Below are 236,804 nucleotides of genomic sequence, written 5' to 3' on the forward strand. Positions count from 1 at the left end.
GCCAATGAAATACCGTATTTTTCGCTCTATAAGACGCACTTCCCCCCCCCCCAAAAGTGGGGGGAAAAGTGTGTGCGTCTTATGGAGCGAATACTGCAAAAAAAAAACAAAACTCCACCCCCGGCCCCGCCCCCTGCCCGCTCTGCTCGGCTCCGCTTCCCAGGAAAGCGTGGGTGGGGTGGCAGTCTTGCTGAGCAAGCCCGCGTGTCTACTCAGAAGTAAGTCTCAGAGTCACTGGGGTTCACTCCCAGGAAAGCGGGGGTGGGTGGGTGGGATGGCAGGCTCGCTGCGAAAGCCCATGTGTCTACTCAGAAGTAAGTCTCAGAGTCACTGGGGCTCACTCCCAGGAAAGCGGGGGTGGGGTGGCAGGCTCGCTTGGCAAGCCCAGGTGTCTACTCAGAAGTAAGTCTCAGACTCACTGGGGCTCACTCCCAGGAAAGCGGGGGGGGGGGGGGGTGGGTGGGATGGCAGGCTTGCTGCGAAAGCCCATGTGTCTACTCAGAAGTAAGTCTCAGAGTCACTGGGACTCACTCCCAGGAAAGGGGGGGGATGGCAGGCTCGCTGAGAAAGCCCACGTGTCTACTCAGAAGTAAGTCTCAGAGTCACTGGGGCTCACTCCCAGGAAAGCGTGGGTGGGATGGCAGTCTTGCTGAGCAAGCCCCTAGAGCAGGGGTGCTCATTATGTCGATCCTCGAGCTACCAGTCCATCTCCAGGCGAAATGAGTCAATCGCGGGCTTCTCTCCAGTCCACGCATCCCTAGGAGTGAGCCCCTGGCAGGCTTGTGAGCCCAGGGAGCGAGCCTAGGGAGTGAGCCCAGGGACTGAGACGGGCTCCTCCCTGGGAGAGGAGGCGCTGGCAGGCTTTTCTCCCGTCCACTCATCCCTGGGAGTGAGCCCCATTGGATCTACTGGGGCTGACTTACCTTTCCCCTGCTTTTGCACTGGTATGTATGGAGATCTGCGCCCCCCCCCACCTTCCATCTGTTGGTTCTGTGTGCAAGGGGTTTTGCAATGGTCTTGCTGTGATGTCTATACAGAGATCTTACCTGCCCCACACTTTTCCCCTGCTTTTGCACTGGTATGTATGGAGATCTTCACCCCCCCCCCCACTTTCATCTGTTGGTTCTGTGTGCAAGGGGTTTTGCAATGGTCTTGCTGTGATGCCTATACAGAGATCTTACCTGCCCCACACTTTTCCCCTGCTTTTGCACTGCTATGTATGGAGATCTGCGCTCCCCCCCACCTTCCATCTGTTGGTTCTGTGTGCAAGGGGTTTTGCAATGGTCTTGCTGTGATGTCTATACAGAGATCTTACCTGCCCCACACTTTTCCCCTGCTTTTGCACTGCTATGTATGGAGATCTGCGCCCCCCCCCCACCTTCCATCTGTTGGTTCTGTGTGCAAGGGGTTTTGCAATGGTCTTGCTGTGATGTCTATACAGAGATCTTACCTGCCCCACACTTTTCCCCTGCTTTTGCACTGGTATGTATGGAGATCTTCACCCCCCCCCCCCACTTTCATCTGTTGGTTCTGTGTGCAAGGGGTTTTGCAATGGTCTTGCTGTGATGCCTATACAGAGATCTTACCTGCCCCACACTTTTCCCCTGCTTTTGCACTGCTATGTATGGAGATCTGCGCTCCCCCCCCCCACTTCCATCTGTTGGTTCTGTGTGCAAGGGGTTTTGCAATGGTCTTGCTGTGATGTCTATACAGAGATCTTACCTGCCCCACACTTTTCCCCTGCTTTTGCACTGGTATGTATGGAGATCTGCACCCCCCCCCCCACTTCCATCTGTTGGTTCTGTGTGCAAGGGGTTTTGCAATGGTCTTGCTGTGATGCCTATACAGAGATCTTACCTGCCCCACACTTTCTTCCTGCTTTTGAACTGGTATGTATGGAGATCTGCACCCCCCCCCCCGCCACTTCCATCTGTTGGTTCTGTGTGCAAGGGGTTTTGCACTGGTCTTGCTGTGATGCCTATACAAAGATCTTACCTCCCCCACACCTTTCCCCTGTTTTTGCACTGGTCTGTATAGAGATCTGCTCCCCCCCCCCTTGTATTGGAATCCAGGAAGATCTGGTGAGGAGGTAGATGTGGTGTCAGCAGTGGCCCCTTTAAGGGTAAGGCCTGGGCATCCAGCAGAGTGTGCTGCACAGCTGCAGCCACTGGAAGGCAATAGGGCCCTCAGGGATATAAGGAGTACCAGAGGCAGAAAGGGTTTGTGGGTTTTGAAGGAGTGCAGGTTGGAGGTAGGGGAGGAGACTGACTGGGTTTATTGAATTTGGAATCTGACTGTGGATTGTGACTGGACTTGGATACCCTGATGGATTTAACTGACCTACCTGGAACCTGACCTTGGACTGTAATTTGGCTTATTGGCTCTGGACTCTGATTTGGTAACTCTGAATGATGGGACTGATTTACTTGGCATCTGTGGACTGGAACTGGACTCATTTTTGCTTGCTGCACTGGTGAGTTGCACAAGGGGGACTGATCAGCCTTAAGCGGGCACGAGGCCCAGTGGATTGGAATTTGGCAGAACATCATTGTAGCAGAAAGATAATGTGATCCCCTATTTGTGTGCACCTGCTTTTGTGAGCTTCATAAATTCTGACTCTAGCGATGATGAGTTCTTGGTGTTTCCAGAAAACTAGAGTGCTCAAACCTTTAAGTCTCTCCATTTGTTAATGACAGTGATAATGGTTCTTAATGCCACTGTTGACTACTGTTCACTTTATGTGGTTCAAATGTTATTCTGTTATAGTTTATTAAATATTTTATTACACTATTTGGTTCAGAATATTTTTTTCCTTGTTTTTCTCCTCTAAAAACTAGGTGCGTCTTATGGTCAGGTGCGTCTTATGGAGCGAAAAATACGGTACATCCAGAACCTTGAGCTTTTCCCAGACAAGAAGCTCAATACACAGCAGCACAGAAAAGAATCCACTGCTCACAGAAGCCCCACCTTTGGTACCCACAAATATATGCCAAGGAAATCAGGCAAGTGTGTATAAGCTAGAAGGAACTAGGTGAGCCGCAAACAGACACAACATTCATCAAGCATCAACTGGGACTGTGTCCTCCCATCACCAGTCCCTCTCATGTGGCTCCCGGTAGGGAAGCCCTAGACAAATGAACACATCCTTCTCAGTGGGAGTGGAAAGAGCAAGACCAGACACTGTTTTGAGGCCACCAGGTCCACGCACTACACCACTACTGAGGGCATGCTCCGACAGACTCATGCCCTTGGTCTTGGCAAGAGCTCGCATGGAGCGGTTGAAGTGAGCTGAGCCTGTGAAGTAGAGCAAGGCACAAGCAAACTCACTGTAGGGCACCACAATGATGTCAAGACGGCGGTGTAGACGGCTTGGGCCTGGCAGTTGGCAGACTCCCAAATACTTCTTCTGGTTTCCATTGTCCTCCTGACTTACTAAGTCATCAGTGAGAAAGCCTGAGGGAAAAGGCACAAGTCAGGGAGAGAAAGGCAAGTTGCTTAGAATATCGAAAAGAACTATAATCTCTCCTCACCTGGCTGCAAACCTGTGCTAGGAGGCTACCTGCTTACTAGCACCAGTGCCTAACAAATATCATTGGTGGGGATGTTCCTAAGAGAGACCACCAGCATTTAGAGCACTGTATATTGTGTTTTGAACTACTCTTATAATGATTACTAGCATTCCAGTCCATCAAAGGATATCCTTCCAAAAAGAACATAAGGGCTTAGCTATGCCGGTGCAGGAAGTCCCCTACTTACAAAAGGGGTGGTTTGGCAGAGAAGTTTGTTTCAGTGGCAGTCCTGGTGCTTTTCTTGCCAGGGACCACCACCCCCCCATCTACCACCCCCTGACCCAGAAGTAATTGCAGTGACATCATTGCATCACCACAATTACTTCTGTGCCGCCTCCTCCTTTCCCCCTTTTAAAAGTAGGAGGGAGGAAGGAGGCAGCTCAGGCTCTGATGGACCATTTCGCAACTGCTAGTGGCGTGAAGGGCTCCACAGAAGCATCACCCAGGAGGTGAGTGCCACTTCTAGCCTCCCGGAAGCAGCTGCTAGAAGCAGTGCTTGCCTGCTGGGCATCACTTCAAGCAGCGCCAAAGAGCTCTGATGGAGTTGACCAAACACAACCACAGTTGTGCTTGTGGGGAAGAGGGAATGGGGGTCCATTTAAGTGTGTGCTTCATTTCTTGGGCTGTGTTGGTGCTTGGAGAAATCCTGGGCATTTGAGCCCATTCATTCATTTACTCATTCATCTAAGTTCCATCTCTATGTATTTATTTAAATTTTATATATTTTTTTTCTGGCCCTCAACACTGTGCCAGATATTTGATGCGGCCCTTTGGTCGAAAAGTTGAGAGACTCCTGCTTTAAAGGGAGGAGAAGAGGGTGGCCCTCAGATGCAGTCAGAAACCATGCCGACAGTGCCTTCAGTGCAGCCACTTGTTGGCGCAGTTCCCCATCGATCTGAGAGTCGCCCTCTTCTTCTTCTCTTTAAAGAAAGTTAAGGAGAAGAGGGAGGCCTTCAGATCGGTGCGGAACTGTGCAGACAGTGGCTGCGTTCCCACAGCCACTGTCGGCGCAGTTCCCAACCACGCCAAAAATTTGGTAGCAGGGGGGAGTGGGTTAAGGCAACGCCCTCCCACACCAGGTGCCTGGGGCACTTGCCCCCTTGCCCCCAGATACACCACTGGTTTGTTTGTAATTGGTTGTTTGGAATTCAGAATGCATTTTCAATATTATTAATGTTATTAGGTCTTCATACTAACCCACAAAAGCCATTTAACCCATAAGATAGCTACCCCTTCCACTTTCTCCTCCTGCCTCCATCTTTTTCTCTTCTGCTGCTTTCTCTTTCTCTTCTCTTTCTCCTTTTGCTTGCCAGATCAGATCTGCAACTCACTTAGAGCCAGAAGCAGCTTGAGAAATTATCACAAATCAACACAGATCTCTATCAAATGCATGTGTGAACTTGTTCAGATGTGCAAACTGGTGTCTATATACTGTGTAATATTTATTATTATTATTATTATTAGAACTTCATCTCTGAGGATGTTCATAAGTCAGATGTTCATAACTCAAGCAGCCCCTGTACTATGGAGAAGAGAAAGACCAAACTCTCACCAAAGGTCTGATTGGAGAGGACAGCTCACTTGCTCATGTATCTTGGGGCAAAGAATGAAAGTGAATAGCTAAATCAGCATGTAGCATGTAGCCTCTTAGTCAGTAGCATGTAGGCCTCTTGGGGCACAATCCTGAGGTGCCCTTGGGCCTCCTCGTGAGTCAGTCAGGCTGACATGTGGAGGCGTGCTGGCCCGCAGAGGCTGAATTCAGCCTCTGTGCCGCTGGAGGGATCAAGCCTCATGTCGGCTGATCCCAGCCGACGCAAGGCTCTGGGGTGGGTGAGGCGGAGGCGGGGAGGAGGTGTTCCGGGGCAGGGGGAAGGCGGGCAGTGAGCAGCTCCGGAGGTGGGCAGGCAGAGAGCAGGCCTTCTTATTAAAGCCCTTCTTGCAAGTAAACAAGTCAACACCATGTTCTCTATCCTTGTGTTCAGGAAGGGGGGATGGTGGGTCCTTCCAGTGAGGCATCCAACAATGTTGTTTAACACCAAGATGAACTGTCAAGATCAACTCAACATGGCATCACAAGTGACCACTATTCATGCCTATTCTTCCTATTTCAAAGAGCTTCTAAGAATGCAAAAGTGTGCCCCCACCACCATTTTGCAGTCCATACCAGTTCTCCGGAGCCTGTCAAGCAACTTGCTGAATACGCCTTGATGAGACTGCCCATCTGGATGAGTCACCAGCACATCCACATCTCCACAAGTGGGCTTTCCCCGCCGGAATGATCCACAAGCCATACACACCAGACCAGGTTTGATAGACTGGGCTGCTTCTCTCACCTCCAAGGAAAGACAGTTTAGAGAGATTCAACATCTTTGCTCATTCACTTTGTTACTCACTTTGTTATTCACTCTAGGAAGTTAACACCCCATGATTTGGAAAGACTGTTGCTATCAGACTGCAAATTACCAAAAACCCAGATAGGTACATGAATGGTTTAAAGCTATGGGTCTAGCAGGAAATCTGTGATGAAGCCAAGTGCAAAGGGAATGAATAGGGAAATCTTTTCTACAGTCTTTTAGACTGGAAGAAAAAAAGAAGAACCAGCTGCAAGGTCTGTGGCCTAGTAAGACAGGATCAAGCCTGAGAGCAATCCAACTTTGGTGATTGCTTGGATCTAACTTGGATCTTGAGAAAAGTGGGCAGGCTGGCTCTGGTACTATCTTTCTTCAGGTTTGACATTTCAGAAGTTCACACTAGCCGTGGGGGAGCCCAACTTCTCAATTTCCAGTCATGTCCTAGAAATAGGCTAAGAGATGGAACCCAAACTCAACAGGCCTGTAACCAAAGAAGACAAGTTCCTTATCCAGCAGCTTCCCTATATGGGCAAAACTCTGATGGCTTCATTTAAGAAGCATTTGAAGATGACTTCAGTGTACAGGATTATGGGTATTATGGTGCCAATCATCCATCTTAACATCAACAAAGACTATTTCACAACATAGAGGGTGGTGGTGGGGGAGCCATTTTGGAAGTGAGTGCCTCATGTCAATCTCCAGGATCATCCTTCATTAGTGAGGGATAAACCCATTAACCTTTGCCCTGCCACATTTGGAATACCCTCGGCTTTTCTAATGTAGATCTGCCCCCACTGGCCCTTTCACATCCTCAATGAAGTTTTCTTGAAAGCAGCCTGTCCTGCACTGTCGTAGCTCAGCACCTTGGATCTCATACAGACAGCAGCTAATCCACTCATTCTCTCATCTCTTCCAGAGGTGGGCAAGAGATGGGTAATCCCATCAAACCCACAATAGGCCCACTCCCAAGGGCTAAGGCTCCCAAAAGAGCTTTAATCTTTCACAGGGGGCAATGCCCCACCTGGCAACTATGTATTCTTCAGGGGCAGGCACTGTGACTGAGTGACAGCATTGCGCTGCCCAATGCTACCATGGCAATGTCAGCATACAGGGGAGCAATGAAAAAGGCCCTGGTGGCTTAGGTTCATGAGCCTACAACTCACAACGCAAGCTCAAAACATGTTGATTAGGAGCCTATGGCCTTTACAAGTCCAGGGCATGATTCTGGCCAAACCCATAAAGAGAAGGAAAAAGTACTTCCTTGGAAGGCTAGCAAAGTCTTTCTTTTCCCACCATGAAGTGCATCACAAAGATCCATAAAGTACTTTCACACTGCTGCCCTGCCATAAGGCAGTCCTGAGAGTCCTTTATGGAAGAACTTGCATAACAGGTTGGGAATTTAAAAACAAACAACGGAAGCTGCCAGTTACAGCAGAGGTTTAGGAAAAGGAATGCAGGTGAGGCAGGCTGAATTCTAGGTTAGCTATAAAGAAGGTTAGCAGCAAGCTTACAGTTCTTGCAAAACATGGTATGGAGCAATTCATCAACATGGAAAGAGGGCAAAACTAGCAGCAGTTGTGCTCCCTGTTCTTTTTTGCATTGCCCCTCTCCTTTCCACAGCCAGGAAGTCCAACCAAGGGAGACTTCATGTTAACATTGCTCATTCGGGAAGAAGCAGACATTCCCCAATAGCCATCTCTGGCTCTCCCTAATAGCCATTATCTCTGATACGTTCAGCAATACAGCTCTTAGAAGGAAATGGGCAAAGATGCACCTTTGAAAGTGGTCATTCTCTGATATTTAGTAGGGAGGTAGCAACTGCCCTCTTAATCCCAACCAATAATCTTTTCCAGTGGCTGCTGCTGGTGTATCTTTTTGAGATTGTAAACCCCTTTGGGGCAAGGAATCATCGTTACCTTTCATTTGCTTTGTGAACTTTTTTTGAATGAAAAGTGGCATATAATTATTCTTAATAATATGACGCTTTGATGAAGTGTGTCATGTGACTGTATATTAGCAGTGCTGACACAGAACAGGGGTACTCACAGTTTGTTCAATTTCTGCAGCTTCTTCCCGTGGCATGCGCTCCAAGAAGTCCTCATAGTGCTTCAAGCCAATGACCTGCTGGCTGGTGAGAGAAGCCTTAGCACGAATATCATCCAGACTGCGGAAGCCCTAAACAAAGTGTACAGAAAACTTGGGTAGAGGAACTTTGCTTCTGGTAGTACCCACTAAGAGATACTGTTTGCATTTGTATGGAACCCCAACCTTGACATTGATATTGTAGGAATGAAATGATAAATCTCAGTAAGTTTCCTTATTTTATTGCCCTATCTTCAGCCTAGTGCTTGCAGCTGACCTATAGTGGTGATACGGTGCCACTCACATCTTCAAACCATTGCTGGGATCAATCAGGGTAACACAAAAAACATATGGTGATGGTGTTCCTAGAGAAGAAAGGTGAACTGAAATGGTGATAGGCCTTTGCAATAAAAAACCATGAAGAGCTCAGGGTGATACAATTAGGCATGACACAACATGACCACTGACAATGAAAAGGGTAAGTAGCATCATCATATCCACTGTGTGGATCAACATATGCTCTGCAAAACTCCAAACACACAAATAAATCACACAACAGCTTTTCTTAAAATTCACTTCATGCATTCATAGTTGAGAGATATTGACTTGGACCACGGAGGTCACAATGCCCATAGTTTCCTCTTCCTCCAACCTGAGATATGGCAAGAATAGCCATAAGAACAGCCCTGCTGGATCAGGTCATAGGCCTATCTAGTCCAGCTTCCTGTGTCTTACAGTGGCCCACCAAATGCCTCAGGGAGCACAAAAGATGACAAGAGACCTGCATCCTGATGCCCTCCCTTGCATCTGACATTCTGACGTAGCCCATTTCTAAAATCTGGAGGTTGCACATACACATCATGGCTTGTAACCCATGATGGACTTTTCTTCCAGAAATTTGTCCAATCTCTTTTTAAAGGCATCTTGGCCAGATGCCATCACTACATCCTGTAGTAAGGAGTTCCACAGTCTGTACACACTGAGTGAAGAAATATTTTCTTTTGTCTGTCCTAACTCTCCCGACACTCAATTTTAAGAACATAAGAACACCAAATGTTCTTATGTTCTTAAGAACAGACCCACTGAATCAGGCCATAGGCCCATCTAGTCCAGCTTCCTGTATCTCACAGCGGCCCACCAAATGCCCCAGGGAGCACACCAGATAGCAAGAGACCTCATCCTGGTGCCCTCCCTTGCATCTGCCATTCTGACATAGCCCATTTCTAAAATCAGGAGGTTGCACATACACATCATGGCTTGTAACCCATAATGGATTTTTCCTTCAGAAACGTGTCCAATCCCCTTTTAAAGGCGTCCAGGCCAGATGCCATCACCACATCCTGTGGCAAGGAGTTCCACAGACCAACCACACGCTGAGTAAAGAAATACTTTCTTTTGTCTGTTCTAACTCTCCCAACACTCAATTTTAGTGGATGTCTCCTGGTTCTGGTGTTATGTGAGAGTGTAAAGAGCATCTCTCTATCCACTCTGTCCATCCCCTGCATAATTTTGTATGTCTCAATCATGTCCCCCCTCAGGCACCTCTTTTCTAGGCTGAAGAGGCCCAAACGCCATAGCCTTTTCTCATAAGGAAGGTTCCCTAGCCCAGTAATCATCTTAGTTGCTCTCTTTTGCACCTCTTCCATTTCCACTATGTCTTTTTTGAGATGCGGCGACCAGAACTGGACACAATACTCCAGGTGTGGCCTGGATGTATTTTAGTGGATGTACCTTGGTTCTGGTGTTGTGTCAGAGCAAAAAAGCATCTCTCTATCCATTCTATCCACAGGAGAGACTTGCTGCTTAATGTGTTCTGTTTCAGATCTCCAACTTCTCTGACAAGACACCTGCTGTAGGTAGACCAGCAGTGATACCCCTCTAGCATATTAGTAGTTATTCTTGATGCCAAGGTTGCAATCCTAGTCACACTTACCTGGGAGTAAGCCCCACAGCACACAATGTGATTGATTTCCAAGTAAACATGCATAAGGTTGTTCAAGACAATAAGGTGCAAACTCAGATACAGTGCCTTATAGAGGTCAAATCTGGGTGCCACAGTACAAACAAAACTGGAAACCATACAGCAATAACTACAACTGCTACAAAGAGGAGAGAAAAAAATACCTGCTGGTACCACATTTGAGCTGTCTTCACTCCTACTCCCCAGATATTGGAAAACACTTCCATTATCGATACATTCTCACTTATGTGGTCCAGCTTTCGAAGGTGCCCACTCTCCAGGATCTCCATAATTTTTTCTGCCATCTGCTTCCCTATTCCAGGAATCTTACAGGCTTCCTAGAAGAAACCCGAAAAGAGATGGTTGGTTAGAGAAAGGGCTGCAAGTTTGATTCATAACTGAAATGTTATATAGTACTAGCCTGTCCATGTCTAACTTCAGCTTTCAAATAACCTTTTATGCCTGAGGTGTTTCCAACTTGTTAACACCAACATCACTCTTCAGAAGCCCACTTCTCAAATAAGAATTTGGAGATGATTAAATCTCTGCAAACAAAATCCTGTGCTTTGTATTTTCTGGCTACAAGTCATAGTCTCATACCTTCTCTTTACTATTTTATCACATTCCTATATTTTTCTGAAGCCCTAAAATGAATAGAAGACGCACGCAAAACAGCTGTCATCGACATGGAGCTGAGCAGACTGCAGATGGACATCGTCGCCCTTCAAGAGACTAGGCTGCCAGATTCCGGATCTGTCAAGGAGAGAAATTTCTCATTTTTCTGGCAGGGAAAACCACCAAACGAAACCAGGGAACATGGTGTTGGCTTTCCGGTCAGAAATACCCTGCTGAAATCCATCATCCCACCTACTGTGGGAAGTGAAAGAATTTTGTCCCTGCAGCTCCAGTCATCAGCAGGACCTGTCACTCTCATCAGTGCTTATGCACGACTCTGTCGTCTCCAGCAGAAGCCAAAGACAAATTCTATGATGACCTGGCCACTACTATCAAGAAGATCCCCGTAAAAGAGCCATTGTTCATCCTCGGCGATTTCAATGCTAGAGTTGGTGCTGATAACAGTTCGTGGCCCACTTGCTTAGGTCAGTTCGGCACTGGGAAGATGAACAAAAATGGCCAACGCCTGCTAGAGTTTTGTGTCATCACGGTCTCTGTGTCAGCAACACGTTCTTCAACACAAAGCCCCAACATAGAGTCTCTTGGAGACATCCAAGATCAAAGCACTGGCACCAGCTCGACCTGATTCTCACCAGACGCTCCAGCCTTCCCAGCATCAAGATCACACGCAGTTATCAGGGTGCTGCCTGTGACACTGACCACTCCCTGGTGTGCAGCAGAGTGAAACTGCAAACAAAACAACTGTACCACACAAAAAAGGAAGGAAGACCTCGCATTGATACCAGCAAGACCAGGGATCAGAGAAAAGTGGAGGAATTTGCACGAGCGCTTGAGGAATCTCTTCCAGGCCCGGCTGATGCAAATGCATCCAACAGTGGGAACATTTCAAGAATGCCATTTACAACAACGCTTTGTCCATATTTGGTAAGAAGACCAACAAGATGGCAGACTGGTTTGAAGCCCACTCTGAGGAGTTGACACCAGTCATTGAGGAAAAGAGAATAGGTCAAGCAGCATACAAGGCCTGTCCCAGTGAGGTAACCTGCAGGTCCTCTGAACTGCTCGCAGCAAAGTCCAGCAGACTGCCAGGAGATGTGCTAATGACTACTGGCTCCAGCTCTGCTCCCAGATACAGATAACAGCTGACACGGGCAACATCAAGGGGAAGTATGACAGTATCAAGCAGGCCCTAGGTCCAACGCAGAAGAAAATTGCCCCTCTGAAGTCTGCCACAGGCAAGGTCATCCAGGATCAGGCACAGCAGATGGAACACTGGGTGCAGCACTACTCTGAGCTATATTCCAGAGAAAATGTAGTCACCGAAGAAGCGCTGAACAACATTGAGTGCCTGCCTGTGCTGGAGGAGCCTGACAGTGAACCAACCCTAGAAGAACTTCACGTGGCCCTGGACTCCCTTACCTTTCGCAAGGCACCTGGAAAAGACAGCATCCCTGCTGAAGTCCTAAAGTGCTGCAAAGAGATCATCGTCACTGAGCTGCATGAAATCCTCTGTCTCTGCTGGAGGGAAGGTGGAGTACCTCAAGACATGAGGGATGCAAACATCATCACGCTGTACAAGAACAAAGGCGACAGGAGTGACTGCAACAATTACCGTGGCATCTCTCTCCTTAGCATTGTAGGAAAGTTGTTTGCCCGAGTTGCACTAAAGAGGCTCCAGGTACTTGCAGAGAGCATTTATCCAGAATTGCAGTGCAGATTCCGAGCCAACAGGTCCACCACCTGTTATTCTCCCTTAGACAACTGCAGGAGAAATGCAGGGATCAACAACAGCCACTCTTTATAGCCTTCATAGATCTCACGAAGGCTTTCGACCTGGTCAGCAGGGACAGCCTCTTCAAGATTCTCCCCAAGATCGGATGTCCACCCAGGCTCCTCAGCATCATCAGATCTTTCCACAAGGACATGAAGGGCACTGTTGTCTTTGATGGCTCCACATCAGACCCCTATGACATCGGAAGTGGAGTGAAGCAGGGCTGTGTTCTTGCACCAATCTTGTTTGGAATTTTCTTCACTGTCCTGCTGAAGCAGGCCTTTGGAACTGCAACAGAAGGCATCTATCTCTGGACCAGATCAGACGGAAAGCTCTTCAACCTCTCCAGACTGAGAGCAAAGTCCAAAGTCCAGCTGAAATGTCTGCGTGACGTCCTCTTTGCCGACGATGCTGCTGTCACTACCCACTCTGCCAAAGATCTTCAGCAGCTCATGGATCGTTTTAGCAAGGTCTGCCAAGATTTTGGACTGACGATCAGCCTTAAGAAAACACAGGTCATGGTTCAGGATGTGGGCTCACCTCCCTGCATTACAATCTGCGCATGAACTGGAGGTTGTCCAGGACTTTGTGTACCTTGGCTCAACGATCTCCGACACTCTATCTCTCAATATTGAGCTAAACAAATGGATCAGTAAAGCAGCCACCACGTTTTCCAAACTCACAAAGAGAGTCTGGTCCAACAAGAAGCTGATGGAACATACCAAGATCCAGGTCTACAGAGCTTGCGTCCTGAGTACACTTCTGTACTGCAGCGAGTCATGGACTCTTCACTCACAACAGGAGAGGAAATAATAATAAACTTAATAAACTTTATTTATATCCCGCCCTTCTCCCTAAAAGGGACCCAAGGAAACTGAACGCTTTCCACATGCGCTGCCTCCGACGCATTCTCAGCATCACCTGGCAGGACAAAGTTCCAAACAATACAGTCCTGGAACATGCTGGAATCCCTAGCACGTATGCACTGCTGAAACAGAGACGCCTGCATTGGCTCGGTCATGTCATGAGAATGGATGATGGCCGGATCCCAAAAGATCTCCTCTATGGAGAACTCGTGCAAGGAAAGCGCCATACAGGTAGACCACAGCTGTGATACAAGGACATCTGCAAGAGGGATCTGAAGGCCTTAGGAGTGGACCTCAACAAGTGGGAAACCCTGGCCTCTGAGCGGCGTGCTTGGAGGCAGGCTGTGCAGCATGGCCTTTCCCAGTCTGAAGAGACACTTGGCCAACAGACTGAGGCAAAGAGGCAAAGAAAGAAGGCCCATAGCCAGGGAGACAGACCAGGGACAGACTGCACTTGCTCCCAGTGTGGAAGGGATTGTCACTCCCGAATCGGCCTTTTCAGCCACACTAGACGCTGTTCCAGAACCACCATTCAGAGCACGATACCATAGTCTTTCGAGACTGAAGGTTGCCGACAAGGATATTTTTCTGAAGCCCTAAAATGAAGTGTAGCATTAAGTTCTTGAATTTCTGAATTTCACTTGTAGAAATTCTCACTGAACAGTAGCCCAAGTAGCAAGAGTGTAACAATGGCAGACAAGCAGGGTATAATCCCCAAAGTCCTCTGATCTTGCAACCGGTTGGCACCGCACAACAGCTAGCTGTCTCTGCAGAACACTCAGGCAATCAGGAGCTACTAGCCTGAGGCAGAAGAGACCAGTTGCTCCATTGACTCAGTAGCTGCTCCCAGCAAGGACAAAGTGGAGATGCAGAATGAAAAGGATTTGTTACCTTTACAGTAAAGACCTATCCCAGTTACCTGATAAGAGGTGACAGGCTTGTGGTAGCTCTTGAGTGCGTTAATGGCTTTGGAGTAACCGAGAGCCCTCCACTTGTCTCCTTGGACAGAGTAAGCTTTTGCGAGCTGTTCCAGCATCTCAGTAATGCACTGATTGTGATTAATTTTCTTGCTTTCAGAGGACTGAGCACAAACCCACTTGCCAGCGGGAAGGACCACTGAAGAGTCTCTTGACAAAGTGTTTGGGTCTTGGCCTGACCTCAGAGCTTCCAGTTCTCCTGGGGTGATGACAGGTTCTTCCCCATCACTTCCCTCTTCATCAGAGACCCTCTTTGGAAAAAGAAAAAGCAGGAAGCAATGAAATAAACACATCACTTATCCAAGTAATTGCAATGTGAAAGATTTTAAAACACTAAAGACCACTGAGATCCACAGCGAGAGGACCCAGGGCCCAGAGAGAAATAGCAAACAAACAGTACTAACAGTTGCTTATTCACATTACCTCACCAGTTACAGTGACCCTCTATAATGACCAAGAAAACATGCCTGGCTGAACTTCCAGACTGGCCCAAATGCTATAGACAACTATGAAGTTCAGGACATTGAAGATACATTAGAAATAAGATGCTGCCTAAACTGTAGTGGCACTTTTTCTTCCTGTGCATTTTGCAGCCACTAGAGGGCAACAACATTCCATAATGAACACACTAAGTACTGTATTTCATTGACTAGCTAAAGTAACAAAATACTTCTGAAGTTGAGCAATAACTCACCTTCATTATGCTTGTAGTCAGGTTGGTACTGGGAGCGTTATGCCCTCTTTGTCTTCTGGTTTTAAGGCACTGCCACATGAATATTCTACTAATTCCATTATTATATAAAACTAGGGAGATAGAATGACATCTAAGGCAACTAGATGTAGGGGCTTTTACAGAACAGGCTTTTGCAAGAACCTCAACATTTTCTGGAAGAAGCTACTGCTGCTAGTAATAATAATATTTTCAGAGAACTGAGAACAAATTTCAACAGATTTGCAAACAGAGATAATGGCATGTTCATGCAAAAATTTGCCAAATGACCTTATACATCCTCTTATATATGAGTGTTTTTCATTTGTACCCAAATTTGCTGGAGAGACATATTCAGGCTTATGTAAGAAGGTATTCTGGAGAAGTCCTATAAAAGGGACTGCTGGGTGAAGAATGTGCCTAGCAGGGGGATCTTTCATTTTAGGAGAAAAAGATTTGTTATAATATATCCCGAAGGCAGAATGTTCCCTTGCTATAGAGAGAACATGGGATTAGCCTTATTAGGAAATCTCCAGCCTCCCAAAGCTGTTCAAAAGTAGAACGCCACTAACCAGGCCTGCCACTTTAGCTTCCTGCTCTCCTGAAACTTTTGTTGCGCTGCACAGACAACTGGTCTCTGTCTGTGATTCCACCTTCAGTTTCACAATTGCACTTTCCACGTTAGGCTGTATCTTCATATCCAGAGATTGTGGTTGTCCCTTTGAACTGGCCGTTACATCCAAGTACCTGTCAAGAATCAGAGTACAACAAAGTATAATCGTTAAGTTAGAAGCAATCCAACCTGTAAGGGCAGGCTGAGAAAGCAGAAAAATCAGATTGGGCAACTCATGCACTAACTCTGTGCCTGAGTGTCTATGTCCAGGCACCCATGTATGCTGCTATCACAGCTCACCAAATTGGCAATGCAAACCTGCCCTGGCTTACTCTAAACATACAGCTCTGCCACTACTTCTCTTTATTACATGTCTGTGAATAAGCTCAAGAAGCTCTTTTCTTGAGAATTTTTCACAAGAATTTTCATTTTTTACTTATAGTAGCCAGTGAGTCTGCCTATGCATCAGACACACTGTTAAAAATTCCAGTGTCACACTCAAAAAAAAAAAAAAAAAACTTGGCAAATTCTCCAGAATTTTGATGTGCTTGAATAGCTAAGTCAGTGATGTTTAACTGATCTGTTAGATTGGGGTATCAGATGATGTGGTTGTGTTTTATTTCTCCCGCAGTTACTTTTGCCTGGTTAGGTAGCCTACTTCAGTTGCAGGATAATGCAAATGTGGAATAGCAGATGGCTCTCATGAGCTACTGGCAGGAAGCCTGGCCATGAGTGCATGAGGCAGCTCTCACCCCACTACTGCAAACACCATCAACACACCTTCTTCTAGGATTACAGACTTTAGCAAATAGCATCCTCACATTTTAAAGCTCTTTTTGCAACTGTGAGGGTACAGACTTCTTCTAAACATAAAAATCCTACTAAAATTTGTTTTTGATATAAGAGTTGCAGGTGGGAGGGAGTTTTCTATGTTTTGAATGTAGTGACTATCCTGGGGACTTAGTGAATTTTAAATGATATTTTTTTCCTCCAAGTAAAAAAATTGAATTATGAAATTAATATGGATGCTCTGACATGGATAAATGTTTTAAAGTCTTAGAATGGAAAATAATCAAATATCCAAAAAAAAAAGGATGGGGTGAGATTTGATGGAAGATAGATTCATAGCTTGATTCAAACACACAGAAAATCACTGTCGTTAAACAGACTTGTTCTCATCTCATTGCAGATGCAATACTATTCATTTCTTAATTGTCATTATACAATGTGTCTAATCTGTCCAAGTGTCAGCTCTATTTTTTTCCTTTTTTTATTATTTTTTTTAATTTTTCCAAAAACAAAATAACAAACACACATAACACATAATACAATACATACAAGACATAAACATAGTATTGGTGCAAGATATCATACATCACTATAACTAATAAATCATTACATATTTCCTAATCCAGTTCCTCTTCTACGTTAGCCTCTTAATATCATTTATAATTTATCATATCATATATAATATATCATATATATAATACATTCATCTAAATGCCCTATCTTATACTTCTACAACTTTATTTTCAACCAAACATAAAATAATTTTCATTACTCAATCTATATCGGTTTCACTGTTGATCCAAGCTCTCTAAAAATCTGTCCATTTCCTCCACATTCATTATTTTCTCTATTAATTCATCTTTCAATGGAATCTTCATGTCTTTCCAATATCTAGCATATAAAATCCTCACAAAAATTAATATCATAATCCAATATCTAGCATATTATTCTAACAACTTTTAATATCCTAATAATTACCTATATCATTTCTCTATCTATAACATCCAAAATTAATATATCCTCATGACTAAATACATAAACATCCAAAACAGTATCACCTGAAATTAATTCTAATTCATTAAAATTATCCTCTAAAATTCTAGCATCTATTAATATCAAGCTAACTAAAATTTGTATACATATTACATATCACCTATAAAGTTTATATAAATTCTCATTGACATCTAATAAGCTTTAATTTCTAACATACAAAATCAACACATTACTGTCTTTCTTTTTATCTATTCCCTTGTCTCCAACCTAAATAGCCAGCTAAATCTCTTCTCTTCTCTAGACTTTAACTTTCCATCTTTTTTTTCTAATAAATTTCAAATGAATTCCTCTTAACAGATCACGGTTTAATGTACTTGCTCTTCTTGCTAAATCAACATCTTGATGAGTCATCTCCTTCACTTGATCATTCCAATCTATGTCAGTTGGTTGAAGTATTTCTTCTTCCTTCACTTGATCAATCCAATCTGCATCAATTAGTCGAAGTATTTCTGCTCCTTTCTGGTCTGGTGACTTTTGAGTCTTTATCTTCCAAGCTATCTCCATTAACATTGTCTCTTCCAATTGTTTGTTTTGTCCTATCTCCAGTGTTTTGGATTTATCTTCCATTTCTTTGCTCTTTTGTTGATCCTCTCCTGTTTGCTGCGTATTAGGCTCATTTGTCTGTTGAATTGAGATTTCCAGGCAAATTTGGATTTGTAAATATCGATTTGCTTGTTGCTTTCCCATTTCTAGTACTTTTCCCAAAATCCTTTGTTTTTTTCTCATGTGATTCGGATATAACATCTTTAAGTTGCATACTAAGATGATTTAGTTGTGTAGTTAACGCAGCCAAACTAGCTTGAACTCGCAGATATAGATTTGCTTGTTGCTGTCCCATCGCCACTAATTTCTCTATATTGTCTTGTATTATCTGCTTCCATTCTTTCCCTTTCAGTTCCTCTTGTGTAAGTTTTCCCAAGCTGGACTCTGGGGCAGAAGATCTCCTAACTTTCTCTCCTTTTCCTGTCATCCTTTTTCTTCCTTCTGATATCTTCTTTCTTCTTACTTCACTTGTCAAGTCCTGTTCTTGTCCTTGTAGTATCTTTTTTAGTCCACTAGATGTCCCTGACATTCTTATTTCTGTTGTTTATATCTTATTTCTGTTATTTATATTAGTTTCTATGTCAACCGCATTCTTTTCCAGGCGATAATCAAAGGAATGTAAACAATCAACCACTTTTGCAAAACAAAAAAATGCAGGTCTCCAGCTGCTCTCCACAGGCACTCCACAAGCTCTCCACAGGAAAATGAGACTGAACACTCCACAACAATAATTGTATTCCAAGACGATTAATTTGTAATCCAACAAATTTTAGATTTATGAAGTTAGAGTTATGCACTCATGTTTCCATAACAAACTGTGGCAGATCTCCAAAGCTTCTTCTCACATCAACAAACAAATAAGCAGAGAAAGCCTCCCCCTCCTTCCTCTTCTTCTAGGAGGGGGAAAGCCTGCCCCTCCTTCTCTCAGAAAAAGCTTAATCAGGCAGTCAATTAGTCAATTAATGCCAGACACACACAAGGGAACAACACTCACTTGCTTCTTTCAACTTCCTTCCCTGCTTGGAGCCTCTGACTTAATTTCAACATTGAATCCTCTCCAACACCAACATCGATGGCTGGGTTCCCTTGGAGAAAAAACAGTCCCTGGCTGGACGCTTCTTCTCCAAAACTGTACACCATCTGTAGGATCAAGGCCTCTCCTGACCACTGATCCTCGGATCTCATCAGACCCGCGATTCTGAGAAGAAATAGTGTGCTTTCCAAGAGCTTTCCAGAAGCTCAGAAAAACACGGCTACTCAGCCACCTCAAGTCCCACCCCCCAACCAAGTGTCAGCTCTATTAAAGGGTTTTTGTTTTGTTTTTTAAACCACAGTTTAGTTCCATGCCACAGTTGCCCTAGACAAGAACTGCAGAGAGCTTTGTATTACCCACAACCCAGATGATCCCAGTTGCACCTGGGACAGGTAGATCAATAACAAGACCTTATAATTCTACCTAAAAATACCTTGGACTTGTATTAAAGCAAAATAAAGATTTTACATCTCTCTCTGTTCTGAGGATATAGGGGTTGACAGAAAAACTTATGTCAGTGGCAAACAAGTAATCAGGATTTCTTGGTCTCACCACTGCTTGAGCAAGTGGTGAGACCAGTGGTCTCACCAAGTCCTTGAGCAGTGGCATAGCTAAGGGGGTGCAGGAGGTAGCAGTTGCATCCAGCTTTAGGGGGGCCAACAAGCTGTGCCTGACTCTAGTAACCAAAATTGTGAAAATCTTGGTATTATGAATAATACCATCATGTTATATATCATTGGAAAGGTAATTTAATGCAGAATGCAATGAAATAAACCACATTAGAATATCTGTATTCTATCAAAAGTTATGGTCAATGAAGCAGAAAATGAAAACACAATTGCCTTACGGAACAAAAAGTGAATTTCTTTAACTCAAAACCAACCTATGAGACTGATTGTTCTGAGAGCCAGTGACATATTATCATGTTATTGACATGTTGCAATGACATGTTATCATGATACAGCATGAAATCAATAAGGTGTTAATATGAGTCAGCTCTCATTTCCAAATATCATAATACAGTTACCCCTGCTAACTGGGTAAAAGGCACTTTTTCAAATGGTGCCCCTCTTACATTTAGCAAGGGGAGAATAACCATTTCTCTTCACCCCAGCACAGCGTCTTGAACCTATGAGGGGCACACTTTTTATTTATTTACTTAATTTGATTTTGTTGGGGGGGGGCTACAAATCTTCTTTGACCCCAGATAGCAGATAGGTGCCTTAGCTATGCCACTGACTGGGGGGAGGCAGCAGAGCAATTGGGTGGCAAGCTGCTGTGGGGAGGAGCTGGGTTTCTCCCAATTTTCACTTTTAAAAAAGCCCAAGCGTGACATCACTTCTGGTTGTGACATCACTTCCAGGGCAACATTCTGAGCTTGGCACCGGGCTACATGCTCATTAGTTATGCCACTGTCCTTGAGTAAAGCTCTTTCCTCTCTCTGTATCCCAGGCAGAAAAATAAGTTTTTACATACCCCATTGTATAGTATCTCAGTATGAAAAGAGCATATAGAAGAGGCCCTTACTTATCTGGGATAATGAGGCTGTAGCCAGTAGAACTCAGGACCTGCTGAGCTACAAGACATGCACTCAGCCAGGAAGCCTTCACCAGTTGCAAACCCTGAGGTAATTTGGTGAGTTTGAGAAGCCGAAAGGCCCGGTCACAGTCCATGCCTTCATCCACTATAACATGAGTCACGTTTGGCAAAAGCTGGCTGCAGACTGTCCCCCCATTCTGGAAGATCTGCTTGCGGAATATCTCAGCCCTGGCCAGGCCCATTCCTGCTTGCAATACGTAGGCCACAATTGGCTTCAACCACCCTGCCAAGGAAAGCCACAGGGAAAGAAAGTTAGCACAGCAGGGATGGGTTTTATTCTTTATTGGAATTTGTTAGTCTGAAGCCAACACTTCTGCAGTGGAGGCTAGCTGCCTGTTACACACAGTTAAGACATTAAGGGCGCAATCCTAACCAACTTGACAGTACTGACATAGCTGTGCCAATGTGGTGTGTACTGTATCCTGCAGTGAGGAGGCAGTCAAGGAAGCCTCTTCAAGGTAAGGAAATGTTTGTTACCTTACCCTGGAGCTAAACTGCGGCGAGGTCAGTGCTGGGAAGTTGGTTAGGATTGCGCCCTAAAGCATAATACTTTCATGGGTTGGCTCTCCGAGGTTAAATGATTACTCCCAAAACAAACTATTCACACATAAAGCTACCCCATAGTGTGTATATAACAGAGACATGATTCTTGTCTCAGTTTCACCTGGCTAAGTCCCACAAAAACAAATGAAAGAAATGGAACACTTACCATTTCTGGTTTCTTCTTCTTTCAGTACCTTTGGGGCAATCTGTAAATCATCTCTCACCTTCTTCCGTTTGGGAAAAGCTTTGACAATTCCTTTGGGTTCCATGAAACATGGATGATTTGTTCCCAGGCAGAATAAGCAACTTTGTGGAAGTTCATAAAGATAACAAGTATTTAAAATGTAATATTCTGTATGTATCCTACAGTAATTTCAAGACCGGAGTGATATCTGTCTCTAAAAATACAGTCACCTGAGTGCTATAACCTAGCCCTACAAGCACCTTTAGCTAAAAGTGGAAATAAAGGAAGTAATACACTTTGGCATACCTATTTGAACAGGATAGCTTCAGTCTCCAGTAGCCTTTGCTTATGAGCCATTGTAATGACCGACAACTCTCTCAGCATAATTGGAACCCATGCATCTCCTGTTCAGCTGGGGATTTAGAGTATGCAACTTATCTTCTATGAGATGCTCCATCTTGCATCTAGTCACTGATGGCACCCTATTCTGCTTGTAAAAACTATTACACATGACGAGATCATTAGCTTGTTGCTTCATATTTCATTTTCACTGGAGCATTGCAAGTATCTCGAGAGATTAATAGAAGAGTCTTCTAAAACTCAAAATCATGAGAAATCTAGATTTGAAATCCAGATTTACCCCATAACTTGAACAGGGCATCACTCCACTCACAAGGAGAAGAGGGGAGCTTCCTGAAAGGGAACAAATACAATTGAGATGCTGGAATTAACCTTACTTCAAAAAAAAAAAAGAAAAAAAGATGGGAATACTGAGTTTAAAAAATGGTTTAAATTGGTTTTACTGGGTGTTATTGGATAAACCTTCAGCTTTTGCCATTAAAAAATGACAGTAAATTTCCTTTTCACTTTTTAAGACACTTGTTATTTTTCTTCTTCACTTTGGATGTTTTAGATTTTGTACATTAACTGTCAATAGTTTTTAAATTTTGTGACATAAGAAAATTGACATGTTTGGAGAGGGAGATAGTGAGGATAAGCTTCTTAATACCCGAGAAAGCTGGTCAGTCTCCTTCAAAATCCTCACTCCAGCCTATTCTTGAAGATAATGTTTGCTTTCAAAGTATTCCCCAGTTTACATTTCATCATTTTGATCTATCGGTCAGAAATATACATTCTTTATTTGAACCTTCCTTAAGGGACTGGTCAGAGGGTGGACAAAAAGAAAGTTATATTACCTGTCCTGACCTTCTTTACTTCTATCTCATCCTTTCAGGTAAGGCCAGGAGCTGGTCAAAATTAAAAACACATCATGATCATTAGATTTATTATCAATTTAAACAAATATTCTCAACGTGCAGATTGAAGTTTGAATATTCTCAATGGGCAAAGCACATATCAGAATGCACCCAGTGGGCAAAGGCTGCCAAACAGTCCTGACTTTCAAGGATGCCAAAACACACATCACCTCTATAGGGTGCACCTCTTTAAGACTTCATTTCCCATCCAGAGTGCAAAAAATATGCTTATAACACTTTGGAAATAATACCATACACAATGTTTTACCTATGCAGGAAAGACATCATATGTGAAGCAACCTGAAATGTAACCCTTTCTGAAATCTGACTGGAGCTGCAATCCTATCCTCACTTTCATGGGAATAAGCCCCATTGACTATTATTGGACTTACTTCTGAGTAGACATGCATAGGACTGGACTTCCAGTTGGCTCCCTTACCCTACAAATCCATGAACAGAGCCCTAGAATTGGGGGTGGGGGTGTGTAGGTGGTGCTTCCCCAGGAAGCTATTCCTGCCACTGCCTTAACATAGGGAAAGGGGACTTCGGAGTAGCCCAGCCAGTGCATAAAGGAAATCAAGGCAGGGAGAGAACTTGCTGTCTGGATTTAGAGCCCAATCCTAACCAGGTCTACTCAGAAGTAAATCCCATTAATGGAACTCACTCCCAGGTAAGTGTGGATAGGATTGCAGCGTCAGAGCCCAGTCCTATGCATGTCTACTCAGAAGTAAGTCCCATTAGAGTCAATGGGGTTCACTCCCAGTGAATAGGATTGCAGCCTCAGAGCCCACTCCTATCCCTGTCTACTCAGAAGTAAGCCCCATTAAAGTCAATGGAACTACTTCCAGTGTGGAGAGGATGGCAGCCTCAGAGCCCGGTCTACTCATAAGTTAGCCCCATTAAAGTCAATGGGGCTTACTCCCAGGAAAGTGTGGATAGGATGACAGCCTCAGAGCCCAGTCCTCTGCATGTCTCCTCAGAAGTAGGCCCCATTATAGCCAATGGGGCTTACTCCCAGGTAAGTGTGGCCAGGATGGCAGCCCTAGGCAGCAGGAACCCCGCACGAGGGAAGGGAGAGCGCGGGGCGCTTCGGGTGCCTCTCACTTACCGGGGGGGGGGGGAGAGGAGGCGCGGCAGCAGCAGGAGGGGCGCGTGACGTCCTCTTCCGGGTGAGGCCCGCGAGGCGGAAGTGAGCGCGGTTGCCTTGGGGATGAGCCTGGACGCAGCATGGCTGGGCCGGGGTGGCTGGAGCGGCTGCGCGCGGCGCGCAAGACGGCTCTGCTGGGGGACGGTAACGGGGAGGGAAGGAAGGCGGGCTGGAGTCAGGGCGGGCCGTGAGAGCTGCAGAGCCCAGGTCAGCCAGGCGGGTAGACCTGGGCTCCCACCTGAGCTTGGAGCCCAGGTCTACCTGGTGGCGTAGCTGGAGGGGGCGGAGCAGTCAGGCTGGCAGGGAGCCTCAGCGAGGCGGGCAAGCGGCCCCTCCCTTCGGAGCCATTCTCGGCGGGGGGAGCAAAACGGAGCCACCTCGCTGAGGCTCCCTGCCAGCCTGCCTGCTTCGCCCCCCCTTCAACTACGCCACTGGCTACCTGCGGGTCTACCTGGGCTCCCACCTGGACATGGCACCCAGATCTCCCTGCCTGGTAAACCTAGGCTCCCACTCCGACTCTGCTACGTCCCCACCAGTGCCCCACCTGGTGGGTGTTCCCTGGCTCCTGACTTGGTCCCCACTGGTGTGACACACCCACGGTCCCCCTATGGCCCTGCCCATGACTGCAGTACCCACAGCGTCATCACACGCCTTGGGAGGAAGGAACCCCCCTTGGGCCCTGTGGCATACGCTTCCCAGGCAGTCTGTGCCACCCAAGCAGACTGTCCACCACGCCTAGAAGGAAGCCCCATTGAAACTTGCACGAAAGTAGACCAGCTGGAGATGTAGAAAGTGGGAGGCCTACCAAAGGGCCCCCCCCATGCCCTGACCCAGATCTGGGAGGGTCTTTAGCCAAGCATGGAGCAGCTGCTAATCGGGCCGGTCAGGGGGTGGGTGGTGGAACAACATTTGGGGCTCTTCAGTCTAGAAAAGAGGTGCCTGAGGGGGGATGTGATCAAGGCGTACAAAATTATGCAGGGGATAGATAAAGTGGATAGGGGGATGTTCTTTTCCCACTCGAACAACACCAGAACCAGGGGATGTCTGCTAAAATTGAGTGTTGGGAGAGTTAGGACAGACAAAGGAAAACATTTCTTTACCCAGTGTGTGATTAGCCTGTGGAACTCCCTGCCACAGGAAGTGGTGATGGTATCTCGCCTAGATGCCTTTAAGAGGGGATTGGACAAATATCTGGAGGAAAAATCTATCACAGGTTACAAGCCATGATGGATATGTGCAACTTCCTGATTTTAGAAATGGGTTACTTCAGAATACCAGATGCAGGGGAGGGCACCAGGCTGCAGGTTGTGTCAGTTGTCTTGTGTGCTTCCTGAAGCACTTGGTAGGCCACTGTGAGATACAGGAAGCTGGACTACATGGGCCTTTGGCCTGATCCAGTGTGGCTTTTCTTATGTTCTTACCCTATTTTATTGATTTCAAAGTGCAAGGTTGCCCTTCAGCTCAAGTTTCCAAGATGGCTCTCAAAAGAATAGCAAAACAATGTCAACCCAGCATGGGGCAGCAGTGAAGAAGGCAAATTCCATGCTAGGGTCATTAGGAAAGGGATCAAGAACCAGCCTGCTAATATTATGATGCCCATCTATGGTGTGGCTCCATTTGGAATAGCATGTATAGTTCTGGTTGCCACATCCCAAGAAGAGTATTGTAGAGCTGGAAAAAATGCAAAGAGGATAATCAAGATGATTAGAGCAATGTTTCTCAAACTGTGGGTTGGGACCCACTAGGTGGGTTGTGAGCCAATTTCAGGTGGGTCCCCATTCATTTCAATATTTTTTAAAAATATATTAGACTTGGTGCTACCATAGTATGACTGCATTTGGGGAAATGTTACAGATCTGTACTTTTAAAGGCTACTATGTATATGCTTTTAACAATGATAGTAAATGGAACTTACTCCTGGGTAAGTGTGGGTAGGATTGCAGATTAGGATTGTTAAAAATGTTCCTGCTTGATGACATCACTTCCGGTCATGACATCACTACTGGTGGGTCCTGACAGATTCTCATTCTAAAAAGTGGGCCCCAGTGCTAAACGTTTGAAAACTACTGGATTAAAGGGTTGGAGCACCTTCCTAACCAGGTGATTAAGTAGAACAGCCATTTTCAGCCTTTCTCATTTCATGGCACATTGACAAGGCACTAAAATTGTCAAGGCACACCATCAGGTTTTTGACAATTGACAAGGTACACCACGCTGCCAGTGGAGGGCTCACATGCCCCATTGGCCCTACTGATAAATGACCTTCCCCCAAATTCCTGTGACACACCAGTGGACCAATTGCACAGTGGTTGAAAATGGCTGAAGTAGAGGGACATGGCTGAGATTTATAAAATGAAGTGTGTTTGGGAGATGGAAAATTTTTTCTCACTTTGTCACAATATTAAAACCAGGGGTCTGCCTGTGAAACTGATGAGTGGGAATTTAGGAGATAGTTCTTCACCTAGCACACTGGAATTTTGGAGTTCACTGCCACAGGATGGCTATGCATTACCTTCATATAGAATGACAGTATACCTCTGAATACCAACTGCAGAGAGGAGTGATGGTGGGAGAGAAGAATGCCTTTCCTCTGCTCCTTGTGGACTTCCCATAGGCAGGTGGTGGGCCTGTGGGAAATAGGATGCTGGACTAGATGGGTTTTTGGCTTGATCCAGCAGGACTTTTCCTATGTTCTAATGTAAACAGTTTCTCACCTATATTGTGTTCTGCTTAGGTAAAAGAAAAATCCACTACTTGTTTGAGGATGGGAAAGAGATGGCTGAAGAGTATGACGTGACAACCAACCAGCTGCTTGGTAAGCCAGTCTTCTTTGGTTACAGCTCAAAGCGGCAGTGAGAGGCTAACTCAGACACGGCATAGTTGCTCAGAGTAGCAGGCTTTCATAGATGCTGCACACTTAGCAAGTCATCAGTGAGTTTGCATTATTCATAAGAACAGCCCCACTGGATCAGGCCATAGGCCCATCTAGTACAGCTTCCTGTATCTCACAGCAGCCCACCAAATGCCCCAGGGAGCACACCAGATAACAAGAGACCTCATTCTAGTGCCCTCCCTTGCATCTGGCATTCTGACATAGCCCATTTCTAAAATCAGGAGGTTGCACATGCACATCATGGCTTGTAACCCGTAATGGATTTTTCCTCCAGAAACTTGTCCAATCCCCTTTTAAAGGCGTCCAGGCCAGATGCCATCACCACATCCTGTGGCAAGGAGTTCCACAAACTGACCACACGCTGAGTAAAGAAATATTTTCTTTTGTCTGTCTCCCAGCACTCAATTTTAGTGGATGTCCCCGGGTTCTGGTGTTACGTGAGAGTGTAAAGAGCATCTCTATCCACTCGGTCCATCCCCTGCATAATTTTGTATGTCTCAATCATGTCCCCCCTCAGGCACCTCTTTTCTAGGCTGAAGAGGCCCAAACGCATAGCCTTTCCTCATAAGGAAGGTGCCCCAGCCCCGTAATCATCTTAGTCGCTCTCTTTTGCACCTTTTTCATTTCCACTATGTCTTTTTTGAGATGCGGCGACCAGAACTGGACACAATACTCCAGGTGTGGCCTTACCATCGATTTGTACAACGGCATTATAATATTAGCCGTTTTGTTCTCAATACCTTTTCTAATGATCCCAAGCATAGAATTGGCCTTCTTTACTGCTGCCGCACATTGAGTCAACACTTTCATTGACCTGTCCACCACCACCCCAAGATCTCTCTCCTGATCTGTCACAGACAGCTCAGAACCCATTAGCCTATATGTGAAGTTTTGATTTTTTGCCCCAATGTGCATGACCTTACACTTACTGACATTGAAGCGCATCTGCCATTTTGCTGCCCATTCTGCCAGTCTGGAGTGATCCTTCTGGAGCTCCTCACAATCACTTCTGGTCTTCACCACTCGGAAAAGTTTGGTGTCGTCTGCAAACTTAGCCACTTCACTGCTCAACCCTGTCTCCAGGTCATTTATGAAGAGGTTGAAAAGCACCGGTCCCAGGACAGATCCTTGGGGCACACCGCTTTTCACCTCTCTCCATTGTGAAAATTGCCCATTGACACCCACTCTCTGTTTCCTGGCCTTCAACCAGTTCTCAGTCCATGAGAGGACCTGTCCTCTAATTCCCTGACTGTGGAGTTTTTTTTGTAGCCTTTGGTGAGGCTAAAGTCCAGATATATAATGTCCTCGGGTTCTCCCGCATCCACATGCCTGTTTACCTTTTCAAAGAATTCTATAAGTTTCGTGAGGCAAGACTTACCCTTACAGAAGCCGTGCTGATTCTCCCTCAGCAAGGCCTGTTTGTCTATGTGTTTTGAGATCCTGTCTTTGATGCAAGGCAGCGGTTCCCAGTTAAATTCTTTTCCTTATAGTAAGGCTTTGTAGAGGTACAAAGGAAGGTGAATTGGGTTGTAGAAATATGCCCCAAGTTGGATGAGGACACTTGTGCCTCTTTGGGCAAGGTGGTAACCTGTCACTATTTCTGACACGGTAGATGTAGAATAGATTTGTCTTGAATCAGGATGGCATGTTTTTTTATAGTACCATGGGAATGGTATCTGTACTCCTAGGGCAACCATGGTCTTCTAGTGTGTGTTCATGCATGGCTTTTTAGAAAAGAAGGTGAAATTTCAGTTCTATGTTTTTCCTATGAGCATTTTCCCTGTCTGAAAGTGCAGTGTTTCATATAATTAAGTAGTAACATAATGAGTAGCTATAATACCAATCAAGTTGGGCAGTTTGAAAGTGAAAGAGAGAGAGATTCATACAAGCAGCCAGATTTATTATCTGTAAATGAAAGAGTGGGAAATGAGAGTATATTTAACAGTATATAATCCAAATATGATAGATCAATTCCCACTTGATTTGGTTCACCTGGAAATATTCCAGGAAACCCACATTGCAGCCTAACAGAGGTTTTATTCATCACTGTAGTAGCCCTATAGTGGGGAGAGATCCTCCCTGTAGTTGCAGCTTGGGGAAGAGCAATCCCTGAGTTTCTCATTTGTCACTTCAGGCAAACACTGTAAGTATGGTGGGTAGGACCGCAGAGCACAGCAGGAGGAGGGCATCTTGGCATGGTCCTGGACATTCTGAAAACACTGAGAGTGTTCACAGTTTCAGAATATCTGTGTAAGGCTGCAATCCTAATTGAATTTACTTAAATCCCACCAAACTCAATGAGGCTTATTTCTGAGCAGGCACATACAGAATTACAACATTGGATTAACGTCTTACCCACATGGCAACATTCCCAGCCATACATAATTTGCTGCAGTTTCTTGCTACCTCAAAAATAGTCCATCTAGTAATTAGTTGTAAGGTGCCATGTACATATATGATGTTATTTAAATATCACATATCATTAATAATATAAACTTGATCTCACTGAAGATTTTTCCCTGAAAGGGCAGTTTACAAAAGCATTCCCTTTTCTCTTTCTTTGTAGTGAGGAAGTGGCGAGAGAAGACTGCCCTAGGTGCTTATGGTAACTGGCAGATTGAAGTAGGAGAGCTACCTTTGCCTGTGTTGGCAGCCCTGGATCGTGAGCTTATAAAGGAGAGCAGTGCAAATGTAAGCAAGTCATGCTCCTGACTGGATGAAAGTTGCAACAACTCGTTGAGTGAGAAAGTTAAAACAAACATGTTTCAGGATTCTGTCTTGTAGTTAATCCAAGATTTGAGAGGTAATGATTCCAAGAACAGAGACAAGGCATAGATTCTACTTCTTCTGGGATGGTTTTTTTTTTTGTTCCGAAACCCTACATGGCCATCCTATTAGGTGATTTGCTTTGGAGAACGTGCAATGACCTGAATGCAGTTATGAACATCTGATATTTCTTTATGCCAAATCAAACCATTGATTTAGTCTGCTTTCTCTGTTCCGAGTAAGCTGTTGTCAGTCAGGTTGAGGTATTTTCCAGCTCTGCAAGCTAGGATCACTTAGCTGGAGATGCCAGAAATTGAACCAGGGATCTTCTACTTGCAAAAAATATACATTTGTGCCCCCTTCCAAAAGTGAAGGCTGTCTCTCTGATAAGGCTGACCAAGACAAATACTGCACAAACTCATTCTTGTATACTCTCAATGGGATGAGCTAAGCTTTAGAATGTTGTTCAGAATGAAGCAGTGATTCTCAGACTTTTAGGGAGATTTACTTCCTAATTAAAACTTTGTGGAGGAGGGGCGAGGGCAGTGACACGATCCCCAGGATCACGCAGTGAAGGGCAGTGAAGGAGGTGTGTGTCACTAAAGACAGTGAAGGACTCGCAGACGGCTAGCATGAGGTCCAGGAGGTGCGGGAAGCCCCGCGCAACCCTCTGCATGCTTTTTGATTGCTCCGTTTGAATGTTCTAAGCATCAGGGAGCCCTGCAAAGGGCTGCATGGGGCTCCTGCACCTTCTGGACCTCACACTGGCCATCTGTGAGTAAAAGCACCCCCCCCCCCACCATGCTTAGCAACACAATCTTTGAGGTTGCACAGCCATGGACCTCCGTAGCCCCATGCCCAGGGCAAAGCTCCACAATGGTGCCCCCCCACAGGCTATCACTGCCCCCCTCTCTGCAGAAATCTGCCCCCCCTACTCACCAGAGACTCACGGAGCCTCGCACGACTTTCTCCCACATCGGGGAAACCTCTCTGAGATTTTCCAACGCTATAAACTGTGCTTCCCGCAAACCGGAAGCACAGTTTCCGCCCCTATTGGGAGCCTCAGAGAGGCTTCTGTGGTGTTCTAGTGGCCGGGCGCCTGGGGCGTTTGCCTCTATGGGAGGTATGTAACTGGGGTTGCATCATTATCTCCCCCTTCCCCTGCCCCTTAAAGGGACAGGGAAGGTTTGTACAAGCTGATAGATCACAACCCACCAGTTTGAGAACAACTGGCATGAAGGATTGCTACTCCTTTTGGAATGGATTGTTGTCACCTCTTTCCCCCCATCGATGCTCATTGTACTCTAACCTCACTTAGACTGAAACAGATTATCTCCCCATCTGGCTGGAATCTGTTATAACTTCCTCCCTCCTTCTACATCAAAATTTCATTTGTTTATGCTGGATGCGCCCTTGAATGCTTTGTAATGATGGTTCAATGTGAAATACCAAGATTGGCAACCCCTCCAGTTCTTCATGTGTTGCATGAATTCTCTATGACAGTGTTACTCAAACTGTGAGTTTGGACCCACTAGCTGGGTCACGAGACAATTTCAGGTGGGTCACCATTTATTTCAATATTTTATTTTTAATATATTAGACTTGATGCTACCATGGCATATGATTGCATTTGGGAAATGTTACAGTTCTGTACTTTTAACAGGCTACTCTGTATATGTTTTTAACAATGATAGTAAATGGGACTTACTCCTGGGTAAGTGTGGTTAGGATTGCAGCCTAGAGTTGCTTAAAAAAAAATTCCTGCTTGATGACGTCACTTCCAGTCATGACATTACTTCTGGCGGGTCCTGACAGATTCTCATTCTAAAAAGTGGGTCCCAGTGCTAAAAGTTTGAGAACCACTGCTCTATAAACACATGAGATAGTGAGGGACTGTGCCAGAAGAGATTCCAGCCTCAGTACTGCTGCTACTTGGCTCTATGTAATGGGGCTGAGCACCTGAATGTGCAAAGCCATGGATCGCCACTGGATGCCATCACAAGAGAGCTATATTCTTTTGCTATCTATTCCACTTTAACAGCACCTGGCTGATTCACTTGTGCTTTTTCCCTAGCCTGTCTTTATGAGAAAAGATACCAAGAACAGTTTCCAGTGGCGGATCCGGAACCTGCCATATCCTAAGGATGTCTACAGTGTTACAGTGGATAAGGATCAGCGCTGTTGTGTGGTCCACACAACCAATAAGAAGTCAGTAAGCTCACTAGAGTGGGATTGCTCAGGGTGGGATGAAGCTGATGTTGTCTACAGATTCAAATGAATCCCAGATCCTGGAGGCAACATTTTGCTTTCTATCAGTTCTCTCCTTTTCAGTTGATAATAAGATTGTTCAAAGAGCCATTGGTTATTTGATTTTCTCTGTAAACTGCTTTGTGAACTTTTTGTGGAAAAGCAGAATATAAATAATAATAATAATGTGTTATGCTGCACCCTGGTACACACATTTGTGTGAATGACTGTACTTGAGTTCACTTTCACAGACCAACCATCTATGTATACTGTACACAGACTAACGGCACTGAATGGAACATGAGAATGATTATGCGAACCATATTATACACCATAATATGTGAACAGCCTTAATCAAGCTACAAACTGAATCAAATGTGTTTTTCATTCCCAGTTTTTGGTACAGATAGCCAGGATGTCTGTCTGTCTGCCATGAAAAGTAGCATTTGATTTTTTTGCTTTCATGTTCCTAAACCATTTTTGTGTAATCCCTGATAATTACCTAGAGGTGGTGCTGTTGGCAAAGAGCTCTTTATTTTTATTTGGCTAGTTATGTTTTTAAGCTAAAGTTCTAAGGGCAAAAAGTCTGGTTAAACAGTGATACCAAAGGACATGGTCAAGAGCTATCAAACTCTTCACAATGATGACCAGACTGGATCACCCTTTGGGTGAGTCTTTGCTATCTGACTGTGCTAACTGAGTACTTGGCTATCTGACTGCATTTGGCTAGCTGACTGCAGGTGCAAGTTGAGTTCTGCTTCTGTCCAGCCTCCCCTTACTAAGTATGAAGGTGCCTAAGTACTTGTTGACTTCCACAGCCCTTGAATAGTCTCTGCTTTCTGCGCAATCTCAGAACAATGCAATACATGTTTACTCAGTGAAACTGATTTGCAGTAGGTTCCAGGCAGACAACAAGAAATACCTTGTCCAACACAACACATACATGAAGGGGAAGAGGTCTCATAATTACAACTAGCCATGATGGGTACATAGAGACTCCATGTTTCAAAAACAGTCTGTTTCACTCCCAGTAACTTGTATTCAGTATGGAAGGGCAGTTGCATTCATGCTGTGCTTGTGGGCTTGCCAAAAACATCTGCCTAGCCACTGCTGGAAATACAGTGCTAGATTAGATGGATCTTTGGCCTGATCACTAGGAGTTTTCTTACATTCTGAGGTTTGGAAATTAATCTCTGTAGATCAATTCTGCAGTTAGAGCAGTAATAGTTGTTGATATCCAATGTTGGTCAAGACCCTCCAGTTTCACTGCAGCCTGGTCTGTGGGGAACTTATCATGGCGTTTGCTTCTACCATGTCACCAAGATGAGGCAAGGAACAAATTACAAATGATCAAAGTGAACGGCCTTTGACTATGTGCCATGTTCAATGTTTAATATGCAAGGTGTGTAATGGAAAAATAGAGACAGGAGTTGACACAGCATCTACTTCTTGAGTCAATGGTGACATTCTTAAGAAGCATCATGTTTCATATGAGGCTTTCTGTAGCTTGAGAGCCAAGGAGTGTCAGCCTGACATATTACTACCTTCAGAAGTCAGATTGGCTCCTGCTGCCACTGGAACAGGGCTTTGTGTCTTGTTGCATCTTCCTTACATGATTTCCTCTCCAGCAAAGCTGACTAGCCTCCAGGTTTTAAAAGCTCAGGTGGGGCCATTCTTTTTTAGGCTATGTTTAGGGCTATAGATAGTTGGCAATGGTTCACTCTCTCTCATTTGTAAGCCTGATATTTGGTGTTATTTTTATGTCATTTTATTGAAATTTACTATGGGGTCTTCTGACCTAAATAATAGGGGGAAAATAAATTGAGTTCAGGTTTCCAAAGCACCTGCTATTCTTGCTAGTGGTATCATTTTTACAAAGGGGGTAGAGGTGCTGTAAGGGTGTTTGGTCTTCCACATCCCTGTTCTGCTTTTATGATGTCTACTGAACTTAAGCTTTTGTTTAGACTAGATAAAAACTGTTACAGTTCGTATAAGTTCCTGGAGCAACTGTAAATCATGGCTCCTTGCCGGCACCAAAGAGGTTATAAGATTAGAGATGTAAGCATGGGAGCTCCCTCAAAAGCATGCAAGTGCAGCTGAAATTCAAAAGATGAAACTTCCGGTAGGGAGTTATGCTAAAGAACCATACTTAATGTCTGCTATGCCGCTGTTAAAGGCACAGAATCCCCACCAGAAAACAGACTTACCCCAAACCAGAAAATAATGCCATCCACTTTAACATCCACAGCAAAATGTTACTCAAGTGGGATTTGCTTCAGCCCTTTTGCTGTAAAACAAATCCATTAAAGCAAACTTTCCAAACAAACATGCAAAGCCTCTCTGGCCACAGCAGATTCAATTATTGCAGGGCAAGGTAGCAGTTAACATTACACTGGAAGGGAGGAAAGCAGCAGATCTGTTTTCCTTTGATCTTTCACAGATTTCAGTTGGAGACCAGACCAGGTATTTTTTCCCACTGTGATCTTGGGGGAGGGGACAAAGTTGGTGTTCCTAGTGAAGGCTCCCTAGGCTCTTTGAAACCCTGGGCTTCTTCTGGGACCTGCTTTTTTATTGTCTCAATCAGTAAGAAGTTAACACTTCCTTAACATGTCTTTGTGTTCATCTAATCTTTGCTGTTTAACCTTTGACACCTCCATTATTATCCATGTCTGCCACCTTTCCCAAATACATGGCAGAAGGCTCTGAGCCCTGCGGTAACATTCTTTCCTCAAGTAAAGCAGTGGCTGGTTGGCCTTTGTATGCCTTTTCGTTAAGGCTAGGAAAAATAAAGGGTTCCTGTTTTGTGTAGCAGTCAACCTCCACACAAAACTCAACAGAGGGGGTTTGCTTATGGGTCTGACATGAAGAAATAAATTCTTTTGCTCATACCAGAAACATGTCATTGATGAAGGGCATTTCACAAGGGAAGATTTCCAAGTAACGGAGAGGCCAAATTGCAGCACATCTGAGAAGAAAAAAATACAAATATAATCCACCTAGCTTAATATAATTACGGTTGGCAGAAAAAATACCATGCAGCAGGTGTTCATTGTACATAATGAAGGCATATGAGCCAGCATAGATTCAAAATGAAGCTGGTATTTAGGTTTTTAAAGTGTCTTAAAGATTTTTATAGGTCTGCCTTCTCATCCAGTTTTACTCTTTATCATTTACCTAGCACCTTGCAATCCTGTTTGGAAAGTGCCAGACGCCTACACGTTGGACATGAGATGCAATGGGCATTGATGCACCACTTTAGTATAGTTCAGTTTCAAACCTGAAAGACTAATTCGGTTATCTATAAAGTATTAAATCTTCATGAACTAGCATTACCATGGATGAAAGTTATGATAGGAATTGGTCTTATCCTCACCTTGTATCTTGCTTGCTTTCAGATATTACAAGAAGTTCTCCATTCCTGACCTAGATAGATTCCAACTGCCCCTGAATAGCAATGCTCTGAGCTTCACTCATGCCAACAACACATTGATCATCACGGTGGGTGCCCACAAGCTAATTTGTTAGCATAACACCACCTGGCAACCATCTTTCAGTCAAACACAAATTGCTTCTCTTAGTCTTCATTATAGCATTGACTCCATTGTAAAAGTTAAGAAAATAGTCACTTTCCAACACAGAAAGTGACAAAATTAGGGCTGTGCTAAAAAAATTGCTTCAGAATGTTAATGGATAACATTATTGTTATATGCCCAGCCTATATAGTATGGCATGTTGCTATAGCATGTTGTAAAGTGTAGTAGTCTAATGGGGGTTAAAAGTAAAGCAAATTTTAAGAGGAGATGAGAGAACCAATAAGGTGCATTGGAGATACAGCCTTGTACTTAGTGTGTAATTAAATTGTCAGTGAGTGGGGTGCTGTTATGGTGGTCTGGTGGCTTTTTACCATTATTATCAGCCATTCTCTTGCACAAGTTAAAAGTAGCACCATTTTTGTTGGGAGTAAATTCAAATTATTTCTCTTCCACAGTACCAGAAGCCAGCAGAGATTCTGGCTGCAGAGGAGGAACTGCAGAAGGAGCTAAAGAAGATCAAGGCAGCTAATGATGGAGATGGGGAATGCAAGACACAATAGCAACTGCATTATGTTCTAACTGTATATATTCCTTTTGCTATTTTTCTTGTACAAATAAATGCACTGAATGGAAGTTAACTTATATGTGGAGGTGTTTGTTTCCAGCACCTGAGATAGCATTACAGCCTAAGGCTTGTTGAACACAATAAGCTTACTTCTTTTCAAACATCTCTGCTTATGGGGGTGAAGACTTGGTGAGCTGAGTCCTGAGGGATAACTTCTAAATGGCTTGGATCTCCCCAGTAGGTTTCTTGCACCCAGTTCAAGTGAAAAGGAACACTCTTAGAATTCAAGGCCTTGCAGCTATGCTGTCTATAGTCTTGGTGGATATAAAGCTCCCTTTGTAGCCACATCACTTCGTTTAAACCAGAGGTGTCACATACAGGTATGGCCTGAAGAGCCTCTTTATCTGGCCCTCCACTGCTGAGCTATGCCAAGGTGACACTGCTGAAAGGGCAATCTGCACAATGATTGGACTCTCCCATCTCTTGAAAATATTAACAAGATTTGCATATTTTCTCTTCTGATATTTGCAGCCATGTTCCTAAGTGAGAAGAAAGTGCTTTTGGGGGGGCATGACCTGCTTAATGATATCACTTCTGGCCCTCAGTAAGCATTATGAATGCTATTTGGCCCTCTGTATGAAATGAGTTTGACACCCCAGTTAAAGAATCTGAACAATTGAGGTTTGTCAGGTTTCTAGTCCTCAAGTGTGATTTTTCATAGATAGTTCATGAACAAAAATTGGGCCATAATTACTCCTTCTTGTGTTCCAAAGCATTTCTGGTCAATTCAAAACGCAGCGTAACTTGGTGATTCATAATTGTGTCTACAACTAACTTTGAATCTCAGACAAATACAGTGTTAGCTCCTAGTATCTCCCAACTCCTCCTTTGGTAAAGTAAGTCTTGTTTCAAATCAAAGAATAAAGAGTTTGATTTTCCTTTTGTTAGTTTGCTATACAACATGTACTCATTGTACAAACTCTTTATTCTCTGATTTGAAACAAATCAAAGAATATTCTTGTTTCTCTGAGCATACTATCATATGTTTCTGTTTGTACCACATCTTGGTATCCCCATCTGGAATTTACCTTTTAATCCGATTTTCTAGTGTTCATATCTGCCACATTCATAGAAGAATGAAATGGCAGACCTTGTAATCTTATCAGTATTTCTGGCAGAACAGGAGACAATATCAAATCAGAACATCATACAAATGTGAGTAGCAAGGATTATTTAAAATAAGCCAGGCCAGACACACAAGACACAGCTTCAACAACAGTTCTCAACATGCCATTTGTAGAATGCTCAAGAAACATCACATTAATAGATGTTTTCTAAGAGTGACTGATAGCCATTTCACAGAATCTCTGCGATGGATGTTGCATAGGAATGAATGATCCATTGATCTGATCCTTTATTGTTTTTAATGGAGAATTTCATTCTCTGCTTTCAGCTAGATGTCAGAGACATACATTTCACGTTCATACAAAGAAAATCCCATTACCTTACCTGTTGCATGAATTTCATATCTGCAGGAGAGAAAAACTTGTTTTATGGATAAGCAAATTTTGGAATGCAATTATTGGCTAAAATTCACTGCTGTTAGTTACTGATTCAGAAATCCAACACACTTGCATCATAATTTCTTGTATTTCTTTTTAAGAATTTATTCAGCACATTTACTTGACGCATCAATCCAGTGCAGCAGTCTTCCTCAATGCCAAACAATTTACAGAGCTGACTCTGAATTCTATTTTTATAGCCCAGTGCTCATTTGTGAGGCAGTGACAAGTGTCAGTAAAGCAAGCCCATCAGCTATTTCACTGTCTAAGGAAAGTTCCTTTTCAAGGTAAGTCATGGCTGAAAGAGAATACATGGCTCATATCAGAAAAGAACACATCCCCAAACAAATGTCCTGTGTGCTAAGCCTTCAGAAAAATTGGAAACACCCCACCCCTACCCAAATGTACAAAATAAGAAGTTAGAAGGGGATGTTTATTGAAATCAGAAGGCAGGTGAAGTCTCTGCCACAGGATGCCCCACAGCACTTAGTGTGACTTTCAGGCTGCTTGCTGACTCAAGGACATTATCTCTTCTTGGTGCTCCCTGAGCTGGTTTATCTGATCCGCAGTTCTCAGCTGTGTCAGGTGGTGGTGAAATCAAGGACATGCAGTGCGGATGCCAAGGTGGCATAAAGGTGGGTAGTGTTGAAGCGTAAGCAATACACAGGACTGCTGATGGGTGATGACAAGGAGAAACTCTGAAAAGTGATTAAAAACAGATGAAAGTTAGATGTTAAGATGAGAATTAGTGGTTTTGTCCAAGTCCACATATTGAGCTTCATGACTGAAAAGGAGACTGAAGGTCTACCAAATTCAGCACTCTCCACTATACCATACCAGTTAAAAGAAGCAATCAGAAAAGAGAAGTAACATACACATTCTGTTCCTTGTGAAGGTTCTCAACATAATTTACTTTTTAACCCACTTTCTGGAACATAGTGCCATGCCTCACCTGCAAACACCTGTTTTGCCGTTTATCCCAAAGACGGACAACACCATAGTATGAAGACCCACTGGCGATCATGTGATTTCCATTGCTTCTAATGCAGTACAGGGCACTGTCATGTGGTTCTTCCCACTTCTTGACACACTCCCTTTGGAAGAAAAAAGTCACAAGAGAGAACTTTAGACCAGTGGTTTTCAAACTTTGAGGGAGCTTTACTGCCTCGGTAAGTCTTTGTGTGGGAGAGGCAAGGACAAGGAAGCAATCCCCAGGATAGTGTGGTGAAGGTGGGGTACTTTCACTTACTTGGACTCAGTGAGGGTTGCTGGAGGCTGCAAGACGTGTGGGGTGCCCAGCATAGCCCTCCACTGGGCTTCCCGAGGCTTGGAAACTTCAAACAGAGCAATTGCAATGCACCTCCTGCAAACAGGAAGTGCTTTGTGATCGCTCTGTTTAAAGATTCCAAACCTCGGGTAGCCCTGTCGGCTGCGCTGGGCTACCCGCATCTCCTGCAGCCTCCAGCAGCCCTCACTGAGTGAAAGCACCCCCCCTTAGAGACACGATCCTGGGGATCGCTTCCCTGCCTCTCCTCTTCCCCTGCTCCTTAAAGGAACGGGGAAAGCATCCCAACCCACCAGTTTGAGAACCACTGCTTTAGACTATTATTCACTGGAGACTACTTCCCATTCTCATGAACAACCTTGATTTCCAAGTAAGCCATTGAGAATCTTGCATACAAGGGCTTTTCCAGTCATCTCACAAACCAAGCAAGAGCCTCAAACTAACCTTGTGCTAGTCCTTAAGTCCCAGTACCGGATGTAGGTATCATACCCACAAGAGAGCAAGGTGGAAGGTGTTTCATAGAAAACGTCCAAGACACCGGCTCCTCGGTGGAAGTCAGTCCCAAGGCAGGTGATCAGCTGCCCACTAGAAAGAGAACCCAAGAAGGAATTAATTAAGGTGCTGGGTATCTCCTGCCACAGTTTCACAGGAAAAAAATTTTTTTACCTCCCTGATACAGCTCTTTTTCAGAGCAGGTCAGCAGTACAAAAATGCTAAACACAACAGCCAAGTGCAGAATAGATGCACGTTTGTTTCTTGCCCAGTTTAAAACACACACACACAGTAAAAATAGCCACTTTCCCTTCAAAAGAATAAAAACCATTATAGTACTCAAATCAGTCTCTAGCTTGATACAGTGAAAACTAGCATGTGCTAGAAACAATTCCGCTTCTGCAGGGGCTGTGTATTTTGTGTTTGTATTAATAGCCCTAAGCAATCCCCTCTCACCCTAAAACTACTAGCACATCAAGAAAAGAGGCACCCTATTAGCACCATTCCACATTATGGCTTAAAGGTCACTGATGAATTCTTAATGCAGGAGTTTACAACAACTTTCTCAACAAGCCTGTGAGCCCCAGAGGCAAGCTGCATTCTACCAGTCAGTCCTTAGAACAGCATTGCACATTATGTTTACTTATACACGATAACATAAAGCATGAATATGGTAAACAAAGGGTTTGTAAACATGTGCATCAGGCAGATACACATCTGAGGGTGCCAGGAATGACCACAGCTTCCACACTGCATGTGCAGATGATGGCAAATATGCATTTGCTACCATGTAGCAGCATTTAGTTTCTGACTGTCCAGCTCTGAGCTTCAGAAGGTGATGCATTTCCTGGGAAGCATTTCTGAACTCACTATATCTTAGAAAGCTTCTCTGTAATACCAAGAAGTAACTCCCCAATGATCCCATTCATTCCCAGCTAGCTCTTTTTCCCATGGTGTTCACACCTCTGAAAAACAGCCAGATTCTATAGCCTCTACTCTCCAGGTAAGTACACTTCATGCATTCATGAGTCTTTCCTTGTGGTCTTCCCAGATTGGCTCCATTCTTCCAGTCTGCCTCTTGCATGAAATGTGGGTGCTAGAAAAAAGAAGGGCTCAAGAGCAGGAATCACTGCATTTCCACCAATACCCTCACCATACCTCTACATACTGCAAGGTGATGAAGTCCAAGGAAACTATCTCAGCCTTGCTTAAGATTTCTAAAACCTGGCCCTAAAACCAAACTCTGAAAGGGGGGCTGAGCTCATCCCCTAATCTGAATCAGTCTCTATGCAGCAGATTCACTGTGGAAGAACCATTCATGGCTGCTTTCATAGATACCTAACCTCACAGCCATGACTTGGGCTGTTGTACTTTCTGAAGCTGGGTTGCCGCTGTGTATTCAGTAACACAACAAGGGTTAATTCTGCAGCCCTCATTGCAGATTTGGAAAGGGGAACAATGGCTTCTTGAAATGTCAAAAATAGAATACCTGACAGAGGGACACATTTGCTTGCCCTGTGCATGCATGTAACTTTTTCAACAGAAAAAGAGAAGAGCAAATGAGCACAAAAAGCAAAAAGGATCTAAGGAACAAGAGACTGAGCCAGACAGCTGAGTGGTCTCCTTCCTTCATTACAGCCACAAGCGCCATCTAGTACAGGTCTCTCTGATTAATTAATACACACTCCTAATTGAGGACCAACATGCCCCATCTGTTCTCCCCCGTCTCCCCAACAAGAGAAAGCCAGGCTGCCACAGTTCTCACTACCACTCAGACAACAGCATCCAATGAAGCCCATTCAGCCACTAAAGACCCACATGTTCCCAGCCCTTCTCCTCCTCCCTAACGGTCTAATCAGAACTGGACACAAAGCACTGAGCGCTTGCTTTTCAGCCTGCAGCCCTGGCTCTCACTTCATGGGACAATGCAGCTTCCACTCCCTAAAGCAAATGTGGCACCTCCCCCTCCTTCCAGTTATTTTGTTACTTTCTGCTCCTTGATCCCGTATCAGTCTTTCTGGGGCACCCGAGCCAGAGGCCTTAATTCCATCTGTAATCTGGGCTAAAGCCCCATTGGGGGTGGGGGGGATAAAGACCACACAATAGGCAAAATAGAGTCCCAGGAGATGTTCAAACAAGTAAACACCGTTATGTCAGAGGAGCAAAATTGCTGAGAAAGCAGATTAGCACCAGCAACACTGGTGTCCCCCAGATCAGAAGGTGAGCCCTGCCCCACTCCCCAGAGCCAACACGCTTCCATGATCACAGCACTGGCGGCATGCTGGGGCCGGCCCATCTCCCCCAGTCACTCTCCAAAGAGCAGATTATGGAGAATAACAATTTCTTTGTGGCTGTGTAATTCCCTCCGTGACCGTGACTGTGGGCCACTCCAACAGGCCGTGATGCCAGGGCCTTAGCAACCATTTAACAAGACCAGTCGGCCCTAGCAATGCTCCCCCCAAGGCAAACCGCTCGGACAAGCTTTAACATCAAGTGCAGGAATTAATCCTCCAACCTCCCCGCTGCCCCCAAAACCCGAGTCCAGGGGTGCTGTGTTATTGCACTTACTTTGTGTTTCGCAAGGCAGGGAATTGCTGGACAAGTTCTTAAGACATTAACCCTTCAAGGGGAGGAGTGTAGTTTGTCTGCTTTGTAAATCCTGCACCTGGAGGTAGGTCAAGAGGTGAAGACATTTACAGCAATAGGGCAGGAGTGAGAGACAGGACTCATCAGCAAAAGCAGGACCCGTGGCCAAGAAAGAAAAGTGGGTCTGAACATTCCTAGCAGTTTGGGTGAAGGGAAGCAGGGAATCTGTGGCTAGTAGGATCTCTAGTTGCCATCACTAGTGGCATATTAGGGCATAAAGGGAGATTGATGTGGCTTCCAAAAGATCTAGATTCATGCCCTGGCTTTTCCATGTACCTTAACCAAGATCTTGAACTGTTGAACCTCAGTTCCCTTTTGGTGGGAAGTGAACAGTGCTCCACCACTTCAAAACGACAAAACCATGGGAAGGTAATTCTTCAGCTGCTGAGCATGACCCACTAACAAGTGTTTTCCTACGTGTTTCAACTGATCCAAGTGGAGCAATAGTAGCAACTGTGGACAAGTTCAAGGGAGGGCACCAGGATGAGGTCTCTTGTTATCTGGTGTGCTCCCTGGGGCATTTGGTGGGCCGCTGTGAGATACAGGAAGCTGGACTAGATGGGCCTATGGCCTGATCCAGTGGGGCTGTTCTTATGTTCTTATGACAGTGAGAGGTCTCAAAATTGCTTGCAAGGCAAGACATTTTCAAAAACTGGTGCTTTCCCAAAAATGCTCATTTCCTAGATGATTTCTGGACTTCACGGAGGCTCTCTTTTTCTATATTCTGAACAAAGACATTTCTACTGAAAAGCTTTCCAAGCTGCAAAAAGTGTTATACCAACAGCAGGGCAAGACTTGGCAGCTGCGTGACAAACATGATCCATTGATATGCTTCCATTCATATTACAAAATCTGAAAATTCGGTAAGTGGCAAAGAGCTAGGTGAGAGCTAATTTTTCTTAGGCAAAACTAGGCTTATTTCCACACAGATTTATTCAATTCATATGCTTCATCCATATGAGCCCTTCCATAATGCAGTGTGTCAAAGGAGAGGACAGCAAAATTGCAATGAGGATAGATTTAACATTGGTTAAAATGGGGCAATGTGTGAGAAGGCTTAAAATTGACTAGTGTATGGATGGTTCCCCACCTGAAATAAATTATTTAGAATATTTACTTATTATTTACAAACCATAAAAAATTTCTTAAAGCAACTTATGTAGCAAAAATAATGAGAGGTGTCATAAAACCATCATTTTTGAGATTGGTGTGATTCCCCACTTGAAAATAAAGTGTTTGCATTACTTTGTGTTTCCCAAGGCAGGGAATTGCTGAACGTTCTTAATGCATTAACCCTTGGAGGGGAGGAGTGCAGTTTGTCTGCTTTGTAAATCCTGCACCTGGAGGTAGGTCAAGAGGTGAAGGGACAATTATTCATTTATTTGATTCATATCCCACCTTTCTCCCCAAAGGGCACCCAAGGTGGCTTTGCCAGACCCTTTCCACATGCAGAACTAATGCCAGACCCTTTCCACGTGCAGATCTTCAGTATTAGTATGCTAGGCAGTTAATTGGGAAGAAGAACTTGCCTATGTGAAAATCTCCCCGAAATGTGGTAACATGATCCTAAACTCCACACCTTGGCAACCAAGCCACATAGACTCATAGTAAAACAAGGTTACTTCAACATGAAAAGACTGAAGTCTTACATGTTCCAGAACTAGCTAGAGAGAAAAAGCCCAGATACCCAAAACCCTTATGCCACCCTACATGGCAGATTGTGACCCTATAACACAACACACATTTTGCTTCCTTAAATGTTACACCAATTTCTGGGTATACTTGGGGTGCTGATTCCAAAAATAGCATCTGTTTTGCCCTATCATGTCTAGTTTTGGAGACATGGCATTGCCTCTTTAGTGAATGGTTCAAGCAGCTTCCTCATGAGGAAGCCTACACCATGGCTTCCTCATGAGGAAGCTGCTTGAACCATTCACTAATGAGGCTATACTACATCTCCAAAACTAGACATGATAGGGTAAAACAGATGACATTTTTGAATTCGGCATCCCAAATTCATATCAAAACACCATAAAGTTTGGGGAAAACTTTTCTGACCCTCAATTTTGTAGGCCTGTGTAATCATTCTCCCTGCACGGAAGATAAACTACGCATGATTTTTATGCTAAATTTCACTCCACTCATGATCTAGTGGGCAGTGCTGGCCTGTACCTAGAGACTTCACTTCAAATCCCTGCCCTGCCATGGATTCACCACATGATCCTTTGGTAAGTCACTACCATCTCAGACATGTTAGTTCCTTTACAGGTTGTTCTAAAGTTAGCAATGCACTTTACACACCAGTAATAAAAGAGTAACCAGATCCAGGAATTAACTTGCTAACACCCTCAGGACAGGTGAAGGTAGGCAGAGAAAAAACAAGTAAATCCAATAGGTCAGGGGTTATGCCAGTCAAGTCTGTAGCTCTCAGGATGCTATTTAGTGAGGTCTTGCCATAATAATAAGATGTCCAACGTCTGAAATATATTAAAGAACATTTATCAGACATTTCCTGTAACAGAAAGGGTAGTCTGAGCCAGAAGCATACACTGTGCTGGCTGGTGGTCTCTGAAAATACCCTATGTAGTACTAACAAACCTCTCAATAACTCTTTTCAAGCTTTGTTCGTATGAAATGGTAACATTGAGATAATCCCAGGGAAGCCAAGATCTTGTTGAAACCTAGCCTGAGTCGTTTACAGGACACATCAGAAAAAATCAAACATAGAGGTACAGTATTTCAATTGGAAGCACTTCTGATATAAACCATATCCCTATTTGCAAGAAGAACCTATTTGTTTATTCATGTATTTATATTCTGATTTTTCACCTCTGAAGAGGCTTCCAAGGTGGCTTCCAACATTTAAAAAAGTACAATAATTAATAAAACTCTCAGGCCAGTACTGGTCTCTATAGAAGCTGGTGTTATAAGTTCCCTTTGGCCTGGGCATGCCTTCATTTTGCCTTCCCTTAGGGAAGCATGAAGATCTCAAGCAGTCCCTGGGAAGGGGCTGCACCAACCATCCTCTCAGGCCAGTGCTGGTCTCTGTAGTATCATAAGCTCCCTCTGGCCTGTTACTGCAATGAGTTTTCTCTCTGTAGCAGTCCACAGGAGCTTGCCACCTCACCGTTATCCTGACATGAGATCATTAGCACTTACATTTAACTGACCCACTCTCTCTCTCTCTCTCTCTCTCTTGTGACTGAGAAACAGCCCCTCCATCAGCACCTCACCTACCTTCCAAGCTGGGAAAGGATAAAATCAAAATGTGCTGGCAGATAGAGACTGTACAGCCTCTTCTGCTTGGACTTGAACCCAAAGGCTCCCATTTGCAAACAAAAGTATTCAAAGGGGGGAGACATATCTTTCTGTACTGTCAAGAACAAATTGAGGCATAACCTTTTGTAGGATGGAGCCCATTTCATCAGATACGGGGTACAATCTAGAAAGTTCAATTGGTCTAATATGCATATGAACACAAATCAAACCAAATAATTATATACCATGAGATAACAAGGCAAAGAAAAAGCACGAGAATCTAGGTGTGTCCCAATTCTAAGTGCAGCACAGATGAGTTTAAGATTTAGTTCTAGTAATGTATCACCACAACACGAAGTCTGCCAAAGAAGGGGAAATCATCAAATGCCAGGCAAGTAACACAGTAGGAAATATCATTCTTGCATTGAATCATGTTGGATGAGAGCCGGATGAAACAAAGGGTGCAATCCTAACCAACTTTCCAGCACTGACCTAGCCACAATGGAGCCCCAAATTAAGGTAACAAACATGCCCTTACCTTCAGGAGGCCCCCTTGACTGCCTCCCCACTGCAGGATGAAGTGCATGCCACATTGGCACAGTTATGTCAGTGCTGAAAAGTTGGTTAGGATTGAGCCCAAAGGAAGTTATTTTCTTGTTGTAGAGCCAATGCCAAATAAGAACATAAGAACAGCCCCACTGGATCAGGCCATAGGCCCATCTAGTCCAGCTTCCTGTATCTTACAGTGGCCCACCAAATGCCCCAGGGAGCACACCAGATAACAAGAGACCTCATCCTGCTGCCCTCCCTTGCATCTGGAATTCTGACATAACCCATTTCTAAAATCAGGAGGTTGCGCATACACATCATGGCTTGTACCCCGTAATGGATTTTTCCTCCAGAAACTTGTCCAATCCCCTTTTAAAGGCGTCTAGGCTAGACGCCAGCACCACATCCTGTGGCAAGGAGTTCCACAGACCGACCACACGCTGAGTAAAGAAATATTTTCTTTTGTCTGTCCTAACCCACCCAACACTCAATTTTAGTGGATGTCCCCTGGAGACAGTTTCTCTTCAGGCTCATTTCTGAGATTCCCATTTGCTTTCCAAAGCATTCATATGTTCCAGGCCAAAGGCAAACTTTCTAGACTCTGGGAACCCATGCAGACATTACTAGTCAGCTTATACAGAAGCAGCCTGTTACACTGCTCATGCTCATACTTATGTGAGGGGGCATTTCTGCTGAAAACAGGCTGCACTAGCGTTACACCAGTACTAACAAATTATTCATTTCACTACTGCCACCTTTCTCAACCAGCTCTCCAGTTCAACATCATGGATGGTAAAGATATAAACACAGCCCAATTCAGCCTCATTTGGTTACATGTCACCTGGTTGTAGGTAACAAAGCAAAGACTGTGGGATTCAGCCCACTGGATGCTATTCACAGAAAGGTACAGTACCGTACTAGTGTTCAAATCACTACAAAAAGACATCTGGATTCCAACCAAGACATTCCTTTAGCTGGCAAGAGGCTCTTACAATCACGAGTCCCTTCCAAATGATATACTGTATTCAAAATCTTACAGGGTGGAGGGCTGCCTGCTCAACAGAATGAAAGTTGAATGTATAAATCACAGGGCAGGGATGGGAAGTGTGGATTTATTTTGCCAGCAGTTATCTTCCTTTGCCATACTACAACTCTTCCTGAAACTGTTTTCTAAGCAAAACAATTATATTGGGAAAACAGTGGCAGAGCCATGTCTAAAAAGCCAGAACAAATCAACTCTTATCCAAGGCTAGCTTTAAGAGTGTATTCCACTACTCTGTTAGGCACTAACCAAAGACCACAGAGAAGCTTGCAGTACCTTCAAGGCAAACAGTGCTAGGCATAAGCAGGCAAAGTCAACTTCTGTAGGTGCATCTGAGAGGGCTCTTGGCTACAATTCACATGAATTTAAATCCTGCTGCTCCCAAAGGCTATAGCAGAAGACCTCAGTTGGATTGGCCCAGATTGCAGCAGGTTACATTCTCTTTCCACCAAGAGGATGCATATACACCAAACATTCCACATGAACAAGAGGCAGCAGTGGCAGACTGCTTTAAATGAGACAAGCTTAGGTTCAAAAAAAAAAAAATTTTCCCGCCCAAACACTGGCGGACACTTCAAGTTTGCAGGGGAGAAGCTCTCTTTACTCTGCATCTTCTCTTTGTTTCCTCTCTCACCAACTGCCAAGGCACTCATGGCTTCTGTGCACAAATAAAAATATTTATTATTGGTTCACTCTTCATCCCCAGCTTTTTAATCAAGTGATATAAGGATATATAAGATGTGTCTACCCCCCCCAATGTCTTTTTGTCCCAATCATGTAAAGAGGGAAGACAGAATGTCCGCATAGTTAAAAGTTACAGAGTTGCTCTGAACTACCAAATACTTTGGTATTATTTGCCAACTGCAAATAAACAACTGGAAAAGAGCCAGAACTTGTACAGTTCATCTACAGAATACCAATACAAATTAAACTGATATATTTTAACCAGAATCAAATTCACAAGGCTTGTCTCAAAGGCAGTGTCACCCAAAATTCTTTCTAGGATTTGCTAAGAGAAGCTAGGATTCTCCAGATTCTACCAAAAGCCTGCAAGCTGTACAGGAATATTTTGCCCTATACTTAGGTGCAGGAGCCAAGGAGTGTGCCTCTGTCTTGACACTTGCCAATATGTTGCGGGGGGGGGGGGGGTCGGGGGGGTCACTGTGTCTTGTGTTTACAATGCACTAATGAATATTGCAGGAACGCAAGGCATTCTCACAACACAGATGGCAAAAAGTGCATCGGAATGAGGAAGCAGTCTATCACTTTGATGAACTTACACAGTGAAGAGTTTATTAATAAAGAATCAACAAGTATTCCTAGACCACATACAAATAACCCACATAGGAAAGCCCTCTGGGGTGTAGTAACAACTGGTTTTCCTGAAAACAGGCTTTGTTTTAAGTTAACCCTGGGCAGCACCCTGCTCACAATGCTCCCTATGCCAGCTGGAGACCATGCATGCCTTCAGCTTCGGCAGGGGTGGCAATGATAGTGGCGGTGGCAGGGACGGAGAAGCTTTGCTCTCTTTTCTTCTGGTGACTCTGAACTGGCCCACACACACTTTAAAGGGTCCAATAAAGAGATACAATTTCTTTACCTTTCTTGGCTCTGGGACACTGGACGTTTTTTGTTGTCCGGGTTGTCGTAAGGTTAAGTTCAGAGGATAAACGGACACACTAGCTATGGGAAAAAGCCAGTTTCCTCAAATAAAGCCACAACGGTGCAAAAGAGACCCCTCTGGGGCTTTTATTTGGGAAAACAAACAGAAATGGCACCAAGCCCTTCTGCTTTACGGGCCAATTTAACTATCAAACCAACTCTCTCCCTCCCAGAGGCAAGGAGGGGAGAGAGACACGGCAATATGACAATGGCAAGAAACATTCGGGGGAGGAAGGACAAAGCAAGCTGTCTGTCTCCTTGTCTTTCTTGTTCAGGGTCCTTTTTCTTAGCACACGTGTGTTCTTGTAAAAACGATTAGATTGCAATTTGTATAACATGGTGACCCCCAAATTCAGACGTTTAACCCCTTTTCTCTGCAAAGAATGTGAAGAATGTCTCAAAGGTGGGGGAAATTCTCTCAAATTGGGGGGGAAGCAAGGAGAACGGCGGGGAGTTGTGTGGGAATAAACCACTGTATAGCTTCTTTTTGAACAGACAGCACTTTGGAGGTCTCCTTCGGCTGGCAGACAAAAAAAAAGAAAAAAGAGAAAAGAAAAAGAAAAATGGAGATTCCAAATCAAAACAAAGCCATCTGTTTAAATGAGCCAGCCCAAACCAGTGGTGGTGGGGGATTCAGGATGCATGTTTGTGTGTTCTTTATATATTCAATATTCTTTATAGCTTCTGTTGATTCTCTTGCAACTGAAGGGAAAATAAAGTTTGCCTGGCGTGAAACTGATCAGAGGCAGGAAACTTCTCCCCTACATACATTGGAGGATTTTGTTACAGGTGTAGCTGAAATGCTATGTGAGCATCTGAAGGGGAGCAAAGAAAGGCCAGAAGTCATAATGACCGATCCAAGGATAAAGGCTTCTCTTTAGCATGCCTAGAAAAAAATCCCAGCATTACAAGAAATGTCTAAAGACATGAAAGGCTCAATTCCTAAGTATTCTTATTATGGATATAAGCTCCACTGGCATAAATAAAACTTACTTCCAAATAAAAGTGGTAATGGGAACTGTGGTATAAGTTGCACTAAAGTGCAAGACAGCAGGAATCTTATATGCTGTGTGTATTCTGCAAATCAACATATGTATCGTATATGTAAATTCTGAAACATTTTTAGCACAAAATTTGGATTTTCATTTTTCTGGTCCCTCTGATTATAAAGAAAACCTCCTAGTAAATACCAAAAGGTTTCCAGTTTCCAACCTAGGAAACTAGAGGCGCAACCCTAACCAATTTTCTAGGACTGACATAAGGGCAATGTAACTCCGAGGTAAGGGAACAAACATTGCCCTACCTTGGAGAAGCCTCCATGACTGCCCCCCCCCCATCTGCAGGATGCAGCCCATGCCCCACTGGCACAGCTATGCCAGTGCTGGAAAGTTGGTTAGGATTGCGCCCTAGGTTGTGCATCCTGCAGAATTCTCCATTTTGTCCACTGTCTTGCATTTCCAGCCGCCACTTACAATTAATCCCTCTACTTTTCAATCTGTGATCCCAGATATTGTCCAAAACTACTAGAAAAAGGAATAAAACTTGCAAAAATTGATAGTCATAAAAATAAACACAATTTAGTTTAAGGATAGAATTAACGGTCATGTAATTAAGGGGCAAGAAGCCTAGAACATAGTACCTCAAACCTTGGATATATATCAGTATTGTTTCTATTGAAATTATAGTAATACCTGATTCAATATGGAGGATCTGTTCTTCTGAAGCACTGCATGGAATAGTGGTTAAGGAGATGCCACTGAAGCCAAAGGGAGCTGATTGGCCCTATCCTGCCCATAATGCACTGCTCCCATAGGCTACAAGGGCTCTTAAGGTGGGATGATGAGCACTGTAAAGAAACAGTGCTAAAAGGGACATCTTTATCAAAAGAATTACTACAGTAAATTAGAGCTTGACAGTAACTCAGAGAATGTACTTACAGAATGCCCCAATAATACAAAACAAGAAGACAATGACACAACTGATGATTCACCAATTCAAGCATACCTGGAGAAAAGCTCTATATGTCAGACCCCTAGATGCCCACTGGACAAACCCACATATCTTGCTCCTATTAGCAGTCCACTATATAAAGTTTCAAAAGAGAAAATGTTTCCACTGCCATTCTGGCCACAAACCAGTACAGCAATAAGAAGCATAATTCTGTGCAATCTTTGAATTAACTATGCTCCCCAAAATACCTAAATTCTAGTTCAAGGTGATTTGTTTTCCTTTTTAACCAGTAAGATATTTAAAGATACAACTCACCCTTTCAATACTGAACAAATAAATTAATGCACAGAACACTTCATTTCACTTTCCCATAGACATCCTGGCATGGCTGTGCTTCAGCTAACACATGGCTGTGTTACACTCCATCATATATATCTTGAGCCCAGCACAAAATTGAGTCTGCCCTACTTCTACTTCTGAGCAACCGAACTCTTTTGAACTCTTCCTGTATGGTTCTTCTTGGAATTTATCACCACCCAACCTCTATATATGCATTACAATTAGCTATGTAAACATTTATGCGTTTATACACTAGGGATGAAATGATTGATTCATCAGCATAATTAGCCGATCATTTTATTCACAACACATTAAAATATAGTTTTTAAAATCATAATTTTATTTTTCACATTTTTATACTGCCCTTCCTCCAAGAAGCTCCAAGGGTGGTGTACATGGTTCCTTCCCTCCTTTTTTCTGACAATCAACCTTTAAGTTAGGTGAGGCTGAGAGATAGTGGTTTGTCCAAGATCACCAGGAAACTTTGTGGCTGAGTGAGAATTTGAACCCGGCTCTTCCAGGTCTAAGTCCAACATCATCCTATACCACCTTGGCTCTTATTGTTCCTTGTGAAAGCTTCTCCACATAGATAACACTGCTGTATGCAACATTTGTATACCTCTTGTTTATATACTGAATACTGAATGCCTGCAGCAGTAAAGCACCAGACATAGAACAAGACAGTCAAAAGAGTCCTGGCCTCCTGACTTACAATCTAAGTGGGCATGGTACAGGAGGAGAACAGTAGAGAGAGGGCAAGAGAAACTGAATATGGGAGATGAAGAATGAACCATGCAACGTTCTTGCACGGAGTCTAAAAACCGCATCTGTGCAGAAATATGTATGCTCATATCCAAAACAATTATACTGAAAGTCTTTTTCTCATGAAGACATAAGCCTCCAGGTACAGCTGAGAAAGACTGTTGTCTGAAGTCCTGAAAAGCCACTCACTGTAGACTAGAAGTGTCAAATAGCATTTAGGTTGCCTGCTGAGGGCTGGAAGTGGCACCATTAAGCAGGAAGTGATGTCATTAAGCTGATGATGGCCAGACGACGATCCGCCTTAAGAAAACACAGGTCATGGTTCAGGATGTGGACTCACCTCCCTGCATTACAGTCTCTGCGCATGAACTGGAGGTTGTCCAGGACTTTGTGTACCTTGGCTCAACGATCTCCAACACTCTTTCTCTCGATACCGAGCTAAACAAACGCATCGGTAAAGCAGCTACCATGTTTTCCAGACTCACAAAGAGAGTCCAGTCCAACAAGAAGCTGACGGAACATACCAAGATCCAGGTCTACAGAGCTTGCATCCTGTGTACACTTCTGTACTGCAGCGAGTCATGGACTCTTCGCTCACAACAGGAGAGGAAACTGAACGCTTTCCACATGCACTGCCTCCGACGCATTCTCAGCATCACCTGGCAGGACAAAGTTCCTAACAACACAGTCCTGGAACGTGCTGGAATCCCTAGCATGTATGCACTGCTGAAACAGACGCCTGCGTTGGCTCGGTCATGTCGTGAGAATGGATGATGGCCAGATCCCAAAGGATCTCCTCTATGGAGAACTCGTGCAAGGAAAGTGCCCTACAGGTAGACCACAGCTGTGATACAAGGACATCTGCAAGAGGGATCTGAAGGCCTTAGGTGTGGACCTCAACAAGTGGGAAACCCTGGCCTCTGAGTGGCCCGCTTGGAGGCAGGCTGTGCAGCATGGCCTTTCCCAGTTTGAAGAGACACTTGGCCAACAGACTGAGGCAAAGAGGCAAAGAAGGAAGGCCCATAGCCAGGGAGACAGACCAGGGACAGACTGCACTTGCTCCCAGTGTGGAAGGGATTGTCACTCCCGAATTGGCCTTTTCAGCCACACTAGACGCTGTTCCAGAACCACCATTCAGAGCGCGATACCATGGTCTTTCGAGACTGAAGGTTGCCAACAACATCTGTTCTTTTATTTATATTGCATTTTCTCAAAATGGGGTCTGGAAACCTTCCCTGGAAACATTTCTTGTAACCATTTACAAGACGCGCAGCTATCAGGGTGCTGCTTGCGACACCGACCATTCCCTGGCGTGCAGCAGAGTGAAACTGCAAACAAAGCGACTGTACCACACGAAAAAGGAAGGAAGACCTCGCATTGATACCAGCAAGACCCGGGATCAGAGAAAAGTGGAGAAATTTGCACGAACGCTTGAGGAATCTCTTCTAGGCCTGGTCGATGCAAACGCATCCAACAGATGGGAACGTTTCAAGAATGCCGTTTACAACAACGCCTTGTCCATATTTGGCAAGAAGACCAACAAGACGGCAGACTGGTTTGAAGCCCACTCTGAGGAGTTGACACCAGTCATTGAGGAAAAGAGGAGAGCTCAAACAGCTTACAAGGCCTGTCCCAGTGAGCGCAACCTGCAGGTCCTCCGAGCTGCTTGAAGCAAAGTCCAGCAGACTGCCAGGAGATGTGCTAACAACTACTGGCTCCAGCTCTGTTCTGAGATACAGATAGCAGCTGACACGGGCAACATCAAGGGGATGTATGATGGTATCAAGCAGGCCCTAGGTCCAATACAGAAGAAAATTGCCCCTCTGAAGTCTGCCACAGGCGAGATCATCCAGGATCGGACGCAGCAGATGGAATGCTGGGTGCAGCACTACTCTGAGCTATATTCCAGAGAAAATGTAGTCACCGAAGAAGCGCTGAACAACATTGAGTGCCTGCCTGTGCTGGAGGAGCTTGACAGTGAACCAACCCTAGAAGAACTTCATGTGGCCCTGGACTCCTGGAAAAGACAGCATCCCTGCTGAAGTCCTAAACTGCTGCAAAGAGATCATCGTCACTGAGCTGCATGAAATCCTCTGTCTCTGCTGGAGAGAAGGTGGAGTACCTCAAGACATGAGGGATGCAAACATCATCATGCTGTACAAGAACAAAGGCGACACGGGTGACTGCAATAACTACCATGGCATCTCTCTCCTTAGCGTTGTAGGAAAGTTGTTTGCCCGAGTTGCACTAAAGAGGCTCCAGGTACTTGCAGAGAGCGTTTATCCAGAATCACAGTGCGGATTCCGAGCCAACAGGTCCACCACTGATATGGTATTCTCCCTTAGACAACTGCAGGAGAAATGCAGGGAACAGCGACAGCCACTCTTTATAGCCTTCATAGATCTCACGAAGGCCTTCGACCTGGTCAGCAGGGATGGCCTCTTCAAGATTTTCCCCAAGATTGGATGTCCACCCAGGCTCCTCAGCATCATCCGATCCTTCCACAAGGACATGAAGGGCACTGTTGTCTTCGATGGCTCCACATCAGACCCCTTTGACATCCAAAGCGGCGTGAAGCAGGGCTGTGTTCTTGCACCAACCTTGTTTGGGATTTTCTTCGCTGTCCTGCTGAAGCAGGCCTCTGGAACCGCAACAGAAGGCATCTATCTCTGGACCAGATCAGACAGAAAGCTCTTCAACCTCTCCAGACTGAGAGCAAAGTCCAAAGTCCAGCTGAAATGTCTGCGTGACTTCTTCTTTGCCGACGATGCAGCTGTCACTACCCACTCTGCCAAAGATCTCCAGCGGCTCATGGATCGTTTTAGCAAGGCCTGCCAAGATTTTGGACTGACGATCAGCCTGAAGAAAACCAGGTCATGGTTCAGGATGTGGACTCACCTCCCTGCATTACAATCTCTGCGCATGAACTGGAGGTTGTCCAGGACTTTGTGTACCTTCCAGCTGGGAAGGCTGGAGCGTCTGGTGAGAATCAGGTCGAGCTGGTGCCAGTGCTTTGATCTTGGGTGTCTCCAGGAGACTCTATGTTGGGGCTTTGTGTTGAAGAATGTGTTGCTGACACAGAGACCGTGAAGACAGCAAAACTCTAGCAGGCGTTGGCCATTTTCGTTCATCTTCCCAGTGCCGAACTGACCTAAGCAAGTGGGCCACGAACTGTTATCAGCACCAACTCTAGCATTGAAATCGCCGAGGATGAACAATGGCTCTTTTACGGGGATCTTCTTGATAGTAGTGGCCAGGTCATCATAGAATTTGTCTTTGGCTTCTGCTGGAGACGACAGAGTCGTGCATAAGCACTGATGAGAGTGACAGGTCCTGCTGATGACTGGAGCTGCAGGGTCAAAATTCTTTCACTTCCCACAGTAGGTGGGATGATGGATTTCAGCAGGGTATTTCTGACCGCAAAGCCAACGCCATGTTCCCTGGTTTCGTTTGGTGGTTTTCCCTGCCAGAAAAATGAGAAATTTCTCTCCTTGACAGATCCGGAATCTGGCAGCCTAGTCTCTTGAAGGGCGACAATGTCCATCTGCAGTCTGCTCAGCTCCATGTCGATGACAGCTGTTTTGCGTGCGTCGTCTATTTCTTGCAGGTCATCAGAGAAGCCAGGTGTCATTGTCCTTACATTCCAGGTGCCCAGCTTTAGGGCAGGAGTTTTCAGTTTTTTATTGCATGGTGCAGAGTTGTCGATCCGCTTGTCGGTTTTCACCCTAAACCCCACGCACCCCGTGAGGTTAACGGACCGTGGCGAGACCATGGCGAGGCCAAAGAACAGATGGAAGCAAGCAAATAGGATCTTTGCTTACTGTACATATACAACAGTATCTTAAGTAAGCTCATACAGATGACTTACCTGAGAGAAGTTTTGTGTTTCATAAGAAGGAATAACGGGATACAAGACTGACTCATACATCATCTTTCCATGTTTTTGGTTCAGTGTGCAAAGTGTAGTGGTGCAGAGAAAGTTCCACATATGCATGGAAGCTTATGGATCTCTATTTGCTACAGAAGTAGCAGCAGAGGTTGACTTTGACAACCATTCTTGGTGTGTGGCACATTTTCTCTTTACATATCTATACCAGAAACATAATTAGCTAACTCCCGCAACCCCTCTCTACGTTTCTGGTATAGATGTGTAAAGAGAAAATGTGCCACACACCAAGAATGGTTATGCAAGCCATTTGTGCATCCTCTGCCACTGCTTTGGTAATATGCCATGCCATTCTAGGTAATATATAAGAGTTTGTGCTTCCTATCTCAACTCAAATGTGTGATATGCATAAGAAAAGCCATCAGTTTTCTTAAATCCACGCACGTGTGTAAACACACTCTTCTTTTAACTGATTACATGTACTATACTAGCTCCTTGAGGACATCAAAAGGGACTCATCTTTAGTACCTGAAAGGGTGGGGGAAGACACCAAAGACAAAAGGACCAGGAAACTGAACTTGATGAGAAAGAAGTGAAGGTCCATGGCTTTCCCTTCTTAAGTGCTCCCTACCCCTCCTCCCATTTTTCTTCCCTTGGCAAAGATAAATGAAGAAGAAAACACACCGCAGTCTTTGTCCATCCGCCCACCACTATTACCTAAGGGGGAAGGGATTTTTGCAGACAACCCCAAACCACATGTGCTCAGACACAATAGCTCAAAAGGCAGGCTAGGTAGCGGACCAGCCCACTTTGTACTGCTAACAAGGGGAACCTAATTACAGGAAGAGGTTAAAGAGGGGCAGATAAAAGGGATACAAAATTTCAACATCTGTTGCTATAAAGGGATAAGAAGTGGGGAAAGGCAAAGGTGTTGGTTTGGTGTCAGAGAAGACATGAAGCCAATTTCAAAGAGTTAAGAAGACAGAGAACTGAAGAGGAAAAATTAGAGGGTTCTTTAAGAAAGAAAAACCTGTCACAAGTACTGTTAAGAAATAGATTATTTAGTGGGGGGGGGGGGAGAGAGAGAGAGAGAGAGAGAGAGAGAATTGCTGTTGGGAGAATATAGCTAACTCTGACTTGTATTCACAGGTCTCTGCTGAGTTATGGGATCGAGGTGCATGTTAGAGTGTAAGAAAAGCCTCTCTAGATCAGATGAATGGTTCAGTCAGCCTGATAGTTCATTTTGAATAGTGGTAATCAGTTCAGTTCCAGTTGCTTTAGAGAAAGTGTCTTATCACTAAGGAATCAAAAAATAAAATATCCACATACATGTATGTGTGTACAACCCTTACTCTCATCCAGTCTCTGAGAGTTAATTATTTAAAGATATTTTGCAAGAGGGTATATTGCCATTGTCTTTACCATTCATGAATTTGTCTTGCTATTGTTTTGAGCTCCCCAACATACTGTTGGTCATTATTATAGCAACCAGATCAATGAAACAACTGCAAGTAGTACAAAATCTGCTATTTTCTATTTTCTATGATGGTAGTACGGTACTCCTAAAATGTTTGTCCAACATCTAAACACTCATGCAGACGTTGCTTTCCTGCTCATTCTTAAAGCCTATCATCATACAGTATCATACCAGATCTCCTTTTGGTCACATCTTTTCTAAGTGGAAAAATACTAACCTTTTTAGTTTCTCTTCTTATGCAAGGTATTTTGTATATCCAAGACTTATTGTAGCCCTTCTTAAGGCTTTCTCCATTGTTTGCTATATCTTTTTTGAAAGGAGGTGACAAGAACTTTCACAGTACTATAGACCAACTATATAAAAGCTTAAATTTGGACTGCTGCAGTGTTTGAGGTATTTTCCAGTCATGGATTGATTCCGCCTAGACAGTAGTTGTGCAAACTATACAAACTACTAACCAAACACATCTGCCTGTTTTCTTCAAGAAGACATTACTGTTCTACATTTATATCAAAGGGATAAGAGAAGATAGACTCAGAACAAGCAGCAATGGCACAGGTCTTATGCAGGTAACAGTGCAGAGGAGGAAGCTGAAACATGGGTCTGAGCACTTACATCAAATGTGCTTCCATTGCACAATTTCCTCAAAGATGGTGAAGCACACAGGGAGTTAAACAGCCACTTGCCAAAAACAGCATCTGTTTCTCATCCCCCTTAGGTTGGGAGCCTCCAAACCTCCCTTAAGGCACTACAGTGTTTGGTGTCCAAACAGTACAGCATAGCTTTTCACACATTCAAAGTGTTAGAAGAACAGGGTCAAAGAAAAGCAAAGGTCATCCCACCACCAACTCAGCCCCAAACAGAAGCTACAAGTTTGATGTACTCTTATAGCACATTCTAACTTCTTGAAGCTGAGCATGAGAGAGGGCCCCCCCCCCCAACATCTCCCAGGAAAATAGCACCCAGGAATCAGAGAAGCACCAGATAGCATGTTCTTTTGTTTCCAGGAATGCATGAATTTTTCCAACTGCAAAATCAGTTAGCCCATAGTCCTATCTATTATCTCTTGTATGTTTTAGTAATGAAGGGGGCCAGAGGGGGAAGAATTATCAGTTGCTGCCTTACTACACAGTATCATTCAGCAGTTCAGCAATTACTCTTTTGGACAATGTGAGGGCAACACTGGGAGGCTTAGAGACCCTCACACACATGAAGCACTTGGCTAAAAGAAGCCATTCTGTACATGAAAAAACAAAGCTGAGAGGAAACAATGATGCATGTGCATACATGCACACAATCACTCTCGTCTGATTCTTTCCTTCTGTAACTGCTCTTCCCATGTTAAGGTGCCCCAACAACTGAGGTATATGCAAAATGCTCAAACTGTACAGACTTCAGCCCCTCTCCACATAAGGCTGGAGAGGGGCAGCCCAGTGGCACACTGCATTCCACTTTGACAAGGGAAAAGGGAGGAATCCGTGACACTAAGCAGCCACTGTAGGTAGCATCTCATTGGTTGGATGGCTTCAGGCTTTAGCTCTGCCTGTCAGTCAGGCTTTTGCCTTATTGAAAGATCAAACTCCATCCTGTCTGTTCATTACCTTAATCCTATTTTCTACATAGCTTTATTATCTGTGAAGCTTCCTAGGGAAAAGCAGAAAAGGTGACAGAGCCACTCCCCACTTGCTCCAATGAATTGTTCCTGTTTGAGGTAACCCTGGTCAAGTTCATGGACAAGGAAGATGAACCAATGCGGGGAAAGGGAGGTGGGACCCAAGATGAACATCCTTCTTCCTTCAGTCTAAATTCAGGGACCACATTACATGCAGTCTGTTCATTAGCAAACCATGTTGGCATTTTATTACATGTTACCACAAATTCCACACAGTCACTATTTTATAGAAAGCTTACTGTGGTTATATAACTCCAATGAAAAATACTACAATCAATACTTCAATCCAGACAGATGGGAAGAAAGTTGTTAAGCCTCACAAGACCCAATCCTATCCAACTTTCCAGTGCCAACACAGCTGCAATGCAGCCCCAAGGTAAGGAACATTGTTAATGTTTCCTGCCTTGAGAAGACCTCTGTGACTGCTTCCCCACTGCAGGATGCAGTGCCCATCCCATTACAGGGTTGCCACTAAAATTTTATTTTTAATTTCCCTGACTTTCCCTGACCAACATTTGTCAATTTCCCTGACCACCATTCAAATACAACCACAAGTTAAAAAATTAAAGGGTCGTGTTGCATTAATGCAAGGCTTAATGTAATGTTCCACTCTACAACTACACAAGTCTCAACTTCAAAAATATTTATCAAAGTAAGAGATTTAATATCAGCTTCTTTCAACATTAACTGCAGCAACATCTGTTTGGCAATTGCACCAAAAATTACACCAAGATACAAACATACTGCAATGAACTGCTGACTTGATTTAATTTTCAGGTTCTTCTGATGCAGTGGTCCTTGTGCATGAGACTCCACAGCTCTAATTCCCATATTACTTAGTTCAAAGGTTTTGTAGCACACTTTACAATAACCTTTGCATTTGTCTCCAGCAACTGGTGATAGCCATGGAACAAAGTCAGAATGAAGTTTGAAATCCAGCCACTGCATATTAAAAATTGTCCTTTTGGAAGCCATCTTCAAAATGTGGTTTCAGACATAGCGGTACATAGAACCACCTGCCTGACACCAAGATGTTAGCAGATTTGTTTTCTGGCAAGTAGGAACTTTCCAAAGCTGGGAAGTTTCACTTTCACTTTCTGGTTCCAGAAAGTGTAATAAGCAGATCAGCAGCAAGAAAGGAGGTGAAGTTTCTGCAATCTAAAGAAGCAGACAACCCTCATTTGCAACCTTTATGCATGGGAGAAGTCAGGAAAGAGGGTGAGACAGCTGGTACTCTGTAAACTCCAGCAGGAACAAGCAATCACATTTGCAAAATTTACTTTGTATGGTGCAGAGTAGAAAGTGCTAGTTATTTGTGAAATCCAACAGAAGCAAAACTCGTTTGCATCTCTGTGCAGGTTTTAGTAGGAGACAAAAGTCCATTCCATACACAAGCATGACCCAAAAACATGCTTATCTTTATATGTAAGTTAAATGCAGTACTAGCAGGTAGGGATGAAAACAGATGTTTAAAGTTTGTATATTGCCAAACATTTAAACTAGCCTCTCTTTGCAAGTGCTACCGGCAGACCTTGGAAATCCTACAGAGAAAGAGCTCAACAAAGAAATTAGGCTGGTTGCTGGGGGTGGAGCTGAGAAGGGGGTGGAGCTGGGAAAGGGCATTATTAAGTTTTACTTGTACAGTGGTGCCTCGCATAACGAAATTAATTCGTTCCGCGAGTCCTTTCGTTATGCGAGTTTTTCGTTTTGCGAAGCGCGTTTTCCCATAGGAATGCATTGAAATTTAATTAATGTGTTCCTATGGGCAAGAAAAGTCAGAACAAAGTAAAATTTGGTTTACAAAGTGTTTATTAAGTGCTCTTTAAAGGCATACATACTGTACTGAGGATTTCAAAAACAGGGGGGATGCTGAGTGGGGAGTTTGAAGGCTGTAATCCTGTGCACACTTTCCTGGGAGCAAGCACAATGGGACTTACTTACATAAACTAAGTATGTTTATGTAAGCAGAGCTGTTCCATATGGTGCGGGGCCTCCTCCATCAGGCCCCGCCAGTGGACCAGGAGGAATACACGGTCAGCCGCTGTGACGTGTTTGTGCAACATTTTGCAGATAAAATCGATCGCATTCGTTACGACTTGGATGCCACATTGACAATGTCTGATGATGTCCCCCTGGCAACTGCTTGTCCAGTGTTGTGGGATTCTTTTCAGCTTGTGCAGCCTGAGGATGTGGACAGACTCCTTTGGAGTGTGAGGCCGTCTGCCTGCCTGTTTGACCCTTGCCCAGCTTGGCTGATAAGAGCTGCCCGGGGTGGACTGGCTGAGTGGACGGGGAGGGTGGTCAACTCTTCTTTGGGGGAGAGACGTTGCCACTTGCTTTGAGGCGGGCGGTGGTTCGCCCCCTCCTGAAGAAGCCCTCCCTGGATTCCACTGTGTTGAACATCTATCGGCCAGTCTCCAACATCCCTTCTGGGCAAGATAATTGAGCAGGTGGTGGCGGCCCAACTCCAGAGGGTCTTGGATGAAGCGGATTATCTGGATCCTTTTCAATCTGGTTTTAGGCTGGGCTTTGGGGCGGAAACTGCCTTGGTCGCCTTGGTGAATGACCTACGCCGGGGACTGGACAGGGGGAGTGCGTCCCTGTTGGTCCTGCTGGACCTCTCGGCGGCTTTCAATACCATCGACCATGGTATCCTTCTGGGCCGATTGGCCGAGCTGGGAGTTGGAGGCACTGTTTTGCGGTGGTTCCGCTCCTACTTGGAAGGTCAGTCCCAGTTGGTGGTGCTGGGGGATGCCTGTTCGACACCCTGGCCTTTGAGGTGCGGGGTGCCGCAGGGTTCAATTCTGTCCCCCATGCTATTTAATATCTACATGAAACCGCTGGGAGAGGTCATCCGGGGGTTTGGAGTGGGGTGTCATCAATACGCTGATGACACCCAGCTTTATCTCTCCTTTCCTCCGGACTCCAGGGTGGCGGTTGAGGGCCTGGAGCGCTGTCTGGAAGCAGTGAGGATCTGGATGGGGGCTAACAAGCTGAAATTAAATCCGGATAAGACAGAGGCTCTCCTGGTTCGGAAATCCTCGATGCAGGTGCTGGATTATCGGCTTGCTCTGAATGGGGTTGCACTCCCTCTGAAGGAGCAGGTTCGCAGCTTGGGGGTCCACCTGGACTCGCAGCTGCTCCTGGATTCCCAGGTGGCGGCTGTGGCTAGGGGGGCCTTCGCTCAACTTCGGCTGGTGCGCCAGCTGCGTCCGTACTTGGATCGTGCAGACCTGGCCATGGTGATCCATGCTACGGTGACATCGAGGTTAGATTATTGTAACGCACTTTATGTGGGGCTGCCCCTGAAGACGGTTCGGAAACTGCAATTAGTGCAGAATGCGGCGGCCCGTGTGGTCACTGGAGCTAGGCGGTTTGACTCTGTCAGCCGCTTCTCCGGGGGCTACATTGGCTGCCCATTCGTTTCCGGGCCCAATTCAAGGTGCTGGTTTTGACCTTTAAAGCCCTATACTGCTCTGGGCCAGGATATCTTAGAGATCGCCTACTCCCGTACAATCCGGCTCGTCCTTTCAGGTCATCAGAGAAGGCCTTTCTACAAGTGCCGCTGCCTAAGGAGGTACGTGGGGCGGCGGCAAGAAATAGGGCCTTCTCAGTAGTGGCACCAACGTTGTGGAACTCCCTTCCCCTTGACTTGAGAATGGCTCCCTCTCTTGAGACTTTTCGGCGAGGCCTGAAGACTTTGTTGTTTAACCAAGCCTTCTGACTTCATGGCCTTTTTAACATCTTTTATACATCTTTTAGTTATTTTTTACAGGCCTGATTCCTCTGCTGTTTTATTTTATTCTGACTTTTATCTGACTACTGTTTTTATGGGTTCTGCTAATGTGTTTTTAATATGTTTTTATCTGTTTGTGAAATTATGTTTTAATTTGTTTTATATGTTGTTAGCCGCCCTGGGTCCCTTTGGGGAGAAGGGCAGGATATAAATAAAGTTTTATTATTATTATTATTATAAACTGACATGAAGATCCTCTCCTTACTAGGGTGAACGGGATCATAAACTGACATGAAGACCCTCCCTTTACTAGGGTGGGCGGGATCATAAACCGACATGAAGATCCTCCCCTTACTAGGGTGGACGGGATCATAAACTGACATGAAGATCCTCCCCTTACTAGGGTGGACGGGATCATAAACTGACATGAAGATCCTCCCATTACTAGGGTGGACGGGATCATAAACTGACATGAAGATCCTCCCATTACTAGGGTGGACGGGATCATAAACTGACATGAAGATCCTCCCCTTAAAACAAACAAAAACAAACAAAAATTCGTCTTGCGAAGCACGGGTCATAAAAATTCGTTCTGCGAGTTACCAAACTTCGCAAAACGCTTTCGTTCTGCGAGTTTTTCGGTGCACGAGGCATTCGTTATGCGAGGTACCACTGTATTCTGCTACTTCTCTATTTTAGTTGCCACAGGAACAGATCATACTCTTGCAGCAGCAAGTCAAAAATCCACTGCTTGAATATATTTTAACCACAATTTCCCTGAGTTTCCCTGACTTCAGAACAATTTCCCTGACTTTCCCTGACTTTCCAGAAAGTGGCAACCCTGCATTATTATAGCTGCGTAGGTAATGGAAAGTTGGGGAGGACTGAACCCACAATCTTGTTGCTATTTTATAGATGGGGAACACAGAAAGGAAATAGCATCTTCCCAATACTGCAAACACGCAAACTACCGCAGACACCCGCCTATAAGTCAATCTCAGAGATAAGTTGAGGGCAGGTTCTGAGCCAAAATCATGGAATTTTCTACGACCCTCGGATAAGTCGGGGGTTAAACTTGGAAGGGTGTCCGACTAATTTTGTCTTATTTTACCCGAGGCCAGATCCTGAAAAATAACCTACTAGTTATTGTTACCTAAAAACTGTACAGTCTCCAATTTATTTTAAAAAATAGTGAGTATTAAAAACACAATATAGATACATAGTATGCGCACGCAGCATAGCAAAAACAGTATTAAAACAGTCTCTAATTTATTAAAAACTGTGATCTCTCTCATAGATCATAAGATACATTTTTATTCATTAGCTTTTAAAATTGTATTCTTCACAACCTTTTTGTAAACACTATCAGAGTAAGAGGGCAGCGGCACCTCATCCGGGCCTCTTGTGGGGTTCCCGGCAGCTGTGACTCCTGCCCACCTCCACACAGCCGGTCCCCCCATTGCACCAGGAATGGAGGAGCACTTGAGGAGGCAGGGTGGTGGTGGTGGGGGCAGCCTGCTGGCCGGCGCTCCCCCACACCCTCTCGGAGCCCGCCACAAGCATTCCCCATCGCAGTCCTGCTGCCTGCGGAGCAGAGAGCGGAGGCGTCCTGGCTGCTGCCGGAAAAGTACCTTACAGCACTTTTGCGAATGCTGTAAGGAAAAAAGTGCTGTAAGGAAAAGTACCTTGCAGCACTTTTGCGACACCTATGGGCCAGCACAAGGGTCTTGCAACAGTCCAACCGCGCCTTTGAATGGTGCCCTGAGTCACACATCTGAGAGAACGAGACAGCCCTAAAGCAACTGAAGAACATAAGCCACAAATTATGACCCATATACACAAAATTTAGGGGCAGGTTTGCTAAGTACAACTTGATGCATCAAGATTCAATAGTACAGGCAGAGGACAGACCAATGTAATAGATCATTGGCTAAAGAAATCATAATTTTCTTTTAATAATTTTTAATGATTTGGCTGAGGGAGAAAGCAAAGGAAGAAACCCACAAGCTATATAAGACAGCAGAATAGACAAGAGGCAACACTTCAGGCACTATAACATGCTGTTCCATCCGATCTTGCACATAGCCAAATCCAGCACGGGTTCCTGGTCTCCTCTCCTGCTGGTGCAGCCACACCAAAAACGTGACTTACTGTATCCAAGCTGGGGAGGGGGGAATCAGGAAGATTTGAAAGGGAAAGAAGATTTAAATCCCCTTACCCCTCTATAAGCCTCCTGCTCCACAATGGATCTCTTTGAACCTGAAGTCTGAGGAGAGAAAGGGGACAGGGAGACTGCAAAATGAGAGGATAGGATCTGGCACACACCATTTCTGCCAGAACCACCCTCCCCCTCGCAGCCTCCCTGTCTCTGTTCCTCCCTCCTTCCTGCACAGTTTCACCCCCTCCCTGCCCAGCCCTTGCCTTACCTGCTCCAGCAGGTGCAATGAGATCCAGAAACATCCGTGGAATGCTGCTCCCAAAATGGCAACCAACAAAGTGCTCCCATTTAGCAACCATTTTGTAAGAGCAGAATTCTGCTCCACTACTGTGAAGCACTCTGGCTGGCAGCTCAATTTAAGTACATGTACATGAAATAGCCATATATTATTCATCTTCCCTGCAACTATTTCCCTAACTCTGTTGTCTCTTTTGTGCCTGTCTTCTATTGGAAAATGCCATGCACTAAATAAATAAAATTACACCAGCAGCAAGTCAACAGAAGAAACTGCAAACAATAAATCCAATAAGGTAGGATTTAGGTCTGGAGTTCAATGCCCAGATCTGAGCTAAATGACTTAGGGCCCAATCCTATCCACCTTTCCAGTGCCGGTGCAGCCACAGTTGAGCTCTGAGGAAAGGAAACATATGTTCCCTTACCTGGAGGACATGTCCGTGAGTGTTCCCCTACTGCAGGATGCAGCACAATCCTATCCAGTTTTCCAGCACTTGGATGCAGCTGCACCAGTGCTGGAAAACTGGATAGGATTTGGCCCTTAAGCCCCATACTCTTCTAAGTTATTGTTATACATTTACCTCTAGCAATATAGTCAGGTCACAAGGTTTCCATGGACATTCATTCTCCTGACAGATTTTTGATCCACTCCTTGCCCCCCATCTCAGGAAACTCTTACCTCCCTAAGTCCCAGATTCTCAGAGGTGAGGTATGTCCACAGCATGCTGTACCTGTCACAAATGAGCTGTGAATTAAAGGAAAAAAAACAAATATTAGGCATCCTCCTGGTACTACTAAATATCTGTGCAAGCACATGGAGATGAGCTACACAGAAGGCATTTGCTAATGCTTTTAACAGGTGCAAAGTAGAAAATGTACATAATTTTGATGCTTTAATAGTACAATCAAAAGAAAAGCACATACCCTTGCATCTGGTCTCCAGTGGCACTACAATCATGCAAATGTAGAGTCAAGAGAATAATACTGGGAGGCCCCCATATACATGGATCCTATATCCTCTATTTCAGGTATCTACGAATGTGGGGACTCACCTTCCCACCATGTGTCCATTAAATCATTTGAAAAGGTTATTGGACCAAAAATCGACTTGCTTAAACAAGCCTATTTTCACCCCAGTAACTTTTTAAAACGATGTAATGGGCACGTGGGGGATAGGGACAAAGCCCCACTCCCCCCCATGCACCTATCAAACTGTTTTAAAAACTTATTGGGAGCACATTCTTGCTTAAACAGGTTGCATTTGCAGCTGGCAGGAAGGAACTGCAGTGAGGTCTTTCTATTGACCTCACTAGTGTTCCCTTTAACCATTCCGGCTGCTTTGTATATGTTTTGCAGCCTTATATGAGGTAAGTTTCTTGACGGTCACATAGCATTTATTACCGATTAAAAAAAAACCTGGAATAAAAATACAATCTAACCTCAAGTTTTGTACCTTCTCTTCTTCAGAGAGATACTTCAGGTGAGATCTCTTTAAGGTAACTTTTTTTTTAATATTTAGTAAGCAAGTGCTTGTCTAAAAGCCAGCACAAAGAAAGTCAACATGCTGTCTTGACTAAACAAACTGGTGGCCCAAGTTGCCTAGCTGATGTCTAGAATCCACCCAACACCTTGTGGGCTATCAAGGATGGAGCTGTCAGAATACTGACAAGCTCTTATGTACAGAGCGGCACATCAATTGACCCCCAAGTCAGCAAGCAGCTCTGTGGTCAATGGAGCCCAGAACTACAAAGCTAGGTGCTGGGTTTTGTCTTTTTTTCCCCCTTTACCATAAGCCATTAATAAATGGTAAAGCCAATTACCGTGGTTAGAAACATAATAGCAGCTTGGAAATCACTGAAGTGGGCAATTGGGATTGTAAGATTCCCCCCTCTTTTTTGCTCAATGCAGACACACAGATCTTTCAGAAGAAGGTATGCAGCATCCCTCCAGAGGCTGTACAGGTCTAAATTAGCATCAAGGTATGTCAATAGGAAAGGAGCTGTGGGTGGAGACCACCAGCACTAATCCCTGCCACTCTGCTGATACAGCCTCCAAGCCAGTCTATAGTAAGGATTAGAAATTTCTCAGCAGCTTGCATCCAAATTGCTCCTTAACTTAGCACTACTACCCTCCAGCTACACAGCTTCTGATCCACTGTTCTCCAATTTACTCTGCCATCCTACTCTAGAGAAGGGTCTAAAGTTCTCATACTCGGAACATTTTTAAATGTCAAGAGCAAGGAGAATTTCACCCTTTAGTACACTTTCAATTCTAAAACTATGGCTCAGTGGCTATTGTTCTGAAGCATGAAAGGGATATTTATTGTTTTGGTTATCTGAAACAATATTCCTGGAAAGGAAAAGCCCTGTGCTCCCCCAACACTAGCTAGCCCTTCGTTATAAAGAAGCCTAAAGATCCTTGGGAAAAGAAGCAGCAAACTGTCCATGAAGATCAAGAAACAAAGGACACAAAACTTGCAGGTCAAAGCACCAGCAGAAAATGGAATCATAACATTGTACAGACAGAACGAGATGTACAGACAGCTGTCTCTTCTACTGTTTCGATTATTGCTGCATTAACCATTCTCTGGAATGAAATACAGATACAGAAATGCCAGTATCCAGAAAGAGGTTACCGTAACATATTATTATTATTATTATTATTATTATTATTATTATTATTATTATTATTATTATTAACAGTATTTATATACCGCTTTTCAACGAAAAGTTCACAAAGCGGTTTACAGAGAAAAATCAAATAACTAAATGGCTCCCTGTCCCAAAAGGGCTCACAATCTAAAAAGATGCAAATGAATACCAGCAGACAGCCACTAGAACAGACAGTGCTAGGCGGAGGTGGGCCAGTTACTCTCCCCCTGCTAAAAAAAAGGAGCTCCCACTAGAAAAAGTGCCTCTTACCCAATTAGCCGGGGTTCTTATGACAGGTCTTCTTATGAAACAATAGACAGGTCTTCTTATGAAACAATGACAGTGTCAAAATAAATGAACACCCACCCTGTTCAATATTCTCTCCTTGAACAACAAGTCATCTTTCTCAGTACAAACATCACTGTTGACTAGAAGCACTTTTGCAAAGAGCCCACAGGGTTCAAATACTGTCCTGTCACAAACTCACTAAGGGCGCAATCCTAACCCCTTTATGTCAGTACTTCCTAGCACTGGCATAGTGATGCCAATGGGACGTGTGCTGCCTCCTGCAGTTGGATGTCACTCACGGAAGCCCCCTCAAAGTAAGGGAATGTTCGTTCCCTTACCTCAGAGCTGCATTGCCCTTATGTCAGTGCTGGAAAGCACTGACATAAGGGGTTAGGATTGCGCCCTAGGTGACCTCAGATAAGCCACTCTCTCTCAGCCTTAGGGCTTCCCTCCATATGGAGTCTGGGGATAATAGTATGACCTATTTTACCAACAAGATTGCTGTAAGGATTACAAGACAGTAAGTATGCAAAGCATAAAGCGCTATGGATACTCTGAAACACTAAATAAATGCCTACCATTGGTCCAGTAATAATGAATGACAAACCTTGCAAAAGAAGACTCTCCTATTTTTGAAGCTCCTAGTTGCATAAAGCATTGGGATGTCATCTGGGGGGTTGTGTTTCACTAGCCTGCTTGATATTTCTGAAGGTATTCATGTCCAACTAAAGTAATTCAAAACAGGAAGCTCTACAAGTTGTCTCACTTGCACACTCATTCTTTCCTGTGAAAGAGAACACCTGATTTACCCAAGTATGAGTGGGAAAATACTATGTCAGGCAAAGGCAGATGCCAAAGCCAGCTTTCTACCTGCAATTACCAAAGATCTTGTGGTGTGTTTGGCAGACACTGAAATATCCCAGGAGAACTCTATTTTGCCTCTCTAAACACCCCTGATAGCTGACTACAACCCTCCCTATTAAACATTTATTTAAAACAGAAGGAATAGAGGGAAACAACAATTATTTAAAATAGAGGGAATGGGTGATGCTAACTGGACCCTCCCTATTAAGCATTTATTAAGCACTTTAGAACTGATTTTTGAGAATACAAAAAAGGGCTGGGCATGAGCAGTACACCTGTGGACTACTTATATATATTGGGGGGGGGGAGAGAGAGAGAGAGAAAATGTGGTACAAAAGTTACAAACATTTCAATCTCAACATTCTCTTCAAAATATCTTGAGCCTTGGTGAAAAAAGCTTGGAGCTGTATGACCAGCAGATCCTGAAGGCTACCTGGAAAGATCACCTCAAGTGTAGTGGTGTCCACTATTAGTCTCCTACAGTTATTACTCCATCAATCAATCAGTCCATTCCTTGTCAAACAATTCCAACCTCTTTGAAAATCTGAATCGTGGAAGAAGAATCACGCAATATATGAAAAAAAAATCAATTAAACTTTCACACTAAATTCTAGCAATAGAACTTGGGTTCCCTTGACAAAGAATTTGGACTTTGGGCAGGGGGGATGTATAGTAGGCGCATATAGTGTATTGTGATTATACAAAACACATCCACTAGAACATCTGTTTAAGTTATTCATTCCTTGCCATAAATGATGAAAGGTTGCAGCTCAAGCATCTTCTAAGCAATGATGCAGACAAAATTGAGGCATAGGGAAGCCCCCATCTTGTGGTAGATGTACTCACATGAAGTGGCTGCCATGAACCAAACTGTTTTGCATGTCACAATAAGCCCATGGCTGCAATCCTAACCACACTTTCCTGAGAGTAAGCCCCACTGAACAAAATAGGACTTACTTCTGAGTAGACCTGGTTAGGATTGTGCCCCACATTAGATAGGTTTGCAGCACCAAGAAAACAATTTAGCATAACGTGCAATAGCTTTATCAAGCAAAGTGCTCTCCTAGAAACCAAGTACTACCATATAAACAAATTTAAAGCTGTGGCATGTAACCAGTGTTAGACTTCATTAGTGTTGACCTAAAAGCATGCACAACCTAGCAAGTGCATCTCAGTTTCCAAATATCTAGGCCTTCTTCAAGTTATCAGGACTGACTATGCTTTTCTAAATATCTTACATGCATAGCCCAAGACATACCCAATTACCCTATTCTGTTTCCTTCCATTATGTCTCAGTATTCTACAAACGATTGGTATAACCCATGTTCTATGTTGCTCATTATATATTGGACTCTGGTTGTCAAAATTTGGTTGGCAAGCCTGCAAACTTCAATCTCAGTCTTCCCTCTCTCCCATCTCCACATCCTTTAAACTGAATGTTATCCTCCAGTCTCGGAAAATTATTCTATATGAAGAAAAATCAAACAATGAAACAAAGAAGCTATTAGTACAGCTTGCAGCTGGGAAATGGGGGGTACGGCAGAGGGGGCCTTGTTGGGACAAAGTGCCTGGGCATGGGGGAAGAATGAACCTAAGTGTCAGAAAGAAACAAGAGGAGGAACTGAGAACAGAAAGAGGAGACCACAGAGAAGGACACTGTCCAAATCTCTTTCAACCACAGAGCTGTTCTAGCCACAGAGACCCAAACTTGAGTCGCATTTGAGTCTACACCAACACACTCTGGCAAGGGCGGCCACCAAAGCTGTCAAATCCTTCACCAACGTGCCCATCAATTGCATTCAGCTCTTCCCAACCTGCACTGGCATTTTAATTACTGTTGGGTAAACTAATTTGTCCAAATGAAGGCAACTCAGCCTAATAGAATATGCAGGCTCTCTGACCTCTGACAGGCAATGACACAGGATACAAAAGGAGGCAGGGGAAAGCTTTTTTTTAAAATCATAGCCTTATTACTCTCTATTACTCCAATTAGTCAAGCTCCAGCACTCCGAATTGGGGGAAAAATTGCAATTAAATCAATTTTTGATGGTCTGGAAGTGGGTTACCAAACCGCCTGGCCTGTGAAACACTGATATTATAGCAGCAAAGGTCAAAGTCTTTGTCGGCACCTGTGGGCCCCCCTCGCCTCCCTGCCTCTTCCTCCTCACTGCTCCTGTGCCCCCGCTACAGTGAATCATTAGAACATGTCAAGTCTTATCGTGGCTGCCACCAGCCCTGCTAACCTAATCAGTTGACATCATTATAGAACGTAACTCCTGTAGCCTGAATTTAGTGCTAAGGTCACACAAACTTTCCACACCCGATCCTGCCGGAGAGTGATGGGAGAAGCCCCCCCCCCCAACAGTAAGAAATTTGCTAAAACTAGGAGTGGGCCATGCACTGTACAGTAGATGTTCCTCAGCACAGTTTACACTATGGCATCTTTCCAACTGTACATGCACACAAACAGAATTGCTGATTGGGATACTGTCCAAGCTAGCTGAATGCACAATTAAGGTGTGATTTACACATGTGATGTACACATCCCTACACATAGACAATTGTGTATATGCTTGGAAAGCCAGTGCAAGGGGAAAGTTGTGGATTCTGCAGCCACAGACTCTCTCAGAGACCCCTTTGGAAGCTGACACCTTTTAAATGAAACACTGACCACAAGGCGCACCTATATGGACAAGTGCTTTCCATACAGCAGCATCATAATCAAATTAATATCATCCTAGCATGTATTGTTGTAGAGGCATTTAGGCCTCATCAAGGATGACAGCATGAGACATATCCCAGGCAAAAGCAGCAATCCAAGGACATCCTTCTAGCAAATACAAGAAGATCATAAAGCCCATACTGGTTCCTGTTTAGCCATGGGGAAAAAACAATAATTTAAGCATCCAGCATACTGGATTAAGATGGTGAGAGATACTGAAACTATACTCATAATCCCTCAAATAAATCAATTTTAATGAGTCCTTCATTTTCATTTGCCTTAATTTTCATTTGCATACAGCAGGTTACAAAAATTCAAGCAGTTACCCAATAAACTGGAGGTTACCCAAGGCATATGTAGCTGTGGCACAATGTGTTGTGGGGCTAGAAGACCACTTTGGGCTTAAAGAGTAGTAAACAAAAGACTACAAAGTAATATATAAATTAAGGGCCCAATTCCACATTCCTTTAACTCTGTCACTATCTCCCAACCTTAGTTCAGTCTCGCTGCTGCTCCAGGTCTTCCGTTTTCCTACAAATACCTCTCAAGTTCAACTGCCCAATCTAGCTCTTTTTCGTTCACTTTAACTGTGATTCTTCCACAGCTTTCCCAAATCCAAAACAAGAACTCTTCTTGTTTTCTGAAATCCAATTGGTCTCTTAAAGCTTACCTGTCACATATTTTAATGCAAATTTACTAAGGAAGAGTAAACACACATGACAAGGTCATTACATTACCAGAATTATGAAGAATGAGCTGTATAAAATCTTCACACATATACAGATTTATGCACCACTATGGTGTTATTTCATAGATCTCATGGCTTGAGGGGGAATTACTCCTGGGGCATGCTTCATAAATTGCACACAGAGGAACTACAGACAAACTCTGCCTGGTTCCTCAAGGCACCCTGATTGAGGCATTAGACATAAAGAGGGAACAAATCTTGAGCAAGGAGACAGACTGTGACAGCATTTACAGCATTTACAGAAATGCTGTAAAAAAAAAAGATTTACAGCATTTCCCCCCTCACAAGGAAATAGTAGGGAGAACCAACAACAGAAGCAAAGAAGGATACTACTAATCTGCTGCTGCCCACCTGGGTCAGAAAACTGACCAAAAGGATTTTTGCTTTTCGTGCTAAAGGTATCATTATGGCGATGTGGGAAAATCCATAATTCAGGTGACAGGGTTAGAACAAAGACGCCTCACAACCAATGCTAGGTTGAAGCCAGGCCCTGTTGCTTCATTGTTTCAAACCTGTATTGCTGACCAGAATTATCCTCTTCAGGCTTTGGCACATAGATACAATCCCCGTGCATGGGAAATTGTCCCAGTGCAATATTTTAGTGCAGGACTGAAAAGAAGCAAATTCCAACATGGAAGAAAATGATATTAAAAATACCAGGATACGTTGCTTCCATCTCCACACAAGGTTAACTAACGCATTTGGCAGTTCTGTGGAAAGAGAAATAGAACCATGTGCTTTTAACATGTATGATATTCGTAACAATCCCTGAAGTTACAACTGTAATCTGTCAATATTGCTGATGGTCTGCAATCATCTTTTTATGTTGAACACCTGTGGCATAACCATGGAACTAAGTAATTTATAGTAGCTACATGGATTCCTCAGGTTCTTGTTACCTATATCATTTTAGTTGAAGTTTGTCTTTTTTTTAATTATAAGGGCTGGACATTGGGTCAGCTGAGTCATAAGGTGAAACCAGTTTGGTGCTACATGAACAGGCTCTGTGCTGGTGCACTCTCCCCTGTCATCACATGCACCAATTTTCTCCCTCAGCGGCAAACCAGAGTTTGTCAGCCAAGATGGAACAGCATACCACATTTTGCCACTAACACTGGAGGAAACTATACAAGAGGATAGAGAGCATATAAGCATGGGATTCACAGAGCATCAAACCACAGTTAGGAGTACCTTCTGAAGTGACCCAGTATTTTTCCATGCAACTCTTTCACTGCTCCCAAACAGATTCTGACAGGGCTTGCTGAGGGAACATGTATAAATATTGCCATTTTGGACCACCACATTTCCATGGCCATCTCTATTACAGGCCCTTTACTGAGTCATAAACTACTAAAAAAACTATAGATGGTTTGTTGTGCAAGTGAATCCGAGCTACTGGTGGCTAAAGAAAAATATTTAAAACAAATTTTGAATGAATGAGTGGATGAAAGAATTATCATGAGATTAGGCTTGGTATCTTGAAGACTCCAGCATTCCATTTGGAAGCCAAATTGAATGCAATGTAGTGAAATGACTCAAATGGAGCAGAAAACCAGGACAAATTGTCCATACACTGCCTGCATATATACATCCCTTAAGAACTGCCCTGGTTATGATTTTTAAAAACATCAGAAAAAGAACTCACAGGCAGCAGCTGAGACACCATATTTCAGTTGGCAAAACAAATATAAATTAAATTCATCACAGTAAACTGCACTATTCAGCAAGAATATTAAGCAAGAAGCAGGGTTGGGAACTTGAGTCAGTTAACTCAGACTCAAGTTTTTTGCTGACTTGGGAGTTGCGCGCTTGGAAGACTTGGAAAAACACTTGACTCAGGGGCCCGCTGACTCAGTGCATGCAGACTCGAGTCTGCCTGTGTCTGGGTGTGCTTGCTTACTATTTTCGCAGCGTGAAAAACCTTGTGAGGCCATCATTCCGACTAGACGAGCAGTATGGAAGTTCCAGCCACAAGGCAGGGAAGGGTTAATGCATCCAAGCAGGAGGGGGGAGGCAGGGAAAGCTCTTTTGCCCATCTCTGATACGAAGGAAGGAACCGATGATCGTTGGATGAAGGAAGTTTTGAACTTTTCTTTGGCTGAGGGAGAGCAAGAGAAGGAGCCCAAGGGGGTTCTTGCTTTGCGATTGGCTGGAGAAGCTCATGGAGGGGGAGGAGACAGGGAAGCAGGGGGGAAAGTAGTAATCATGCTTTCCAAACACATGGCTCCTTTTGACTCCGTTGTTACTTGGGTGGAGGAAGCATAATTGAATGACTGGCTACAATGGGACTACTTCTGAGTAGAGCTGCCAAGGATTGGGTCATCCTGGTAAGCCTTGCAGCTGCTGCGCATGACTCTCTTCCCATTTCCTTCCCTGCTCTCACTCAGTCCCTCCCATCCCCTCCCACACTGTTTACAGATGGAAGGGGATAGCAGGGAAGTGATTAAATATAACTCTGATGCACATACACACACAACCACAGCAGTAGCCCACTTTTTTTCCCATGGCTGGGTTTTTAAAGGGCGCAACTTGACTTGAGTCTTTTAGAGTCATGAAAGGGTGACTTGAAGACTCAGAAAGTGCTCGTTGTGACTCATTTTTCAGTCGAGTTGCGGGGGGGCGGTGAATATAGACTCGAGTCTGGACTTTCCCATCGCTGGCAAGAAGTACCCATTTTGCAAGCGCTAGTACAGTAAAACAAAGGTACCTGTAATGGGCGCAGGTATGGGGGTCAACCTGTACACTAAAAACTGATCTTTGAAAGGGAGACATAGTGGTAGAATCTTCCTTCTTAAAAGTCTTATCAAGCTATTATTAAAAGAAACTAAAATATTGATATATACTGATATCTCGTATGGAAATGATAAGCAAGAGAGGGTGTAGTGCTATAAGGCTGAATTGCAAATCAAGGTTTCCCTGGCCCTTATTTCTGTCATGAACACACTAGGTAGCCTTATGCAAAGTGCTTCCTCTCAGCCTCAGTCACAGTATGGGGATAATAGTATGTATTACCTTGCAGGGTTGTAGTAAGGCTAGCAAGACAACACATATGATGTACTCTGAATGCACTACATCCATATCAAGCCCAAAAGCACTACATAAATTCTATTATCATTACCACTGCCTGGATGGAATAGTCTGGGTAAAACATGAACTAAATAAAGGAAGTGACTGCTATATTCTCAGTGGCAAACTGCATAGGAAAGAAGGAACTCCTTCAATTTCCAGTGTCACCTTCTAGACCTTAGGTAAGCCTCTCTCTCTCTCTCTCTCCCCCCCCCCCCCGCTTCTTTACCCATGCACTCAGTAGTTCCGGCAGCTACCCAGAGATGAGACAGTAGAGGAGAACAAGGGTTATCCTAGGCTTCAATAGATCTGTGGACAAAGAACACAATTTTTGTTTCACTGCTTAGATGGGTCCCCATGCTCACATACACAAGCACCTTACAAGAGGCTGTGAATGGCATTGTCAAATTTTTCAAAGCTTGCTCAGGTGTAAAGCTCCAGCGATTCCTTTTTGTGACTTATTTGTTCTCTCCCTCCCCTGCTTCCTACTAGGTACATTCAAGCCACTTAATGAGCAGGGAGGTTGGGGCATATGTATGTGGGAATCATCCCTCCTCTCTCAATAAAGGCATTTTGCTTCTCCACCCAAAGACAAACAAGGGCAAGGGGGGGGGGAAGGCATGATTTCTAAGCAGCAGTTCACTACCTCCTTCCCTGGGTGAAATTATTTTCCTTTAATTGCCTGGTGGGAATCATTTATTGGGGAGGGGGAATTCTCCCCCCCCCCCAAAGGCTAAATTGGGTTATTGAAGTTTAGTGGGGCTTCCACCTGGAGACACTGGTAATTAACCCCTTTATTTTAAACTCCTACCTGTAGCTTCACACTTGGGACTGGATTCACTCTGTGGGGGGGCTTTGTTCCCCCTAAATACAGCCCCTGAACAAACAGCCCCAGCAGCAGGAGAGCACAGCAAAGTGGTAATTTCCAGCCCAACATAATTAGCAAGGTTTTTTTCAGCCACGATCACTGAATGGTGGGACTTTGCCAAGGGAGGGCGCACCATGTGGGAATGGCAAGCCCAGGCACACACAAAGTATGCAGACAAAAGCTTTTAGGGCGTCCAACCTGTTCAGAAGGCAAGCAAAGAGAAGTGGCACCTCCATCCAGAGTTCACTGCAAAGTCACAGGTATCACCCCAGAAAAGCAGCCTCTCCTGGCTTTCATACTGAATTCCAGACATCCCAAAAGAGAGAAAAAGTTGATGTGGGCGGGGACATTTGCTCCTCAATGAAGATGTACTGGTTACCTGGTCCTACAAGACAAATTATTCTCAGGCTGGAGCAAATGAACAGAGCTTGCAAAAGCTGTACTTTTCAGTTGCATTTCAATATGGATCAATCTTTTTAAAAAATCTTGAGAAAGTATGTGCATGTGTGGGCACTAGAGACTTCACAGCATGCAAGCTGACCACATGCTAAGATATTTTGATATATTTGATATATATTATAAGATATCAGAGCTTGCGTCCTGCGTACACTTCTGTACTGCAGCGAGTCATGGACTCTTCGCTCACAACAGGAGAGGAAACAGAACGTTTTCCACATGCACTGCCTCCGATGCATCCTTGGCATCACCTGGCAGGACAAAGTTCCAAACAACACAGTCTTGGAACGAGCTGGAATCCCTAGCATGTATGCACTGCTGAAACAGAGACGCCTGTGTTGGCTCGGTCATGTCGTGAGAATGGATGATGGCCGGATTCCAAAGGATCTCCTCTATGGTGAACTTGTGCAAGGAAAGCGCCCTACAGGTAGATCACAGCTGCGATACAAGGACATCTGCAAGAGGGATCTGAAGGCCTTAGGAGTGCACCTCAACAGGTGAGAAACCCTGGCCTCTGAGCGGCCCACTTGGAGGCAGGCTGTGCAGCATGGCCTTTCCCAGTTTGAAGAGACACTTGGCCAACAGTCTGAGGCAAAGAAGGAAGGCCCGTAGCCAGGGAGACAGACCAGGAACAGACTGCACTTGCTCCCGGTGTGGAAGGGATTGTCACTCCCGAATCGGCCTTTTCAGCCACACTAGACACTGTTCCAGAACCACCATTCAGAGCACGATACCATAGTCTTTCGAGACTGAAGGTTGCCAACAGGATTTCTAAAAAGTCTATCCCGCCACCAAACTCATTCCGAGCACTCCTATGAAAAGCACCAGACTACATGCTTCCCCCCCCCACAAAGAAGTGAATTAGATTGTGCTTTACACCTCCATGCTGTAATCTGCCATGTGCATCTTCAATCTACAGCTAATGTATACACAGAGGCAAAGGAATATATTATTATTATTATTATTATTATTATTAACAACAGTATTTATATAACGTTTTTCAACTAAAAGTTCACAGAGCGGTTTACAGAGAAAAATCAAATGACTAATGGCTCCCTGTCCCAAAAGGGCTCACAATCTAAAAATATACAATATACAATAACTTGTCAATAAAACATCCAGCCAATATGGTAAGAAATTATGCATCCCAAGACTCCTAGTTATTTGGGTTTTGAGCAATGCTTGGAGATAAATTCAGGTTAAAACATGACCAAGCAACATTTCCCATACTCAAAGGGTTGTATTCAAGTGCTCTGCACAGCGCTGTGTCTGTTCCTCATGGCTTCTATCCCGATTGTCCCTACCCCTTAATACTGTAACTACCTAGCCAAGACTTATATATTTCTTCCTTCTCAATTACACATATCCCTTCTGCTACAATAATGTTTATTTTTAAAAAATCAAACTTCTTTGAAAACCTCATACATCTGATGAAGTAAACTGTAATTCATGAAAGCTTATACCAGTGATTCCCAAACTTTTTTGACTGGTGGCTCACCTGACCTACTGGGTCATGGCTCCACATTAGGGCTATAATCTATACATTGTATAGGGTGGTGTGTTTTCCATGAGGATTCTGTGGCTCTCCTAGCTTGTTTCCGTGGCTCCCCAGGGAGCCACAGCTCACAGTGGGAACCACTGGCTTATGCTGAAAAAGAATATTAGTCTTTAAGGTACTACATAACTCTTGTTGTGTTCAAAACACCTAAATCTTAGAAACGGAATCATTTATGAGAAGTACAGAGGTGCCATCAACAAATTGTGTGAAAAGGATTCCCACAGATTAATGACATGCTGGGTAAAAAAAATTTTCTTTTGTCTGTTCTAAGTAGATGCTGTGCCATAGGAGGATAAGTGCCATAGGAGGACAAGTTTTAATGTGAAAACTGCGAAGAGGAAGATGTCAACTCCCCACAACTGCACATCACATTCCCAGACAAGAACAAAACCCCCAAGGCTAATTTTAAAGAAAGAAAGGCCACTTTTGGTCCATATCCATAACAAGCCCATATTACAAAGAAAGACAGGTTTAATGCCCTAAAGAAGCATTTAGCGGTAATTCAGATATTAAGGGAAGAGGGAACACATGAGGCCATCTAGTTCATCTCCACACTTGATGGGGTAAGTGAACACTTGATAATATTATCACTGCACATAGTACAGTGGCAAACTCAAACAGGTATGTAAGTTGGTTAAGCAATAGAACAGGTACCAATACATGTACTTGGAAACATGCTGCCCTTCAAATTAGTATACATGTGTTTTTTTCAACCTGTTCTCTCAGAGGAAAAAATGATGCATGAAGTGAGTCAGAAAAACTTTTTTTGGCACTCTGAGGAGATACTCCATGAAGTAAAGTCTCCTCCATGAAGTAGATTCCATGAAGTAGACATTAAAGTCTGTCCTCTGTTTTAACAACTAAGCAATGCAAGGAATAACATAAGAGATGAAAGGGGCTCAAAAAGCTCATGCCAATATTTTGCACTGTCATCAGCTAACTCCCACAAATCATAAATATTACTACAATACAACCTCAATGGGCAAAAATATTAATAGGAAGAAATAAATGTGCAGGCCTGTCAGCTGTAAGAATTCAGTAATCCCCCCCCCTTTTTTTTTTTTTTGCAATTATGTGAAGTATCATAGTACACATTCAGAATACCAAATCCATCCAGTTTAGAATGTCTGTAACAAACAGATTTCCCTAATCTAGGATATGCATTGAGAAGACTACAATTATCAAAAATTTTCTTAAAATGTCAAGAGAAAGTCTCTGGGAGAAACACTGGGATAGCTGGGATAGCGGAAAGAGATTTTTTAACCTATAAAAATCCTGCCAAAAATTCCACAACCATCCCTTCCCCACCAAAAAACGAGGCAAACAGAACATCCTCTGGGTTCAGTTCAATCATTCAATTAGTGTGGAAGTATTCCTCCATTCACAGCATCAATGTAGATCTTGCTACCACAAGTAACAATGACAACTACTAGCTTAGAAGGTTGAGTACAACTGTCAACAATGTTTGCCTGGCCTTGGTAGCTAGCCATTATTTGTGACTCCCCTCTATATCTTTAAGTCTTCCGGAGCACAGAGAGAACTTGAGGGGAGGCAATGGTCAGTTTCACTTTTAGCCAAGCTTTGGAGACACTCAAGAGTGGCATCTCTCTTGCTGCTTTTGAGCAACTCCAAAAACTAGCACTACATTCCTCCTCTCCCATTATCTGCATATTCTACAGGAGCAGAAAGTCATGGCATTTGTTTCTCTTGGCAAAATGCAAAAGTCTCTCTCTCCCTGAGTTCTTTGCACATTGCTAAAGGAGGGCTCTCTCACTCTGTGCTGAGCATCTAGGAGTAGGTAGTCACCAGAAAGAGTTTATTTATTTATTAATTAGATTTGTATTCCGCCTTTCTCTCTGAAGGGCACCCAAGGTGGCTTGGGTTATGGCACCTACATTTTTGAATGCTTGTAGAAGCATAAGGTTCACTTTACCTGGAAACAGGACGCCAGGTAAGATAGTCTGATCCAACAAAGTTGTTCTTATGCTTTTTCTGTGCTCATAGCAATTCATATTGTACAGTTGCTGAGTGACCATCCTTTGTTAAACAGATTGCTTGCTGCAAGGAGGTTTGGTTGACATTTCTTCAATAGGGGCTTATGGCCTGGATCCTCTCTCCAGCCTTTGGAAAGTGACACCCTTCGCCTAGTGGGAGGAACAAAAAGAGCTGGCAGCAAGTCTGAATTTGGAAACAGCAGGAAAGGGGGCTGCAAATTTAGCAGGACTAGAAGCAGCCTGGGGTGCTGAGAGATCCACAATGTTACTTCATGGATTCATGAAGTAAATAATAATATCCAATTATTATTAAAAATAATATCCAATTAAAAAATAATATAATCCAATTAAAAATCCAATTAAATCCAATTAAATCCAATTTAAATCCAATATAAATCCAATATAATCCAATTAAAAAATAATATCCAATTATTATTATTATTATTATTATTAACAACATGGATTCAAATACAAAACCAGCAATTCTTCCTGGCACAGAAGTTTACTGACTTCCACTATGCTCTGCTTGTATATTTAAAACAGATATAAGACTCTCCATTGCTCACTCAACCAAAGGAAACTAAACCCCTCAAGTGCTGTTCCTGGACTTCTCACCACTTGGGAAAGCAGAAAGGATAGTATTGGCAACCTTCAGTCTCGAAAGACTATGGTATCGCGCTCTGAAAGGTGGTTCTGGCACAGCGTCTAGTGTGGCTGAAAAGGCCGATTTGTGATATTAACAACAGTATTTATATAACGTTTTTCAACTAAAAGTTCACAGAGCGGTTTACAGAGAAAAATCAAATGACTAATGGCTCCCTGTCCCAAAAGGGCTCACAATCCACTTTTTGTTACATAAGGCAGTACTGTTTTCCTTTTCTGGTTTTTTCACTATAACATTTGATAGAATAGAGATATTTCAATGCTTTTGTTTCATTGCATTCTGCAATGAAATTATGCATCAAATGATATATAACATGATGGTATCATTCAAAAATACCAAGTTTTTAAAAATTGGGAGGCAGCCTCTGTCACCTCCCTGCAGTTTGGCACCTGGGGCCTGTGACCCCCCATTTGTATGCCACTGCCATGGAGCACAGGAATGACATCGTTAGTCAGTACACTCCCATTCTCCCTCTACTTCAGTTAAGAACATAAGAACAGCCCCACTGGATCAGGCCATGGGCCCATCTAGTCCAGCTTCCTGCATCTCACAGTGGCTCACCAAATGCCCCAGGGAGCACACCAGATAACAAGAAACCTGCATCCTGGTGCCCTCCCTTGCATCTGGCATTCTGACATAGCCCATTTCTAAAATCAGGAGGTTGCACATACACATCATGGCTTGTAACCCGTAATGGATTTTTCCTCCAGAAACTTGTCCAATTCCCTTTTAAAGGCATCCAGGCCAGATGCCGTCACCACATCCTGCAGCAAGGGAGTTCCACAGACTGACCACACGCTGAGTAAGGAAATATTTTCTTTTGTCTGTCCTAACCCTCCCAACACTCAATTTTAGTGGATGTCCCCTGGTTCTGGTGTTATGTGAGAGTGTAAAGAGCATCTCTCTATCCACTTTATCCTTCCCATGCATAATTTTGTATGTCTCAATCATGTTCCCCTTCAGGCATCTCTTTTCTAGGCTGAAGAGGCCCAAACGCCGTAGCCTTTCCTCATAAGGAAGGTGCCCCAGCCCAGTAATCATCTTAGTCGCTCTCTTTTGCACCTTTTCCAGGCGTCCCTTTTCTAGGCTGAAGAGGCCCAAACGCCGTAGCCTTTCCTCATAAGGAAGGTGCCCCAGCCCAGTAATCATCTTTGTCGCTCTCTTTTGCACCTTTTCCATTTCCACTATGTCCTTTTTGAGATGTGGTGACCAGAACTGGACACAATACTCCAGGTGTGGCCTGGAGTTCAGGCTAAAGGGCTAAATGTGTGTGGAGACACACACACAAAAGGTGCTCAAGTTCCCTTCTTTTCTAGAACAACCTGTTCTATTAGCTACAGTATATCACTGTTCAGGAAATCCAGAACAATACCAGCAGGGCCACAAGACTGCACAGCCATGTAGGTGTACAGTATACACTAAGAATGAAAGAAGAGACCAAAAGAAATTGCTTGCTTGTGCCTCTGCTGCTATGTGACTGGCCTTTAGGAAATAAGCTGAAATGCAAGCAACAGACATGACACCAAATACTTGCTTTTCCCTTTGAAATTGCAGAATCAGTCTCAAAATGCAAGAGACTAAGAATTAAGTTATGTTCAAACAGCCTGTTCCTTCCAATTATCCCCCTTCCCCTTCTCCTCTCTTTCTAGAGTAGGGGAGGAGGACAGGCACTAGTTCCTGCCTTCTTTTCTGAAGAAAACAAGCTGCTGGTCCTACTTTTAAGCCCCCAAACATGTGCTAATAAATCTCCAATCCATCCATCACCTTTGCCCAGCTTGCACTCCTAAAGGAAATGGACTCTCTTCCCCCAATTAGCAGCCGGTGTGCATCAACCATGGAATAATCTTCAACAAACTTTCCTCTGACAGGTGAAAAAGCTGAAAAAGGCACTGCCATATTAAGGGATGGCGAAGGAGTCACAGGTTTGTTAGACAAAACAAACACTGAGATACGCACTAAACATATTTTTGGCCAAATCAAAATAAAACTGACCATCATCATTCTCACATGATGCTAATATTCCAGGACCTACCCTGAGAGAGTAGCACCGAGAAATGAATAAGGGCAAAGATTAGAGTGGGATTAGATTTGTGTTTCTGGTTCCCCATTCAGAATGTATCTTGCACTGGGAAAAACTCCAAAGTAATCTAAAGCCTTCTGCACCACTAACCTTATCTTACAATTTGTCTCTTCAATTTGCCATATTCCCCCCCAATCGCTGTCAAAGCTTTTCAACCTAAGAACTTTATAAATTTGACTATCGGCTCACCATCCCATGACTTCTCTTTCTCATGGATAGTAATTCACATTTCTAAGGCAGTTCAGTAATATTATCATCCCTATTTTGGAGTTAAGAGACATAAAAGAAGTAGCTTGCTTAAGGCCACCAAGTGAAGTTTGTGATGTGGAGGTGAGATTCAATCAGAGGACTTGCTGGTTCCAACTTATACACTTAGCTACTACCTACACCAGTTCTCAACAAAAGCAGCATGAGGCACTCTCTTGTTAAACTAATCCAATATAGAAGAAAAACATTCTCTCTCTATCTTTTAGTGGCACTTTAGTTCAAAGGTGACAAACAGTAGCAGAGCATAAAGTTTTCCAAACCACAATTTTCAGGATTTTAAATATTACCTATACAGTACATTAAAAAAATAGCGCTTTGTTGTTATTATTAAGAAAGCACTATTTCAAAGTTATTTACATATACAATTGAAAAGCAGCTACTTAAATGGCAGTTTTTATAACAAATTAATCCACTACATGAGACCTGGCCTGGGCTTTTACGTACAACAGTCTCTCTATTCTATTTACATATGAATTCAGGAACAGTCTGAGTGGATCTGCTACCTTAGTTAGGGCAGTTGCCTCAACAGTTTGAACTTTTCCTTTAATTAAAAAAATACAACATCACACACACAAACTACCACTGTTGTTGCCTGCTCCTCACCTCCCAAGCTGCTTAGGGAAGCGACCAGGAGGACAAGGAGGGAGGAGCTGGATGGAGTGGGGCAAAGTGCAGCAGTCCAGAGCCTCTCCTCCTCCTTACCTCCAGGTCCATTGCTTCCTCCTCCCACTTGTTCCCACAGGCCTAAATGCTCTCAGCATGCTCTGCCCACTGTGTTTGTTTCAACAGAGTGGAGCAAGCAGGAGAGGTGGTGAAGTAAGAAGTAATCTTGAAGTAAGAGGAAAGAGACAAGAGGGAGCTCCACCTTCTTGCTCATCTGGTCCTCTTGCTCGTAAATTCTTCCAGAGCTGCTGCCGCCAGTTTAGGTTAGCTACCAATGTCCTGATCTGGCAAATGAGAAGATAATTGGAGAGACAACTGAAATTCCTGTGTGCGCAGCAGGCCGATGGGAACAACAGGCAGACGCAGGAGGTGAGGCATTCCTCATCAGTTTGCTTCTTCCTCCCAACCTGCTGCTCAAAGTGGCCACTTCAGTCAGCCTCAGAGCTGACCCAGCCCTGAAGGAAGTTGCCATAAACAGAGTTGGATAGTTGGTCCATCTAGTTCAGTTATTGCCTGCACTGACAGGTACCAGCCGTCCAGGGTTTTGGACAGGGGTCTTTTCCAGCCCTACCTGGAGATGCCAGAAACTGAAGTTAGAGGCTTCTGCTAGCAAAATATGTACTCTAGCACTGAGCTGCATCACCATCCTCCCAAAGTCTTTTATTAGACCAGGGGTGCCCAAACCCCGGCCCTGGGGCCACTTGCGGCCCTCAAGGACTCTCAATGTGGCCCTCAGGGAGCCCCCAGTCTCCAATGAGCCTCTGGCCCTCCGGAGATTTGCTGGAGCCCCCACTGGCCCGACGCAGCTGCTCTTAGCGTGAGGGCAACTGTTTGACCTCTTGTGTGAGCTGTGGGATGAGGGCTCCCTCCACTGCTTGCTGTTTCACATCTGTGATGCAGTAGCAGCAGAAAAGGAAAGGCGAGCCTTGCTTTGTGCAAGGCCTTTTATAGGCCTTGAGCTATTTCAAGACCTTCATTCATTCATATAAGTTCATCTTTAATATATTCATTTATGTAAACTTATGTAAATTTATTCAAATTTTAAATCTAAATTCATTCTTTCCCCCCCCCCCCCGGCCCCTGACACAGTGACAGAGGGATGATGTGGCCCTCCTGCCAAAAACTTTGGACACCCCTGTATTAGACATTATTAGAACATGATAAAGAGGTGCAAAGTTAGTCAATAGGAGGAACTGTGCAGACAGAAGAGTTTAAAGGAAACATTTTTGAAGGACTTCTAGGAAACTGTTTTTATAGTCACACCTGCAAAAATAATATAATCATCTGTTTGACTGTTAGATGCTTTTGTGGTCCCCATTTTTTGTGTGGCTGATATAGCCAATGTTCCAGCATTTACAGCCCACATAATTTTTCCCTGATTGACCAGTACAAATTGTGCAGGAAAACTACACATTCAACAAGACTCTAGCACATTAAAATGACCCCAGTACTTCCTTTAATGACCAGCTGTAGCTTTTCCTAGCTCTGAGATAGGTAGTTGCTATAAATCACTTTACTGTGCTCTAGGCATATAATATTTATGTTTAGGCAGGTGTAAGATCTGTTTATAAGCATGTAGTAGTTTGGTAGCAAGCATTTAAAAACTTGTTGCTTGCATAATATATATTATGTTAAAACCACTCATATTCACTTATCATGCAGATGAGCTCTGGTGTGGGTGCTTCTGAACACTAAGAAAGGGAAGACAAATTGAAAAATATAGAAATATTCCTCTTCTGCTCTGTTAGAAAGTTTAAACCCATTGGGATTTGTATGTTATGTGAATGCAGAAGGGCAGACACCAATTGCAAAGTTCTCTCCTCAATTTTTCATTAATCTTTTATAAATATATACTAGGACTTCCTTTAAAAAAAAAAAAAAAGTATTCTGTGAAGAGGCCCAGAACCCTATCCCCCTGGTAATGAATCCCTGTAATGGAATGCCCTGCACTCCAATTAGGAAGAAATGCTAATTTTCTCCAGTTGAGCACCCCCTATAGATGTATCTAATTTGTTTCAATGCTTTCATCTCTCCCCTCCATTGCGTTTTCATTTAAAGGTTATGATCTGTTTGTGCCCTTCATGCTGCGCCCTGACAAGACACCCCTATGAGAGGTCTATGTGCCCCCTGCAACCTTTCTAACCTCTGTCCTAAACAAAAACCAAAGCTATTTTTTTCCTGCCTGGAGGAGGGGCAGACAGGAGAAAAAGCAGAAAAATCTGAAGAAAAATAATCCATAATACCACCAGATTGGATGCTCATACATTCTCCAAGAAATATGAAATAGGGAAGGCAACACTTTTCAGCAGAACACTTCCAAATGGAAGTGGAAGCCAAAGAAATCTAAGTTCTATGTTAACAATAGATTGTGCAAATCTGTTTCTATTTCCTTAGCCTAGCATAATTTCTCCTGATGCAGGGTTCTAAGCGTGTGCCTATTCCTCCTCCCCCCCCCCCAAAAAAAGACTGAGATGGTAGGACAAGTATACAAATTAGAGACAGTTAATCAATGGGGTGGGATGGGGAGGAAGAAAAATAGTGGGGGGGGGATGAAAGAGGGATATGATGCACGGCACCTGCGTCACCTACTAATCACCAGAAGTCCAGTCCAGCCCCATTTGGTTTCTGTATCTGAACCCTTAAAAAATTGCATACATTCTTTCAGCCTTTTCATTCTACCATAAAAGACTAGAAACCAATTTTAAAAAGGAAATTTCAGATTCTCAGGATACTAAGCAATGGTGTCGCTAGGGGGATGCAGGAGGTGCGGGCCACACCGAGTGACGTGTGGGGGGGTGATGTGCCCGGGGGGGTGATGTGCTAAAATTGCGCTGTTAGGAGCTACTGCATTGCGCCATACACCGTTTGATGCAGAATGGCCAGCAGAACACAATGCAAAAAACCCTGTTGAGATAGCTCCTTTCCTTCAAAAGTTATGGCCAGAAAACCAGAAGGAAAAAATGCATGGAGCCCTATGGAAAGTGAAAGTGAGCCATATCGCGCGTTTACTCACAAGTAGCTGAGCATGCCTTAGTGCAACGGAAAGGGCAGGCTGAGAGGAATCCAACGACACCTGAATGGTCCCGATCCAGTAAATGCAGCCCCCTAAAACACCCGAGAAGGAGGTCCCTATTCAGCCCTATGGAAAGCAAGCGAAACCACATGGCCAAGTTTACTCACAAGTAGGCACACTTGCCTTAGTTTGTCGGAAAGGGCAGGCTGCTCCTGATCCAATGAGTGCAGCCCCCCAAAAACACCTGAGAAGGAGGTTCCCCCTCCTAACTGTGAGTGTATTCAGCTCTATGGGAAGGGAAAGGAAGTCACGTGGTCGCGTTTACTCACGAGTAGGCATGCCTTGCCTTGCTCCATCGAAAAGGGCAGGCTGAGAGGACTCCAACTCAGAATGGTCCTGATCCAATGAATGCAGCCCCCAAAAACACCCAAGGAGGAGGTCCCTCCCCCCAGCTGCAAGTGTATGGAGTCCTATGGGAAGCGAAGCAGCCTCACGGTTGCATTTACTCGCGAGTAGGCAAACGTGCCTTGGCTGGTGGTCAGGCCAGGCAAAGGAGAATGTGAGGACACCAGAATGGTCCCAATCTGATGGGACTGGAGCGCAACAAAAGCCCCAGAAGGCAGCCTCCCCCACCACTAGAAAGGACTAACAAAGAGGCTTGAACTGGTAAGGGGAATGTTTTCTATTTTGCACTTGCAGTTTCCCTCACAGCCCAATCCTACCCACACTTTCCTGGGAGTAAGCCCCATTGACTCTAATGGGACTTACTTCTGACAGGGACAAGACTGGGCTCTCAGATTTGTAAAGCCAGGTGGGTCTTTGTATTGATGCGCTTGAAATAGAAGGACTTTAAACTGGGCACTGGGGAGGGCTGGAAATCTCACTGATTCTTTTTGGGGGGTGTTATTGCAGGCAGACTACAGAGAAAATTCACTTGGTGGAACAGGGCTGGCTCCCCCTTATGGGGTGTGTGTGTGTGACCCTACAAGTTTTCAAAATCACTAAAATCAGAGCCTGGAGGAATAATACCATCATGTTATATATCAATCAATGTGTAATTTCATGCAGAATGCAATGAAACAAACCACATTGAAAGATCTGTGCTCTATCAAAAGGTACAGCCAAAAATCCAGTGGGGGCGGGGCAATGGTACATCAACACACCCATCACCTGGGGTGTTGCCCCGCCCACTGCATGGGGTGATGCGCAGGCCTCCCACACCAGGTGACGTGAATCGTAGTGACACCACTGATACTAAGTCTAGATAGTAAACTGGGCTGGTATAACTTTAAAACTTACAATCCTTTAACATGGAACTAACATAATAGCACCATAACCATATAGCATGGAAATATGCAACAGAATAATGTACTAAGAACATCTCACAACAGCCTAGGGTTCAGCAAACCCAGCATGGTCATGGGAACCTGGAGTTCATGCACTGTCTTCTTAGGGCCAGGTTCTTTTTGATCCACACTTCCAGAGCAGAAACAAGCTCTGAGTCATATATAAAGAAAACTGCCCAGGCTTTTTGCAGAATGCAAGGAGAAAAAGGAAAAAGGAGAACACATCCTGGACACCTTTTTACTTTCTAAAACACAGTTCTATTTTATTTTCTGCAGAAATAGTATGTTTTTCTTCAAAGGCCAAGGAAAGAAAAATATGACCCTGTGCTGAACTCTGTTTGTTCCATACAGTCACTCTACAGTTAATGAAGCTTGGGAAGCAATGCAACATAGAAACAATACTTTACAAGTAGAATAGGCACATGGTGTTTAGTTTTAATTGTCAGCTGAGCAACTCCTTTACAGAAATACCCAATTCAGTCAGGTAAGGTAAAATTGGTGAATTCATTCAGGAATCTTTGGGAACTCACAGCAAATCTTTCCAAAATCTCATATTGTGGTTTTCACATAAATTGTGTTCAAGATGTTCTAAAAATTGATAGTTTTTATTTTTAAAAATTCACTTATATCAGTGAGGCTTTAAAAAAACGTTTACAAAATAAAATCACTCTTTTAAATTCCATTTGCATTAAGTGTCCCTTAAAAATCACCTAATTTAAAGCCACTGCTGCCCAACATTGCATATACACAACAGGGATCAAATGTATACACCTGTGGGCTGGGTAGAAATGGGTTGAAAGGATACGTAAAAATAAAATAAGCATATTATAAAGTCTGGCCCCCATGATAATTGGGCTCTCCCAGCAGCACCAGCAGCTGATCTCAGCTCTGAGGTTCGAAGTGACACACTGGCAGAAGTGTCACTGCTGAAAAGGTGCTAGGAGAGCCCAATTATCACACAGGCCATCTTTTCAGCATAGCCACTTCTGCCAAGGTGCTGGGAGGGAGAGAAGGAAGGCGGCCTCAAAAGGCAAGGAACAGTATGGAGGAAGGGGCAGACAAAGAAGGGTGAGAAAGGGAAAAGGAGTAAACTGCTGAAGCACTGAGACAGCCGAATTGTCACTCAGGTTGCCTTTTCAGCTATGCTGCTTATGCTGAGGTGTCACTTTGCAGAAAACCTCTCAGTTGCTAAGCTGCAAAGCAATGCCTTGGCAGAAGTTGAAAGGACAGCATATCTTGGGCTCTCCCATATCTTCAAAATATGATCAAGATTTGCATATTTTCTCTTCCGTCATTTGCAGCTAATGAATTCTTAAGTGAGGAAAAAAGTACTTATTTCTGGTTATCACCTGATTCATGACATCAGTTCCATGTCATGTCATGTCATGACATCGGTTCCATCACCCATGAATGCTATTCAACCCACTGGATGAAGTGAGTTTGATATCTCTGTTCTAACACCTAGACTTTAGGTACCATATTTTAACATCTCCTAAAATTCAATCCATTATCCCTTCAAGCACACTGCTATTCCATAGTTTTCTTTGTAAGAGAATGGTGTGAGATGCTTCAGATCAATTTACAAATATGACACAAGCAATCATTTCTTAGTGTTCACTTATGAATATTTAGGCACTGTAAACCAAATAGCGCAGAACTTTGGTTTAGATATGTGATAGAGAAATACTGTTCTACCCAGCAATAACCAGCAGTTACTTTAGTGAGTTCTGGAAACTTATGTCTTCAAACAACCATTCTACTTAGTGTGGGGTATGGAGAAAACCAAACAGAATACCTGAATTTCATAAATGTTTCCCAAAGGAAATATAAATTCTTTCATGTAAAAAGCACATGGGCTGTAAGACCAGAGGTTTTGGATTATGTTCCTGGATAGTATAAAGGTTCTACTTAGTTGCAAATGGATATGTTTTAATTTATACAGCAACCAATTAACATGCACATCTTTTTCAGTAAATATGCAAATTAGGAAACAAAAAACTTATTTAAATCAATGATTTATACTGTCTCCTTCTCTTGGCTACTTAAATTAATTCTCTGAATCACATTGATTTCAGATCAATCCACCACATTCCTATAATGAGTATTCTTGGTAGTAGACTTCGTGATATGTAAAGTTATGGTAACTTAACAGCAGCTGCATGTTTCTGGATTTGCCTCTATGTTCCTCTTTGCATGGTAACCATGAAATGGAAAGCTGTGAGTAGATTCTCTTATTAAAGGTGTCAAAGAAACCACTAAAGCATTAACAGCTTTACCCAAAGATATTCCAATTTATCTTGGTATTCTTATTGCCCACCAGCAGTACCCACCAAATGACTATTAGCTGAATTGTAAAACTATTATGATTTACTACTTTTTACCCCTGCCCACAAAATAAATTGATTAAAGTAATGAAGATTCTCCAGTGCCAAAAATTTCCATGTAAACTTCAGTAGTCCCCCAAAAACATGGTGAGCAAGTAGGAAACACAAAGCTTCACTCTTCTCAGAGGAAATCCATTTTTCCCTCCCCCTTTTCTATCTAGTCCATGTGAACAAGTGTCCGAGTGGGAACAAGCGTTCCAATGGGGCCCGCTGCCTTTCATCCAGGAGATGCCCTTTCCCACTGGAAAATACATGCATTGTGTGAAAATATTTTAATATATTCATGTGCATTCCTATAGTTAGCAGGCGCAGAAGCGCGGAGGGTGCCGGCACAAGATACGCTGCAATAATAATGCCACCTGTTCTCTCGGATGCCCACAAGCATGTAAATGGTGGGAATATACAGGATGGGTGCTCTGGGTTTATTGTGCTATAGGAAGATTTTACTAATTAAAGTCCAAAGCCGCACGCCTGTTCTCTCCACCCCTCCACGAAGCAAGAGAAAAAGGGGGGCAGAAGAGTAAAGGGACAGAGAAAGCAAGGGATGCATTTCAAAGTTTCTCCAAGAACTGGAAGGGAAAAGAAAAGCCGGGTCTGATGTGAAATCATAGAGGTCAAAGGTGGGCCTCCCTCCCTTGTGAGAAAGCGGTAAATCAGGCCGGTTTATCAAACGATCATTTTCTTTTGAAACTGGGAGGCAGCAGCTGGGACAATTCTGTAGATATGCTTGATGAGTTTGGGACAAAAATGGGCCACTCCTCTCCCCCTCCCTTCTTGAAGAGCTCCCAACAGGAGCTGCTTCTCCCTTCACTGCTTCCAGGACCCTCCCCTCCCTTCTTTGGGGGTCAGCTGAGATCCCCACCTACTGATCGCTTTTGTCTTCTTGGCCTTTGGACACACAGGCAAGACCCTTTATGAGACCCCAATCAAGACCGCCATGTCACAGGTACCTAGTAGAGATACCAGGCCCTTTTCAGAGGAGAAACAAGGAAAATATGCTGGGTCTATTGTCTCCAAGCAACACAAGAAGAGATGAAAGGGACTGGGCGCCCTTTCTGCCAAGGCTGCCTGCCAATCAACCCCACTTATTGAGGTCACAATGAGGAAAATTTTGACCTACATCTAATCAAAGATAAATTGGGACCTTTACAAACCATAGAGGTAGGTGGAACCATAGGTCTTTCTTCTCACCCACAAATACAGTGGAACAGATCTTGGCTGATATTAACTCCCCAGTTGCAGCCAACTGAGTTGCAGTAAATGACTAGAGCATTCAGATCAAGAGAAAACTAGAGCATCTCAGGGAACCTCAGGGAGCCAAGAAAAGGCCCATAGTAACTTGATCAACAGACACATGGGCCTGAGAGAGTGGACTGAGAGTGAACTATAAAACAAGTTGTACTAGATTCACAATCACATAAAGTACAGAAGTAGACAACACAGTCCACCACATATTCAGGTCAACTAAATGCCTAGGGTTCACTCTTCTGAAGTTCCCAAATTGCCATTCTGTGTCACTCCTCAAAGTATACAACTAGCATCACCACAGCAAGCACACAGTTTTCTTCATACATTGAACCAGACCATCCGAATATATGGTTCCTGGATCAGAACCTCCCATTTGAATTCAAGTGAGGCTGTAATTCACTTAAGATAAGACTGCACAAAGCACTTTTGTGAGGAGTAGGAAACAATCCCAAATCTGCATCAGGAAGGTTTCACAGGAGTTTAACACATCTTTAGGGTGTTTGCTATATCAAGTGCACCCACTGGGTGCAACTGATATAATGATTAAGACCAGCTATGTCATCATGTATACGTAACACTACAACTCAGGGATTGCCAATATTTCAACTGCTAGGGCTATATCACTAAGGCTGCAATCCAACCACACTTTCCTGAGTGTAAGCCCCAATGAACAAAATAGGATTTACTTCTGAGTAGACCTGGTTAGGATTGTGCCCTGAGTCATGCTCTTATGGTGATCTGGAGTGGGTCAATTATTTAAAAAAAAAAAATTTTGTACATAAATAATTTTTCAAGAGGAAAAAACTGCAAAACATTGGTATGTGTGGGGTTGCTCTCTCTCTCTCTCTCTCTCTCTCTCTCTCTCTCTCTCTGTTTCTTTTTCCTGGGCTCTCAGGAGAAGGAAAAGAGGAAGAAGGGGGGAATCACCTAATTATAACACCATTGAGTTCAGCAGACTAGAAAAAATATGTTGGTGGGCCATCCATGGGCTATAGTCAAGGATCCCTGCTATAGCTGAATCATCAATACACTGTATACAGTATGCTGGGATACACAATGCCAAAAGTGTGACTGGAAGAAAACTACTGTATCTTAATAGCTTCCAAACTGGGTCAACATTCAAGCCCAAACACCAGAATCAGTCCTTCATACCATTTGTGATCCTTATGCCAGAGATGCCTAATGACAAGTACTCGTACTTTGAAGGCCATTGGTGGACTACATTGCTACATCAAAGCCGAGACTGGATGCCTGGAATATTGTTCATGAGGAAGTTATTTCAAATCTTTCTGCAATCTTTTAGTATAATTTCATCGATAATTTTGCAACTTAACATTGTGCAAAAATAGTACAAAACCGCATGAAATATGAAGTAGTGAATGAATTTTTTGCTTTGCCAAACTACCCATGAGGAATAGCTGTTGTTGTTGACATTTTGTTTTCTGTTAGTCCTGAACGTAAAAGTACAATGTAAAAGACAGTGTGTAAGAATGATCACCATTTGCTTCATATTCTTCCCATAGGTGAATTTTGGAGATATCATAACATAACATAACTATTCAAAGTTAACCATAAAACCTACCTTTTTCATGACTGCTATTATTTTTTTTAATGTATCCTGCTTTTAAATACATATGTTTAAAGTGAATAACAAATATGAGGATTCTCCACTAATTGCTGCCACCTTGCTTGTTGCTGCTGTCCTAAAGCTTAACTGCACTAGATATAAGGCACAACTACTAAGTTAGATGCCATTTACTCTTCTCTCCAACCATGACTGCAAGATGGCTGAAGTAAGTGGCCACCAGGCTTTGGAACTCAGGCTTCTGGGTCATATCAGAGCAAAATAAAGAGGCGAGCCCAAGACTCTTCCACACACTTCTCAGATAGTTATAGTTCTGCAGCTATTTCTCTCACACATCTCATGCGAAACAACGAGTGCTTAATGGACCGCTTCCCTCAATCAATTTTATAGCATGTGGGCCACACATAATAAGGGTGAGTGCAACCCTGGCAGGCCGCCAGCTTATGAAAATGGGGCTGCATTTTGCCTTTGAGTATGTTATGCAGATTTGCTTGATATCCTTATCTTAAGCATCCAGTGCTAGCCCCTTCTTGTGGAAAATGCCAGACTAAACAATCCAGAGAAATATAAGGTTCTTGAAAGATTCCTCATAACATGGAAGAACAGCACAGTCAGAGACACACAAATCCCAGACTCAGAAAAATCAAGGCTGGAGCTCTCAAGTCTCTGTCACAAAAGAAAGAGTAAGAATCTATAGGTATAACTATTTGTCCCCTTCCTATTTCAATACACCCACAAGCAGATTCCACTTATGGAAACATGAAGTATTATCTTGATCCTTCAGCCAATGAAAGCTACACTGTAAAGCAAAACTGCTGCGTGGGAAACATGCCACATAAAAATGCCCTTCTCAGGTCCCAACAACATTGCTGAAAGTGATACAGAGACATTATGCAACTGTAACAGGCCAGTGAAGGCAAAGATTTTCATCTTGATCAATGCCAAGTAGTTCACAGCCTGAAAGGAGCAGGAAACCCTAAAATTCAGAGACTGATTTAGCTTTAGGGACAGGTCTTCACGGTGCCAGAATAAGAATGTGTATGCCCCGTGTCCTACATTAATCACTGGTCAGGATCGTTTTAATGGCAGCCCTGCAACTTGATCCTGCAAGCACCTGCAGAGATGCAGGCTGCCAGCTTTCACCTCCTTGTTACTGTAAGTGCCGGCACTTCTGATCAAGTTTCCGGGAACTGATGCAACATGTGGGCCACCAAAACAGTTTGGCCACATGACACTGCTCACTTCTAGATGATGGTACTTTAGAAGGCAACTGGCATTACATGGCCACAATGACCCAAACAGAAAGAAAGGTGCATGGTAAATGCTTAAGACAACGAACAATGCCAAATCTTTTAGAACTGCTTCATATACTGCATTAGAATCAGCTATTCATTTACAGTTTATCATGTACCAATTTCTACATATTTTAGTATATTTTCACTGAATATAGGTAGAAGGATGGGGGAGATATGTAGCTGCCTCCCACTAAGCTGTATTTCAGGTAATAAGAAGGCATTATTAAAATTATTATTAATATAGCACCATCAATACATGAGACACCATACAATAGAAGAGCAGTCAAGTCCCTATCTTAAAAGGCTGACCATCTAAAGACAGAAACAAGGGAAATGACAGAGGAAGGGGTGCTGATTGATGTCAGAGAAAGCATGGAATCATTCATTCATTGGCAACCTTCAGTCTCAACAGACTATGGTATCGCGCTCTGAAAGGTGGTTCTGGCACAGCGTCTAGTGTGGCTGAAAAGGCCAATCCGGGAGTGACAATCCCTTCAACACCGGGAGCAAGTGCAGTCTGTCCCTGGTCTGTCTCCCTGGCTATGGGCCTTCCTTCTTTGCCTCTTTGCCTCAGACTGTTGGCAAAGTGTCTCTTCAAACTGGGAAAGGCCATGCTGCACAGCCTGCCTCCAAGCAGACTGCTCAGAGACCAGGGTTTCCCATCTGTTGAGGTCCATCCCTAAGGCCTTCAGATCCCTCTTGCAGATGTCCTTGTATCACAGCTGTGGTCTACCTGTAGGGCACTTTCCTTGCACAAGTTCTCCATAGAGGAGATCCTTTGGGATCCGGCCATCATCCATTCTCATGATATGACTGAGCCAACGCAGGCGTCTGTTTCAGCAGTGCATACATGCTAGGGATTCCAGCACGTTCCAGGACTGTGTTGTTTGGAACTTTGTCCTGCCAGGTGATGCAGAGAATGCGCCGGAGGCAGCGCATGTGGAAAGCGTTCAGTTTCCTCTCCTGTTGTGAGCGGAGAGTCCATGACTCGCTGCAGTACAGAAGCATACTCAGGACACAAGCTCTGTAGACCTGGATCTTGTTATGTTCTGTCAGCTTCTTGTTGGACCAGACTCTCTTTGTGAGTCTGGAAAACGTGGTAGCTGCTTTACCGATGCGTTTGTTTAGCTCAGTATCGAGAGAAAGAGTGTCGGAGATCATTGAGCCAAGGTACACAAAGTCCTGGACAACCTCCAGTTCATGCGCAGAGATTGTAATGCAGGGAGGTGAGTCCACATCCTGAACCATGACCTGTGTTTTCTTTAGGCTGATCGTCAGTCCAAAATCTTGGCAGGCCTTGCTAAAACGATCCATGAGCTGCTGGAGATCTTTGGCAGAGTGGGTAGTGATAGCTGCATCGTCGGCAAAGAGGAAGTCACACAGACATTTCAGCTGGACTTTGGACTTTGCTCTCAGTCTGGAGAGGTTGAAGAGCTTTCCATCTGATCTGGTCCGGAGAAAGATGCCTTCTGTTGGAGTTCCAGAGGCCTGCTTCAGCAGGACAGCGAAGAAAATCCCAAACAAGGTTGGTGCAAGAACACAGCCCTGCTTCACGCCGCTTCGGATGTCAAAGGGGTCTGATGTGGAGCCATCGAAGACAACAGTGCCCTTCATGTCCTTGTGGAAGGATCTGAAAATGCTGAGGAGCCTGGGTGGACATCCGATCTTGGGGAGAATCTTGAAGAGGCCATCCCTGCTGACCAGGTCGAAAGCCTTCGTGAGATCGTGAGATCAGCCTTCGTGATTTCATGTTGATGTCCTTAGAATTAGTTGCAAGATAATAAAAGGGTTAAGGGTCAGCTGGTATATGGTAGCATGTGCCATGGAACATGCTAAATTTTAAAGATGCAGTTGCATCTACTGCAACAATATGAAGTCACTCCTACAAGTCGTGGAAAAGCAGTATATAAATACTGTTAATAAATAAATGACAGAAAATGCAAAGTTAAAGTATTATTATTATTATTATTATTATTAACAACAGTATTTATATACCGCTTTTCAACTAAAAGTTCATAAAGCGGTTTACAGTACAGGTTGAAAACCACTTATCCGGATTTCCAAAATACAGGATATTCCAAAAAATGGAACTTTTTTTGCCAGCGTGATTTTGTAAAAATAACTTTTTTGCCTAAAGAAATAAGATTATTATTATTAACAGTATGTATACACCGCTTTTCAACAAAAAAAAGTTCACAAAGCAGTTTAAAGAGAAATAGCTAATGACTCATGTGTTTAGCTTCTGTTCAATATTCAGTCACAAACATTGTTTCATGCACAAAATTATTTAAAATATTGTATAAAATTACCTTAAGGCTATGTGTATAAGGGGTATATGAAACATAAATGAATGTTGTGTTTAGACTTGGGCCCATCCCCTAGATCCCTCATTATGTATATGCATTTCAAAATATGGAAAAATTCAATATCCAGAACATTTCTGGTTCCAAGCAGTTCAGATAAGGGATGCCCAATCTGTATCTGAAAACAAACGACTGATCTAGTCAGTCTTCAAAAACCAGTTATGTAGTTCTTCTGATGTATTGCTTCTGATGTATTAACAGTGCAAACCTATGTATGCCTACTCAGTAAGTAAGTCTCATTATATACAATTGAGCTTATACCCAGATAAGTTTGCCCAGGACTGCAGCCTGAGCCCATTCAGCCTGTCAGGCAAGTAGTTCTCCATTTACAGATATTAAGCCCAGGTTGAGCACAAGCTGCTTGCCGCTTACACTTCAATTGACGGATGAATGGGGACCCACACCAGTGGTGTCACGAGGGGGGTGCGGGCCGGACCAGGTGATGCGCACGGGGTGGTGACATGCACTGGGCGGTGACACGCTAAAATCGCGGTGGTTAGGAGTAACCCCATCATGTTACATACCGTTGGATGCAGAATTACGAGCTGAATGCAATGCAAAAAACTTGAGTGAAATAGCTCCTTTCCTTAAAAAGTTATGGCCAAAAAACTGGAGAACAAAAAATGCATGGATCCCTATGGAAAGTGAAAGTGAGCCGTATCGCACGTTTACTCGTGAGTAGGTGAACCTGTCTTAGTCCGTTGGAAAGGGCATGCTGAGAGGAATCCAATGACACCAGAATGGTCCTGATCCAATGAATGCAGCTCCCAAAAACACCTGAGAAGGAAGTCCCTCCCGCCAAGCAGATAAATGTATTGAGCCCTATGGAAAGTGAAACTAAGCCTCATGGTCACGTTTACTCACAAGTAAGCAAACGTGCCTTGGCTGTGTGTGGAAGATCAGGTGAAGCAGAGTGCAAGGCTACCAGAATGGTCCTGATCCTATGCACCTGGAGCTCAACAAGTGCTCCAGAAGGCAGCCCCCCCCCAAAAGGATCAAAACAGAGGCTTCAGCTGATAAGGTGAACCTTTTTGAGACTTGCAAAGCCAGTTGGATCCTGCCAGTGATCTGGTCTAAACAGAAATTCTTAAATTGAACTGGGCACTGGGTAGGGCTGAGAACCTTACTGGTTTTGGAGGGGGGGTGTTGTTATTGCAGGCAGGCTACAGAGGAAATTCACTTGGTGGAACAGGGCTGGCTTCTGCTTATGTAATTATTTGCTTTACTTTAATTATTTATACTTATTTATTTTAATTTGCCTGATGATGTCACTTCCACCATGACATCACTTCTGGTGGGTCTTGGATTTATTGTCATTCTAAAAAGTGTGTCCCAGTGCTAAAAGTTTGAAAACCACTACAATAAGGTGTTAGTAAGTTTACACCCTGGGGGGGGGGTGACACCACTAGTGACTAAAATCACTAAAATCACAGTTTGGAGGAATAATACCAGCATGTTATATATCAATCAGTGCGTAATTTCATGCAGAATGTGTTCTATCTTTGTTCTATCAAAAGGTACAGCCAAAAAACCAGTGGGGGCGGAATGATGGTATATCACCACACCCACCACCTGGGGTGTTGCCCCGCCCATTGCATGGGGGGGGGTGATGCGCTAGCATCCCGCACCTGGTGATGTAAACCCTAGTGATGCCACTGACCCACACCAGTCTCCCCAGGTCCGTTTTCATATACCATCTACTGGCGCATACCAGAGACCTCTGAGATCATCTGGATATTCATTACTTGGGTCTTTAAGATATTTTCTACATATCCTGGTAAACACGCTATGATGTGCTTTCCCTCACTGATAATAGTACCAAATGCCTGCATCAAAGATCTACCCCTTGCTCATGTATTTAGCTTCTGTTTAATATTCAGTCTCCACAAACACATCTCACTTGAAAGCTCCACTACAGTGCAGTTTTAACACAAGCAGTTGGAAGTTGCCACCACAGCTAAGGGAAACAGAACAGAGCCAGGCTGTCTTTGTTGAAGAGTATTACAGGTTTATTTTCTACTTTCCATATGCACCCTTTGTCCCCACAAGTTGTTGTTTGAAGAACGAGGGGTGTCCAGTAGTAGTTACACCTGAGGCAATCACATATCAAATGGGCCCCAAACAAGTCTTTGAAGGGGAAGGGAGGAGAAAGAGAAAAAAAGAAGACAAGAAACATGGGCAACAACTCTATAATTGTAGGAAAGAAGCATCCTGTTGCCTGGGTACCTGTGCAGGTCTGCTGTGAATTCTCTTTGAACATTTGGCAGGTCGCTGCCCTCCCCAGAGAAAGATGAGTGAAAATAAATAAATAAATAAAGCAATGATTACTATTGTAGCCAACTGGTAAAGAAGCCTTGCACTAGTCAGACCATGAAAGGCCTAGTCCCTAAAAAACAAACCCTTAATTTAAATGTTAATGAAAGTGCTGTGGAAACATCAGAGGGCTACATTTTCTGCAAGAAGCAGAAACACCAGCAGTAGAATTTATGGTCCCCGTCGCCTCCCCTCTTACTATCCCTGCTTCATCAGCCAGTGAAGTTTTTTTTAAAAAGAAAAGAAAAGAAAAACCCAATTTTAACATTAACTCCACACTTCCACCCTGGGATGCAATTGCTAAATTATCTGCTGGCAGGACACTGATCAAAGGTGGAAAAACAAAGGCACACTGCACAGTCAAGCAAAAGTAAACAGCAGCCATGGCCCAGGAAAATTACCTCCTCTATCCCTCCCCTTGGAAGTTTGAAAAATGGAGGAGAAAGATCACTAACTGGAAATGGAAACCTGCAGTCCTATGACTGCTGAACCCCTGAACTGTAATCAATGTGACAGAAGAATCTGACATGGGCATTTTCTCTTTCACTGTGCAAAATGGTACAAGAGATGGGTTTCTCCCTTAGCCTCTGAGGCTAAGCCTCAGTCTGCCCTTGGAAATGAGAAATTAGAATCATAGCAGCCATGCCACAGAAATTGCAATACTGAAATAAAGGAGAATTTGATATAGCAGCTAATTTCTTAGTAGACTGAAGTCTTTCAAAAAAGTGGTCTCTTCATTACAATACTTCTATGACAACAAGAGAGAGAAGGAACCCCTCCAAAAAAGAAAAATCCAATTCTGTTTGTTGATATGGTGGAAAATCATGTATCTACACTCTTTAAAAACAAAAAAAAACTACAACGCTGAATATCACCAAGTATTTGAAACTGTATTTGACTCGGGCATGATGGTAGAGATGCAGCATGTGTGTCTTTCCTAGTTTCTAGGGTGGAGTGGGGGAGTTTTGTCAGGAAAACGGTGTAGGGTGAAAGAGTTAGGGCCCAATCCTATCCAACTTTCCAGCACCACTGCAACCATAATGGAGCCCTGAGGCAAGGAAACAAATGTTCCCATACCCTGAGGAGGCCTCTGACTGCCTCCCCACCACAGGATGCAAGGCACACCCCAACGGCACGGCTGCACTGGTGCTGGAAAACCAGATAGGATTGGGCCCTCAAACCCCTCTCCTCCAGTGCTGTAGTCCTATCCTATTTGCTATTTGAAAATTCTAAAGAGAGACAGAAATGCATGCATGGATGCATCTCTATCAACATGCGTAGTTTGGTCCTTAGTTGTGCAAAAAAAAAATCAAAGCTATTATTTCAAATAACCAAGCAGAAGAAGAAGAACAGCCAAAACATGCAAGTATAATTCCTCTGTTGTAAGGAAAAACAAGAGAAAGCAAGAAAAACAATTTGGAAAAATTCTTGCATTTTCATTTCACAGGAAAGCTAACTAAAATTGTTATGTAGTAAATGTGCTATGTAAGGTTCCACCTTACTGCTATCCTGCTTATAGTCCATATTGGGAAGTAATCAGTTCTACAGTGAATTGAACAAGCCAAAGACATGAAAGTCAGCAAATAAAAGTTCAGATACAACTCAGAGAGGCCTGCTGAACCAACCAGGTCTTCTGTGTTAAGAGACTGAGGACCAAAGAGGTCTCCCAATGTAGAGAGTTCCTCTTCTTGGGGACAACTGCAGAAAAGGCCTTCTCATGAACTCTCACTTCAGTTCCTTTGAGAGGCAAAAGAAAAAAGGCAGAACCATTCCTATTGTCCTGTTGCCATTATGGAGCTAGCAGTATCCTAGAATCATAGGTTAAGAAGGACAAGAACAAGTCCTATTCACTGAATATGGTGGATCTGCAATGTAAAACAGCCTTAATAGGCCACAGAACAAAAGGCTGCATTCTGTCATCAACTGGATTATTGCATAACCAAAACAGACTACAGAAACAAAGAAGAGTGAATCTGCACAGGATTTCAGGAAGAACAGATACACAGTTAACACATGCCAAACACAAGGGCTAGATCTTCAGCTGGCAATATCTCTTATCCATCTGTGCCACAGATTGACACAATCCTGCATCCAGTGCAGCCTTGATCTTTGTCAGTTCTGTCTTTTTCTGTTCTCGATCCCTGCATAGAAGTAGTTGCATATCCGCCATGGACACCTTTGTTAAAAACAGGAGCGATGGTATATAAATGTTTTACAATTAAAATAAAATACCAGGTTCCCTAATTAAGATGAGACAAGTAACTGAAATACAGGTCATGCCTCATTATCCACTGGGGTTCCCTAACAGATTAAAAAAATCAGTGGATACCAAGTCAGTGGAAAAATAGCCAAATCGGAAAAATAGCTTTAAAGCCACTTCCAGGTTTCTTATTCCTCTATTGTCGCCCCAGAATGCATTGGTATAGACATTATACCACATTCAACCACTAGATGGGGTGAATAATAACAACAACAACAACAACAACAACAGGTATTTACATACCACCTTTCTTGGTCATTGGATTGTTCCATTGACTTTAATGCAAAGCAGTTCACATAAGCAGGCTTTCTCTAAACCCCCGAGGGTTTTTTTACAATAAACAAATAAGTTCTATCTTTCAAGAATCAAATCTAATGGAATGAAATTAATATTATTTAACAGCGTGAAGGTAGCAAATTGAATTTTGGTGGTTTTTTCCCTTGTTACAAGGCATTTAAAGGTGGACATCAGTATTAGTGATAAGTCAAATCAGTGGATATCAAGGTCTCATCTGTACCATCAGTATCCACAAATCTATAGATAAGAGAAATGTCATGAACCAAACACATGATGCATTTTAGAGTGAAGCAAAACTTGTTAGCAAGCTAGCAATTAATTAACTAGAAATGTTCTGTTTCATTCAGAATGCAGACTCGTAAACCAGACAAGAGATCAAAAAATCAGTTTATATAGTGCGGAAGGGGAATCTTACCCCGTACCAATAGCGCCCCTCTTGCCCCCATCTCACTCTCTTCTAGGATAGCAACAACATTTTCTTGGAAGCGACAGGTTTATAGGTTAGCTGACACCTTCGCTCTGTGGAATTTTAATTAACTTCTCCCATCATTAATATGTTAAGGAGCAAGGGTTCTATTATACGGGGTCAGCAGCGTGTTTCAGGCCTTGCTATATCAGCCGTCAAATTGAAGAATTAATGACGTGGCTAATCGGCTCTAATACTTGGGGGTGGGGAGGAAAGAGAGGTGCAGTGGGATCAGCAGTCTCATAAAACAAGTGAGTGATCCAAACCTGGCTGCTGATGGAGAAGCCTCTCTGCAAGCTTCCATTTATCACTCAGTGGGGGGAATAAGACGCTAGATAAATATTGTGACAGAGAGAGTGCTCCAGGGAGAGAAGTCAGTGTTCTGACAAGAGGCCAGTCCTGCAGGTTATCACTTAGGAGAATAAAACAGTGTGCTGTACAGCCACAGCAGTAGATCCAGTGCATACTTCCTACAGCTCAAGGGGAAGCACAATGAACAGCAGCCTAAAAGATGGCTCAATCCTGAAGAAGGTCTACACTAGCAGAATATGCATTCTGCTGGTGCATGCTGTCACAAGACTGCCATATTTTGCAACAGCACAAGGCCCAGGCACAAGACGTTATGGGAAAGCTAGAGCCTCCCCACTGGTGCCAGCAGACCAAAAGAAGCCCACCAGAGCCAGTAAGACCAGTATAGAGATGAGGGCAAGGGAGTTGAACAGGGCAGAGGAGGGCAGAATGGGACAGTGACAAGGGCGAGCGGATTGGGTCCAGAAGGGGGTGGGATCAGTGGCTCAAGCATGCATCATATCCGAACCCTCTTCACAGGCCTGATTTGCTTGCAAAAACTGGTATGGAGAACCACCCTGTCCTCCTGAAACAGACACAGGAACTAGCTATAAAAACATCTGTCAATTCAGACACCCATCTAGCGGATGTTATTCTCACTAAAAAGACTGTTTTCTGGGAAAGAATCTGTAAATGACAGGTAGCTATGGGTTCCAAAGGAAGGCCTTGTTAGTGCCATGAGAACCAGACCTAAGTCCCACAAAGGAGCCCTGGACACTGGAGCAGATTGATCAAGGGTGCCTGATGAATTTTCTAACATGGAGCCAGAAAGACAAAAACCTATCCTTGGGATACCCCAATAATAATAATAATAATAATAAAACTTTATTTTTATCCCGCCCTTCTCCCAAAAAGGGACCCAGGGCGGCTAACAACATATAAAACAAATTAAAACATAATTTCACAGATAAAAACATATTAAAAAACACATTAGCATAACCCATAAAAACAGTAGTCAGAAGAGTCAGAATAAAAGAGTATAAAACAGCAGTTCTTAGAGGAATCGGGCCTGTAAAAAAGCAACTAAAAGATATATAAAAGATGTTAAAAAGGCCATAACGTCAGAAGGCTTGGTTAAACAAGGTCTTCAGGCCTCGCCGAAAGGACTCAAGAGAGGGAGCCATTCTCAAGTCAAGGGGAAGGGAGTTGCACAACATTGGTGCCACTACTGAGAAGGCCCTATTTCTTGCCGCCGCCCCACGTACCTCCTTAGGCGGCGGCACTTGTAAAAAGGCCTTCTCTGATGACCTGAGAGGACGAGCCGGATTGTACGGGAGTAGGCGATCTCTAAGATAACCTGGCCCAGAGCAGTATAGGGCTTTAAAGGTCAAAACCAGCACCTTGAATTGGGCCCAGAAACGAATGGACAGCCAATGTAGCCCCCGGAGAAGCGGGCTGACAGAGTCAAACCGCCTAGCTCCAGTGACCACACGGGCCGCCGCATTCTGCACTAATTGCAGTTTCCAAACCGTCTTCAGGGGCAGCCCCACATAAAGCGCGTTACAATAATCTAACCTCGATGTCACCGTAGCATGGATCACCGTGGCCTGGATGCCTTTAAAAGGGGATTGGAGTTTCTGGAGGAAAAATCCATTACGGGTTACAAGCCATGATGTGTATGTGCAACCTCCTGATTTTAGAAATGGACTATGTCAGAATTCCAGATGCAAGGGAGGGCACCAGGATGCAGGTCTCTTGTTATCAGGTGTGCTCCCTGGGGCATTTGGTGAGATACAGGAAGCTGAACTAGATGGGCCTATGGCCTGATCCAGTGGGGCTGTTCTTATGTTCTTAAGGCATACAGAATGCCTCTGGGCCAAGGGAGATGAGTCCCCTCTGAGTCTTGGCATCTCCCCCTGGAAAAGAATCTCGGCAGCTCAACAGCTATAGTGCTGGGTCATGAACAGGTCCAGTGTCAGTGGCCCAAACCTCCTGTTTAGCAATGAGAACACCTGGGGTGAAGTTGCCATTCGGCCTGGTCTATCTTCTGGCGACTCAGTCAGTCTGCTTTGCTGTGGGAGTAGTGGGAGTAGCCCACTACTTTTCTATCAGCAGCCTGAACAGATGAGGGACAGGAAAGCTTGACGTACCTCTTGATGAGCTAGAAAAAACTGCTGAAGCACACCATTTATTGCCACCAGAAGATTCACTCACATATTGATCTCTGCTTCCCCATCAGTACAAGACCACCTGTGATGGGGTCCTACTGACTACTTGGGTGGACTCCAAGGTAAGCCCGGCCCTAAGCCAGTCTCCCAGTGCCTCTGGAGTCACAACCCCCTTTATTTTATTTAGCATATGGCATATAATGCATGGACATTGACAAACATATATAATTGTTATATAACAATTAAACTAGATCAAATATCAATGTCCAGTTCGTTCAGCCATTCAAGGACAGAGTTACCTTCATTGAAAAAGACAGACCAAGGGCCAGTATACACCCTCTGTTTGCACCCTCCATTTGCAGCCAGACACAGTATATGGTTTGGAGGGAAAACCCACATTCACACTGTGGGGTAGTTACTAGTCCCCCCATTTAAACATTGAGTCCTGGCAAACACCATGTAGGGTACGGATCCTGTTTAAGCTTTTCTAGTGCTGGCGAGATAAGTCAAAACTTGGCACCTTAAGTGTGGGATTGTCTATATATCTATCTGTTTTTGAGCATTCAAATGCCCATTTAACTTTCCAATGGGCATTGATGTTGAAATTATTGTGCAGATGTTTTGCGAGTGCAAGATAAGTCTTCCTGGATTTAAGCCTATCAATTGATAGATGAGGAAGATCGGCATGCTTTGGTAAAAGTGAGTTGTTGGTGATTTTTCTATAATCTTTCACTAAAGCCTCTTGTCTCAGTAGGGCTGGTGGTGCTATGTGGCTCAAAATGGGGAGCCAACAGACAGGAGTGGGTCTTATACAGCCGCTTATGATCCTTATGGTTTCATTTAAACTGGCATCAGTCTTGCTAGTATGACAGCTGTTAAGCCATATTGAAGCGCAGTATTCTGCTATGGAGTAGATCAATCCTAATGCTGCTGTTCTGAAAGTAGTGGCTGAAGCTCCCCATCTTGTTCCTATTAATTTCTGGAGTATGTTGTTCCTGATATTGATTTTTGCAGCCGTGTTCTTGAGGTGTAACTTATAAAGAGAGAGTTTGGTCCAAAGTTACTCCAAGATATTTTGGATGGGAATTGTAAGGGAGTAGGTTGTTATTTAGATAGACCTTCGGGGCTGCATTAGCTAATTTATTGTTAAGGTGGAAGCATGTAGTCACCGTTTTGCTGATACTAGGTATTAACCTCCAGTCAGCAAAATATTTTCCCAGGATCTTGAGGTCTTCTGAGAGGAGGCATCCAACACCTCCATGTTTTTTCCCTGCACTACTAGAGCCAGGTCATCAGCATATCCAAATTTACGTCCCCTTGTTACTGGCAAGTCTGAGATGTACAGGTTAACCTCCTAATGAGGGACAATGGGGCTTAAAATTAGACCAATCTAAATTTGGATTGACCCTTGGGACAAGAGGATTGCTTGTGACCACGAAAGGACTTGGTGTTGTTTATGTTTGGAATTGTCCTTTCAAAGGGTGGCAAAACTTTTCTTTTATCCCTGTTCTCAACAAGAATGAGATCTAGTGCATCCTTCACCTGGAAAATTTTGTCCTGGGGGAGAAACAGCTGCCCCAGGGGCGTCCCCAAAATCCCCCAGACTGACCTCGAGCTGAACCAGCACTTTCCCCCAATGCCCTGGAGAAAGGAAATTTGCTTCTATGTACAAGAAAGCAGAGACTTCAGGCGTGCTGACTATTGCATCTCTGGAAGCCTTGAGGGAACCACGACTCAAGGCTAGGCACAAGATTTCTTTTAAACCTGTCTGGCCCACAACATGCTCAAGCACAGAGCATGGGTCAACAGAAGGTCTGTAAGCTCCTGAACCCTCTGCCTCACTGTGTTGAGAAGCGAAGGGGTAACACAGTCCCAGTTCGGACTTGGCGCATCAGTTAAGAATGACTGGGCCAGAGCAGCCTCATGATTTCTTAGGACTGCTGCCTCTGTGCCCAATGGAACAGGCTGAAAAAAAACCCTCAGCTGAGAAACTAAAGGGTGGAATGTGCCAAGACATGAGCTTAATAATCCTCCAACTGCAGCAGCAGTTTGTGAGGTAAAAATTTTCCCCCTTGACATTGAGAGTCTTAGCAACTAAGTAAGAATGTGGAGGAGAGACAAGCAGACCTTTCTACAGTTAAAAAGACAAAAAAAATTACTTTAAACTAGTACTCACTTCCTGAGGGGAAGGGCGCAACACAGCCTGTGTAACCTTACTACTGTGGCTACTTGAGGACTTAGGCTTCTTGTTAGGAGGGAGTTGAGGCTCCTCCTGCTCCTCGGGTGTGGACTTGGCAGGGATGGGAGGGCTGAACCAAGATTGCAGAGTCTGCCACTGTTCTTTGAATGGACTCTAGGCAGCAGTTATGTTGGAGGAGATGCTAGCCTGAATGATATTTTTGATAGTGCTGGTTAGCTTCTCCCAATCAATGGTGCTAGAATGAAAGTGAGGGACAGGTGCATCAGTGGGTTCCCCTGCAGGGCTGGCCATTATGAAGAGACAGAGCTGAAGAAAAGACAGGGGATGAGGGAAACCATCCAATTGATTCTCTGACTCCTGTGCTGTGTACTCTCAGTAACTGGAGGCCTGGATCCTGGAACTGATGAGGAACAGGCCCCAGTCACACCACGCCTTCCTTCAGACTCGTGAAGTGTTACCCTTGTTACTGAGGCACTTCCATTTGGTGGGCTAAGGCTGTGGTGGGAAAATAATCTGCAGCACTGTGGCCTGATCTCCTCTGAGCCCCATCACCTGTTCGAGTATGGAGAGGGTCAGGGACTTTAAAATCAGCCGCTTCTGGCAGCGCCAGGCAGTCTCCATCTTGAACCTCAGCAGAGGGAGAGAGCAGGATGCCTTACCAGTAAACAAAATGGCGTCACTAAATGCTCTCTGAGGGAGTGAGCTGCTGAAGGCCATAAAACCAAAAAGAGAATTATACAGGTGATAAGTAGATAGAGAGATACTCTTTTCCCTCAAACAACACCAGAACCAAGGGACATTAGCTAAAATTGAGTGTTGGGAGAGTTAGGGCAGACAAAAGAAAATATTTCTTTACTCAGCATGTAGTTAGTCTGTGAAACTCCTTGCCACAGGATGTAGTGATGGCATCTGGCCTAGGTGCCTTTTAAAGGGAATTGGACAAATTTCTGGAGCAAAAGTCCAGCACAGGTTATAAGCCATGATGTGTATGTGCAGCCTTCCAATTTTAGAAGTGGGTTACCTCAGAATGCCAGATGCAAGGAAGGGCACCAGGATGCAGGTCTCTTGTTGTCTTGTGTGCTCCCTGAAGCATTTGGTGGGCCACTGCAAGATACAGGAAGCTGGACCAGATGGATCTATGGCCAGTGGGACTGTTGTTATTAGAAGCATCACGTGCCTCCATGCCAGTTCTGGGCCGTCACAGGAGATGTGGTAGTTTGAGGACTGCTTCCAGAGGTTAAGAAGCCCGGTTTCTTTGCCTTCTTTGTGTTATAAGTAGGTCAGTCGTGAGGTGACTGAAGACTGCCAACATTTCTGCCTAGAGGCAAAGTCGTTCTGGGGAATTGAGGGAGCCCCTCCCCTCAGGAAGACTTTGTAACCTGACCTGACCTTCCTGAGAAGGAGGCGCTTCCCAGGTAACAAGAACCGACCCTGCCATGGAGATCCCACTGGAGAAAGTACTGCTTATTATTTTATTTAGAATATTTATACACCACTTCTCATCAAACAAAAAGCTCCCTAAGCAGTTTACACAGCAAAAGGAATGAGATTTCCTGTTCAGAAATACACCCATAGAGAGCATCAACAAGGAATCACTTTTTACCATCAACTCCTGGAACCAGAGTCAACCACTTTATACAGTCAACTTTATTAATGGAACCATGATACTCTGAGTTCAAGACACACATAAAGACAGTATCAGTTAAAAATTGGTTCTCCCTTTAGCAACAGCACTGAGGTTTGTACACTGCACTTAGAGGTAGACAGCTTTCCATACTCTATTAGTCTTCCAAATATTGGCTGCGTCTAGTGTTCTGTTCTACCCAACATGCAACTGAAAAGAAAATGTCTTTAATGTTGACACTGATACATACATCTTTGCTCTTGTTGCAGCTTTTTTTCTCCCATTTTTTGTGGATTTTTGCCGTTCAGCTACTCCATGGACAAAAAATTACGTGCATTAAAACATCATATAGGGAAAAGGCCACATGCAGTCATGGACATAGTTATATCACATTCTTTGACAACCTCCGTTTTACCTGATCTTTCAATTGACCAACTTGTTAGTGCTAATTTAGTTCCTTGTTCAAAGCTTGCTCCAGTTCCATAGTGCTCAGTTTCCATTCTAAGCCCTTTTCAACTTGTACTGTCTGAGCAAAATGCTATTATTTTGTACTTAAGAAAATGCATTACTTTGCAGATTGTAATTGCAAAATGAAACACTGTTGTATGAATGGCATCAATTGTCACTGTGAAGTCTGTGACTTAACTAGTGAAAACAGACCAAACACCTTCTCTTTTCATGCTCAGTTGCACTCTGTGAGATGCTCAAACACACTACGCTACTTTTTTAAGCATTCAAAATGTAACAACTACATTGCTTTTAGCATGTTCACTTCCTCACTGTACAATTCCTAAGCAGAAAAGCAAACAGTGAATTAAAAATTTTTTTTAAACAATCAATGAAGAGCAGTAAACTCCCTCCCCCCCACGCCCGCAACAAAATTCTCCTACTGGGCTTATCATCTGCTATGTGTAGACTGGACACTGCTACTGCTCCTTGAATGACACTTGAAAGTGTATTGCAAATGACTAAACTGCTCTGGCAAGCTCTGGATACATGTGACAAAGACCACAGCTTTCATTTTAAAAGAATGACACATTTCGAGCTCCTACAGTTGAACAGTAAAAAATATATAGGCAATCCAGAAAAAGATTTAAATACCAGAAGTGATCTGGAAACAGATTCCAGGGGGAAAAATGTAGGCTGGAATTTGGTATCATATCTAGTTCTTGCAGCTTGCACATTACAGCAGAGTGTTGCACAAGTTCAAACCTTCCTTTTCTAGCCCCCAAGGAAAAAAAATTAGTACAAACTTCTCCAATTCCACAAAAAAACTGAAGATTCATCAGCCAGCAAAGTAAGTTTTTTTAATCTTCACATACATAGTTATTTTTCAAGGAATAAAAAGTTTTTGGGTCACAAGACTGGCAATCTTTTTATACCGAGTTGTAAACCTTCTGTATACTAGTATGAAATGCAGATTTGCAAATAAAGAAAAGCAAGATTAAACATAACCATATATTCAAACACAAATGGGTAAAAGTCCTTTTTATTACCTTGATAATGGACTAATGGCAATGGACCAGACTCGGTCTTCAGTCTGTATGGTGTGCAGGCACTGCCCAGCTCTGCCTGGTGCCAAGGACCAAACCTAGAGAAAAAGAATGAGTGAAGACAATCAAAGATATAAAATGCAGCAGTTAACAGCAGCTGTGTTTGAAAATAATGCCTCCTAATGAAATCCTTTGAGCACCATCTGAAATTAGCAAAGTATACCTAAATCAAATGACTCCCATATGGAAACTCTGCTGGCAAAGACTTTATTCAAAGCAAATACTGTACAGCAGTTGTTCCCAAAATCCTACTCGAACTTTGGGAAACCTGTAAGTACTTGTTGGGGAGGGGGCAGCAATACGATTGAGACGCACAATCACTTCCTGTTTTTGTCATGAACCAGAAGTGTTTTTTGTTTTCCTTTTGCCCAGTAGTTTAGAGCTGCTAGGAGGGCTACAGAGGGGGTCACAGGTTCGTTCCTCTGTCTAGTGCAGTGGTTCTCAAAGTGGGGCGTCATGACCCACCAGCCTGAGAGCCCTGGATTCTGCCCCCTTAAGGGGCGAGGGCGGGGCAAGGCACGCCTCTGATCAGGGCGCAGGGCACAATTCCACTCACTCCAGCCTGCAGCAACCTTCCAGGGGTCGGAAGAGCCCAGCATCCGTCTTAGCAAGGCTCTCGACGCAGCACAGACCCCTGCAGAACACGATTGCGACCATGTCCGGTTTTGCATACTGTACAAGCTTAGCAATGAGATGCTGCATATAGTTGCAACCCTTTTTACTCAGAAGTAGACCCACTGTTTTCCATGGGTGTTATTCTTAAGTAATGGTGTACTGAATTGTAGCCTGGGACTTTGTTTCAAATGGAAAGGAGAATCCCATCCTGGTGTTTCAAAAAACAGACCTCTGCCAAATGCAAAGCCTTTGCAAAAGGGAACCAGGCTGCAGCAGCATTTGCAAAATTCTCTGGAGGAGAATAAAAGGTTAACTTTGGCTGGAATTTCCCAGGAAAGTTACTATAGAAAGTAATGATTTCTGTATTGCTTCTGATGGGCAAGAGGTGCCTGCCTGAGCCAGAAAAAACTTTCAGAATTGAAAGGCTCTGCCCTCTGATTGATCTGGAGATAAGACGAAGTGATAATTTGAGCTTGATTACTTGACAAAAATTTTACTACTATAGGAGAGTATCTATGGTATATCCGAACAATTATCTTGAGGTTCTGTATATCAGCATAAATTTAGATCTTGTTTACTCGCTTTGCTCTTTGAGAGAAGGGGGGCTGTTTTGTAGGTGAATTATGAAAATCTTCCACAGCACTTCTCAAAACCAAGAGAAATACAGGCAAGCCCCGGTATTTGCAGGGGTTCTGTTCCAGGGCTTCCCTGGGTCTCCCAATACCTTATAAGGCATTAGAAACATCACTTCCTGTTTCACAGAGATACGGAGAAGTAGCTTTTTTTTTTTTTTACTTCTGGGCTCAGAGGACTCTCCAGAGGGGGGCCTATGCGGAGGACCCATGGACCCACTCCATGAATAAGTGGATCTGTGAATACTTGTACTTGACAAATGAGACACCATCTTGATCCCTTTTTCTAGAATACACTGCCAAAACATGCACAATCTCCTTAATGCAGAAACATACTTTGAATGCACATTCAACCTCAATGTATGTGGTTTGACCACCTGACTAAAACAGCTTGTTTAAGAAGTTTATGAGCTTCCAGAATCTGATTATTGATGCAATGAATAAGCTTAGGCTTGGTCTCTGAACCCTTCTCACATTCCAGCATTTCTTGCCTCCAATCAACTGATCTCTCATTTTCTGGATCCTAAGATTCTAGCTTCTGACTCCCTTCCTCCACATTTCTCAGTGCCTTAAGGGAGTTTCAAATCTGGGAGTGTTGTATTTGTTTGTTTGTTGATAATGCTCAGGATTGCAGGCTATTCAGTGTCAGTGGGGAATTTGGCACCTAGTGTCAGCAAAAGCAGCAGAAAAGCTGAGCTCTTCTAATGCACCCCTATCTCATACAGGTTAAAAATATTGCTGGGAGCATGCTATCTGGTGACTATCAATGAGGAATGTGCATTAGCAGCTACTCAAAGCTCAGCCCTAATCAACACTCACTATCCCTCCAAAGCACCCAATGCACTTACAACTCCCATTAAGAGACCTACAAGGGATTCCCTTCCAGCTAGGAGTCAACACAAGGAAAATGTCACTTGGCAAAAATAAAAGCAATTCCCTGCTCATAAGGATCAGACTGTACAAGTGTTGGGTGAGCCAGGATCCATTTCTGCTTTAAAAAAAACAAACACAAATGAGCATAATTAAAGTAGTATTCTCTTTGACTTTGAGGAGTTTGCCGTCAAGGTCATTAGATGCCTTCAAAGCTGCCAGTAGCAGAAGGCCAAACACACTTGGTCATCACAGAAACAATAATGGAAGACTAAGCATGGGTTTTTAGATTCAGGAACAGGGATACTCACTCATTCAGAAGGGAAGTCAACAAGTTTTGCTTAACTCATAAGAACACTAAACTAAAATAGCAAAACAGTACCACTTAATATACTGAGAAACAGAATAAAATCCCTACTTAGGAACATTTGCTTATTGTTCCATCTGGCAGGGTACCATTTTGCAACATATTAATAGTTTAATTCACTTCTTAACACCCATGAGAAATACAAAATAACTAAACTCCCTTTTCACCCTTCTGTGGAAGACTATACAAAATTCAAATTACGCAGAGGACTTTGTCAGGAAATAGAGTACAGGTAGTTGATTTTCATCTATATAGATAAACACAGAAGCTGCTTCTTCCACATCAGTTATCAGAAGTGATAAATTTAGGTGGTGGGATGAAAGGAAAAGGAGAAAACTATCCTGTATCATGTGACTGAGTAGCACCAACGGGAGCATCACCAAAATAACCCTAACCTAAAGCATCCTGACAGATGCTTACAAAGCTTTATCATGAACCACAACACCATGAAGAAAACACTGCAGAAACTTCATAATCTTACGGTTCTTCCAGTTTGAAGCAAGAAAATAGTTATTCTTCTAACTAATGATACATGTTGAAAATGTTTGGAATTGGTTTGTGTTAAGAGTTTAAATAACCCAGAGTTCAGCAGAACCGTTTTAAATGTGGCATGTTCTTTTTCCTATAAGCAGACATAGTGAACAATACAGGTTGGGCATTGGTACTCGCAGGGGATCTGTTCTCAGACCCCCCGTGGATACCAAAAATCACAGGTAATCAAATCCAGCCCCTTAATCCCTCCAAAGGGGACAGGAACTGTGCTTCAGTTGCCCCTGGAGGGCTTTCCAAGCCCACAGAGATGGCATGCATATGCCCGCAGCTTCTGAAGCCCACAGAGGCTGCAGACGGATGCACACAGCCTCTGTGGGCTTCAGAAAGGAGGCAAAGAGAGCAGTTGCCACCAGAGAGCTGAGGTGGGGCCAAGTGTGGCTCAGGTGTGGATCTAGGGGACCCGCGTTGAGCCAGATTTGTGGATACACAATTTGTGGATATGGAGGCTCCACCTGTACATGCAGTAAGTGCAAGTTGTAATAAGGAGAAGGTATGTGGCCTGGAGATATGTCTGATCACCCCCCAGCTTATCAGGGAGAATGAGAGGTTTCTGAACAGAACAGAGAAAACTCTTCTGTAAGTGATGCAGAACTCACAGGCTTCCACCAAAGAGAAAGATAGACACATGAAAGTGGCAAGCCAATGGAGGAATGACACCCTAAGGACAAAGCCATGATGCTCTTAGAACTGAGCAACCATTAACCACTAAGGCCTCCCAATGCCTTATTAAGCATTAAAAACATCACTTGCGGGTTTTTTTAATTGCCGAGCTCAGAAGCCCCCCTGGAGGCAAGGGGAGCAGGAGGCGGCCGCCCAGGACAAAAGAGACGGGTGTTTGCCCATATCTGTGGTTTCAGCTATCTGCAGAGGGTTCTGGAATAGAAACCCCACAGATAAAGCGGCACGCCTCTATTCTGGAAGAAGCTTGCAAGCCTGATCAGAAGAGTTTTAAACTGAACTACTTTGCAGAAGGAAATGACTCCACAGTCAATATGACATTGAACACTGGAAAAGGGAATACAGGTAATGTACAGGCAACTAGTCCTGCAGTGATAGGAAATGTCAACACAAGGAACAAAATGGAGTAGAAGAAAGAGGGTTCAACCCGTGGCTGGTGTGACTACACCAGTGTTTCTCAAAGTGTGTTCCTTGAAGCCCTGGGGCTCCCTTGGACTCCTTCAGGAGCTCTACCAGTACATAAGGGGCTGCCATCTGCTTGGAGCTCTGCCATTGTGGCGCTCCCCAAGACTCTGTTTCAGAATCTAAAGGGTTTGAGAACCACAGCTCTACACCAATGTGCAAAGTATGGAGGACCAACAAGATGAACTGGAATTGTTGTTACAGAAAGGTGAGTACAAGTTTACTGAAACCTGGTGGAATGAAATGCAGGAGTGGTAATCAAGAGATATAACTTGTTCAAGATGGAGAGTAGTGCTATTTAAGGAAATTTACATCTGTGAAGAAATCCACAATGGAGTGACAAAAGGACAGACAAGACTGTCTTGGTAAAAATTAAAGGGAAGAAAGCAATGGTGAGGTAACTGTGTAAGTCTGTTAGACCCCCAAGCCACAAGGAAGACCTGGACAATGCATTCCTAGAGCCCACCTAGGTTTCTGTTGGGAAACACGCTCCACCAAGAGTAAGAGATTGAATAAATTCCTCATGTCCCTCGCTGACAACACTAGGTTCCAGAAAGTAAAAAGGGTAACCAGTTATCACAGACCTCACTCATCCTCACAAATAGAGAGAAACTTGTTGATGAGATGAAGACAGAGGGAACCTTAGGAGCAAGTGACCATGTCCTCCTGGGATTCACAATACAGAGATGGAGGAAAACCAAGTCAAGTCAGATGAGTTCCTGGACTTTAGAAAAGCAGACTTTGCAAGGATGAAGGAAATACTGGGCAAAATTCCATAGGCAGAAACCTCAAGAAGAAGGGGACTGAAGATGGATGGGAAATTCTTAAAAGGGAAGTACTGAAGGTACAATCTCAAATGAACCCAATTAGGAAGAAGAGGAGTAGGTGCCTAAGAAAACCAGAGTGGCTCCACAAGGAGCTTTCTGAAGGGTTGACACATAAGAGGGACATGAATAGGAAGTGAAAAGGCAAGTTGACAAATATGAATACAGCTGTTACGTATGCAGAGAGAGTCAAGAGGGCTAAAGGTCAGAATGAACTTAGGTTAGCAAGCAACATGAAGAAAAACGAAAGGGTTTTTTATGGTTACATTCAACATAGAAGGAAGAACAAGGAAGTGGTGGACCCATTTGCAAATGAAGGTGATGAAATGCAAACAGAAGTTAGAGAGAGAAAGTGGGTTTGCTCAATTCCTGCTTTGCCTTAGTCTTCTACAAATGAGACTGTGTTTTGACCTAGTGACCTGTCAGCTTGACATCAATACCTGGGAAGGTGTTAGAGCCATTAAGCATTCTGGCTGTGAATATTTGGAAAGGAGGGTGGCGATTGTCAACAGCCAGCAGGGCAACAGCCAATCTGGGTGTTCTAGGACAAACTGTGCCCTTTTTCAATAACCTTGACTAGTTCCTCTGTATGGACTGCCTCAGCAGCTCAGGGGTGATGCAGGACCTTGTCATCTTTACTCTTTGTCGAAAGAAAAAGGTTAATATATAGGTAGGGAACTGCTTTCCTAAATATATCATTAGAGAGCAGGTGGGCTTCTGTTCAAAATATTGAAGCAAAACCCATGTTGGACATTATGACTAATTCTTCACACACACAAAAGAAAAAGAAAAATGAAAGTAGATTTTGGTAGCTCCTCTTTCTTTTAATTATAGATGCAAACACTTTACGTGAGATGTCATTTCACATACCTAAAGAAGTACTATTTAGTTAAATAAATTAATAACGTTACATTCTACATCTTGGATATACTTCTACTGATGCTAACCAAAATCACTCCAGCTGTATATAATATAAATGTCAAAACTGTTTCTGAGATTGTGGGTCGTATTCACATTAAGAATATGACTAAAAATTATATTACGTAGATAACACTATCAAAGTACCCAGGGGTTTAGAGTAACAGGAAAATAGACAAGTCCCTGAACTAAGGAGCTTATAATTTAAAATTTGCCATGGGGGAAGAAAAATATGCATTCAACTATATGCACTTAGTTTTAGTAAAAGATGTCATGTAAGCGTATGTCAAGAGTACCACTACAAGGAAAGGGGGGGATAAAAAACTTTAAAATAAATAGCATTTGAACTTCAACAGCAAAGAAGCAAATTACTGTATAGCACGATACATTGTTTGATTCCAGTTGACCTAGTCAACTGGGCTGTCTATTTTTTAAAACATCTACCTCTGACTAATATGCTGTGTGTAATTTTCATCTTAATCAAGTGGTCTTTCATTTTCCACCGTAATGTCCTCTTTCATTTGAGAAGACCTTATGAAACTTCTGAACAACTATATGCGTATCTTATCCATGGGCTAATGGAACATGAAATGCTTTACCTTAAAAATTGGAAGACATCATTCCATGTCTTCCCTAACACACACACAAATACATTGTAAAAATGCTGCTTAAGTATACATCAACATTAGAAGTAGTTTAAAAAAAATAATCAGGGTACATGCTATTTATCTTCCATCCCAAGAAACATTATTCTATTCAGTTCTACATATGAAGTATCATTCCCCAGCCAGGTGAATGAGAGCACAGGTTTTAAGAGAGATGAAACTGATGTTGAAATCCTTACATTGCTAACCTTTAGCAATGTGAACAGTGTATGAATGAGTGTGAGAATAGTACTCTTTTGGTCTATATACTAACCTGGAATGTGAGAACCGTACTTTTTTGCTCTATCTTTCAATTTTCTTTCCAAGCACACCTATAATTCATCTGTATGCATACATATGAAATGAGGTATGTGAGCTCACCTTTGCTGTTCTATCCCGGGAACCAGTCACAATGATACCTCCCTGACAGTCCACACAGTTCACTTCTTGTTCATGTGCCAGGAACTTGAAGCTGAAGGATTCATTCAGCTTATGGAGGACAATATTACCATCTCTGCAAAATAAAACCTCAAGTGGGAATCCTCCCAATACTATCACAAGGCAAGTATACTTTTGCATGTATGTGAACTGGTATAACCACAGATGATCATATCAAACAGGACACTCCCAAACACTAAGAGCCCTTTCACTCAGCTCCATTTTTAATTATTCTAGAATACACAATACAGTCAATAAAAACATACAAGACAAACTTGAAGGAGCATGCAGAAGGCACACCAAAGAGCTAATCAACTCCCAGTTAGAGCTACATTATGTACATCAGTGCAGCAGTAATTTCCTTTTCTTCAACACATAGTGAATGTACATGTAATATTCACTATGTAACTACTTTCTCCCTCATAAACATATACATTTAACTCAGCCAATCATCTAGGACCAGTAGAAATTCACCTCTGAAATAAGAGCAATAAGCCTTGAGAACTCTTGCCACAATGATAGGAATTGACATATAGATTATGCGTGCAATTTCCTCCAATTTATTTTAAGTTTTGTACAGATTTAGAGAGCGTTTCGCGAAAGACAATGCACATTATATTTTTGATTTGTCAGTGAAGCCTGTGTGTAGAATAGAGCCCCAGTAAATCTGCCCTACATTTTTCTCCATGAAGAGTTTTATGTACATCAGATCCAGGGTGCTAGCTTTGGGCAGTGTGCACATGCACATTAACAGCCTAGGAGCTCCAGTAGCTATCCCTCTGGCTACTGAGATTTCTACAGGCAATGCCCTCATACACTACCAAGAGATCTTTGCAGTCATAAGGGCTATAAACCTGCCAATAACAATAGCTTAGATTCTCAAGAAGCTGAATTCTACACCTAATGCCACATTCTTCATCATTCCCGCTCTCCTATAAAATTACAGCATACATTCAGTTCTAGCCATTGCTGCCCAGTGAACCCAAAACAGAGTGCCTGTAAAGGCCAAACCACTTTTTATGAGAAAAAATTTTTAAATTGTTTTTAAAAAATTGTTCTTAAAATAGAGTATTGAACTCAGCAAAACCACAGGAAGAGGGAGTAACAGCGAGGCGAATACATCATTCCCACTGTGGTTTTGATTGGGATTGCACTCTCTCAAGTGCACCATTTCTAAAAGGAAAAATGTGTACCCTGGAGTCAGTAGACACTTTTTCCCTTTTGGAAATAGTGTGCAGGGGAACAGCACAATCTGAACTGAAACCACAGCAGGAGTACTATGCTAAGGACATCCTCCCCTGTCACTGCAGTTTCACTATAGCCATACACTATTCCAAGAAGAAGAAATGAACTGACCAAAACATGCCTTTCTTAAAATAAGTAGCTTGAACCTAAAAACAAAGCAAGTCACACAAAAGTTCTCCCAGCTCCAATTCAAGAGCAGAAAAAGAATGCTAGAACTGTAGCCACTGCCACCCTCCACCTTTGTTTCCCTAAAGAACCACCTACCCTCCTCCACTGACAATGTAGTCGTTAGCAAGGACAAAGCGGCAAACATCCTCCTGGTGACCAGAGAATACTGCCTGAGGACAGCGTTGCAAGGTGGTGCCATTGGGACGGAGCCAAACCTGGATGTCTTCTGCCTGAGATAGGTAGAGGTAGTCATCATCTAGCTGCATCCAGGGCATTAAGCTAGAAGGGAAAAATATCACAAGTCTCACAAATTATGCTGGCCATTAAGAAACTTCTTAAATTGGCATTCTTGATTGTCCTTGAACTTTGAGCCATTCAAAAAAAAATCCCATGTTAAGCACGTGCATCTTTGTTCTTAGACTTCCTTTTTCAACAAAACAAAATTACATTATGCAAATGTTTTGCAAATGTTGACTCAATCACTTTGCAATGAAAAGGGATTCCATGAAGCACAGGGGATAATACTGGTATGGTAAGATTACTCCTGCTTGACAAAGCTCTTTTACAATAAAATATATTGGGGGGAAATGTGCCCTCCAGTGCTAGAGAGGGGGAAGCACACAAGACTCAAAGAATTACATTTGAAAATATTGCATAAGTCATGTCTAGTTGCAAACACTGCTGCAAAGGATTCAGTATCCTTGCTGGCGATAGCCACTTTTCAAAGAGCAATAAAGAGCATGCGTTACATGACAAATTGTATGGGAAAGCCCTTAATCCTTTTGGATTTGAACACTATTTAACCATTCCTGCTTAATGCCCACTGATTCATCATTCATTCTGTATGCTGATACCATGCACAGCAGCACGAAACTTCAACACAATAAAGTGCCATGGAAGAAATAGGAAAAAGACTTCACTGGGAATCTGAAGACGCTCAGGAAGAGCTGAGTTGCAATTACACTACTAACAGACGGAATCAAGGCAGCCTCACCAGCTACCCAATCTCAGTGTGCTCAAAGTTAAAGATGCCTAAGCTTGGTGCAAGAAGAAAGAGAAGAAGCCACTTGCTTGCGTTTCCATCGTAGGAGTGGGACTCTACGACAGCGTCCATGCCTCCAGTTCTGAGAAACCTTGACTCTTTCCTTCACTGGAACATCAGCCACTCTGCAGAGAAAGAGTGAACAAGAAAATATCAGGTTTGGGTGGGACCAAACCAGAATACCAATAAGTCATATGACTGCCACTTTTCAGATGCTTGAATTACAAGAGGGCTCACATTCAGCACAAAGAGGGGTGCATCTGTCATCCAAAACCACTGCATGAATTGAGAAAGCTACCACAGTAAGGAAATGGGCAGCTTACCACATCTGACTTGAACTGCTTATTCTCAGACCTCAAACACCTGACCACTCTTTTTTCCATCAAGTTTATACCACATATTATTATTATTAACATAATAAAGGATGACTTAAAAGTTTGCATTACAAATACAGTGAACCCTCCTCATCCGCAGGTTTGGTACCTCCAACTGGAGGGCCTTACCAAATCTCCTGGATATAAGACCTTTAGAAACAGGGAACCATGTATTGATTTATTTCTATGTAAACCACTTTTCAACTACTCTGTTGAAAAGTGGTATATAAATTTTCTTAATAATAATATAATCTAAAGTGGGCTCTCTTTATCTTCAGGTTTGGCACCCACAATTTGACTCAATGTGGGTGCCAACCCAGGCTGGAGGGCCTTACATGACCTCCCGGACGTGACCAGAAATGTGTGGCCTCGCTGGACCTCAGAACACCTCCTGGGTACAACCGAAAGGTGCTTCCGATCACATCGGGGAGCTCCTTTGAGGGTTTTCTGTGGACCCGTGTCTGCAGGGGTCCTGGAATGGATCACCTGTGGATACTAAGGGCTGTACTAATTTCCCAAATAAACCGAACAAATTGTTTTTTTTCTCCCCTCTTTTGAACAAAACCCCAATTTTGAAGTCATATCTAATACTTTGTTTCCAAAGGCAGCAATGTGGGAGCAGTTCAAGCAGTATTTAGGGAGAGATACTGTATAAGAATTTCATTTTTGAAGTCAAGAAGAAATGTTTATAATAAACAAAGGGGATCTGTCAGAGACCAAGGAGACTTCTCTTTAATCATCACTACCAAGAAAATGGTTAGAGTCTAAATTTAGCACCCAGTGAACTGATAAAGCAAAGAAAATCCCCTAAGAGCTCTGTTTGAAAGAAGGCTACTTTAGACAGGCATGTGCAACAGAGGGAGGAACAAAACTACAGGAATGCTTTTGTCCTGGCTCTGTGCATTCCAGTACCAGGCTCATGGGCACCGACCCTTCAAATGCACGGCAGGTTACAGCACTACAGCTATTGGAGCTGTTTATTATTAACGCAAATTTGGAAGGGATTTTTGTTCTCATGGAACCAGAAAAGATAAATTCAAGCTAGTTAGCTGGGGCCCATTTCAATGGGGGTAGCCTAAGGAGGCGTAACTTTATTTTCTTACCTTCATCTCTCCCTCTTCTTTCCTCCCTCTGTGGTCTGCTAAAATGCATAGACTATACACTCCTTGAATCAGGGACATTTTTGTTTATCCCACTTGGTACTGTACAGCTCTAACATGTATTTGGTAGTGCCATACCCAAACAGCAAAACTACTTGTTGCTCACCATTTATCACTGACTTCTGGGCCTTCAAGTCTTCGCCAAGGCACAGTCTTCCCTACTAACTATTCTATTTCCTCCTGATAGCTAAACCAAAACATCTTAGAGTTTCATAATCCAATTTAGTTTTTAAAAGCCAAAGTCAAAAGTTACCTTACAATCCTTATAACCTGGCTAAAATTATAGCCTGTACTACAGTATTGTACTGGCTAGTGTAAGTCAACTTCAATACAGAAGCAGATAAATATAAAGGAGAATTGTGATTCCATTAAATCCTTTTTTAGTCCATGCCTTTCTTCAATCACGTACTGGCAAATAGGAGTGGCTGAGCGCTCTTCTCTCAGGAGGAGGCACTCTGCAGCTACATCTCGCTGACACTTAAGCACTCCTTACCCTTTGCTGAATTGTGGCTAGAGTTTGGTGTCTTTCGGAAAGGACAAACAGACATCAACTGGCAACTGCCTTCCCGTGACACCATCTTACATTCCACCACACACTGGAAGTGCTTGCTCTGTCTCTGCCAAACCATAGTAAGCTAACACTTACGGTCAGCAGTGGAAACATGAACTGGGCTTTGCCTCAAAAAAGAAAAAAGGTCTGCAACTGGAGATTTTCTAGCTATTCCATCCATCAAGCATGAGGATGAATAGAAGATGTCTGGTCCCCCATTAGTTGTGAGGACTAACAAGGAAGAAAGCTCTTTTCATGCATCAGTGAACAGAACTCAAAAACCATGAGGCATAGAATAGATGGAAAACAATGGGCAGAGACGCACAGTACGGTGCTGCTTTTAAACAGTTTCTTTTCCTATCCTAATAAGTCACGCTACAACAAATGATACTGGAGGGATATTAATCACTAGCCACTGATGGACTTGAAGTTCCCTGCTGTATGTCCAGAATTGTTGCCAGCAGAGGAATATCTCATATATCAATATTCAAAAGTATCAGTGTTTACAATATAGATTCTTAAACCAGTTAGGTGTAGATCCTGAGCCTATCTGCACTGAAAGTTTTCAGGAGAACAGAAAGTTTACCTTACACCATTTCAAACTTGTCAACTTTTTCTGTATGCTTTAATCAGTGTTCCCCTTCCTACTGTCATACAGTTTTTTACTAGCATAAAAAGTAAGACAAACATTTCCTTTGCTTTGTAAAGATAGCTAATAATTGTAAGACTCTTTTAATTAAAGGTAGAATTAGAGTTTCTCTATTTTCCAAATGGTGTTCATAAGTATAAAACATGAAGAAGTTCAAAAAGGTACAGAATAGAAGAGGAAGAAGCAACAAGAGCAAGTGCACCCAGGAATGCAGTTATCCATCTTATCTCACCTATCCCTCTCTTTTCCCAAAGACTAGTATTGTTTTAAAATGACAAAGAACCCCAAAGAAAAAAAAATAGCCACCCTTAAACAAACATCTCTTGTAGCTGTTAATGCATGGAGGAATCTCTAACCTGGCCCTGAGGCCTGGCCAGACACTAGTGTTCCCAGCTCTCTCCATCGCCCGGGGCTCATTTTTGTGCCCCTCAGATCCCCCCTCCCCTTTCCGGCACTTTGTCACCATTATAATTTGACTGCATTCCTGGACATGTGACCCACTTTAAACAAAAACAACACACAGATTTCCATCTCCTAGAAACCTCTTCTGCATGCAAGGTTACAATCAGGAAAAGAGACTAGAGAATTGGTTTGCAGCCTCTGTGCCTTACCTGCTATTCTTAATGACCCCAAATGGCAAACATTATGTCTGCAAAGAACTGCAGCTTTAAAAATCAGTTTCACAGAATTATCTTGGATCAAATATTAATTTCCAGCTTAAGGTCTTTAACTTAATGGCTATGGGGTCAAGTAAAATGTTGAGGACACCTACACCCACACCTGCAAGAACTTTGCCCTCCATTTCACACCATTGTCAAGACACCAGAAATGGAACTAGTAGATAGGTTTGTCCAACAGTTCCTGCAATCCAGGGGACACAGAAAACACAATGCAAGACCTAGTGCAACCTTCCCCTCCACTTAAGTCCATTCTAAGAACGAAATGGACCTAGCTACAAATCCACCTAGCTACAAATCAAATCATCATTTAAGATGGGTCACTTGCAATCTATAACTGAGTGTCCAATCCTATGCATGTCTACTCAGAAGTAAGTCCCATTATAGTCAAAGGGACTACTCCCTTTGGAAGTGTGGATAGGATTGCAGCCTAAAACTGCAATCTTATCCATAGTACATTTCCCATTGACTTCAGTAAACTTCATGTGAAAACTGGCTTGAATAATTATGTTAACCCATTTGATTAAGCAATGCAAATACAAGCATGCAAACTGCCTGTTTGGTTCACCATGGTCAGATATATTTATTACAATTCATTCATTATGTATTCATTTATATTTTTGTCTTTTTCTCAGAAACTCAGAACACTTGAGGTTATCTCTGTTGACCCTAATAACTACGCTGTGAGGAGCACTGCACCAGTCACTGCCTCTCAGTTTAAGGCTAAAGAGGGATTTGAACTCAAGTCTGCCCACACCATGTCCACCACTGATGAGGTACCTGATAAAGCAGTCTAGAGCCCATGCAAGTCCATCTCACAATACTGTAACTTATAAGTGTCATAGGACTCTTTGCCCTTTCTGTTGCAAAATACTTTTGTTAAGTTTATTGTTTTCAGAACAGCATTTTCATGCATTATAATACAGCAAAGAAAGGATTGGGAAAGAAGATAGGGCAGGAGGTCTGGTCAAGCAGTGGAGCTGCTTCCTTTGCCTGAAGAAATATCTGGGGACACAAGTTTGAGACAACCCGAAGTATCCAAGAACTGGGGAGAACATTGCTGATGGGTTGAGTCATCCCAGTTGGTGAGCACCCTCAATGAGAGAGAGGGTATCTCCAGCCAGTGTTTGGAGATAACTACCCTTGGTGAGAGAGAGGAGTTGCGGCCAGCTAAGCGTGGGAGGTTAATGCAGCCAGAAAGACACCAGACTGAGAAGGAATCCATTCGGAATGAAGGCATTCTATGAAATAGTAGAACTTCCTGTATTGTAAAAAAAAAACCCTACAGGGATTTAGAAAAGCCTGCCTGTGTAAACCGACTGGAATTAAAGTTGGAGGACAAATCTAATGACAAAAGAAAGTAGGTATAAAAATCTTGTTGTTGCTTCTGCTGCTGCTGCTGCTGTTACTGTAACATTCACCATCATGAGCAATGTCTGTGGGGGTCATTATGATATGGAGAAACTCCTAATAAGTCTTCCTTTCCACTAATTTTAAAAAAATGATCCCTTGTGATTATTTGAAAAAACAAATTGAAGTGTGTATTTTCATTAATGCTCTAGAGCAGTGGTTCTCACACGTTTAGAACCAGGACCCACTTTTTAGAATGAGAATCTTTCAGGGTCCACCGCAAGTGATGCAATGATTGGATGTGACGTCATCAAGCAGAAAATTTTTCACAATCCTAGGCTGCAATCCTACCCACACTTACCTAGGAGTAAGTCCCATTTACTATCATTGTTAAAGCAATGGACATAATCGCTTGTTAAAGGTACAGGTCTGTAACATTTCCCCAAATGCAGTCACATACTATGGTAGCATCAAGTCTAATATATTCAAAATAAAATACTGAAATGAATGGGGACCCACCTGAAATTGGATCGTGACCCACCTAGTGGGTCCCAACCCACAGTTTGAGAAACACTGCTCTAGAGGGCCAAAGTAAATCTGATGTGAGAATTTCATGACTAGAACACTCAGTACCTTCATCTTTTTCAAAAAGCTGTCAGGGGATGGGGGAAATGATTTAGCTCTGGGAAACAGCCTGCAGGGCAAAGAATTTTTTTTTTTTAAAAACCTTCCACCCATACCACAATCTAAATCTACTGGTTCCAAACGTTTTCAACTGGTGGCTCCCTTGGCCTACTGGGCCATTGGCTGAGACTCCCATTACAGCTAAAATTCTATACATTGTATAGGGTTGCAGGATTTTCATGAGGATTCCATGATTCCCCTGGCTGGCTTCCGTGGCTCCCCAGGGAGCTATGGCTCACAGTTTTGAGAACTATTAATCCAAACCAGAGCCTTCCACAGTTGCTTTTTGAAAAAGATAGATATTTTAGGAGGTCCAAAAATGGAGCTCTCACATCACATCTAATGTGGTCCTCAAATACAGCTGCTTAAGGTGAACACAGCCACCAGAGGTAATTCCACATTACTCAGCAAAAAGAGCCCCCCCCCCCCAACAACAACATCCTCACCTGAAGCACTAGAAGGTCCTACAGGACAGAAAAGTCACAACCACAAGTCTAAAATGACAAAGAAACAATGCAAATGCAAGATCTCTGACCTTTGAAGGGCAGTAAAAGCAAAGACTGGAACTAGAACCAGATGCATCACATGGTGCCAGCGCCAGTGACAGTGAGAAGCAAGCTTTCAGAATCAGCACAAGAAAGAAAGATGGATGTAGGAGTTTGAACACATACACAGCAGAAAGAAGGGCCAAATAAACTTCTTGAGCGCAAAATGAAAGGAATGAACCATGCGGTTTAGGCCGGTGTTTCTAAAACTGTGTCAGGACCCACTAGGTGGGTCGCAAGCCAGTTTCAGGTGGGTTCAATTTCAGGTGGGTACCATGGCATGTAACTGCATTTGGGGAAATGTTACAGATCTGTACTTTTAACAAGCAACTATGTATATTCTTTTAACAATGATAGTCAATGGGACTTACCCCTGGGTAAGTGTTGTAGGATTACAGCCTAGGATTGTTAAAAATTTTCCTGTTTGATGATGTCACTCCTGGTCATGACATCACATCCAGAGGGTCCTGACAGATTCTCATTCTAAAAAGTGGGTCCCAGTGCTAAATGTGTGAGAACCACTGGTTTAGGCTATCAGAGTAGGCAGGTGCATCTTGAAATCTTCACTGGGAATGACTGATATGATAAGCAGTTCATGGCATGCAACTAGCAACTCTGGATCACTACAGTTGTTTAGTTAGAGACTTTTCAGTCTGTTTATGCATATTCTTCAGGAGAAGCATATCCAAGCTGCACTGCTTTCTTGTATAGCAAGAATGTATGACCAGGCATGCAAATACTCTACAAACCTTTTATTGCACCTGCTTCTGCTAGTTAATGTACCAGCCTTTCATACTTCTTCAAGTACACTTTTTACCAGCAGAAACTGGAGTGGAAAGTTATAATCTTGCATTGTCTCCCTCGTACTATGGTGCTAACACAACAAATAAAGCCTAAATCTAGTAAAGCACAGGTTAGGATGTTTACAGAGACAGGACTGTACTTGAACCAAATAGGAGTGCAAGCCTATGATGCCCTCAGGCATCCTGCTGTCCCCATTAGGAAGGGGCAGGGGCTTTTCTTATCTACCATTTATCCACCTTGTCACTCCAAAGAGCTCTCTGCTCTGCTGCATTTCAATGGAGCTCAAAGTATTTATTTTCCAAGACTCCATATTTAAGCAACACAGTACAGACGTCCCAAACTGGTAGAGAGAAGCAACCCAGAGGACACAGCACACAGACATTAGATTTAATTCTCCCTCCCCCTCCTCTCAGTTTCTTGCAGCATGATTGAAGTGGCAACCAATATGTAAGGAAGGAAGAAAGAAAGATATCTTCCACTTATTCAACCTCCATCTTCACATCTTAATTTATTCTCTACTGCTTACAGTGATGGGCAATTTGTTCAGCCCCAAGGGCCACTTTGGAATGCATATACAGTATACCACATGTTATTTTTGCTCTTTTACCTACTGACAGATAACACAATGCTATAACATCTGCATGTCATGGTGAAATGTCAAACCACAGCTTCTAGGCACATTGCATTTATTTTGCAAGAGTTTTCAGTCAGCCTCTCTGGTAGTCGGATTACATTATGAGATTAAACATTATGAGATTTGAGATTGTGGGAGAGGGGATTTCTTTTCACTTTCCCCCTCATTTCCAAGTCAGCCACCACATTTTGAAATAAATCTTCAGAATCATTAGGGCTAGAATCTTACTTTACTGCTGGTATTTTATATGAATCTTGGAATAATCAAGACTGGGGTGTGCACTCGTCATTGGTGCTCTTAATGGCAAGAGCCCTTGAAGGGCACACAAATACATTTGGATTAAATGCAGCCCGAAAGCTGCATATTACCTCTTCCCAATTTGGAGGAAGTCTCACCAAAATCAGCAACATTTTATTTCAAATATTATATATATGCTTAAGATTAGGGTGTTCATTTGTAAAGTACCCCCAGCAAAGCACAAAAAGGTTTTGATTTTGCAAGGCTCATTAGCTTAGATCCTTCAACAGTTAAACTTTTATGCAGCCTCCAATACCCCTACAAACAAATGCTACAGTGCTGCTGTAAGCTAAATAGCTATTCCATTCTATGCACAATAAAATCCACGTGCAAGAGAGTGGATTTTACAAACCCTACCTGTACACCCACCATCTACTGGAATCCCACAGAAACATCCTACCTGGAATGCTTCCTGAAATGCTACAGGAACATCCTAGACATGGAATGCTGCTCCCACTCAAATCTGCATCCGCCTCCAGCAACACTTGTTACACAGTAAGAGGTGCTGTTTTGTTTTGTTGTTTACATGGGAGCATCTCTGGATCACTGCTTAGAGTGCAAAGGGCAGTATCAATATATACCACAATAGATCAAGGTTCCAGATCAAATGTCTTTCTTTATTAGACTTCAAAGCCTTCCCAAAATTCCTTAGCACTTCACAGATGCAAATTTGTTTTCATTTTTAAAGAGAAAATTATCCTGGATTTCCATTATCACCATGAAGCGCCAATCCCATGGCTGGTGACATATATGGATATTTCTATCAACAGAGACAGACACATATACACAACCAAGCATTAGGGCACCAGAGACATAGCACTGTTCTTATTCAGCATGCATCCATAATTAAAATGCTTTTGTGTGGCACAGTTTCATTTTGCAGAAACTGTATGTTTTGCAGAAACTGGTGATGGGGAGAGGAGTAGTAAAATAAAAGGACATGTCCAGGAGCAATTATACAGTATTTGGAGCAAGAGGACCAGAAGTACTCTTGTGTCAGTTATGGTGGAATAGACCTGTTGAAAAACTCCATTTCACAAGAACTAATTACTGAACTGTAAGAACACCACCACCACCACCACCACCACATTCTGCACAGTTAAATACTGTATTCTTAGCAGATCTACTGAAACTTTCCTTTCCTTCTGTCTCCTTGCTTTTTTAAAATAAACGTACACTTGGTTTAAATTATGGCCCTACACCCAATTTGGCAGTTTCACAAGAAAGAAGTACTTCTTTAGGAACTGCACTTTATAACTGCTAGAATTTATATGACTACACATATTATAAGCAGCAAATATGACTGCTCTGTGCACACTGGTGTCTCCTGTAGCAATGCAAATAACACACGCACACCCCCTTTAAATGTCCCTCTACAAGACATGCATCTGTGGATTGCACCAACTGAGTACCCAAGTGCCTGAACACACGTTATCTGTACTGTGATAGGAAAACATTGAAAACTTTTCTTCTGTTTTGAAGCATTCCTTCTGTAACAGAATCCTTTAAAAGGGAGATAATCAACTAGGGTTACAAGTAGGACAACAAAAATAACAATGGATAAAACAGTCCAAGTTAACTGCCACACTGCTGCTCATACAAACACAGTGTCAGAAAAACAATTTGGCCTTCATGGAAGGGAACTGATCATTTCTGACAATGGCAGGAAGCACTTCAGAGATGCTGGTTTACAAATCTGGAGGGAGATACAGCGGGTGTGCACTTCCATGCACCCCACCCCCAATTTATTGTAAGATGATGCCTGCCATCCACCCTGCTGCAGTTTCCATTAGGACAAACTATATTAACATCAAATGACTATTTCCTGCTCCTGCAGTTGAGCCATCTTAATCTCTCTCCCTGTTTTGCCCTTTTGACAAAAGGTGAAACTCTGTTTTTATCATCCTTTAGGAACCACTGAACAAAACATTTTGGAAATTTCTGAAGATGACAATAAATACATATGGATCTTGAACTTTTAAGATATCATGTGCTCTGACGAACCCTGCAAAACCCATACTTAAAGTTCAAATACTTATGCGGACATAAACAGATTTTCCCCTTATTAGACAGAGCACTGCACAATTCACATTTGATAATGTTGGAAGCAACACAGGCTAGGCACAGTACAAATGTTATTACCAGTTCTGCCTTGTAGTGATTCATATATTCAACATTCATCATCATCATCATCATCATCGGCATCCTTCAGTCTCGGGAGACTATGGTATCGCGCTCTGAAAAGTGGTTCTGGAACAGCATCTAGTGTGGCTGAAGAGGCCAATTCGGGAGTGACAATCCCTTCCACACTGGGAGCAAATGTAGTCTGTCCCTGGTGTGTCTCCCTGGCTGTGAGCCTTCCTTCTTTGCCTCTTTGCCTCAGTCTGTTGGGCAAGTGCCTCTTCAAACTGGGAAAGGCCATGCTGCACAGCCTGCCTCCAAGCAGGACACTCAGAGGCCAAGGTTTCCCATCTGTTGAGGTCCATTCTTAAGGCCTTCAGATCCTTCTTGCAGATGTCCTTGTATCACAGCTGTGGTCTACCTGTAGGGCGCTTTCCCTGCATGAGTTCTCCATAGAGGAGATCCTTTGGGATCTGGCCATCGCCCATTCTCACGACATGACCAAGCCAACACAGGCGTCTCTGTTTCAGCAGTGCGTACATGCTAGGGATTGCAGCTCATTCAAGGACTGTGTTGTTTGGAACTTTGTCCTGATAGGTAATACCAAGGATGATACCGAGGTGATACCGATGTGAAACATCGTCACACTGTACAAGAACAAAGGCGACAGGGGTGACTGCAACAACTACCACAGCATCTCTCTCCTTAGTGTTGTAGGAAAGCTGTTTGCCCAAGTTGCACTAAAGAGGCTCGAGGTACTTGCAGAGAGCTTCTATCCAGAATTGCAGTGCAGATTCCAAGCCAACAGATCCACCACTGATATGGTATTCCCCCTTAGACAGCTGCAGGAGAAATGCAGGGAACAACAACAGCCACTCTTTTTAGCCTTCATAGATCTCACGAAGGCTTTCGACCTGGTCATCAGGGACGGCCTCTTCAAGATTCTCCCCAAGATTGGATGTCCACCCAGGCTCCTCAGCATCATCAGATCTTTCAACAAGGACATGAAGGGCATTGTAGTCTTTGATGGCTCCACATCAGACCCCTTTGACATTCGAAGCGGAGTGAAGCAGGGCTGTGTTCTTGCACCAACCTTGTTTGGGATTTTCTTCGCTGTCCTGCTGAAGCATGCCTTTGGAACCGCAACAGAAGGCATCCATCTCCGGACCAGATCAGACGGAAAGCTCTTCAACCTCTCCAGACTGAGAGCAAAGTCCAAAGTCCAGCTGAAATGTCTGCGTGACTTCCTCTTTGCCGACGATGCAGCTGTCACCACCCACTCTGCCAAAGATCTTCAGCAGCTCATGGATCGTTTTAGCAAGGCCTGCCAAGACTTTGGTCTGACAATCAGCCTGAAGAAAATACAGGTCATGGTTCAGGATATGGACTCACTTCCCTGCATTACAATCTCTGCGCATGAACTGGAGGTTGTCCATGACTTTGTGTACCTTGGCTCAACGATCTCTGACACTCTTTCTCTCGATACAGAGCTAAACAAACACATCAGTAAAGCAGCTACCATGTTTTCCAGACTCACAAAGAGAGTCTGGTCCAACAAGAAGCTGACAAAACATACCAAGATCCAAGTCTACAGATTCATATATTACCAATAAGAGTAGAAGAGCAAATTGATATAAGAAAACCAGAAGCCATCAATGCATGCCCATAAAGAGGGAAAATGCCATTCTAGGATTATTAGGTAAGGTGTCTTCAGTACAACAGGAAATACATTAATAAGTCATATACAGGTCTGGAAACCATTGGGTACATAAATGTTGACGTCTGAGTTAAAATATTTTGACATTATTTTAATCCTCATGCCCAGAGTTCCTAAGGACTGTCAGTCTTCCTCCCTTCCAGAAATAAAGGTTTTCTTATATAAATAAAAGCTTTCTAGAAATAAAAGTTTGCTTAGATAGTCCCTTGTGAGTTCTTGACTTACTGATCTTATTTTGTCCAATTGTTTTTAATTGGGTGTTTTGATAGCCTGTGGTTTTTTGCTTTTCTTAGGGCTCAAAATGTTTTATGTGAATTTGATTTTTTAAAATTTATTTTAATACAATGCTTAGTGAATCTAAAATGCATTGAGAAAATATGCAGTGTTTTCATCCATTTATTCCTTTGTCTAATTTAGTTTCACACCCATAGGGCACAATCCTATCCTGCACTGGAACAGGCAAGCCAGGAGGCTTGCGCTGTATCCAGCACAGGATAGTGGCCAGAAACAGCTCAGCCAGAGGTGACAGGAAATTTCCCCTTACCTCCAGGTAAGGGCTGCTGGCCCCTAAGGGTCTCCTATGACTTGCACCACCTCTTGAGGTGGCACAAGTTCAAGGAGAACGGAGCAGCTTGAAGCCACTCCGTTTTCCCTGGGAACGGGGGTTGGGATACGGCATAACTGCCGGATCCTTACCCCGCCTCTCACTCCCTGCCCGCCCACCGCCTGCCCTCCCTCCACCCAGGAACGCTTTCCTCCCACCTCCTCCTCGCCTCCCCCACGCCTACCTTTTCTTCTTGCGTCGGCCCAGCCAGGCTGACGCAAGACTCACTGGGGAAGCTGCCAAAGAGGCTGGATTCAGCCATCATGTGTCGGCGCATCTCCTTGCACCGATGCGGCTTCCTCCTGAAGAGGCGCAAATGTGTCTTACGGGTCAGGATTGTGCCCATAATCACTTAACTAAAAATTCTCATTTTGAAAATTGGCAAGTTAGGCTGAAACAGAGCAACTTGATGTGGATACTTCAAAATCCTTAGCAAAACTGGACTTTAAATTCATATTCTAAAATGTCTGTTACTCTGTCAGCACAATGTTGCCAAAATATTTTTAAAACGTAATTAGCCAACTCAGGGCGCAATCCTAACTGCTTATGTCACTGCTTTCTAGCACTGACATAAGGGCAATGCAGCTCTAAGGTAAGCGAACAAACACTCCCTTACTTTGAGGAGGAGGCCGTGAGTGACGTGAGTGACCCAACTGCAGGATGCAGCACATGCCCCATCAGCACTGCTATGCCAGTGCTGGAAAGCACTGACATAAGGGGTTAGGATTGTGCTCTAAGAGCACAAACATGCACATCCACTCTGAAGTCCCATTAAGTTCAGTGGGACTTACTCATAAGAACATAAGAACAGCCCCACTGGATCAGGCCATAGGCCCATCTAGTCCAGCTTCCTGTATCTCACAGCGGCCCACCAAATGCCCCAGGGAGCACACCAGATAACAAGAGACCTCGTCCTGGTGCTCTCCCCTACATCTGGCATTCTGACTTAACCCATTCCTAAAATCAGGAGGTTGCGCATACACATCATGGCTTGTACCCCATAATGGATTTTTCCTCCAGAAACTCGTCCAATCCCCTTTTAAAGGCGTCTAGGCTAGACGCCAGCACCACATCCTGTGGCAAGGAGTTCCACAGACTGACCACGCGCTGAGTAAAGAAATATTTTCTTTTGTCTGTCCTAACCCGCCCAACACTCAATTTTAGTGGATGTCCCCTGGTTCTGGTATTATGTGAGAGTGTAAACAGCATCTCCCTATCCACTCTGTCCATCCCCTGCATAATTTTGTATGTCTCAATCATGTCCCCCCTCAAGCGTCTCTTTTCTAGGCTGAAGAGGCCCAAACGCCGTAGCCTTTCCTCATAAGGAAGGTGCCCCAGCCCCGTAATCAGCTTAGTCGCTCTCTTTTGCACCTTTTCCATTTCCACTATGTCTTTTTTGAGATGCGGCGACCAGAACTGGACACAATACTCCAGGTGTGGCCTTACCATCGATTTGTACAACGGCATTATAATATTAGCCGTTTTGTTCTCAATACCCTTCCTAATGATCCCAAGCATAGAATTGGCCTTCTTCACTGCCGCCGCACATTGGGTCGACACTTTCATCGACCTGTCCACCACCACCCCAAGATCTCTCTCCTGATCTGTCACAGACAGCTCAGAACCCATCAGCCTATATCTAAAGTTTTGATTTTTTGCCCCAATGTGCATGACTTTACACTTACTGACATTGAAGCGCATCTGCCATTTTGCTGCCCATTCTGCCAGTCTGGAGAGATCCTTCTGGAGCTCCTCACAATCACTTCTGGTCTTTACCACTCGGAAAAGTTTGGTGTCGTCTGCAAACTTAGCCACTTCACTGCTCAACCCTGTCTCCAGGTCATTTATGAAGAGGTTGAAAAGCACCGGTCCCAGGACAGATCCTTGGGGCACACCGCTTTTCACCTCTCTCCATTGTGAAAATTGCCCATTGACACCCACTCTCTGCTTCCTGGCCTCCAACCAGTTCTCAATCCACGAGAGGACCTGTCCTCTAATTCCCTGACTGTGGAGTTTTTTCAGTAGCCTTTGGTGAGGGACCGTGTCAAATGCCTTCTGAAAGTCCAGATATATAATGTCCACGGGTTCTCCCGCATCCACATGCCTGTTGACCTTTTCAAAGAATTCTATAAGGTTCGTGAGGCAAGACTTACCCTTACAGAAGCCATGCTGACTCTCCCTCAGCAAGGCCTGTTCATCTATGTGTTTTGAGATCCTATCTTTGATGAGGCATTCCACCATCTTACCCGGTATGGATGTTAGGCTGACCGGCCTATAGTTTCCCGGGTCCCCCCTCTTTCCCTTTTTAAAAATAGGCGTGACATTTGCTATCCTCCAATCTTCTGGTACTGTGGCTGTTTTGAGGGACAAGTTGCATACCTTAGTCAAGAGATCTGCAACTTCATTCTTCAATTCCTTAATAACCCTTGGGTGTATGCCATCAGGGCCCGGTGACTTATTGATCTTTAATTTATCAATGAGGTCTGAAACATCTTCTCTTTTAACCTCTATCTGACTTAACTCCTCGGTTAGGAGGGGCCGTTCGGGCAGCGGTATCTGCCCGAGGTCTTCTGCCGTGAAGACAGATGCAAAGAACTCGTTTAATTTCTCTGCCATCTCTAAGTCTCCTTTTATCTCCCCTTTCCCTCCCTCACCATCCAGAGGGCCAACCGCTTCTCTGGCGGGTTTCCTGCTTCTAACATATTTGAAGAAGCTTTTATTATTCCCCTTAATGTTGCTGGCCATGCGTTCCTCATAGTCTCGCTTGGCCTCCCCTATCACCTTCTTACATTTCTTTTGCCACAGTTTATGTTCCTTTTTATTCTCTTCATTAGGGCAAGACTTCCATTTACGGAAGGAAGCTTCCTTGCCCTTCACAGCCTCTCTAACTTGGCTGGTTAGCCATGCGGGCACTCTCCTGGATTTAGTGGAACCCTTCTTTCTTTGCGGTATACACCTCTGCTGGGCCTCTATTACTGTTGTTTTAAGCAGCCTCCATGCACTCTGGAGAGACTGGACTCTTTTTACCCTCCCTTTCAACCTCCTTCTAACCAGCCTCCTCATTTGAGGGAAGTCCGCCCGTCGGAAGTCAAGGGTTTTTGTTAGAGATTTGCCTGGTATTCTTCCCCCAACGTGCACGTCAAAACGGATCGCAGCATGATCACTGTTCCCCAATGGCTCAGTAACGTTTACATCTCTAACCAGGTCCTGCGTACCGCACAAAATTAAATCCAGAGTCACCTGTCCTCTGGTGGGCTCCTTGACTAGCTGATCTAAGCCACAGTCATTTAGCACGTCAAGAAATCCGGTTTCCTTATCGTGACCAGAACACAAATTGACCCAGTCAATATGAGGATAATTGAAGTCCCCCATGATTACAACCCTGTCCTTCCTTGTCACCTCCCTGATCTGTTTCCTCATTTCAAGGTCCCCATCAGATCTCTGGTCTGGAGGACGATAGCACACCCCCAGTATTACATCGCTGCACAAGCCTGGTAATTTAACCCACAGAGATTCTACGGTGGAGTCGGACCCACCTTCAATCTCTACTTTGCTGGATTCTATCCCTTCCTTAACATAAAGGGCCACCCCACCTCCAACACGCCCCTGCCTGTCCCTCCTGTAGAGTTTATAGCCCGGGATTGCGGTATCCCACTGATTCTCCGCATTCCACCAGGTTACTGCTTCCCAAGTAAGCATGTACAGGATTACAGGCTAACAGCCCAATCCCATATAGCAAAAGCACAAACAATGCAGGGCCCCCAGCAAAGCATCCGCTGCATCCTACAAGCTGTCTCAGGGAGAAGGCCAGTGAGTGGGTTAGGAAGGGATAAACTTACCTGGGTATCAGGCAACACATGGCCTTGGATGAGACTCCTCAGAGCTATACCAGCTCTGTTGCTAGTGTAACTCTAAGGAGTCACATGGGGTTCAGGGCAGGGGTTCAGGATCCAGCAGCTGCTGGCTCTGCTTTGTCCCACTATTGTGGCGATGCCCACTCCTTTCTCACTGGTGGCCAGTCTGCACCACACTCCTGGCAGCACACAGCTTTCTGGCTGCGGCACTAGTGGTCACGCAGCAGCTGCCAAGCAGAGGGCCTGCACCCTGGTGGGAGCCCTTGCAGTGCTGGTGTAACTCACAGTATGCCAACAGATAAGACTGGGCCATAACCGTAGTAGCAGTGAGTTTAACAACCGTTATATTCTCAACACTTGTCCTCTCTTTCCAAAGTCCTCCAAGTAAGATATAGATAAGCCTCACTAACACAGCAATCCTATACAGTCCTACTCAGCAGACCCATCATATTCAAAGGGGCTTACTCCCGTGAAAGAGTATAACCTCTCAGCCTTCAGGTCCCATCCTATTCCACTTTTCAGCACTGATACAGTCTTGCCAATGGGGCATGTACTGCATCCTGAGCTGCGGGAGGGGGGCAATCACAGAGATCTCCTCAAGCTAAGGGAACATTTGTTTTCTTGTCTCAGTGCTGCATCAGTGCTGGAAAGTTAGATAGGATTGAGAGTTCCAAATTTTACCTAAAGTTACCATACAGTAACCTTAGCCAATTCCTTCTCTTGCTCCCAGATACATGACTTGAATATTCCAAGGCTGCTGCCTGCACTGCAATCACCATGGTCCCACATAATCCCATCCATTCCTCCACTCGTTTTTCAGCAAGCCCCATCCACCTAATTGTTGGGCTGCTGAGAATGTGTAAAGGTAAGGTTTTCTGACTAAAGTGTACCAGAGTAAAGTTGAACCAAGGAGTAGGCACATGGGTTCTTACTGTTTATGCCTTCTGCAGGAAGCATGTAACCAGTTCAGTGTGCAGCCACAGGTGGAAGGACAATACCTGTACTACTTCCCCACCACACACTCAAACCTTGCAAGCCTCCTGATACCCTTCAGCAAGCAGTTCAGTTCAGAAGCAAAATGCAGAAAAGGCCCAAGCCTCGACATCTTCACACCATGGTGCATACTATCATACTCAGCAACAGAAACATTTTAAGAGGAAACATGCAAATCCAATCGATATGAAAATCTTCAAGTAAAACCCATTAACATTTTGAATTACCTCCAGTACATGTGTGCTTTCTCCAACATTTGTAAGTTCCCCTCAGCTGACTGAACCTTTAAGTTTATTGTTCTGCCTTTCACTCTGGAAACAAGAACAGAGGCCTTGCCAACTACTGCACCTGTTGTGCTGTACACCTGACCCCTCCTTCACCCAGCATAGAGCTTATTCTTAATGAAAAATACAAAAATTCATTTCCTCAGAAGGAAACACAATATAGCACAGCAAGCAGATTCCAGGTGTTGAAAGGTACAACAAATCCTACAGCCCTCACCCCTGCCAATTTCAATGCAATGATTGCCTGAAACACTAGTGCAAAGAAAATTCCCTTTACTACCTCCCACAACCCAAGGCCTTGATGGGTCTCCTTAGTGTTCTGTTCAGGAGCATTTTAAACAGATTAGTATAATAGGAGATTCTGGAAAGAATAGTTAAATTTTAAAGCTACTATCAAAACTGTTCAGGGCCACACAAATGACGTTTTTCAAAAATAAAGTTGAACTAATGTACTCGGAACCTGAATTGCCTCTCTCAAGTTAAGGAGATAACTATTTCATGGCTCTTAGTTCATATTTTAAGACAAAAAGCATTAGAAAATTGATTGATTGGAAAAAAATCCACTGAGATAAATGGAAACTGTTATAAAGTCTGTAAGACTAGGATAAAAGTACTGTGCTGCAAACCATTTTTGTATATGCTGCAAAATTTAAAAGCAGGTGAGAAAACCAAATACAAATTCCACCCTCAAAGAATGCTTCACAACATTTTAAGACCTATGTTAGCAATTCATTTCTTCAACCGCAAGCAGCAAGAGAATAAACACAAACTTTTTTTGGTACAATTTCTCTGCATTTAAAAACCAATTCCATCTTTTCTAAGGACCAAAATCTAAAAAAATGCATAAGACGTCTACAGGTAGAGAACAAGCATGATGGAATAAAGAATTCTTATAAAGAAAATGTGCAAACAGGGCAAAACAAGTAAAGAAAAAAGCAAGACCACTAAAGATGGCAGACCTATAGCAGGACTGTTACTGAAAACCACAAAGAACCTTGTAGCACCTTAAAATTTAACATATTTACAGTATTTCAACATTAGTTTTCACAGACTACAGCCCACTTCATCAGACGCATGAAATGAAATCCTGATTAGACAGGCATAGGTCACATGTAATAAACAGAGAGCCATATCCAACTTCACTACATTTCATATTGTTATAAATTAAGATATCAAAACCCTGCAATTTGGGCAAAAGTAAAAAGTACTCGTAATTCTAAAAAAATACTAGCTCAGAAACATTTTCATTAATCATTCATATCTATATTGTCCATAACTCAACACAGAGTTAGGCATGAGTAAATGATTCATATTCTGGTTTTATTTTCCTGCTAACAGGACAAAGAGGCACTTTTTCAAGTGATGCTGCTCTTGTATTTACCAGGGGAAGAGTAACTGACCCGCTTCATCCTAGCCCAGCATCTTTCCTAGTGGTTGCTACTGGCATTCTTCTGCATCTTTCCATATTATGAGCCCTTTTGGGACATAAAGCCATTTAGGGCCCAATCCTATCCAACTTTCCAGCACTGGCGCGGCCACAATGCAGCCCCGAGGTAAGGGAACAAACGTTGTCATACGTTGAGGAGACCTCTGAGACTGCCTCCTCATCACAGGATGCAGTGCATACCCCATGGGCACAGCTGCACCGGTACTGGAAAATTGGATAGGATTGGGCCCTTAGTTGATTTCATCTGTAAACCGCTTTGTGAACTTCAGAAAGTGGTATATAAATATTCTAAATAATATATTTTCACATGCATGTTTCTGCCTATAATTCAAAAAACACTTATTCAGAAGTATTCCATGGCTACTTAAGAATATAAGATGCATTACACTAAGATAATTAGTCCAGCTTACCCAGTATTGTATATTTTGATTGGTCTCCAAGATCTCCTGCAGGTCTTTCTCAGGCCTACCACCCCAGATCCTGTAACTGAAGATACCAAAGACTGGACATGGGGCCTTCCCCAGCTAGGCATGTGCTCTAGCACAGAACTACGGCCCTCCTCATACACCATCAGAAATTATCATCCAGGGTCACTACTTAAACTTATTGTCGTGTTCATGTTTACCTTACCGATTTTTTATCATCCAACTACACAACATAACTACTGTACCACAAGGCAATTTTTGTCATATATCTAATGTGGTAATCTTTGCCACATATTTTGCCACCATCTAATCGATGGATGGTGATCTGGATGTGGAAAAGATTAAAGTCACTCTGTTGTCATAGGCAGATCACATCCTAGTAAGGTTTACGTTTATTGCAATCTTTTGTATTGTGGAGGTAGAGAACTATATTCTATATATCTGTGTGTCACTTAATGACGGGATTACATTCCATGAACTCCATCATCAAGTGACTTGGTCACTAAATGAAATGGTTTACCAGGTGCCAGGATGCCTCACGGAAGACCATGGAAGCCTCCTCGGTGTCGCATAAGGTCTCTGTGGGCCTCAGAATGGCCCACAGAAGCCTCTGAAAGGCACTTCCAGTTTTCAGAAGCAAACCAGTGGCTTCCAAAAAACTGAAAGTGGCTTCCAGAGGCTTCTGCAGGACATTATGAGGGGTGCCCTGACACCTGGTAAACAATTTCTAAATTGCTTTTCCCTCCAAATTGCTTCTTAAAATCTCTAACTGCTGACTAACAACCACTGTCGTATATCTGACCAGTCATTAATCGGCAGGTCACTAAGCAACGCAGAGCTGTAGTTCATTCCCAGAGGTTAATGGATCCTGATGGTTTCTTGGAGGGCTCCAGAGGATTTTCCAGCTGCCAAGCCCAGTGAGTCCCTGATTGATCTTTGAAAAAGGGAAATGGCCAGAACCTTGATTTAGATTGCTCCTGAGCAACCTTTGCCATGTTACAGACTCAGGGTAGCTCTTTAGCTTACCCAAGATTTGCAGATGATGGAGTGACAGGATTGATGTCCTAAGTAATAATGAAAGAAGACTCATGATAAGTGCACCTGAACACAGGCTAGAGCACATTTTAGGGCCTATTCCGTGACAGTGACAAAGCATGCTTTCTTCTCTGCTACAATGGCATCTGCAAAGAGTCAAACAGTGAAAGTGTTCCATGTTGGGTGAGGCCTACACCCTCTAGCCCTTCCCCAAACAGATCCAGAGGGGTACACAGAGATCTACTGTGACACATCTGCAAGACACTTTGCAGATAAAATTGTTAGTATCTGTCACAACTTGAACTCCTTGCTGACATGTCTCATAATGCCCCTTTGGCATGTCAATTCAGTTTTGTGGGATTATTTTCAGTTTGTAGAACCTGAGAACGTGGACAAGATCCTTTGGAATGTGAGATTATCTGCTTCTCCATTTGATCCTTGCCCAGCATGGCTAATTAGATCTGCCCGGAAGGGGCTGGTTGAGTGACAGCAGGAGTGGTAAATTCAACTTTGAGGGTGAGGGTGCTGCCATGGGCATTAAAACAGGCAGTGATTTTCAGGTCCTGAAGATGACATCCCTCAATTTCACCAAGCTAGATAATTACTAGCCAATTCTAAACTTCTTGTTTCTGGGTAAAGTGATTGAGCGGGTGGTGATCACTCTCTTGATCAGCGCCAGTGATAAACTCCAGATGGCCCTGAATGAAGTGGATTATTTGGATCCCTTTCAATCTGGTTTCAGGTATCTTCGAGATAGATACAGCCTTGTTGAATAATCTCAACCAGGGACTAGATTGGGCAGTGAGTCCCTGCTGATCCTCTTATTGCCTTCAACACTGTTGGCCATGGTGTTCTTCTGGGCCATTCAGCTAGGTTAGGGATGGCACCTTTTGCTGTGGTTCCACTCCATCTTGGCTGAGAGCCCAGTTGGTGACGTAAAGGGTTATTTGTTCAACACACTGGCCCTTGGAGTGTGGGGTGCTACAAGATTCAATTCTGTCCCCCATGTTATTCAGTATCTACATGAAACCCCTAGAAGTGGTCATCCAGGGAATTGGTATGGGATGCTATCAGTGCATTGATGACACTCAGCTCTCTCTCTCTTTCCACCACATACTAGGATGGCTGCCAAGGTCTTGGAGCACTGCCTGGAGGGGGCTGGAACAAACAGATTAAATCCAGACAAGACATAGATTCTTCTGGTTCACAATGCAGTTTATTGCATTGATTATCCTGCTTCGAATGGGGTCACACTCCCTCTGAAAGAGCATGCACACAGCCTGGGGGTTCTCCTGGACACACAGATATCAACTATGGCCGGGGTAAAACATTTTTACCTCCTGTAGGTTGTGTGATCACCTCACCCCACCACCACCATCACAGCATGCAGTGCAGCCTCTGTTGGCACTGCTGCATATAATAACGTGGTGGGGAATAGGATTGGGCAGTAAATTTATTAGCAGCTCTTTCCATCGCTTCCTCTGAAGAAAAGACCTGAACTATGTCATCAACTACAAAAGGCCAGAAGACACTGCATTCCATATGCCCAACATTCTATGCTTGCATTACAGGTGTCTAGGATCAGACTTGCCCCAACTCACCTCCTGGCAAGAGTGTTGGCCAGTGGCATGCTCAATGGGACACTGCTCACAGCACTTTGGGCCAGGAAAGGCTCCAAGGGAGGCACTCCCAAAGGAGGAGAAAGTGAAGGAGCACCATCATCATCTTGAGATGATGCCAAGTGCCTCTCGCTGCATGATTCAATCCTCGGCAGTCAAGCGGGGCCACTCAGCACCAACAGACGAAGATGCGAGGCTTGTGGCAGCCGTAACATGGATTAACGCATCCTCAGCAGGTGTAGGGGACAGGCCTGGGTGTTCCCCAGGGGCAAGTCACTTAGACTTCTCCCTCTGAGGAGTAAAAATGGAGGGGAGCAGATGATGGGGTGGGAGACAGTGGGAGATGGGTGGAGCCACTTACAGGGGTGAGATCTCTCAGAAGATTCAGGTACCCACATCCATGATAAGGGGCTGGCTGAGAGGAATCTAGCAGAGTGGTTCCCAAACTGTGGGTCCATGACCCACCAGTGGGTCACAAGTCACAACGCAATTTTTGGTGGTTTGTAAAACTGACTGACAAGACTCAATCTAAGGCAGGTGGGGGGGGGCTAACAAGAAGTTTTTATCATAAACCTCTTTCAAAGTTAACCTTGGTTGCAAAGCAGGGTATGAACAGAAAGGAGCAGGAAACTCCCCAATTGATATATCCTGTAGTAGCAAAGATATTTGTTTTGGTCCACTGAATGAACTCCCTATTCTGAAGTTATCATTGGTCAGTCTCAAAAGACTATGGCAGGGGTGCTCACACTTTTTTGGCTCGAGAGCTACTTTGAAACCCAGCAAGGCCCGGAGATCTACCAGGGGGGAAGGAAGCATCTGACAGACACCCTCTTTGATGTATGGAGCCCCTGCTGGACCAGGTCAGAGGAGGCCCACCAAGTCCAGCTTCCTGTGCCCTACAGTGGCCCACCAGATGCTTCAGGAAGCACACGGGAGGCCTCTCCTCTCTCCCCAACCCACATACTGGGGGCAGCCACAGGTCCCCCCAAGAGGCACATGCCCAGCCTTGCTGCACTACGGGGGGGAGGAGCTCCCCACTCCCCACCCCCCCAAACTCTTTGTGGCTGCGCCCCGAGACCAGCAGTGAGAGGGAGGCGTCGCAGGTCCTCCTCGGAAGGGGCGGGGGGCTTCCCTGTTTCCATGGAGAGGGGCTGCGCGTGCAGGCGGCAGGGGGGTCATCTCACCTGTCAGCCCCAACCGAGGACTGGAAGGAAAGGGGAGGGTCACTCGGGGCCTCCCGTGGCTACCGCCATCACAGCGACTCCATCTCGAACTCCCGCCCCCTGAAGAGCAGCTAAAGTGTCAGTTTCAGTGTCAGTTTAGTGTCAGCTAGTCACTAGATGAAACTGACATATTAACAGTTTGGAGAGGCAGAGCTCTGCGATCTACTCATTTTGCCTCGCGATCTACCTATTGAGCACCCCTGGACTATGGTAAAAGCCTATAGCACCAAGCGGTCTCCCATCCAAGTACTAGCCAGGCCTAACTTCTGAAATCAGAGGAGATCGGGCATGTGCAGGGTAACAGTTGCTGCTTGAAGCTGTCAAAAGCAGGGCAAGTACCCTAGCAAGTGGGGTGACAGGTTTGACACAGAGCCCAATCCTACGCAGGTCTACTCAGAAGTAAGCCCCACTATAGTCAATGGGGCTTACTCCCAGGTAAGTTTGGATAGAATTGCAGCCTGAGAGCCCAATCTATGCATGTCTAATCAGAAGTAAGCCCCACTATAGTCACTACAGCTTGCTCCCAGGTAAGTGTGGATAGGGTTGCAGTCTGAGAGCCCAGTCCTTTGCCTGTCTACTCAGAAGTAACTCCCACTATAGTCAATGGGGCTTGCTCCCAGGAAAGTGTGGACAGGGTTGCAGCCTCCACTAGCCCCGATGGCAACAGGTCACTCCGTGCTCCCGACTGTCCCGGCCAGCCAGGCTCCACCAGCCCCGGTCACGAGAAGCCGAGGCCCCCGGAGGAGTGCGAGCTGCCTCAGGACCACCCCGAGCCGTCCCCTGCCCTCTGCGCCGCGAGGCCCAGCAGAAGCCTCAGCGTGGGGCGACCGCCCGACCGCCTGCCTCCCTTCCTCTGGTCGACGCGCTCAGGAACGTCCCTCCTCCCGGCGGCGCGGGCGTGGCCTGGCCTGGCGACGGGGGCTCCCCCGCCACCCGAGTAGGCCGCAGCGGCGCCTCGAGCTTGCCCGGCCCTGCAGCCCAGCCCCGGCACTTACAGGTCGGCGCCCAGCGCGCTGAAGCCCGCGTTGAGGCAGGCGCGGGCGAGACGCCTCCAGAGCACGTTCCGGGAGGTGAAGTGCCAGAGGCGGCGGCAGGTCTGGCCCAGGCGGCCCAAGGCCCGCGCGTCCAGGTACGAGCAGATGAGCAGCAGCGGCTCCTCCGGCAGCGCCCACAGCGGGCAGCGGGCGTCGGCCTGCGGGGGGCTGCCCGGCCTCCCCATGGCGGCCCGGGCCCGGCAGCGACAGGCTCGAGCGGGGAGCTGCCACCGCAGGGCCCGGGTAGGCCGCCGCAGGCCCACCGGCTGCTTCTCCCCGCTCGGCCGCCGGGCGCTCAATCACATGGGCGTGACCCGCCCTCGAGAGACTGGCCCTCGGTGAGGCATTCACGGCAGCGATGGAAGCGGGGACGGAAACAGAGTCGCTCTCCTCCTCCTCCCCCCCCCCGCGACCCACACACAAGCAGTCACAGCAAGCAGCGACCCACGCAGGCAGGCTGAGTGCTGCAGAACTGTTATAGGCTTTGACTGTACTGCCTATAGTTAGTGGGACCTGAGGTGGGTGGGGAGGCAGGTGAGGCAGAGCCTCCTCACCGGAGCCCGTCGAAAAGCGCCGCCGCTGCAGTTTGAGGTGCTCGTGCACACTCAACCCACGTGCTTGCGCTTGCGTGTGGGTTGAGTGTGCACGAGCACCTCACACAGCGGCGGCAGCGCTTTTTGATGGACTCCACTGGGGAGGCTCTCATCTGCCTCACCTCACATGGCGGTGGTGCTTTTCAATTGATTCCAGTGGGGAGGCTCCGCCTCACCTGCTTCAACTCACATGGCAGTGGTGCTTTTTGATGGACTCCACTGGGGAGGCTCTCACCTGCCTCACTTCACATGGCAGTGGTGCATTTTGAAGGACTCTGGTGGGGAGGCTGTCACCTGCCTCACTTCACATGGCAGTGGTGCATTTTGAAGGACTCTGGTGGGGAGGCTGTCACCTGCCTCACTTCACATGGCTGTGGTGCTTTTTGATGGACTCCAGAGGGGAGGCTCTGCCTCATTTGCTCACCTCACATGTTGGCGGTGCTTTTTGAAGGACTCCAGTGGGGAGGCTCTGCCTCACCTCACTGCGCATCCCTGGTCAGTGGGGTTTACTCCTTATGCAGGGGATGGATAAAGTGGATAGGGGGGTGTTCTTTTCCCTCCCACACCACACCAGTACCAGGAGACATCAAGTGTTTGGAGAGTTAGGACAGACAAAAGGAAATATTCCTTTGCCCACCATGTAATTAGTCTGTGGAACTTGCTGCCACATGATGCAGTGATGGCATTTAAAAGGGGATTGGACAGATTGCTGCAGGAAAAATCCATCATGGTTTACAAGCTAAGATGTGCATGTGCAACTTCCTGATTTTAGAAGTAGGCTACTTAGGAATGCCAGATGCACCAGGATGCAGGTTTCTTATTGTCTTGACATGCTCCCTGAGGCATCTGGTGAGCCACTGTGAGAAACAGGAAGCTGGAGTAGATGGGCTTTTGACCAGATTCAACAGAGCTCTTCTTATGATCTTAGCAACAACAAATATCTTGCTTGCAGTGGCTCCTGCAAGCAGGCTGAGTGTCAGAGAACTGGTGTGGGGTCCCTATTAGGAAGTGTGAGCTTTGGCTTTAGTTGTACTACCAGGCTGAGGTGTCTTAATTAAGAAAGCCTCATTCTTTTTGAAGCAGGACACTGCTTGTGAGCTCAATCCTACGCATGTCCACTCATAAGGAAGTCCCATTATAGTCAGTGGGGCTTACTCCCAGGTAAGTGTGGATAGGATTGCAGCCTGAGTCACAATGCAAACCCTGCAATCCTATGAATGTCTACTCCAAGGTAAGGGCTCAATCCTAACCAACTTTCAAGCACCAATGCAGCTACAATGCAGCCCCAGCATAAGGGAACAAACATCCCCTTACCTTGAGGTGGCCTCCGTGACTGTCCCCCCAACATAGGATGCAGCACACACCCCTTTGATATAGCTGTACCAGTGCTGGAAAGTTGGATAGGATTGGTCCCCAAGTCACAGTATGTTCAATGACACTTACTCTTAGGAAAGTCTATAAGATGTTCAATGACACTTACTCATAGGAAAGCCTATAAGACCCAAACTATATTTATGGTCAGATTTATATTAGGTCTTTGGGTTTCCCGTTCCTAGCACATTTTTTTAAATCAAAAAGAGACAATGGGAGATGTTATTTTGATGGGAGGGTTCCATTCTTCTCTTCCACCATAGAGCCGAATCACCACCACCCAGCTGATATAAGCAACAGAAGAAAAAATGTACAGTTTTAAAATGTGCAATTATATGCATATCTACTTGGAAGCAAGTCCTGTTGGAGTGTACTCCCAAGAATTTGTGAATAGTAGCTCAGGGTCACAGTTCAGGAAATGGTTTGGAAATAAGCCTGCTCCCATTTTCCGTATCTAATTAAAATCACAGGATTCTTGTTGCTTTCAAAAGAAAAAAAAAATGTTGAGCCCTCCATATGTAATGTTCCACGTAACTAACATACAGGTTGTCCTTAACCCATTTTTGCCCAGCCCACAGGTGTACACATTTGGTCCCTGTTGCGTATATGCAGTGCTAGGCAGAAATGGCTTAAGGCATAATTGCCACCTTTTAATAGATAGAGGCTCAGTACCCCTGCATAACAACCTGAAATCAGCACTAATGTGTTTCCTGGTACTGTACTTTATACTGCTACTGAAAACACAGGATCTGAACCTATAAACACTATTCTAAGTTGACACTTTATTTTTTTTGCTTTTTTTGAAATTGTGATGTTTAAAATGAAAGGGCCCTGTTGTACTCTATGGTCTGATGCCCTAGTGACCATTCAGTAGCACAATCCTATGCATATCTACTCAGAAGCAAGTCCCACTGTGTTCAATGGGGCTTACTCCCAGGAAAGTATGTATCGATTTGAAGCCTAAGGGCCAAATTTTATCCGACTTTCCAGCCCTGGTGTAGTCGTGCCAATGGGGTGTGCGCTGCATTTTGTGGGAGAGTAGTTACTGAGCCTCCACAAGGTAAGGGAACAATTGTTCCCTTTCCTTGGGGCTGCACTGCAGCTGTACCTGCATCGGATAGTTAGATAGGATTGGGCCCTATGGTTCTTAGAAAGAAACCATCTCCCTTATTTCAAACCAACACACCCCCATTGTACATCTTGTAGCTCCAAATAACTCAGCGCAAGGGACAACACATATGACTCCACAGATTTGGGTCCATAGAGCTATACGGAATGGATCTGCTAGTTCCCTAGAGTAGTTTTTAAAAAAGGTCCAGTTACTCTATATTAGAAGCATTAGAACACAACATCCTGGGAGCCACAAACAAATGCTATAATCCTTAACCCACAGAAAACCTGAAGAGTTGCTGAATTACACTACCGAAGAGGTTGCAGTATATCAACCCATAATGGTGACATCATCTTACAAACAATCACATACACATCTGGAAACTTTTATGTTGCTGCTTCATTCAGCTTCTAATGAAATATTCCAAAAGGGGTACTACAGAAGACTAAGAGAATTGTCCTTTATAGGGCTGGAGCCCATCATCATGTAGACTGGCCACACAGAATGGAACTTACTCCCTAGTAAGTGTGTTTAGGATTGTAACCTCAATCTGTCCTCAGCATCTGGCCATCCTAGTAATTGAGAATCAAACTTGCTCTATCTGCATGACTGCAATGACAATTCTATTTCTTGGTCATTCTTGAGGTGGAGTGTTAAAAATAGCTTTTACATATAAGGAGAGATAGATGTCCACTGAAGGTAAGTAACCTTCATGTTGGTTCCAACAGGACAAGCCAAAAACTACAATAGGCAACAAAAACAGGCTACAAAACCAGTGTCTACTAATTTGGTAGTCTTTTTCTTTTTTCTTACACTGAAGGCGTACTTGCAAAAATGGGTTTTCTTTTTAAAGTTTTGTTCCCATAGGTTATGTTCTAACATAATTAGAAATGCATAAGCTGTTTCATATATTTGTGACTCACAATGACATGAGGTGACATGGGGAAATTAGTACATAATGAGATAGCTTACTCAGAAAGTTGAGGCTTTGTTTATGGGGATCTTGTATATAGTATTTGAAAATTTAAGAATAAAGTGAAATTTTGCATAATATATTTAACTGTAAAAAAGAATCTTTTTTATACTATATTTATTTAAATGGTTTGTATCCTGCCTTTCCCTCCATAACATATAACATACAGTACTTCCTTTGAGAAACATGAAACATAATTTTTTCTGACATAGTTGAACTTCATACTCTGCTATTGCTTTTCTGGGGTGGCTTTAAGGGCTCATCTGCATTGGTACCCTACCATACATTCAGTTCCATATCCTTGCCAGGATGCAAAGAGCTACTTTAGGTATGCCCAGTGAATTATTTTATTTTTTGTCTTTGAACAGTAAACTCCCATGCAGTATCATAAGCAACACTGGAAAGCAGACTGATGTTCAGGAGTGATTTGCTTCAAGCCAAGGCATGGAGGATTGCTGTTGGAGCAATACAAGGCCAAAACCTCCCTAACCTAGACCCATGGAACTAGTTGAGTGACTCTTTTATTGCAGTCCATATGCATTTCTCATATGCCTCATCTGCTGTGTCATCACATCAAACAGTTGAAAATACTTATAAATTCTAAGTCACTGTTTTAAAACTTCCCAGTGAAGTTCTGTCCATAGGCCAAAAGCAAGTATTAAATATAGTCCAGTCAGGCTGAATTTCCTTTCTCCCATTATGTGAATGGTTTCCATTGGCTTTTTTGGAAAGCCAAAGTCCAGTATGCCTTGGCACAGTGGTTGAAAATGGCTGACCTAGAGCAAGAGCCAGATTTTGCCACACCTCAGCAATGCACCCAATTGCAGTCCTTCCCTTCCTAAAGCAAATAGCTCCCATTGATTTCTGCAGAGAGAGTAGCAAGCCTGCTTTCAGTTAAGGTGGGAGTGAACCACTTCATACATGATAGCATCAAATGAGGGGAAAATGTGATAGGGATAGTCATTGGCTTTCATAGGAGAAATGTCCAGGAGTACAATGGGGAAAATTGTATTTCCATTTATAAAAGGACAGGGCAGGTAAGAACAGGTGTTTGGGGGGGGGGGTGTCTCTGTGTGCCCTGTGCAGAGAAAACTATTGTCTTTCCTGCATACAGAATCCTTGTCATGTTGGATTATAGCTCTACGCTATCTCCCTAAAGCAGTAGTTCCCAAACTGAGCTGTGACCAGGATCCTAGTGAAAAACCTGCTGCCATATACAATGTATAGGATTGTAGCCCTAATGGGGAGCCACAGCCAATGGCCCAGTAGGTGAAGGGAACCACCGATCAAAAAAGTTTGGGAACCACTGTCCTAAAGGAAAGGAGAGTTCACTGAACAGACTACCAGTATGACCAAGAAACGTACTTGTGAACTGGCACACTAAATCCAGCCAGTCATAGAAGCTGTGAGGCTGGATGAAAAGGGCCTAACCCTGTTCTGCATCCAAAATTACCCATGAAGCATCTGGGGCCAGTGAGAGCTTCCATTGGCCATGGATGTTCCCATTACTTCTAAGTAGAGAGGAGTGAGGCTGGATGTGGAGAACTGACTAGGTTAACCAGCAGCAACTTTTGTAGAGCAGGTTAAAATTACACAGCCTGGCAGAATATATCTGTACACTCTTGGCTTTCCTGACTTTTGCTTCCCCCTCTGCTAAAGCCAATTTCTGGGACGATGAAGGCAACATGTATCTGACACATTACCTTTCCACTTTTGGGAATTGTATCTGCATTGTATTGCCTCCTCAGAAACAAGTTCCCTGGCTTTTGCCTCTATTCTGCTCTAAGCACAATATCCTTATCTTAGACAAAGCCACCAAGGTGAAATATCACCATCACCATTTCTATCTACTGTTTCAGCTGGGACTGGGCCCCTTCTCCCCTTACAGAGGCCAGGAAGATCACCAACTGCCCTATGAATTAGAGAAGGAGGAGAAGCCATCAGGTTGGGGGAGGGGGAGAGAAACAAAATGCCTTTGATTGTTTTAATGATTTGCTATTTTTATTTATTTTATATAAGCTGCTCTGGGAATCTTGTCATCTGAAGATTTGGGTTAAAATGTTTCATATAAATACTTCACAATGACTTTCACATCCTAATATGCATTGCAAAGAGATTTTAGACCTTAACATTCTCTTTGTGGAAGGTTATAGATGCTGTAAACCAGGCTCTTTTAGGGCAAGAAGTGTCCATTTATTTCATACTAGAGGGATTGGTCCTTAGAAGAAAAATAAAGCTTAGAAACAGGCAGAAAGATACAGGGTACTGGCACTATAAAACATGGAAAGGTCACTCTTCATATTTGTAGTGGTCCAGCATTTCTTTCTGCTTGAGCCTAGTGGAGGGGGTCCTTTTCCAAATTGGGGTACAGGAGGAGAGCCAAACCTTAGCTTGCCATTTCTGTTCCAAGTAGGTGGATACTCTCCCCGACTCTAGATCAGTGGTTTCCAATCTCTTAAGTGCCGATGGACCACTGAGGCAAAAATTGGAATTGTTGTAGACCACAGGCACCCCACCCCCTGCACACAAAAAAGACAAATTTGGTAGTTCATGGGTGAACGCTCGGTGAAGCAGTGCTGGAAATGCTGGCTGCAGGTGGTCCGTTCTCTGCCCGCTTTGGTGGTCTCTGGGGTAGCATCTCCCGAGTGAGCTATCGCCCATGGACCACTAGAGAGGGTGGAGAATGAACCATTTGCAGTCAACACTTCAGAGCTGGCTGCAGCTACGGGCAGTCCATTCTCCACCCTCTCTGGTGGTCCGTGGGAGAGCACTTACTCAACAGGGTGGTGGAAAGTGATCAAAGGTGATCCTTCCCCCCCCCCAGACCTTGCAGACCACATATCATGGTCTTGTGGACCACAGGTTGGGAACCACTGCTCTAGATGGTTTTGTGGGTAAGAGGACTACTTGCTTCATAGGCGATCACACTATCACCTCATCATGTGTTCTGCACACATAAGTTGATGGCATGTCCCATGAAGATGTTCCTCTAAAGGTGTATGAAAAGGTACACACAGCAATAATGCTCTAATATGTCACACATGAATATCCCAATATAGACACTTGTGTAGAACAGCACACCAAGTGGTTTTCAAAGCTGCACAGCAGTTCTGAAGAGCGACCTCTCCATTACCTGACTGCCATCTATCTGCACTCCCTTCTTTTCAAAGACTTCCTCTTTATCTTTATAGTGCTCAAGCCTTGTACCTTTTTGGCAAAATACACAGGTCATGCGGATGAGATTTTTCTGTTTTTCTTTCCAGCTAACACTTTTGTGTATTTCTGAAACTCAAGACACCTCTGATACTAGGAAGGTACTTATCTGTAACGCCATCACTTTGAGGGATTAAGGCCAGTTACTTGTTACACACTTAGATCAAGAGTTATCTGAGTAGAGAGGCTGTCCTGTTAGGGGCTGGGGAAATCTGGTTTTGATCTTGAGTTGTTTTGATTTTCTCTGAGAGCAAAACCATGTTATTTTAACTCCTGAATAAGGTGGGCTACCTGGCTGAGTCTCTCTCTTCTTTGGCAGAAAGGATTAGAAACTTCCACAGACTCTGCTCTCTATTAAAGCAGAGTGCTCTCCATTGAGTGGCAAGGAATGGAATTGTTTTCAGATTATGTGTGTGTGCGTGTGTGTGTGTCTCTCTCTCTTTCCCACATCAAAGACTTTGATGGAAGTTGTTCACGCTATTGTCAGGAATGCAGGCATCAGCACAAAGGTGATTAGCAAAATTGCTTTTCGACAAGAGAAGCACAAAAAATTATCAAGGGATTAAGGGGGATAAAAAAGGTTTCATTGAATTTGGGGTGCAGTCTTCTCCAAATCATGCTTCATGGGTTTTTCTTCTCCACAGAAGTAGCCCAAGACGAATCTGAGGAAAAAGCTCTTCTGTGTATATGGCATTTATTGTTACAAATATAATGCCTGGTTTTGTCCTGTGCTCTGAGATGTCAGACAACTGCATATTGCTGAGTTACTTTATTTACTTGTGTGACTTGTATGCTGTCTGTCCAATTAGCTCTCTGAGGACAGATCAAGACAATGATAACAGATCAATTATTAACTGAAAGATCAGACTTCTTGTTTTGTAGCACTTTTCATTCAAGAATATAAATTACAATTTTTTAAAAACTCTGGCTGTACATAGAAAAACATAAAACTTATAATCATGCATATTCCTATAACAATAGAATTTGGAGCAATAAATGCTCTTGGACTGTATCCTAAATTTACAGCCCAATTGCATCTAAATCTCTGCAAGGCTACCACTGTATCCCATAGAGGATTTTGGCCACTGGACATCTCCTTCAGGTAAAGGGACATCTGACCCCATGACCCAAGGTAAGTCCCAGAAGCTGCTACAGGGCAAATTGGACCTACGCCAGCTCAATCACCGGCGCAAGTCTGCATTGACCCAAGGAGGTGGATCAGGCCTGGAAAGGGGATCAGGATTTGCATGCACCACTGCCACCAGTCCTGCCCCCTTCTGGGTCTGATCCACCCTCCTCCCTGCCCCCATCACCACCATGTTCTGCCCACCTGTTTTCCTGTTCCATCAACCCACTCTCTGCTTCCCTCCCACTCCCTGTGTGGGCTTACCTGCTCTGGCATGGAGAGTGCCCGCATGGCTAACCAGCCAAGTTAGAGAGGCTGTGAAGGGCAAGGAAGCTTCCTTCCGTAAATGGAAGTCTTGCCCTAATGAAGAGAATAAAAAGGAACATAAACTGTGGCAAAAGAAATGTAAGAAGGTGATAGGGGAGGCCAAGCGAGACTATGAGGAACGCATGGCCAGCAACATTAAGGGGAATAATAAAAGCTTCTTCAAATATGTTAGAAGCAGGAAACCTGCCAGAGAAGCTGTTGGCCCTCTGGATGGTGAGGGAGGGAAAGGGGAGATAAAAGGAGACTTAGAGATGGCAGAGAAATTAAATGAGTTCTTTGCATCTGTCTTCACGGCAGAAGACCTCGGGCAGATACCGCTGCCCGAACGGCCCCTCCTGACCGAGGAGTTAAGTCAGATAGAGGTTAAAAGAGAAGATGTTTCAGACCTCATTGATAAATTAAAGATCAATAAGTCACCGGGCCCTGATGGCATACACCCAAGGGTTATTAAGGAATTGAAGAATGAAGTTGCAGATCTCTTGACTAAGGTATGCAACTTGTCCCTCAAAACAGCCACAGTACCAGAAGATTGGAGGATAGCAAATGTCACGCCTATTTTTAAAAAGGGAAAGAGGGGGGACCCGGGAAACTATAGGCCGGTCAGCCTAACATCCATACCGGGTAAGATGGTGGAATGCCTCATCAAAGATAGGATCTCAAAACACATAGACGAACAGGCCTTGCTGAGGGAGAGTCAGCATGGCTTCTGTAAGGGTAAGTCTTGCCTCACCAACCTTATAGAATTCTTTGAAAAGGTCAACAGGCATGTGGATGCGGGAGAACCCGTGGACATTATATATCTGGACTTTCAGAAGGCATTTGACACGGTCCCTCACCAAAGGCTACTGAAAAAACTCCACAGTCAGGGAATTAGAGGACAGGTCCTCTCGTGGATTGAGAACTGGTTGGAGGCCAGGAAGCAGAGAGTGGGTGTCAATGGGCAATTTTCACAATGGAGAGAGGTGAAAAGCGGTGTGCCCCAAGGATCTGTCCTGGGACCGGTGCTTTTCAACCTCTTCATAAATGACCTGGAGACAGGGTTGAGCAGTGAAGTGGCTAAGTTTGCAGACGACACCAAACTTTTCCGAGTGGTAAAGACCAGAAGTGATTGTGAGGAGCTCCAAAAGGATCTCTCCAGACTGGCAGAATGGGCAGCAAAATGGCAGATGCGCTTCAATGTCAGTAAGTGTAAAGTCATGCACATTGGGGCAAAAAATCAAAACTTTAGATATAGGCTGATGGGTTCTGAGCTGTCTGTGACAGATCAGGAGAGAGATCTTGGGGTGGTGGTGGACAGGTCGATGAAAGTGTCGACCCAATGTGCGGCGGCAGTGAAGAAGGCCAATTCTATGCTTGGGATCATTAGGAAGGGTATTGAGAACAAAACGGCTAATATTATAATGCCGTTGTACAAATCGATGGTAAGGCCACACCTGGAGTATTGTGTCCAGTTCTGGTCGCCGCATCTCAAAAAAGACATAGTGGAAATGGAAAAGGTGCAAAAGAGAGCGACTAAGCTGATTACGGGGCTGGGGCACCTTCCTTATGAGGAAAGGCTACGGCGTTTGGGCCTCTTCAGCCTAGAAAAGAGACGCTTGAGGGGGGACATGATTGAGACATACAAAATTATGCAGGGGATGGACAGAGTGGATAGGAAGATGCTCTTTACACTCTCACATAATACCAGAACCAGGGGACATCCACTAAAATTGAGTGTTGGGCGGGTTAGGACAGACAAAAGAAAATATTTCTTTACTCAGCGCGTGGTCAGTCTGTGGAACTCCTTGCCACAGGATGTGGTGCTGGCGTCTAGCCTAGACGCCTTTAAAAGGGGATTGGACGAGTTTCTGGAGGAAAAATCCATTATGGGGTACAAGCCATGATGTGTATGCGCAACCTCCTGATTTTAGGAATGGGTTAAGTCAGAATGCCAGATGTAGGGGAGAGCACCAGGACGAGGTCTCTTGTTATCTGGTGTGCTCCCTGGGGCATTTGGTGGGCCGCTGTGAGATACAGGAAGCTGGACTAGATGGGCCTATGGCCTGATCCAGTGGGGCTGTTCTTATGTTCTTATGTTCTTATGGCAGTTCTCCAGGACCATCAGTGTGTGGAAAGGCATCAGCTGCTTTGTGACTGCCATAAAGTAGCCTTCGCCGGTGCAACACTAGTTACACTGGGGTGGGAGGGGGGTTGGATGGGCCGTTATTTAGTCACATCTAAGACTGTAATTCTAACTGGTTATTAGGGACTACAGCTTTTTGAGTATTGATACTTCTGAGTAAATATGCACAGGATTGCAGTCTTACTACCCAATCCTAACCCCCATTATTGGCACCAATATAGCTGTGCAGATGGAGCATGCACTACATCCAATGATGGGGGGGGGGGATAAGTAATTTTTTTTTTTACTTATCCCCTCATAGGCTACCCAATTGTCTACGAGCAGGGCCAGCTTTAAGCCAATTGGACCAAATGCAACTAAGGGGCCCCCACACGAGGGCAATCTACTCAGTTGTCTATGCAAGTTTATATTAAAAGGTACTTAGATCCATTTGGTCCATTAACTCACATGTACTTTTTAAGTACACATTTTGATTGCTTTCCATTCTACAATAAAGATCTAAAGTCTATAGTAAATTTTATTTATATCTCTAAGATTCTACAGACCTCGGCTATGAACCTGGGGCCCTGCAAAAAATGTTTCCAATTGGGCCCTGCAGCTCCTAAGGCCAGCCCTGTTTATGGGGACCTATGCCAGCTCCTCTTATGTCCTAGAAGAGAAAAGAAGTGGGGCAGCCTGGGAAAGATGGGATAGGATCTGGTGCATGCCAGTGCACTGAGACCTCCCTCCCCACCCTTTGCCATCTTCCAATCCACCCTAAAACTCCCCCTGCCTTCCCTCTCCCCACCCATGACCGCCTTCCCTCTCCCTGCCCATGACATACTTCCACTGCCAACTTACTGGACCCAGCAGAGGCTTCTGGAGCCACCGCAGGGCACACTGCTCCACTGCCCATTTGCAGCAGTGGCCCCAAAACACTTGACAGCAGCGTAGGTTTTGTGCTGCCATGATGGGCCTTGTGCTACCAGAACACTTGAACACCCAGTAGGATTGGAGCCTTGGTTTCAATAGAACTTACAGCCCAATCCTATGCACATCTACTCAGAAAAGTTCCATTATAGTCAATGGGGCTTACTCCCAGATAAGTGTGGATAGGATTGCAGCCTTAGTCATGACTAACTAAGCTTAGGATAAAACCCATTGCCTCATCCACTTTCTCTTGTTATCACTACGGCAACAGTTTATCAAATGGCCCATCCAAGATGGCCCTACTATTAGCCATCTCTCAGTTATTCAGGTACTTTCTCCTGACACATTATTGCAACAATTGTGAAGATGGCTAAAGAGAGATGAGCTTAAAGCTGTGTACTGTATTGGTCAGTGGTCTAATATTGTATTCACCTTCCAGTAAACTCAAAAAGGTGCCCAAAATTAGCAAGTATGTATGAATAACTTTGGTTTCTGTCCCCAGATCAATTTAGACAGGGTACTAACGTCTGATTGTACTTACCTAAACAGTCTAATGGTACTGAATTGGCTGAAATTCAAATACTCCAGCTTAATTTGTTTGTGGATAAGGCTTCTTAATCACCACACAAACCTGAATTTAGCCATTTATTCCATTTTACTTTATTGTCTCTTTTTTACCAAAATGTTCTTAAGCATCTCTTCACAAGGAGATCATTTTAACTTTAATCCAAGCAATGTCATTCTCTCTCCCTGCCCCAGGCTATATCAGGCTGTCACTCACCAGCCAGCTGTGGAATTCTGAAAGATTCCATTTTAAATGCTTTACAATTCCAAATGCACAATTTCTAATGCCACAGTGTGACTGCCACACAGATTGCGAAACGCCCCAACCCTTCAGTCTTCAAAGGCCGGACATCCTTGATCTCCAGAAGGAATGTGTTTGAATCCTGGGTCTTTTTAGTGGGCTCTTACAAAGATATTTATTTTAGGAGAGGGTTTTTCCCCCCCTTTCACACTTGAAGCCTGACCTTGCTTTTCTAGAAATCAATAGCAAAACTCCCATCTACTCCTTTGGTAACAGAATTGGGGCCCATTTCAGTGAAACATTCTTTATGGGTTTTTTCATGGGTTTTTTGTGGGTTGCCGAAAGCTTTTGTCACAAACAATTAGAACTTCACAGAAAGACTGCTTGAGCCTACCTCTTATTTATTGCAGAGGCAAGAGTCAAAGAAACAGTCCATAGATTGATTTTCTTCTTTCTTTCTTCAAGAAGCTACAGCCCTTTCACTGCTACTCATTTGGACTAGTTTGGTTAGGTGCTTCCCCTTCAAACACAAAATTATAAGCCCTAACCTTGCTTCTTGCATGATTGATCTACAAATGCCTATATTAAGGAACAGGAATTAATTCAGTGCGGTTGGCTGGCATTTTTGATACTTTCCCAAGGATGAATGGCTTAGCCTTAGGCTGTGATCCTACACACACCTACCTGGGAGCAAGCCCCATTTTACAAAGGGGGGCTTACTCCAGAGCAAATGTGCATAGGACTGTTCTGTCATTTTCATTGTGTGTATTCTCCCAAAGTTTTGCTGATCAAGGTGGTTAGTATCTGCCCCTAGAAACCTTCAATTAAAATATATATTCAAAATAGGATCGGAGGCAGAAGACTTTTTAATTTCAAAAATAAAAATATGCATTAAAATATTTTATTTCACTCTTGCCATGTAATAGCTCTTAACTTTTGCCCTGATTAACCAACAGTTTTAAGAATATTCATAAACTTTAATTATAATTCAATGTTTTATTGAATAATCCAGTGTTTGATTAGTTTGCAAAAATGGAACCAATACCTTAAATAATAAACTAATTTATATCAGAAGAAATAAGGTAGTATTCTTGCTCAGCATGCAAAGAGGCAATAGAGTGATTATATCAGTATAAAAAAAACTACTTTATCCTTGTGAATGGGGTGACACTTGTCCACAGCTTATATATAAGCTACGAGGGGATGTCATGTAGTAAAACAAGCGATCTGGTTCAGTCATATGCTCTCATCCTTCAACAAGCCATTTAAGTTTTCACAAAGATAATCTGTTCCACAGGGTTTAGTAATTTTTTGGATTTACTGGTCAGCATTTCTTCCCTATGAATAACAATAGCACACCGTGGAGATGCATAGATAACCCATGCAACCAGTTCACCCTGGTGTAATAGAAACTTCTTGATATCTCAGGTGGTCTACTATGAAGTACCCTTGATTTTTAAAAGGTAGTCCAGCCTTTAATTTTTTAGGAATAGATTACAGGTAGAATTAGCTAGTGAAACAGCTGCGAACCACTGATAAATGCACACATCTTCCTTACCAACAAGCCATGTCATGTGTCAAATCTCCTGTGGAAGAAGCTATTTTTGTGTTTGTTTGTTTAGATCAGAAAAGAACCTCCATCCCTAAATAGAGAATGTTTTCCTTGGAGACTGTGAGTACTGTAAACATTCCTGATGGCTTTAGCGTCTGCTGTCCAGTGTACGGGTGGGCAGGTCACATAATTTTTGGACACGCACGTGTGTACAGCATGTCAGATTATAAATTCTGGAAAAGGGTGTTTAGGCTCCCTTTCCCAGCCCACCCCTGACTACTTTAAATATCTGTACTGGAAGAGAAATGGGGGAAAATGTCAGATCCTTGAGGGCTCCATTCAACTCTCCTGTGTTTCACCAGATACAGGGAAAGTGGTTTATAGTCTGTCTTATTCCTTAATATCGGCAGCAGGTTGGAGTTCTTGCATTGTGTCCAACAGAGGCCAAGAATTCTTATCTTCAGACTTGATGTTGACTGGACCAAAGCTATGTCTGATCTTGCTTTAATACATTCTATGTATGGATGAGAATTCCAGCGTGCATACAGTGTTGCCTTCTTACCAATGCAAGTTACACCTTGCGTTGAAAAGCACTCCTTGTTATTTGACTTTGTTCACTGTTGGTATGATGTATAAATCTTAAATACTATGATAGTTTTTGTAGCAACGTGGAATAGGCACAAGACAGCATACACTTCAGGCCATAATTTTCCTGGGAGAATTCCACTGACAGCAGTGAGGTTACACAAGGGACACATTTGGCCTTGTGTGGGCAGAATTTGCAGTGCATCCATTTTAGATTGTGTTGATTTACTGAAATGAAATAGGTACTTAACACATATCTGAAGCAAGAGTAACTCCTGAGTAGGAGGTTTACACTATCTAGAAGAGTGGTTTGCAAACTTGCAGTTCTGTATTATTCTTTTTGTTATTGTTGTTGTATATTAGTGATTCAGTCTTACATAGTTTCAAGGTAAAAATAGACAGGTCTCTGCTCCCAAGGAGCATACAATCTAAAACATGCAATAGAAGAAACAAAATGGGAGGAGAGAGAGAGACAAGAATAGCAAATGAAGAATGTAAGAAAATGCAGTTACCTGTACTTTACCTGTATCAGTTATGCAGTTCCAGTTACCTGTAAACTTGGCTATAGAAAAGGTGGGTTTAAAGGAGGGATCTGAAAGAAGATAGGTTTTACTATGCACATGTTCAGGAAGCAAATTGCATACATGGGGGCAGCAAGACAGAATGAGTGAAGTAATTATGACAGACAGCAAATGTTCTTTGGACATCTGATGATGGTAGAGGTGGAAAAGTAGAAGCAGGGATGTAAGAGGGATAAAACATATGGCGAGGCAAACCCAAGAAGAGGTTTAAAGATAAGAACAAGAAGTTTGTGCTGGTTATGGGAGGCCATGGTAAACCAGTGAAGGGATTTGACATGGTCTGAGTGACTGACAAGGGGCATGATTTTTGCAGCTGAGTTTTGTTGGAGGTGAGATGACTGAGGGGTGAAAAAGCAAGGCCAGGGAGAAGAATGTTGCAGTAAAGAAAGGAGGTACCTCTTAGAGCATGGATTGTTGACTGGGGGTCAAAGAGGAATGGGTAGGTTCTTGCAATATTGTACAGGGAGAACAACTTATTAATTGTGGGAAGCAAAAGCAGGAGAAAAATGAGAAAGCTGTGTGCCTCATCACTTGGGTGAAAGGTGATATAAAATGATATGGAGAGTCATCAAGGGGAGGAAGGCTTGGGAGGAAGAATGAGGGCTCAGCCTTGCACACACAGAGATTGAGGCAGCAGTGAGACATTCAAGTAAATATATCAGACAGACAGGTGATGGACAGAAAGGGGAGGCCTAAGATAGATTGATTTAATCTAAATTACTACTAAATTTACTAAAATTGATTTAATAAGGTCATTCAAGAAAAGAATGCAAACAGAAAGCAGTGTGGCATCATGAACAGAAATCTGAGGGAACTCGACAGAAAAGGGAAGGAGTTCCTCTCAGTTGAAACACTGAATGAGCAATCTAGCAAGTAGGAGAAGAACCAGCTAAGAACAAAGTTGTGGAATCCTAAGGCATGAAGAGAATCAAGTCAACGGTATCAAAGGAGCAGAGAGACCCTTGAGGACTAAGACAGAATAGGATTTAGATTTGATAGTGAGAAAATCATCTGTCATTTTAGCAAGAGTGGTGTCAGTGAAGTGCAGAGCTAGCTTCTAAGGGATCAAGAGTAGAGTTGAGAGAAAGATAAGTGAAGACAGTGTGAGTGAACAACCCACTTCAGGACTCCGGAGGTGAAGGGAAGAAGTAAGACAGTTGTTAAAGGGCGAGGATGGGTCAAGGAATTTTTTCTTTTTCTTCTTAGAATGGGAAAGATGTTGCTATATTTGAACAGAGCTGAGGAAAGGTCAGAGAAGAGAAAGAGGGGTAGATGATGGAGGGGAGATACTAGGAAGGGAAAAGGTAAATGGGAGTCAGGGGGGAATAGGATCAAGGGAATATATGAAGAATTCCCATCTCATTAAGGGACTCCAGTGGGGAAGGAGGACATGATTATGGGAGGCAGTGGCATGATCTGGGGAGGAGTGATTAATAGCATGAACATATGAAGCTGCCATTATTCTATCAACCCAGTATTGTCTTCATGGATTGGCAGAATCTCTTCAGAATTTCAAACAGTCTTTCATAGCCATCCCTTCAACCTGTCTACTCTCAGGCTGAAGGGAATGCCTCTTCTAAGATAGCACTTGCTATGTTGTACACAATCGCCTTCTAGAAACAAAGGGTGATATATACTATCTTCAAAACTATTGTGTTAATCATATGGAAAATTAATTGATTAAGTTTCATTTAGTTAATCAGCTGAGATTTCTTCAATTGGGTGAGGTCTATCCAGATGGGTTGAAAAATGAACTTTCACCTGGCAAGTGAAAAGTCTCACTTTCTTTGACCAAAGAGTGAAGATCACATTAAGTATTTTTCTGCCCACCTCACATAAAGGCTGCAAAAGGCCTTCAACAGATCAGAGCTGACAAAGCTGACAAAGACAAATTGGACTATGGAATTTTTTTCTTTTTCCATGGAACCACTACAACATCCTGGCTATTTTCCATGCCATGTTATGCTCACAGTCACATCACCAAAATCACCATGTTTTTGGTGTTCTGCGTATACATCTACACAGGTGACAGGACTGTTATTTAAACAGACAAATTTTGCCAGACAACGTTTTTCAATGGATTTGCTCACAGGTATCAGACCTTGAAAAGGGTGCACCTATTATGTATAATGAGAAAAGGTGGAGGTCTTTGTGTATCTGATTCTTCACCTGAGGCTGTTCCTTTATGGCTAAAGGCGCTGACATAAATGTTTGCCCTCTTTCCAGAAGGAAGGTACTGTTTTACACCCTTTCAAGGTATGCTTCTCATCTCTCTGCCTCATCTCTCTTGCACCATCCCTCCCCACTCCACTTCAAACCCTGGGAAAAACCTCACTAAAGAGCCTTGCCAACCAAGGGACCGTTTCGTTGCATTGTGTTTTCCAGCTAGACCTGAACAGACTGAAATCAATGCAGCTCCCTCCTTCTACCTCCCTCCCTTGTGTCTATTTTTTTTTGTTCCTCTTAGTTTGTGCCCTCTGCCTTAAACAAGCCCAGTTTAGTTACATCCCCATAGCAATGAAGTGTCCAGCAGCTTCTGTAAAAACACAGGGTCTTTTTCATGGGGCTCAAGTGCCTCGTCAGTTCAGAATGCCCAGAGAGTAGGAAGCTGTAGTCTGCAGAATCAGAATGCGGCTGTTTTAAGGATTTCTAATGCCCTCATCACCATGGTATCTGAGTGCTTTTGTATCAATATAATGGATGGCACCAGGCATCTATTGTGATATACAGAATTCCAAATCAGAGGTCCTAGAAAATTACTTACAGATATCTAGAAAGTAGATACGCAGTACACCCATATTGACAGTGTACAGTACAGTATATGTTTGTAAATATCATTCAGTGAAGTCAATGCCCAAGGCTAATATTTTGGATCTATAACATACAACATTCTCAGTTAAATTAACTGGATCTAAAATTCTAAAGAAGTTGTTTGATCCTCCAAAGATTTAAAATCACTTGTATTGTGGTATAGTCCTGGTTAAACACCATTATCCAAAGACACCTGGATGAATCCACACCAGGCTTCTGCTTTTTGTTCCTTTTTTCTCTGTTTCCTTTCTTCTTAAAGTTCCTTGTCTCACATCAGCCTAGATCATGAGAACAGTTCAGAAACCTAAAAAGAATAAGAAGCAAGATTTTGAAAGTTTGTCACCGCAGAGCAACCTTGTCCTTGAAAGAAAGCTAAATGCTAAGAATTCCTGCTGACCTTCTTTCTACAATGGGTGCTGTGTTGGTACAAATACCTGACAAATTTGCTACAGCTGTACCTAACACAGTTAGGGGCATCCAAGTCAACTGGGCTGCCATTGGCTATAATTTCATACATGTGCAATTTTCATTTGTATATTAATTACATTTCCCCTGGGGGCTGGGGATAAGAACAGGCCCTCCGTTTGGCTGTACTTGTCGTAAGAGGCGACTAAACAACCACCGGGTAGATGGGACTGGTTAGCCTGGGAAGGCGGCTCATCTGAGAGAAGTAAAACTCTGATCCCAAACCTCCACTGCCTTGTGGCTACATCCAGTTATGGAAAAGGCTTCAGGAGACAACCTCGAGGCAAAATCCGGAGCCGGAGTCCCTGAGGCAGTTCATGGCTGAACACAGTCATGTTCTGGCAACTCCTGCGACGCCGCTGGAACCAACCGTATTGGCTTCTGCCTTTCCATTGGACCATTTCAGCGATGTGGAGAGGGGAGATTTGCTGCATGGGTAACAGCCTATCCTCCATAACTACTTTACCCAGGCTTCGCGCACTGGAGAGGACACTCTGTTCCAGAACCACCATTCAGAGCGCGATACCATAGACTTCCGAGACTGAAGGATGCCAACATGGATTAATTACATCAAAAAGTACACAACTGCACATTCCCTGATTTCATCTAAATAGTTTTACAAAATTGCACAAATCAAAAAATGGGGAAGGAAGGTGGGCAGGCATCACACTGGGCTAATTTGGTCCCAGTGAGCCTCCAGAAGTAGGAATGCAGAAATGTGTCTGTCTGCAGCAACATAGAATGTAATACAGCAATGTGACACCTTGGACCCCAGTTCCTTCCACTAGAGCACTGGTTCCCAACCTGTGGTCTATGGACCACAGATGGTCTGCAAGGCCCCAAGAAGCGGTCTGTGAGGTCTCAGAAAAGAAATTGCTTTTCATCTCTTCAGTGTCTTGCCAAGCAAGCGCTCCCCCAAAGACCACCTGAGAGGGTGGAGAATGGACTGCCTACAGCTATAGCTGACACACTCAGGAGATGCTTCCTCATGGACCACCAGAGAGGATGGAAAATGGACCAACTGCAACGTACTGAAGTGTTGGCTGCTACTGTGGGTGGTCCATCCTCCACCATTTGGAAGTCTGTGGAGGAGTACTTGCTCAGGAGACGCTCCCCCATGCATCACCAGAGACGGAGGAAAGCAGACTGACCATAGCCACTGCCAGCACTGCATGTGGTCCACAACTATTCCAATTTTTGTCTTGGTGGTCCACGGGCTCCTAAAGGTTGGGAACCACTGCACTAGAGCATGGTTGCTTCCACTAGAAGCATGATTGCTAAGAGGCAAATGTTTGTTACAGTTCATATCATGTAGGTATTACAGGGATCAAAATCAGCTTCTTTGATAAATAGCTTGTGCAAACGCAGAAACAAGGCAGGTTAAACAGTTTGTGCAACCTTGTTACATTCTCAAGTGTTTGAGCTGTTAGCAAGAGTTTTTTAAAAAAACGTTAAAATATCCAGTTGCATAATAAGCACCAAAACTCAGTCCCCAACTACCTTAACCTCCAACATCAAAAACCTTCTGAAATTTAAGTTTCAGTTCTTTTGAGAGACATTTAGAATTTGGTGAGTCTTCATGGGAAGGAATTCTGAGGCAACTACCAAAAATGCCTCTGAACCCTCGCTGACTTTACTTGATGTACAGATGGTATTATAAAGAGATAACATGCTTCCAGTGACTCACCTGGAAGTTGGACACTACATTCTGCATCATCTAAAGCTTCTGAACAATCATCATAATCATGAGCTAGCCCATGAAGAGCCCATGAAGATCTAATTACAGTAGTCTAATCTCATGGTTATGAAAACAGTATCTGTTGCACATGCTAAAAATTTTATTTCATCTTAATAATGTGCAGTAAATATTGTACAAAGAGAATATGTTTTTCCATTAAGAAAAAAAAACAAGTTATATGCCTTCAGAGGTTGGTGGGATTAGGCAGTGTGAAGCAGACCACTTTGGACAGCAGATTTTAGGATATTGAATGGCGACAAGTTGTCCATTATTTGATTTTTTTCTTAAAATTTTTACTTATATTTTTTCTTATATTTTTAATTATGCTAGGGGAAAGCATCATTTGGGATATCTGCCTCAGGAACCAATATGTCTTTGGTTGTTGCTGGAGTTAGTATGGATAAAAGAACAATCTATGAGGGAGCCTTTGGCAAAAAGTGTCAGGCTGTAGACCTCCTCCTATGTTAGTGGGCTTCCCTAAGTTCCCCTAGCCTTGATGGGGAAGGCTAGCCTTGATGGCAACAGCAGTGGGTCTTTACTTTTTCTTTCCATTTTAATTTTTCTTTCCACTGCCAGCCATGGTACACTCAATACCAGGCATCTGGTGGCTGCCATCTTTGTTTCTCACATTTAGCAAATGTTGTTCAGGGGCATCATGGGAAAAAAGCCTTTGTCAGTGGGGTCCACCATGATGACACACCATCCAGGGCTTTAGGGGAAAACAAGAGCCCAATCCTATCCAACTTGCCAATGTAGCTGCAGTACAGCCCCAAGGTTAGGGAACAAATGTTCCCTTACCTTGTGGAGGCCTCCATAACTACCATCCCACCCTCCCAAGATGCCAACATACACCCCACTGGCACAACTACATCAGGGCTGGAAAGTTGGATAGGATTTGGCCCTAAGATGGCAATAAAAGAGACCACTGATTTTTCTGTTCTTTTTTTGAAAAAAGAAACACATCAAGGTACATGTGTCCACGTTGGGTTGTCCTAGGATGCGAGAGCCCCCAAGCAGCTGCCTGAGGGTACCACGTGCTAATGGCAAGCCTGATCTCCCCTTTGCACTTTACCTGTTTCCTGTGGGAAACAACCAGGATAGCCTCAACAAAGACAACTGCAGCATAAAGTACAGAATGGCCCTTAGAGGTATGAATTAACAAAGAAGCCCCCCTCCCAAAGTAGGAAACCAGAGATAGGGAAAAATAAACAATGTACTTGTGCTATCATGGTTCATCAGCCTGGTCCTGTGTCAAAGTTGCAGAGGAATAAGAGGCATCCTTGTGTGTTTCTCCCCTCCCCCAGTCTGTCAGGGTTTCCTTTTTGCTGAAAGAGTGGTTAAATCAGACTATGAAGCCCAGTGTTGTCAACAGGGGCTATTCTCAGTTTTAAATTCTCACTGCCCCTAAATCTGGTGTCTTCAAACTTTTCATCCTCTCTCTCTCTCTCTCTCTCTCTCTCTCTCTCTCTCTCTCTCTCTCATTTCAAATCCTTTCTCTGAATGTCTTTGGTGTAAGTCCTACCTCAGTTTGCAAAAGGGAACCTAGTTTAGCATGGAGCACATGCTTTACAAGTAGAAGACCCCAGACTCACTCCCCACCATCTCCACTTCAAAGATCCCTGGGCTGAGAAAGACTTGTGTGCCCAAGACCCAGGACAGCCCCTGCCAATCTATGTTGACAATACTGGGCTAGAAGATAAACTCATGTGTCAAATTCATTCTCATCTCCAGTTGTCATGCTGAAACTGCACTTTCTCACATTCAACCTTTGCCTTCTTTCTTTCCCCCAGTACAGTATATATAATCTTAGTTTCACCCAATCCTGCACCCAAAGGCAGTGAGCATAAGCGAGAGCAGGATCAGTCCAGCTCTTCCTCCAGCACCAGTGGAGGAAGTCAGGAGGAAAAACTTCCACATACTGCTTAGGAAAGCAGTTGGGTGCAGAAAAAAAGCATGGCCCAGAAGGATGCCCAGCCCTCATACCTGGAGCTCCAGCACCACCTCCATCTACATCCACCCAGTTTCAAATAGGCCAGATGAATGGAGCATGCTGGGAGCTCTGGTTTTTTTCCTTCTGTGCTTTTTTTTTTTTTTTTTAAGCATGATAGGCATGGAGGAAGAATCCATGACAGAACTCTAGGTAAAAGGGCCAAGCCCTGGATCATTGCACTTTGCCCTCCTTGCCCACACGTTGGGGCAGTGGTGCGCAGAGGCCAGCAGAATTGGATTGCCTCAGGGAGTACGCAAGTTCTGACTGGGCTGCTAGCTGGTTCATATAGCTCAGTCCACACCATGACCTGAGAGAGGGTACCTTGTATCTAAAGGGAATCCTGAAAGAGGCCTGTTTGGGTTTTTCTTTAAAACCTCTGGTGATGGAGCTTGCCCAATTTCTCCAGGCAATCAGCTTCACTGTCCAACTGTTTCTCCTAAAGTCCCATCTCTGCCTCTGCTAATTAATACCACCTTTTGAAAACAGCCATCCTTTTGCCAAACCAAGTATATTCTTCCTTTTGTAATATGACAGACTCCAAGCCCTCTATTGCTGCTCTTTGAATGCTGATGTCTAAGGACTAGGAAACTTGCAAAGTTTAAAAATAAGATTGGGGGAGGATTGTTGGGGCTGTTGACCTTTTCCCATCCAGCAATTTCTTCTGTCCCAGTGCAGAATGACAATGGAGTCCCAATGGCAAAGAAACTGGAATCACCCCCCACACACACCATTTACACCAAAGCCAATCGGGTGCAATTTTGCTGTGTTTCCCAATCCTGCAGAGTGCACTGCAGCAAAACCAGGCAAGGCTTTCCAGCTCACTCCCTTTTCTGTTGTTGTTGTTGCAGTTGCTGTTACTGTTTGTTTCCATTCCCTCCCCTTTTATTCTCTGTTTCTTTCCCCCCTTTCTTGACTCTGACGGGGGCTCCCTTTTGTGCACAACAAGCCCTTCTGATCTCCATGAAAGGCGAGCCCATGTCATTCTTCCAAATCATCATTGTATGACATGTTTTTATATCAGGCTGACAAAGGAGCTATTTGATCAGGGGGTATGGTGTGTGATTGTAAGAAATTCAGCTTGCCGGTGGTAACCATTGTTTGCCAAAGCGGCTCCCTGACCCCATTCTATTCAAGGGAAAACTCCCTTGGAGTGGCCCCTATTCATTGAGGAACACCAGTCCACAGTCTCACTCCGGGAGCATGCTCAATTCAGAGGCATGTCACTGATATTGCCCATCGTCCAGCATTTAACTCTTTCATTGGCATTAGATTTCCAGCACAACAGCTGTTATCACAGTAATGGACTCAAGGGGTTAGCGAGGCATTCCAGCTCACTTCAGCTCATCTTATCTGGAAGAAACCAAACCTCCCTTTCAAAAGTCAGGTTGGAAAATCATCCCTCTGCTGCTTTCCATCCTGCCTGGCTAAGTGTCACGCCCTTGTAATAAAAGGCTGAAAGCATTACATGATTAATCAGCAGATGGGCCTATTAATTCATGTGACTTTAAAATGTGACTTTAAAAATAAATTTAGGGATGACTATAGGAAACAGTCCTGAGTTTCTGAAACACAGTCATCTCAATCCAACAATCTGTTGTAAAGAGCTCCTAATACCGGCATAAAGCTTTCCCAATCCCAAAGCCTCCACCATTCATTTCAATGGATGGGGCAGCTCCCTGCATGTATTCTTTGACAAATGTAGAGCTGCTTCCTCTATTAATGAATGAGGAATGTACAAGAGTGCCATGTGTGCATTGTGGTTGACCACAGATCACTGGATCAAAGCAGGTTGGGTAAGATCCCTGACTTGTACACAGAACAATACCAAAGGTGTGGTAATGATTTGTCTCCTCTCAAGCAGCAGTGAAGCACTTGACACCCTAAGGCCACAGACAATTTCTAGAACGTTGTTTATGATTATTTGTGACTACAGTATTTAATCTACTTTCTGTCCTTCTGGTAGGGGATGATGAACCTTTCGGTTCTGTCTTTTGGGGAGTGGGAGATGGGATCTGAGGTACACCAAGTTAACTCAAGGTCAAATGGCCAGTATAGAGGCATATAATCTTCCCATTCTGAGCAAACTGTCATCTCTGGGTTGATCATTTACTAATTTTTTTTTAATGCATAGGAAAGGGGACAGAAGTTGTATGTGTTAAAATGAAAAGCACTTTAAAAAAAATTCCAATAAAAAAAGTTGAGTAAGATACCGTATATTCCAGAGAAGATTCATTTCTTTATAAATTTAGATGAAAGAAACAATTATCTAAATGAAACATCCTCAAAATATTATTTGTACTAAGACACTGTAAAGCTGATTTTGAGCAGATTGTGAAGTAATGTACTTACACCAAGGAATAAAGAAAGAATAACCAATCAGCTGACACTCTTATTTCTAACATTTATATTGAGAATAACTGAAGACTCACCTAAGAGGGCGCAAGCATATCAGAAGTGCAAAGCAATACTTTTTATAATTGACAGCACAGTCCTAACCTACTCTGGTGCAGCTGAGTTGAGGGCCCCATGCTGTATTCCGCACAGGTAAGGAGCAGTCTGGAGGTCTTCTTGGGATCAGGGGATATTTTTCCTCTGATCTGGAGTAACACTATAGCCTGCCCAATGGGGCTACTCAGATCTGCACCAGCAAATTAGCTGGTGCACATCCAAGCAGCCCTGTGTATGCCTGCCAGGCCTGGGAGGGAGGATAGTATATGGTAGAGGCCTCCTCTGCTGATTCTGTTCTCCTCCCAGATCAGATCCACTCCCTGTTCTGCCTTTCCTCATCTCAAAATGCCCCCTCCCCATTTCCATTCCGCCCTTCCCAAGTCCCTGAGCCTCTCTGCACTTTCCTTACCTCTGCCAGCGGCTGTGGGCTTGGATGCAGTGCTGGCAAACCATTTCACTGGTGCTGCTTACTCTAGAGTTGTTGCAAAGTGCTTTATGCACATTTCCAATACTCTAGACTGGTGCAGTGGCTGCTGTGCCAGTGGAGTGCTCCAGTAACATTTCTGGGTGGGGAGGGGGAGAAGCCATGGATGGGGAGAAGGCAAGAGAGGGTTGATCTGGTGGCAATGGCAAACACTGGATCTTATCCCTCCTTTTTAAACTTTCCCACCCCTTTCCTCTCCTCAGACATAAGCCACAGGTGGCATATGTCCAAGGAGACCCATTGGTGGTATATGTCCAAAACAGGTGGCATATGTCAGAGGAGACCCTTTGGCGATTTGGCAGCCTACCAGGAGGTCAGTATGAAATGTTTTTACTTACCTCCTGTAGACTGTCCAATCACACCCCCCTCCCATAAAGATGCAGTACATGCAGCATTTTTGGCACGCCATGTCAGTGATGGTGGCAGGGGATGGGATTGGGACCTTAGTATATCAATTTACAACATAATCTTCCATTTGAAGTTTGAACCCTGTGCCCATTTTACAGGTGTAGAATTCGTTGCAATGCATATATATTAAGCAACTATCCTTTTCAAACAATGTCCAACTTTGACAAAAAAAAATGGGTCAGAAATTGACCTGTAACAAATACAAAATTTCCTATCTACTTCTGACCCAAACACATAATAATTCAAATACAATAACATAATTTGTGGAGGGAGCAATAAGGAAAGCATTGATAATGGGTAGAGAAAGTTGGGGAACCAGGAGTTACAGGGCAGAGACTCTCACGTTTATTTTTAATAATTCTCATTTCTACCTCATGATTTTGGCTATTGAAATATTGCATAAATGTTTCAAAATGTTATTAGTCTGATCTTTCCATTTTCCAGTATTTTTTCTTGCCTCTTTTTGACCCATTAATCTTTGAACTTTATGGCTTCTTGTGGGTCTCTAAGGAGCTGGTGCACTTAGGTTATTTTAAGGCACATACATGAACTGTTGATGGATTACCTTTCTGCCTATTGATTGTGGTTCACCCTCACAGTATCACTTTCTTCTTCCTGGTTCTTCTCCCTTCCATCTCTCCCACCAACATCATCATCTACTCAAGGTGCATGGCCCAGATTCAACCTGTTTTACAACTATCTTCTACTACCCACCTGTCCTTTCTCAGGTTATTTCAAACTTCAGTGTGGGTAAATGATGTTTTGTCAATGATGCAGTGCTCCCTCTGCTGGTAAAGATGACAACATACCAGTGCAGCACTGCTTTCCCTAGAAGATTAGTCACTGGTATGCTTCTGGTATTGGTTGATGTTGCCTCTATTCCTACCAACCTCTCCCAGCTATTTATAATTCCACAATTCTGAGAATAACTGACTTGATGCTTCTCCAGCTTTTGCCATCAAGGGTTCTCACAGGGCAGTAACAACTGAGTGACGTAATTATGGGTGAGACTTTGGAAACTTTCCTACTTTTAGTTGTACCCCATAGCCTGAAGCATGAGAAGCAGAATCCTGGGGTGGGGGTGGGGGAATACAATAGAGCATGGAGGCTTTTTGCCTCAACATTGTCTCTTCCCCCATGTGTGCTGTGCAGCCTGTTCACACCTCACAATTCCCCATGTCTGCAAATGGGAAAGGAGATGGGTGGAATGGGGCAGTGAGGAGGGCAGATCAGGCCCATGGGGGGCAGGTTCAGTGGTGCCTGCCAAATCCTTACTCCCTTTCAGGGCCCAATCCATGTTCACAGATCAACTTGGACTTGTACCAGCTACTGAGATGGTTCAGACAGAAGTTGACCTACCAGGCCCACCAGAGCTTACTCTGGAACAAGTAAACAAATTTTCCTTTACCCTGAGGAGGCCTCTGGACACCGAAACTCCCCTGCAGCAGATGCAGTAGAGTTCTCACTGGTGCTGCTGCATCACCATGCAGGGAGTTACGGTGGATTGCACTGTATATCTCTTTGTAACCTTGGGCTGCATTCTTCCCTCGGTGCAATATTTTGGAGTATGGAAAAGGTAAGATGAAATCTTTAACCAGGGTGACTTATGGGCTCCAGGACTGCTGGAGCACTCCAGGGCTCCAAGTGCTACCCAAAATAATGGGGGGAGGATTAGTAAAAAGCACTATGATGGGTACTAGGTATGTAACTAGATATATTGGCATTAACTTTGACAAAAGAGAGGCCATGAAAACTGTCATAAGACAGACTAGAAAAGAAATGGAAGAAATTATTGAAAGATCAATGAGATTAAAAAAACATTGTTTTGTTTTTCCAAACAGTTACTTTACTTGCAGATTTTGTGGCAGCATCCTGTAGAAGCAATACCCAAAGAAATTACTTCTGCAAAGGGTTCAGTGTTATGCTGTGAAAGTCATCTTAGTTAAGAACCAGCTGGGGTGGGAAGGGGGAAGGGAAAGGAAGGGGCAAGTGTTCAAGCTGACTTTTTGGTGCACATGTTCAATAAACACTGGCAAAAGAACTAGTGGTGAGCAGGTGGCAAAGTCAACAACTAGGCACAACCACCGATCAGCAGGTTTCCATCTTTCCTCAGACTGACAATAAGCACAGAAATACCTTGGGTGCAAAATACAAGTGAAATGAGCAGATGCACCACTTACTGGCTTGGTTCAGACATAACACCAAGAGCCAAACTAGATGTTCCTTTAAGCATGTGATTTGGCCTCATATGCTTGCTTTGTATTCATCAAACAGCAGGCAGAATAAAAAGCAGATCCACTAGTCCCAATCATGTGCTTGAAATCAGGTCTACTTTAGCCCAAAGCCATAGCATTGGTTTGATATCCAAGTTTATTAATCAGCTGCATATTTCAGTGCAGTGGGAAGCTGAAGCCAGGGCTGGACCATCCATGAGGCCAACTGAAATGGTTGCCTCAGGCAGCAGGTTGGTGGGGTGCTCATCTCTGTCCTCCTACTTGCCCTCACTGCTGCTCCTCCTTCCATTCCCTGAATTGGAAAAGGAACAGAAGGAAGAAGAAATATGGAGGGGAGGAGAGCTAGAACATTGGAGACTGGGAAGAGCTGCCAGTGGCACATTATTGTGTAAGGGGGGGCAGCATGAAGAATGCCGTCTTAGGCCTCAGGAAGTCTTGGACTGGCCCTGATTGCAATTCATTCCAAATGGAAGCTTTAAAGCTTCCCCTTCTCACGTGTGAAGGATTGAGAAGGTGCAACACACGAGCACAAGGATTATGTCTATACCATGGTGTAGCATTATGTCTGCACCAAACCATTTGTTAGTATCACTGATTAGGTCCACTAATGGGTGTGGAAGCAAGAGGGAAAGCAAGTCCCTATTCACCCAGCAGTACATTCCCCTCAGCCCTAGTCACCAGGTGGCAAGCTCCTAAAGGCTCTGAGCTTCAAAGGTATTTATTCCTATCCTCAGTTTGCTCCTTAAGAGCCCTAGTGGAGGCATCTGGTTTTCAGTAGCTGTGCTTCCAAATGTATCCCTTACAGGGACTCGCGAGGTGCCAGGAGATTTTAGCACATCTTCTGATCTTTGAGGTGAATTTTTCATGCTGAGTTTGTTCCCCATGGCCCATCCCCTCCCAGTATGTAGAATGGTCTGCAACAAAAATCCCTATATCTCAACCCCCTCCACTCCTTCCTTACCAAACTCTCAACATCAGCCAAGAGATTTTACAAAACACCCCACCAGTACAGAACAGCTTGCAACTGTAAGAAACTCTTCTCAGGCACTTGTGACTAGGAAGGATCTTGCCATACGGGATTTCCAAAAGTCTAATTTGTTCTCTACACATATATTTTAGAAACCATCTCTGAGGCGGTCACCTGCACACTGCACTGAGTTTGCCATGATGACAAAAGTTGTCAGCTTTCCCCAAGGAATCAGAATTTGCTACTAATTTGAATGTGTTAATGGCTGTTTTTGAATTTGTGTCTATTTAGTAAATCAAGGGCCCAATCCTATCCAACTTTCCAGCGCCAACACAGCCACAATGCCCATTGGTGCTGGGAAGTTGGAAAAGATTGGGCCCTAACACATTCATCTAAGAGTGATTCATTAATTTCTTTGGGAGAATTTTTTTCATGTGGGGCTCCTATGCTTTTCACAGATACAAGACAAGGGGTCCTATTGAATTTCTGCTTGTCATGCCATTGTTCAAGGCTCGGGAGCAACTCTGCCAGAAAAAAAACTTGGCTATCCAACTCCCTGATAAAAGAATTAACCACTGTTAAATGTGTAAATAGAAAGTCACCTAAAGGCACAAGAGTCTGACCAGAAAAAAAGAAATAGATTTGATGTTGTGTGGTGGTTAAGGGGCTGAGTTACAAATCAGAAATTCCCTGGTTCAAATCTCATCTTTGCCATGAATTCTAATTAGAATTAGGAATTAGTAATAGGCTTTAAGCAAGTCACTTGTTCTCAGCTTCAGTTCCCCAGCTGCAGTAAATAAAGATACCAATTTACAGGGTTATCATAAGGACAACATCACAATAATACATGTGAAATGCTTTGCAGTGTTATACAGGTGGGACCTCAGTATCCGCAGGGGTCTGTTCTTGAACCCTCTGCAGATGCCAGATTTTGCAGATAAATAAATTCATGATTGGTCCCTTTAAGCCTTCTGGAGACAACCAGAGCTCTGCTCTGGTGGCCTCCAGAAACCTTTCTAAAGCTTCAGAATGGCTGTTTCTGGCCAAAAAACATGATTTGCCGTTTCCCAAAGGAGACTAAAAGTGACATTTTTTGGCCATACAAGGCATTCTGAGGCCCAGGGAGGGCTTTCTGAGGGCATTCTGAGGCCCAGGCCTCAGAATGCCTTATATGGCCAAAAAACATAACTTCTAGTTTCCTTCTAGAAACCAGAAGGTGCATTTTTCTGCCAGAAACAGCCAATCTAAAGCCCACAGAGATAGCAAGTGGACGTGCACAGCCTCTAGGGGCTTCAGAAAGCCCTCCGGAGGCGACCAGACCAGAGCTCTGGTCATCTCCAGAGGACTCAGGAGGGACCAAGTCTGGCTCCACACGGGTTCGGGAAACTTGTGTAGAACCAGATCCACAGATGCAGAATCCATGGATATGGAGGCCCCACCTGTATAAACATCAAAAAATGCTAAATAAACACTAAGTATTTGGAACAGGTAAGAACCCTGTTGTCTTCTCAACAATCCCAATAGAGAATAAGTTAGCCGTGACATACAGCCCAATCCTATGGTTCCCCCACACTGATGTAGCAAAGCCAAAATGGCTACCACTGCAACTAAACACCATTTTCAACAAGAACCAGTCACTTTTGCTGGAGAGTGCCCATAATACTTGGCATTACTTGTTAAGAAGAGGGTAACCTGATGACAGAAAGTTGTGGCTTCTGTAACATGAATTGTCGTGTAGAAGAGGTTCAGCTTTTCTTACCCCTACAAAAGGAGCTAGACAAGCCAAAATGCTGTATTCTACCCATTACATACAATTGGGTACAATGTTGCTTCTGATTCAATCTATGAAAGATTATGCTGTAATGAAATCATTAGCCTTTAAAGTGCTAAAATACTTTTTGTTGTTTTTGCTGAACCAGACTAACATGGCTATCCCTCTGGAAATAATTAGGCCCAGGAGCTCTGTCCTCACCTCAGTTGCATCTGGTCATCCTGGGCAGGACATCGAGATATCAACGGCTAAGGGATGTCATGGCCTGTGATTCAAAGGCAAGTGACCCCACTGAAGTGAGGTTTGTCCATTGCTGGCTCTTTGCATCTCCCTTCGTAATATGAATGTGCTCCATCTCTCAAGATGCTTTCACTTGGTCAGTAGGTTGTCGGACACAAAGCATGGAAAGTGATACTTTTTGTTGGACTGACTTCTATGGCGGGAAGGGAATTTGCGTTCTTTCCTGGTTCACAGAGCCCTTTGAAACTAAGAAGCTTGCAAACTCTTACCTGCAGTGGTCATATCATCTTACCCATGCTGTCTCTCTCATTCCTTGGATTCTGTGCCAACGGTACTGTATTTAACAGCTGCTGCCAGAGCATGTTAGCCTTCCCCTCTCTATGGCACTTCTATCCCTTAATAGCTCAGTTAATCATGGCTGGAGGAGGGTAGAAGATTGATGTCAGGTCTTTAGAGGTTGGTGTATGCTTCTGCTGAGCTTCTTGGCTTCTTTCACATGCTTATGCTCTCTGCTTTCACTGCTCCTTCCTGTACAGATATTTGCAAACTATTACATTCACTTCAGCATATCCTGCTCCCATTTAAATTGGTGCAAATCCAAGTAGGCTGCCAGGGTCAAATGACTGCAGATCCATATAGATGGAACTGCCCTAAAACCTAGCAATATTCTTTGAATACCAATTCTTCTGTGACTAAAATGGTGTCATCTCTTCTTAGACAATGAGAGTGACACGGAGACAAATGTCATGAGCTCCCTTGGTTTTGCAGTTTGTCTTGTTATAGGACATATAATTTCCACATTGAGATGCCCTCAGGTGGGGTGGGGTTTACTGAAGTCCTATTCTATAGGGTCATGTCTCACTTTCAACAGAGTATGACAGAATTCTCCATACCTGCAGTACTAAGCTCAAGCGTGTTACAGCAGTCTTGCAGCACATGAATTCAGTATGTAGGAGGAACTGCCTCTTTATTGTCTGAAGGATTTAGGAGCGGGCTAAACCAAAGACACCTAAGTGCTGGGTTATTTTCGATTGCAGCAGTCTGCATTTGACCTCGGATCTTCTTGTTGGTTTCTGTAACAAATAAATAGTTAAGCACTAAAGTATCCCAGTTTGTTTCTTTTGTTCCCACAACACGATGCAGAACACGTGGTCAAAGTATATCTCTTAAAGGGCCTCCCTTCGAAACATTTTGTGTTCTCACCTATGTTTTCTGTTCTTGCAGAAACATCAGGTAGCTGTCATGAGATGGGAAAAATTAAAATGGCATGAAGAGGACCCCTTTGAATACTGAACACAGATTTGATATTAAGTCCAAGAAGCTTCATGAGTTTTGGGAGTTCTGAAAGCCTAAGGGGTTCTGAGAGTCCAGAGAATAAAAACTTCAGGGGGCGGGTCTGGGCCAGGAAAGGGGGATAGGACCCTGGCATGAACTGCTGCTGCTGAGATCCACCCACTCCCACCCCTGAACCAACCCCTGTCCAGCTTGCTCCTTGCCCCAATCCACCCCCGAACTACCCATGGCCTGCCCCTGCCACTACCTTACTTGTTTTGGCACAACCTGAGTCGGCCATTGGCACACACAAGTGGCCTCCGGTTGTTTGCGTCGGCAGTCGCACAGCACGACAGTCACATGCCTTTTGCATTACTACACTGGCACTTATAGTACTGGATCATGAGATCCCCTGCTGTAAGCACCTAATAGAATTGGACTGTTGCTTGCTGAATTTAGAAAAAAAGAAGATTGCGTAGAGATATGACAGGAAATTCAGTATGGAAGAAAGTGATTCGTTTAATCTGCCACTAGCTAGGAAGTTTATAAGGTGCGGCAGTTAAAGTCAGGAAAGAAAATTCCGGTCCATACAGGGCACAGATGAAGACACATCCAGACTTTTGTATCCAAGTGGATTTAGAAATTCTTTCTTCCAGTTATCTTTTCGGTTGCTCTTCTTTGCACCTTCTATAGTCTGAATATATCCTTCCAGACCAAAATTGGATACAGCATTCCAGATGTGGCCTCACCAGTCCTTTATACACAAAGAGATTTCTCATCTTTAGTCCAAATGTGTCCCATAAAACAGCCAGAAATTGAATTTGACCTCTTTGCAACCATGCTTGACAGCTCATGGTAATCTTGTAGGCAACCAGTACCCCAAGATCCATTTCCTCCTCTGTGGATGAGCCCCTAGCTGAAAACCAATTCTCTGTTCCCAAATGCATGATCTGACTCTTTTTTTCCTTTTTTCTTTTCTGCTACTGGATCTCATTCCGTTTCTGCTTCTCCAGCTTGTGAGATCATCTGATTCATACTGCATAATTTCCTGGTCTTTCAGTACAGTAGCAGTGTTTCTGAGTTATCTGCAGATTTCATCAACCCACTTTCCTCCCCCAGCATTTTATTACTGAATATAGCAGACCCAAAGACTGGTCCCTGAGAGACTCATCTGATTATTTCCTTCCAAATAGAACGTTTGTTGGTTTGCAAAAACCCTTTTTCCTTGAGCCACAATTTGTAGTACCAAATATTTTACTAAAATCCACATAGGTTCAATGCAATGCATGTCTGTTCTCTAGAAAATTGGTCTCATTGTTTTTAAAACAAGAATTTCAAATTATTCTGACACAATCTACTTTCAGAAACTTATAAATCTCGCATGCTATGTCTGAGCATTTTTTTTTTCATTTGACATTTGTCACAAGGCCTTCCCTGCCAGACGATTTCCTCTCACGGAAGTGTACTACTACTTCATTTTCACATGATGAATTGTTTTTTGAAAGTGTCCCCACAGAAAAATTACACCATTTTACACATTTACAATTACACAGAAAAATTACACCAAAAATCATATGCACAATCCATGAGGGAGTGTTTTCAAATAAGGCCCAAACTAGATACCATGGAGACCCTACAGTTGCCATAAACACTCATCTCCCTACAATGTCTAAGGAAAGAAGATGCATGATGTGACATCGCCATCAGAATTTATGTGTACATACATAACAGCCAATGAAATGGAGCAGAGGCAGGGAAACCCTAAACATGATGATGTCATGAGGGTTTGTTTCACTAGATCAGGGACATGCAGGCAGGAGACATGGTGATGATAGCCATTCTGCCCTTGTAAAGTCTAGTTTGAGTTGTTATGTTATTATTCCACTTTTCAATTAAACACAAATTTCAAAGTGGTTTATATACCAAAATACTTCTGTTCTAACTGAGTCCTGTCTCAAAGACGCTCCAATCTTAAAAAAAACTAACACTCAGAGAACACACACCAGCAAACAGCCACTAAAAGAGAAGCTAAGCTGGCGTGAATAGGGACAGTTGCTATCCCTCTGGTGCCTCTTGGCCAGGGAATCATTGGCTCCTCCTGTGGTAAAGTCCCATGAAGAGGCTTTCTGCTCAAGCAGGAACCATTTCAATGGGACCTGCATGTGTTACCCAATGTGCGAGCTATCATGGCTGCAAATATTTGGGTGGGCCTGGATAATATCACATGGGATGGGTGATAATTTTTCCCCTGCAAAAAACTAATGTAAACATGCCCATTCACCCACACCTGCAATTGTTATATTTAAACCCATCTCTTCTTTCAAGATGCTCAGAGCAGCTTATATATGATTCCCAGGTGGCCCCTCTCCAGGAAGCCCCTTAACTTCAGCAGTTGAACAACATCATATGCCTGATGATGTAACACAAACTGTGGCTTTGACCAGCACATGTTTGGAAATATGTGTATCAGCCAGGGGATTCATCAAAGTGAGCATAAGGGTTGCTGCTCCCTGTTGAATATACACTTAGGGCACAACCCTAACCAACTTTCCAGCATTGAGGTAAGGGCAATGCAGCTCTGAGGTAAGGGAACAAACATTTCCTTACCTTGAGGAGACCTCTGTGACTGCCACCCAACTCCAAGATGCAGCACACACCCCATTGGCACCGCTGTGTCAGTGCTGGAAAGTTAGTTAGGATTTGGGCCTTAGTAGCCAACCCAGGGCCCAATCTTATCCAATTTTCCAGTGCCAATGCAGCTGTGCCCATGGGGCATGCACAACATGCTGTGGTGGGGAGGCAGTCACAGAGGCTCAAGATATGGGAACATTTGCTCCCTTACCTTGATTCTGCATTGCAGCTGCACCGGTGCTGGAAAGTTGGATAGGACTGGGCCCTCAGATATGTAGTAATGTGTGAAATAGCCCTCAAACAACATTTCCTGCACAAACTGAAGTCACTAACCATATAGTTGTTTTATTGTTTTTCAAGTGTTGTCCCTGAAGCACTGCTGTCTATTCACAGTGCTGTGGGATGTCTAATTCCTGAGATAAGACTGGATTGCTGGATTTGTGCCACTCCATTGTGCATCTCCTTTTCAATATATTTTTTTCTGGTGGCATTTGTCTATATCTACATTTTACAAGGTCAAGGGATATTCCATAAGTGCGCTGCATTCTCTGTGTTTCCAAACAGGTGTCAGCTTCCTTCCTCTCCTTTACATGCTACAGCTTGAACCAGTAGCTTTGATCATGTGTGTAAGCAAAGCTCTTAAGTACCATCAACAATGTTGTAGAGCTAAACAGAGTCTGAGAAATAGAATGATAGAGCTGGAGACAAGGGATGGAAACAGGTTAGGACAGATTAACAGGTGACCAGAAACTCTCTCTAAAACCGCAGTTCTTTTGCAGTAAAAAAACAATTCCATCTGTTGAAATAGAAATTAATCTCATTTCTGCTTTTGCCCCTTTACCTCCTGGATCACAACAAGCCCCGGAATACAAATTACCTAGTATCATAATCACATTTGTTAAGATCTGCAATAAAATAATCCCTTTCAAATTTTGTATGGTAGTTCTCTTGTACAGGTATTTAGCAGTGGAGAGTCTCTATTTATTCCAATATTGCACCTTTTTCTAGTGTCTATTTGATGGTAGCCATTGCTCTTGCTCTGCATGTGTGTTTTCTCCTCAGCGTACAGTCTTTTGCAGTGCCTGTTGCTGATATCATTTCTACATCATTTTCTAGATTGTGAGCAATTTGTGGACAGGGAACCATTTATTGATGTGCAGCGCAATCCTATCTTGTGCTGGAATAGGCAGGTCAGGAGGCCTGCGCTGTATCCAGTGCAAGATTGGGGCTAGAATCAGCTCAGCCAGAGGCAAGGGAAATTCTTCCCCTTACGCCCGGGTAAGCCACCACAGCTCCAATGGGTCTCCTTGGACCTGCGCCACCTCAGGAGGTGGCACAGGTTCAAGGAGAATGGAGCAATTTGGAGCCACTCCATGCTATCTTGGGGAACAAGGTTGGGATCCAGATAACTGCTGGGTCCCTGCCCTGCCTCCTGCTTCCCACCCACCCATCTGCCTGCTCCTTGGAACGCCCTTCACTCACCCTCCCCCTGCCCTGGAACTCCTCCCTCCCTCCTCCTTCCCCCCACCCTCACCAGACCCCTGCGTCAGCCAAGCTCGGCTGACACAACCTTCCTGGTGCAAAGCCACGGAGGCTGGATGCAGCCTCTGTGTTCCAGCACACCTTTGTGCATTGGTGCGGTTTGCTCCCAAAGAGGCACAAAGGCTTTACAGTACATTTGCCACCCTCCTAGGCAAACACAAGGTTACGATTGTGCCCTTATTTGTTATGTAAACCTCTTTTTGTTGAAAAACTGTATGTACATATTCTTATGTATTTGAGCTGATATAACAGTTTTCTTTATGCTATTAAAGTTGTGATGGCCCATTCACACATGCAAGTTATCCGCAGGTGATGTTTAAAGCAAGCAATGAACATGCATGTACAAACCAGCCCAAATTTCATGCAGAACTGGAACCCATCCACCTCTCACCCCATCTTCCAAATAACTGAAAGTTACTAATGTTACACTAAGTTCCCAATGTACATACTGGTTCTGTTCCAGAGACTTCTCTGGATGTTGGGACATATGTAGATTGAAACAGTCAGCAATTGCCTGCCCAGCGCTATCGCACCTGCAAAAAAACACAATTGACATATTGCGCCTGCACAAAAGTGCTGACGCAGCCACCTGTCACTCAGACATCCACAGTTCTGGGAGCCAGTGCATTCCATTCCATCTCAGGTACTATATTTCCCCACTACAGATTTACATTGGTTTAACAGTGTTCTTCCCAGGGAACACTGGAAGTTATAGTTTTAGGAGATCGCTAAAAAAAAAAATTCCCAGAATAGCACCAAATTCACAGGATTTTTTGAGGAAAAACCAAAACAGCTTAAGGCTGCAGTCCTATGCATACCTGAGAGTAAATCCCATTTAATATAGTAGGAGTTATTTCTGAGTAAACATGTAGAACAGGGTGTGCAAACTTTTTGGCAGAAGGGCCACATCATCTCTCTGACACTGTGTCGGGGGCCGGAAATAAAAAAAGAATTGATTTACATTGCAAATTTGAATAAATTTACATACATTTATGTAAACGAATATATTATAGACGGAACTTATATGAATGAATGAAGGTTTTGCAATAGTTCAAGGCCTATAAAATGCCTTACACAAAGCAAGACCAGCCTTTCCTTTGCTGCTGCAGATGCATCACAGCAAGCAGTGGAGGGAGTCCTTGTCCCATAGCTCATGCAAGAGGTCAAACAGTCACCCTCACACTTAGAGCAGTTGCATCGGGCCAGCGTTGGCTCCAGCAAGTCTCCGGAGGGCCAGAGGCTCATTGGAGACTGGGGGCTCCCTGCAGGGTGGATTGGGAGTCCTCGAGGGCCGCAAGTGGCCCCTGGGCCGGGGTTTGGGCACCCCTGATGTAGAGGATTGCACAAAACCAGTGTACATTTGTAAGTAGAAAAGCTACATCATAACTTCTGAACTAAAGAAAGAGTACTCACTACTCATGATGCCTAGGAATTCCCATAACCAGAAATGGCACAGAAAGTAGGCAGTTGGAGAAAACCGGGGGGGGGGGCAGCAGAGTAACTCTTGACCCTCTTGGGGGGGGATGACCCAAACACAGCATTCCCCAAAGCATGAAATTTGGATTCTTAGTTGAAATACCAAATATAACATTGTTATATATGTGAAATGTTAAATAAAAGCATCTATAAATGCAGAATTCTTTAATCACCTCCCATTTTCTTTTCTTATTATAATAGCAATCTTTTTCTCAATATGATAAACGGGAATATTGAAATAGCTTGGTATAGTTAATTCTTGAAAGAACTGCAGAGTTACATTCTGTATTCTGCAAAAGTGATTCAAGTCCACATCTAGCAGAATCAATATTTTTAAGTGCATATGGCATGATGCCCTAGCATGATAAGCAGGTAACCTTTCACATTTATTGGTAGACAAAGATTTGACAAATTCAGCTTAATATTAGTAAACCAAATCTTCAGGTTGCAAACATATATACATATCTTGGATTTCTTCTTGTTTCTCAACACTTGGAACCATACATGATCACTCCAGTTTTTAAGAATTTAGTCTAATTCAGTATCGCCAAGAAGCTCAAGTGTTAGGAACACATAGGTTTGTTGGGACTCAGCAGAAACCAGTCATTTGAACTTTCCTCTGGTCTGCCATATTTAAAAACTGTGTCAAAACTAGAGTGGAACTTAGAACATAGAAAGAATTCTGATAGATCAGACTAAAGACCCATTTGGGCCAGCAACCGTCTGCAGTCCAACATCTTAATGAAATGGGATCTTTCTGAGCATTTGCACAAACACATAGCAGTGGCTTCTCTACTTCAATATCCAACATGTGCTCCAGCTAACATAGTGCCTGGTTGGTGGCATTAATTCTGCCCAATGTGGCATATATGCAACAGGGACCAAATGTGTACACCAAATGGGTTAATGGTTGTGTGCCAGCGTTTGTCTTGTATCAAAATGAAGGACTTGTCACTTGAAGGGGAATTCTGAATGAGGAATATACAGTACTTATTTATTTTCTTTATAAAAGGTATGTCATGCTTTTCCATCTCATCAAGATCCTTCCAAGCAACTCACCCCCAAAAATGGATACACCAATCCATTAAAACCTCAAACAAAATAACACAAACATTAAAAACTCCCATTTTAAAAAGTCAGTACCACTACAGAATGCAAAAGCCAAGCAGAAGCCATCTAGGTCATTGCAGCAAATGCATCCAAGAACCCATTTTTAAATGATGGCACAAATTATATAGGGAAGGAGCCAAGCAGATCTCCTGTAAAGAGAATTCCACAAAGTGGTTGCAACAATAGAGAAAAGCAAAGCTCTGAACCCAGTGAAAATTATAATTTAATAATTACTGAATTATTCTGATTTAACTGAAGCTGAGGGAGACAAGATCATTTTTGTGACTAGCAGGTTTTCGAGCCCTGATGAGAGTGCCTGTGCCGTGGGCTGCAGGGTTCCTGTCTGAGCCAGCTGCCCTTCACAGAGTCCTGGCTCATTCTATAGTTTCATGTTTTGGAGACTTTGGCTCTTCCATCCAAGCAGCAACTGCTGAGGAATCAATCATTACCAGCTCTTGATGGCCTGATAGTTAACAGGCTGAACTGAAGCCAAACTGGTTGTTAATTGTGGTAACGACTGATTTCAAGGGTTTGCTTCACAGAGACCAAGGTACTCAGCAATTTACCCTGTGTTGAAATTAGCAGGCGAAGCAGTGATAACGGGCAATAAAGAGAGGTTCACAAGCCGTTAGCAAACGGTCTCTCTCTTTCCCAGTTGGGTGTCACTTTATGTGGACTGTAACCAGCAAACCAATGCCTTAAAGATGAAAGATGAATCCCTGTATTTGATTGCTTTATTATAGATCGTTAACAACTACTGAAAGAGTTAATAATGTCTCCCCTCTGGCTTTCCTATCCATTCCCAGAGTCACCCAGCAGAAAGAATGTCCATTATGCCTGATTTTGCTCAAAGGAACCATCTCTCAGATACCTTCCATTTCTGAAGCTCAGCTGGTGTGGTCCTGGAACTGGCTGGGAGACCACCTTGGAATTCCATGCACACCACTCTGAGCTTCTTGCAGGAAGGGCAGGTGACATAAATAACTAGTGTGATACCCATGTTTCATTATGGTATTTAACTACTTTACATCCATTTTGACTCCAATAAACTTGCCTTTGATTGCAATGAACAATTGAAATTAAGCACAACTACCCCATGTCAGGCCTGGGAGGACAGGGCCTTGACGCATGTCTTAACCTCATCAGCTTGAGTTCCCCCGTGGCACTACTGGCAGAGTCTGCTGGAAATCTCCAGCCAGCAGCACGGTGACTCTTCCCATCACTCGACTGTAGCCCTGATGTCTTTGAGGGTTAAGCTCAGTGCCTCAAAACCCCCCCTTGTGCACCATAGTGCTCTCATTCTAACATTGAGCTTACAATCCTGCATGGCCAAGTTGCTTTGTTTTGAGATGCTGCACAGGGTTGTTTCTGCATGGTCAAGGGGCAGTTTGAAGGCTGCATGAGCTGTCTTGCTTCCCTCTAACAGCGTAGTAGCAATGCCAGAGGATGCAACAGCTATGCCATGATCTCTCCTTACCTTCACTAGGAGCAAGCTGATGAGGAAGGCCTCCTCAGTGCCCCCAGGAGCATCCAGGAAAAAGACTTGCCCAGCACCTGATTCAGTGCTGCTAAGCACCTGCCAACAAGCAGTGAGCTGCTCATCCATCAGTGAACTCTCATTATTCGACACCACTTGTTTGTGTCATAGCTGGTCTCCCTCAAATAGTCCCTGTTCCCCTTGACTCCTCCAGACCTTGTTGGCTGAGGCAGGCCGTTCAGTGTCCCAGTTGTCTACCATGTGCCTCATGATGAGCTGACGCACCTATCTAGACATTTGCTGAGTGTCATATATGAGATTGGAGAGGGACCAGAACAGAGAGGCTCCATGTCCTGTGATGGGGACAATAGTGCAAGGCACTATCTCCCCACTGACATGTAAATACTCAAATTAATCAACAACAATGTAAATTGAGGGACCCTCAGTTGTTATTTACAGCAACTACAGTCAAGAGAAAATGCCTCCTATGAGGGAAGTTAGACTGTGCCACAGAACTCTGAAGCCAGTGCCCTTCCCTAACTCTCCTCTCACTGGAACACAGCGAGAAGCAGAGCAAGGGCTGGTGATAGCACAAGTTCTCAGGAGAAAGACTTGTCAAAATCTTGGAGTAGCAGAACTTCCCATTGAGTCAGAAATAGACTTCATTTTACTGTTCAGAGTACACACTAAAATGACTGTCATTTTTCTTTTACTACCCCTTGCCATACTGATTGAAAAAGGGTTAAAAGGGCCATCCTGGCCACAGTTGCCATGTAGGCCACAGACCTCTCTCAGGCAGTAGGACGGGGAAAAGGCCAGCCAGGCCTAAGTAATAGGAAGGGTTCTATAATTTCCTATAATAATAGGAAGGGTTCTATAAGGGTTCTAAATTTAGATTCACCCCTTTAGGGTTTAATTTGGGCAAAATCCTGAATTATGTTTTTAAGCATTTATATAGGTGACTTTTGTAAGCAAAAACCAAGTCAATACCTCATCAGGCCTAAGAGATATTGAGGAATCCGTGAAAACACATTTTACCCCTTTTCATCCCCTTAGGAGTCAAATTTCTAAAAATCCCTTCTTAGTGGGTTCTTACATCATAGAAGGAACATACTCCCTGAATTTCATGTTTCTAGGTCCAGGGGCTTGGACTGGGCATTGATAAGTCAGTCAGGACATTTGTTTTTAAATATATAGATGTCCTATACCCAAAACAAAATGTCGTGGTTGCCATTTCTGTGCCCTATCCCACCACCATCACCAAAAGTCATCTCTTCTCTTTATTGTGTGGAACTGGTCCTTGGTAGTGATGAAGTTTTATACATTTCACACAAAGCCCCAAAACAGTCCAGACCAAACTGTGGCATGAACGCTTGCCATAGTTGAGCAGTAGATAGGAAACCACATGGATTCGGTTAGGTGGATAAAACCGAAGTTGGGCTGTGCACTAGACTTCACTCAGAAATGCAGTATCTTTCCTTTCCAATGTCTTCTGCGTACACGACTATGGACATACTCTGAAAAGAAGTCATACTGCCAGCAGTATTCAACCAGTGTTACAAACCCCTGTTAACAGAAGCACAGTCTGGACATGTGGACTCTGCATATCAAATAGGTGAGAATGATACACTCAACATATTAAAACCAGATTGTCTGGAAAGGATCTGTGTGTATCTGAGTCCTTTAACTTCCTTTGAGTCTTTATCATGAAGAGGAGAGAGTGTGATGCAAGTTAATTAATTAAATACTGATAGCATGACTTTGTTAATTTACACTGGAAGTGCTAAGAGTTGTTAGCAAAGTGGCTGCAAAAACACCACCATGTTCCACATCCGTGGACCCAGCACATACCCACAGTCTAATTGCATTCTTGGAAACTTCCTGCTGCCAGACTGTGAACGGCAAGTCCCAATCCATATAGGGCACCATTGCTTGGGAAGAACAAAGAGGAAGTGAGAAAATGACTGATTGGGGGGGGGGGGAGCATTAAGCATGAAAATAACCCAAACTAGGAAACAGAAAAAGAAGAAAGGGCAAGTTACACACAGTAGTCTCCCACAAGTGGGTTTCAAATATGCATTGGACTAATTGGTTCAATTTGTGCCATATTCTGTGATGTTATAATCCATGCACCCCTTGCATTCCTCACCATTCGAAGCAAACAGCCATATTCTTCAAGCACACTGTCAACACAAAACAATTCACTTCATTTGTATCAGCAGAAAAGCTCAAAGATGAGGGTCGATTACTTTCTGTGGATTGTGCAGAGCAAGGGATTGAATCTAAGCTTGGATTTCCCATTGGGTCACCTCTAGCTTCCAATGGTCTAGCTCAGGGGTGCCCAAAGTTTTTAGCAGGAGGGCCACATCATCTGTCTGACATTGTATCGGGGGCCAGGGGAAAACAGAATTAATTTACATTTAAAATTTGAACAAATTTACATACGTTTACATAAATGAATATATTAAAGTTGAACTTGTATGAATGAATGAAGGTCTTGCGATAGCTCAAGGCCTATAAAAGGCCTTGCACAAAGCAAGGCTGGCCTTTCCTTTGCTGCTATTACTGCATCACAGACATGAAACAACAAGCAGTGGAGGGAGCCCTCATCCCACAGCTCACACAAGAGGTTAAGCAGTCACCCTCACACTGAGAGCAGTTGTGTCGGGCCAGTCCGGGCTCCAACAAATTTCTGGAGGGCCAGAGATTCATTGGAGACTGGGGACACCTTGAGGGCCGCATTGAGAGACCTCGAGGGCCGCAAGTGGCCCCAGGGCCGGGGTTTGGGCACCCCTGGTCTAGCTCAGTGGTTCTTAATTTGGGCAGGGGGGTCAAGGACCTCTTTGACAATCTGATGAGAAGCTATGGATCCCCCCCAAAACTGCACATAACACAATTTTTTTTTGTATCCAGTTCACAGACCCCCCTGAAGCCTACCCATGGACCCCCTCTGGCCCCCCTCTCAGAAAATCCCAGGTTTTCTGGTCTAGCTTTCTTCTGGACGACAACTCCCAGGAATATTCTAGAAGTGCAGGAGCTGCGCTAGTTGCAGACGTAACCTCAGCACATCACCAGTGGCATGAAGAGAGATAACTTCCATAATCCTTTGCAATGTTACAAAGGACATTTGGGGTGCAAAACCTGGACTGCATTACACAATTATTGGGGGGGGGGGGTTGGAATTGAATATCTTCAGTTGGCCCAGACCAGAGCGTCAAGCTGTGTAGGAGTTGAGCTTGATGGAAAATCCTGATGTGAGGAAGGAAGCTTATATAATCTAAGTTTGATCCTGCTCAGTAGCATATGTGTGTGTTAGGTTTTATGTTAGTTGTACACCAATGTGCAATGAAGCTCTGGCATCTGGCTGCTTTCTTCTAGGTTTCCCATGAAGATCAAGGGGTGCAATGTCATTCATCCTTATATTGCACTAGTGTTGTACAGACATGACGAATCAATGAAGAATCATTACTTTAACTAAAGAACCAAGTAGAGTATTTCAATTCAACATGGAGGGGAGAAAACATGTTTCACAGATTCCATTTCAAATCCAGTTCCTTCCCCCTCCACTCAAAATGTTGAGATGCACGAAGTTTTCAGTTCTGACACACAACCTGTAGCCATCCTAGGTGAGCTAGAGGACCTCTGAGAAAAGGGAGGCAGATTCTGATTGCCTCCTGCTCTTAAACACCTGCCTATTATTTCCAAAGAGTACATCTGCTCCCAGTTACATTTTCAGAGCAGAAGTTGCAGTGGCTGCCGAGGAGGAGGTGGTGGGTCTGTGGCAAGAACAATTTGGTGGTTCCATTCTGACAGGTGCTAAGAACACAATAGGAGCTGGGAACATTCAGCAGCTGGCAAGACTGGGACAAGGCTTTGCAAGCTGAGCCAGTTTGATCTGAAGTAATGGAGAGAGAGAATTAATATGGGATCCTCCTGCTGGGATTTTTACAGAGTCCCTTCTTAGCTATAAATCCCTTTAAAAGAAGGGGGTCTTTAGAAAATCCAGCAGGAATGATCAGCAAACCCCAGGACCTCTCTATCTCCTTGCCCTTTCCCCCCAACTAGAATTGCTCTCAAACAAATGAAACGTGCGTAATTAATGGGCCAGGGGGCTGGACAGGTCCCACATGAAAGCGTTTCCTGGACTTCTCCTTCATTTGCATGGCATCAGAAGCTGTTCAGAAGGTGTGACTTTTCCCACGGGGGAGCCCTTGGCTCCATGGCACAATAAAGGCAGCACTTTGTAACTAGAATTAATGAAAGGAGTGGGGAGGGCCAATAGAGCAGGAGGAGGGCACAAGGCACGAAGGGACGATGTTTGAAAGCTGAGCCATGTGCAATAAAGGAGCATTCTGGGCCCATCCTCCTTGGCAAATCAGTGCAACCCAGAGATTGCTCCAGTAGCTTCCATCTTTGACATGGGGTACTGGTGTTGTGGCCTATTACATGCTAGGGAGCTCCCCACTCCAGAACATTCAGGCCCAAGAATGTATTTGATGTTGTCTTTCATGTTGTCTAGCAAGGATTTCTCTGAAACTAGGAAGCTTACAGGCCAAGAGAAATGATCACGCTATGCATCTTCTGCTTGCTTGGAGCTATATGGCAGCAATCCTGAGGGTTTACTTCAACTGAGCTGCCAAGAAGGAAATTGGACAAGACTGTTTTCCTCAAAGGGATCTTTCAAAGGATCAGGAGTCTTTGGGAAGAAGCCATGGCTATGAGGAAACAAAGACACTTGAAACATCGCTGTGGGTATGAGGGGAATTGTCTCCAAACAATTAGTACATGAAAATTAAAGTCATTACACATTTTAACTAGATGTCTAATCACAACAGTAGTGTCTAATCATAATACTAGCTCTTCCCAAGAGCGTTCAAAGGTTTGGAGTGATGTTTCAATTCACATTGATTGTCACAGAGAACACTGTTACTTATTACAACACAGGAAAAAGGGTGAGCAAATAGGTTGCTGAAGCATATAGCAAGCTCCCTAATCCAGGTCCTTATCTTGACAATGTATAAGATAGTCAGCAATCTAAATCACATCCATGATTGTGAGGTGAGAAAAACACACAGAGGCATTTATTGCAGATTAATTTAGCTTTGAACAAATGTGTGTGACCTGTAGATATCACCATCCCAAAGAAAATAAATAATTGCAAAAAATTAGAACAGACTGCTCAAGGACTTGCCCGCCTAGAACATTCCCTTATTTGTTCTATGAACATTCCCTGGTAGTGTTCCCTCATTTCCAGTTATCACACATCTTTAGAACAGGTACCACAATTCATGATTAATCTGTTTGGGAGAATTTTCTATCAGGATACCTTAGCATCCTCCATACCCAATATTAGTGCATGAAAAGTATAAGTAATTCTTAATACCTGGAGGACATGCTGTGCACCTTGGGCACCTTCTTTATGAGGAAAGGCTATGGTGTTTGGGCCTCTTCAGCCTAGAAATGAGATGCCTGAGGTGGGACATGATTGAGACATACAAAATTATGCATGGGAAGGATAAAGTGGATAGAGAGATGCTCTTTAATAATAATAATATAATAATATACAGTATTTATATACCGCCTTTCTTGGTCTTTATTCAAGACTGTATTCAAGGCGGTTTACATAGGCAGGCTTATTAAATCCACGCAGGGATTTTTACAAATTGAAAGAAGGTTCTTTCTTTCAAGAACCACTACATTCAAGGTGTTACCTGCTAACACCTGACCCCTGCTAACTGGGTAAGAGGCACTTTTTCAAGTGGGTGCTCCTCTTTTATTTAGCAGGGGGAGAGTAACTGGCCCACCTCACCCCAGCACTGTCTGTTCTAGTGGCTGTCTGCTGGTATTCCTTTGCATCTTTTTAGACTGTGAGCCCTTTTGGGACAGGGAGCCATTAGATATTTGATTTTCTCTGTAAACCGCTTTGTGAACTTCTTGTTGAAAAGCGGTATATAAATACTGTTGTTGTTGTTGTTGTTGTGTTACACTCTGATCTGGTTTAACATTTTGGCACTCTCACATAACACCAGAACCAGGGGACATCCACTAAAATTGAGTGTTGGGAGGCTTAGGACAGTCAAAAGAAAATATTTCTTTAGCGTGTGGTCAGTCTGTGGAACTCCTTACCGCAGGATGTGGTGACAGCATCTGGCCTAGATGTCTTTAAAAGGGGATTGGACACGTTTCTGAAGGAAAAATCCATTATGGGTTACAAGCCGTGATGTGTATGTGCAACCTCCAGATTTTAGAAATGGGCTATGTCAGAATGCCAGATGCAAGGGAGGGCACCAGGATGCAGGTCTCTTGTTATCTGGTGTGCTCCCTGGGGCATTTGGTGGGCTGCTGTGAGATACAGGAAGCTGGACTAGATGGGCCTATGGCCTGATCCAGTGGGGCTGTTCTGATGTTCTTATGACATTTTTTTTAAATGGTGGTGTATGATCTCAATAAAGGTAACATTGCAATGGTCATAGACTTTAGTCCACTTTGTCTAAGGCTTACTTTACCGGGGATTTGACTATTACATAATGACAGAGTTCTGTGGATATTGTGGCTCCTTTCATCAGCACAGCACTTTGCAAGGAAGCTATTAATTATTCCTAGCAAACTGTCACGTCTCCACAGCATAGTATTTAAACACCAAAGGGGCACAGAGCTAGATGTTATCCTCCCATACAGTTCTGTCTGAACTGCAGTCTATCTATCCAGACCAAAAGATGGAGAAACTGAACTTTCATTGGCTGAATATAGGAAGGGATGTTCACTTTCTTCCACCTGCATAATGCAGAATTGATTTGATTGAAGAAGCCTCAAGGTAACTGATTCATTATTAAATAAAAAAAATTTTTTTGCCTTATTACAGATTCTACCAGCAGCACATGTTCCTGTGTGCACCCTGGTGTTACATGATGAACCATTGGTCCATGCCATTCAGTATTGTCCACTACACTACCTAGATGCAGCTCCTTGTGCTTTCATTCACATGTCAGAACATTTGGGGTGTTGTATTACAGAAATGTAAAAGTAGTAGTCCCTTGCATGGTCCAGTGCTGAGTGCTGTCAGTGCCTGGAAGCAGGACCTGCATATCACCTTGAGTTCTTCCAAGGAAGAAAGGCAGGATACACATGTACTAAATAATAGGTGTTATTGTGTCTGAACTGGAAACTAAGCTCACAAGCAGAGTAGACCCTGAGATCCACTCTCTCTCTAGTGGTTCTTGCAGCAGCTTTGTATTCAGGATTTTAAACAAGGAACATTCTTACTCTCTACCCTTCCTCAGGGTATCCACAGAATACTTCTCTGTAGAAGTTTGGGATCAGTGAATGCTTTTTTCAGTGGTCTGCCCGGTCAACTCCATACAAGCAAGATAAATGCTCATCACCTCCAAGAACATTTTCAAATGTTTTTGAGAAGAGAGTGACCTGAATGTGTCCCCTGAGGCTGTGACATGCCAGTTTTCAAACCACCATTGTACGCCCCCCCCCCCAAAATGCTGGCTTTACCACCACCTTGGTTATTGTCTGAGCTGTTCATCACAATCCACCAAAAAAGACAGTAGTAGCAACAGTCAGCTGGACTCTCCGATTTAAACATCAGAACACAAGGTGCCTTCCATTCACATCTAAGATTTAGGCCAGACAGCAGAGAAGTTTTAATAGACTTTAAATAGTTTCTTTCTCTGCTGCCTCTGTGGGCTCGTTCTATTAGATAACACATCATAGTTTCATCAGTGTGGAAATAGTAGCCTGAGAACAGTATCTCCTGCATGAACCTATGTAAATATTACTTGCATCATTCAAGGTCTTTCTCTGAACTGCTCACCACCTTCTAAACTTAAGCAGGTAGTAATTCAAGAGGTGGCTTTCTAAACTTGCAAAGGTGTACAGTACAGTCTTACCTGACAGTAAGCCCCACCAAGCATAGTGAAACTTACTTCTGAGTAAACAAGTATAGGTTTGTGATGTCAGTTCTGGAACTCCCATCCCAAGAGACCTGGATGGCATCAAATTTGAAGTTCTTCCAGTACCAGGAAAAATCTCTATTTTATTGTTCCAGGACTTCTAGCTTTATCAACTTACTAGTTTTAATCCACTGGTCTTTTTATGCATTTATTTAGGACTGCAACTGTATTTTTAATGTCTCCATTCCATTTCAGACTTCATTACCTGCTCTGAGAGCCTGTGCTAGAATATTCATTCCATGATTTAAAAGAAAATAAGTGTGCAAGTGAACTGTGGTTATTTGCAGGTTCCTTCTCTCCTTCATTGCAGGAATAGTAGAGAGAACAAGTGTATTGCAGCTGGGAAATCCCCAACTCAAATTATACTAACTTCAGGGGGAGAGATCTGAGGCCAAATATTCTCTCACAGCCACAACCTGCTCCCCCACAATCTGTAATATGGGGATAATACTGACCTACCTTAAAGGGTTGTTTTAAGGGTAAGATAACATGCGTGACAGTGCTTTGGGCACTTAGGAAAACTTGTCGTATAAACAGTATCAGCAATATGTCACAACTCTACTAGAAAAGCTGATTACTGTATTATCAAATGTAGAAGAGAGAGAAGGGAGGAGAAATTGGCTGGCTGAATTGGCTAATAGAAGGAGGTTGTCCCAGAGAGAAGCTAGAGCAACCTGGGTTTGAGGAGTATCCTTGAATGTAGCAGGCATAAGCACTGCCTTTTCAGATTTGTGAGTTTCTCTTGCTTATCAGGCTTTCATGGTTAGTATTAACATTCCAAGGGAATTTCAGACAGCAAACAAGATGGCAGCAAACAGGATCTCTGGAATCTCACAAATGATTAATATCCATGTTGTTAGATGTTCAAGATCCATGCTGGTGGCATAAAATGTCTATGTGCCTGTGAGTGTGGCATGGGGAAAGGTTGCCATTGAAGTTGACAGATAGATTGAAAAGGGAGAAAGTGACTTTCAGGCCTGATTGGGAGCTGGATAAGATGTTACTCAAGTTTTATCCTGGCCCAGCAGGAATTCAGCTACTTAAGCCTGACATAGGCTGTCTCTTGTCGGAATGGTACATCACATTTTTCTTAGTGCTTTGGATGACGACTTCTTAGAGCTCTGACTAAAGGCCAAACTTCACATTGTGTTAACAAGCTTAGTCCTGCTTAATTTATTTATCAAAAGTGCTACTGTGGAAGGGAGAGGGAGAATGATCCAGCCTGGGACCATGATGGAGCCAAAGCCTTTGCCTTTCCACAGTTGCTATTCAGGATAATAATTAAAAAGAAAAAAGAAAAAAGAATCAAGGATGTCAGGGTTAAGCATGTTATTACCATAATACAGAGTTTGGCTGCAATTCAATTGTCAGTTTAATTCAGTACAATTTCTATGAATCTTCAAACCCAGCATTTCCCACCTGGAAACAGAAGGTTTACCTGTTGCCTATGTACATGCAGTCATTTATCAGGCACCCTGCAGACTCACATGGCATTAATATTACAGTGCCACGGCCTGAGCCTCACACCTATGAAAAAGATGGCTAACAAAGTAGACCAGAGTATAAGAATGATGCAAGGCTACTATCCTATGTACGCTACTCTGGAAGTAAGTAAGGTTTCAATATTGTACAAACTTTTCTGGGATAACACCCTATGAAACACAATGGACTTACTTCTGAGTAGACACGCTCAGACATATAGATTGTACTATAGGTCCCATTGAACTTGGGAGTACTTACTTCCAAGTTAATGAACAGACAATTGGGCCATTAATCACTTGCTCTAGTTCCCGCTGAAAAGGGTGAAGAGCATATGATCTTAGATGTTTTGCTCCTCTTTTTAGTAAAAATAGCAACAAAATATGGTGCATTTTCAGGTCCTCCCAGAAATTCACCTATTAAATCAGCCACTACTGGTCATGGAGCTCACAAAAAAACCCTTCTTTTACTTGTGAGGCAGGCTACTAGACTTTGACACTTTTAAAATGTTTGTGAAATCTGAGACCTTATCTTAACACATTTTTTTTAAATTTTAAACTACCAAAATATTATCCAAAACAATTTTGTTCAGTTTTCTCAAAGTTAGCATTTAAATCCTGCAACTGTGCTCAAGTAGCCTTCCCAAGAACCTGGGCACGACCACTTTGTAAAATTCTTCCATCCCAAGTGCTTTCAAAAGAAAACAATTAGTTATATTGTTAAAATGTCCACAAGAAACACAACTTGGTTCCAGGCAGCTGCTGTGATGACCTGTCCCTGGAAAGCCAAAGTCTTAAAGGATTTGCAGCCTTCTGGAGTTTTCGTCACCTCTGTTTGCAGATTTTTCCTTCCAATCCTCATCTTCCACTCCTGGAAAATTCCTCTCCCTGTTGGAAATCACACAGCCAGAGAGCAAGCCCCGTTTATACTAGTACAAATTTTAATGCACATATTAAATAAATAGTTCAAACCATTTCATATTTAATTTGTACACAGTAACAAATTGAGAAAATCCTCAAGAAGATAAAGACAAGCCATTGGGAAATGATGGGCTGTGGACACCAGCCGGTTCACAGCTTTGAGACACTGAGGTTGCTTGTTCTTTAAAAAACACAGCATATTTTCCTGTTCCTATTTAAATAATCCTTTGCAAAGACTCATTTCAAATCCTATGACTGGCACAGAACCCTTCTCTCTGCGTTAAAAGTATTATTTAAACTTTCTGCATTTCTATTCTGACAAAAAGTAGTCATCCACCTCACTCTAGATTGGTGCTGCCTGGCTTCAATTTCGCCTTCTGCAGATAAATAAACCAAGATGAAGACAGGGCAATATTTTCAGTGGGATTAAAGTCCCAACATCAGAATCCTGTAACCAGGCAGACGGAATAGGGAAAGCCAATTGTAATTTGATAGAAAGGACAAGAGATGGTTACCTATCGGCCTAGTGCTGTGCTCAGCAGCTAGTTTACCTCAAGAGTTAGTTGGAGATGTGATGGACTTCAAATAAAGCAGGTGAGAGGAGGGCTAGGGCAGCTGCCTTCAGGAGCCAAATTTAACCCAGTGGCCTTCAGTTGCTGACTCTTAGCCTAATAGAACTTGGTTTCCTTTCTTGTCCTTTCTCCGACTTCTCCTGGACCAAGAAAATGCCTCTGCTTTTTCATGCCAAGAATATATGCAAGAACTTTACCCAGCCCCATCAGAGGCTTGGGAAAAAAGTAACTTGAAAACTGAGGGGTGGCAAGGGTGGAAAATATAAATTTCAACTCAATGGGATTTTACTGTCATAACAAATAATACCAAAAAAAAAGTCTACAGCATTAAAAAATGCAGACTGCTGGAGACATGGTTACCTTTGCTAGAACTAACAAAATAACTCTGGTATGCCTCCCCTCAGTACTACCTGAGTGGTCATGCTTTTGTCTCACTGATCTTCCTTCGCTTGCTGAAAAAGAGAAGCTGAAAAATTGCTTCGTTTGCTGAAAAATTGCAACAATCAAGGCTGAGAGACCCACCAAGTTAGCGCTTGCATTGACTTCAAAGGGATTTGCACAAATATTTGTGCCAACCTGAGCAAGGTGGCAGTTGGTAGACACTGAGAACATTTCCTGCACAGATCACATGGAAATTAATGGAACTTGCACAGAAGCTCCAGCTGGATTGTATCCTATTCAATTATTTGTTTTATTTGAGGTAGCATTCTGGTCCCAAATTTATTTATTTGATTGAAGAGGGAAAATTCTATTTTTAACCCTAGATCAACTACCTCCTACCCACCCCACATTAAAAAAACCAAATCTATTAAAACATAACACACCGACTCCACCCACCCACTCACCCACAGACTCAATATGTTGCTAAGTGAAGAGCTGCCCTTCACAAGTCTTTGAGCATTTTATTGCTTTTTCTTTAAAAAGCAATAACGTTGGAATACAAAAATAGAGCCTCTTTTGTTTTTTTAAAAAAACACAAACAAACAATTATAAACAACTAGATCAAGTTTTTGTTTTGTTCTTCTTCCACCCCCTTTTTAGTTATCGTCATAGGTAAGTCTCTAGTCATTGTCCATCAATTAAGTCTCTACCCAATGTCCTCCAACAAAAGGAAAAGAGGGGGAGGCCTAAGTGGCACTTGGAGGGGCTGGTCAGGGGGATGGCTTGGGGCTGGAATTCCGAGTCCTTTTACTCCTTCGGTTGAAAGGGTAATTCAGAAATTCGAAGCGTCTGTGCGGCTCTGTTGTTTGGTGGCCCTTGGGCAGCCTCTTCATGAAGTGCACCTCACGCTGATGCTGACGAGTCTTGGAACCCTTGCGGGGACGTCCCTTTCGGGTGAAGGCCATGTACCATCCTTCATACTTGGCATTCTGCAGTGCTGTGTAATTATTCTCGAGCACAATCTCAGTGAAGACACAGTCCTTGCCTTTGCCATTGCTCTGCAGATGGGAAGGAAAGGGTGAATAATTCAACAAGGGCAACAGCTCTGTTAAGGAGTAATCATGTCTAATCACACTTTGCTTACTTTCTATACTGGGTTCATTAAGACCTAATTCCACTGTGCCAGTCATCCTTAATACAATTTACATTATATTGTGCAGCAACAATCACTTTTAAAATACTTGTAAGTTCTCCCCCCCCCCATATTAGTTATCAAAATATCAAATTCAAAGTTTGTAAGTTGAAAAGACAAAGGTGTCCACTAGCACGGTTAATTTCAGTCTGACAGTCTAAGCATTCTGTTTATTAAGCAATTATTTCAAGATCTCTTCACTCCTCAGATACAGAAGCTGAGAAGGATAGTTGCTGTTAACTTGTCATTCTCCACCCGAACCTTGGTGATGTGGATTCTCTACCTATTTAATTATTAGTTGGTCAAGTTTGTGTCAGGCTAAAGTGCATTTTTCACCACCTTAATGTACAGACCTAAAGCTAAAGAGAAGATGCCACCTCCTGAAGGTGCAAACAATCCTCAGCACTTATTAGCAACATCCAAGGTCTGTCGGGTTTTCTAATGAGTATCACTTTGTTTGAATACAACCCAACTCATTAAAGATTCAAATGGGACTGTTTGAAGGCCCGCATTCAACCTCAACTTGATACTTTGCACCAACTGGCAGATTCAGAGCCTTTCCCCCCCCCCCGGCCCCAAAGAATCACAAGACTGCAAATTCCTAGTCTTCCACCAGCATGGGAGTGTAAACCAGGCTACTAACAGTATATATGCAAGGAAGCCTGTTCAATTTACATTATCATGTTCTACCTGGAACTGCAAAACACTCTGCAGCTATGAATACAGCCATGGACTATTTAGAAGACAACATGGACCAGAGCATACTCGCTTACTGTGGGCTGGCACTGCTATTGGTCAATGAAGATTGTTATGTTAGGCCAGGGGTGCCCAAACCCCGGCCCTGGCGCCACTTACGGCCCTCGAAGACTCCCAATCCAGCCCTCAGGGAGCCCCCCAGTCTCCAATGAGCCTCTAGCCCTCCGGAGACTTGCTAGAGCCCACACTGGCCTGTTGCAACTGCTCTCAGGTCTCAGTCAACTGTTTGACCTCTCATGTGAGCTGTGGGATGAGGGCTCCCTCCACTGCTTGCTGTTTCACATCTGTGATGCAGCAGCAACAGCAAAGGAAAGGCCAGCCTTGCTTTGTGCAAGGACTTTCATAGGCCTTGAACTATTCCAAGACCTTCATTCATTCATATAAGTTCCATCTCTAAGATATTCATTTATTTAAATTTATTCAAATTTGAAATGTAAATTAATTAATTCTTCCCCCCCCCCCGACACAGTGTCAGAGAGATGATGTGGCCCTCCTGCCAAAAACCTTGGACACCCCTGTGTTAGGCTAACAGCACAATACTATGCCTGTCTACTCAGAAGTCTGTCCCATTGAACTCAGTGGAATTTATTCTCAGGGAAGTGCATATAGGACTACAGCCCATCTCAAGTACTAGCCACATCAGCTCCATGGTAGCTTCAGGACTGGCTCCCAGCTCTCATTCCAGTGCTTCAGAATTGAAATAAGGTCAACAAGTGCTCAAATAGGCATAGGATACAAAAACGGCACCCTTCTATCCCAGACTGCTTCTAATCCTTCCCATGTAGATCATGCATACAACACTCAGGACAAAAGTGAAGTAAGGGGACAACTAGGCCAGAGAAAAGACAGAGAGGCTGATGAAAGAGGAAAGGTCATATGGCTAATTACTGCGGAACTGCAAGGTCACTGCTAGGAAAGCAAGATAAATGCTTACATTGTGGCTTTGTTTACTGGGGGGGGAGCTAAAAATTCTTTTCTAAGAGAACCCCAGTTCCACCCTGGATTTAAAATTCTGTGCTCTACTCTTCACTTGGAATGCAAATCTGAAACAACATACGTTCTTCTGGGTAGGCAACTGAGTTTTTGCAGAATTTTAAATATTTTGGCAAGGTTGAAGTGGTAGGAAGGATGAGTAGTGTTATGTTCACTGTAGTAGTAGGAGGACTTCAGAGTTGTAGGGAGGATAAGGAAATCTTGGAGGACACAGTGCTCGGGCTCTTCATCATGGAAACTCCATAAAGCACAGTTTCCACCCTACGTTGGTATTTACTGTATAAAGTCACAGAAGTACCAAGAAAGTGCTTTCTGTAACATGTAGTTTCACCCTTATTCCAGAAGGAATTTTACTGGGCGTATCACCCACTATTGAGTTGCCAGCTGTGACACTCCCCAGTGCCCCTCCATCTAAAATCATATGGAAGGGGGAAAAATACTTCTTGAACCCAGTGTAGCCACCCTGAGAACAGGGTAGAAGGCGACAATGTATTCTTTTCATTAGTGTCCAGTGCAGTCCTGTGTGTGTTAAGCCAAAAGTAAATCCCATTGTGTTCAATAAGGCTTACTCCCATACCATACTTACTAGGTATGGACAGAATTGCAGCCTTAGCTGTACATGTCACCCTCTGTATTTCAGAGAGCTATTAACTGAAATGAGTATATGTTTCAAATCAGAATATGTCTAGTTTTGTGATTTTATATATAATTTTATATTGACAATTGTTTTACAGGGTTGCTTTGGGTGGTTGGTGGCTTATGGTTTATTTTAGACTGTAAACTGCTCAGAGAGCACTGCTGTGGGGTGATATAAAATATGACAATGACATAAACAATACAACTAATTTATTACATCCCCATGAATCCAGAGATGTTCTTTGTTCCTATAGTAGTTGCAAAGACAGTCCTCCAGGATTTGGGATCTCTGAATATTAAAAAGCATCTATGTTGCATGCAGTTCAACTGACGATGAACAAGGACTATGTTTTTCATTTCCTCCAGAAGTAACAGCCAGGGATGGGCAAGTCAGGCGCAGCTTGACTTGAGTCAAGTCACAAGTCTCTACTCCCCACGACTCCTTGAAAATGGGTCATAACAGGCAGACTTTCTAAGTCACCCAGAGTATTTTTATAAAAAAATTCAAGACTTAGGTCGTTCCTTTTAAAAAGCCTGCTATGGAAAAAAAGGACTGCTCTCTCTCTCTCTCTCTCTCTTTCTCTCTCTGTGCGTGTATGTTGGAGTTCTCTTTAAACACTCCTCTACTGTCCCCATCCCATCTGTAAACAAGGTGGGAAGGGGTGGGATGGACTATCAGACAGGGACAGAAGCGGGAAGAGGGTCACACGCAGCAGCTGAGAGGATTACCAGGACAACCCAATCCTTTGCAGCTCTACCCAGAAGTAGTCCTGTTTTCACTGGTCATTCAATGAGGCTTCCTCCTCCCAAATAACAATGGAGCCCACCAGTAGCATAGCTAGAGTGGGTGCAAAGCATAAGTTTTGCAGGGAGCCTCACCTTGACTTGCAAAGCACTATGTGTTGCATGGAGTCTCACCACAGGTGTACAAGCAGCCCCCCTTCAGAGTGAGGGTGGAAGGTGAGGCAGAACTGCCCCATCATTGTCTGTGGAAAAGCACTGCAGCTGCCCCACCTCCTTACATCTGAGGAGGCTCTGCTTACACCTGTGCTTTCTCGGGTGTAAGGAGAGCCTCCTTGGGTGTAAGTAGGCAGGACAGTTGTGGTGCTTTTCGCTACATTAGAGTGATTCTATCTCACTCACAATAGAGTGCCGCCCCCACTCTGAAGTGCACAGGAGCCAGCCATGCAGTTGGAAAGTGTGATCACTATGAACTGCCTCCTCCCCCTCCCTGGGCTTCTCCAGCCAATTCCGAGGCACTAACCTCCTTGGGCTTATCCTTCTGCCCTCCCTCATCCAAAGAAAAAAACCAGACCACCTATCCTTCGACCAATGACCATCAGTTCCTTTAGAGATGGGCAAGAGAGCCCACCCCCACCTTCCACCTCCCCTCCTATGCAAAAGTATTAACCCTTCCCTGCCTCCTGGCTGGAACTTCCCTGTTGCTTGCCCGGTCTGAATGATGGTTCCACTAGGTCTTTTATGAAGCAAAAAACATAAACACGCACACCCAGACACAGACAGACTCCAGTGTAGGTGACTTGAGTCCCCACGAGTCAGCAAAAAATGCTGATTTTCGCAACTTGGACTCAAGTCACCTGACTCAAGTTCCTATCCCTAGTAACAGGAACCCTAGAAGTAACCAGCTGGGGAAAAGTCAGTACCTCAGTACCATAACTGGGTGGGAAGAAGGGCTGCATGTGCTAAAAGTAAAATAAAAAATAAAGTCTACACCAAGAAAAGCTAAGTTTTAAGGACTAAATTATACAAATCAAGCACATCTGTACAGTATATATTTGCTTATTTTTCTTCAATAGAAGAGATGCGGGGGAGGATGATGGGACTAGGGAATTGCTTTCTTTAAAAAAAATTATAAAAAAGTAGTGAATGAAAAGATTAAATGATTAAAAAAAAACCAGGAAAGGGGTGGCATCAGTGGCAGCAGCAAATGTCAATATTCCATCCCTGGCCTTGATCCTTCAGACCATGGTCAACACAGACTTGTGCCAACAAGAAAACTGGTGCAGGTTCAAGTAGACCCAGTCGACCAGTGTGGGTTTACCTCAATTCAAGAAGAAAAACATTTGCTAAATAGCAATTGAGATTGGGATAGCCCACTTCTGGCTGCGTGTGAAAGGCTGCATATTTTAATGCTCCTTCACAAACAAAACAGTTACCCCAAATAGAAAGTCGGGGAGAAGACCAAGTAAGTTCAGCTGAACTATGAAATTATTTTTTTCAGCCCTTGGCAAATAGTATAGTATGGGTGGATGGGTGGATTTTAGAAATGGGTTATGTGATTTTAGAAATGGGTTATGTCAGAATGCCAGATGCAAGGGAGGGCACCAGGATGCAGGTCTCTTGTTATCTGGTGTGCTCCCTGGGGCATTTGGTGGGCCGCTGTGAGATACAGGAAGCTGGACTAGATGGGCCTATGGCCTGATCCAGTGGTGCTGTTCTTATGGATGGGTGAAGAGATTTACTATAGAGGAGGGTGACAACAAAAACCAAAAAGAGGGAAGTGGATTCCAGGGAAAGTGGAAAAATATAGGTACTGTATAGTGTTCTGAAATGCAGGGCATTGCCTCATTTGTTTCTGTTACTCATTTATTTTTATCCAAGATCCACACAAGCGCTCATGTCGATAGAGTGGAGAAATGCCCTCTATACAAAAAAAACCCCATTAATTGTAACCAACGAAACAAATATCAATGTGTCAAGTGGAAGACTACTGCTAGCCGTTTAACAAGGAAGGCAGAACTAACTGACAAGGATATGACAGACAAGGGAGATGTTTGTTTGTTGTGCATGGGAGGTTTTCCTATGGTGCTCCCTATGCCCACCTATTATCAACACCATCCAAAATGGAATGGTGACAAATGGGGTGGGGAGAATTGTGTCATTAGTAATAACACAGGCATGCACAGTAATGGGATGATCTCACAACTACAATCTACATAATAATCATAGGAATGGAGGCACTAGCTAGCAGCAGAAAAGTGTTCTCCCTGTTCTACAGAATTGCTGTTTGAGTGCTAGTAAAACCAGATCTCCCACAATGAAGACATGGCCAGGGAGAAGCCACCTGTATCTTCTACAGTAGGTGAGTTTACAAGTACAGGACTATTTCTTTCCGCTGTTATTCTTTATTAGTGCCACAACACAACCTCCTATTCAAGCCTTTCAAATGGTCTTCTCCTATCTGAGTCTTCCCATCTTGGGAGTGCTGCTTTAGAACCAACATGCTCATGGTGGAGAAGAATTTATCAATGAGGTGATTGCTTGTTCACTTGTTAAGTCTTTATTTTGGACATTTTTTTGTAACCTAGACAAAAAGGAGGTGCCGTAGCTCAGTAAAAGAGCACCTGCTTTGCATGCAGAAGGTCCCAGGTTCAATCTGTGCCACCTCCAGGAAGAACAGAGAAAAATTCCTTATTGAAACCCTGAACAGTTGCTACAATCCAATGGTCTAACTTCGCATAAAGCAGTTTCCTATGTTCCTATACCATTGAAAAATTATATAATTGTTATTATAGATTTAACAGGAAACTTATTGACTTGAGCCATTTTTCTCAAGGCTGAGGCAGCAGAAAGTTGTAGGATAGCTATTGGGTACACCAGTATTCAATGTTTGTTGTGGTTGGGCAAAGGGACCAGGTTCATGGAACAGAGATGGATGCTATAAGTTTTATTAAATTCAGAGCCCTTGATCACACAATATTACCATCAGACACCTACCGATTTCTGAAGCATTAAGCAAAAGGTATTTCCAGGGTTTCACATTTATTTCCTATACCATAAAGGCAAGCAAACTGTTCTTTCCTACCTAATGAACAATGACATTTGGCCTGCTCTTGGAATTAGAGACAGAACCCCACCAGATTCTGCCATGAGATGCTAAAACCATTATGGGTGAATGTTTAGCCCCATTTCCCTTCCTTCCCTCCCAATACCCTCATTTACAGAGATGTGCTTTATTTCACCGCATTTGTGGCTTTCAGTGTATCAAGTGGCAGTGATTTCCACCAGCTAATGACAACACATTGTATAAAAGATATGTGAATGTGCAAACTCACACCTTGAGTTAAATGCCCTTTTGTCCTTCCATTCCCATATTTTGCCCCCTCAAGACAGTTGAACTCCTCCCCTGCCTCACAGTAGGCCATTTGCAACCACAAATCTAACATGCTCTGGAGCCCCATCACACCACTTCCTCACCTCCTTACCTTGCCAATCAGCTTTCCTTTCTTGTTCATGCAGATATAGAAACCAGTCTCAGCCCCCTTGATCCTCACTCGGCTTCCAAATGTGTCAGTCTCCACAATGAGCTTGGCTGGACAATAAAAGACATAACATGAACATTAAAAATGAGCATAACAGAGTACTGATTAGAGGAGTTATCTTTTTGAATGAGCAGCTCCTGAGGCAACAAGACTGATACAGTGAAATGGAGAGTTATTGTGGAAGTGCAGTCTCTGCTATAATGGTGCTCGTGGGATGATAGCTGATCAGTTATTAGAACTGATGGCTTCCACAACAAGATGTTGCAGTATGCACTCTTCCTGTTAGTAAGTCTCATTGCACTCAGTAGGGCTTACTTTAGCAAGCATGCTCTGATTCACACTGTTAGGATGCTGTCTTCATATTGAATAGGCAATCTTACTCCCCCCTTCCCAGTTTTTCCACCTCTCTGTCTTCAACTTGTGCTCTCCCCCCCCCCCCAATTGTTGACAACACAGCACATAAGCACTGTGCAAAATCTTGCTGGCAAAAGGTGGAAAATCAAACTAGAAGTCCATTCCGTCACAAGTGGCAGGAAGTGATGTCTTTCGAGGAATCCACCTTGGATACAGATTCCAATATGATGCAGTTTCCATTCTCACCTAGTTCCTTTCCTGTGTGACCTCAGTCACCACCCTCATCACCCACCTTCCTTGTCCTCACCCACCCACTCTCTTCTTTTTAAATATTCAAAACTCTGAAATCTTAAACATCAAGAAAAAAGTTATGCAAAGTTCAGTTTATGCATTTAAACTTGGGAGGCCAAGTATGCTCAATCCAGCCTGCAAAACAGGGAAGAACATTTATATGGAACTGAGGCAAAGACAACACATCTAGTTTGGGAAGCAAAGGCAAATAGAGAGATATTCACAGGTGACTAAGGCCCACTTCACACACTGCTTCATTCAGATATGAATGGCAGCACGAGTGTTTCTTTACTATGTGTTCAAGGATTGGTGAGTCACTGTGTGCATCAGCTTCTTGACCTGTCTGCCCATAGCAAAAAAGTTCAAGAGCCATTCAAAACATTACAGAATATTTTCAAGAAGCAGCAATCCTAAAGCCAAACAAGGATCAGAATCAGAACCCATTTCCACAAGGCTGCCAGAAATGGAGACTATTACAAACCTCCCAGTACCGACTGCTCTCACTTATCCTGCAACCAAGGAATTCCCAGTTTGGTATTTAGATCAATGATCTACACTACAGTAGTTGTTCTCAAGCGTTTAGCATTGGAGCCCACTTTTTAGAATGAGAATCTGTCAGGACCCACCGGAAGTGATGTCATGACCGGAAGTGACATCATCAAACAGGAAAATTTTTAGCAGTCCTATGCTGGAATCCTACCCACACTTACCCAGGAGTGACTATCACTGTTAAAAGCATATCCATAGTAGCCTGTTAAAAGTACAGATCTGTAACATTTCCCCAAATATAGTCATGCACCATGGTAGCATCAAAAATCTAATATATTAAAAATAAAATATTGAAATGAATGGGGACCCACCTGAAATTGGCTCGTGAACCACCTAGTGGGTCCCGACCCACAGTTTGAGAAACACTGATCTACAGTCACCTAAGTTGTGGAGATGCAAGTATGGTTCACAACACAAAGTTTGATACAAAACGTTGGTCAACAGCACCCTATGAATCTTCTTTTTTAAAGCAAGCCATTTGATTTGGGCAGCAAGGGAGGGAATCCAATTTGTATTTTGTGTTGTTCATATTTGGTCCTTCTGCTCTTTATTTTGCGTAGGTCATGAAGATTCATTTGACAATTTAGGTCCTTTTTGTCGCTGATTCTAACTTTGCAGCAGGCAGAGGAAACCTCAAAGGATAAGGACAGCCCCTTAATGCATTTCACCTTTGTGAGAGTTGAGAGGGCATATTGATTTAGTCTCTGTTTTTTTAATGGAAGCATTGATTGACTTTCGAAGCAGCTATGCAGATCACAGATCAATGGCTTGTCCCCTTCTTGCTGCTGCATGAACCCCAAAGAACTGGAGCCAGCCAGCCCCAAAGGGCCATCTCACTCACCCCAGTCTTTCTCCTTCATTTTGCATGAAAGAGACTTAAAGAAATTGTTGCAGTCCATGTAGCATTTTTGATGTAGGACTCAAGGTACCCTAGACTTCTGTAATAGTCTGAAAATCTAGTTTGTCCTTTATGACCTTAAAAGAGGAGGAAGCAATTTAAGCCAGAACCCAGTCCACTGTTTTTCCAAAGATGCATGAGCCACTGCACAGCTTGGCTCACTTAGCTGAAGCAATGTCAACTACGAGGAGTCACTCTATCTAGAGGTGACAGCAAGTGGAATCCACAATGTCTTGGGTACAAACCAGCGTAGTCCTTTTTCTTCTGTAATCAACATTGGAGCCTCATCTTCCTCTCACCTACATACAAATCAAAGATAGGAGGAGACCACCTAGGGCTCCACCCCCACCCCCCCATTTGTGAGAAGGCAAATCTACAGGCTTGGGCCTTTGTTCTCATTTGCTGCTTCTTCCTTTGAGTCATAATCCCAACTACTTTGCTCAACTGTGGTTCCCACAGTGAAGTCTTCGGCTTTATCTCTGGGTATATTTCTCCTATCATTGTTACACACACAATTTCAAATGGATGTGGCCAGTTTCTGATAAAGATTTAGGGTGGGTCCCCACTCTGGACCATTCCCATTCCGCTAGGTACGTCAGGAGTTCAGGTATTGTGGTGCTGAGGCTCGAACTATATGTGAGGGTGGCAGACCTATTTGTTTAAAATCACGTCTGTCCCAATCATAGATAAAGCTAGTGATTTTAAGAGCAAAAGGGGCATGTGGGTAAGAAAAGTTGAACCCTTTCCTCTCCCACAACTTAGTCCTTCCCTTCACTCCACTCCCTCCCATTCCTTTTCTCGCCTTAGGGGTAACTTCTAGTATCAGAGACATGGGGGGGGGAGTTTCAGCTCCCCATTTTGTTCTTAAAGTTGGCCTGGCCCACTCACTTTATATATGATTAGGGAGACTCAAATTTAAGCAAACACATCTGCCATAGTTTGTAAATCACTTATAGGATGATGTCTGCAAACTGGGCCAGCCCACTGTGAGTAGAAATTGTGCTGGAGAGACTAGATGCAGTCGGTGATTTGGTCAGCAGAGCATGGGATGGATATGTTGAGAAGTAAGCCATGAAGATCAAATATAAGTAGACACCCAATGGGTAAAGTGAGAGCAGGCTGGAAAGGCAGGACAGGTACTTGGTAATCAGGGAGGTGGATGAAGGTCAAGTCTTTGCATCAAATTGATAAGACTAAACAATGGAATAGGTCCAGTTATAGTTACACAGTTTTATAGGAAAGGGAGGTAAAACTGAATACTTCCCGCTTTGCCTTGATACTAAGACAGCCTGAGCTTTCCTTATGGCAAACTGAGCACTGGTGTTAGGGTCACCACATGGCAAAGGTGCAGGACAACAAAAAAGAATTGGCTTACTGAAACTGACTGGACTCAAGGCAAAGCTTGAAGAATCCCACTGAAGTCTGTAAGTCCAGCTGAAGTTTTTAACACAAAGGACATTTTCACTAACAATGTCAACGGCAGAACTATACAAGACAAACAAGGGGTTGCCAGTCCTGTTTTTGCCTTGCAGTGCTTCTGAAGGATTTGCAGAGTAGATGGGATGTTTTAACGTACCCCATCTGCTAATTTGCCCCTGCAAATGTTCCTTACTAGTCATTTAACCATTTGTGCCCCAGCCTAGCTAAGACCAGACAGAGCGGAAGAAGCCTGGTTGGGGATAGGGTTAGGCCTTAAGGGTCATTTGCCAGGGAGAAGTTGCAAGTGCTAGGAGGGTTATGCATCCCTTCCTTTCACCTGCCAATTCTGTCTTAATACTCCTGCATTATTACCTCAGCAAATATGGGTTTGGATTCTAAGGGTGATATCTGAGGGCATATGATACAGGCCTGTTGCTGAAGCTAGTCGGGTCTGGATGTGATCAGTGCCTAGATAGGTACTATCTGGGAACTCCATGCACATCACCTTGAAATACATAATGAAAGAAATTTGGGATATACTTTTAATAAAATAAGACAATACAAATATATGCATGTTTGCCAAGGTAACATGCAGTACTATCCTAAGAACATCTTTTAACTTTGAATGTGTTACTTGTGAATATTGCCAGTGTGGGAAAGAAAATAGAAGGGAACCATTGTTAAATAGAATATATGTTTTAGTCAGCATAGGCTTTTCATTTGAATTACATACACCAGAAATGAGTGATAAATGATTCAAGCATCACTTGTGAAAATTGTTAAAATACAAAGATTTGTTGCCAGGAAAGAATAGTAAAAATGGGTAAAGGGCTTCTTTCCTCTTGGCTTTGATACTAATCCATTTTAGCTTTCATGCAAGTCCCCTCATGGCAAATTGAGCTCTGGTATTCTGGTTACCATGTTGCTTAAGCATGGATGAGGGACACTTTCATCCAGTCTGTGCCATTCATCATCAGTGAAGCCAAGGGAACTATTCAGTGGCTGACAATGGCATATGAACAAGTTCCAGATAGCAGTCCAAATCTCTGTGGTCCTGCTAGCTAGAGAAAGACGTGCATTTTCTCAATAACAATGTATGACGGATACAGAAAATGCAAAATGCCAAAAGAGAAGTGGTTCCTTGAGGCAAGATGCTTACATGTCATGAGACCAACAGCAACTACTTCATGTTTGATGCATTATAATTTGATAGTCTGAAAAAGCCTCCCCCCCCAAAAAAAAAGCTTTTGGCATACCACTGTACCTTCCTCATTGGTAGTCAGGAGACTCTGTGCCACTTACTGTCCATTACTGTGTGGACAGGTACAAAGAAAACTAAGGTTGGCTGGTCAGGATCCCAAAGTAAACAACCCTGAAGCAAAGTTGGCTCAGGTCCTCCTGGTGCTCAGCATGGTAGACCCAATGCTGCCTCCCCTAGTTGCTGATGTACCAGACTTCATTCCTCCCATTCCCACTGTGTCTCCACTCCTGTTCTAACCCACTAGCCTCCTCTCCCTCTTCTGCTTCATTCTTCTTTTGCTTTTCCAATCCAGAGAGACTGAAAGAAGGAACAGCAGTGGAGTTGAACAGACTGTAGGAGGTCAATGTCTCCACCAATCTGCTGCCTGTGGTGATCTGGTTGCCTCATGTCAGCCTCATAGACGGGCTGACCTTCTCCTGAAGATTTGACCACAGCGGATAGAACAACAGGAATTTATATCCTTCCCCACAGAAACACAGCCTCATTACAGAACACTTTTCAACAAGAAGTCTCCCTCAGGCAACAGTTCCATCTCTTCTATTGGGCATGTTTTGCTACACAAGACCAGCACCTGAGGCAAAAATCATATATTTCCTCAGCAGGGACAACCAAATAACAGAGAAAGACTACATAACATGAGAAAGGGAAAATGCTTGGAAAACAACTGTGTCACTGGCCTGGGACACACCAGCAGTAAAGGGCTAACACATTTTCTGCCATTTAGCAATCTAATCTTTTCAACTAGGCCAGAAGCCTTTCTGTAACACAGTCGGTTCTTGGTGCGCCAAACCCTTGTAGGCTGGCTCTCTCCCTCGTGTGCAAGTGCAATCCTGTATATGAATTACAGCATCGCATCACGTCTTCCGACCCATTACAACCCCTTTAATTTTAGCACTTCTCTTGCCTATAAAATATTAACATCTGTAAAGCCCCCTGCCAAAGAGCAATTGGACCCCCGACTCCTCTTCATTGAGTCACATAGACAAGGTTCCCTTATTTATCTGTCTTTGGGGGGCACGAGCAGGGGAGGTCGATCAAGAGAGCAGTAAAAGGTTTAAAGAGCATCAGTTTTCATGCTCTCCTCTGCTGACTGATGGAAAGACACAGAAAAGCAGCCCTGAACAGAGGCAGCACATGCTCCCCCCCTCCTTCTTCCACCTTTTCAAAGGCTCCTTCTGATTTATTGCCTATTGGTGGGCTTTGCTTTGCCACACGAGCCTCTTTGGTGAATGGTCTCCAACACTGAATCCCTGCTTGCTTGGCAGGCTCCCGCTGGCCTGGAACTCTGCTCCGGAGCAGAGATGTGGGGTTGAAAATGAGTGGGGTAGTAAATGCAAGGAGTAAGGATAACCTGCCTAGAAGACATGCCAGCAAAAGGCAAACCCCAAACTCAAGATAACAAAATGTGTAGGGCAGTCATCTCCAGGAGCAAACTATAGCCTTCCATTTCCCCACCCCACACCAGCACAGCCAGAAATAAACACAGTCATTATCATTCACTTCCAAAACTATTTTCCTCTTGGACACAGAGATAAAGAGCTTTTTAATCCAGATTATAGGTGGCCAAATAACATCCAGAGAAGTGGACCAAGCTTTATGATCCATGGGGCTTTGCTCCTAATTAGAAAACTGAGGCAGATATTGACAATCAAGACAGATAACCGAGAAAAATGGTCCTGACATTAAGTCAGCCGTAAAAACGTCACAGCAGAGAAAACGGTCATCGACAGAAATAAATCACCCTTTTTCTTTTTTCTATTTTTTTTAATCTACAACCCAAAAATAAAAGCAAGCCAAACTGGCATTTGTAATATGAATAATAATGCTTGCGGTTTTAATATAAGATGTTAATGGTGTGAAAGTTTGATTTTGTTTGGGCGGGGGAGAAAGCTTAACATTTTCAACTCTATTCTTTCACTTCAGTGACAGATTTATCCCAGTAAAATTATGTTTCATGCTCAAACTTTGAAGGAAAGTGGCTACGTAGATGCAGGAAAAATGCAGTGAGACACACTTGATCCCCTAACTGGACTGCAAAGAGGAGAAAGTATTCAGGAAATGTTAAAAAAGGTGAAAGTAAGAAGAGTTTTAATAGCTCTTCCAGACATGGGGGTCTCTCCAGAGATTCATATAGAACAATCCTGAACCTCTATTTTAACATTTACAGACTTGTGACTCTTAAAACTTTACATCTGAAAAACTGCTTGTGTTCTCTCTCTCTCTCGTCTCTCTCTGTTTTAGATCATTGCTCAGGTTGCTTCTTAGCTCTTCAAATGCTTAACCTTTTTATTATGTTTTAATAGAGGTCTTTTCTTTTTTGGAGCCGCTCTGCTTGCTTCATTCTTCCTTTTTTTCAACATTATTTAAATGCATTCAGGAACTGTTCTTTCTTTCAAAAAAAACTTTTTTCTATCGGAAACAAACTAAACTTCAGATTGAGGCTACTTTACAGATATTTTCCTTGAAAGGGTAAAATATACTTCTATGTGTGTTCAGTTCACTTAGCCCCAGCTATTAAAGCTTGTCATAAAATCATCTGCCAGCCCAAAGCTATAACAGAATGTGCGTTCCTAACATAACAGCTCCAAGAGAGAAGCGGAAATCGCCGTGAATGTGGAAGACGGAGAATTATAATCATGATGTGCGCATGCAACAGTGAGATGCACATGTTTGCCAACATGTTGAAAACAGAGCAAGATTGAGCTTGTAACATCTCACCAAACCTCTCATCTGTATAGAGAAAGTTACAAAGAAGAGGCCAAAGGCCTACCATTCATTGAAGCCCCCATTTCACTGACACCTCTTGAATGCCTTTGACCATTTGAAAGTGTAGTTAACACTTGGAATCAAAGTATCTAAAACTTTCACACTGCCCAGGCTCCCTGTCACACCCCCTTCCCCCCACCCCCACCCCCAGAGAAGGAGTTCTACTGCCAGGACCTGTCATACATCCCAAGGATTCCTGTTGCTGGAGCTCAGCTTCCAGGCTGAGCTCAGAATTAGAAGCCAGCCCTCTCCTGACGTTCTGTGTCCTGAGATCTGACTGAAAACATCTTCCAAGTTTCTTCATTTTTGTAATGTTGAGACACTGGAGCTAGACTGCTGTTTCATGATCACTCGACTATGATCCCCACCACCAACGTACACAAAAATGGACATCTTTTCTTAATCTGCAACCTGCCCCAACATTTGACTAGTCAAAGATCAGGTGTAAAAATCAAACCTCACTGCTGTCCTCATAAGCAGAGCTTTCCTTCCGATTCTCAGAGGGAAAGCAATGTCCTATTATTACAAATATTGATCTCCACATTCTTCCATCACAAGCCCCCTGCCTCTTGAATGCTTGTAATGATTTCTGGCTAACAAAGGGGACGGAAATCATCAATTACTGTGCTGCGTGACCCCCTCCCCCCAGCCCTGCTGCCCGCATGTATAGCCTTACCGTGAATGTCTCCATCCTCTGCCATGGCATTGATTTTCTTGTTGTCCAGGATTTGCACGTGCTTCCCACTGGTTCGACTGTACAGCTGATAGGTCCGGACGAGCCGCCGGCTTAGTTGGTCGGTCACCAGGCTCTGCTCCCTCACATGCTGTGTAAAATTAGGTGGGGACTGAACAGTTACCTTTAGGAAATTAAAAAATATACAACACACCATTATAATCTCTACTCCTCTGAGAAAGGCTATACTGGCATGTTCCTGGTGTGTTTTGAGAGGACACTAAACTGGTGCAGGGCGCAGCCAGGATCTTAATGGGTTGCTATAAGAAACCCTGGCAGTTATGACAGAAAATGACAAGCTGCCCAGTCATTTACTACTGGACAAAAAAGCATGGAACAGGGGAAGCATAGGTGAACTTCCAGCACTGAGGCAGAATCAGATGCCGGGAGATCTCATTTCACAACAAATATGGCACCTCAGATTTCAAACCAATTTATTCCAAGTTAAACCAGGTTACAAACGGAGCTATATAAAACATGGGTTCAAATCTGTTTGTGCCCCTGAAAACCAAAACATGAATTGCTAGAATTACTCTAGAGTTACCACCAGAGCAAAGAGGAAAATTTAGTTTGCTCTGACATTCATCTCCAACTCATTCAGTACTCACTGATGTGCCTTACGTACAATCATATGGTACCACGAACTTCTCTAAGTAGGGGATAATCCAAGGGCTTTCAATTTCTGAATTTCTTTGCTTTTCTGCTCTTTCAAATGATCCATTTGAGCGTTTTGCCTGGTGGTGCTACAAGGGACCCGTGCTCTGGACCAGAGTAACCAGTGGCAAAAAAAAAAAAGCAGCCGTATTTTATCCTCCTTAAACAGGGATCAGTTGTGTCAGCAGCCAAGGCAGTTCAGAATTGTCTCTCCAGCTAATATTTATGAGCCTTTCCATACACACTGAGGCTGGCTGTTGGTTTCCCACCCCCCACCCCCCACACACACACATTCAAAGCAATCGCAAGCCTGTTAGTGAGTAGGTTCAGTTATGGAATGACTGGAGCTACATAACTGCTGTTGGACAATGATTTTGCCACTACCCAAATCTGTTTCTCTCCTTCGCAGCCTAGTCTTAGGAGAATTCTTCCACCCCCTCTACATCTCCAATTCCTCTTTTAACTCTGAAGGGGTTTAGTTTGCCCCTGACATTTATAAAGACGTATTCTGAACAAATGTTGAGGAGATTTGTTCCTTTCAACCTCACGGGGTGGCAGTGCACTAAGTAACCTTTCTCTCTTCCCCCCCAGCCCCCATGTCAAACATGAAGATTCCTCCATGCACATAGGAAAGCAGCCTCCTCCCCATCAAAGCTGGAGTTTATAGAGGTCTTCCCTTGGCAATTTTGCTCTCTTTTCCTTTGAGCTTGCCTGTTTCCAACAGACCGTGCTTTTGATAATATCTCTGGATTCCCTTGCCGGCTCTGATGAGGGGACCATGTGGACAACCGCATGGTTCTTTGCTCTCCATCTGATGCCCCCAAATACTGCAATGCTCTTTTTCTACACAACTCCACACACACACACCATTCAAACAGTTCCTCCGGCTTGCACAATTAAGGGGCTGCTGCCATTTTAACTCCCACCTCTTACACCTGTTATATCTCTCTTGCACTCCTGTGAGGGAATTTTTGTGCAAGCCCCGGTTTTCCAACCAATACTGCACCAGAAGGGTGATAGAATTCCAGAGTGTCGGACAGTGTTGTTTCATAAATTAGTGGGGACATCTAATCACTAGCAGTAAAGAATGAACCACACCAAGGTTCTTTGATGTTGTGTGGTTCAGGCGTCGCTGGAATTTTGGTGTCTTATTAATTTTAAAAAAAGGTCATTGAACCACAAAGTCCATGCAATTTAAACATAGGTTTTAAAATAAAACTAGTTTGAGAAATACTGCTCTACAGTTCAAACTGATCCGCCTCTGATGTCCTGCAACCTGTTTTTCTTAGACTTTTCTTCTCTTTAATCGAACATTGTGCATTTCATGCCATGCCATGTGTGGCATGCTCACCCATGTTCCTATCAAAAGGAAACTTTTTTAGTCTTAAAGTTTTTTTTTAAAGAGCTTTGCAAAGGTCAGAGGTTTGTCCATGAGCATCCAATGAAACAAAAGGAGGGTCTGTTTGTTTGTTTGTCTTTAAAGAAAGAAAGCAAGAAAGAAAGAAAGCGGTTCCTTACCTGTGCCTGCAAGCAGAAAGCAAACAAGTGCAGTAGCCTAGAATGATGGGGAGGGGGAGAGGGGGGGAAAAACAAAGGAGATGGTGAGATGATTTTTGCCTTTGAAATGGAGCAGAAATAAAGATGGAAAATTGGGGGGTCGGGGGGGGCGGGCAGGGGGAGCCCCAGGAGTTACTTACAAATAGCTGAACATGGAAGAGAAGAGATTCATCCTGAGCGCTGGGGCTGGCACTGGCTGCGTTCCGGGGCCGAGATCGGAGCCGGGGCTCAGGGCTGGTCCGCCCCCTTCCTCTCGGTGGCCGGCCACTCGCTGTTACTTCCGCGCCCCCAGCGCGGTCCCGGAGGGGCGACTCCTCAGCGCGAGGGGGCTCCGCTGCCCGGCCAGCCCATGCCCCGCAGACTCCCGCGCCCCGTCCGTGGGGAGCTTCCCGCGGGGGTGGAACTCGCGAGGTGCCGGCGGAGAGCCAGGCAGGCAGGAGGAGGAGGCGAGCTCCCGCCCGACGGCAAGCAGAGCCGCAGGGCAGGCTGCTGTCAGGGCAGCTCCGGGAGCCAGGAGGACGCGGTGCTCCGCAGGCGCACGGGCAGGGAGCGCTGACAGCTCCCGGGGGAGGCGAGGAGGCTGGGCTGGGCTGGGCTGCTGCTGCCCGGCCGCTCACTCACAGCCGGAGAGCGGGCGGCGGCGGCGGGGCTTGGAGCTGAGCCCTGCTGCTGCGGTGGAAGGTGGCTGCCTGTGCGCCTCCCTTGCCGCGCCCGGGGGGGACTGCGCACCGGCCGGCCCTGGTCCCTCCTCTTGTGAGCCGCTCGCCAAGTGCCAGCCCCTTCTCATCTGTCCGGGGACGGCTCTCCCCCGGCTCCCCCCATCTCCCCCCCGCCGGGGCTCCCCCCCCCCATCCCGGCTGCAGAGGGGCGGGAAGGTGCACCTTCGGACGGACGGAGCGCCCAAACCTAGGCATATCTACTCAGAAGAAAGTCCTGTTATAGTCAGTGGGGCTTACTCCCAGGTAAGTGTGAGTAGGATTGCAGCCCAAGAGCCCAATCTAAGCGTGTTTACTCAGAAGTAAGTCCCATTATAGTCAATGGGGCTTACTCCCAGGAAGGTGTGAGTATGAGTGCAGCCTAAGAGCCCACTCCTATGCATGTCTACTCCGAAGTAAGTCCCATTAGAGTCAATGGGACTTACTCCCAGGAAAGTGAATAGGATTGCAGCCCAAGAGCCCAATGCTATGCATATCTGCTCAGAAGTAAGTAGTCAATGGGGCTTACTCCCAGGAAAGTGTGAGTAGGATTGCAGCCACACTCTCCTACGCAATCGCAGTCACCCCGGGAACGACAAGTACGTGGGAACGGGTCGAGCAGACACGTTTCCTGCGCCCGGACCTGGGGGTGAGAGGCAGCTGGAGCGCTGCCGCTGCCTGTCAATCACGTCGGCTGGCTGGGTTGCCCAGCAGAGTCCCTGCCGCCGCCGCCGCCGCCGCCCCCATCAAGCGAAGGCTGCGATCAGAAAAGTGCTGACTTGAGGACTACCTTCCCAAGAACTCTGCCCAGAGCTGGCTGCACACACCTGCCACTGGGGTGTAGGCGGAGGGGAGCCTGCTGGGGTGATTGTGTGCCACAGGAAGAGAACTACATAGTGCATGATTGGAGCCAGGAGAGTCCTAGGCACATGCTTCCTGGCACTGGAGATGCGATGCTGGAATGCATAAGAAAGAAGACTACTGTACTATCCTGTGCATGCTCAGGGGCGTAGTTAGGGGGGGTGAAGCGCTGAGGTGCCTCCGTTTTGCTCCCCCTGCCTGGAATGGCTCTGAAGGGAAGGGGCCCCTGGCCCACCGCAGTGAGGCTTCCTGCAAGACTCAGTGCTTTACCCCCCCACCAGCTACGCCACCTTGCATACTTACCTGGAAGTAAGCCCAGTGGGTCTTCCAATGGCTAGAAATGCACTGCACAAGTTCTTGAGAGTGGGCAAAGAGCAGAGTGAGCATAAGAGGCTAGGCTTTCACTGTATAAGGCCCATGTATAGTACAGATAGGGGTCGGTATAACATTCACACTGAGATCTGCCTTTCCTCCAGGGAGCTCATGTCTATAGGGTCAGCCCCACCCCTTGGCCCACTAGGATTCTGTATTAGAAGTAAGGCAAGCTGTGGAGGGAGAATCTACAGTATGCACGTTGAACATCAAGCCATTTCTGCCCAACGTTGCATATACGCAACAAGGATCAAATGTGTACAGCTATGAGCTGGGCAGAATTGGGTTAAAAAGGTATGTGTGTAGAACTAGTGAAAAGATACTTGTGCAGATGAAGGGTAAGCAGGAACATGTAAACACTGTATTGACACCCCGTTTTTCTAGAAAAAATACACAAAGCAGTCCCATCTCACACAAATGTAAGAATACTAAAACCCTTAAAAGTTGTGGGTGTGCAAGGTGCAGTTGTGTGTTCTGACACACAAGCATTAGGCAGAAGCATCCAGTGGTGCCTTATTAATATAGAACAAGTGGACACATCCTCTGTGTCCACAAAGATCAACAACTGCTTGCAGCCACACTGTGCCCAGTGGGGGTTAGCTCTAGCACCTGTTTTAAATGCTACAGGTCAGCCATGTAGCAAGTGCCTGAGCAGCTCTGAGCACACGCAGAATTCTTTTCCCTTTGCAAATGAGTAAAGCAAGATTACAGCAAAGAAATAGAGAGTGCTGGTAGGGGAAGAAGGTGCAATTTCTAGAAAGGCTTGAATCCATTTTGTGTTTGAAAAAGAGAAATATGTGTGCCTTCCTTCCCTAAAACAGGATGAGAAAAACACAGGGGAGAGTGTGATGCAGAAAAAGGGGTTGGTCCAAGGAGTACATTATCACATGCAACCAGTGGCATAGTGCTCGAGCACCTCTGCGCACATGCAGGGGTAGCAATTGCATCAGGCAACAAGCTGAGCTGGACACTAGAGACCAAAACTGTAAAAACCTTGGTATGTACTAATAATACAATCATGTGATATATCATTGGAAAGGTAATTTAATGAAGAATGCAATGAAACAAACTGGAATATCTGTATTCTATCAAAAGTTATGGCCAGTTAACAAGATATTGAAAACACAACTGCCTTATGGAATAAAAAGTGGATTTCTTTAACTCAGAACTGACCTATGAGACTGATTGCTCTGACAGCCAATGAGATGTTGTTATGATACAGCATGGAACCAATAAGATGTTAATATGAGTCAGCTCTCATTTCCATGTATTATAATACTACTCTTTACCCTGCTAACTGGATAAAGAGGCACTTTTTCAAGTTGTGCTCCACGTATATTTAGCAGGGCAAGAAAAACTGTCCCTCTTCATCCCAGCATAGTGTCTCTAACCAATAAGGGGCACATCTTTTATTTATTTACTTAATTAAATTTGATTTTGTCATGGGGAGGCTAAAAAACCTTCTTTGAGCCCAGGTAGCAAAGAGATGCCTTAGCTATGCCACCGGCTGGGGGGAGGTAGTAGAGCAGGTGGGTGGTGCGCAGCTGGAGGAGGCAGGTTTTCCCCCAATTTTCATTTTTTAAAAGTCTGGCCATAACATCACTTCCAGGGCATCATTTTGAACTTAGCACTGGACTGCACAATCATTAGCTATGCCACTGCATGAAACTCAGCAACGATTTATTGTTTACTTCACAGGTCCATCCTGGGCCACAATAGCCAATCCCTAAGAGTGGTTTCCAAACTGTAGGTATGCGGCACAGCAATAGGTCACAACTCAATTTTGGTGGGTCACAAAACTGACAAGTCAGATGAGGGTAAGTGCGGCAAGGGTTAAACAACCTGCTATTTGCAGGGGAGGGCTGCTGCCCAATCACCATTATGGCCAAAGAGGTTTGAGCAGCTGTTGAAATAAAACTTTTTTTAAGGTGGGTTCTGATGCTAAAAAGTTTGGGAACCACTGCCCTAAGAGATCTGACTGATGTAGTACTTTTTCCATATAGTGGATAATTAATAGACTTACTTAACAGATAAAATACAATGATGACCACAGTTTAGATGCTTTTAAAAGGCAATCATATTCACTCATGAAGAATAGATCTACGAGCCACAGTAGGTAAAAGTAGCTGCAAAGTCCTCTGAATAGCAGGTACTGGCATTCAGGAAACATCAGGAAAAGGCTGCTGCTTTCATACTTTGCTTGTGGACTTCCTGCAGATACAGTATCTGGCTGGCTGCTGTGATAGATGAACCACACATCAAGGATGAACACCAGCCAAAGAAGAAATAATCCCTATTTGCATGGCATAAAGAAAAGCCAATAAACTTAAAATAGGCAGATGGGGCTATATAAAGGGAAGGGGCTATATAAACGTACAGGTTCTCAGGCTCAATCCCTGGCATGGGCAAACAGGACTAAGAAAGATCTCTGCCTAGAACCATAGTGAGCCAGACAGTATAGACTGATACTGAAGCTGGATAGGCCGATGGTCCCACTCAGTGTAAGGCAGATTCATATGCTTGTCTATGCTAATTTAACAATCATATCTGCCACCTTTCCACCAAACTGGGCCCTAGAGCAGCTTTCAATAAGTATAATGTATATTACAACAAATCGGAACAGCAGCTAGTAAACAGCTGGAGGCAGCTGGGCAGGAGGTCTGGTCTAGAGGGTAGAGCCTCCGTTAGCCCAAAGATAAACATCAGAAGGTTGCCAGTTCGAGGACACCGGCAGATCCCTGAACGGCTGAGAAAGGTGAGACCTTGAAGCAGCTGACAAGCCCAGCTGAGTGATTCCACCTGCTCTTGGTGTGAGCAAGAAGCATCTTGGCTGCCCTCCATGTGAGAGATGGAGCTGCTTGTCAGCCTGCATGAGAGAACTGGAGGCCAGAAGTGAGACCAAACCAGGAAGATCTATTCTGAAATGTTGTCGGTTCTTGAAAGAGAGAACCTCTATGATTGTAATAATCCCCTTGAGGAATTTAGAAATGCCTGCCTATGTAAACCGCCTTGAATAAAGTCAGAGGAGTAATCCGATGACCAGAAAGGTGGTATATAAATACCTAGTTATTATTATTATTATTATTATTATTATTATTATTATTATTAGTAGTAGTAGTAGTAGTAGTAGTAGTAGTAGTGGTGGTGGTGGTGGTGGTGGTGGTGGTGGTAAACAAGCAGAGAGATAATGAAATTTATGAAAAATTAAATTCTGCCAAAACTAGGGTACATTAAAAATGGCTTCAGCCTGGTGCCAAAACAACAGTAACATAGGTGCCTGCCAAATGTCCTGGTGACAATGCTCCATAATCTGGGTGCCACCACAGAAAGGCCCTGCCACAGGGTAAGCTACCAATCTCACCTTTGATATAAGGTCAGCTGAAACAGGACCTTATTATTAGATTATCTTAACCCACAGGTAGGTTTATATGGGAGCAGGTGGTCCTTAGTTCCAGACTGCATAGAGTGTTGAAATGTCAAAGATGTATCTAAGACACTGTCATATTTTCTATGTGAACCTTCAGCTTTTGAAAGTTTGTGGTTCCATACCTATGAAACAAAAACCTAATTAAGATAATTAGGGCGGAGTCTTTCTTCTTTTCATTGATGTTTTGGAAAAATAAGTTTATGCAGGTACAACAGGACAGGGCCGGCAAAAGCTGACTGCTTTGAAATACGTATGTTCCAGCTTCTGGACAGACTTCCAAAATGGAACAGGTATGTAGGTTGGGGACTTACCATATATACAGTACATAGCACAGTTATATCAGAAAGCCTTGACCAGACAACTTGTGCCTAGAAAACAATCTCACATACATCCGACAGTAATCCAACGTCCCATTCACAAGATTGTGCCCCCCCCCAAATTATTTGGGCAATACATTCAGGCATAATTTTTCCATGTGGATTAATTCACAGAATGGCTTCAAACTGCATGAGTGGCTTCACTGCATGACTTCCATGCTTCCATCTTGGTGTCAAGGAGAATTATTGCCTAGTTTAGATGGACCATTGCCATAGTGCAATTAATTCCTGGTAAAGAGAGTAACTATGTGTTCTAGAGAAGGATATCCATGTGTCTCCAAAAAGGGTCTAACAACCAATTCCATCCAAAGTAGGAAACCTGGCACTTGATAAGCGGAGCTGTTTGGGTCTCTTCCTCTCCCGCCATGCCACAGCAATTTAAACATGGGTCTGGACTGCAGCTATTATGTACAGGGGTTAGGGGAATCTGATTTTGTGGATTGGGACAGGCAGTGCAAGCTAACAACAGCAAGTGAGAGACATGAAAAGGATTAGGGTGAAGAACAAGAGTTTCAGGAGGAAGAAAAAACCACATTGCTAAACAAATAAATAAGCTACAGTGCCAATTATCTCCACTAAGTCCCATTATCCACTTACCCTTCCTTCTCTCCCCCCACTTTTAAGGCAAGCCATTTGGGGAACTTTGGTGGCACAAACACCTATTGAAATCACAAAAGTACTTCCCAAAACAGAGTAATTCCCCCCTCTGCTGCTATCTGAAGCCAAATGCAAGTGCCACTGAGAAAGAAGGGTGAAAGCCCCAGGAGGGTTCAGAAGCAACACACCTTCTGTTTGAGAGGTAACTATCTGCTCTGCACAGATAGAACGTGATAAGGTTGCAGCCTCACTAGGTTCCAGAGCACTGGAAACAGAAGGAGGTGGGGAGGTGGAAAAATACATAGGAGAGTGCCTCCTATGTCACTGTGTCTGCTGGGAGCTATAAGCCCTCTAGAAAAAAAATCAGATTTCATATATATCCAGTATATTAGGCCATTAACCAGATTTGCATCTCTTCCCTGGAGTTCTTTGCCAGTTTCTAGAGGGGTCACTGTGTTAGTGTGTTGCAACAAAAGTGACAGACTCTCTAACAGCATCTTAAAGAGTAACAGCTTCTCTGTGGCACAAATGCTCACCCACAACAACGTCTATCACAATGAATCTGTTCATCTCTAGAGTACAAGATTCTAGTCGTTTTCTCTTTGTAAACATTGTCGTTTTCTCATTGTAACATTGTAAATAACAATGAGCCAAATCCCATTATTTGAATGCTTTGGATACTGTCCTGCCCACCTGCCCCACCCTCACCCCATTTGGACTAATCAGCACCATATTTGACAATGTATGCTATTTTTTAGATTTATCCCTTTTTTCAAATCCCCAAATCATTTGGATTTAGAACAAACTTAAACTGATAAAATAATCACAAGTAGTATAAAATCTAAGCAAGTTGTCTGGAAAATCAAAGATTTGTAAAGCCTAATGTTTTTCAAATGAAATATCCCTGCCAGGTGAGTTCAGCTCACTCAGTACAGTATCTTGTCTCCAGAACAGAACACTTCTAAAGAGAACGTATGAGAAACTGCAGGTCCACCAGACTCATCCCTTACCTGCTGCTCCTTGAAACATAGTGACACCTTGAAGGCAGTGGTGTTGGTAGGGTAGTGTGGGTCGCACCGGGTGACGTGCACGGGGGAGAGACACCACTACTAGCCAAAAATCTTTGTATTTTTGAATAATATCATTATGTATCATTCAATGTGTAATTTCATACAGAATGCAATGAAACAAACCACATTGGAATATGAAAACCACAATTGGAATTCTATCAAAGGTTATAGCCAAAAAAACCAGTGGGGCTGGGCAATGGTGCATCACCATGCCGACCACCTGGGGCATTACCCAGCCCATTGCATGTGATGAGGTCCATCATTGGGGTGATGTGCTGGCCTCCTGCACTAGGTAGTGCAAACCCTAGTGACACCATTGCTTGAATGCCAGTAAAAATGGGATCAATCATAACTTTTCACCCAGCTCCTGGTAGGGGCATAGTAAGGACAGAACGCATCTGCTTTTTAAAAAATTAATGGAATTTCAGTCTCCAAGCTTTTTGTGTCCAGTTTATATTAGGATGGGTAATGCCCATCAACATTTTGATGGCAACAGCAGCAGGGAACAAGAGAAGCAATATTCCCTGAAAATGAACACTGGAGCTAGAGCAACTTTGACAAAAGGCACTGCTCTCCCACTTGTTGTGACTCTGTTTCACTACGTATCACCAAGTCCCTGGTATACAATGAAGCAGCCTCTCTTGTCTACATACCTCACACAGTTACTTATCCTGGGACTGTTTTCATAGAGACCATTGAGCAAGACCATTGCTTGAACAATGCACCGAGTTTGATTGATTCCCTCCCTCCTGACTCTCAGACACCAGGTGAAAAATTTCAGAGTTTTTGACCAACAAAAGTGAGGAGAGGGTTTTTTTTTTAAGCTAGCTAGACTTTGTTTTTTATATTATCACCCCTCCTCTTAACATGTCCTATAGCATTTTCTTACATTTCATTAGATTTTAATATAAACTGTGCAGAGACCCTTGCTATAGAGTGGAAGACTAAATTGGACAAAAGAATGAGCTCCAGTGGATCCATTATAAAAAGATCACACTGTACAGGTCTAACAGGACTGGTGGCATTTTGTGTTAAACCAAGCTTGGTGCATCTCAAAAACATGTTCTTGCTGGGATCAGTACTCTAAGCCACAATTAATATGGGAGTTTGGGTCATGGGCAGATTTCCCTCTTAGTTAATAAAGCAAATGTTTGATTCTTGTTAGTGTGGGACATAAAAAATCAATCTCACCTACAGGTCACAGTTTATTCATCGCAGGGAGAAAAAGCAGTTGAGCAGAAACAGGTATTTAAAATGTCTTCTTTCCAGTTTTGAAATAGACTGGCGTTTTTGTTGCTTTAAAAAAAAAGGCATTTTCTTACTTGATGGGGCAAGGGATTGATGGGCCTGCACAGCAGGCTATGCACAAAAAATGGAGAGAAGAAAACATAAGAAGCACAGGGGTGTACAATTCATCTGCCAAAGAGGTGAGGTAGGCAGATTTGCTAAGGGGGGGGGGGGGAGAGAGAGAGAGAGAGAGAGAGAGAGATTTCCAGCAGCCATCTGGACACCTATATTTGCAGCTCCTGGTTGAACTCAAGAAGATTCCCCTTCCCCCACCTCACTACAGGTGCATGCAGGTTGGAGGCTCAGAACAGACAATAACCTTTTCTCTAAACATTGAAAATGAAAAAGTTCTGCCACCCTAGAGCAATAATTCTGAAGCTGGAAGAAGGTAAAGAAAATAGGCAGCACTATTACCTGCCTAGCACTGACAACACCACAACAGGAAATGAATGGGTTATAGGGGACTTGCATAACGCATGACAATCATCGGCAGGACTTGGTCTCAATCAGGGAGTTCACATGGGCCTTATGTCTGAGTAAAGGTCCATAGGATTGGGCTGGCCAACACAAAATAAAAGATCAGATTTTTCAGCAACTTTCAACATTTTCCAACTTCCACTGAATCCGAACTTTGGGCAGATTCCCAGCTGAGCAAGATGGAAAAAAATAAAACTAAACAAGGTGCTTTCAGGGCAAAGATGACCCAGCAAGAAAGCTCTCTCCATACCGTCAGTCAGGAGATACCAGCAACTGTTAAGACGGAGCCATACCGCAAATTGCTCCTCTGTGTCAAAAAAGGGCAAGAGGATAACTTACCTTTCATGAAGGCAACATCGTGAAATGGAAGGCAATAGTGAACTGGTAAAAAAACAAGTAAGGTGATGCCACTGTTGTCCATACAGAAAGAGAGAGAGCCCTACCTATCACAGATCAAGTGTGGCCGTCACTTGTGCAGCAAAATGTTAAAACATGGAGGAGTTCGAGGGAGGGGATTGAAGGAAGAGGAGGTCTTGTTAAGGTTAGAAGGTCTTAAGTCCTTCTGCTTGCAGGGAACGTCTCCAGTTAAGAATGTCTTTGCCTCCACTCCTGCTCCAGTCCAGGATGAATGACAGCTACTAATTCCGTGTAAATGGCTAGTGATTGCTTAGGACTCCCTCCCAAGACCTTATCTTATCAAAGCCCATAATTACAATTGCTGTTTTGTTTCCTCAAATCAGCAATCAGTGCATTTTGCTCCTGTCAGCCTGAGCCATGAGTGACAGATTAAGGAGTGTGTATGTCTCTCTCTCTCTCTCTCTCTCTCTCTCACCCCCCCCATTCTATCACTCATACACAGGCCCATGGCCAGAGGGGGGGGGGAGAGCCACCCTTCCAACACTTCTTGTTGTTTTCTTCCACATCACAAATAAAATGTGATCCACGTTTTCCCCTTAAATTTTTCTTTTCTTTTTTAGATCAATGGACATAGCTATAATTCTGAATCTAGCCAAGAGGATATCTGTTCAAATATCAGATCTGTTTGTTTGCTAAATACATCTGCTTCTGAGGGAAAGCATACTTGATTCCTGCATTGCGCAGCATATCTGAAACCACATTCACATAGACAGTCAGGGATGCATGGAAGCTTCACCTCATTCCTCTTGAACTTCTGATTCATGTGAATATGTAGAACAGTGTTTCCCAAACTGTGGGTCAGGACCCATCAGTGGGCCACAAGTCAATTTTTGGTGGTTCATGAAAAGTTTTTGAAACATTAAAAAACTTATATAGGTTCTCATTAAAAAAATTTTTTGCAAGCACCTTTGCCTGATTTGCAAAAGAAAATCATCAACTGAAATGCTGTGGTATGATGTAATCTTCATAACCCCAAATTAAAATGCCACATTTTCTGATTTTCTCTAGTAATTAGCATGCTGCAGATCACATGTAAACCCAGTTTCAGCCTTTTGTCTATGGACTAATCTAGTGTTTTATTGGTATCTCTGATCTTGATTTTCAAGTGTACTGCTGACTTGAAAGTCACTTCTGCTTCCTCAATGTTGTCTCCTGCTTGCATATACAGTGGTCCCTCTTTATCTGTTGGAGATCCATCCCAGGACCGCCCCCCCCCCCCCATGGATATCAATTTCTGTGGATAATCAAATCCTTGAGGGGGCCCTGCCGGCAAACCCAGTTTTGAGATGCGGGGAGGTCACATGGGGCCTCCCCGCATCTCAGAAAGCCTCCTGGACACTTCTGAGAGGCACTTCTGTTTTGCTGAAAAATCAGAAGTGCCTTTCAGATGCCACCGAGAGGCCTTCTGAGGCATGGGGAGGGCACACACAGATAAGGGGCGCCCACTGTATATCTGTTCTCAGACGTATTAATCTGAACGTGATGCAAATTAATTGACAAGTCATTTGTTGAAGGCCCTTTACAGTCCTACAGGTAGGCAACTCAAGAATTTCATAATGTAGGAAGTAAAATACTCATAAGTATTCTTCCTGTCTTCTCAGCTCTTCCAAGGGAACTTCTCACAGGATCTCTTTACGAGAACTCAGAGAAACCTTGCTAATCATTTTTATTTATACAGCACCATCGGTGAACATGGACCTTTATTTTCAGAGACTTCCAGGTCATTTTTCCAGCACATGAAGAGATCTTGGTTATCAGCAGCTTTGATGCACAAGTCACTCTTGCTGCTAAGTCAACCTGTGTCCACAAGGTGGCACTCGAATCACTCTGAAGACAGCATGAAAAGCCAAAGCAAACACTGTTATCCCCTTTGCTGGCTAACTGGATGACCTAATCCCTTATTCTTGTTTCTAGATTACATTTATCTATTTGTTCTTTTACTTCATTCTTACACGGACAGAGCTTTTCCCTTCTACAAGAGTACTTCTTGCAACACACACACACACATAGCTAAACTATAACTTGCCCCAGCCTTCCATCTGCAGGTCTGAAGATACTATATCCTCCTGAGCCAACTCTTGGTGTTTGTTCCAACCGAGTTCAGCCCTTTAAGCATTAATTTTCACAGCTTTTTAAACTAGAAAACATCTCCCCCCCATAACCCACTCCGCTGCTTTGACTGTAGTTGCTAGTTCAGAAGGAGATAGAAGAGAATGGAATGGGGGGATACACCCCCAAAAAGGCTGGAAGCAAAGGATGAAGTAGGCCTCAAACAGGTGCTTGAGAATAGTCAGGTTTGGCCCAAGGCCTTCTAGCTCCTGACGTGACACATGTCAAATGTGGCAGTGTACCAACTGAGGAGAATGGAATAGAAGAATAACCATGGAAAAGGAGAGGAAAGTTGTGGGCTAGTGCATTGGAGATACACTCTAGCTGCTCTGTTCCTATCTTCCTTCTCTAACCCAAGCAGAGAGAGAAGCAGAGAAGGTGGGTAGAGGCAGTCTCTCTCTCATAGATCTAAAACTAGTGATTGATTAAAGTGATGACTGCCCAATGAGTTTCAGCCAGGGTCTTCAATGTCCCTTATTCCAGGAAGCCAGTGAAAACATTTTACTCAAGAAGATACAGTACTTTTAGTACAGATGGAACAGAACAATAACCAGCGACAAATAAATGAGGAATACTTTAGAAAATAATGCGGTGGCACATTCCCTTCCATTTTGCAAGGCACATCCCATTTGCTATCTTGGGCTACCAGTTGCACATATACAAACACCATTTTTTTGCATGCCACTGTCTCTGAATTGGGACCCATCTGAGTTCTGTTATACACTTTTTATGTTGCAACATGCCTTGAGGACCCAATCTGACTGAAAAGCTGTTTAGCAATTTAAATACATAAGAGGCATCAGATAAAAAAAGGCCACGGTGGATACAATATCCTTGCACAAAGCTTCATATTGTGCTATCAGGTTCCCTGTCCAAACTAGAAATGCATTTTACGGTCACTTATCATGCTGATGGGTCCTAGAAACACTGTCTTTCTTTATCATTTCCCACCAAGGAGATCTTAGTAGTTAGCAAAACAACTCATCTGCAGTGGCAAAAAGATCAAAACACACACTGTTGTGCTGAACGGTATCCTCTTTCTGGTACTTCAGTTCATAATATTCTTCCAGAATAAATGTCTAGTCCTCTCTACCGAGCACATCTTTGAGTCTGACATCATTAGTAACTTTCCTTAGAATGTCAAGACCAAAGTAATTTACAAAGACTTACAGAATAAGCTATGTCCCAAGATCAGCTCTAAACATGGCTTGTGAAGAATAAGTTCATTAATAATAATAATAATAATAATAATAATAATAATAATAATAATAATAATAATAATAATGATGGGAGGTATCTTCCCATTCACAGACAGAATTGACAGCAGCATCCTTTTCACCACTGCAAATTGGGACACACCACAGAATATAATACTATCCTTTTCCCCATTCTACAAGTAAATAAAAGATTTCCTGTGCATTACTCTCATAAACCTACAAAACATGCATCTAATGAAGTAAGATCTTGTCTATGAAAACTTCAGCCTACTCAGCACAGTAGCCTTAAATTGCCTTAGGACTATTTAATGTTTTCACTATAGAACACTTTATCTCGTTTGCTCTTTGGTCAAATTTTAAATACTGTAACTGCTCTTTCCTTTCAACTTTACAATGTCTGAGGTATCATGGAGACTAGACTTGAACTCAACTCCTACATCCAGCAGAATCAAGTCGCACAGTTTTTTCCTGGATTATACCATTTTGTATTGTAGAAAGTGGGTTCAGTGGGTTCCAAAGGAAAGCAGAACCCTGCAGTATATCAAGAACTGCTTTTGCAAATCCCTTCAGTTTAAAAAAATATTTGCCATGGGACATGCATAGGGACTGTTGTCAGAGAAGCACAATTCAAATGCCCTCTGGAGTATCCCAGAACTGGGTGCGCAGTTCTTTGGATCCTGGTCAAAGTCAATAATATAATATTTGTATTAGGGCTATTAAACATTCACAGGGCAAATATGCCAGCTTTTGAATTAAAGGATTCTTCCTAAGACCTAATGTTGAAGAAAAATGCCCCCCTCCAAAAGATATTTCTGAGGAATGGTTGCATTTAATCATCTCTCAATTTTGCCTGCAGTTTGTTTCAGTCTAAGATGGAAGGGAAGAAGCCTTCATAGACTTTCAGGTTAGAATTCAGCCATGTGGTAGGGTCTCGGGTTACACAGAAGCATGAAGAAACAATGGAACTCCCTTGGAAAATATAAAAATCTGGGAGGAAACCATCCCTGTGTCTAGCACAGTTCAGACTCACAAGCCCATTCTTGCCAGACAGCAGAGATAAAGGAAAATGCAATACTCTTTATACCTCTTTAACTAACTTTAAAAAGCTAACTCAGTATAAACTACCAGAATTGGTCCAAAGACATATTTTACCAAACCTGCAATTTTCTCCCACCTGATGGCTTCCTGATTTTGAGTGAACAAGGCATCACTGCAGGATAGGGAGTTCATCTCCACTTAAGAACAGTTAGAAGGGCAACCCATCTCCTGTTGGTCCATTTTAGTGCTCAGTCATCTACAAACAGTCCAAGGAAGATTTCATGAAACTTAGGCTGCAATCCTATCCACACTTACCTCAGAGTAAGCCCCACTACCTAAAATGGGATTTACTTCAGAGTAGACATGCATAGTATTGGGCTGTGTATCCCTAGTTTTACATCACTGAACAAACCCATCTATCCTACATGAATTTGTTTAATGCTTTTAAATCCCCCACTGGCATACTGGGCTTTACAACATCTTCAGTCAGGGAGCCCTCCCTAAATAATGTCCTCTTATTTATTTACATTTCTGGGTAGCACCACTGAAAGGCTCAGGGTTTATCACTACATTAAAATGGAAGCACAAGAAGGTGCATTAAAATAGCCCTGAAAGCAATTCCCAAGAGGTTGGCTCAGCTACATTCTGGCATGGTAAACCCACCCCTTTCCCTTTGGAACACAATCAAGGTTGATCTCCAACCTCATTCTTCCAGTGTCATACCAGGCAAATCTGGCTTGGCTCAATGCAACTTTATGGATATGTGTTCATAATTTGGAACAGACAAAAGGAAATATTATTTACCCTGAGTGTAACTGATCTGTGGAACTCCTTACCACAGGATGATGATGATGATTAACATTATTTATATACTGCTTTTCAACAAAGAGTTCACAACGCAGTTTAATGAGAAAATCAAATAATTAATGGCTCCCTGCCCCCAAAGGGCTCATACTCTAAAGAGATGCAGAAGAACACCAGCAGACAGCCATTAGAAAAGGCACTGCTGGGGTGAGGAGGGCCACTTACTCTCCCCCACTAAATAAAAAGAGGATCACCCACTTGAAAAGTGCCTCTTACCCAGTTAGCAAGTTAAGATGTGGTGATGGCACCTGGCCTGGATGCCTTTAAAAGGGGATTGGGCAGATTTATGGAGGAAAAGTCCAGCACAGGTTACAAGCCATGATGGGCATATGCAACCTCCTAGTTTTAGAAATAAGCTACCTCAGACTGCCAGGTGCAATGGAGTGGCAACAGAATGCAGGTATTTTGTTGTCTGTGTGTTCCAAGGCAAGATGGGTCTTTGGCTTGATACAGCAGGGCTCTTCTTCCCAAGGGGGAACAGATGGGAAAGTTGTAGGAACTAGGATGCCCTCCCAGACACCTAGCTCAGCAAGAACCCAAATCTACAGCCTAAACCTCTCAGGTGAGATGGGTGACCAACCTGACATTACATCATTGCTGTCTTTTCTTCCCCTCGGGCCCTGACCCACACACCCCTCCCATAAAAAGCAAGAGGGTGTGACAATGGCAGCTCAAGCCCAATTTATACCTTAGCCAGAAAAGCACTCAGGCTGGCAGTGAGACTTAGCCAATGAAAACAAAATCTCAGAGTTCACAGCACAGGCAGAGTCCTCTCTCCTCATCTCAGCACAGGGAGCCTGTATTAATGCTGATAACAGCACCTTTGCTACAGCTGGGTAGCTCCAGTCTGCCCCAGGCAAGGCTGTGAGACCCAATTAACATCCCCTCTCTCTCAGGCTCGGAGAACTCCCTAGCCCAGCCTTCCAGGGCATGTTCCATGGGAATGATCTCCTTGTTTATACCCACAGCACAAACCTGCCCTGGGGCAGCAGCATTCATCCATGGGAGCAGCCCTTGCTCGAACTCTTTGATTATCAGTAGCAGAACACCAAAGCCACATTCCCCAGGTAAGGAGTCAACCGTGGCGGAATTGCCATGATTCTCCCTTCCCACTCTGCTACAAGCTGAGTGCTGATAATGGGAGCACTATCCCAAATACAAACCAGCAATACTATATTGTTGGCAACCTTCAGTCTCAAAAGACTATGGTATCGTGCTCTGGATGGTGGTTCTGGAACAGCGTCTAGTGTGGCTGAAAAGGCCAATTTGGGAGTGACAATCCCTTCCACACTGGGAGCAAGTGCAGTCTGTCCCTGGTGTGTCTCCCTGGCTATGGGCCTTCCTTCTTTGCCTCTTAGCCTCAGACTGTTGGCCAAGTGTCTCTTCAAACTGGGAAAGGCCATGCTGCACAGCCTGCCTCCAAGCGGGCCGCTCAGAGGCCAGGGTTTCCCACTTGTTGAGGTCCACTCCTAAGGCCTTCAGATCCCTCTTGCAGATGTCCTTGTATCGCAGCTGTGGTCTACCTGTAGGGCGCTTTCCTTGCACAAGTTCTCCATAGAGGAGATCCTTTGGGATCCGGCCATCATCCATTCTCACAACATGACTGAGCCAACGCAGGTGTCTCTATTTCAGCAGTGCATACATGCTAGGGATTCCAGCACATTCCAGGACTGTGTTGTTTGGAACTTTGTCCTGCCAGGTGATGCTGAGAATGCGTCAGAGGCAGCGCATGTGGAAAGCGTTCAGTTTCCTCTCCTGTTGTGAGCGAAGAGTCCATGACTCATTGCAGTACAGAAGTGTTCTCAGGACGCAAGCTCTGTAGACCTGGATCTTGGTATGTTCCATCAGCTTCTTGTTGGACCAGACTCTCTGGGTAGGAGAAAGCTGAAGTGCTAGCAAGGCCACCATCCATGGACTACTTTCCATGTCACTTTTTCTATTTGCATTCCTAAAACACGTATGTAAGGAAGCATCTAAAAGAGCTGTGCTGCAAACCTGTCTAATGTGAGCTCCTTGTGCCAGGGCTGACCCATCCATGAGACAACAGATTGGTGGGTGGACACTCACCTCCATCCACCCACTCACCTCCACTGCTGCCCCTCCTCGCACTCCTTGTATTGGAAAAAGAAAGGGCTAGTGGCAGAGGATGTGGGAGAGAGGACAGTCGTGGGCTGTCCCCCCCTCTTTCTTTGCCAACCTAGGGAGTCAGAGTAGAGATGGCACATCACCAGAAAGGGAGAGAGGACAAGTGCATTTCACATGCTGCCTTGTGAGGTCATGGGCCTGCTGTGGCTCTTGTACGAACACCTGGCTAAGCTAGCAGAAGCTTCCCTGCTATGCACTCATCCCTTTTCTCAATGATGGATGATAAATATCTTGCCATTTCTCTTCCACTGAATTTCTTTTCACGTGTGATTCACAACTGCAGTTCCTAGCATGGTAACTGTTTGTGGAGGTGACTCTTTGCAGCAGGTCTGCTAATTGGGCAAAGAGGCACCTTTTAAAGTGGTGTCCTTTAAAGTGGTGTTGCAACCTCCGCAACGTTTGTGGTGTCACCCCCAAGGGTGGACTGCCCCCCTGCCCCTCGCTAGCTACGCCACTAGGCTTGTCCTCCACCTTGAGGTTTTTCCCACATGAGGCCAGGGCTACCAGCTACTCAGCTGTGCACTGAACACCTGGGGTGGACCACCACCCCCCCACCCTGCTACTGTACATATAGCAGATATCCATGCCTGAACAGGAGAGAGGCTGAAGAACTGAGTTATAGAAGTGACAAGAGATTAAGTTCTAAAATGTATTGGACAAATTAAAAATTAACAAATAACTGGATCCAGGTGGCATCCACCCAAGGGTTCTTGAACTCAAATGTAAAGTGGCTTATCCTCCCACAAAAATATATAATTTGTACTTTAAAACAGTGTCTGTAACCAATAACTGGAAGACAGCCAATGTAATACCAATGTTTAAAAGGGAATCTAAGATCCCATGACTGTTCCAGGCAAATTGGTGGAAAGAATGAAGATAAAATTATTAAGTATATGGAAGAATGAGCCTGGCAAAGGAAAATCAGCATGGTTTTTGCCTCACTAACTTTCAACAGAGTTTCAACAGGCACATGAATAAAGGCAATTCAGTTGACATTGTGAAAGTGCAAGTATACAAAGCATTTGACAGAGTCCCTCACTCAAGGCTCTTGAGTAAACATAGCAGTTTTGGAATAAGAACACAGGTCCTTCTATGGATTTTTAACTGGTTAAAGAATAGGAAGCAGAGAGTGGGAAGAAATCAGTAATTTTCACAGTGGATGGAAGTACGAAGTGGGATGCCCAAAGGATCTGGTGCTTTTTAACTTGTTCATAAAAGATTTGAAATGAGGAGTAAGCTGCCAAGTTTACTGATGACACCAGACTACTGTGGTAAAAATCAAAGCAAACTGCAAAGGGCCTCCTCTCTGTTACTCCTCCATTCCACAATATGGTGCTTTCTCTGTGTGCACCAATGTCTGGTTTGTGTGCCTGGAAATGAGAGAGTGTCATTTATTTTATACTATAGTATAATTACTTTCTGAAGGCTGGTCAAAACAACACTTTTCTGCACTACATTCAAAGATTGTGATGTGGGGTCTGCTGAACTGATAAGTCTCTGGTTTTGATGAATTTTTTTTATCCTGTGTTTTCATGCAGTGTTTTTACTACTACTACTGCTGCTGCTGCTGCTGCTGCTGCTGCTACTACTACTACTATTACTATAGTAACTGGTTTTGATTGCCTTTCTGAAGGTGAAAAGGTGGTATGTAAAACATTTAATAAATGATATAAATTTACATTTGTTTGACCTGAATGGAAACTGTGAAAGGCTACTTGATGTTGCTCTCCAAAAGTTTGCTTCATCTTTAAATGAAAGGATCTCTAAGAGGGCTTCCTAAATTTAGGGAGGTTGGGGCCTTCACTATGATGAGATCTTGTAGCTCACACCCAGATGCACTATGCTGGTCTGTCTTCCTGGGTCATGAAGGGTAAATCTGGTTTCATTAGCAACCCAGTCTATCCTATACTGTAATTTATGGCTCTGGGCTTGAAAATCTACAGATTATCAGGGCTCAGAGTTTTGTTTCGTAACAAAGGATACTCACCCAGTTCCAGAATCACTGGTTTGAAATCAAGCTGCTCACAGCATCTTCCCCATTCCCTCACGGGCTTCAATGCATTCTCAATGCAGGGCACTTTTTCAAGTGGGAGGTTCTCAACACTCAGTTATTTAAATTAACCATTGTACAACAAGCTTTCATTTTCCTTTGGGAGAGATGGAAATCCAAAATGTACACATGACCTCCATCTACATTGATCATTAACTCTGAAACAAGAGCTCCACTTTCAAGAAAACTGAAAATCTTTCTTGCCAGACTTCCCACCAGCTCCAAACAAAGTCCACCCATAAGTACCTACCCATGAGAGACAGGGCTTGCCCAAGCCCACCTAACAAGCACGGCAGAGTTGACTTGGTGAAACTTATTGGCTCACAGCTCAATCTCTAATCTGCTACATTGATTGAAGGCAGTGCATTTGTGGGAATCCTCCGCACTCGTGCACACACACAGCCATTCTCTTGCCATAACAACAAGAGCTTCCTAACTAGAAAGAGGGGGCAAAGAACTTCTTAGTACTCAAGACAAACATGCTTAATCCGGCTCTGGACAATAACAGAACAAATAGAAGCCAAACTTTGCACAGAGGTCAAGAGCTGTGCTCTCTTCAAATGAGGCTATTTTTAAAAAAATTTGTTTGTTCACCAGTGAAAAGCCCTTTTAGTGAGACCAATGGTTCCTCTTGCAGATCCTTCAGCGAATGAATTTAAGGCACCAAGTGCTTAAGGGGGAGTGTGTCTAAAACTCTAGGCAACGTGAGACACATGACCATATGTCAAATGATCTTTACAAGTGTTTATAATTTGCATTTGTTACCTCAGCCCAAGACAATAACTCTTGCAATGAGTTCACACAAGCATGTTTATCCTTTGAACTAAAAGTGCTGATATGAATGTGTGAATAAACTGGAAATCGAACACTAGAGGTAACTTTCATTATCAGTGGAAGTCACCTTAAGTCACTTTCCATGGGATCCTGTTCACATATTCAACTGCTGATCCAAAAGTGATGAGAAATACGTAATATACTACATAACACAGAATGTAGAGGATATTGGTTATACTGAATAGAAAGGGGGAGTGATTTACAAAAACCACAAAATTCTAAACTAAAAATTGACTTTGGGAAGCACTTGAACGCATAGAAGACAGCTCATTCTCCCAGATCTTGGGAGAAATCCTTATCTATTCTTCCTGGTGGTTTCTATGTAGATTAAAACCCAGTGTAGAGTTGAAAGTTGTACTCTCAGGGTCCAATCCTATGCATTTATACTCAGAAGTAAGTCCCATTATAGTCAATGGGGCTTACTCCTAGGAAAGCGTGAATAGGATTGTAGCCTCAGACACCAATTTTAAAGGTCATTAAAATGGCCGGTGGGACAAAGACAAAGCTCAGTTGGACTCAGGCTGAAATCTTAAGCACACTTATTGGGCAGTAATTCTCATGGTGTTCCTGAGTCAGCAGTGTAGAATTGTGCAACTACTGACTGGCCATGGACAACCATGAAGACTGTGACAGCTTAAGGATCTCAGTTATTTATCAGTTCCTTACCCACAACCCAAAACAAACCCTCTCTCATTTGCTATTCTTCCCATTCTGATCAACATGGATTTCTTTTTGCCCCTCAGAAATATCTGATATCACTAAGTCAGAAACAAGCCAGTAATCAGTAGAAAGTGGAAATGGAAAAGGTGCAAAAGAGAGCAACTAGGATGATTACGGGGCTGGGGCACCTTCCTTATGAGGAAAGGCTACGGCGTCTGGGCCTCTTCAGCCTAGAAAAGAGACGCCTGAGGGGGGACATGATTGAGACATACAAAATTATGCAGGGGATGGACAGAGTGGATAGGGAGATGCTCTTTACACTCTCACATAACACCAGAACCAGGGGACATCCACCAAAATTGAGTGATGGGAGAGTTAGAACAGACAAAAGAAAATATTTCTTTACTCAGCGTGTGGTTGGTCTGTGGAACTCCTTGCCACAGGATGTGGTGCTGGCGTCTAGCCTGGACGCCTTTAAAAGGGGATTGGACAAGTTTCTGGAGGAGAAATCCATTATGGGGTACAAGCCATGATGTGTATGCGCAACCTCCTGATTTTAGAAATGGGTTATGTCAGAATGCCAGATGCAAGGGAGGGCACCAGGATGAGGTCTCTTGTTATCTGGTGTGCTCCCTGGGGCATTTGGTGGGCTGCTGTGAGATACAGGAAGCTGGACTAGATGGGCCTATGGCCTGATCCAGTGGGGCTGTTCTTATGTTCTTAAAGCACAGAGTAACATGGCTTCCCTCCCACAAGTTACATAGCCCTCGTAAGGCTTGCCTCTTCTCAAATTGCCAGAAGGGTACACAGTTTTATATACTTGTATGCATACACACTCGTTGTGCCAAACATAAAAACACCCAGTTTTTTCTATCCTTTTGCCTATGATAGTTCTTTCAGGGATGGTAGACCCAGTGTAGCTTTGCAAGTCCCAAATGCAAGAGTTCACCCCTTCCCCTTATGGGCTATGCCCATGATTAATACATTTTGCTGATATCAAAGAAACATCCTTATTCAAAATAGCAGCACTTGGTTCCTACCTACCTTTGAAGACTTCATTTCTACCTTTTTTCAGATGTCAGGTTTTAGTGTAACCTCCTTGGTCTCTTGCTTCCAGATATATACCCCAGCTTTCTTCTTTTAGCCCTTCTTTAGACATCCTTGCTAAGATGTCAACATCCTTTTAAAGATGTTGGAACCGGAATCCCAGTAGCACTTCTCCAAGGACCAGGGAGTAAAAGTCTCTTCCATGAATCCGTAAGCACATCCAGGAATTGCATTAGCTCTTTATGCCATAGCAACACACTGGGCGCTCTCACCAAGCTATCTGCACTCACTCTTGGAAAATTTACTTTAGCTCCCTTTTTGTTTTTCTTAGTTTCAGTAAAAGGAAGAGAAACACACACCTTGCCCCTCTCTCCTTGGGAAAAATAAACTAACAGCCCCTTGTCTTGGCAAGGCTTACTAAAAGCAACCTGTGACAGCAAGCTCTCCTCTTCCTAGACAATCCTGTTTGTTTGCACAAGGTATTTGAATCCGTTTTGATAGCATCATCTCCAGAGGGGAAGCCATTGCCCTGACCTGACCCTCTAATCCTATTCTTCCCCCTTAGACATGGTCTATATGTGTGATCTCTCACATGCACACCCCTGATGACAATCTCAACATGGATGCTTTAAGCCACAAGGGTTAAATTTGACCCCCTTCCATCCTGAATCCATCAGGACCAGCTGGAGGCAGTGTGTACATAAACAGCATGACTGACACACCAAGGAAGCTGCAGACCCAATACAACAAGGTCTAACTTAGTTCCATACATAAAAAGGTCAGATGCTTCCATGACCTAAGTATTCCCAACAATGTTCAACACAAGGCAGGCACAATGACAGCTAAGCCAATCAAAGCCCTGGATAGCATAACAGATAGGTTTATTGATATCATGATTTAGAATTTAAAGAATTTTACTTCCACACATCCAATTTTCCAGGTCACTGGAACACATTCCGTTGACATCTTCTGTTCCATGGAAAATGGAGAAGGGCCTATACTGATTTAAAAAAAAAATGTAGGTTTTATAGCACCTTAAAATGACTAATAATTTTTTTTTTCAGCCTAAGCTTTCATGATTTTTAGTCCATTTCATCCAATTAATGAAATGAAATCCTCAGTGGGCATGTGTAACCATGCACACACACACACAAAAAGAGAGAACTACATTATGAAAGGTGGGGTATAGGATGGAATAACAGTCATAGTTAATCAGTTTGCCTGTGCCAAATTAATTGGAATATTGCAGAAGATTGGATGTCCATTAGAACCTATACCAAGAAATGCAGAGGGGGTGACTATTCTTATGTGAAGCCAGGTGCTGACTAGGCTGAACTTGGTTATTCAAGGCAAGTGTGCGAATCATCATTGTACTTGACACAATGACTTTACCTTCTCTTTGACCTAAACACTCACAACTTCTTTTCCTATTTCTTTATCCCTGTGTCTGTATAGATACACCTGCCCTCTGAGGATTTCACTACATGACTAGGGAGATGGTAATCCACAAATGTTTATGTTGAAATAAATTGGTTAGGCTCTAAAGTCTACAAGACTGCTCTGGGACTGTTTCTAAAGTTGTAATACAAGACTGATCAGAAAGCATTAATTTGAAAACAAAACAAAGCTTTCAAAGGAGCATCACACACTCACAGAATCAAAGTATTTGATTATTGAAAACACAATAATGCTTCTTTGTGCCACTGAAAAGGGACTGCATCAAGTATGATCAGCAACATAAACTTCCCCTTAAAAAAAGAAAATCTGTCCTTAAGGCATCTTTTTTTATTTAAAAAAATGATCAACCCTGCAGTTTTTCAGAAAACCGGTGAGCAAAGTTATTCTGATAAAAGGACCCCCCAACCACTCACATCATAATGTAGCTAATGTAGCATAATGTAACCCCTGCTAATTGGGTAAGAGGCACTTTTTCAAGTGGGTGCTCCTCTTTTTTTAGCAGGGGGAGAGTAACTGGCCCACCTCACCCCAGC

General features: G+C 43.8%; 4 protein-coding genes across 8 annotated transcripts; 1 reads left to right on the plus strand and 3 right to left on the minus strand.

Annotated features, from left to right (window-relative positions):
• Positions 1 to 2,022: 2,022 nt before the first annotated feature.
• Positions 2,023 to 21,773, minus strand: POLL (DNA polymerase lambda). The gene is made up of 8 exons (XM_066619657.1): positions 21,261 to 21,773; positions 20,480 to 20,774; positions 15,494 to 15,668; positions 14,155 to 14,463; positions 10,127 to 10,300; positions 7,967 to 8,095; positions 5,734 to 5,902; positions 2,023 to 3,453 (listed from the first exon to the last, which is right to left on the minus strand). Exons 1-8 carry the CDS (start codon positions 21,361 to 21,363, stop codon positions 3,089 to 3,091), a joined length of 1,719 nt encoding a protein of 572 aa, XP_066475754.1. The 5' UTR covers positions 21,364 to 21,773; the 3' UTR covers positions 2,023 to 3,088.
• Positions 21,774 to 23,090: 1,317 nt separating this feature from the next.
• Positions 23,091 to 35,758, plus strand: DPCD (deleted in primary ciliary dyskinesia homolog (mouse)). 2 transcript variants are annotated; one of them, XM_066619134.1, is made up of 6 exons: positions 23,091 to 23,204; positions 26,416 to 26,496; positions 29,141 to 29,265; positions 31,415 to 31,548; positions 34,983 to 35,085; positions 35,576 to 35,758. In XM_066619134.1, exons 2-6 carry the CDS (start codon positions 26,457 to 26,459, stop codon positions 35,678 to 35,680), a joined length of 507 nt encoding a protein of 168 aa, XP_066475231.1. In that variant the 5' UTR covers positions 23,091 to 23,204; positions 26,416 to 26,456; the 3' UTR covers positions 35,681 to 35,758. The 2 variants fall into 2 exon arrangements, with proteins under 2 accessions (XP_066475231.1, XP_066475230.1); XM_066619133.1 differs by lacking the exon at positions 23,091 to 23,204 and adding an exon at positions 23,714 to 23,825.
• FBXW4 (F-box and WD repeat domain containing 4) lies at positions 32,938 to 143,594 on the minus strand. 4 transcript variants are annotated; one of them, XM_066619132.1, is made up of 10 exons: positions 143,244 to 143,594; positions 119,232 to 119,327; positions 118,257 to 118,439; positions 116,691 to 116,823; positions 109,691 to 109,785; positions 65,135 to 65,200; positions 38,977 to 39,117; positions 38,200 to 38,341; positions 37,195 to 37,214; positions 32,938 to 34,552 (listed from the first exon to the last, which is right to left on the minus strand). In XM_066619132.1, the coding sequence occupies exons 1-9, from the start codon at positions 143,465 to 143,467 to the stop codon at positions 37,209 to 37,211; spliced, it is 1,086 nt and encodes a 361-aa protein (XP_066475229.1). In that variant the 5' UTR covers positions 143,468 to 143,594; the 3' UTR covers positions 32,938 to 34,552; positions 37,195 to 37,208. The 4 variants fall into 4 exon arrangements, with proteins under 4 accessions (XP_066475229.1, XP_066475226.1, XP_066475227.1 ...); XM_066619129.1 differs by lacking the exon at positions 37,195 to 37,214; XM_066619130.1 differs by lacking the exons at positions 32,938 to 34,552; positions 37,195 to 37,214 and adding an exon at positions 37,325 to 37,545.
• A 52,103-nt stretch (positions 143,595 to 195,697) lies between these two features.
• On the minus strand, positions 195,698 to 213,441 carry FGF8 (fibroblast growth factor 8). Its single transcript, XM_066621210.1, has 5 exons — positions 213,410 to 213,441; positions 213,231 to 213,267; positions 211,002 to 211,182; positions 202,731 to 202,837; positions 195,698 to 195,985 (listed from the first exon to the last, which is right to left on the minus strand). Exons 1-5 carry the CDS (start codon positions 213,439 to 213,441, stop codon positions 195,698 to 195,700), a joined length of 645 nt encoding a protein of 214 aa, XP_066477307.1.
• Between the last annotated feature and the right edge of the window lie 23,363 nt (positions 213,442 to 236,804).

This window comes from Tiliqua scincoides, chromosome 3 (assembly GCF_035046505.1).
Source record: "Tiliqua scincoides isolate rTilSci1 chromosome 3, rTilSci1.hap2, whole genome shotgun sequence".
In the NCBI taxonomy this organism is placed as follows: Eukaryota; Metazoa; Chordata; class Lepidosauria; order Squamata; family Scincidae; genus Tiliqua; species Tiliqua scincoides.

Bases quoted from the DNA above. Each gene is read 5' to 3' on its own strand.
- FBXW4 (XM_066619128.1), bottom strand. From the start codon at position 143,467: ATGGGGAGGCCGGGCAGCCCCCCGCAGGCCGACGCCCGCTGCCCGCTG. The intron at 118,440-119,231 runs GCAAGTGGCTTC...TTTCCCTTCTAG, and splicing joins CTCCTACGATGGAAACGCAA to CTTAATGCCCTGGATGCAGC. The intron at 65,201-109,690 runs GTAATAAAAAGG...TTTAATTCACAG, and splicing joins GCCATTAGTCCATTATCAAG to CTCATTTGTGACAGGTACAG.
- FGF8 (XM_066621210.1), bottom strand. From the start codon at position 213,441: ATGAATCTCTTCTCTTCCATGTTCAGCTATTT. The intron at 202,838-211,001 runs GTAAGGCTATAC...TTTATTGTCCAG, and splicing joins AGAGGATGGAGACATTCACG to CCAAGCTCATTGTGGAGACT. The intron at 195,986-202,730 runs GTAAGGAGGTGA...TCCCATCTGCAG, and splicing joins AAGGAAAGCTGATTGGCAAG to AGCAATGGCAAAGGCAAGGA.
- POLL (XM_066619657.1), bottom strand. From the start codon at position 21,363: ATGGAACCCAAAGGAATTGTCAAAGCTTTTCCCAAACGGAAGAAGGTG. The intron at 10,301-14,154 runs GTAACTGGGATA...GGTTTCTTCTAG, and splicing joins AGCCTGTCACCTCTTATCAG to GAAGCCTGTAAGATTCCTGG. The intron at 8,096-10,126 runs GTATTTTTTTCT...CACTTTGTTTAG, and splicing joins CTCAAATGTGGTACCAGCAG to GGCTTCCGCAGTCTGGATGA.
- DPCD (XM_066619133.1), top strand. From the start codon at position 23,762: ATGGCTGGGCCGGGGTGGCTGGAGCGGCTGCGCGCGGCGCGCAAGACG. The intron at 26,497-29,140 runs GTAAGCCAGTCT...CTTTCTTTGTAG, and splicing joins GACAACCAACCAGCTGCTTG to TGAGGAAGTGGCGAGAGAAG. The intron at 29,266-31,414 runs GTAAGCAAGTCA...CTTTTTCCCTAG, and splicing joins TAAAGGAGAGCAGTGCAAAT to CCTGTCTTTATGAGAAAAGA.